The following is a 281,923-nucleotide window of genomic DNA, read 5'->3' as shown; positions in this document are numbered from 1 at the left end:
CTGCCAGTCAGGGCTGTGGGGCTGCCCAAGGGGAGGCAGGCGGCGCCTGGGCGGACAACCGTCGGCTACCATGTGGAAAAAGACCTTATAGGGTGAGATGCATCCACGTGGAAACAAGTTCCCATTCTGGGCTATGGGGCTGTTGTCTGGTACGTGGCCCTGGGGTGGATAAGGGAAGAGAAATCATGTTGCCTGGAGTGTAAGAGCCAGCTAGAGGAGGTGGTTTGGAGGATGAGCTCCTGATTGGTTAGTTTACATGCCAAATCCACACTCCCTGCTCTGCTCTCTCTAAGAATTAGTTAACCTCAGTCATAGGCGCCCCAGCTGCCAGAGCATAAGAACGTAAGAAATTATAATTAACTAGAGGCCCGAGCGTGAAGCTATGTGGGCACTCTTTCTGTGTCTCAAACTTACCCTTTCACCCCAGCTCCTGAAACCCCCGTGCACAGGTAGGGTCCCTAGGCCTGGCTGGTGATCAGGGCTGATCTGTAGGGCGACTGGTGGGGTGATCAGGGGGCCCCCCGCTGGCACTTGCCTTGACTGGCCTGGCACTGCCCACTTGCTGCCCCCCCCCCCTCCCACCGCCGCACCTGCCTTGGCTGGCCTGGGGGCAGCTCCTGTATTGAGCGTCTGCCCCCTGGTGGTCAGTGCATGTCATAGCAACCACTCATTCTGCTATTCGGTTGATTTGCATATCAGGCTTTTATTATATAGGATAGACTTAGCCCTCTCACACTGGATATGACCTCGGTGGGATGGTAAATCCAGGCCTCCTTCTCTCTACAAAACCAGAGGGAAGGGTGTGAAGCTGGAGCTGTGGGCACTCTTTCTGTGTCTCAATTAATCCTTAAGGAACTGAGAACTTACCCTTACACCCCAGCTCCTGAAACACAAATGCCCGCACCCCAGGGCTTGTGGAATACAATTCATAGAGCCATCTCCCGACAACTATAGTCGGGGCGGAACCTGGGCACTGACAGCCAGGTCATAGCGTCCTCTGGCAGTATGATTCCAAAACCCCCACAGGTAAGCCCTAGTGCCCTGCATGAGGTGCAGCAGAAAGGTCTGGGACCAAGGAGAAGCTCCCCCCGCCGACCTAAAGGTGTGGGAGACCCGCACGGCCATTGGCGGCATGTGCTGAGTTCTCACTAACGAAGAGAAGCCAGATATTTAAACAAATATGAAGTAGGAAATATAGGATAGAATGAGTCTCTGAAGGCCTATCATAATTCCCCCACATGCCTTCCTGACACAAGCACCAGAGGTCGTGCGGGACCTGGTGTAGAGGAAGACAGAGACCATCTCAAAGGGAGACGTTTACGTGAGCATTCAGCCTGCCGAAGATCCAGATGACTATGATGGTGGTTTTCTGATTGATTAATTAATGAATTAAAGACACTAGTTTAGAGCAGTTCTAGGTTCACAGCAAAGTTGAACAGAAGCCAGAGTTCCTGTCTACCTCCTCCCTCCCCAGGGCTTTCCCGTTATCAACCTCCCCCATCAGAGCGGTACATTTGTTACACTGACACATTATTCTCACCCGAAGATCATAGTTCAAATTAGGGTTCACTCTTGGTGTGAACTGCACTCCATGGGTTTTGACAAATGTATAACGTCATGTATCTGCCATGATAGTGTCGCATAGAATAGTTTCACTGCCCTAAAAATGTGGTCCTCCTATTCTTCTCTCCCCTCCCCACACCCCAGCCACCACTAATCCTTGTACTGTCTCCATAGTTTTGACTTTTCCAGAATGTCATATAGTTGGCTTCTTTCGTTAGTAATATGCATTACGTTTCCACCATGTCTCTTTGTGGCTCACTTCATTTTGGTGCAAAGGATATTCCATTGTCTGTGTGTACTAGTATACATTTATCCATTCACCGGCTGAAAAACAACTTGGTTACTTCCAACTACTGGAAATATGAATAAAGCTGCTGTGGACATCTTGTAGGCTTTTATATGGACATAAATTTTCAACTCATTTGGGAGCCAAGATTGAAACACACTGAGCTCATCCTCTCCTGTCTAAGCAAATGGCTTGGAGGTGGTGGCAAAACTGAGGATCCAGATAGGGTAGTTCCCTCCCTAGGATCACACAACCAGCCCAGGGAAAGGGACCCCACGGGAACATGACTTTTGAGAAGTGCAATCCCTATCAAAGAAAGTCCAAAGACTGAACCACCTATGTGAGATGAAGTAAAAGAAATGGACAAATGAGAACAAGAACTAAAACAGTCACAATAAGAATCCTCTAGGGATCATGGAGAGTATTATAAATTTTTGTTTGTTTGTTATTGTTTAAAGTATTACATTTGTCTCTTTTTTCCCCATTGACCCCCCCCCTGCCACTCCCATCCCCAAGGGCAAGCCCCCACGGCTCCAGTGTCTGTGCCCATTGGCTATGCTAATATGCATGCATACAAGTTCTTTGGTTGATCTCTAACCCGCTCCCACCCCGAGAATATTATAAATTTGAAAGAGGGAATGAGAATATATAAAGAAGTTATCATGCCGGAACCGGTTTGGCTCAGTGGATAGAGCGTCGGCCTGCGTACTGGAAGGTCCCAGGTTCGATTCCGGTCAAGGGCATGTACCTGGGTTGTGGGCACATCCCCGGTGGGGGATGTGCAGGAGGCAGCTGATCTATGTTTCTCTCTCATCGATGTTTCTGACTCTGTCTCTCTCCCTTCCTCTCTGTAAAAAATCAATAAAATATATTTTTTAAAAAAAGAAGTTATCAAGTGTGAAAAACATAATAGCTGATCTTTACCTCATACCATATAAAAAACAAAATTTAGATGTGTTAAAATATTAAGGCAAATCAAAAAATTTTAGAAAAAAATATAAGAGACTAGTTTTTAGTATCTTTGGGCCCGGCCAGCATGGCTCAGTGGTTGAACATCGACCTATGAACCAGGAGGTCACATTTGATTCCTGGTCAGGGCACATGCCCAGGTAATGGGCTCCATCCCTGACAGATGTTTCTATCTCTCTATCCCTCTCCCTTCCTCTCTCTAAAATCAATACAAATATATTTTTAAAATATTTTTTCCTCAACTCAGTTAGCTTTACAGCTAAGTTCTACCAAACCTGTTGTATTAAGCATGTCTTTTTATTCTGATTCTTTGATATCTGGGGCCTTGCTAACCTTGAAGAGACTGATCTCAGAGAGCAAGGCAATTCTTAGAGATAGTAAAGGACTTACCTACAAGCATGCCTTTCATACGCACACTTACCAGTGCAGAGCCCACACACCCCACTACCTCGCCTACCAGCTCTTACACACCTGGCCATTCTCTCCTTGCCCTAATCACCTCAGGGCCAGGAACCAAGCACTACAGACAGCCCTAAACTAAGAGCCCGTTGAAATTATTTCAACTAGCCAATGCCTTATTCAATAATTTCAGGATGGTGCAGTAAAATGTTAATTCAAATAAGTCACTTTAAATATTTGCTTCAATATTTTGCTTCAAAAAAAATAAACTAGCCAATCCTAAACCTGCTTACCTTGCCTGGCCTTATCTCCTCCTGGCCATATGCCTTGGAGTTACTCAAACTCAGGTCCCTGAGAGTACATGTATAAGTGTCGTTTGCCACAGCAGAGAAAGGAAGGTATCTTGGCATTCATCGTGAGGAGAACGGGTTAGTAAAACATGATAGACGCTTTCTGTGGAGTTACAAACAATAGGTTTGAGGTGTATGAAATAACATGGATAAATCTTAAAAGCAGTGAAAAAGGTAAGGAATGGAAAGATATAAAATGCAGACATATCTAAAACACAATATATCTTTCAAAGATACATATCTACCCAAGGACATAGGCCAAATACAATCTAGTAAGTGTCTTTGAGAGAACAGAGAAATACAAGCAGTAATGGAGATGAAGGGAAGAAAAATCTCTCTATATAAAAACCTAAGCGACCATTATGACTTGTCGACCGAATGACCAGTCGGCCAAATGACCAGTCGACTGGTCACTATGACGCGCACTGACCACCAGGGGGAAGATGCTCAATGCAAGAGCTGCCCCCTGGTGGTCAGTGTACTCCCACAGCCAACCTCCCGTGGCCAGCCAACCCCCCGTAGTCCCTCCCCCAAAACTAGGCAAGACGGCCCCGATCGCCAGCCAGACCGAGGGACCCCACCTGTGCACGAATTTGTGCTCTGGACCTCTAGTAAGCATATAAAAGTAAACTAGAGAAGGCCTTGTATGAGAGCATGATTGCATTGCATGGCCTGGGAATGTGGCTAACTGAACTCAGCATCTGAGGTCTACCCCAGTCAAAACAGACCACACACACACACACTCACACACTCACACACACTCACACACTCACGCACACTCACACACACGCACATACACTAAAGCTACGTTTGTACCAGGCCTGTTAGCCTCTTAAAATTAAGCCTGGAGCCTCAGAGGTGTTAAGCAGAAGGATATTCAGGGGATTCTAAGGTGCAGGTAATGCTCTTTTTCTTGACCTACATGATGGGTTATTCATTTTATAACTAATTAGAGAACTAACTAATTCATGCACTGGGAGTGAGGGGGTCCCTCAGCCTGGCCTGTGCCCTCTCACAGTCCAGGACCCCTCAGGGGATGTCTGCCTGCCGGCTTAGGCCTGATCCCTAAGCCAGCAGTCAGACATCCCTCTCACAGTCCAGGGCTCTCGCAGTCCAGGGCTCTCGCAGTCCAGGGCTCTTGCAGTCTGGGACCCCTTGCTCCTTACTGACTGCCTGCAGTGGAGGCGGGAGAGGCTCCTGCCACCACCACTGCACTCGCCAGCCAGGAACCTGGCTTCTGGCTGAGCAGCACTCCCCCTGTGGGAGCACACTGACCACCAGGGGGCAGCTCCTGCATTGATCTTCTGCCCCCTGGTGGTCAGTGCATGTTATAGCAACCAGTCATTTTGCTGTTCAGTTGATTTGCATATTAGGGTTTTATTATATAGGATTGTTAAAGGATATAAACAAGTGATATGGATTTCTCTTTATTGTTCTTTCTCAGTCACATGAACTCTTAGAGCTCCTCTAGTGAAGCAGAGACCGGGGGCTTTGGGCATTTGTCGCCCACCTTGTCACCTCCCTCTTCTCCCTCCTACTCTCTGAGGGATTCTGAGGAACAGCTTCAAACCCTCAATATGGTCCAACTCTAGTTTCACTGAGGAGAAACCTTTGGGATGGCCTCTGTCATTTTCCAAAGGCGGCTAAACATCAGATGACTGTCATGGGGCCTGCTGGGACCAAAGCCCAGGGATTAAGGCCCTGGCCAACCTTGACTCCAGAAGGCTGCCCTCTATGCCAGGCACTGAGCGGGGCTCAGGAGGCTGAGGTCTTGTTCCTGCCCTCTGATGGGGACAGGTAGTAACCCAGAAGCCAGCCCTTGAAGTCCATCCATGTGTGTGCTTCCTCCACCTGGAAATCCTCTGCTATCCCTTTTCTGAGCTTGTCAGGTCCTGTACTTGTCAGCCCTCAACCTCAGCCAGACTCCTCTGGGGAGAGAGTTAAAAATCGAGTGTGCCAACTTCCTGCCAGCCCCCACCTGACCCAGGTTTAGCTCTGGCCTGAAGCCATCTGTCAGGAGTCACCTGTACATCCATCTATTTGTTTAAAGCTCTTCCACAGGTGAGGGAAGGAAATGAATAAAGCGGCTTGTGAACATACCTTCTTCCTAGGGTATGTTCAACCAGCCCAGAAAGTAAGACGTTGGGTCTTTAAATCTCTACATCATGGATATGACTGGAGGTGATGCGACTTGCCCAAGGCCACCAGTAGAGTGAAGCTTGGACAACAGATGTCTCACTCCAGAGCATGTAGCCATAAACCCTCTCAGAAGCCACCAGGGCAGAGACCAGGGGCTTCCAAGCAAAGTGCATTTCTAACCCTGGAAGGAGATCTGTGGGAGAATGAATACTTTCTCATCCCCTCTGGAGAGGGTCTGGCCTGCCTGGGGTTGACAGGCACAGGGAAATGAAGCTCTGCTGGCCCAGATGGCCCAGAGCATCAGTGGCCAGTGCCTCGCCCCAGTGGTGCTACTCCAGGGAATGGGCCCCGGTGAATGCCAGCTGCGAGCAAGAAGAAACAGGAAGGGTGAAGAGAACACCATTGGAGGCTATTTTTGGCATAGGAGCTATTTTGAGGTGGTGAGAGTTTAGAGAAAACACTAGGACAGGCTGTCAGGAGTCGATTGAGCTCGGGCACATAATGGACTTAGCAGGGGGCACCGGTGTCTGGGCACTTCATGACAGTTTTGTAAGGTGTAAGTAAGCAGCCCTTGCTGGGAAGAACGGCTACATTGCCGCTAGACGGACAGGAGTCTGAACGCACAGTAACAGGGGATGAGCTCCCCCTTGTGGCACTTCATGGTAATGTCAGCCCTGAACTCAGGCCTAGGCATCTGGAGAAATTCCTTCCTGTACTGATAGAACAGTGGTCCCCAACCTTTTTTTGGCCATGCCCCCCCTACGCATCTCTAAAATCCTGATGTCCCCCCTGGGACATATAATTCTTATTATTCAAAAAGTTAACACCTATTCACGTGGAGGAAGCCTAAAAGGCCATTAATTTGGTGTACACAAGCTTCCAAAGAACATGGCATCCATGAAAGAGAAAAATAAAAGAACGAAAGGACAGTTGAAGTACTGAGAAAGAAATCATTAAGAAATTGTTTAAATAATAATAATAACATGAAGTGATATGAAAAAAACAGCAAATAAAGTTTCAAAACATATAATAGAGAACTGAAATGCATAAATATGTCACAATATATATTTATATGCTGTATACGAGGCCCCTAGAACCATAAGAAATGCAAAAAAATTCACTGTTCATAACTCGTTCTCGAATTGCCCCCCTTAAAAATCAAATTGCCCCCCTGTGGGGTGGATGCTGCACCCCCACTCCACCCCCACACACACACCCTTGGGAACCACTGGTCTAGAACTGATAAAGTGCTTATGTGTGTTGGGCCTTGCACTAGTCATTACATCCATTGTTTCGCCTTCACAACAGCTGGTGGGGAACTGTTTCTCTTCACCAGCACTTGTCCTCCATCCTCTACCCTCACGGCAGAAGCCTCACTTCCTCCCAGAGAAGCCTGCTGCCCCTGCCCCTGGGTTCTATCCCTCTGCTTGGTACACCCAGAAAGCCTGGCGGTCTCTCTGATGCTTCTCACACTTCACTACGATTAGTTTATCTAATTGTTTACCTTCACCCATGGACCATAACTTCCTCAGGCAGCTTACTCTCCATTGCATCCCTGGCAGAGAGAAGGGACTGAATTCATTTTTGTCGAATGAGTTAATGATGACTGAGAGAGTATTCCTGGCATGCTTAGCTCGGACACAGGGTCAACGTCACAGCCTGGAGTTATTCAGTGCCTCAAGCTGGCACTCACTTAGGGAGACTACCTCTAAAGACTGTTAACCTTGAAATCTCGAGCACTTCCCCTTGCAAAACCCCAGACAGCTACATGTTATATTCCTTCGTATTTGAACCATTCCTTCACTGATCAAATGTAGGGAGAAAAAAATCAAGGAAGGATTTTATGACACAACCATCGGGTGTTGGGCAGAGTCCCTGAGCGTTGGTCCTGGGTATGGTCGCTGAAGTGGAGGAAGAGGGTCCATCAGCGAACATCGCCCAGCAGGTGAGCCCATTTAGCTGGCTCTCCAAAACTGGGGCCACGATCAGTGGGGTCCGGGATCACACCTGCCATCTCTCACTGTGTTACCTTTTGTGAAGTTTTAATAAGTGACGTGGCCTCCCCTGGTTAGAGGTTTCTCCTCATTCATCATTTGTATATAATGGTGAAAATGGCATCACACATGTGCCACAGAAACACCCTGGAATACCCTGAGAGCATTGGAAAGACTTCTAACAGTCTATGTCTACAGACGAAGAAATGGAGACTCAAAGAGTAATACAGTGTGCTCACGATCACACAGCTGGGAATTGGCAAAGCTGGGATGGCAATCCAATGTGTGCCCTTAAAATTGTTTTGAATAAATAATATACTCACATCACACAATATTCAAACAGTTCAAAGCAGTGACAAGTCCGCCTTCCTTCCACCCTCTCTCTCAGGCACTGCATTGCTTTTTTCCCCCAGAGAACCAGAGCTGTACTTTTCTTGCGTGTTCTTCCCAAGCTTTTCCTTACATCTTGAAACCTACATATTCTTCTCACACATGCGCATGTGGAAGGAAGCCTGGCACGCGCCCTGTTCTGCGTCTTGTTCTTCCCACCTAACAAGGTACAAACTGTCCCCCCAAATGTATACACTCCTTTTCTCTTTTTAAAATACGTTTTTATTGATTTCAGAGAAGAAGGGAGAGGGAGAGATAGAAACATCAGTGATGAGAGAGAATCACTAATTAGCTGCCTCGTGCATGCTCTCTACTGGGGACTGAGCCCAAAACCCTGGCATGTGCCCTGACTGGGAACTGAGCCATGACCTCCTGGTTCATTGGAGACTCTAGAACAGGTGCGGTATGCAGAGCGCCCTCTCGTGGATGCAGTATGCAAAAAACAGTATTGCTGACCTCTCCCAGTCTTCTAGTGCAGAGGAGCGCAGTTCCAAGACTTCTCCTTTGCCTCAGGTGCTAAAGGCAGAGGGGAAAGAGTTCTTCCAAATTCTGCTGCCTCCTTCTAGACAGTGGAGTCTCAAATTTAGGGGTATCCTGGGCCCTAAGCTGCTTTAGAGTATGAAATCAAGAGAAAAGCGTCAGAGAAATGAGAATCTGGAAACAAAAAAAAAATGGCCCATCTGGTGTGGCTTTAATAGTTGAATATTGACCCATGAACCAAGAGGTCATAGTTCAATTGCAGCCAGGGCACATGCCTGGGTTGTGGGCTCAATCCCCAGTGTGGGGCATGCAGGGGGCAGTCGATCAATGATTCTCTCTCATCGTTGATTTGTCTCTCTCTCTCCTCCCTCTCTCTGAAATCAATAAAAAATGTATTTAAAAAACAAAAAAATAATGAAGGGAGAATCAGTGATGGAAAAATTGGTCCACCCACCACAGACAATAGTGCAGTGAAGGCCTGCGGGGGGTGGGGGTGCAGCTGCCGGGTGGAGGGAGTGAATGGGGGGTAGGGGGGGGGAATGGGACATCTGTAATGCTTTCAACAATAAAAAGAAAAAGAAAAATGAGTCCACTACAACGGGCTGAGGTCACCTGCAGACGGAAATTGCAAAGACTATGCTGTCTTCACTCTCCAGGTTCATAGACCTTTGTGAGTTCCCAGACAACCACCCCCCCCCCCCGCCCCTCCTCCCACACCCATCTCCACAACTAAGATAGTGATGCTCAAATCAGCAAGTGGGGTCTAAACCCAGCCAAGTCAGGCAGGGCTTGCCCTTAGGGAGAGCCAATCCTGAAGCCCCTCTGCCTTTGGGAAAGACTCTGAGTTGGACTTACGGCTTGAGGTGGCCTCGTGCATCTGACCAGCCCCAGGAGAGAAAGTGCCTCCAGAACCCAGTCTGGCCCCTGGTTCTTCTCCATATTCAACCTGCCTGCTAACCAGTGACAGTGGCCAAATACATCTATCCGTTCCGTGAGCCAGGCACCTGAGTTCTGGGTCTCCGTCTTCTGAAACCAAACTACTCCTGAGGCTGTCCTGGCTCTTCACTCGGGAGAGGCAGCCAAGGCTGTAGGAGGCTGTGGCTTGTACAGCCAGGGGCATATGGGAGAGAGTGGAAGTCCAGATGGGAAGAGAAAGCAGTTAGTCCTGGTACTGGGAGCTTTTGAAGTGACAAGTGTGGTAGGCAGTCTTTGCAATGGTTCCACTGATCCCTGGTTCCTGAGGCATCACCTCCCCGTGAGTGTGGGCTAACTACAGACTTGCTTCTAATAAATAAAATATAGAAGAAGTGAGGGGCTGTTGCCTTTGAGATTAGGCAACAAAAAGACTGTGGGCTCCATCTTGACTGTAGATTCCCTTTAGCTGGCTCTCATAGGCTCTTGCTTACATGCTCTGATGACACCAGCTGCCAGGTTGTGCTTCCCTGCAGAGAGGCTCAGATGGCAAGGAACTGAGGAAAGCTACCAGCCAACAGCCAGTGAGAAACTGGGGACCTCAGTCCAATAACCCACAAGGAACTGAATCCTGACAACAACTCTGTAAGTGAACTTGGAAGTAAATCCTTCCCCAGTCAAGCCTTCAGATGAGATTGCAGCCCTGGGTAACTCTCTGATTGCAAACTTTCAAGAGGAATGCACACCAGAAGACGGTCGGACAGATGCAGAATAGGCTACGTCAGTATCCATCACACCTTACAACTGATGGTGAAACTCCATCTTCTCTCACAGAAATCCCACTGACTCAACCCACCTAGCCCACCCCACCCCCACCTCCATCTTCCTTAGCTCCAGCCCGTCTCAGGGAGGAAGGACCCTCTCTCCCATCCACTCTAAAGATGTCTTATCTGTTTGGTCAAGAACAACCTTATTCGCCCTAACTGGTTTGGCTCAGTGGATAGAGCGTCAGCCTGCAGACTCAAGGGTCCTGGGTTCGATTCCGGTCAAGGGCATGTACCTTGGTTGCAGGCACATCCCCAGTGGGGAGTGTGCAGGAGGCAGCTGATTGATGTTTCTCTCTCATCGATGTTTCTATCTCTCTAACCCTCTCCCTTCCTCTCTGTAAAAAATCAATAAAATATATTTTTTTAAAAAAAAGAACAACCTTATTCTCTAGGTAGAACCATCATTCAGTAATTTTCACTCTGCCTACCCGTGAAAGGTCAAAGTCAAGCTGCTAATTTTGGGGTCATTATTATCTATGTCCTCAACTATTCTTATCAAAATGTATGCCTTATTCCTCAGGACCAATTTGGGAGGAACCCAAAAGGACCCCAAGGGGAAGAGGATCTTGGCTAATTTTCACTCAGAGCATCCCCTTTGATGCCAACAAGCGTTGGAGAATCTTATCTTTGGTCCTCCCCAAGTCTTGTCTCCTAGTATCCTGCTGACTGAACGAGGTGGGAGGGCAGTGTCCCTGTATCTCTATTGCCCTAGGATGTCCTTGATCTCTGTAGATGGGAGAAGGAGCTCAGTAACCTTTTATGAGGCACCACTGACTCAGCCCTGAGGCAGGCACTGGGACAGAGTTGGCCACAGCTCAGAGGGTGACCTCCAGAGCCCGCCCGCTAGTGGGAGAAGAAGACAAGTAAACGAGCATCCACAAAACTCTGTGATGCGCATGATGAGAGAAGGACACCCAGGATATTTTGGGAGCTAGGAAGAAAGCATAATTCTTTCCTGAAGGCAGGGAAGGCTTCACAAAAGATGAAAGTTTATTGGGCATCCATGAAAGAGGAGAAGCCATTCCAATAAAGGAAATGACATGTGCAGGGCCACAGAGGTCTGACAGAGTGCAGCACACTTGGGGAACCACACGCTGTTTGGTAGAGATGGCACTCCAGTGAGAGGAGACAGGACCACTGAAGGATTGTTATTTTTGTTTGTTTTTGTTCTGACATGAAAAGATGTCCAAAATAGGTTATCAAATGAATAAAACAAGCCACATGAGAGTGTGTATGGTGTGATCCCTTTGTATTTTGTACATTAATATGTGCTTGCTTGCATGTGAATGTCTAGAAACTTGTCGGAAGAGAACACATAAAACCGACAATTGATACTTTGAAGAGATGGACAGGACTGGAAAGGAGAGGAGAGAAGAGAAAGGCAGTGAGGAAGAGGACTGCTCTCCCTTTTTATCTCATGCCACTTTGCACTGTTTGCATCTGCATTATTTTACAATGTTGATATGTTAAAATAATTTAATGAAGGAAGTGATATAACCACATTTGCCTTATAGAAAGATCCCCTTCACAACACAGTTTGAATGTGGATGGATATTAGATGCTATTAAAAATTATTGTTCTTAGCCACATATGAAAAGAACCTTATTTTTTTGAGGTAAATATTCTGATATCTAACATAAAAGGGGTTCTAAGCCTTGCAAACACTGTACCCATGAATTTACCTGTTCCCTAGCTGTGTGAGTTTCTCCAGAATTGCTCTGTGGCCTGGTGAAGACAGCAGGTCTGAGGTGGTGATAGACTCCAGGCCTGGGGTTTGTCGGTGGCTCGGATTAAATGAAAGGTCAGGCTGAGTTGGAGAGGATTCTTGGCTGTGTGGAGAAGGAAAAACCAGGAGGTTCCAAACCACAGTAAACAGGTGTGTGTGTGTGTGCGTGTGCATGTGTGCATGCATGTGTGTGTGTGTGTGTGTGTGTCTACTCCACATCTGATTACCCTCCAGTTTGGGAGGAACCCACAAGGTGTATGTTCGGAGGGAGGCAGAATCTCATCTGCTACCAGAGAAGCAAAGAGGCAGAGCTTTCTTTCTCCACCTCACTGGCAGCTAGCCTGTGGCAACATGACCCAATTGAGCCAGTTAATGCTCCTCCCCAGGATGACTCAAAAATATAGGGACAGCTGAAAACTTATTCAAAGTGGGGCAATGGGGCTGGAAACACAGTGAGAGCAGCACTGAGTGCTAAGTAGCAGAGACAACGTGGGGACTCCCAACCGGAATATTTTTGTGGTTTGACCTTGGCTGTATTGGCTGGCTTCCTGGTTCCTGTATGCTGGTGTTTTTGCAGTTGTTGTTGCTGCTGTTTTTTTTTAAATGTGGATTGTATAAGTTACCTAAAATATTTCCCCAAAACTCTCTTTACTCTTTTATCTTTATGGAAGCCAAACACTTTTGTGTTTGCTGCCAAGAACCCTAACTGGTGCCAGGCAAATGATGGTAGGTGAGAGATTACCAGGGGAAAGATGGAAAAGGGGATTGGTTGTTTGGTTTAGTTAGGGCTATAGGTCTATAGACTTGAGGAGTGAGAATTTGGTAGCCTATGCCATGCAATGCAAATGAGCTAGTTAAGTCACCACCTGTGGTCACCCAGAATGAAGTGTCCATGGCAGACAAGCTAGGAGACCATATGGAATGGATTACCTGCTTCTAAAACCACAGGAAAGCTTAGAGTAATTGGATAGCAAGCTCCAGCCCTAAATTCTCAGCTCAAAGTAATAACTTAAACCCACGGACTTTCTGAAATATACCTTATTTTGCCCTAGCCGTTTTGGCTTAGTGGATAGAGTGTCAGCCTGCGGACTAAAGGATCCTGGGTTCAATACTGGTCAAGGGCACATGCCTGGGTTGCAAATGATTCTCTCTCATCATTGATATTCCTGACTCTCTCTCCCTCTCCCTTCCTCTCTGAAAGCAATAAGAATATATATAAAAAATAAATAAAATAAAATATACCTATTTCTTGTAGCAACAGGGCTGACATTAATGCAAACTAATCTTGGAACTTGATTTTAATGATTCTTAAACTATAATGTCAAACAAATCATAGTCTTATAAAATAGGGCATTGATGAGGAAAAATGGAACCCCAAGAATTAGAATAGGGCTATCTAAGAGATATTCAGAGGAAACCCCAACTATGACTGAGCCTCCCCTACCAGCTGAAGCTGCTTCTCCCCATTGTCTGGCAATACTCCTCTCTTGACTGATGATGCTTTGACTTCTTCAAGAGTTACCTTGCAGGAGGACCCCATTCACCCTCATGCTGCACCCCTCCTACCCACCATTTTCTCCAGACATGTCAAACCCCAGCATGCCAATTTTCAGGGGGTGGTTCTGTTTGAAGGAGCAGAGACAGTTGAAAGAAACCTAGGCTTCCAGGTGCTGAATCTAGAACGACGACTCCAGAATTTTTACTAAGTGCTTGTATGTCATTCAATTCTGCCTGGTCTAAAGTTACAATGTCAGTGTAACCTCAAAGAAATCTGAAAACTTAGGAAGATAGGAACATTGGAGAAGATTTATCACGTGCAACCTGACTCGTACTTGGGGTCTTGAGGGAGTAATGTGAGTAGGGACAATAGGAAACTTGAAGATGCACACACAGTGGTGTTCATGCCAAGAGTCTAGTGACGGGGGTGCCAGCAGCAGTGCCCTGACCCGCTTTCCCCGTGGGGTGGCCTCATGGTGCTTTCTGAAGCCAGTTTTCCTCAATTCTATCTTTCCTGTTGATCCTGTGAACTACCTTCACTCCCGATTCAAGGAAGGAGCGTGTTCTCTGCAGTCTAGGGTTGAGACGTAGTTCCTGAACCTTCTGGAGGGTAATCTGGATGCTATTAAAAATTATTGTTCTTCTTAGCCACATATGCTAAGAACCTTATTTTTTTTGAGGTAAATATTCTGATATCTAACATAAAAGGGGTTCTAAGCCTTGCAAACACTGTACCCATGAATTTACCTGTTCCCTACCTGGTGAAGACAGCAGGTCTGAGGTGGTGATAGACTCCAGGCCTGGGGTTTGTCGGTGGCTCGGATTAAATGAAAGGTCAGGCTGAGTTGGAGAGGATTCTTGGCTGTGTGGAGAAGGAAAAACCAGGAGGTTCCAAACCACAGTAAACAGGTGTGTGTGTGTGTGTGTGTGTGTGTGTGTGTGTGTGTGTATGTGTAGGTGAGAAGCTCTTCTTGTCCCGTGTTGGCTGGAGAGGGATGCTGTTTCCTACGGTCCCTTTCGCGGACGCCGGTCACTGAGAAGACCCATTTGTCAGAGCAACCGGGCGCCTACTGGCAACTGCCAGGCCTCTGGCCCAGAGATTTTAAGGACTCAGCGCCCCGCCCCTGCTCCCAGAGGTCCGAGGGCCAAAAAGGCGGAGACGTTGGGAGGTTCATGTCTCTGGAAGGAGCAGTCAGAGCTGGGTTAGCGCTCCTATTTCTCGGGATTCCGGGGCCCTCAGAGTGTGGAGAGGCGGCGGCAGCGCTCACTGTGAGGAACCTGGGCCCTGGCCATGACCCTTTGCAGATGCTGCGAGCTGGGTCGTGGGAGGGAGAACTCACCGCGGTGTGTGGGGGGGGGGGGGCGGGGGGGGGGAACCAGCTGATTCCATAGGTGCCCCCTTGGGGGCGTCCTCTCTCTGCTGGAGAAACGCCTGCCTGTCTCCTCCCGGAGCCTCGCAGGGCCCAGGGCGCAGGAAGAGCGAGAGGAGGCTTAGGGGGTGCTCTTTGCCCGAGAGGACGGGAAAGTGTGCTTCTCCTTCCAGGTTCTCACCTGGAACCCTGCACCCCCTTCTCCAGCCCACAGGGTGAATCCTGACCCAAAGCGCCCTGCCCTCCCCTGGGTTTGCAAGCGCGTACCTCGCTGCTGCCGGTGGGTCGGATCCCGGATCCCGGGGAGGCGCGGCGCCCGCGGCGGAGCAGAGCCGGCTGAGCTCTGCTGTCGGGGTCTCTGCCCGAAACCCCGGGAGCGAGCCCGGGGCCCAGGGCATTTCCAGGTGAGACAGGGCGGGCCCTGGCGCCCGGCGACCTCTGGAGGCGGGGAGTGCGGGGTCCTTGCACTTTCCGGCGGGCAGGTCCCGGGACAGGATGAAGCCCACACACTCCACAGCAGATCTCGCCGAGGCCCAAGCCAGCCGCCCGGGACGCGTACCCCTGGCGCTCAGGGATTTAAAATAAAATTTAAAAAGGGCAAGCTCTTCTCGGCCGGGGCAAGCGTGCCTCGCGGGCCGCCCTCCGCAGCCCGGCAGCGGGGCGCACTCGGGTCCCGGGGCGGGGCGCAGCGACTCGCTGCAGAAGAACCGCCCCGACGGCGGCCGGTCGTCTCCAGCCTCCGTTCCGCGGGACCGCGCAGCCAGGCCCGCGCCACCAGGGGAGTGGAGGCCTGGCCCGAGCCGGTGGCGGTTCAAGTTTGCCAGCGGCTGGATCCCCGCGGGTGGGTGCGGGCTGCGCTCTCCTCTGGGCCGCCCCGCCCCTCGGCAACCCAGGGACCAGATGTGGGGGACGTCTGCGCAAGAAGTTCCTTCTCTCCTGGAACCTATTTATATTTCGAATTCCGGATCCTGGCCGACGGGGCTTCCAAATGAGACCAACCGCTGCTGCCCCGCCAGACAGCCCCTGAGACTTGGGGGAGGAGGGGGGCACGGGAGAGGGTGAATACGGGGTGCTTCTGGGTCGTTCACTAACCACCCCAACAGAGCTGCCTGGACACAGGCTTCAGGGTGCCCCGCGCCCCAGCTGTCTCCAGCGGCGCTTCCCCTCCGGGCAGCCCTCTGCAGGGACCCCTTTGTACCCTGCTCGCCAGGGGTCACTGGGGTCCCGAGAACTGTGAACTGGCTGTGACGCCTCCGGACTAGAAAGGGAGCTGGGTTGCTGTGTGGAGGGGACGGTGGAACCTACCCCAGATGGCTCGGGGATGGCTAGGGGGCCTCCCTTAAACGGAGGGTTCTGCTAAGTTAGTCCAACCAAAGGCTGTCCAATGACCTGCTGCTTCAGCCTGCCCCCGCCCCCCAAACCAGGAACATCCCTCCCGACACTAGCCGCTTTCCCACTGGGTCTAGGCTGGCTGGTGTCGCACTGTCACTGTAGACCTTTAGGTCCCAAGACCCTGTGCAGAGAGGAAGGCTCTCACCTCTCTCCCTAGGACAGTAGATGAGGATGTAACTCTGACCTGGGGTTGCTGTGGAGTTAATAATTGTCCCCTCCCTCTCCTTCTGCCCAAATCCCTGCAGAATCTGCCCCAGGCAGTATCCACTCACCCCATGCTGGCCAAAAAACACCCAATTTCTGGCCTGACATGTTCCAGAAAGAGAAAGAAGCCTGTAGATATGAAATGGGTTCAAGGTGGGACCGTGTGTCTGAGCTCCAAGCTGGGCTCCTGACAAGGGAGCCAACCTGCAGCAGCTGGTTCTCCCTTGAGAGCAACTGAGCGGTGAGAGGATGCCAGTGAAGGCCCCTGGGAGTTTTCCTAGGAACTTGCAGGATTGGCCTCCCAGTCCGTGGGCAGTCAGGTGTGGCCATGTGGCCACCTGGGAACAAGTGAGTGAACGCAAGTGACCCTGAGTTTCCCTGGACTGGAGGGAAATGGGGGGTGAGGTCTGGGGACAGCAGCTGGAGTGTAACTGAGGGATGTCCAGGGAAAGAGGGGGTGAATGAGTGGACATGCAGTAGGACTGTCCCCTTGTATGGATGCAGACACGTGGTCAGCCTGAGAACCAGCCTGAGAGTCTGAGGGAGACAGAGCAACAGTGAGTTCCTGTGAGCACGTGAGATGGGGTTTGGGGAGGGCACGTGGCAGGGGGACTCACAGACCTGCAGCAGCCCCACCCCGTTGTGGGAGCCTCCAGCCCTCCAGGGCTGGGCGGGTCCTCAGGAGGTTTCCTCCCTCAGGTCTCCACCCGTCCCTGCTGGGTCTCTACCAGCTCTCACTCTGCCTGCCAGTCCCATGGACAATTGGGCGCCTGTGAATTCGGGGATTTGCTAATCTGCCCCTTGCTTCAAGGAGGGGCGGGAAGCACAGCACCTAAATACACAATAAGCCTCCCTTTGAAGTGCTTGGAGGGAAAACTCCCATTGAGGAGGGCAGCCACCGGACTTTCCCCACGAAATCCAGGGCCTAGGACTGAGGTGGGGAGAGCAGGGCCACTGCAGTTCGTAGAAGGAGCCCCACCGGCCCCACACAGTGTGTGGAGAAACCAGGTCAAGCCGCCCTGGGGCGCCCTGAGCCTTTCCTGGAGCACCTGAAAAGAGCCAAGTGCTTTTACCTGTGTTATCTCCTTAATCCCTTCAGAAATCTGAGGAAGGATTGGCCCTATAATTTGGGCAATAAAAGTGCAGGCTCCTGAAATCTAATTGACTTTCCGGAGGTTAGAAAGCACAGAAGCTGAGCTCAGAACTTAGGCTGATGTCCAAAGCCACCTCAGCAGCCACCTGGGAGTGAAAGAGAACTTTAGAAAGAGGGCCAGGTGCAGAAGGAGAGGAAAGGGCAGGTTGGAGGGGCCACACCGGTAACAGGGAAGGAGCAGGACATAAGGGGCCGGGAGGGGTGAAAGGCATGCTGGAGAGTGTGTTATCAGAACCATATCCAAAGGGGTATTGTTTGCGTCTGTATTTTTCATGTCTGTAAATAAAATGGAAAAATACTCTAGGGCAAATAAAATGAGAGTGCAAGCCATATTTGACAAGGCACTGGGTCTGAGAACCCAGGATTCGATCTCAGACAGAGGGTGGTAGTCTAAGACCTTGATCCTAGCATCAGCCCCATCAGACATTGTTTTAAATCTGGAATCTCAGGTGTCACTCCAGATAGACTGAATGAAAATCTGCATTTTAACAAGTGTTTCTTCCCCACATTAAAGTTTAAGGCCTTGTCAGGGGATATTTATACAGCAAATAAATGAGTGTGCCTTACATTTGTATATAAAGGAGCCTATCCAGGGAGGCAGGGAAGACAGGAGGGCTCTGCTCTCTTTTCTTTTCATATTCTGGCCGATTTTACTGCCTAAAAAGGTGGATATAAAACCCCTGCAGGCTGCACCCTCCTACCTACCCCAACACAGTCCCAATTCTCCAGCCCGAGCAGCCTCCCCGGCCACAGGCTTGGCTCAGGGCAGATGGAAAAGGAAAGGAAAGGTTTCCCTTCCTGGTTCTCCATCCCTTTGTCTAATAAAGTGTGGTCTACTGCTTCTATTTTTAACTTTCTGCTTGTTTGAGTCCTCCCATCCCCCTCACCCAGAAGAGGGAAAAGGAGGGGGGGGGAAGCGCACAGAACCCCCTTCCATCCCAGAAGGAGGCAAGCCCGGCTGGGAAGGCCCTGAGGGTGGGTGCTGGATAGGTGTGGGGGAAGAGGAGGTCTCAGGGGCCAGGGAGTGCTTCAGGACTAATCATGGGGGGAGAGGGAGAGCACGCATTCAGAGCCAGAAGGGGTCCCGTGGCTTGGGAGCATTTTTTCCAGAGTCCTAGGGGGCAAACTCCCAGTGGACTTCTGAGCTAAGAGCTCCCTCCACAAAATGAGACATCTCTCAAGGAGGCTGGGAGGGTCTCAACTCGAGGCCTCCCCAAATCCACCGCATTCCTGGACTCAGCCATCTCTCCCAAGGGCCCTGGTTCTAGGGCAGTGATGGCGAACGTATGACATGCGTGTCAGAGGTGACACGCAAACTCATTTTTTTGGTTGATTTTTCTTTGTTAAATGGCATTTAAATATATAAAATAAATACCAAAAATATAAATCTTTGTTTTACTATGGTTGCAAAGATCAGAAAATTTCTATATGTGACATGGCACCAGAGTTAAGTTAGGGTTTTTCAAAATGCTGACACACTGAGCTCAAAAGGTTCGCTATCACTGCTCTAGGGTTAGACCCTGAGTTGGAATGCTGGTCCCCTCCTTTTGTCAGCTGCCTGCTTTTAGGCAAGTTGCTTAACCACTCTGGACTTGAATTTTCCTTGTCTCTAAAGTGGGATGGAAATACCACCTACCTCACAAGGTGGTTGGTTGTTAGGTACATGCAATACCTTGCAGTGGTTCTCAACCTTCTGGCCCTTTAAATACAGTTCCTCATGTTGTGACCCAAACATAAAATTATTTTCGTTGCTACCTCATAACTGTGATGTTGCTACTGTTATGAATCATAATGTAAATATCTGATATGCAGGGTGGTCTTAGGCGACCCCTGTGAAAGGGTCATTCGACCCCCAAAGGGGTCGCGACCCACAGGTCGAGAACCGCTGCTTTAGAGCCTACTGCCGTGCCTGGAACAAAGAAAGAGCTCGATAATGCTGCTTATTAATATTCTTATCGTTATTATTTTCTACCAGGGCTGGTAGCAGCCACCCTGCTGTCCCAAGGGTCCCTCAGACCCCAAGCTCCCAGGGCCTTGGCTCCAGGCGCCTCTCCCCGCGCGGCCCCTAGAGGGCGCTCGGAACTCACTTGTCTCTGCGTTGAGGCCCAAGGTCCGGCTCCCGCTTTGGGGGGCTGAGTCGCCGCCTCTGACTCCAGCTTTTGGGTCTTGAGACTCCTCCTGCAGGAACCGAAGATTCGTGGGCTCTGGGACCACAGGGTGGAAAACGTGAGGGGCAGGAGCAGCTCCCACGAAAGCCTTAGGGCGACGCTTGGCACAGGGGGCCTCGCATCCCCAGGCTCTCCAGCACCTTCTCGCTCCCACCGGGAGACCGGATTTCCGTAGGCTCGCGGAGGCAGCGGCCGCGCCGGCCTTCTTAGGGTCCGTGGCCAGAATCCAGGGCGGTCCGTGGCCCCAAGCCCAGTCACAAGTTCGTGGGATGTGTGGCCGCCGGAGCTGCGGGGCTGGAAGTTAATGCGTCGGCGAGAAAATCCCCACCCCCAGACCCTCCTCCCTCGGGGATAAGGAAGGAGGACAGAGAAAGCGGAGGAGGGGTGCCCGCGGAGGGGTGGCCGCGGGGTAACCGCGCGTAGGAGCTGGGGGAGAGGGGGCTGAGGGGGTAGGAGTGCGAGCGTAATTGAAAATGCCCGCAGTGGGACTGTGTGCGTGTGTGTACCTAGCTCCGCACACCTGTAGCTCCCCTTGAGTCACGCGGCACACCCCATGCAGAAGGAGGCATGCGAGGTTGTACACAATGCAGGCTGTGAGTGAGGGGGTGTGAGTTGGCACCCACCCCTCACGACAACACCCCTCCCTCCACTCATCTCTCGTCCTCCCCATCCACGAACACACCACCTTCCCAGTCCGCTCCTTGGAAATCCACACTGGCTCCGGCCCACCCCTCCTTTGCTCAGTCTGTTCCTACCCGACTCCCGGGGTGAGGAATCGGGGCGTGGGTGCAGGTGAGTGGTGCAGAGGCTCCCTGGGCCCATGTGGGCAGCAGATTCGTGCCATTCTGGAAAAGCCCAGGCAGCTCTGGTTAGCTGCCCAGACAGATGCCTGGCTGTGGGGCTCCAAACTCTGAGCTGATTAGGGAGTGCCCGGATGACGAGTTGCAGCCTGGGGGCAGAACTCTGGGGGCGTGTGGGAGTGAGACGTGTGTGTCGGTGAGGAGAGCAGGAGGGAGGGTCCCTCCGGGCAGCCCTGGGGGCTCCGCTTCTCCCTTCCCCAGCATGGCTGCCCATTCCCAGCTGCTCCCGCTCTGCACAGCCAGGAGGGAGGGCCCTGCTTAGTGGGCTCATACACCTGGAACCTGTTTTGCCCACCTGCAAGTCACTCGCACCGCAAATGAGGCCCTTCTGAGTCCCGGGCATAGGGCCACACCATACCTGCCGCCGCGGTGGGGGCATCACAAGAGAGGCCAGGCCCACACAGTCCCCAAGCACAGAGCCGCGCACAAAGCCACTATTATAGGTAACAGGTTGAGCCAGATTCTCTGTTGGCCTGGGAGGCCCCGCCGGCTGCTAGGACCCCAGCCCTGCATGGGTTTCTGGGCCTCCACTGAACCTCCCCGCTGGGTGCCCAGCGCTCACTCGTGGGGGATTTGGTCAGTGCAATCGGCTCACTCCAGCCCAGGAAGGAGGCAGGCCTCTCCGCCCAGGCAGGTTGGTTCCTTTCCCTCCTTTGCCGGCACCTCTACGCACAATGATTCGGATAATTCCTTTTCTGGTTTTGGACAGAGACCGACCACTTCTGGCAGGCGCGTGGCAGCCGGAGTGGAGAACTCTCCGCTGCGGGTAGTTGGCCCTGCCTGTGACCCTCGAAGCCCCTCCCTCCTGCCTCGGCCCCAGGGACCCGGTGGCAGCCCGGCCTTTCCCCGGCTGCCGCGGCCGTCGGCGGCTGATGCGGGATTCGCCAAGATTCGGTCGCAACGAATTCCTGGCAAAGAGTGGAGAGTCTGGCGCGGCTCCTCAGCGCCGAGAGCCCCAGGGCCCCGGGGATCTGGTACCTCTGGGAGCCTTAGGGATGTACACGTGGAAGGGAGACCCGGGCCACCAGCGAGCGCAGGGAGCGGAGCGGGGCGCGAAGGTCTGCTGGCTGGATGGTCTGGGCAGCGGGAAGCCGCCTGCGCCCGCAGTAGGCGTGGGTAGGGAGCGGCAGCACTGGGGATCTGGCATGCGGGGGTGCCCCCTTTCCTGCAAACTGGACAGGAGCCGCCGAGGGCCACCGGGCTGAGCGGTCTTTCCCGGCCGGGGCAGGAGTGTGAATCCCAGCTATTTGTGAAAATGAGGAGGGAGGAGGTATTTGGGGGAGGAGGTGCCTTATGCCTACTTTTGCTTGCATTTGTCTTGCAAGATGGGGAGAGAGGTGGCGGTGAAGAGCCCGCAGGAGTGTTGTGTTTGGGCCAGGCAGCCGCTCCCCATTTTTGCCCCAGCTCCTCAGTTTGACTGTCGGAGGCCAGAAAATATCCAGGAGCCTCAGGGACATTTTCAGCAGTTTCTTGGAGGGGGCGGGGGATGGTTCCAGGGACTGGGAGATGGTAGGAAGGCCCCAGTCTCCTCCAGGTCCCGAGACTCTGCCGCTGGGAAGCACGGAAGGTATGTCATAAAGGCCAGAAACGGAGGAGAACTCAGAACGAAAAGTGCAAAAAGTGGGGGCTGGGAAGCTCCAGCACCGGTGAGAGGGGAGGAGACAGCTAGACCTGCCCAGGCAGAAGGAGGCAAATTCTACCCGATTCCAGGAGGCCATTTCCGGATTTCGCTCAGCCGGGGTACTGGGCGCTGCAGCCGCTGCAGGCCAGAGACCCACCGCAGATATCATGACCAACAACACAGTCTGTCAGGGTCTGGCCTTGGTCACCCCCTGGGCCTGTGGGGCGGGAGGAAGAGGCTGGCCTACGATTGATTTTTGGATGCAGAATTCTGTCTTACAGAGAGCCAGCTCCAAGGGGGCCGCAGCTGAGGGTGAAGACACATGGTCTATCCCCACAAAGCCAATTTCCCCTTGGGCCTCCTTAGGTGGGAGGTTGCTATTCTTTGTCCCCATTTCAAAGGACATGTCCAGGATGGCAGCCTGATCAGGGATGGAAGACAGTGGCTCTCTGATGGTTTCCATGGCTCCCTCAACCCCAGCTCTGTGTGCACAAACATCCCCTTCCTCCCTCCAGAGCCTGCAGGTCCTGGCCCCCAGATGTCCCTCAAGCTCAGGCACCAGCAGCTGCCCTGGCAGCACCAGCTCACTTCTAGTTTCTAGCCACCAAGTTCTCTCACTCTTCCACCCCAAAGAAAAAGCCTCCTATCTCCCCACTCCACTCCCCCAGAATGGTATGTTCCCCAGACCCTCCACCACCTGGCTTCATCCACAAAAGCAGGCCCACGTCAATTTTATACACCTGAGGTTGGCTAGTGCAGTGATGGCGAACCTATGACACGCGTGTCAGAGGTGACAGGCGAACTCATTTTTTTTTGGTTGATTTTTCTTTGTTAAATGGCATTTAAATATATAAAATAAATATCAAAAATATACATCTTTGTTTTACTATGGTTGCAAATATCAAAACATTTCTATATGTGACACGGCACCAGAGTTAAGTTAGGGTTTTTCCAAATGCTGATGTGCCGAGCTCAAAAGGTTCGCCATCACTGGTCTAGTGTGTGTGTGTGTGTGTGTGTGTGTGTGTGTGTGTGTGTGTGTGTGTGTGTGTGTTGGGGGGGCGCTAGATGTATGGAAAGTGTGCACTATGGCTGCTTTCCTGACTGGAGTGATTTGGGGCCTTTCTGAAGGTCCCTGAGAAGTCACTTATCAGATCCCACCTAGGGCAGGCTAGTGCTGCGAGAGCTGTGAGATCCTGGCCAGAGGATCCTGGCCCTCTTACTGACTCAGTGTGTCCTAGTTCCTGCAGCTTGCTGGGTAAGGGCCCAGAACTCCAGAACTCCTAGCAGATGTTGGTACCCCCACAATGAATCTGCACACCCTACCTTAGACCCCCCTCATCTTGTCCGCCACCAGAATACAATTACACCCACTCACCCCCAGTCACTGGCAGGGACAGTCACCCACAATGATCCCCACTCCACACTCATTCATTTCCCCAAATATTTATATACTGTTACAAATGATGTATACAGTAAAATATACATCTCACACACAATTACATTTACACAATTACAGATGATACACAATCATTCACACATTTAACACAGAAACAGATTCACAAGGAGAAACTAATATGTACTCTCACAAACATTAACACATGATTCATACACAATCACAAATACCGGTGGGTAATCATACAATTATCTCTCAAAGCACAGCTCCATTTAAACATAGTTACACACACACACACACACCACAAGTTCGAGTGTATAATGATAGTTTCAATTTGTAACTTAAGCAGAAAGAAGCACACACAATAACTGCGAACTCAAAAAAATAAAATAATTGCAAACACAATTACACACTATTACAAATCAGTGATATTCTGATTGCCCACACCATTCAGAATGCACACACGCATGCACACACACACACACACACACCTCACACTCCAAGACACGGTATCCCCTTGAGCACTAGCTGTCCCGGGAAAGCCTTTCTCTCCCTCCTTACCTCAGCTCTGCCTTCTGTCTGTCTGTCCCCCTTCTTCCTTCCTCTCTCCAGAGCCTGCAGGTCCTGGCCCCCAGATATCCCTCAAGCTCAGGCTCCAGAGCTGCCCAGCTAACACCAAACCCAAGTCGCTGCAGGGTGTTGGGCTCAGCAAGGAGCAGGCAGCCCTAACTCCGGATCCGGAGGGTTTTATTATTTTTTTCACATAAATTACACAAGCACTTTATAAAATGGTTGCACAGAAAACACCTTATAAGTGCATAACTTAACCCCCCCTATGAACAGGATCTGGAGAAACAGGCTGAGTGTGTGTGAAAGCCTGCCTGTGAGTACCTGGGTGGGGCTAGGACGTGTGATGGCGGTCTGGCAGGCCAGGTGGCACTGTTACCGCTGTTGTGTGTGGAATGGTGTCTCACAGTGTGGCCACAGCCTCGTGTTTATGCGAAGTGCCATGCTGTTCAGAGTAAGTCTAGGTCAACCCGGCCTAGGACAGATAGTGAGAATCAAAGGTAAGAAGGCTATGGCCCCGTGTGTGCAGGACATTCTGCCCTAGGTCCCCTGTGTGTGATCTGGGGTGACACCAAGAGGGACGGTGGGATCACCCCTGTGTGGGCCTGTGGGTGTCCTCATCTCTGTGTCTGCCTGTGTGTGTCTGTATGTGATGGTATGTGATGAGGAGTGGGATGCAGAGAGAAGGTTCCAAGGATAGCCCGTGCTGTCCTCTGGGGACCCCAGAAGCTCTTCTTCTCCCTCTTCGCCCCCCTCTCTCAGTCCCACGTTAAAAATCAGATTAAAATAAAATAGATGCAAACTGAGGCGACTCTCAACAGTTTTAGCGGGCGCAGGACCACGTGGGAGTCAGGGCGTGGGTCTCGGGTCCCTGTGCTCTGCACTCCTTTCTTCTTTTCCACGGAAGAGAGCGCAGTTTCGGCAAGCAGGCAGGCCCCCCGTGGAGGGGCATGCTCCCCTCCGTGGGCAGTCCGAGGAGGCCGAGGCCAGGAGGGTGGGAGAGTCCTGGCTCTCAGGCCTCAGCGTTGACCCCTTGGCTGGGCCGGGGTCTGAGGGGTGGGCTGGGCAGGCTCACTCGCAGGCCGAGGCCACAGACGTGACGCTGGTGATCTTGGTGGAGTCGTCAGACCAGGGCTGCAGGTTCTGCAGGGCGAAGAGCGACGAGTTGTGAACGCAGAGCGGGTCCGCGGGCAGCGGCTGCGCCAGGCTCTTCTGGAAGGCCTCTTGCTGCAGCTGCAGGAGGATGCGGTTCGCCTGCTGCCTCTCGGCCTCGCGCTCCTCCGCGGTCTGCCGCCTGCACGGGGACAAGCTGTTACCCACGCTCCCGAGCGATCCCAGGGAGACCTGAGCGCGCATGGGCACTGCTGCCTTGGCAGCACCCAGCTCCAGCGTGGGTCCCTCTACGCATCCCCTTATCTTGAAGATCCCGACTCCCACCAAGACTGGTAACCCCAAAAGTAGATGGAACCGAGCTGTAGCAGGGAAGCTGCGGGAAAGTCCGCTAGGCAAGCAGCTGGGGCTCCCTGTCCAGCGCAGCGCCCACACAACAGCCTGGAAGGGCTCAGCCAAGAATAAAATGGCATCTTGCCTGCCCCCCCCAACCCCCAGGAAGACCAGACACCCCCGTCCCAATCCTGAAGGGCCTCGCCTTCCCCACCAGTCCAGGAGGAGGCAAGGGCTGTGGATGCGAGCTGTCCTGCGCGACCTCTCTTCCCCCTTTTCTCTGCAAACGTGTCCCAGGCCTGGACCTCCTGCGCCGAGCCCTATGCCCTGTGCCTGCCCGGCCAGCCGGCTTCCTCCGCGGCGTCCAGGGAGGCGATGACTCACTCCATTTAATGCCTCCCCTCCACCCCGTCAACTGAGATCAAACGTCTGTCTCTAAGGTGGACAGACCTAATGGGAGTCCCCGGGGCCTCCAGAAGCAATTTGTAGGCGATCGATGAAGCCGCGCGAAGCCAGCGAGGGGCTCTCCGCGCGACGGACGCCGGCCGGCCTCCCGCGGCCTCTTCTTGCTTTTCACTCGGTGTCTCTGGCTCTCTCCTTCCCCTTCTTTCCTGCACTTTCAACTGTTCGACTGATTCTCTTCCTTCGGGCTTTTGTCTCTATCTCTTGTTTTCTTTCATCCCCGCCCCTGCCCCGTTGGCTTTCTCAAGATTAAGGGAATTTGTTTGAAACGAAAATGGAGGTTTTTCTCATCCATTGCTTTTCTTTTTCATACCTAAGGCTTCATTAGGCTGCCTGGTTTCCTTTTCTGCCTGGGTGGGGTCTCTAGCTTGCCCCCCCTTTGCGTTTTGGTTTCTCGGTTGCCTGTCACTCTTTATCCGTCCCCCACCTGGGGGAGGGTCTTCCCTGGCTCCCTCCCCTCCCCTAGCTACAGCCCTGAGTGGGCCCTGAGAACACCGGTGTACCCCTCCCCAGCCAGCCTCGCTCCCTCTTCAGCTAGCTTTCCAGAGGTCTGAAGCTGATGCCCCCTTCCCCTGCGGCAGGAATGTGGGGAGGGGTGGGGAGGGCAGCAGACTCGAGGGGCAGTGGCTTCCTTTGTGGCCACCACGGGCGGAATCCCGGGCAGATTCCTCGCCTTCATTCAGTAAAAGAGGAAACTCCAATTCCTTCCTCAGGCCCCAGGCCCGCCCGGCCCGGCGCCGCCGCCTTCGCCCAGACTCCTCCGCTCCCCCTGAGGCCTGAGCTAGCGAGAAACGCCTGGCAGGCGTGGAACCGAGTGTGCGGGCTAGATGTGCGGACGGGAGGGTGCAGAGATGCAGGAGGGGGCGGCGGAGAAAGCGCTGGTGTGTGTGCGGAGAATAAGGCTGCCACAAAGTCAGTGGGACACAAGGAAGAGGGGGAGGGAGGAAGAGAGAGAGAGAGAGGGACAGAGGTCGAGGTGCATGTATATAGGGGGAAAATTAGTGTAGTGGATGTGTGATGTGAGAAGGGTAATCTCTCTCTCTCTCTCTCTCTCTCTCTCTCTCTCTCTCACACACACACACACACACACACACACACACACACACACACACACCCATCTGCTCCTAATTGATCTCGGGTTCTGTGGGACCATCGAAAATCCCGCCACAGCCGGCGCGGATTGATTTTCCCCTTCCAGGGTGGGGAACCGCGGCGGGAGGAGGGAGTCCGCGGAGCCCGCGGAGCCCAGGCGGAGGTCTGGGGCCCCAGACGCTCTGCAGGAAGCCCGGCTGGGGCGCAGAAACCGGGCGCAGGCCATCCTGCCTCCAGTCTCCGGGATCGAGGGGGTATCTCTGTAAGTGCACGTTTTCTCAAACAAAAGGCCCCGCGGGACTCGCTGCCCCAGACAACCTGCGCTGCAGAGACCGCTCTAACCCGCTGCCTCCTCAAGCAGCGGCCGAGACCAGCCGCGCTTACAAAGGCATTGGGTTGCCGGCCAGAAAGCCAGGAAGCCTCCGATCAACAGAGCCAGGGCTCGCCAGCCTCATCTCGGTCAGTCGGCAGCGCCTGCCTCCCACTCCCCGAGAGCCTAGCAGGAGCTGCTGGCTCCTCCGAACACGTCGGGAGCCGGGAGCGGAGGGAGTGTGACGTCCCGAGAGGCCCGGAGCCTTGAGCAGCCGAGACCAGCCGCCCGCGCCGCGCCCGCCCCGCGCGCTCACCTCCACTTGGTCCGCCGGTTCTGGAACCAGGTTTTGACCTGAGCGTCAGTCATTTTGAGCGCCTTGGCCAGGGCGGCGCGCTCGGCGGAGGCCAGGTACTTCTGGCGGTGGAAGCGCTTCTCCAGCTCGCAGATCTGCAGGCGCGTGAAGGACGTGCGCGGCTTCTTCTTCTTGGGGGGCGTCCGGTTCTGATAGGGGTGACCTATACGGCGTGTTACAGTGAAGGGTGAGAGGGCCACTGGAGCGGGAGACAGACAGACGGCAGAGGCAAGCGGCAGAGCGTCAGGAGGCGTCCCAGGCCCGACACCCCGCGACTCAGCGAGCATAGCAGCTAGACCCCCAAATCAGAGCCGATCAGGGCCTCGATCCTCCCTTCAGCCCTCAGCTCCAAGCCGGGGCGGAAAGGGCCCCCTCCCGCCGCCAAGCTGCAGCCGCTGCTGCCACCACGGAGGCCGCCCCAGTCCTGGGCTTCCCGTGCCTAACCAGACACTATACACAGCCACCTCCCCAGTCTCCCTGAGGCCCCCCAGGGCCCCCCACAGCTTCCCACTGGCCCAGGCCTCCAGCCTCAGAGAAGCTGCCCAATAGTAAGAGGCTGGACCCTGCCTGGTCCTGACCTAAGCCTCCATCACCCAGCGGGAACACAGGCACATCACGTACAACAGTGGCAAGTTATGGATCTACACATCAGAACAAGCCAGCACACAGGCACAGGCACTCAGGCGGACACGCACAGGACATGGCAACACAAGGCAGTCATATACTCCCTCCGAACCTTCCTTAGGCCTGAGGGACGAGGAGATGCGCCGTGGCTCCCCTAGGTAGGCCTGTGAGGTGCCTTTCAGCAGACCCAGGATTAGTGGGCTCCAGGCTCGGGCTTCCCTCAGAGTCCTGCCCTCATTCCAGCGCTGAGAGAACTTGGGTTGGGGCAGTGGAGCCCCTTGAGTACAGGGCCCTTCCTAGAGCCCCAAAGTGGAGTGGCTGTTCTGCCTCTACGAATCTTCCCTCCCCCCAAAAAAACTTTTTGCCACAGACCTAGAGTCTGAGCCAAGGTTGGAATAGGAGCAGGGGGGCCTGGGGTGTCCCTAGGGTCTCCTGGTCTAGGGTTTAGCTCTAAGCTGCCTACCCTCCTTTCACAGTTGGGCGCTGGAGCCCAAACCCCGCTGGAGTCCCGGCCTGTGCCTCCCTCCTCCTGCTCCAAAGGCCTGTCCGGAACCCAGACTCAACTCGTGGCTGCTTCGCTGCTTCCCAGCGGGCGTGGGGGCCTGGCGGGGCGGGAAGATAATACTCTCAGATCCAGGGGATGCCAAGGGAAGCGGGAAGTGAAGCCAGGGAAAGGGCCCGCGCCGAGCCAGGGCTGAGCGCCGACAGCGGAAGCGGGAGCGCAGAGAGCCGACTAACGGAGGAAGGCGGGGAGCAGGCAGCGGAGAGGACGGCAGCCGGCGGGCGCCGCCGAAAGCGCAATCGTCCCGGGAGTAGTCCTTTGGCGGCCAATCGATCCTGGGCCTGGCCGGTGCGTTATTTACGCCGGAGGGCCAGGGGTAGGAGGTGGAGAAGGCCGAGCCCAGACAGAACGAAAATGAAGCGGGCGGCTCAGCCTCACGCTGCCACCGACCTGGGCGAAGCCCGCAGTTCGGGAAGAAAGGCCCGCCAGCTCTGCCGCTGTACTCGGGCTCGTGGCCTCTGCTGGCCCGCAGCGCAGCAGACACTGGGACCTGGAGTGTGTGTGTGTGTGTGTGTGTGTGTGTGTGTGTGTGTGTGTGGCTGGGGGGTTGGGGGGGGCGGAGGTGGGGAACCTGTTCTTTCCTTGCGTCTGGTTCTGGGGCTCACCGCCTCCCAAGAGAACGTCGGCCGGGACGGAAGAAACAGTTTGTTCACATCGCGCCCCTTCTCTGAGATTCCGGGCCCCAAGTGCGGGCGGAATGTGTCCCGAAGCTACATTCCCCTTCCTTCCCTCTGACCGGGCCCAGGGCTCCGCGAGGGGACTCTGGGAGCGCTTCTCAGAGCAGGGGTCCTGCGGGAGAGACGCAGCGGGCCCAGGCTGGGAGAACTCTGCCAGCATGGCGATTCCCCGAGCATAGAAAGGTGGCCGGCGGCTAAACGTGGGGGAAGCACCAAGAGGAGCTGAGCGACCGACCGGGCAGGCACAGGGGGCTGCAGGGAGCCACGAGGGGGAAGGGAGAGCGCAGAGCCCGGGCCGCGGCCAGGCCGGGCGCGCGCGGGCCCCGGACTCACCTGTGAACCTGTCCTTTGTGTATCTGCGGTTACTCTCCATCCAGGGGAAGGTGAGGCCGGTGAGGTTGTTGACACCCGGCACGGCGGGCACGGAGGGCACCGTGGGCAAGCCAGTAGCCAGAGGCTGGGGGTGGGCCACCGCTCCAGCTAGTGGTCTGTGCGCGGGCACCCGAATCACTCCCGCAGCGCTCAGCGCCCCTCCGCCGCCGCCGCCGCCGCCTCCCGGGGCCGGGCCGCCCGCCAAGGCCATGTTCACGTTGTAGGAGCCGGCCAGAGGGCCCATGCTGCAGGCACCGCCCCCGCCGCCCGCCGGGCCACCAGGACCGCTCGGGCCGCCTGCGCCGTAGGCCCCCGCGTTCCCGGCCGCCGCCCCGGCCACCGGTCCCCCGCCTCCGTAAGCGTAGGCGCCTCCGACCAAACAGCCAAGGCCGTATTCTCCGTCCTGGAGGCGTGAGTTTGGCCCCATGCAGCCGCCCTGGTCCGGGCTGTTGAGGATCTGGTCGATGCCGAAGCTGATGGGCTCCGCGTGGCCCGGGTGGAGATGGTGCGGACCCAGGTGCTCCATGCCGACCCCCGCCCCGGCCCCGCGGGGGGGGCCTGGGCGGCGGGGCTCGCTGTTTTTTCTCTCTGGGTGCAGCGCGCAGGGGCGCGAAAGCAGGAGCGCTTCCTGGCTGCGCCGAGACTTGGAGGCGAAGTACGCAGAAGGGCTAAAGTAGGGGGGAGGGGAAGGAGAGAGGGGGCGCCGTGTTCTACTCCTCTCCGGCTGCTCCTTCCCCTCTCCGGCTGCTTGCTCGCTGTTGACTCTGGGACATCAATCACCAGGCGAAAAAGCCCGGTGCGAGGGAGCCTAGCCGTTCCGACCCGGTCTCTCCATTGGCTGTGAGCAGAGAGAAGCGGGGTGAATGACAGCGCGGGGGAGGGGCGGAGACGGGGAGAGGGAGGCCGGGAGCCCAGACAGATGCCGGAGCCAGAGACAGAAGGACGGAGACTGAGGCGCAGAGAAGTAGTTCAGGAAGAGGGGAAACCGAGACTTAAAAGGAGAAAGAGAAAGAGCAGGAGGTGGCCATTCCCAGAGACTCACAGACAGACGGAGCCCAGGAGGTGGAGGTCAGAGCCCTCTTCCCCGCCAGGCAGGAGCCGCCCCCTAAATTTGAATTGGGCCAAAGGGGTCCAGGCCACAGGCCTCTGGGGAGGAGGCGTCCCTTGGCTACTGGAGAATCTTCCCAAGGGCTCAGCTGGGAAACACCTGTCCATCAACCAGAGTATTTACACCAAACGTCAAGCCCAGCTCGTTAGATAGTAGAAGACTGTCTACTCCCAGGTATGGAGCCCAGGTCAGGGAAAGTGAGTTCTGGCTGGGCCTTCTTTGAAACACGGGCCTATATGTTGAAAAAAAATCAACCACCACCCAACTGAGCCTGTTTAAGAAAACTGAGGAAGGGAAGACTTCCTGAAAGGCAAGCACAGCCAGGGGAGTTCGCTTGAGGCCTGTTGCCATGGTGCCTATGCTTCAAGATACCCCTTTCCTTTAAAATAAACAGATGTCTCAGGAAGCAGTTCCCACAGTATGCGAATGAATTCAATCTGATTGTTTCACCTAGCAACTAGGCCAGGAGTGGCAATGTCAAGCAAGAAACCTTCAGACTGTGGTAAGGGGGTGGGGTTATTTTCTTACTTTTGGAATCTAGGGTCTTAAGGCAGTGGGGGCCTGGGGATGGTGGGACTAAGATGAGGGAAGTGCATCCAGGACCAATTTAGGCCTTTTCAAAGTTTTGCCTGTGGCTGACTGGCTTAGAGCCCAGGAGAGGAGGAAACTCCCTTTTCTGCTTCCCCTTTCCCCTCTCCAGGAGGGAAATGTTTGATCCCTCCCAGAAGCCAAAATTGGGAAAGGCATAGGTTGGATAACTTGGGATCTATTTCTGGTCTAGTCTAGATTCAACAGGCCTTCAGAGAGGAGTGTCTCTATCGGGCAAGGTGCTAGAATGTGAAGGCACACATTCTACTTATCAAGTCTTATTGCAATGTAATGTTTGCTTTGGCCTATGACTTCCACTTGAAGAGATCTCCTTGGAGGCAAAAAATGGCTTACTTATCTCTGTTCCCCCCTCCCCCCCCCCCTGAAGTATAGCCCCAACCCACAAAATATTCATTTTGAGTGAATAATGAATGAATTAACCTCCTTATTCAACTAATTTTTTAAGCACCTACTATGTGTCAGGTATGGTTCTTGGCGCTGAGAAAAGAGCAGTGAACAAAACAACGTTTCTGCCCTCATGGAGCTTGCATTCCATAGAGGAGATGTAAAGAAGCAAATACAATAAGCCAGAGGATGATGAGTGTTATGGAGAACACTGTAAACTCTACACTAACTCTTTGAGATGAGTATTAACCCTATTTTACAGACGCAAAGAAACCAAATCTCAGAGAGGCTAAGTGAGGTGATAAGATGGAGGAGCTGGATTCTACTTGCTTTCATGGGTTACCCTGAAACCCTGGCTGCTGGTTGGAACAGCATCTCTAAAAGGAACACCTTGTCTAGGCTCCAGGCAAGTGGACAGGGGTCCACGAATATAAAGCCAGATGTGGTTGTTTTCAACACTAAACAGACACCTGAGGAGAGAGTCCCACTCCCTTAACAGCTCTCTCCTCTCCACCCACCCCAATTCAAGTAGGACACCTCAAACAGGAGGTTCCATAACTTTCTTTGGAAGTTGTTTGAACCTGAATGTGTCTCTTTCCTGCTTCTTATGTTGAAAGAACTGAAAAAGAAATAGATAAAAGTGTTTTACTGAGAAACTACTATGTGCCAGGCACCACACCACACTGATCTCATTTAAGACTCACACAACCCTGTGAAGTTAATAGAAACATTTCCATCTTAAAATTATTAAGAAAAAATGAACCTTCATAAGAGTATTTTTCATAATGAATAGTATTATTCATAAAGCAATTTTGACGAATTTTGATGAATAGATAAATAAAATGAGGTATCTCTGTACAAATGACTTTATATTCAGCCATAAAAAGGAATAAAAAGGACATCCTGGTTCATGGTACAACATGGAAGAACCTAGAAAACATTATGCTAAGGGAAGGAAGCCAGGCACAAAAGGCCACATATTATATAATTTTATTTATATGAATCATCCAGAATAGGCAAATCTATAGAGACAGAAAGTAAGTTAGTGGTTTCCAGGAGCTGGAGGGCGGGGAGGGAATTGACTATAAGTAGATAAAAAGTTTCTATTTGCAGTGATGAAAATATTCTGGAGTTAGATGGTTATGGTTGCACAACTTTGTGAATATACCCAAACCACTGAGTTGTACAATTTAAAGTGTTGAAATTATGTTACATGAATTATATCTCATTTTAAGAAAAACAAAAACTGAGACTCAGTAAGACGAATGAAGTTGCCCAGAGCCACACAGACAGAAGAGGATTGAGCTGGGGTCCTAAACTCTGAACGCCTTTCCTGCAGAGGCTGAAACTATGGGGAGAGACCCTTCAGCATCCGTTGAGGTTGCGTCCCCATTGCCTTGCTCTGTCTTTCTCCTTTTAGTCAAGAAGTCACATTGTGTCTAACAACAGTTCTGCCTGCTGCAATTAAAACCCTGTCTTTCTAGGTTATCCTCAAGACTTCTCTTTGCCACCTCTGGCCCATGCTAGAAACCCCTTGAGTGTTCCTAACACTCTCCCCCTCCTCATTCTCCCCCTCCTCACTCTCCCCTCCTCACTCTCCCCCTCCTCACTCTCCCCCTCCTCACTCTCCCCTCCTCACTCGCCCCCTCCTCACTCGCCCCCTCCTCACTCTCCCCCTCCTCACTCTCCCCTCCTCACTCTCCCCTCCTCACTCTCCCCCTCCTCACTCTCCCCTCCTCACTCTCCCCCTCCTCACTCTCCCCCTCCTCACTCTCCCCTCCTCACTCTCCCCCTCCTCACTCTCCCCCTCCTCACTCTCCCCTCCTCACTCTCCCCCTCCTCACTCTCCCCCTCCTCACTCTCCCCCTCCTCACTCTCCCCCTCCTCACTCTCCCCTCCTCACTCTCCCCCTCCTCACTCTCCCCCTCCTCACTCTCCCCCTCCTCACTCTCCCCCTCCTCACTCTCCCCTCCTCACTCTCCCCTCCTCACTCTCCCCCTCCTCACTCTCCCCCTCCTCACTCTCCCCTCCTCACTCTCCCCCTCCTCACTCTCCCCCTCCTCACTCTCCCCTCCTCACTCTCCCCTCCTCACTCTCCCCCTCCTCACTCTCCCCCTCCTCACTCTCCCCTCCTCACTCTCCCCCTCCTCACTCTCCCCCTCCTCACTCTCCCCCTCCTCACTCTCCCCTCCTCACTCTCCCCCTCCTCACTCTCCCCTCCTCACTCTCCCCCTCCTCACTCTCCCCCTCCTCACTCTCCCCCTCCTAATGCACCTCTCCAGCCCCCATGGCTTTCCACTCCTGCCTGATCCAACCCTTTGGGCATCTGCCTCACTCACCTCTTAAACGCCTCACTTCTGTCACCGGTTGTCCAGGGTAGCTGGGAGGAGACCTCATCCTTGCTGGCCTAGTCTGAGTTTGGCAGAAGTCACCGCTGCCTAGGGGTCCACTAAGACTGTCAGGATGCTCTTCTCACCAAATTCAACAGCCCAGGGACATCCTGCCTTTCCCTGCCTCACCGCTACCTGGCTGACTGATTTCTTTGGAATTTCCCACCCACCTCTCCTGCTTATCAGAGTCAACTTTTCTCCCAACCTAGCTCTGAGCTGCTGGCCTCCCCCCAGCTGGGGTTCTTTGAGTCCAGCTTGACCTCGGCCTTTGTCTTCCAATGGGATAGTGGCTGAGGGCAGGGTGACCCTCTCTGTCCCTTCTCTGCTAGGAAGATGAGACAAGAGTGCCAGGATTTGTTGGCTTCTGGCCCCTGCCACTCCCTGAAGCAGTTTCTTGAGCACAGTGCTGCAGGTTAGGAAGTTTTCTGAAATGCAGGAGGAGACTCGGAGCTTACCTTCTTCGGTGTGGCTTGCGGCTTGCGTTCCATGCCTTGCAGAGTAGCCCTGCTAGGAAAGAGGAGGGAGGAAAAGGAGGCAGGACTGACAAAGAACCGGTGGTGTCCTAGGTTCCTTCTCATCCCATCCTCCAAATGTCCTGTGATGCGGCTTTTGTTGTCTCCATTTTACAGATGAAAAGATCAAGGCACTGAAAACTGAACAGGGACAGAATTGGGCTCAAATGCTGTTTTTCTGATTCCATTCATTACAAGCTGCTTCCTTAGCACCAAACCTGGCGGATGTGGTCCTTGCCTTGCTGGAGTATTGTTGCACACATCTAGGTGAGTTCCAGCCCTGAGGCCACCTGGTAACAACGCCCCTTCCAGCACCAACCCTCTCAGCCCCCACCCCCCTCGCCTGCAGAATAAAGAAGTGCTTCCAATTAAAAGAGGAGCAGCTGAGGCTGAGACTGGAGAGTGGGGGTGGGGGGAGAAAAGGGAGGGCTCAGCCTCCGGGGAACCCCCTTTGGATCCCTCATTGCTTCCTTCCCCCTCTGGGAGAGACCCCTGAGCCAGGGGTTGTCCTATAGCTTAGGGGTGTGTATGGTAACTTAATTACTTTGTGTGTGTGGGACTGTGTGTCCATGAGGGGAAGCTGGATGTGCATGACAGTGAGGGTAATGTGTTTGTCTTTAAAGAATAACTTTAAAAATTTACCCAAATATGTACCAAGTGTCCATTATGTAATTGTGTTAGGCTGTTGGGACACAACTGCAAACAAGAGGCATGTCTATTGGTAAGATTGGGAGTGAGGGGAATCTGTTTTACAACTGGATTTGCTTGTGTGAGGGATGTGTGTGTGTCAGTGAGAATGTGAGTGGATGTGTGTTTTCTGTAACGGGATGAGTGTGTGTCTCTACAGCTATTCCTCTGTAATGGGCCCATACATGATGGTGTGAGGCTGTCCCTTGGCCTGTGTGTGAACGTGTGAATGTAATAATAATGTGTGTTGCTGATGGTATGTGTGTATCTGGGGGAGGGGCGTCCTATTTTCTAGTGCAGTTGTCAGGGAAATGGCCATATGTGGACGTGTGGGTGTGGGAAGAGAGTGACAGGGTATGCCCAATAGGCATTTAGCAGGAAAGGCGTAGAACAGGCTGAGAAATATGTAAGGGGATGTGTAAAATGAAGCAGTCCCTGGTGGGACCATTGAGGTCTGGATTCTCAGTACCAAACATGCCCCTTCTGCCTTGCTCACCTGCCTCCATAAAGAGGTAGGAAATTTCTCCTTCCACGAAAGAGGCAGGCACCGCTGTGACTTAGGGCCTTAGAGACCCAGTAAAGGGGACCCTACCCACCCAGAGCCCTGGGGTGGGAGTGCTTGCCTCTAGGAGCCTATGTTGGTGAAGAAGTGAGCAGGCTGGTTCCAGGCACACAACTAAATGATTCTTCAGCCCCAGGTGCCCCCGCTCAATTCATACAGTAACAGGAGCCAGGGACCTCTCCAACAGCAAGACAGGCACATAGGTCCCATCAGTGCAGGGACCCTGAGTGCGTAGAAGATGGAGAGACGGGGGACCGAGCCGATCTGATGTAGGATATACCTAAGTGTCGCCTGGTGTAGGGGCCAGCACCTTTCTCCTCCTCCCACCCCCAACCCAAAGCCTGCTAGGGCAACGGGGTCCTTATGGCTGTTCCTCCCTCACTAAGGCTTCCCCTCTTAGCTTCTGTTGGCCCACCACCCCTGGGCACCCAGCTAGGGCCACAGGCCTTTCTCTGACCAACTCCCTCCCATGGGAAGACCAGAGGTCCCCAGTTCCACCATCCAGCATGGGTGCCCCTGACCCAGCATGTCTCCCATGCTGGTCTCTGCTCAGGTTTCCAAAACCAGGAAAGGGTAGGACATGGGGTGAGTGGAGAGAAGGTTCAGGCAGGACAGACCTCCAAGCCCTGCCATTCCTGACAGCTCCTGGAGGGCTCCCTGGGCACCACCCAGGAGACACTAAGTGAGCCTCCCACCAGTGGGCCCAGGGAGCCGCTCTGCTTAGGACCCAGAACATGGCAGGGCCCAGCCTCCCAGCCTCAGCCTCTACCCTTGGCCCTACTCAGCTGCTGGGCAGGTCTATGTCCAACCCAAGGAATTTCAGGTGTCAGGGGGCACCCAGGTAGCAGGGCCCTGAGCAGGGCACAGGGGACGGAACATAGAGCGCTAGCCAGGCCTCAGAGAGCCACCGGAGAGCCACCGCAGTCTTCTAGGAAGCACCTTCAGCCAGGCTGACAATGGGACTCCCTTCCTACTCAGAGGGCTGAACCTACCAAGCTGTGCTGATTTTCCCACTCACCCATCCCCGCAGTAAAGACAGAATGGGCGAGATTTCTGGTCAGGAGCCTGCAGTGCTCATATCTACCCAGACTTCCCACCTCAATTCCTCGCCCTCAGGAAGCACAGACTTGGCCTTAGAGGAGGCAGCTGAAGGCCTTGGGGGCCCCCAAACCCGGACCCCCACTGGGCTCCAGTCCGGCTGTGTTGGAGCGGTTGTCCCTAAGAGCTCGGGCCACCTTGGCACGATAGGTCTGGTGATTTCAGGGGTGCGTCAGAAGCAGCTGGCCTCCGCTGAGCCGCGGTGCCAGGCTGTTCTGGGAACAGACAACCTGGCTCACCCTGACCCCTGACGGGACCGGACCAGACCCCGACGCCAGGGGAGAGGCCTGGCTGCCCCGCCAGCCTGGTGGATTGGGGAGTGCTGTCCCAGTAAATGAGTTGGGCTGGAGTTAGGGTTTGAAATACTCTCTCCAAGCTCCTCCTCCTTCAGAAAAGCCTGGGAGCTGCAGCTGCTGCTGGGCTGCTGGTAGGGGGGAGGGGGGTGGGGTGACGTGTTCCACACCCACCGCAGCCGGATGGCACAGGGACCCGCTTGTATACAAAAGGTCTCGCACAGACACACTGAACACCACGGCTTTCCAGGGACAGCGTCGGAGCAGCCGCTGCTCCTTCTCTCACCCTCCCGGGCCCACACTCATCCTCAGCACAAAACGCAGACACACCTGCGTGCAGCCCCACGGATGCTCACACAGCCGTCGCGCACCCGCACCCCGGGTGCCCACAGACACGCCCAGCCACACCCCTCTCCGCGCAGATGCAAAGCGAAACAAAACCCTCTCCCTTCACAACACAACCTGCAGGTCACACGTGCACAGGAACTCATACACGCGAACCGCAGGTGCACCCCTTGCCACACGCCCTTCCTGCTCCCTCCACCACACTGACTGGGCGCACCAGCAGCCACAGTTTCCTAACTTTTCCAGGGAGACCAGGGTCGCCTTCTCTCCTGAGGGGGTGGGGAGCAGAGCCGCAGGTGCCAGAAGTGGGGGGCGTGCCAAAGGGGAGGAACTGTATCCATATGCATGGGATCGTCGCACAAAGAGCAGCTGCCCAAGCTCAGCCCCGCGGGCGCGGAGTTGCGCAGAGGCTGCGGCCGCCCAGCTAATTGAATTAGGCCGGTCAGACCCTGCCACCCGCGCGCCACCCGCGGCCGCTTCGCCACCGGTCCCCGGGCGCCGCAGGCGCTTGTTGGGGGCCGAGGGAACGGATGGAGGGAAGGAGGCACTGCCGCCTGAGCCCCTGCCCGAGGCGGCCTCTCCCTCCAAAAACAATCGCATTGTCCCGAGGGCTGCGTGTGGCCCTGGGCGCCCGGTATCCCCAACTGGACTACGACGCTGTGATTAATGGGACAGCGGAGAGGGAGCTGGCATGCCCTCCTTCGCCCACCCTCTCCCTGGTTCTCAGCTGCCTCCGATTAGGGTGCCCCTTCCCCACCTGGGAAGTGAGGGCGGGAGGGAGGAATAGGGAGGCAACCAACCGGCCGCTGGAAGTTAGAGGGTTTGGATGCCCTAGTGAGGGAGGTGTGGCCCGGGCGGGCAGGCACAGCGAGGCCTATGTGAGCGCGGAGGGAATGCGTGTGTCAGGGCATGCGGCTAACTTCATGACTGTGCGAGAGCATTGAGAGCCGTTAGCCGCTGCACAGTGAGTGAGGCGGCGTGTGTGTGTGTGTGTGTGTGTGTGTGTGTGTGTGTGTGTGTAAGGGGGTGTCCTAGAATGAATCATGTGATCTCAGGAGGGTGGAAGAGGGCCACCACCCTGGGAACCGAAGGCTACAGTGGGCTTTGGGGGATCTGAGACCTTGCTCCAGCCAAAGCCCCTGGTCCCAGGCCCACCTGCTGCTGCCCACTGAGCTTCCTCAAGCCACTTAAGTTGCACAGTGAAGATGAAGTCTCCTAGAAATCCAACTAGGGGTGGGAGTGATCCAAAGCCGGAAGCCTTGTGCCCTCCACAGGGTTCAGTGCATCCGGCAGGGACCAAGACCTTCAGGAGGAGTAATGCCAGGGGGAGCAGTAGCTGTCACTTCTAAACCCCCTTGCCCCTCAGCCCCAGGCTCCTAAGGGGGGATGGGAGCGAGGGGTGGGTGGCAATGGTCTGGGGGCCCACTCCCTCAGGCCAGGGGCCAGGCCTCTGCAGCCTGCACTATATTTCCCGGGATTTTTACTGCATCACCAAGATGAGCAGTGACATTCCCCTCTCCCCTTTCATAAATATTGCATCTTCCCAATGCAATTACAGGAGACGGAGCGGCATGAGCATTTACTAAATAAGATTATGGGGTAATGCTAATGCAGTTTATGTCTTCGCTCTGACACCAGACAAACTCCCTATTAATAACCTCTCAATGAGGCAGGAGGCTCGGAAGGCAGAGCCTGGGGCTGCCCACACTGCACACTCAGTGAGAATGGCCACAGCATGGCCACCCTGGGCCCTGGGGCTCCAGTAGCCTCGGTTCTCTCCCTGGGCTGCCAGGGCCACCCTCCCCGCTGCGCCTCTCAGCGTGGAGCTCCCTTTTTCCAGAGGCAGCCTCACTACCTGCCCCAAGCTGGGGAGCTTCACTGACACCCTCACTTTGCTACTTCTTTGGGGGCAACAGTTTGGTCCCAGCTGGTGCTCTGCTCCTCTCTTCAGAATCCACACTGCTGGAGGGGCCCAAATCTCCTCCCCTTAAGGCTGTACAGGACACACTCTTCCCTGGCTTAGAAAGTGCTCACCTTGTCGATGGGAAAATCAAACCCCTTTATCCCGCCATTCAAGGCCCTCAACTTACTTTGTGCGTCAACTGTAGTCCCCTCCCCCAACCACTGGCCATTCTGTATCAACTGAGATAAAGGCTCTTCTCACACCTTCCCACCTGCGCCCAACTTTTAAGTGCTGATGCTCTGGCAAAAAGAGAAAGAAAGAAAGAAAGAAAGAAAGAAAGAAAGAAAGAAAGAAAGAAAGAAAGAAAGAAAGAAAGAAAGAAAGAAAGAAAGAAAGAAAGAAAGAAAGAAAGAAAGAAAGAAAGAAAGAAAGAAAGAAAGAAAGAAAAAGGAAAGGAAGGGAAAGAGAGAAAGATCTTACACTTCAAAACCCAGTTCAAATTTCTGCCTCCCCAACATTCTCCAGGCATAATTTATGAGTCCTTCAAGTGGCCAATAACACACTGTTTTAAAAATTGCATTTTTTTGGTGGTGTTGTAGATTTGGAGTCACAGAGACATGGATTGGAGTCCAAGCCACACTACTTCACAAGTGTAAATCAGAGCAGATCAGTTAACTTCTCTGGCCCTTGCTTTTTTTTTTTTTTAAATAAAACAGGCATTGTGAATTCTGCCTTCTATTGCATCAAATCATTGTCAGAATCGACATAAAGATGAAACAACGTAATAGTTTCCTAATTTGCCCTAACCCGTTTAGCTCAATGGATAGCGCATTGACCTTTGGACTCAGGGGTCCGGGGTTCGATTCCGGTCAAGGGCATGTACCTTGGTTGCGATGTGTGATTGATGTTTCTAACTCTCTATCCCTCTTCCTTCCTCTCTGTAAAAAATCAATGAAATATATATAAAAAGTTTCCTAATTCATTGGGTGTATCTCTGCTTTAAGTTTATATATATATATAATTGATTTCAGAGAGGAAGGAAGAGGGAGAGAGATATAAAAACACCAATGTTGAGAGAGAATCATTCATCAACTGCCTCCTGCATGCCCCTTACTGGGGATTGAGCCAGGGCATGTGCCCTAAGCAGGAATTGAACTGTGACTTCCTGGTTCATAGGTTGACACTCAACCACTGAACCACACCAGCTCGGCATACAGTCTTTTATTTTTATTATTATTATTATTATTATTATTATTCCATTAGCATTTATGTAAAATGTTTGTTATCCCTACTGGTCTGGGAGTCCTTGAAACTGAATGTTGTCCAGTCCCGCTCAGGTCCCAGATCCAGTTGATGAACTCTTCAGACATACTAGATGCCCTTGTCCGGGCTGCCCTCACTTGCCTCCTCTTGAGGGCCCATTGAGAGGACAGGGCTACGGCAGGAGAGACAAGTTCTAGAAAAATAGAATGTCAGCGCAACAGAAAAAGTTCAGACAGGATTTCAAGGTCAAGAGAGCCAGCCAGCCCCACCCCCCACCCCACTCCCACCTCAGGCCTCACTCTGTGCTGGGTGGTCATTAACACAGCCCTGGGTTCTTCTTGGCCTTCAAATAAAAAGACATCTCATGCCCAAGGACCACAGTAATGAGGAGCCAGGGAGGGGCTGGGCAGCCTGCAGGCTCAGCAAAAGCTTCGCCACCTCAGCGGCCTCTCCTCCTCCCTCCCTCCGCCATCCCTCTGAAGTCAGCGAAACCTCTGAGCAGCTTCTAAGCTAGAAGGAGGTCCCTTTGCCTTTGGAGCAGGCTGAGGGGTAGGGGGCACAGGCTGAGGGGTAGGGGGCACAGGCTGAGGGGTAGGGGGCACAGGCTGAGGGGTAGGGGGCACTGGCAAGTCCTCTTCATAGGCCCCACAGAGCTTCTCTCCTCTGCCCCCAGATCTCTACAAAGGCTAAACCGTCTTTACCCCAGAGAGGCCATCGGGTCTGTGGGGACAGATCGGAGCCTAGGGCTTAGAAGGTTGGGGGGGGGGGGGCAATGCTCTACCATATCCTCCAGTCCCTTGTTCCTCAAACTTGGGCTATGCCTGGTCAGGCCAGCACATACTACCAACTTCCAACCTGCCATTCCTGCCCTGGGCTACAAGTGACGCTGAATGCTGCAAACCTGTCTGGATCTGTCTGGGGCCTTTTGGACTTACCACAGCTTCCCTCCGCTTATTTACGAAGCATTAGACTTGACTCTCTTTTCCCTTTCTCTCCTGTCCAGTCTCCCTCCTGAGTGCTGTTGGCAACCCTCCTGACCAGCCCTTTTACCCAAATTGTACAGTGCATGCATGCAAACACACATACCAACTCCAGGTACATGCAGGCCCTTATACACACACACACACACACACACACACACACACACACACACACACGAAGAAAACACCCAACATGTATAAACTCCTGAGCACATCAGCCCATCCTTGAAGTCCCGGGCCCACGAGACATGCAGCTGTGTTCTCTCCCACTGAAAAGCATGCACACAGGGAAGTACACAAGCACAGTTTCTGAAGTTGATGCTGCCATCGAATCTTCCAGAGCCTGTCAGGGATCAGTGCCTTCTTTTATCCTCGGTAGGAGTGCATAACGTGTGCTCAGGGTGTTTGGGGCCTGTACAAATTGTATGACAGGACTGGGGAAAACCACTCCCTGGAAGGTCGCTGAGCTCTGAGTCATCCCAGAGAACCTGGAGTAGGAGCACACATCTGAGCTGGGGGTGTGGTCTGTTCACTGGCACCAGAGCCTGCCCATCGTCTGTACTCAGTAAATCAGCTGAAGATCCTCAAGCAGGAAGTGGGAATCAGTGGGCAGGCTCCAGAGGGGTGTGGACTTTGAAACAGGAAAGGAAGGAGCTACTCGGGCCTCTCTCAGGGAGTGGCCCTCACTTCCAAAAAGCATAAGGTGATGATGGCACTTTCCTTGGGGCTGGCTACTTGGGCCCCGGTGAAGCCAGGCCCAACCGTGGCCAGGAAGAGCAGAGAACTGCACCCACAGGGTCTCCTTCCACCTAAGTAAACTTCCAGAAAACCATCAGAGAAAGAGAAATGAACGACCGTATAGTGGAGTCTCAGGGGGCAGAGAGGAGCCAAGTATAATAGAAAGACCAAAGGCTCTAATGTTTGAACAGGATTCACATTCTCCCTCCGCCACCCCACCGGCTGTGTGATCTTGGGCTACACACTTACTCTGTTCTTCAGTTGCCTCTTCTATAAAATGAAGATACACTGCCTACTCTGTCTGATATTGGTCAAGATGAAGCAATGGAAAGATGTAAAAGCGCTTCGCCCATTGGCTGGCGCATGGCAGGATCCAACAGCTGGTGGCTGAATATGAGAAGGAGGTAACAAGAAGGCCTGAAACCCAGGACAGGAAGTTTTAGGGCCTTCCTTCCCTGGAGGGGATTGAGGCTGCTGGGGCCAAGGCAGGACCCAGAAAAAGAAGGGCAGCTATAAGCAGAAGTGACTGTTCCCAGTCAAGAGAGCAGTGTACAGTGGTTTAGTAAACTATTGCCAGGTTGCCTGAGTTCAAGTCCCACCAGCTATGTGACCTACAGCAATTTTCTCTGACTCAGTTTCTTCATCTGTCAAATGCTCACGGTAATAATAATAGGATCTATTTTTATGCACTAACTATGAGAAGTAAATGAGTTAATATTTGTAGTGTTTAGAATAGTACTTGACACATAATAATTGCTATACAAACATATGCTAAGTAAATAAAAATAAATGAGGCTCACATGCTGATGGGGAACATGGCTCTGAGGACTCAGAGGAAGAGGGCAGCCGCAGGCCAGGGGCAGCCTACCTCTGCAGCAGCAGCAGCGCTCATCAGAGCCCCTCACTCTCTCACTTCCTCTTTTTTCCTCCAGTGGCTGTGGTTTGTTTACCTTAGGAACAAGTTACCCCTTTAAGTCTTCAGGCTGCTCAAGGGTTTAAGGAAAAAGTAGATATTTTTTTTATCTGTTGCTGGTGGTGCTGTAAATTGGTCCCATTCTCCCTGGGTTATGTAACAAAAACCATGATACTGTTCATATCCTTTGATCAGATAATCCCACTTTGGGGACCATATCCCAAGGAAATAAAAAAGCAATTTGTACACAGCGGTTTATAGTAGCACTATTCATAATAGCTCAGCCTTGGAAGCAGCCCAAATACCCAATACTGGGGAAATGGGTCAGCCAGCTAGGGAACAGCAGCACAAGGAGTAGTACGTAGCCATTCAAATAGCTAGATGTGACGCAGATGAAGTAGTGAACGTACCAAGATGCCAAGCATTGTAAAAATGTCATTATTCTCTGGAAAATTTATAGACTTAATGCCCTAACAATCTAAATCACACTAGATGTTCTTTTTAGAACTCAGGGGGAAAAAAAGATTCTAAGTTTCACATGAAAAGTAAATAAGTGAACAATTATATCAAATAAATTTCTAAAGAAGAGCAAGTTTGATCAGATGTTAAAACATGTTGTTGCCTTATCCAGTTTGGCTCAATGGACAGAGCGTCAGCTTGCGGACTGAAGGGTCCTGGGTTCAATTTCGATCAAGGACACATGCCCGGGTTGCAGGCTTGATCCCCAGTAGGGGGCATGCAGAAGGCAACCAATCAATGATTTTCTCTCCTCATTGATGTTTCAATCTCCCTCTCCCTTCCTCTCTCTGAAATCAATAAAAAAATATTTTTTTAAAAAAACATTTTGTTACAGGGCAACAAAATGAAAGCAGTGTGGTGTGGGCACCAAAACAGACATTTAAATCAGTGGGACAGAAAGAGGCCAGAAATAGACCCAGTCACCTAAGAATTTCTTATAGATATTAGAAAACAGGGAGAAGGAAACAACTCAATAAATAGTGCTGAGAAAAGCTTTGTCACTTGAAAAATGTTATTTCATATTATATAAAATTGAATGTAAGATGGATTAAATAATTAAAATGATGAAGAGAATCTGTAGATGCAGGAAAATATAGGTACAATGCAATGTTAATTTTTTAAAATTCAAAGAAGATTGTACGTTCTTACTGACTACAACTCCAAAAAGGTACAGGTCTTAACCTTGATAAGGATCAAGGGATGAAACATTATGATTGATGTAAAGAGTTGGTGTTTCAAATTGATGGAATTTTTTGTTGTTGAGGAGGTAGGAGTTGAATGAAATGGGGAAAGAAGAGGGATGTAAATGCTTCCACCTTTCCATCAAGGCAGACAAGAAGTCAGTGCTGCTTGTGGGAGGGCTGGGACTGCATTGGCTCCAGGTCAGATAGGGGACTCAGCAATAGAGAGCCAGGACAGCTGCCCGGGAATACTCACTACCTTCTCATTTGACTCTTGAACCTGGCCCTGAACCTGGGCTTCCTTGCCCCCAAACCAGACTCAGACACCTACCAGCTCCCTAGAGGCCAGACTGCCTAAATTCCAATTTCAATCGTCCACTTAAAAACTGGGTGGCCTTGGACCAGTAACTTAACCTCTCCGAATCTGTCTTCTCATCTATAAAATGAAGATCATGCCCTAGCAGGTTTGGCTCAGTGGATAGAGCATCATCTGGTGGACCAAAGGGTCCTGGATTCAATTGCAGTCAAGGGCACATACCTGTACCTCGGTTGCAGGCTCCTTCCCGGCCTGGGCCCTGGTGGAGGCTCGTGCAGGAAGTAACCAATCCATGTTTTTCTCTCACATCAATATTTCTCTCTGTCTTTCCCTCTCTCTTCCACTCTCCCTAAAAATAAATGGAAAAATATCCTCGAGTGAGAATTAAAAATCCTATATAATAAAAGCCTAATATGTAAGTGACCAACCGTTTGACTGCTTGACCAGTTGCTATGATGCACACTGACCACCAGGGGGCAGATGCACTGACCAGTAGGTTAGCTTGCTGCTGGGGTCCAGCCAATCGGGACTGGGCTAGTTGGGCTGGACACGCCCTGGAGCCCTCCCATGGTCCCTCCCTGGCAATAATAATTAAAAAAATAAAATAAAATGGAGATCATAATAGCACCTATTCATAGAATTGTTGTGAGGATTAAATCAGTTAATTCACGTAAACCCACCGAACAGTGTGTGACCCAGAGTAATTTCCCAGTAAAAACTGGTAATGATTTGGGTTGGGGTTGAATGAAAACAGTGTTTGATTTCCATGATACCTAAGGCTTCTAGGTGTCCAGTTGGTTTTGAAGCTGAGCCCATCTGGCTTTCTCCATCATCTCAGCTGACAAGAAAAGAGAGACTTGGCCAAGAGAGGGTCTTTGGTGCAGACCAAGAACCCAACGCTGACAAGCAGGGCTCAGCTGTCTCAGATGCCTCCTCCCTCATGGGGATTCAGCTTTCCCCTCCCCCCAGGGAAGAAGACCAAGGCAAGTATTCATCAAGGATTTGGTAAAAACAGGCTTTGTGCCTGGGGGATAAAGAGAAGAGTGGCCAGGTTCTGGGCACTTGACAGCAGGCCTTGTCTCACTGGGCAGAGGACTGGCCCCGGGCACACTCTGTCCTGCTAGGAGGTTCTTACTCTCAGCTTCCTCCAGCAGTCACTCCCTCCAATTTACTTCCTCCAATCCGCTCCCTCCAATTAGACTGCAGCTCCAGCAGCGAGGCCCCAGGCTTACAGGAAAATGGGGATGTTTTTCTTGAATTGCGTTTCTCTAGCCTTCTTGCTAAGTCGGGCACAGATAGGGCAACAGGAGTGGGAGGCGTAGTGAGTGGTCTGTTTCCTGTCATCTTCCCTATATGTCCCTCACACATAAAGCTGGGAGTGTCCTTATCTTTTGGTGAAAGCATTTGTGCTGATTGCTATGTTTTATTGTTATTATCAGTCTCATTGTAATTAGCCAAGGTCAGACTTCCAAGAACCTACGTAATGGCCCCTTAGTGGCCCCCAGGAGGAGCAAAGGGAGTGACCACTGGGTGCATGCAGGATGGAGGGACCTGCAGGGCGTGGCTCTTTGGGAGCCAGGTTGCAAAGAGCTTTCTTCTCCTGGGGATGGGACCAGGTAAGAGCCACGAGGGGTACAGAACAAAGTGTCAGTCCTGGGGAGAGGGGGGCCCAGCAGGGCTGCGGAGAAAAGGGAAGGGGGGCCCTGGAAAGAGGTGAGAAGCCTTTCTGACTCCACAGTGAAGCCAACCCCACATTTGTGTGTTCAAAGAGTTTTAAACTCAAACAGTTGGGGAGATTGATTACCAAGAAACCTTTCATTCGCCCACCCATTTATTTATGTATTTATCTATGCAGCTAACTTTGTTGAGCTTTGCTCTGAGCCGGGGACTGTGCCTGCTGAATGCTGAGCTGGGCAGGCCTCCTGGGAAAGGGGTTCAGGAGGGGCCCACGGTGGAGGTAGGGGAGGACAGGCAAGCCCAGCAACACTCATTTCTATCAAAGCCCGAACCAACCACTTTTCAATCTTTCTGGAATTCCTGGTGACTTTGTACTTTGCCTGTGTTTGTTATTTTTGCTAACCCCTGTTTGCCTGTAGTTCCTGGTGATTAGAAAAACAAGCAAACCAAGCCTTAAACATGAGAAGGGGGCATATGCTTGTTTCAGAGACCAGGAGCAGAGGAGACCTGGAGAGGTGCCGAGAGAATGAGAGACCGAGAGACAGACACAAAGAGAGAAGTGCAGGGCGGGAGAGCCAGAAGTCAGAGTTCTTCTCCCTGTCCCCACACCTCCCCCAGGACCCTCACCCTCTCCACAATGTCCCCAACCTCCTTCATTATTCCCTGCTCTTTCTCCTCCTCCTCCTCCTCCTCCTCCTCCTCCTCCTCCTCCTCCTCCTCCTCCTCCTCCTCCTTTTACATGTCCCCTCGCATCATACAGGTTCTCGAATCCCTTTTCCCTTGGAGCCTGGCCTTGAGCCTGGGGTGCTGGAGAACTTGGGCTGGGCTGAACATCCCCCTCCCCAATGAGCATTCATTCAGCCCTGGCCTCCAAAGGTCAAAGGTGGCAGCTTTATTTACTCACAGACATGCTCTCCCTGCACCGCTCCTTTCATCATTTTTTATAATGGAAACAGCCCAATGGCCACAGGCGCCCTGGGAGACCACTCCACACCTCCCTTCTCCCGGCCTTCAGACACAGACACTTGTATCCCTCCAATAAAGGCTCCGGTTTCTCAACAAAGTACAGCTTTACTCTCAGGACAGTTCTCAGCTGTCGATTTGATCACATTCCTCTGTCTGCTTAGAGCCTGAGCCTGAGAGACCGAGGGCTGACCAGTGTGTGAGAGTGGGCACGTGTGTGTGTGTGTGTGTGTGTGTGTGTGTGTGTGTGTGTGTGTGAGAGAGAGAGAGAGAGAGAGAGAGAGAGAGAGAGAGAGAGAAAGAGAGAGAGAGAGAGAGAGAGAAATGGGAACCGTGTGAGGTTGAGGGTGCATAGGTGTGAGAGTCTGCTTTTGAGTTTGAAAACTGAGGTCATTTAACGTGTTTGTCTTGAGAATGTATGTGTGAGAGAACCTGCGTGTGTGTATAGCATGAGTTTTGGGATGTATTTATATATACATATATATGTGCATGATAGTCACATGTGTCAGTGCAATGAGAATGTGCATATGTGCACAAGAACCTGGGTGTGCGTTGTGATTGTGTGAGCAGGGTAGGTGTGCAGACTTGACAGACCACATACCCAGGACTGCCTGAGTGTGAGCGTTTATTTGTGTGCATCTCCAGGTGTGAATATTGTTTAAAAAACGTGTCTGCACAACAACAGGGATAGATCTCAGAACTATAATGTTAAGAGCCAGAGCCAGACCCAGAAGTTAGCATACTCTATGATCCTGATTATAAAAAGTAAAAAAATAGGCAAAATTAATCTATGGCATAAGAAGTCAGAATAGGGTATTGTGCCTGAAAAGGTGGGTACCAATAACAGTCTACTTTTTTTTAAATATATTTTATTGAGTTTTTACAGAGAGGAAAGGAGAGAGATAGAGAGTTAGAAACATCGATGAGAGAGAAACATCGATCAGCTGCCTCCTGCACACTCCCCACTGGGGATGTGCCCGCAACCAAGGTACATGCCCTTGACCGGAATCGAACCTGGGACCTTTCAGTCCGCAGGCCAACGCTCTATCCACTGAGCCAAACCGGTTTCGGCAACAGTCTACTTTTTGATCAGGATGCTGCTTACTTGATGTGTGTCTATTTTGCGGAAATTCGCAGAGCAATACATTCATATAATAATAAACCATAAAGTACATATATAATTTATGTACTGTCTGGATTTATGTTAGAATCCAATAAACATTTACCACCAAAAATTCAGCATGAAGACTGTCCCTATACCTTCTCCCATGTTCCTCGCATATGCCCACACTGCTCCCCTTCTTCAGTGGCCCTGGACTCTCTTCCCTTTCCCTCCTCATGCCCCTAAAGGTGAGTGTGTAAGCGGCATAGGAATCTGAGCAATCTGAGCGACTGCGTCTGGAGAAGTGCTTGCCTGAATCACAGCTCACCTCCAAGTTCCTCCCAGCCCCACAACCCTCCTCCCCACCCTGTCTCGCCTTTCGTGGCCTCCTCTGGGAACTCAGTGACCCCTTCTGAGGCAGTGCCCCTGGGCTAGAGCTCAGATGGGAGAGGACTTGGTCCCCAGCTAAAGTTCTGAAGTGGGTCAGACCTCAGTGCGCACACAGTGTGGCAATACTGGAAGGCCAGCCAGTCTACAGTGAGACAAAATGCAGGAGGGAGAGGGTGACTGGAGGGTATTGGTTGAGGATGGATTTTTAAGGGGCTAAAAGATGTCTTTTTGGAGACCCCCCCAAAGTGGACTGTGGCCTCAGTATTTAAGCTCCCAATATCCGGTTGCTTAATCCGTAAAGTGACAGAAAGCACTGTGGTTCCAGCACTGTCGCTGTGATTGTCTGCCTGTGTGTGTCTGTGTGGACTGGATTGTGTGCACATGCCCGCGGGAGACGCATGTGCACACTGTGGGATGGGATATGCATGTGAACCCCAGGCTGTGACTTCATGGCGACCTCTGCTTCATGGAGGAGGTAGAGCAAGTTTATCCCATTCCGAATTATTCCACCTGTGATTTCCACAAACACTTGCCTCCCACGTGTCCCAGTTTGGGGTTCAGAACCTCTAATTTCTTTAGGTCTCCAAGACATAGGGTCTACACTGGGAAGGTCAGCCTGGTTCAGCTCCCCTATCTTCTTCCTACGGGGGGGGGGGGGGGGGCCTCATTCACTCACTCCTCTCCTCAGGCTGTCAGTCCATCCCAGGGCCAGGTTGCTTCCCCCAAGTCAAGGCCCCTCCCACCCCTTCCCAAACCTGCTCAACCCGCCTGGCAACCCAGCATCTCCCAGAGGTGCCTCCAGTGCCCCTCTTCAGGGTAGCAGCCATCCCCCCCAACCAGGAGAGGCGGCCAGAGCTGGGAGAGGGTAGGTGGGAGGGCAGGCTGACCTCTTCAGAAGGGGTTGGGGACATTAGCCTTGCCGCTGCCAGAAGCTGCCTCCACTCAGTGAGCTTGTCTCTGACCTCAGCTTGCAGAGCCCCCTTCCCCAGGGCCTGGTCTCTCTTTCCTACCGGCCCACAGTGGAGAATGACCTCCTTCTGCCAGCCTCCGCCCGCAATGAGTCAGTCCCAGTTCAGCTGACATTTCATCTGAGTGACTCAGGGGGCAACTGGGGCATGCCACCCCCAAAGAGTGTTCTAGAAGCACGAAAGGGATGAGAGTTAGAGGTGAGTCACCACTCTTGTCCCCAGGTGTCCCTCTGAGGAGGGGGCCCTGACTCTGGACTCTTGAAAAAGAGTGACTCCAGTCTCTCAAGCACGCCAGGTCTTCACAGTAGGAGTCTATAAACAGACCAAAGGGGCAGCCAGGACGCCCCCTGACCCTGCCACCTCCCCTCCTAGATGGAAGATGGGCCGAGACAGCATTCCTTCTTCAACGGGGATGAGAAACACTAATGTGCATACACAGATACACAAATAAAAAAACATTTATTAAACACTTACTATGTGCCAGGGGCTGTTCCAAGAGTTTTAGATAACTTAGCTCATTTAATCTTCATAACAATCCTATGGAGAAGGTATATTTACCATGCCCACTTTAAAGACAGGAAGACTGGACACAAAAAGGTTAACTAACTTGGTCAAGATCATATCTCCAGCAAAGAGTGGGTTCAGGATTCAAACCCAGGCAATATGGCTACTGAGTTTGTGCTCTTAACCACCACCTATAATATATGCATAATTACCCTTAAAGATATATATATACGCACACCTACTCATGCTTAAGATAAACCACCTCACATAAGTAATTGTGCATAGAAATATATCATTACCCAGATGCTAATCATACCTAGCATTTATACAGCAGTTTATTTACAAATCACTTTCACGCCCAGGCACAGAGCCCACAGAAAGAGGGATTGCTACCCGTTAACAGACAGCAATTAAGGCTGCCGTTCACTGACTCAACTGAGGCTCAGCTACTTGGCTGGAAATGGCTTGTCTCTTCTTACCTTTCTGTAACTTTAGTAGTAAAATTAAAACAGTCACTCGGGGATTAAGTGGGGAGGTTCAGTTGCCAATGCAAGTCTTCCTAACCTGCAGTCTGTGTCCTCCACCCGCTCTGCCCCAGGGCCCATTGCCTCCTCCATCCCCTGCTGGCGCCATGATGGCCCAACTGAGGCCAGAGGCTCCCCCACCCCCATGAGCAGTCCAGGACTCTACTGCTCCGTGCTTTTAGGCCAGGGCGAGGGGCCATGCTGGAAAAGGACCCCCCTTCTGGCAACTCAATCTAGGGGAGAACTTGCTGGGCTGAGCCCTGCTGAGGAGGAGGCAGGGAGAGGCCTAGGAACTGGATGGAGACTATATCAGGGCCCACATCAGCCAGGGGATGGGTCCCAGTGTGCCCCTCTTGAGTCCATATCAGGTTTCACTGAGGCCTTGAGGTTATAGAGAGCTGCAGACAAACAGGCCTCAGTCTTCATGGTACCTCCGGGCCAGGGACACAGATCAGGGAGGTGGGTCTGTGGCTCCCAGGGAGAAGAGGGACCTTTACCTAAGAACTCCCACTCTTCCATCCCTGCCTCTGGGAGAGGGGCTGAGCAGGGGCAAGGAGAGTACAATTGCCAGTTCCTGGATGTGAGGGGGGCTGTGGAAGCCCTTTGGGTGAGCTTCCTGTGACCCCCCCTTAAGCTTTCAGAAGGACCCCGGACTGTCTTTAACTCCTCTTTCGTACAAAGCCTGTGGGGTTGGGACCTTAGGAGATGTGAATTGTCAAGGCTCAGCCATAATTCCAGCTGCTGAGGCTTTCCCAAGGTGCTCAGCACCGCAGTGCCAGGGCATTCTGACCCAGGCAGCTCAGCTATCCCTGTGGGACCCTGCATGCCTCAGGCCTGTGACCTACTTCCCTCCAACCCTCATCCAGTGATATGTTCATTGATTTCAGAGAGAGAGAGAGACAGAGGGAGGGATGGAGGGAAGGGGAAGAGAAGGAGGAGGGAGAAAGGGGGGCAGAGAGGGAGGGAGGGAGGGGGAGAGAGAGAGAGATGAGAAACATTGATCAGCTGCCTCCTGTGGGTGCCCCAACCTGGGATCAAACCTGCATCCTAGACATGTGCTCTGACCAGGAATCAAACCTGCAACCTTTTCGGTGTACAAGATGACTCTCCAACCCATTAAGCCACCCAGCTGGGCAAAGGTGCCCCCTTCTTATCTGATCAAGAAAGAGCTTGCATCAGGGACCCCTGAGGTCAGTGCTCAGTGGAGGGAGAGAAAGCCAAGATGAGGCTTGTGAGCATCAGAGGAGGGACTGAGGTTGGACCCATCTGTCCACAATTTCTAGGCCAAGTGGACTCTGTGGAACAAGCAGGCCTCCCTGAGAGCTCACCCTCTCCCTCCTTTGCACATGGCAGAGCCTGCCCAGATCCTCATCACCTCCAGGGTCCTGTCCCCTCACTTTAATGTGAACTTACTCCTTTAGAACCCCACAGCTCTGCTGAGTACGGGGCAGGCCTTTGTTGGAACCCCATTTCTATCTGTTGATAGCAACAGTCTGAGGACATGAAACCATTCCCAGCTTGGCTTCTAATTGACTGAAGGACCTTGGACAAGTCACTTCCCACTCTGAGCCTCGGTTTACCCATCTGTAAAACATGAAAGCTGGACTCAATTTAGAATCGTGGGTATCTGGGAATGAGCTGGGGTGAGTAGGCTTGGCAGTGGGTGTTCTGCTTGTTGATTTAACAGGCTGTCTCTCTAGGCACCTGGGGAACACTGTGGAAAGTAGGGACCCCTAAAAGGATATTATTGGTCAAGAAGAAAGGATGCATGTGTTTGTTATGAGTGCATATGTGATGTGTACATGTGTATCCAGGGGCCTGAATACACATGTAGGAGTGTGTATGTGTGTGTGTACAGAGGCTAATTGATCCCACCCTCCCAACTGGGCGGGGGGAGGGGCCAAGAAGGCAGTCACTCATTAGGAAGCAGCTAATGGGCCCAAATGGCCATGTCAGCAAAGGCTGAGCTCAGATGAGCTTCCTCCCGGAGGGAGGAGGGGAGAGATGTGAAATAGGAAGGGGAGGAGGAGGGAGAAAGCAAGACGCTTTCCTGGGAGAAACTATAGGATTTGCCATGTCTTGACTTTGTCCCCATTAATAACACCTCCCACCTGCGAGGAGAAAAATCTCTGTGACCAGAGACGTAGAGGGTGGAGAAGCTGATGCGGGAGGGAAGGAAGCACACGTGTGTTCTCACACCCACAGACACAGCTATGCCAGCCTGCACTCAGGCCCACACGGTCAGAGACACAAGAACACACACTGCCCATTGTGCTTTCAACATGCACAGAGGATGAGTGTGTGCTCACCCAGGGACATGTCCCTTGCACATGCCTCTCACACGCAGATGTGTGGGCACATGCAAATGAGAATGTATATGTGCATCCACCCAAAGATGCCAGCTCTGTTTTAGGTGCGGGGGAGATGAAAATGAAGAGGACACAGTGGGGGCCAGTGCTGGGAAAACAGACCACGCATGCGGTGTGACATGTGCTGTTCACCAAGTGCACACAGAGATGCACCTTTCAGGATCCTCTGGGAATCACCTGCTGTTCTCTTTGCCTGGAGCCATTTTTATACTGAGGGGTGGGAAAGGGTTGATCCAAGGCCAGTGTTCTATACTTATCTTCACTCAGCTGAGCCCTGTGAGGGGACCCCTGACGTCACACCCACCTCCTCCCCAACCGTCCTTCACCACACCAGATACCTGCCATTGCTTCCAAAGTCTCTCACTTCCAAACTGTGAAATCACTAATGGCATTTGTTGATATTAGCAAATCAGATTCATAGTCCTGATACTCGGTGATGGTGGGGGAGGTCTCCAAACTACTTTACAAAAGGATTATTTCTATTGTGCACAGAGGAAATAAAGACCTGACTCTAAAAATGTTAGAAGACAATATAAGTTAAAATTAAATAATTTTGGATTAGAGAAGGTTGTTAAAATAAGACACAAACTATAAAAGCCATCAAGGAAAATATTGATAAGTATACTACACCTAAATTTGAAACTGCTGATAATAGATTGAAAATGACAAAAAGACAAGCAACTAAAGCATAACATATATTAACATCCAGAAAAAAGAATTCTAACACATTGATAAGAAAAAGAATGTTAAAATCCCATTAGAAAAATGGGCAAAGTATGTGAATAGACAATTTATACAAATAGAACTACAAAATGTCCAGTAAACATAAAGAAATAAAGAAATGCAATCATAATTAGTAAAATGCAAATTAAAACAAACATAAGATTTATTTTTGCTTGATCCATGAAAGTAGCAAAAATTTAAAAAGATTGCTAATACTAATATTGGAGAGAATGTACAAAAAGTGCGTTGTTCAAAGTCATAGATACAGAGGACAAATTGGTGGTCGCCAGATTGGGGTGTGGGTTGGGGAGATGAGTGAAAAAGGTGAAAGGATTAAGAAGTACAAATTGGCCCTAACTGATTTGGCTCAGTGGATAGAGCATCGGACTGCAGACTGAAGGGTCCCAGGTTCGATTCCGGTCAAGGGCATGTACCTGGGTTACGGGCACATCCCCAGTAGGGAGTGTGCAGGAGGAAGCTGAATCGATGTTTCTAACTCTCTCTCTCTCTCTCTCTCTCTCTCTCTCTCTCTCTCTCTCCCTTCCTCTCCGTAAAAAATCAATAAAAAAATTTTTTTAAAAAAAGAAGTACAAATTGGCAGTTATAAAAATGTAAAGTACAGCATAGGGAATATAGTCAATATTATAACTGTATGGTGTCAGATGGGCACTAAACTTATTGGGGTGATAACCTCGTAAGTTATGTAAATGTTTAATCACTATGTTGTACACCTGAAGCTAATATATTATTGTATGTCAACTGTAATTGAAAAATTAAAAAAATTTAAAGAAAAGTGGATTGTCTCATCAACAATTGGAGGTACATAAATTGACCCAGTCTTCTTGGAGGTACCTTGGCAGTTTCTATAAAAATTAATAATGCCCATATTTGTCTTAGCAACTCTGTTTCTAGCGATCCATGATGCTAATGAAAATATTCAAGTCTGCCCACAGAACCAATACCAGGGTGTTCACTGAGCATTATTATAAAACAGTGAAAAGGTAGAAGCAACCTCACAGTCCACTGGTGGAGGGTGGCTAAACAATGGCACACCGTGCTATGGAGTACTTAATATGTAGCAGTTAAAAATAATGAGCTAGATCTATATATATATTCATCCAGGAGAATCTCCACACCAGGTGTTTTTCCACACCATATTTTTTATTAGAAAAGCAAATTGCAGAAAACTAACACATGTGCAAAGATAGAAATATACCCCCCAAACAGCATATTTGTTTATGTACGATATGTACATATATTTAAATGCAGAGGAAATTATCAAGAAGGATGCCCAGTAAACTGACCATAGCAGTGACCTCTGGGGAGAATTCTGGTATTGGAAAGAGTGTGGTTCATCTATATTTTTTACCGCAAAAACGTATTCATAGCTAACTTTTGAAATTTAAAATAAATGTTAATAAAGGATGTTGAAAGAATTAATAAAGGCATCAGCAATGAAAGCACACATGAGACACCAAGAGTCTCATCCATGGAATGAAGAGAGGGGCCCCTCTTTGGCAATAATTCTGCTTTGGCAAATGTCACAAGGATTTGCCTTCCATTCCACCCCTGGAAAGTTAACACTGGGGAGCTGTCCAGACTGACAGGTTGGAGTCCTTTTTACAGAGAGAAGAAAAGATGGCCATGGCCCAGGCCATAGCTGCCATAGAGAGATCACAAAGGGTTCATGGAAAGCAGAGAGTGGCAAGTTGACTGTATTCTTGCTCGAGTTGTAATTTGTGGTCTTAGAGACAAGTCCAGGCCCAGGAGGTCCTGCCTGTCCCTACAACCCCTGGGTTCGGTCTCAGCAACCATGACAAACACTGAGTGACGTTTGGTGCTAGTAGTCACTTCAGGCAGCCCGCTGCAGCTGATAGAGTCCTGCCTTGCATCTAAGACACACAGAGAGTAACTGCCTTTGCCACGCATGTCTGTGCCCTCACAGCCATGGACAATCATGTACACTTGGGAGCACTCATACCCCACATGGTTACAGTAGCATACTTACCTAGTCACACCTGCTCTTTCAAAGACCCACACGTTCACACACACACTGGTGCATGCCCTCAGCCTCGACCTCACTGGAAGTGTTTTGGGGAATGAGTCTGGGCCTCTGAGGAGTGGCTGGGAAGCAGGTTTCTGACCCCCACAGCCCACCTCCCATCCCTCCGCCGGCCACACTGTGGCTCCAGCCCAGGGGCAGAGGCCGCCTCTGTTTGGGCAGCAGCCAGGGTTGAATGAGTAAGAGAGGCCAGAACCGAGATCAGAATAGAAACCCACCGTCACCCAGACTCTCCTCATGCCGTCCTGAGCCTGGTGCAAAAACCTTGGGCCCAGAGGTCAGGCCTTTTGGGTTTGAATCCAATTCTACCACCTCCTAGTGGGGTGATTTGGACAATTTACTTCACGTCTCTAAAGCTGGGTTGCTGTATCTCAGCTTCCTCACCTATAAAGCTGGGCCTGGCAGGACTAATAGGAAGATCCAACTGCAGAAGCATCTGGCGCAAGCGTGGAAAGTGTTCAATAAATGGGGGCTGTTTTGGTTACCCTTGTTATGATCAATTATTAACAATGTTCCTGGGTGTGGCTCATTGCAGAGATTGGCCAGTGGACAGATGGGCTGAGCTGGCCTTTCCAGGGCACAGCAGAAGGGCAAGGCTAGGAGTAAAGCAGGCACTGGGGTGAGAAGCCAGAGAGGACAGCAGTGAGTGAGGGGGTTCCTCCCAGAGCGGGGCAGACCCAGCTGGAAGTGAACGCTGAGCACGGCTTCTGCTGGGTGCCCTGGTACTGAGGGCAATTGTTGCCCTGCCACAGAGGCAGATGGGAGCTGGAGGCCTACACTTGGATGCCTGACATCCACCCTTCTGAAACCCTGGATAGAACCAGGGCCCCCCCGTCAGCTCTGCACCCCTTTTTCTTCCTTAACCCTGTCACTGGGGCCCCATGTCCTACTTGCTCCCTGAGAAGCCACCCCAGGGAGGTTTGGAATTTTTCTGCCTCCTGGGCAGTCAGACTGGGAAGTCAATTTTCTACTAATTGACCTTGAGATGGGAAACTGAGGCGCAGGACCCCAATCCAAGTCACAGGGTGAGTCCAGCAGAGTCGGGGCTGTGATCCCTGACTTTTACTTCCAACACTAGACCACCAGGTCTCAGAGGCCGTAAAAAAGTCTCCAGGGCCTGGGTGGAGGAGTCGAGATCTGCATCTTCTGGAGGTGAGGCCAGACTTAGCCAGTAGCAGAGGGGAGACAAGGCTTTCCCAAGGCAGCCCCAGGCCTCTGTTAGATGAGACCACAGGGAAGAGGGAGCTGGGGCAGACACTGAGGCCAAGACTGCTCTCTCTGTGGCTTCGGCCTAGCTGAGGAGGCCAGTTACCCAGAGCCCCTGATCCCCAGGGCCCCATCACTAGGAGCAGTTCTCATCGCCCCCAGGCCCAAGCGGATCCCCCTTTATCAGCCCCCCTGGCACCAGCCTGTCTGAGCCTCCCCCACCTCTGACGCCCAGGACGTTTGTTTTGGTATCTGTGGTGACTGTGGTCAGAGCATAATTGGGGTTGAAACACCCATTCGGACCCTCTGAAGGATAAACAAGCTGGGCTGGGCAGCCCTGGGACTGACGTGAAGACAGACATGAAGACAGCGGGTCCAGGGAAGCCAGGCAAGCTGGGTGTGGAAGGGCTGGGGGGGAAGGAAGGGGAACCAGGTCGATGGAAAGGGAGGAGGCCAACAGGGTATGCCCGCTTCCAGCACAGCTGCCGCCAGGAAGTCAGCACTCTGATGCCAACTAGGAAGCCTTCCCATCCAGCCACCCTGCGGCTGCCCTCAGCAAGCTTACGTCTCACAGGGCATTCCCTGGCTCTGGGGAAGCCTCCTGTGCTCACTTTAAGAAGCTCATTAACAGTTCCATTCCCTGAACCCAATCTCCACCGCCTGCAATGCAGTGGGTCTCCAGGCCCAAGTGTCACACTTAGAGAAATACTGGTCTTCATTGAGCCTGAGAGAAGGAGATAGGGCCCTGCTTGGGACTGGGGGCTCCCAGCAGGTCACAAAAGTCCTGGAGCCAGGAGGGACACGCCAGGATTGCAGCTGATTAATACCTGCAGAAGGCTGGGGGGAGGGGTTTACAGTAAGGACACCTAGGCAAGAACTGCCAAGGAGACGGATGTTCCCGTTGTTTTCCTAGGATTCCAGCTGAGGCAGCTGGGACTAAAGGAGGCTTGGCTGTCCTTCAGAGCCCGGTTCTGCCAACTCCACCCTTGGGACTCAGGACATTTAAAGGGCCAGAATCCTGCATCTATGGTGGAAGCTTAGATGCAGGTGGTAACACAATGCCATGCAGTGCTCTGCCCAGCCATAGTAGATGGCATAAGACCATACCCTCAAGATGTATGTGGGGGCTGAGAGGCTCGGAGAAGGGTCCAGCTGGAGATCACTGGCAAGCCCAGTGTTGAAGCCATAGGTCTCGTGAATCTTAGGACCCATTTGTGTCTCTGAGCAGCTCTAGGTGGAGGAGGGAAGGGATGGGTGTGCTGCGGAGACAGAGGTCTTTGAGTAAAATGGGTCCAAGCAACTCACAGGCCTGTAGGTCTGAATGATCAGATTCCAGGATCAGTGAGCGCTCCAGATGCTGACAGCTGGGCTTTGCTGGACCCCCACTGACCACGTTACACCAGTAGCTCTTGTCTTGGCTGCTTCTGAGGGTCTCCCAGCCAAGAGACAGGGGTTGGGAAGCGATGGGCTTGTGCCTGGCAAGGAGAGCCTTGGCCAGGCCAGAAAAGTTGGGACTGACTGCATCCTCCAGAGTCCCTCTGCCCACATACACTTCCGGGGCCCCAGCTCTTCTCCCGAGACCATCCCTTTTGAGGTTGGCACTATGTGTGATGGGTCCTGTCTTTTGGTTCCAGTAAGGCTAAGGGCTCTTTCCCTCAGCAAGACTCCCCCATCTTCACCTAGTCCCCATCACTTTCCCCCCTTTCCAAAGACACTTACCCAAGTGCGGTCTCCCGTCTCTTGGAGCTGCTGTGCTGGGTTTTAGGTCTGCCATCTGGTGGACGTTATCATAACTACTGCCACCACCTTCTCCCCAGGCCCTGGCCATCTCAGAGGCGTGGCCAGAGAGAGCAGCGCAGACCCCAGAGTAGGACAGAGCCCAGGGCAAGGCAGGTCTCCAAGCCCCATGGACACGCCCACATCCTGCTTCCTGGGATGAGGAACTCCCTAAAGCTGGGCTTGATTGGCTGGGGAAGCTCTCAGGTGTTGGTCAGGAACCTCCAGTTAAAGGCTCCTTCTGCTCTACTCCCCTCCCCACCCCCCACTCCCCCACCCCCACCTTAGGAAGCCCAGGGACCACCCAATAGCCCCCATTCTGCTCTGTTTCTCCTGTCCACAATAGGGAGATCTCCACGGCCAAAGTCCTGTTTTCTTGAGCTGAAGAGTTCCTGCATGTGCTCCAGGGAGACACAGATACTCAGGAATGGGGTCCCTCTCCCTACCATCCCTCAATCTCCCTGCCTGGGGCTCCATACCTGGGCCAGACCAGTGAACACCCACAGGCCAGCAGGGACCCAGAGGTCCGAGGATCCACCTCAGAGGTGGAAGAACGGACGCCTCATTACAAGATTCCTCCACGCGCAGGCAATGGTGAATAATTTATGTACGAGGCGGAGAAGACAATAAGTCAGCAGCAATGATTAACATGAGCTGTTTTACGTGTAAGAAAGATCTATGGCAGGAGGCTGCCAGGTTGCTGGTGATTAATGCTGCTGTTTGCACTGGCTTCTGCGCCTTTATATTCAATTACGGGCCTGGAGTATGTGTGGGGTCCTGGGGATGGCATGGGGAGACAGGGAGCCCAGGAAGGGAACAGTTGATGCCTATGAGGTTGAGGTGAAACAGGTGGCAGCCTATCCCTGTGGGCACCTTTACTGATGAGAAGGTTAAGTTAGTGGGATGGAGCAGTGGCTATTTCTGTAATGGGAGTCACTTTGTGTCTGGAGTCATGTCTAAATACTAGCCAAGGGGGTGTGCTGGGAAGGGGGCACAGATGAAAGGAGGTGTCCTTGAGTCAAATGTTGGGTTTCTAACCCCCTGCCCCATGTGCCCCCAGCCCCATGTTGCCACCATGAGCGAAGTAACACCAACCAACCAGCCAGCTAGGGTGTGGGTGGTGGTTAATGCTGTAAAGTTACTTGTCAGCAACAGAGCCAGGGAGCTAGGTCCTGCCTCCACATCCTGGTCAGGGATGATAGCAGCGGGGCAGGCTGGGAAGGAATGCTCTGGGTGCCCGCCTCCCCGCTGACCTAGGAAGCCCTGGAAGGCGCCCTCCCTGGATTCCCACACTTGGGCCTCTCGTCCTCAGCCAGCTCCAGCTGGCCCCCATCAGTGCCGGGGTTTCCAAAGACCAGTGGCGGCTTTGGGGTTAAGCGATTTCCCCTTGCCCAGCCCCTCCCAATCCTGGCTCCTATTAGCTCCTTCCTCCTCCTCCTCCTCCTTCTCTTCTTCCTCCTCCTCCTCCTCCTCTTCAGTGACCTCTGTACAATGTGGCCCTGCATCCCCTCAGGACCCAAGGGTTATTAGGTGGCTCAGGGCGGGTATGGGTTCTTCTGGGAGCTGGGCTGGCAGCACCCCCCCCCACCCCCCACCCCCCACCCCCCGCCTGCTGGGAGCCTGCTCTAAGTCCTTCTACCCACACAGGCCACGGCTTCAGAATTCCAGTCCCAGGGTGGGAGGAGGTGCTGAGAGAAAAGGAGAAGGAGCATCACCCCCTTGGAGGGGTGGGTGGGATGGGGCACCAGAGGAGGCTGGCAGGGACAGGCCAGGGTTTCTGGCTGCAGAGTCTCTGGTCCATCTCCCCCAAGCCCCCACCGCGGGCACACCCACAGCTTTGTGGGAAGGAGCTCTGCGTGTGCCTGTATGTGAGCCTGGGTGGGTATGCGATTCTGCGTCTGCCGCTATGAGTCTCTCTCTGGTGAGTACCTGGGTCTGGGCTGTGTGTGGCTGTACGTGTCTGTGTGTCTGAGCACCTGCTGTGTCTCTGTATGAGCCTGTGTGGTGAGTATGTGAACACACACGTGAAGCCGCCTCACTCAGAGCCTGTCTAACCATCACTCCGCGACAACAGTCTCCCTCAGCCCCTAATCCCCTGATGGCCTGGCTCATCCCCTGGACTCCTTAGGACTCCATTAATGAGCCCTGGCCGCCCCAAGACAAGCCCCAAATTAACCCCACTGCTGACCCTGACATGGGCACCTGTAATTAGGCCCGAAGTGGCTGAGGCAGAAAAGGCCCTGGGGCTCAGTGGGGTGAGGGCCAGGCTGGGCTGGGACAGGGCGCCTAATGCCCAGGAATGCTCTCAAATCTGTGCCTGGCTCCAGGGCCCCCCGCCTGGCTCACCTCTAATACCTCTCAAAGCCTTCCAGACGGGGCTCCAGGGAGATTACCCTGTGGAGGGGCCCTGGAGGCGGGCAGGGCTGCTCACAGGCCCACCCTGCTGGCTCTGGGCTGGGGAGGCTCAGTGGAAGGGGAAAGCTGCCCCTGCGGCCTCAGAGCCCAGCAGCCAACCACAAGGTTCTTAGCCGTCCAGAACCTATGCCCAGGACAGCAGCTGCCCAGGGGAGAGCCAGGTCTGGGCTGGTGCACCCCCCTCCAAGCCAGCCCCTCTCCCCTCAGCTTGTTTTGTTTGCTTTGTGCAGCGTGTCCGGTAGCTCCATCCGCATTAACCCCTGACCCTGACTGTAACTCTTCCTCCCTGCTGACAACTGTGTTTACCCAGTGGCTTTCTCAGGCACAGAGCAGAGGGCTTGTCCCTCGCCCCTCCTGCCTGGGCACTCCCAGGGAAAGCTGCAAAGTGCTTGGGACTCCCAGATCCCAGGAGCTTCCAGAAGAACCTGTGAGTGTGCTGGCGCAACCCATGTGGCTGCGGCTAAGGGCCTGGGTGGCAGCAGCTGTCCCTCTTTGGGAATGGGGTTAGATTAGTACCATCATCTCGAGGTGTAATCTGGCAAGAGCTAGCAAAACTTTTCAATGAAAATATATCATTTGACCCAGTGAATCCACTTCTAGGAATTAGTCTATGTATGCCCTGCAACTGTGCTCACGTGAATACATCCAGGGTATTTACAGTAGCACTGTAAGAGCTAAAGAATAGAAACATTCCAGGTGTCCACCTAGAGTACTAGCTAAATAATAAGACCATGGCCATACATTGGAACCCTGTGCACCCATTCAAAAGAACAGTCTGCATGTTCCCTTCGAGAATGATCTTCAAGGTATAAGGATAGCAAAGTGCAGATAAAACGAAGGTACAGGACAGTATAGAATATGCCACCATTTGGGTAGGAAGAAGGGAAATATGCAAACAGCATTCACATATCTTTGAAAATATCTTTTTTAAATCTTCAAGAAGTAAAATGATGGCCTATGAAGAGGAACTGAGGGCAGGAGTGGAAGGGAGACAAAGTCTTACTGTCATACTCTTTATGACTTCTCTCTTTTTTTGGTTAATCCTCACCAAAGGATATTTTTCCATTGATTTTTAGAAGGAGTGGAAGGAAGGAAGAGAGACAGAGAGAGAGAAACATCGATGTGAGAGAAACACATCGACGGGTTGCCTCCCACACAGGCCCTGACCAGGACTGGGGATCAAGCCTGCAACTAAAGTACATGTCCTTGACTGGAATCAAACCAGGGACCCTTCAGTCTGCAGGCCGACACTCTATCCACTGAGCCAAACTGGCTAGGGCTTTATGGCTTTTTTTGAACTTTGTACATACTTTACTTTTCAAAATAAACAAAATTATTATACATACAAACGTAAGTAAAATGCACATATCCTAGATTTCCAGAAATCTAGCCTATAGAAATACACAAGTAAACAAAGATTATACAAGGATAGTGGCCCAGTGCACGGATTCATGCACATTGAAAGGAAGTTAATTAGAAGGAATATTTTAATATCGCTATTTGCCCTTTCTCTATAATAGAAGTGTCAACCAAATTCACGATCGACAATGACATATCGAAACACATGCGTGCAATTGGCAACAGCGAGAGCTTTATATGTATCATGCATGCGTGAGTCAACATTTATTTTTAAATTGCCAGTGCACATCATATGTACCGGCAGGTCAGTGGGCTGGATGGTCGGACAGACGTATGGTCGGTCACTTTTATATATATAAACTAGAGGCCTGATGCACGAAATTCGTGGAAGAGTAGGCCTTCCTTCCTTGGCTACCGGCACCAGCTTCCCTCTGGCACCCGGGACCCTGGCTTCCCTCCCTCCAGCCACCAGCAGGCACACGGGACCTGGGCTTCCCTTACAGCCTCGGCTTCTTCAGGAAGGACAGAAGGACACCCAGAAGGATGTCTGGTCTAATTAGCATATTATGCTTTTATTATTATAGAGTAGAGCCCTGATGCACAAAATTCATGCAAGGGGCTCAGCCCCCACCGCCACCATGGCCACCTCCTCTGCCTTGGCCCCCACCTGCCGTGGCAGCCACCTTGGCCCTCGCAGCCCCAGCTTCGTCCGGAAGAACATCCGGAAGGATGTCTGATCTAATTAGCATATTACACTTTTATTATTATAGATGGTCTATTGTTTAATTGTCATACATTGGAAATAAATGTTCACCAGTAGATAATTGTTTAAGTAAACGACGGTGTATTCAGGCTAAAGAATACCGAGTGGCCATACAAATATAGATCTACATGTACTGGCATAGAAACACTACAAAGGCAAATGTAAGAGAAAAAGCCAGCTGCAAAACAGTACAAAAATATCACTCCATTTGTAAAAAAAAAAAAAAAAAGAAGGAAGAAAGAAAACACTATGTTTCTTTGTGTACATATACAAGTATATTTCATAAATGTAACCCCCAGACTGGAAAAAAACACAAAACATTAAATTTATGACAGAGGGGAAAATGGGATGTGTGTCTATATGTGTCTATATATAGAAGACTTCCAGCATTTTTTGTAAAATTACAAAATAAAATAAATTAAAGGTTGAAAAACAACAATGGCACCATAGTCACCCATCTACTTTCCTCCCAGCACATTAGCTTCTGGAACCGGCATGACCACACTGTTATTATCCTCATCTTACAGAAGGGGAAACTGAGGCTGAGAGAGGCTATGCAACTTTCCCAGGGTCACACAGCAAACCCATCCAGAGACAGGACCCAAAAACTCATAACTTGTTCATGCCATCTCTCCTTGGAAGTGCCATATCTTCTGGAGGTGTTCTGAGCCCCTTCAAGGGTGTGGACATCTGGACTGGGGTTAATAAATTCCGCCCTGGACTCCTACATACAGCACATACTGAACCTCCTTCCATTTCTGTCCACCTCACCCCCTCCAGCCCCCAGAGGACCTGCTGGTGAGCCCAGCCAGGGGTGGGCTCTAGAAACTGGTGCAGCTCCCAGGCTTGGCATAGCTGCCAGCTTCCCTATCACCTGCTCCTGTTCTGGCTCCTTCTACCAGTGAGTGCTCAGTACCCATTCCCTGCCAACACCCACTCCCCCACACACCACAGAGCACCCCCTTAATTACACTTAATGGCAAAGACCATAAGAGCTTTATTAACTTTATTATGGACCCAATTAGCAGCTAATGCCCCATGACTACTGTCCCCTCCCAATAATCCCATTAAGCACAATTAAGCAGCCTTTCCCCCTCCCCTGCTGGATAGGGGCCGAGGGGACAAGGAAATCCATCTTCCTGGGCCTTATTCTGCCCCCTCAGGCCCATTGGACACCAGCTCAGGCCTGGAGGTTCCAGGGGACCAGGGCGGAGTGTGCAAAGACAGAGATTAATCACCCAGTGTTTTGATGCCAGCTATTGAGCCTACACACACATTACATACAAGTGCACAGACACATGCCCTCAGATATATACACAGCTTGGTCTGTGTCCAAATACTCCTTTCTTGAAACAGATGTGGAAACACACAGCCCTGGAGTACAACATGGTCCCGCATGCAGTCGCCCTCCCAGCCTGTTCAAGAGCTCCTCAGAGCCGGGGTGTCTGAGTCCAGGGCCTCTGCCCTGGCTTCTCACAGAGTGAGGGATGGGGAGTTGGGGGGCAAGGAGACTGAAGGCAAGGAGGGAGTGTCTCCCCTGAGTCCTGTACCTTCACCACACGCCAGGCTCCTCCCCTGCTTTGGCTGATATTTCAAATGTTTATTCAGCACCCACAATGTACAGTGCCACGTACAGGCACAGTGCAAGGCCCTCTGCCATCTCACACAAGCATCATCACGCCCCAAGAGATCAGGCATTATTTTCCCAGATGAAGGAACTGAGGCACAGAAAGATGGCCAGTTTCTGAAACAGGTGTTCTACATGGTTTGCCTTTGGAAAATCTCTCCAAAGCACCTTTCCCTCTCCTAAGGCAGAATAAGCAGGAATCATGGAGGTAGTTTTCTGTTGCCTACAGGTGGAAAACAATGGCATAGAGAAGATTTGAGGGACCGCTGTGGCGATCACAATAAGACAGTCCCTGGGGTCTGATTCCATGTCGACCTTGATGGGGTAAAAGGACTAGAGACCAGAGAACACCCCCATCCCGACAGCCACAGGAAGGCCCTGAGTTATTAGATACCAGTCCCCAGATCCAGGATCTGGCGTGAATGAGAAGACTGGTGGGAGGGGACGAAGAGTGTGTGAGAGCAACCACAACAGCAAAATCCTCAGCTACCTCAGTGATTGCACCTTAAGATTCTGGTCCTTGAGGGTTTGCTAGGGGTCTCTGTCCATCCTCATTCCAAGCCAAGAACTGCTTCAAGATGGGGTGGGGGAGACACATGAATTCTTCAGGGACTTAGATCCCTCTGCTGGGCCCTGGCTCTGGATAAGGAGTAAGGAGTAAACTTGAGACTGACAGGGTAGAATCAATGACTGCCCTGACCAAGAGGGCAGGGGCTCAGGAAGAGAGACCCTTGAACCTTTGCCTGGAAACAGGCTCCCTGTTCCTGCTCCCCCTCCCCTGGGCTGACCCAGCCTGGAAGCAGCCACTTGAAATGGGTCCCAGGGAGCCTGGGAGAGGGGCTGGCCTGGCTCCAGACTCCAACTCCTGACACCCCAGCCAGGCCCACTTCCCCAACCCACCCTGGGCCCAGCCCCAGCTGGGATCAGGAGGTGAGAGGGAGAGCTGTCTCTCTAGACTCATCCAGCCAGGATCCCTTCTTCCCCCGACACACACCCAGCAGGGCAGCCCTCCAATTGTTCCACAGGCGGGGCGGGGGGATGTGTGTAAGTCAGCACCCTCTTCTTTCCCAAGAGGCCATGGGACTTGAGGAGGGGGCAATCCTACTCCCTGGGGTTACTCCAGGGCAGGGCACTGGGGAACCTCCGGTGGGGGGGCGAGGGGGGGCGGGCAGCTGTTCTTCCTTTTGCCCTGGATGAGAGTGCCCTGACACCAAGCCCCCCACCCCACCCTCTGAACAAACAGTACCACCCTCCCCACCCTCCTCACACCCAGCAGGATCTGGTGCCCAGGTACCCTCAGCTAGAGATTTCCAGAATGAGCCAATCAGGAACACAGGGAAAACTTGGTGGGAATGGCGTCAGGGTGGAGGGCAAGTAAAACTGGGGGACTGTGGGGGAAAGTTGCCTGTGCTGAGGCTCTGGGTAAGAGGCTGGTGTTGGCTTTACTGTTTCCTGGCTGTGTGAGCTTAAGCAAGTCCCCCAACCTCTCTGAACTTCAATTTTTCACCTGTAAAATGGGGCTAAAAAAAGAACCTACTACCTAGGGCTTTTTGTGGACATTAAAGTTGAAACATATATAAAATGCTTAGCAAGTTTCTGAAGATACTTAGAACACAATAAATGAGCGATGCTGCGTTGTCTGCAGGGATGGGGTTGTCCCTAGACTGGTAATAATAACTAATAATAGATAACATTCTTAGGGCGTTATAGGGACCAAGGCCCCCTCAACTAACCTATGCCTGGTTCTTACTGAGAAAGAAGGAGTGGGTTCAAGTCTCCTCACCTCGGCCCTCCAAGGCCTCCACTACCTACAGCTCACCCTGGCTTGACGAGTCACAGGGCTGATTCAGTCCTGGCTCACTACCACAGCCCCCATCACATCTTCTTACATCCCCCCACCCCACCCCCCACCCCCCAACACACACTGTTCCTTCTTCCCCCTTCCTTTCCCTGGAGCAAGGAGGAAAAAAGCGATATCAGAGTTTGAAGGATGTGAAAATTAGCTAGAGCCAGAGAGGTGTCAACTTCAAGGTACTGCCCCATCTCCATTCCTTCCCTGCCCAAGGGGTGATGTTTCCACAAGTCTCTGCAAGGAGACCCCCACCCCACCCCCAGGTGTGGACTGACACTGTCAGGCGAGGAGGAGAGTGAGCAGGAGAGGAGATGGTTTGCCAGGAAGAGCACCTGCCCCAGCCCAGGGCCCTCACCAATCCACCCAGCAGCCAGATTCAAGGCCAGGGCAGGGAGAGGCCAGAAGAGGGGTCAGCTGAACCTTCCCAGCTTCCCCAGCCAGAGCTGAAGGTGTCAGGGGCTAAGCCAACTGGTTGGGGAACAACTCTTTTCCCAGGAGGCAAGAGGACATTGCTCTTTACCTCAAAAGACCTTCTCAGTCCTCTGGGCTGCCTGGAGTCTTGTTGGACTCCCTGCCTCAATGTCCCCGCCTCTCAAAGAGGCCAATCAAACACTGTGTTGCTCTGCTTTCTGGGAGTGGTCAGACTGAGCGCTGGGTGGGAACCAGGGGGGAAGGCCCTGGCAGAGGAGCCAGTCCCCTCGTCCTGTCTCTGTCGTCGTTAACAGACACAATTATTATTATTTGGAGAGATGGGCCAGAGGTGGTCAGGGACATGGTTGGGGTGAATGAAATGAAAAACTCCTCGGTATGTGCCGTCTCGCCAGGTTAATACTCCTGCCTGTCGGACTGACAGCTGCAAGATTGATTACCCAGGCCTCCCGCTCTTTATAACTCGATCAGTCGAATTAATCTCTGGCTGTCGGCCCATCTGATGCCTGAATCACAAATTTAATTTGGAAGTGTACAGCTCCTCCCCCATCCTGTCTCCTCCTTTCTCCAGCCTACCTTCCTCCCAGTCCATCCCGTCTCCTCCTTCCTTGTCCTCCCCTTTCTCCCCACTTCTCTGGCTTCCTGGTTTCCTGTGCCTCCGGCTCCCGCTTCCCACTCCACCTCTCAAGCCCCTCAAGGGGGCAGCGTGTGGAGGAGGAGGGAGAGGGGAGTCAGCAGCCCCTCTGCCCAGGCCAGGAGAGGGTCATGTTTACCCCCGCTGGGCAGGGTGCCCACTCCGCCAGGCTCCACCCCAAATGAAGAAGGAGGCTTAGTGACACTAAGTAAGACATATTAATGTACTAAAGACTTAATGAAGTTGGGGGGGGGGGGCGAGGGGTGGAAAGTGCTTGCTTTATTAGTTTATGGCCGATTAATGGGGACGCCATTACTGTGATGGAGATGGATTGCTGCTGTCAGCAGCCTGGGCTGAGGGCCGGCGGCTGCTCCTTTCCCAGGGAGGTGGGTGCCGGAACAGAGTCGGAGAGAACTTTATTAGAAGCGCCTATAGGATCCCGCCTGGGGAGCCCAGAGGCCAGGCTGGAGGGTTGGGGGCTGGGGCTCAAGTCTGTGCTTTGGGAGGGAATTCCAAGGGGTCAGGGCCTGGGTACACATATCAGTTGAGAACTCACCCAAAGGCACTGGGGCAGGGAGGTGGCCTGGCGCACAGCGGGGGCTCCGTAAGGTCCCTGGGGAAAGGGGAAGGAGGAAGTCAATAGGACCGAATGACCAGGATCCACTGGACCTGCCTGAGACCCGTCCCAGGAAAGGGAGTGAAAAGCAAGGGAAGTGAGCCCTACTCCTTCCACGCTTCCTCAGAGGGGGACGGTGCACAGAGATCCCAGGTCCACTAGCAGAGGACGGGAGCATCCATCACACGCAATAGTCTGCCCTAACGAGCCACACACTTCACCCCATACTCTCCTGATGGAATGGAGGGAAAGCCACGTGCCTCAACTACCTACCAAGCAGCCAGTGGAAAGCAATGAAATGGAGAACTGGGTGGCTGACTTAGGGGTGGGCAATGGGGAGCGGGGGAAGATACTACCCAACCTCTAGGCTTTCTTAGGCCTAGGGAACAGGGCCAGTTATCAGACACGCTGACCCAGGCACACCCTAAGTGGCGACCCCTCACCTCAGCTCCTCAGCTCCACGACCCCAGACCTATCTTGCTTCCAATGAAGAGGGAGAACTAAGGTCTGGATCTAACACAGCTCTGCTCCAGGGGGCCACTTTCTATTTGGAAAGTTCCAGATACGCAGGGCCTTCTATGAGCTCACATCTCTTAGGAATATGACATTTAATATGGCCGTTTGGGTGCAGGAACATTAAACTTTCAGAATTTTTAAATTATTTATCAAGTGGTGTCCAAAATAAGTATTTCCAGCCTCTCTCCAACCCGTCCCCAGCCCCTCTGTCCTGAGCCCCCCCCCCACCTCTGTCCCCCACAACCCCAACCAGTCCCTGGGAAGAATCAGGGGTGAAAAGAGATTTCAGGATGGGCTCAGAATCAGACTGTTGATCAAAGTACATGTTACTAAAAATACATTTTTGTATTTTGACACAAGTTAGGCCAAATAATTGGCAAAATGACTGAGTCAAAATGCCCTATTCAGTCCCTGTGTCCTTCCCACCGCGTGTGTGATTCCATGTTGGCGCCTGTGCCCAGCTCCACAGGCCACACCCCATGTCCGAGCGCCGGCCCTGGGGGAGGGCGCCGGGTGTCCGTGTGCTCCTCCGGGGCCTGCGTCTGCGTGTGTTGGGCGTCGGTCTGCATCACAGTGCGGACACTCCTTCCTGGGGCACCGAGGTTGCCGCTGCGTGCCTGCTCAGGCCGAGGGCCAACCATTAGTTCAGGGGTCACCACCCAGGCTCACTCCCCCAGGTCGGAGCTACCTGCTCAGCCTAACTGGGAAATAAATACCCTGTTTCTTAGAGTAATTTAATTATTGGCTCCTGCGGACTGGTGGGTAATTAAATTCTGTAGCTCCCAAAGTAATTAATTGCTATGCAAATAGTAATGCCCTCTGCTTTAGAGAGGAGGATCTCGGCCTGGGTTTGCCCTGCAATTAGAAGCTAATAATTACCCTGTCAGTTCCCAGCTTCTGCCAGGTAATTACCTGCTGAAGCCCCACGGGTCACCGAGGGCCGTTCCCATCACCTGCTGCTGTGGCTCTGGGTCTGGTGACCCCAACAGCCAGGGCAGGGCACCCCTGGAGCTGGTTGATCTTGAGATCCTCCCCGTCCTGCACCACATCCACAAGCCCCAGTAGCCCCATAGAGACACCCTTACTTCCAACCACGAACTAAGGATGGGCCCTCCCTGCCTCCCTTTGCTAAGGGAAACAGAGCCCCGGTGTGTAAATTCCTGTTAAGCAAGCTTAACTAACCTACACTGAGAGATTCCTAGCTGGTGGGAACTTTCCTAACGACTACCTAACAGCTAATCTTCATAAAAATCATTTTCACCATGTGATTTTTTTTGATGTGTCAACTAATGGAAGCAATGAGAACGAAAGAGAGGGCAGCGGCCACTTTGAAGCAAACCCACACCTTCTCCCAGTTGTTCCAGCAAACGCTAGGTCCTGCTGTAAAGGGATTGTGAGGATGTAATTCAAGTCCCTAATCTGTTGAGTTTAAACGAGGGAGATTATCCTCGTGGGCCTGACCTAACCAGGGGAGCCCTTAACAGGGACTGAGCTCTTCCTGATGACGGAGCCTGCAAACACAGCTGGGTCTACAGCTGCTCTTCCTTCCTTAGATCTTCGCTTCCCGGCTGCCTGTGGACTACAGCTTTGCCAGTGGCCAGGGTCCAGCTTGGTCCTGATCCTTCCCTCTGGGTGGCCTGACCTACAGAGTTTGGACTTGCTTAGCCAACCTCCACAACTGCATAAGCCAGTTCCTTAGAATAAACCTCTATCCTGGGTTCTCTGCCCGACTTATACACCCCTTTTTAGAGACAAGGAAACTGGAATCAGGTAGAAAACAGTGGCTGACCACTGTAAGTGAGACAGCGAGGTTTGAATCGGGCCCCCGATGATGTTACCACCTCCCATTCAGCAGCAGGATGTGGCTCCGGGTGCCAAGCCCCAGGTAGGTCAGACCGGTCTCTAAGTGGGAAGGTTAATATGGATTCCCACACCTTAGGACTCCCAAATATTACTGTGGGTCAGCTGCTTTTTCATATCTTATCTGGATCTTGTCCCCTCCATCAGCTCCCAGTCCTCTGTCCCAGGATCTGGATGCTCTCTCTGATTCCTTCCTGAGGCTGTGGGGCTGAGAATGGCAGCCCCTATGTGCTTCTGGGCACTGGTCTTTCCCCCACCACCACTGCCAGGATGGACGAGAGAAAGATGGCATCAGGAAAACCAGAGGTAACAGACAAGTTTCCCAAACTTCACATGGGGATTTGGGCAGAAACTGCAGGGAAATGTTCAAGATTCTCAATACCAGGAGATAAAGGTCACTTGATATCAGTGAGGTCTTATCCACTTGGGAGAAGCCAACCTGGAGATGTCCCTTATCTCCTCTCCTTGGCTTCCCCCAGCCCAGTACCCCCACTGTAGAAGGAAGCAATGGTGTCCCTTTGTCTGGAGTCTGAACCCTGCCCTCTGTTCCCAACTTCTGCTTCTCATTTGCTGCATGAAGTGATAGGAGGCATGCTCCTAGGCGCCTGCGCCCTCATGAGGAGGCAATATCCTACCTCTTGCTAGAGATTCTAGGACAAAGCTGTCTGATTACTTACAAGTTAGCGCTCTTCAGAGAGCAGTCTAGAGGGTAGGAGCCATGTCTTCCCCATTAGACTGAGGGTTCCTAAAAGCAGGGGCCATGTATCTCCTCTCTAAACACGGACCCCCTCAGTGCCTGGCCCCAAGGCCTGTAAACATGATTCAGAAAGGAAGGAAGGAAGGAAGGAAGGAAGGAAGGAAGGAAGGAAGGAAGGAAGGAAGGAGAAAGAAAGAAAGAAAGAAAGAAAGAAAGAAAGAAAGAAAGAAAGAAAGAAAGAAAGAAAGAAAGAAAGAAAGAAAGAAAGAAAGAAAGGAAACGGTACCTATGAATAGCTTAGTAGGACCAGTGGTCTCAGAGCATGGCCAGGTGCTGCCAGGCACCCGCCACATAATCTGGCCTCCTGTCTCGGCTGGTACAGTTACTACGCCACTGACAGCTCTTTAGAATCCATTCAGAGTTTTGGCCCTGCTATAATCTCTGGGTGATGAATATTTCCCCTAATGAACTGATGGGAATTGGATTAGGCTGGAATGCCGTGTGCTTAGATTCTAGCTGATTAAACCCCCATCTGTGCAAGGCCTGCGTGTGAATGACTCGTTACATGTAACATTTTGAAGGAGAGGGGAAAGGAGTTGGTATTCAAGTTGTGCAAAGGATCAGGAGGAAAAGTGGAAGCAAAACGTCTGTCCATACTTTTATCAGGGTCTATTTGCTTTAAATCTGACCAGGCCAGCACTCTCCACCGTAGGGCACCCCCACTTCCCCCGACTCAGGGCTCAGGTGCTTGCACCTTTACTCAGCAGCCCTGCCCAGGTTCTCAGAGCCCACACCCACGTGTCCCCTCAAGGAGCATTGATTGGACAGGAATTTGCTTTGGGGAAAGGCAGGAGGGAGATGAGCTAATAGTGGGAGAAGTCAGGCCTGTGGATCCAGTTCTCATTATACGAGGCTCCAGTTCTTTGTTTTATTCTAAAATCATCCCATCTCCTTCGAAGGAAATTACAAGGAGTTTGGAGCCCTATCCAGGGCAGACTCTGGGTTGTTCCAGGGTCCTTTGTTGGTCAGGACCAAGGATAGCACCTTCCCCAGTGCAAGGATCTCCAAATTCCAGGCCCCTCCATCCATTTATTTTTCTTTCCTGCCAAACATGTTTCTTCATTCTTTAACACCCGTTTTCTTTTCTTTCTTATCCCCTTTCTCTTATTCCTCCCTCTCTTCTTATCTTCCTCCTCTTTTAACTCGTTTTATTTTGTCTTGTTTTTTTAATTGATTTTTTTAGAGAGAGGAAGGGAGAGAGAGAGAAACATCAATGTGAGGGAAACATCAATCGGTTGCCTCCCGTATATGACCTGACCAGAGATCAAACCTGCAACCTAATACATGCCCTGATGGGGAATCAGACCTGAAACAGTTGGGTGTATGAGACAACGCTCCAACCAACTGAGCCACCTGGCCAGGGCCCTTCTCCTTCTTAATCCTAGGAACTGGGTCTTCACTACCAAGTACTGCACCGCAGGAATCCCTCAAGAAGAGGCATTGCTGCACCTCAAGAAGCCTAGCTCACCTAACTTCTGCTAAAGACCTTATCGTCGCGACTGACTCACCCACACCACCCAAGAACACACGCATGCTGAAATCTGGTGTCTAGCAAGCAGGAAGATCAGAGTAATTGCATTTGAAAGACTAGCCAAGTGTCCTCCTCTCCAGTGGGGCCAGGGGTCCGCCCGCCTGATTTAAGTACTCCCAGCATGACTATAGCTCTAACTCCACAGCCCTCCCCTCATCTCTCTTCTCTTCCTACCCTCTCCCCCCTCCTCCCTACCCCTTTGCTCCTCGCCTCTCTGTCTCTATGAAAAGTGGCAGCAGCTGCTGGAGAAGGCATACCCTTCAATGAACATCAGCAATTGTAGTGACTGAGTGTCCCAGCCTTCTTTCCCAGTTAATCTAACTTGGGAAGAGTTGAGGTGTGCTCTGGCTCTGCTGCCCATGAAAGGCAGAGAATAAATAACAAGCCAGAGGCATAAACAGATGTGCAGATATATGCAGCTGGTGCTTTCCTGCCAAATTACCGTGGACAGAACACTGGCAAGGGGCCAGGATGCCTCCCCTCTTTTTGGAGTTTGGCCACCAGGACCCATCCAAGCTCACCATTCATTTGGCAGCATCTGAGTGAGGGGAGGGGATGCCGGGGAAGGGAGTGGAGAGGCTGCAGGTGCCCTTAGGTTTGGTGAAGAGCTCCAGAGATTTACTCTAAAGATTCAGGTGTGTATTGGGGGGACAGATAATATGGTGGGGAGGAATAGGGAATTCTGACCAGGCCCCCCCCCCGAAGGTTCCCTAGAATAGTCCCCTGAGGGTATGACTTGAAATGGCTTGAGGGTCAACTCTAACAACACCCTCCGTTGCCACCGTCACTCAAAGGCTGGGTGTTCCTGTGATCTTTGGTCATCTGTGACACTGTTCAGAGATGGAATAGAGTGCGGTGGGCAGGCAGTAGCTGGATGAGAGCCAATCAGAAACCACCAAACATGAAAAGATGTCACTGAAGACTCCAGCCCTGGAACAAGAGATGGGGGGAAACTGATCGGGGTTTGTGTGGCACCAGGGGACTAGGCAGGGGAGCAGGGAGAGAAAGCATGCGCAGGAGGAGCGTTCCCCAAGGGTGCCTCTTTCTATGGACACAGATCTGAATTCAAAGAGACACCAAATCATCTTCCAGGCTTTGTTCAGATAATACAGTCTTTGTCTTCATACGTTATTAATTTGTGTCTCTCACCCCAGGCTAATCCATGCAGAGTTGCGGGGCCTGGAACAGTTTTTCCAGCACTTGATTCCTGCCTCTTCTCCAGATAAGGTGATACAGATCCCTGACCCTTGGGGATGGGAGACATGTGCTCTGGGAACTATGGCATTATGGCAGATCTTGAGTGGACTCATTCTTGCAGCCAATGGGGAACAAGAGGGTTATATGATAAAAGTAGGGACCTCAAAAGATAAGACTGGCAGTAGAGTGGAAGGAATGAAGAAAGGAGAGATGCAGAGCAGAAAAACTAGTTAGGAACCTGTTGTCATTCAAGCCTGATGATGGGCTTCAGAGTCATGCGATGTAAAAGGAACAGAGGGAAGAATGAAGGGAGAGTTGGTGGGACTTGGTGATGGGCTGAACAGGAATCAGAGGTGAAGAGGGATAGCATGGCCGTTTAACTTCCTATCCAATCCAGAGCAGTTTTGAGCATGAAAGGAATCCTGTCAGTTATTTTACCAGGACAATAGGCACATGCTGAGTAATCCTGAGCAAATCTGGACACACAGACACCTTGGTAAAGGTGACCCAAGGTGCGGTGCTTGGGTGACAGCATGTATAGGGTGATGCTGACCAAACCAAAGAGGCTGGGAGGCGGAGTGGCCGGATGAAAGACGAGGGGATAAGCTTCGCTTTGGACTTGCTGACTTTAAGGTGTTTGGAGATATTCACTTGGGAAAAAAACAGCAGGCCACCCTCTTCCAAACACCCAGGGGTACTTGCCTGGAATGTGGGTTTCAAGCTTGAAAGAGAAATCAGAGTCAGCTGTACAGTGCATATCTGTTGACCCAGTAACGCCACTTTGGGAAATCTGAAATTCAGAAATACTTATTCTTGTGCAAAATGTGATATGTGTAAGGAAGCTCACTGTGGCATTGTTTGCACAAGCCAAAAATTTTAAAACAATATAAAGGCCCACGAATAAGGAATTGGTTAAATCTATTAGGGAGAGCCATGTGAAATATCTGTATGTATTGAGGTATATCCTTATGTACTGACCTGGAAAATATCTCTGATATTTTTTTAAGTGAAAAGAGCAAATAGTAAAATAGTAGTATGACATGATAAAGCTATACAATAATCGCTTTAAAACCTAATTTGTATGTATGTCTGTGTGTGTGGTATGTCTGGTGAACACATAAAAGACCTAGAAGAATATACACCATATTATTAACAGCAGCAACATAGAGAAGAGAGTAGGATTCATGAAGAGGAAAGAAGGGCTTTTACTTCTGACTCTACACATTTCTGGATTGTTTGAAACTGAACTTTTTACAAGCATATATTCATATACTATATTTTTATTTATTTTTTTAATATATTTTGTTGATTTTTTACAGAGAGGAAGGGAGAGGGATAGAGAGAAACATCAGATGAGAGAGAAACATCGATCAGCTGCCTCCTGCACACCCCCTACTGGGGATGTGCCTGCAACCAAGGTACATGCCCTTGACCGGAATCGAACCTGGGACCCTTCAGTCCGCAGGCCAATGCTCTATCCACTGAGCCAAATGGGTTAGGGCCATGTACTATATTTTTAAGTAAAGAACAATAAGAAGGATTTTTTAAAGACAGACTAAGAAGTTGCCTTGGGAAGGTGGTGGGTGAAGCTCTAGGAGGGAGTGAGAGCTGGGGTTGGGGCTGGCACTTGAGACCTATTTCCACAGAAAGGGGGGCAGGGAAAAAGGAGGCAAGCCCCAAGAAGAAACCCTAGAGTGTGCCCAGTGAGAGTGGAACTCACTTTCAACCTCCAGGGCTAAGAGAGAAAGTCTCCCCTTTACTAATGAGGCTGCCCAAACCGTTCTCTCTGAACTCCAAGCCCTCCTTCAGCAGAACTGAGCCTATACACAGCTCAGCCTTGTTCCAGGGCCCGTGATATGTCCCAGGAGACCCGCCGCTGTTCCAGGCGCTTTGTTGCTAAAGAAAGCCCACGTCTACAGCGTGGCTCGGTGGTTGAGTGTCGACCTACGAATCAGGAGGTCACGGTCCGATTCCTGGTCAGGGCACCTAGGGTTGCGAGCCAATCAACTATTCTCTCTCATCGTGGATGTTTCTATCTCCCTCTCCCTCTCCCTTCCTCTCTGAAATCAATAAAAATATGTTTTTTTAAAAAAGAAAGCCCACTTCTGTCTTAAGTGCCACACTGCCTGGAAGACCAGCTGGGTCCTAGGCAGCACATTGCTCGGGGTGACTCAGCACAACCCCAGTTGCCCCTGCCCAGGCAGGGCCAACTTCTATGGCTTCTCTCTCTCCCCTGATGCTGAGCCCTGATACACCCAGCACTTCTCCAGGTGAAGAAAACCATCGCCAGAAATTAATTTCCTCTTCTGGAGCAGGGCTGTGTGTTGGGGTTTGGGGGGTGGAATCAAGAGGACAGACAGCAGCCGTGACTCACAGGGGCTCCTCCCCTGGGGAGATGGGACCTGACAGATGAGGGTGTGGGAGCCTTGTGGTGATTTCCTGACAAGGCTGTCAGTGCGCTTCACTCCTCACTCTCAGCACGAGTCCCCCGCAGCTGAGCTGAGGCCTCTCTCTCTCTCTCTCTCTCTCTCTCTCTCTCTCTCTCTCTCTCTCTCTCTCTCCCTCCCACCTCTCTAGGGCTGTCTTCCCCTCCCCAATGCCCCACTCCCCATTTGGCAAGCCCTTTCTGGTGCTGACTCTCTGCCTTGATGCTCCACTCTCCGACTCTGCTAGGTATTTTTCTTTTTGGAGAAATACATAGAGTCAGCTTTTCTGTTGGGGTGCCCTGGCCCCGGGCTCCTTCCCAACCACAGCAAATTTTACAGATGATTGGGAGCCCAGGGATGCACAGTACATGGGGCAAGGAGGCTGTGTGTGTGTGTGTGTGAGAGAGAGAGAGAGAGAGAGAGAGAGAGAGAGAGAGAGAGAATCTTGTGGGCTGTGTATATGTTTCTAGGGGGAGTGGGGGCAGAGAATGTGTAAGGGGAGTTGGGGGGCACAGCTGGTTATGGTTCCTCTGGTCTTAAAAGATTATAGGACAAGGGGGGGGTGGAGGTGGCCAATAGGGCAAAAATATGTAATATTTTCAACAATAAAGATGCATTTTTTAAAAGATTACAGGACATCAGTATCAGCAGTGTCTATGGCAGCTGTGGGCAAACTACGGCCCATGGGCCGGATCCGGCCTGTTTGAAATGAATAAAACTAAAAAAAAAAAAAAAAAAAAAAAAAAAAGACCGTACCCTTTTATGTAATGATGTTTACTTTGAATTTATATTAGTTCACACAAACACTCCATCCATACTTTTGTTCCGGCCCTCCGGTCCAGTTTAAGAACCCATTGTGGCCCTCGAGTCAAAACGTTTGCCCACCCCTGGTCTATGGTTTGTCTCCTCAGTCCCTCACCCCACCTTTCATAAATGAGGAAGCTGAGGTCCAGAGAGGTGGAATGGCTTACCTTCTACCACACAGCCAGCTGGTGGCAGAGGCAGGGTGAGAACCAGGGACCCTGACTGTGGACAGAGCTTGTCCCCAACTCTGTCAGAGACCTCAGAGAAAGTCCTGTTTCTGAGGCTGTAGGTGACTGTTTTGACTAACAGCCTCTCAAAGAGATGGAAAAAACTGGAGTCCCTGGCCTTCAGGACGCCCTGGGGACAGGCAGGGCCCAGCTCTGCGCCCCCAGCAGCCCCAGCAGTGACGGCAACACCTCTCCTTACCCCCTTGGCTGCCTCCCTCCTCCTTCCTGGGCACACCCCAGCATGTGCCCGTCGGCAGGAACCGCCTACATCCAAGTTCACCTCCCGGGCTGCAGATCATTCTTGCCTGGCCCTGAGTCCCACCTGCCTCATCCAAAGATCTAACTCAAGACAAATTTATCTAAGCTCTGATTCCAGCCCATCCCCAAGGAATTCCTTTACTTTTTATTTTATTTTTTTAAATATATTTTATTGATTTTTTACAGAGAGGAAGGGAGAGGCATAGAGAGTTAGAAACATCAGTGAGAGAGAAACATCGATCAGCTGCCTCCTGCACACCTCCTACTGGGGATGTGCCCGCAACCAAAGTACATGCCATTGACTGGAATCGAACCTGGGACCTTTCAGTCCACAGGCCGACGCTCTATCCACTGAACCAAACAGGTGAGGACTTTATTTTATTTTTTTTTAATGTTTTTATTGATTTCAGAGAGAAAGGGAGAGGGAGAGGGAGATAGAAACATCAATGATGAGAGAGAATCACTGATTGGCTGCCTCCTGCACACCTCCCCCCCCCCCCCCCCACTGAAGATCAAGCCCACAACCCAGGCATATGCCCCTGACCGGAATCGAACCCGGGACCTTTCAGTCCATAGGCCAACGCTCTATCCACTGAGCCCAACTGGCTAGGGCCCTTTACTTTTTAGACATGTCCTCCATCTCCCACCCCAATTCCGGAGTCCTTTTGATCCCACAATCCCTTGGCACTGGAGACACTTGCCTTCTCCAGGAATAACATAAGGCACCACTCCCCCTTTATTGATCAGAAGAAAATCAATCCTTAACACAAGCTCTAGTCATTTGCCATAAATGTGAAACACCAGCATGGTGTCCCCACATCTATGCCAGCCAACACACTCTTCTAGTCCAATGTGTCCCTGTGCAAAGCTCACCACACGGCTATTGCCCCAAATCCACCCATCCCCCCCCCCACTCCCCAGCCTTCAACGGGGGCCTGGACTCTGGGATGTGAGGGAAAAGATGAGCTTGTGACGGCACTAGGCTTTCTCTAACACCTCTCCCCTCTCCCTGCCCTTCCCCAGGAAGAGAGTGGAAAGAAGGTGCAGAAAAGAGGCTGGCAGGGCAATAAAAACGTCAGGGCCTTTCCTCTCTGCGCCCTCTCCCTGGATCCTCTCAGGCTTTCTCCGTTGCCCCTCTCCCCCTCTCCACTCCTCCTTCTCCCTCCCTCTGTCTTCTCTCCTGCAGACCCTGCTGCAATTGCAGCCAAGGCAGTGGCATTTGGGGGATGAAGCGGGAGAGGTTAATTATTGCTCCCCCGCCCCTCACCCCCCCACACACAAGATGTATCTGACTGTCAGAAGGGGTGACAGATGAAGACAAAGTACAGGTATGGCTCCTGTAAACCCGGCCCTCAACGTACCAGCCAGGGGTGGGAGTAGCAAGGGGCGGGCTACCCAAGTTTTAACCCCTCCAAAGCCAGTCCACGCAGCAGGGGAGGGGCGGGAGCTGGGGAAGCCCGAGTTATGAGCCCTGCACTGGCAGGGCCAGGCTGAGCCCTGGAGACCTGTTGGCCTCCGCCCGTCCAGCTCCAGCAATCTGGGTTGGGGGGGAAAAGGGAGGCGGGAGCCACTCTGTCCCAGAGGCTGCAGAATCAAGGTCACAAGCAATCATTCCAAGAACATTATAGGTACAAAGAAAGGGGCTCCTGGAATAGCCTAGGGGGGAGGTAAGTTTGGGGGCCAGAAACCCCCGTGAGAAGGAGAGCTCCACCACTCTCCTGCCTTCTCCATGGCTATGTTTCCACCTCACCCCAGTCTGTCCGCAGGCATCCTTGTCAGGGTGCGCTGTGTGTTTGAGAATGAGAATTGTGTGTCTGACCCTGTGTGTATTTGTGATGATGTAACTCAATGGGCTCGAGGAGCTGAATATGGTGTGAGTGGTGTGAGTGTATGTGTGTGTGTGTGTGTGTGTGCGCGCGCACGCTTGGAGGGGTGTCTATGGGTACCTATGAGAGAGCCTGTACTGTGAGCACAATGTGCCATGTGTGTGCAGGCGACAGCGTTTGCCTGTAGGTACGGCGGTGGTGAAGGGTTGTGTCTTCAGGGGAATGTGGGTGCAGGTAGGGAAGTGCCTACATGTGGGAGGGTGTGGACCCAGCATGTCTTTCTGTGGGTACACAGTGTACGCCTGTGTGAGGGGGCTGTGGACATTGATGCTGGTGTAGTGTGAGTGTGTGTGCACGTGCACACGCGAGTGTGCCAGCCGAAGCCGCCGGCCTCTTCCTCTCACTGGCCTCCCTCCCTCCTTTTCCTGACTCTCCTCTCTCCATAAGCAAACAAGGTGAAATAATTACTTTTCCATTTAAATGCCCCATGTTCAAGCCAGAATGAAAACAAAGTGATTTAATAAAATTGTCTTTAAAAGGGAAAATAAACGTCTGCTCTGCTCCTCTCCCAGGCGTTCAGGGAGGCCCCAAGCCCTTCAAAGTTAATTAAAACGGGAACTAAAACCGAAGAATCGCTTACCAACCTTTTTCCCATTTCTGCCTTAAAGGTAAGGCAGTCCCCAGAAGCTCTGCCTCCAGCCTGGACCTTGAGGTCCCATCCTCAGGCTCAACCTCTCCCTGGGACCAACCTTTATCCCTGACAGCACCCTGGCCTGCGTGCAGCCACGTCTGGGGGATGGAGCGCTGCCCCTTCCCTCCTCCCAGAGTCATTAAAGGCCCGGTCTGGCCATTTGAAGTCCTTGATGGACACCGGTCCCCATCAGAAGCTTCCGGCCCTTACCTCCTCCCAGGACATAGCCCGCCCTCAGCCCCTGTTGCCCCTCCTCCCAGGTCCCTTGAGCCACCAGCTACTCTGAGCTTTATCTGTCTTCACTGACCCCCTGGCCCGGTCCTCAGCTCCAGCTCAGCACAGTTCCGGCTGCTTCCGCCTGGTCTGTCTCTGTTCCCCATCAGAGGCCCCATCGGAGCTCCAGCCCTTCAGCAGCCCAGATAAAGGAGATGGATGGAGGTGAGTTTAGGGGGCGCCCCTCCCAGCAAGCCCAGAGATAGAGCCCTGGATTCTGACAGGGACTCCCTGCGGAGGGCTGAAATGCGGGTGAAGACTGCTATGCTCTCTGGAAACCCAGCCCCTTCCCATCCCCACCTTGCCTTGGACCTTACCCTCCTCCTAAGCCCAATTCCTAAGGCCTCCTCCAGGCAGGCACCAAGACTATGATTTCCCATCCTTCAGCACACACACTTCAGCAGGAAACTCTGCATTAGGTACCCCACTTCCTTCTCCATGCAGCTCTTTCACACAGAAATAGTAATAGCAAACCGACCATTTGTTGAACGCATATTGTGTTCCAGAGACATTATTTATAAGATCTCTAATCTCATCACAACCCCTAAAGAGTAAGTTTTATCACCATTTGCAGAGGAGGACACAGAAGAAGAGAAGCTAAGAAACTTTCCCAAGGTATGCACTTAAAAAGCAGAATGGAGCCCTGGCCAGTGTGGCTCAGTTGGTTGCGCAGCATCCTATGCGTGGAAAGGTCGCCAGTTCAATTCCTGGACAAGGCACATGCCCGGGTTTTGAGCTCAGTCCCCAATAGAGGGCATGCAGGAGGCAGCTGATCAACGCATCGCTTTCATATGTTTCTCTCCCTCTCCCTTCCTCTCTTTCAAAATGAATTAAAAATCTGCCGAAACCGGTTTGGCTCAGTGGATAGAGCGTCGGCCTGCAGACTGAAAGGTCCCGGGTTCGATTCCGGTCAAGGGCATGTACCTGGGTTGCGGGCACATCCCCAGTGGGAGATGTGCAGGAGGCAGCTGATTGATGTTTCTCTCTCATCGATGTTTCTGACTCTCTATCTCTCTCCCTTTCTCTCTGTAAAAAACCAATAAAATATATTTTTAAAAAAATGAATTAAAAATCTTAAAAAAAAAAAAAAAGCAGAACTGAGATTCAAACCCATACTGCAAAACCTCATGTCCCTTGCCTTGACCTGAACTCAGTTCTGCTCCCAAAGACCCATCCCTTCAGAGACCACTGTCCCCAGAGACCCCCAGAATGACTGCTTCTGATACCCATTCACCCAGGGGAGCGGGGAGGCGAGGGGAGCAGGAATGGCAGAGTTAGAGCCTGCGTCCTTATGAGGGCCAGCTGAGTCCAGGAAACCTGTAGTGCTTTCCCAGCCCAGCTCTAGTGATCTTCGGTGGGTGGCAAGTGGAAGACAGAAATAATTGCCCCTATAGTCCTCAACTGTCATCCTGGGAGACCCCGTCACTTCTCATAGACACCCTGTCTTTTCTCCCAAGGGACTCCAGACCTCACTTCCGTACCCACAAGTCCATCCTGCCTTCCAAGGTGCTGCTCACCCAGAGGACAGGGTAAGACTTGATTGTGGGGTAACATTTGTCACCAATACTGACTTTTATAACTGTGTGTCCTGTTCAGAGAGCCTTTAGTTGTCCAGATGGCAGAGAAAATGTCAAAAATAAATCTAGGCCAGGAATCAACCTGTGTCTTCAGTCTCTCAGGCCAGGGATCTAAGATCTCAACCCTGGTGGGGGGAGGGGGGGTAAGAAGGGGAAAAGAAGGAGGGAGGAGAGGCAATAAAGGGACAAAAACCATGGTTTTAGGATGACGTGGTTCAGCATGGAAGGTTGAGGGAAGGGAACAGACCAAGAATGAGGATGGCACCTGGAGACTTCTGGCCTTGACTGTGTCTGAAAGACATCTAGCAAAAGATAGGAAGGAAAGGCAAAAGAAATGATTCGAAAGCACCTTTCCCAATTCAGTCCCAGGAATGTGTGTGTGTGGTGGGGAGGGGGGAGTGTGTTCTGGGACCTTTTCTAGGTCCAGGCCCCACCCTTGTCTGAAACCCCTGAACTGAGCCTAAACTAAAAGCTGGAATAGCAGCACGGATGGCAATCACCCAGGTGACTGGGACCAGGCTTCATGGGACAGTGGTGTTGGCAGTCTTGCCTCACCTTTTCCCTCTTCCCCCATGAGTCAGCTAAGCTAGGACAAGCCCTGGAGCCTGAGCTCTTCTCCTCTATCCCCAGTATAACTGGGACCCAGCTTGAGTACAGAGAGGATTAGAGAAGTTTGGGGGCCCTGGTATGGAGAAAGAAGGGGTGGGAGGAAGGGAGGGATAACTCCACCTGAGCTGGCCTCCAGATTCCACCCCAAAACGGGTATCTCTCTGCCACAGAGCCTTTCTCTGTCCCTCCAACTGCATCCCTGGTCCTGATCTCATTATTCCTCTCAAGCTCCATCTCTATCCACCAGCCTATCTCTCCCCCAAGAGCTCTCAAACCACCCTCATTATCTGCAACTGAATCCCAGAGCTCCCTTCACTACCTCCCAGACCTGACCCCTCCCAGTCTCTAAGGCCCTCATCACTGCTCTCTGAGAACCTATTCCTACCCCCAGCCTCCCAGACCCCTTTCCCACCCATCGCCAGCCCATCCCATCGTCTTCCTCCTGGGGAGCTTTGCATTGAGCGGAGAGGCGAGACTTGATTCTCACTCACATTTCCTGACTCTAAGTGGACTTACATAGCTGTTCCCCATTTTAGGAAGAATCTAGTCATTCAGGGGGCTGAGAAAATAACTAAAATATAGCCTAGAAGGTAATCAGCCTATGTCCCCAGCCTATTTCCCTCTGTCCTTGTCTGCTCACTTACAATAGTCCTAAGTGACAGGACTTGAGCTTTTGAGAAAAACAACAGGGAATCTCCAAGCCCATCGGAGTGTGTAAGCCTGTCTACTCCTAACACTTACACCCAGAAACAGAGTTAGACATACATGCACACAGACTCCTGTAAACATTTATGTACATAACTTATATACATGCACATCTTAGAATAGAATGTAAGCTCCGTGAGAGCAGGGACAATGTGTTTTTCTGTGATGTATCTCCAGCCCTATACAACAGTGCTGGCACATAAGAAATATTTGCTGAAAGAATGGCACATAATGGAACATGTACTTGCAAATGTATACACACATACAATACATCCATACACATATATAATGCTTATGTACACACAGACATATGTGCACCTATATGGTTATCCACATACATATGCATGCCTTTAGATAATTCACACATAACATATACTAGTATACGTACATTCATGTACATACATTCATGTATATATCACCTCATATATAGTGCATATAGACACACATACACATCACTACTATGAACATGACATACTGGTATATTACATATATATATCACACAGATACCACATATATACTACACATACATGTACACCTTCACATAAATAAATGAATACAAATCGAAACACCTTTTTACCCCAAATTTTCCAGCCGATTTAACTGTCTTAAGACATCTAGCCCAGATCTGGCTGCCATAACCCCAAGTATCCACCAGATAGCACTCTTTCGCCACTTCCTGTATTTCCAAGTGTTGCCAGAGGTGTCGCCAGAGATATCGACTCTTCAACTGAGGCACAAAACTTTTGGAGCCTGTGTACCCCACAAGCTCCCCACTCCCTCCCCTGCCCACCAGCGTGCTGGGCGTGTCCTTGGTCCCCAAAGTCTGCAATCTCGGCCCTATCCGATATCCAGTTCATACTCTTGGGCCTCCAGGCTTCTGTAGAAGGGGCGGACTTCCCGCTTGGGGCTCCGAATTCTTCTCCACCTGAGCTCAAATCCACCCCTTCACCAGCGAGCCAGAGACTGGGCTGCACCAGGACTCGGCAGGTTCAGACCAGGCTCAGTGGCCCTTCCTCCCCGGCCGCCGAGCCTATTAATGAGCAGCCAGGCTCAGTGACCCATCCCCACAACGCCCGAGGAGGGAGGCAGGGTCACTTGCACACACGTGACCCCTCTACACCTGTACACATAGCTCTCTGCGGCTCTCTACACCCTGAACGCCCAGCCTGGGTCAGCCGAAAGCTGGGAGGAGAATGGCCAGGCCCTGGGACTTGGACCCTGGGCTGGGAAGGAGCTGGTCCCGATAAACACTTCCTGCCCGGTCTTGACTCCCGATCTCTGGTTCGGAGCCTGAAGGCAGCGCATTCGCTCATCTTATGCAAAACTACTTAAAACCCCGGAGGTGGGAGGAGAAGGGTGGGGCACAGGCTCTCCCGCCTCCGCCCGGACCTCTCGGAGCCAGCTTTCCTGAGCCTCACTCGTCGGTGTGAGCAACCCAGCACGACACAGGCGGGGAGGCTCGGAAACCCGTGGGGAGGCGCCGGGAGTTCTGGCAGCAGCTCAGCTCCCCCTCCTGCTCTCCGCTCGTCCCCCGGGAGCGGCGGGAAATTATTTATTAAAACGCCGCCCGCGCTCTCATTTATTTGCGGTGAATAATCCTCGGCATCGCAGCGCGTTTATTAAACCTTTCCCGTCCCCGCATTACTTTAATAATAAATCGCGTGTCACTTTCCAGCGACGTTATTAAAGCCCGGGCCGCTGAGCAGAGGCGGGGGGAGGAGAGGGGGGGGGATGAAGAGGGCGCGGCAGGGGTTCCTCCTATTCCATATTCCAGGCTGTGGGGCCTCAGCCAGCTCGGTCGCGGAGGGAGAAACTGGGGCTGTAAGGGGGCTGCCCCCAAACTTGCTGCAAGAGCAATCGAGGGGGACACGCACCCTCTCGTGGGGGTTCGTGTGACCCTCTAGGGTCGCGGGGGGGGGGGGCGGGGGAAGCCTCTGCTCTGCAGGTGGGCGCGACGAGCCCTCCAGGGGGCGCCTTCGAGTCCGGCCTGGTCGGAGTCCCCACCACGAAGCACAAGCCAGGGGGGAATTCCCAGGCAGCGGCCCCTCTTTCGGCGCCCAGCAGACCCCCTTCTCCCCACCACACGGCTCACACCCCTGCTCCTGCTTCCGCGGTCGCCTCGGATTCGCCCCAAGTATGTTGCTGAGCGCAGCTCTGGAGCCGCGGGGCTCCCCGCCAGGCCAGGCCACGAGAGCTGTCCCGCGGTTTAACTTAGGGAGGAGCCTTGCTGTTCTGAGGGGCGGCCAAGCCCTGGGGTTGGGGTTCCGGGCCACGCCCCTCTCGAGCGGCCGGGCTCCTGCGTGGGGCCCCAGAGGACAAGCTCAGACACCGAACTAACTGTGATCTCTCCCGCGGTGGCGCCAAACTCCGGGCGTAGCCCAGGCGCGCAGGAGGCCGTCGCCATCCTATGTGGCTCCGGAACTTAAGCTTTCATCTTCTTCACTTAGTCCATAAACACCGCCTCGCCAGCGTCCCTCGCCCAGGTAAGGGGAGTGTAGAGAGAGACTTGGGGAGTGAGAAAGTCTGCTTTCAAGGGGGACCCTGGGCCAGAAAGGTCAGATTTGGGGCCGATGAGGAAGTCAGCTTACCAAGACTTTGTGTTCAGTGAGGAAAGGGTGGGTTCCTAGGGGAACCCCAGGGAGTGGCCCCTGCATTTAGCCAAACTTCTCCTCCACCCAGTTCTTGCTTTCATATTGGGTACTACTCACATAGACCTGCTTCCCATTCTGCCTGGGGAGAACAGAGTGAGACAGACAGAGGGGCAGGCAGTCTCTCTCTAGTCCAGCCCCAACGGAGTTCAGCCTGGGGAATGCCCTCCTCCACCCAGATGGCTCCAGCCTCCGCCTCCTAGAGGCCAGGGTAGGCCCCAGCTCCAGCATCCTCCCTGTACATCTGGCAGACATGTGCTTAGAGAGCAGGACCCACAGCTTCGGGAAGCCAGGGTCTTACTACCAGGAAATTCAGTCTTCGTGTGCACATCTGCATAAACCATCTGTGTGCCTCAGCTTGTTCATAAGTCTTTATTGTATGCTTACTGTGCCTAGTCCTGTGCTAGGCATTGTCCAATATAAATGGTGTAAGATACGGAGTTTTCAGAATGACAGGAGAAATCAGACATGACCCAGTGCCCCTCTTTCTGCGCTAAACTAAGCCATGCTCCACTGTGCTCTCCTGGACAGCAGGTGGTGAGCAGAAAGGACCGCAGTGAGTGAGTGCAATGGGACTTAGGAGAGGGGGAAATTTCTAGGTCAGTTCTGAGAAAGAGCAACCTGAGGAAGGCAGAGATGAGGGACTAGGAAAATAACAGGAGGGGCTGTGCGGAAGGGCAGTTAGGAAGACTGGCTGAGAGGGCTGAAGGAAGGGCTGCTGGAGAGCAAGGGAGGAACCTGTTGTCTACACCTTTTTGTGACTGCTCCTCTCCCCCCACCCCACGCCACCCTCCACCCGCCTAGACGGCAGCTGTTGCCTTCTCCCTAGTTGGCCCATGTATCTCCTGCATGGGCTTCTTTGCATCCCATCACCCCTATTCCCTAGTCTCTGCCTCTCTCCTTACCCTTCTCCAGTTTTGGTCTACTCTCCACCACTATCATGTCTCCCCCAGTAAAGGCATTAAAGCAACAATGTGAAGGGGCCCTGCTCCCCCTTTCCAGATCTTTCCAAGAGCAGGGATGAACACGATCCCCACGCACCCACCCCCAAGGGCCAGGGCTTCGGACCTAGTAGTAATCCTCGCCCTCTTCACTCTCAGCCTCTTCCTCGGGAACCAGGTGCTGGGATGGTAGCTGGGGGAGGCCTGTGGAGTTCAGCTGGTCTGCAAACACATGTGGACAAAGGAGAGAGAACAGGAAAGAGGGGCTGTCAGTGTCCACAGATCCCAGTCTGTGAGAAAGCCATGCTTACATGTGTACTCACATGCACATACACACATGGATACACACTCGAGGGCCCGAATCCACCACCATCCTCTCCTGCCTCCAGAATCCAGGGCTCCTCCCCCTTACCAGGTGTGAGTACAGTCAGGCTAGCTGGGGCCTCCACCTGGCCCAGGGCATTGCGGGCCAGGCAGCGGTAGGTGCCCTCATCACTGGGACGAACAGCCTGAATCTGCAGCCAGCTTGTCACCTCAAACCTCTGGGGTCCACCCCTAAACTGTAACCAGAGGAGGAGTCAGCAGGGTCCTTCTAGGCTGCCCCTGGGGAAGCTCTGCTCCCTAGCCCTACCTGCACAGAGATGTGGGGGTCATCTCCTGGCAGCTGAATGTCCAAGCCGTCCTTCCTCCACTCGATGGAGGCCATGGGGTAGGCAAACACCTCACAGCCAAAGATCACGTCCTTCCCCGTCACATTCCAAATGTCGTAGGGGTGCAACACGATCTGGGGCTCTGGGGATGGAGGTGGGAGGCCTGAGAACAGGGTGGCGCACCCAGCCCAGCAAGGATCCCATACATACAAACCATGGTGAACATGTTCGTGGGGGACACAATGTGTGCAGAGGTAAATACACCTCCATGAACACAACATGACACACACACTAATGTGGATGCAGGTCCACAAAGAGTGCAAACACAGAGATGGAGATGTACCTGCAAACAAGATGCCCAAACAAGCACGCACACACACACACACACACACACACCTCAGCTTGGCAGCCACACTCTGTCCCTGATTGCTCCCCTGTCCTCATTCCACCCTCTAGGCCCCCATCCCAGTGTTTGTAACCAACACTTCCCTCTTCCACCCCACCCCCCTCTTTCTATCCAGGTCTGGTTGCCAAAGGCCCCAAAAGCTACCCTTCCCCCGCCTCACCCTGGGGGGGTGGCAGAGGCGTCCTGACGGCTAAGCAGAGAACCTGAAACCATCCAGGCGGCAGGCAGAAAGCCTGGAGCTGGAGAAAGTGTTGGGACCCCCACAGGGTGTTTGTTTCCCTGGCAGCCTCAGCCAGTCAGACCCATCAAAGGGGCTCCGGAAGTGCAAGTTACTAAAGCCGCCAAATAAAACTTGAGACTTGAACGGCCCTGAGCTCCCTAGGGTGGGGGGAGGGTTAGAAGTGCCCCCTCCTCCACTAATCCCTCAGCACAGAGGGGGCTGGGATGGGGAGGCGGGGAGCTTGCTATGCTAGCGCAAATGAAACCTGATTTCATCACAGGAACCTGTCTCCCTGCCCGGCTCCAGCGGTCTAGGGGGAAGTCTGGGAGTCGCTTCACTTTCTCAGCTTTGAGGCCAACAATTGGCTATGTGTCTGCTCCCTCAGGCTTGGTCCCTGCAGGTGGGTCTGGAACCTTCAGGCGTGTCGTCCTCAGCGGACCCGCAGGCCAAGAACAAATGCCGTCGGGGTCAGGGAGAACCGCCCCCAGGGAGTAGGAGACCCTACCCGATTCGCAGGGCCCGGGATGCACCACAGTGAGGTTGGCGTCGGGCCGAGCGAGGGCCGCCTCCTGCAGACGGCAGATCTGCGAGTAGGTGCGGCCATCGGAGCCGCAGAGCGGGTGCTGGGAGCGGCAGACGCACAGCGGCTCCGGCACCTCCCCGCGGCTCAGGTCACCGCCTGTGTCCAGCCGGCACTCGAGCTGCTCGCCGCAGCGCCCGTAGAAGTGGGCGCTGGGGTCCAGGTCGCAGAGCTGGCCCTCGAGGTTGGCGCATTCCCAGCAGCAGCCGCAGGCGTCGAGCACCCGGCCGGCCAGACAGCCCCGCGGCGCGGCACACTCCTCGGACCGGCAGGGAGCGCAGCCCTCGCCCTCCGCCAGCAGCCGCAGCCAGCCGCGGCGCAAGTAATCCGGGCCTGGCGACGGCCTCGCACCAGTCGGGAGCGGCGTCCGCGCCACCAGCAGTAGCAGGGGCAGCGCCAAGGCAGCGGCGAGCGGCTGTGGCATGGTTAGCTGGAAGCCCTGCGAGCACTTGGGGCATCAGCGGGCTCGTGCACCCTGCCAGGGAGGGAAGCCAGGTCAGGAGGTCAGACGCAACCTCACTGTTCCTCGCACCAAAGTTTGACTCTAGCACTGCCCCCTCCACTGCTACCCTGGAGTCAAGTAGACCCTCAACGCCGGGGCACAAGGGTCATCCAGTTACAGTGGGTGGTAAATGATTGGGCTGTTCTTGGGGGGCGGGGGATTAGGGAGAGGTGAGAGGATGGGCGATAAAGCTCAGGCGTGCACGTGCACGCATGTACACACCCCCCCACACACAACCCACACACACCAGCACTACCAATACACACCATCCAACTCTGAAGCTTCCTGCCCTAGAACTGGATGGGAATGGATGGCCCCAACATGAAATGAGTTATTAATAAGGGGAGGGGAGGGGGTGGGGCGTTTCCTGGGGCCCAGAGCGCTCACCTACTGTCCGGGACTAAGTCCTTCGGCGCAGCCAGTGCTTCCAAAGGAGCAGACAGTGGAAATAAAGCGGTGGAGACTCTGCTCCGGCTTAAGGATCGCTGAGAGCCCACGGACTTGGACTCGGAGAGCAGCTCCTCCGCCTCTCTCCCCGCCCCTAGACGTCGCACCCCACCTCCCCACCCGCAAGCTACCCCCTACTTCTGAAGCGGCCAAGTTTATGCGGCTGCACGGGATCCTCCTGGGCCACTTCCCTCGGCCTGGACCAAAGTCACAGTGAAAACAGAGGAGCCGTAACCAGACACCAAAGCTGGGCGACGGCCAGAGACCGGGGGTGGGGTGGGGTGGGGTGGGGGGCGGTATAGGGGTGGCTGCGAAGCTCGCAGAGTTGGCTGGCCGGCCAGGCCCTGTCCCATCTGACTTTACAGTCCTTGGGGCAGAGGTTCTGGTGCCTGTCGGGGCTCCTGTATAGAGCGGGGCCTCGCAACGTCGTCTCCCCGCAGCCCAACACCGGCCTCCCGGGGTGATTGAAGGCTTGTCCGTCCAGCTTCCTCACCCAGGCGCCGACCAGAGACGGGGCGCTTACATCAGCCTCCCCACATCTGGCCTCCTCCTCCCTCCCTACATCCGGCAGGTGTTTTGATCGCGGATGAGCATGGTGATTAGAGGTTCCAGCCGACTAGCGGCCGCAGGAAGAGGTGGGCGGGGCGCCTCCCCGGTCGGGATTACAGGTTACGGAGACGAAGCTAGCAGGGCCGGAGCATACGGTCTCTAGCCGCCACCGGCGCCGCCACCGTGGCACTTGGGGCGAGGGACAGGGAGGAGAGCATTTCTGGAGGCCCGCCCAACTGACCGGGGGTCTGCCAGGCCCCGCCCCGCCCCGCCGGCCCCGGGCGGTTCACCGAAGCCAGGCTCAAGTTCTGTTTCCCGGGACCAACGCGAGGTCTGCAGGGGGAGGGAACTGCATTTAGTCAGGCTCCGCCCAGAAGGGCCTGGCCGGGGCGGAGCGACTGGAGCGGCGGCCTCCAGACCCACCCCGAAGTCCGAGCGGGTCTGCGGCCTCGAGACCGCCCGGGGGATCGGCCCCGCATGCGCACTAGCGGCTCCGAGAGTCAAGTTCCGAGGGAGGCGGGGGTCTCCCTCCCGGCCCGCGCTGGTCCCAGCCCTTCCCCTTCGGGGCTCCCCAGCAGCGCACGGGACAGTCCGGCCGGAAGGGGCTGATCAGGTGCGCGGAGACAGGTGCCCTGTTACCTGGTCTCCAACTCAGAAGAGGGACGGGAAGCGAACTTCACGTGTTGTCTCGAAACTGTCGCGAGAATTAGAACAGGAAGTCTAGGAATTCAAAACAGGAAAAGCCCGCGGGTTTTAAACCGGAAAAAGAATGGGCGGAGCCAGCTTTGGTTGGTACTTGTGGGTAATTCCTTATTTTGGGCCTTCGGGCAGCTCAAGTGTGGACCTGGGGCAGAAGTGAACGGTAGAACTGCGGGAACCCCTCTGAGGGGGCGGGGGGTAGAGATTGAAATTGCGGTTGGCGGCTAATGGAGCCATTCACCCAAGGAGACGCCTCTGGCTCTGACTTACACAAAATACCTTGAGACGGAGATCGTTGCCCGGGATACCGAGCGGAAGCAGTCCGGTCGCTTAAGGAATTGTGACCCGCTTCTAAGGCTTGGCGCCAGTATTTAAACAACAAACTTTACAGACCTTGAACCTCTTCTCTTACCGCACCTTATTGTAGGCGGTTGTTTACGTTCAGTCTTTGCTATGCTCCAAGCGTCTGGTATTAGGAATCGTGTCTAACTCACCACTGTATCTTGAGAACCTAGCGCGCCTGACAGCCCAGAAAGTTCTAGGTAAATATTTGTGGATTAAATGTGAACGACTTCCGGCGTGTGAAAGTCAAGGTTAACCTGGATTTTCTGTGTCGCGGATGAAGACTGGATAGACAGGGACCGAGCGCCCTCTGGTGGGCTTGCGGTTAGTGACGAGAACATCGTGCATACAGTAGACACCAAAGATGTTGAGTAAATAGGAAATGTGTTTTTCTTAAGTAGAGATTTTGTTCCAGGAAAACACCACATGTTGTGGAAATACTTTTAGAAGGGAATTATTTGCCCAAGACACAATTCGAAAAAGTTTAGATACGTTCTCAGATCCTCATTATCTGACACTATCCATTAAGGCTCCAAAACACATTCAGGAACATCTATTTGCATCATAAAGTTACTAAACATCTTGCATATTTATAGTTTGAGAATGTTGAATCAGTTTGACCAGGTCGTGAAAAATTGTTGGCCGCAGAGAAAGGATTCTCTAATCTAGACGATGTAAGTACTACAAGGAGGGAAGCCAGATGGCAGTATTCTTTGAGTGTCTACACGAGAGACTAGATTCAAATTTAAACTAGAGGGTGAAGTTAGAATTTGTTGAAGAACAGATGGTCCTGCCTCTGTCCCCCACCCTTTCCTGTAGATGTTTATACTGAAAAAGGAGTGCGGTATAGACTGTAGTTTGCTTTCCACTGTGAATCATAACCTGGAGTTCACAGGTTTTCATACCTGCACTTTCTTTCAGCAACAACCCATGAGATAACTGAAATATGACAGATTGAAATGGGTCCTGTACAAATGAACAATCCTATATAATAAAGAAGTAATAAGCAAATTGACCCTCACAAGATGACTGCCTACAACCAGGCTGGCAGGGGGGTTAGTGAGGGATGACCAAACGACTGAACAAGCAGTCTGCGTGGGGTGGCCAGGCCGGCAGGGAGGGTTAGTGAGGGACGACCAAATGACTGAACAGCAGGCTGCATGGAGTGACCAGGGCGGCAGGGGGGCCATGAGGGGCAACCAGGCTGTCAGGGAGAGCAGTTGGGGGTGACCAGGCCAGTAGGGGGACAGTTGGGGGCAACCAGGACAGTGGGGGGGGGCAGTTAGGGACGACCAGGCTGGCAAGGGGGGCAGTTAGGGGTAACCAGGCCAGCAGGGGCAGGCAGTTGGGGGCGACCAGGTTGGTGGGGGGGGGGGCAGTTAGGGGAGACCAGGCCGGCAGGGGGGGGCAGTTAGGGGCGATCAGGCTGGCACACAGAGACAGTGAGGGGCGATCAGGCCAGTGGGGGGGGGGGGTCAGTTAGGGGTGACCAGGCAGGCAGGCAGGCAAGTGATTAGGAGCCAGCAGTCCAAGATTATGAGAGGGATATCCGACTGCCCAGGATCAGGCCTAAACCAGCAGTTGGACATCCCCTGAGGGGTCTTGGATTGGAGGGGGTGCAGGCTGGGCTTAGGGAACACCCCCCTGCACGAATTTCATGCACCGGGCCTCTAGTATAAGATGAAACATAAAGAATCAGTGTGTAAGTTGATAAGAAATTACTTGGAAGGATCCACACATTCTAACCTGTCACTTCATGAGCCCTGTTTTGATACAGCTGGTGAAAATAGTGGGATTGCAACTTTGAGGAAGAAGCAGAAGTGAAACAAATAGTCTACATTGACCCATTAGAAATGGATACAGAGGAATTGGGCTTCCTCTGAACATAAGAATCAGTTAAGTAAAAAAACAAAAAGGCTCAACTAGATAATTAAGACAGAATACCTTGTAGCTACCTACTATGACAAATAGTTGAACTCAGTCAAAGTGAAAAATATGTATAGGAAAAGAAGGTTAAGTGAAAGAAGTATATGGATACTGATCACAACCATGTAAATATTTATCATATATATCATCAATAAACACCCTAAGAGAATTTGGAATGAGGCATATGGTTGAGTATAATATTCACTATTATTTTGCAAAATTATTTTTCATAATAAAGTAGATGATGTTTTATAGGTAAATTAGGATGTTGAGATAAATGTAGAAAGTTGGAACAGCCAGGTAAGAAGCTAAGCATTATAATTCAGCTATATGTTACTAAATGAAAGCTGGAATACCCAGGAGACTAACTCTCTGGAATACCTAGGCATTAAGGCAAGTTGAACAAGCTTTAAAACATGCAGAAAGAAATCAGGTGAAAATTTCTTCAGTTTACTTTTCTTATATTCCAGGAGGCAGCTTCCCCCTTCACCCCCAGTTTCCCATTCACCTTTGAGATAGAGACTTGTAGCTCCATCTGACCTAATTACTTGGCCACATTTTGTATTGATAAACTTAAAAAGGATGTTTACATCATTTAGACTCTTTCTACATTTATTTTTGTTTTGATCTATAACAGACAAGCAGAAAAGTACACAAAATTGCTTTATAGCTCAATTAATCATTACAAATGAACACTCATCTGATCATCACCCAGGTCAAGAAACAGAACATGGCTAACACCTCCAAAAGTTCCCATCATGCCTCCTCCCAATTATTAATCCTTTCTCTTTATTAATTATTCACTTATAATTCTATAATTTTACCTCCTTTTAACTTTTATATGAATTGGGATACACCTAGGAGTAGAATTACTGCTTCATGTAATATGTGTACCTTCAACATGAGTAATTAGTATATCATAGATACAGAGAACATATAAACAAACGTAGGGGTACAGCCAAAATGCAGAGACAAAAAAACAGGTCCCAAATGACATAACAGAAGAAATCTCCAGAAAAGAACTAAATGAAATGGAGTCAAACAAACTGCCAGATACAGAGTTCAAAACAATGGTTATAAGGATGCTCAAGAACTTAGTAAGAACTTCAACAGCATGAAAAAAGACATAGAAACCAGTCAGAAATGAAGGATACATATAACTGAAATGATGAATAATTTACAGGGAATCAAGGGTAGAATAGAGGATGCTGAGAGTCAAAGCAGTGATTTGGAATATAAGGAAGATAAAACACCCAATCAACACAGCAAAACGAAAAAAAAATCCAAAAAATAAAGATAGTGTAAGGGGCCTTTGGGACAACTTCAAGTATACCAACATTTGCATCATGGGGGTACCAACAGGAGAAGAGAGCAAGAAATTGAAAACCTATTTGAAAAAATAATGACAGAAAACTTTGCTAACCTGGTGAAGGACATAAACATACAAGTCCAGGAAGCACAGAGAGTCCCAAACAAGATGAACCAAAAGAGGCCCACACAAAGACACATCATAATTAAAATGCAAAAAGTTAAAGGAAGAATCTTAAAAGCAGCAAGAGAAAAGCAGTTCATTATCCACAAGGAAGCCCCTATAAAACTGTTAGCTGATTTCTCAACAGAAACTTTGCAAGACAGATGGAAGTGGCAAGAAATATTCAAAGTGATGAAAAGTAAGGACCTACAACCAAGATTACTCTACCCAGCAAAGCTATTGTTTAGAATTGAAAGATGTATAAGGAGTTCCCCAGACAAGAAATAAAGTTCATCACCATCAAAGAAGAAATAATGAATAAAATGGCAATTAATACATATCTGTCAACAATTGAATCTAAAATACAAAATAAACAAGCAGAACAGAAATAGACTCATAGATACAGAGAACATTTTGATGGTTGCTAGATGGAAGGGGGTTTAAGGGGATGGGTGCAAAAGGTGTGAAGGGATTAAGAACTACAAATTGGTTGTTACAGAATAGTCATGTGGATGTAAAGAACAGCATAGGGTCCTAGCTGGTTTGGCTCAGTGGGTAGAGCGTTGGCCTGCAGACTGGGTTCAATTCCAGTCAAGGGCACATGCAGAGGTTGCGGGCTTGATCCCCAGTGGGGGACATGCAGGAGGCAGCCAATCGATGATTCTCATCATTGATGTTCTATCTCTCCCTGTCCCTCCTCTCTGAAATCAATAAATACATATATATAAAATATTTTTTTAAACTCGGAAATATTCTCTTTTAAGAAAAGAACAGCATGCCGAAACCGGTTTGGTTCAGTGGATAGAGCGTTGGCCTGCGGACTGAAGGGTCCCAGGTACGATTCCGGTCAAGGGCATGTACCTGGGTTGCAGGCACATCCCCAGTGGGAGATGTGCAGGAGGCAGCTGATCGATGTTTCTCTCTCATCGATGTTTCTAACTCTCTATCTCTCTCCCTTCCTCTCTGTGGAAAATTAATAAAATATATTTAAAAAAAAAAAAGAACAGCATAGGAAGTATATTCTAATAACTATGTATGGTGTCAGATAGGTATGAGATTTCTCAGGATGATCACTTAGTAAGTTATATAATGTCTAATCACTAGGGTGTACACCTAAAACTAATATAATATTGTATGTCAGCTGTAATTGTTTTTTAAAAATGATTTTTTTAAATGAAAGGAAGGAGAATTATATACTATGTAGTACAAAGGGGGAATAAAAAAAAGAAAATAGATCTTTAAATTAGGAGTTGAGATCTCCAGGGTCCTGGGACTTGATTGGCTGTTACAGTGCCCTCTACAACATTTTAAAAGAATTTGGATTTGCCCTAGCCAGTTTGGCTCAGTAGATAGAGCATGGGCCTTCGGACTGAAGGGTCCCAGGTTTGATTCCAGTCAAAGGCACGTCCCTTAGTTGCAGGCTCCTTCCCAGCCTGGGCCTTGCTCAGGGCTCCTGCAGGAGGCAACCAATTGATGTGCTTTTCACAAACCAATATTTCCGTCTTTCCCTCTCTCTTCCACTATCTCTAAAAATCAGTGGGAAAATATCCTCGGGTGAGGATTTAAAAAAATTTTTTGGATCTATCAACAGAGAGAAGGCTGCCATGACCCAGGACCTGTGCTTCGGTAGCTGCCAAATACTAACACTGAGCACTGTGGGCAGAGCAAGCAGCATCTGCAGTGGGTGGCAGCTGGAAAAGCCCATGGTCTAGGAAGGGCCTCTTAGGAGAAGTTCTTATTTGAATTTAGAATCCAGGCTTCTAGTTAGTTTTGCCAACAGCCGTGACATACCAGCACCTCAATTTTCTGAGAAACAAAGGGTGAACTCTGCCTTCAGACATCTTGTATTTGGCAGTGTTTTAAATTTTTTGCTTAATTGCCAACATTTAAATTGTGTGAAATTTTGTAGAAAAATCCAGAATTTGGGGCCAGAGTTATCAAGCCAGGATGTTCAGAGAGGCCTTGGAGAGAACCCCCAGCTGCTCCTGATGCTGAGATAGGGAGGTGAGAGGTAGGAAAAGTTAGAGCTAATATCTAAGCTGCCAAATTTTCTTAAGAAAAGTCAGGAATCTGATCTGCCTAGCAACAATTGAAGATGTACTGGTTGCTGTTTTAGGTGGGGCTGGCACTATCCAGCTTACCACAGTCCTGACCTGGCCTGGTTCCCTCATTTAGGATTCCTGCCTGCTCCTGTAGCCTTTGAGTTTATGATCCTTGAATTAGATGATTCCTTCAGCTCTAACATGCAATAACAACAATAATAGCCACTACTTATCAAATGGCTCTAGTGTGCCAAGACTGTGGCATGCAATTTATATACATTATCCTATTTTAGACTTACAAAGGTAAAATTATGAACTTCATTTTTTTAATATATTTATATTGATTTCAGAGAGGAAGGGAGGAGAGAGAGATAGAAACATCAATGATGAGAATCACTGATCAGCTGTCTCCTGCACGCCCCCTACTGGGGATGGAGCCCGAAACCCAGGCATGTGCCCTTGACCGGAATCAATCCCGGGACCCTTCAGTCCGAAGGCCAACACTAAGCCAAATAGGGCGAACCTTATTTTCTTAAATGAGAAAACTGAGGTTCAGGCCTGTAGGTAAGTTTGCCCCCTGTCACACTGGTAAGAAACAGGCAAGATTTAAACCTGGGGCTGCCTTAGGTCCAAAGCCTGATTCTAATCAATACACTATTCTAACACTATCACTGTTTGTCAGCCTAACTTCAGTGCAACTGAATCCAGAACTGCAGCTGGTGTTTTATAAATTTAAATGCCCCAGATTCAGGAGCCAAGCAGGACAGTGGTTTCAATTCCGGTCAAGGGCACGTACCTCAGTTGCAGGCGGGATCCCTGGCCCTGGTCAGGGTGCGGACGGGTAGGGGAGGCAACCAATCGATATGTCTCTCTCACATCAATGTTTCTGTCTCTCCCCCTCCCACTCTCTAAAAATCAATGGAAAATTATATCCTCGGGTGAGAATTAACAATTTTTTAAAAAGAGAGAGAAGAGGAGAGATGCACTGGGGCCATGGGGGCTGGCAGGTTAGTCCCCTGTGAGGTGAGGACGTTCTGTTCCGGAGGCCTTGTGGGGAACCTCCAGCTGCTCCTGTGCTGAGGCAGGCAGGGGGGAGGTGAGAGCAGCTGGGGCCAATATCAGCTGCTGGTGTTGGCAGGAACTCCCCTGGCCACGGGGGCTTGGGGGACTGGGGAGCTGGAACTCAGGAGGCTGTCTGAGCTGGGGGGCAGTGTGAGCCTCTGAGCCAGGAGGCCCAGGTGCCCCACCCCAGCCTTCCTTATCCTTGAGCCTCTCCCCTCCTTGCCTGAGGGTCTGCGGTGGCCAGCCGAGTTCCTTTGCCTCGGCAGCTCAGCTACGGCACAGGGAACAGTATGATCCCAGCTCTTCTTAGGTTCATAACCACAGCAGTTTACCTAAGACTTCGGGGCCGCGTGAGAAGGGAAAGAAGAAAGAGCTTGTGCAGAGTCCCTTCACCTCGGCTAGGGGGCCCGGACAGGTCCCACTTGCCTGGCTGGCTCGGCTGGATGGAAAGGGAGCTGAGGCGCCATCAGGGGGCGAGGGCACCGCGCGGTTCTGAGGTTCAGTCGGATGGAGGACCCGGAGCCTTGGCTGGGATCGGGCATCCAAGGCCCGGAGCGTCCCCTGCGGGGCCCGACAACACCTGGGGCACCTGGCGGCGGCCGGGCGAGGAGACGCGGAGGGAGCTCCAGCCGCCGGCCCAGGAGTGTGGCGAGCCCCCAGCCCACCTGTGTGAGGGCACTCCGCCCAGGGAGGAGGGGCCGGAGTCCGAGGCAGGTCGGATTCCCAGCCAGCTCTCTCCTCACAGGAGGCGGCCCATTATCCGGCGTCGTTAAAGAGCAATTAGATGGAAATTAAGCCGAGAACAAGTATTGATTATCTCATTAAGGCCGGGGGAGCCCTCTCAGTCGGTGAGAGTTTACCAACGCTCACCCCATTATCTGCAAGGTGAAAGCCTGCGGTCAACAAAACCCAGTGAAGTATCGATCTTACCCTCATCCCCAAACCAAGTCCCCCGCCCCCTAGAGTAAGTGGGTTCTAAAGAGGTAACACCAGGGGTGTGAGGAGGTGGAGGGAAGAGCTCGGGCCGCTGTCTCCGTCTCAGCAGTTCCTCTCTAGTTCCCCACATTTTCTGCTCCCAGATCATTATTTTTTTCCTGATGCTACTGGAAGTGGGCGGGGGGGGGGGGGGTTGTGGAGAGAGATCAGAGCCAGTTCACATCCCTCCGGGGCTGGAGAGCTGGGGCTCCCCTGGTTTTACATCCAAGGAAGAGAAACTAGAGTTGAGACTTAATGGAAAGAGTTTACCCCTATTGATATCAAGTATAGGGCACCCCTGGGCCCCAAGTTCCTGAGGGGGGGGAGGTTTAGTTCTGGGTGACCACCATTGATAGATCCTCCCTTCCCCCAACCGGTGGACGGAGTATGACGTAACCTGCAGCCCGGAAATACCTGAGTGACTAACCATGTACCTTATATGGACTATAGATTGGACCACCAATCCACACCTGACAAGTACCCTAAGCCCTTGTCCTATAAGGACAATGCAGTAAGCCACCAATCAGAGTGCCCCGAGTACACTAAACGCCCCACCCCTTCCCATTCTGCCCCTCAAAAGGCTGCCCACCCCTGCACGTGCTGCTGTGCCCCCTTGCAGGCAGCCCGCAGGTCCTTCTCCCCTAATAAAGCCTGTAGTCCTGGTTTTCGGCCTCTGTCTGATCTTTCAACCATCACCAAAGGAAAAGATACCTGGGACCACCACACACATTTCCCAAGGTTTAGAAACCTCAGAGTTCATCATCTGTTTCCTCGGGGTCTCAGATGATGTGACCTTTGGAGAAAAACCACAGTGTGCTGGAGAGAAAGGTTATTTTCATCCTGGCTTTGCTTCTAGCTGGCTGTGTGACCTCAGGCAAGTCATTTTGCCTCTCCAGGCCACGAAGTCCTCAAAAGAATGGTGCTGGAAGAGCTATGCGGCTCCTGAGCCCTCACACACTATCATCTGCTGGACGAAGGGCTAAACTTCCTGATGGCAGTCTGAACGTCGCTGTGTGCCCAGCCCTGGCCTGTCTTCCTGGCGCTTCTGGCCTCTAGGGGGCGAAGACATCAAACTGACAATCAGAGAAATAATGTTACCATTACATTATGAATGCAGGTGCTCTGGGGGGGTGGGAGAAGCTAGCACAGGAAGCAGTTGTTGCAATAAAAAACAAAACAGGGAACAAGCCTGTTGCCTACTCATCCATTCAGCTCACAATTGCTGTAGGTGCTGCAGAGTCGTGGTGAGCAAAACGGTGGTCCCTGCCCCTGGAGCCCACAGTCCAGTGCGGGAGACCAATGATACAACCACACAGATAAAGGTAAAAGCACGTGTATGGTACATATACTGAAAAGATGCAGAAGCGAGGAGCGAGAATAAGAGAAGTGACTTGGAGGAAAGGGGTTAAGGATGCTTCTCCATGGCTTCCATAGTCATTCCCTCAATTAAGATCAGAAGTTTTCAATGGAGCCCGTGAGAGCGCTGGGAGCGCACCTTGGAGAGGGCGTACCTTTCTCCCCCACTCGCCTCGCCTCAGCAGGAAATAGGGCTCTGGTCTCTGACTCTCCGGACCCCACTGTGGGGCTCACCTGAGAGATTCGGGTGCGCGGGAGGCCGGAAAAGGAGGCGGAGGGAGGCGTGGCGGCTGCAAATGGTGCGTCCGACCCGCACCAGCTTGGCCTGTGAGGAGTGAGAGACGCTGCAGCGGTATCTGGGCTCCTCTCCCTGCCCCGGAGCCAGGCAACGATTAATCTTGGTTGACGGTTGCTCACGTCCTAATTGGGAGGTGGGGAGAGAGGCCCGGTCCGCCCTAAAGGTAGAAGCGGCTAATGGGCCTCTTCATCACCGCCAGGAGTCAGTCCCTGGCGGGGCGCGGGGGGTGCTGCAGCAGGTGAGCCGCGGAGCAGGCGGCGGCCCTTAATGAAGCTGCGGGGCTGGGGCTGCGGGGCTGGGGCTGCGGGGCTGGGGCTGCGGGGCTGGGGTGGGCGGGAGGCGAGCTGGGGGGGAGATGGTTCCAGGGGCCAGAGGATGGTTCGCCCACCCCCGCGCTGACGGCCCAGTTCGGGGGCTCACCTGGGCGCCCTGTACCTGAGGTCTCCTGGGGTGTGGGGGTGGAGAGGGTGCTGGGTTAGACCTGCAGGGCATGCATTTTTTCAGAGGTCACCAGAGATAGGGGGAGAGGCGGAGTGTCTGAGAGCCCGACTTTATGTCGAGGGCATAAGGTGGGCGCTCCGATGTTTGCTGACCTACAAGGCCTGTGCCCGACGTGTGCAGGGTCGAGGTGTGGGGAGCAAACGTGAATTCGTGGGCTTCCGAGACCCCAGTGAAGCCAGAGCCTGGTCATTTCAGAGCCGCGCCTCTTCCGCGCCTGGGACTCATTTTCCTCCCGGGGCGGGCTTGTCCCCCAGCTCTGCAGCATCATCCCCTCCAGCTAACGGTTGGCGGGCCTTTCGCTAACCCCCTGGCTTTCAAAGCCTCCCCCCCACTCCCCATCCTGGCCCTAACTGCCGGGGACATGGGGGAGGGGTGCTGGGCCACCCGGGCGGGCGGCGCCGCTCCTCCGCCCTCCCCTGGGATCCGCTGCATCCCGGAGCCCCCACTTCCCTGCGGGCTTCGCTGTCTTTCTCTCCCGCCCCCTCCCCCTTGCAGCCGCCTCAGAAATATATTGTATTCTCACCTAATCCTGTTCAATTACAGCATAATAAAACACATAATAAAAACCTAATTCATTTTTCTCCCGCGCCCCCATCTCCCGGCATCTTCTGGCTCGGGATTAAAAATTTGTCTTCATGTTTGTGGCACCACAGTCCCGACGCCTCCGCATCTTTAATGTATGAGCCGGGGAGCTGGGGACCTGCCGCTTCTGCCGTCTGAGCGTCGCGAAGGCGCCCGCCAGTCACCTGAGGATGCGGGTGGGGAAGGAGGGAGAAGCGTGGACCTGCGTGGGGCTGCAGCGGTGGCCACCCCCTCCCTCCCACCGGATGGGATTCCAAAGGCCCCTGGATTTCCAGTGGCCGGGAGAAGGCACTTAGGTCCAGTGCAAAAGCCCCGTGTGGCCTCCAGGGGGCGCAGCGTGGGGCAGTTCTCTGGGGATGGAGTTTACTAAGGAAAGTGGACTACCTACTGCAGCCCAGGCTGAGAGGGAGAGCAGAGCCAGCAGGGAGGGGGCCCGCTGTCCTCGGCCTCCATTCTCTCTTTTGCTTCTGATCTTCTGAACAAGACCAGCCAATGCAGCTCTGGTTTCCAAGTCACCACCACCATTTCCAGTCCCTGGGGACTCTACCACCCTCTGGTCACGTGAAAAACCTGGATCACTGAAACAAAGTTAGAACTTCCCAGAGGGAAATGTTAAGAATTTCGCCCCGCCTCTGTGGTTCAGTGGTTGTGCATGGACCCAGGAACCAGGAGGTCACGGTTTGATTCAGGTCAGGGCACACCCCCAAGTTGTGGGCTCAGTCCCCAGTAGGAGGCACACAAGAGGCAGCTGAGCAATGATTCTCTCTCATCATTGAGGTTTCTATCTCTCTCTCCCTCTCCCTTCTTCTTTCTGATATCCATAAAAACTTTTTTTAAACGAATTTAATAAAAGAGAATTTCCTACAAAGGCACAGAACCTGGTGAATTTACAGAGGGCTGGTCTGAGACCCAAATACAACCCAGTGGTATTCCCTCATTCCTTCATTTCTTTCTTCATTCATTTAGGGCAGGGAATCCCAAACTCTCTACATTCACGGAACCCTCAATTTTTCAGTAATTTTGTCACAGTACCCCAGGACACACTCAAAAAAATCTAACAGGCCGAACCGGTTTGGCTCAGTGGATAGAGCGTTGGCCTGCGGACTGAAGGGTCCCGGGTTTGATTCCGGTCAGGGGCGTGTACCTTGGTTGCAGGCACATCCCCAGTGGGGGGCATGCAGGAGGCAGCTGATCGATGTTTCTCTCTCATCGATGTTTCTAACACTCTATTCCTCTCCCTTCTTCTCTCTGTAAAAAATCAATAAAATATATTTTTAAAAATCTAACAGTCCCCTTTAAGTACTTAATAAGTATTTATGTCTTAACTCTGTTGTAGCTGTTTGAAAAACGAATACACATAAAACTGGAAGAAAAAAAGAATATTTTTATGTCATTCTTAACCTCAATTATTTACTAACTAGAGGCCCGGTGCATGAATTTATGCACAGGTGTGTTCCCTTGGCCTGGCCCACCATTGAGGCCTATCAGGGGGCCAGCTGGCTGGGGGGAGGGGCCATGGGAGGTTGGCTGTGGGAGTGCACTGACCACCAGGAGGCAGCTCCTGTGTTGAGTGTCTGTCCCCCTGGTGGTCAGTATGCATCATAGCAACTGGTCAACTGGTTGTGGTCGTTCTGGTTGATCATAATGGCCACTTAGGCTTTTATATATATAGATGAGATGTGTGCGCCTGTTGGGCTCTGCATAACTTCTCAAAACTGGGAATCAGCCTGGATACTGCCATCTTCATTTCCTGCCCCACATGACTTCTATGTCGCTCTTGCTTTTTTATCACAGAAACTATAAAAAATAACAGGTTTGCAAAGACATTGAAAGTAATGCATCACAAACTAATTTTGAAACTGTGAGCTCAAGCTAGTAGCTTATGCAGTATCCAACAGATGTCAAGTATTGCTGGGTTGGAATCCCCTCCAAAACTTAAAATGTCCTCTCAGTTCACTCTGGGGTGCCTGGGTACATAGTTTGGAAATTGCAGATTTGGGGAGTCTGCCTGTTTTCCTGTAGCAACAATCCTCCTTAGTGGTCTTGGAAAGTTTGGGACAGTTGAATAGAGGTCATCTGGCCTAAGGAAAATGACTTGGATCTTACCCACAACTCAGGGATCAGATATAAGCAAGGGAGTCTGAGAGCTGGGGTCAGGTGTTAGAGGCCAGCGAGCAGAAAGAAGGCCCTGAAAGAACATCACTAGCAGTGATTAGCAAGTCCAGCAGGATGAACCAGACTCAGCAGAAGTATCATAAAAAGCAGGGCTTCCAGGTATATTATAGGGTGATGCTTAATCTTACATCAGCACCACTTCCCACTTCACTGTGCCTTGGTGCTCTAGAAAGGAGGTCATGCAAATGAAACTATATCACTAGAGGCCCAGGCAACTCTGCTGTGGGACCACTTGATAGGAACTGGACGAGAATAAGGCGAAGGTGTCTCCTTTCTAGCATGCCTTAAATGGTTATAGCTCCGGGCCAGCCCCAAGAAGCTGCAGAGGGGGAGGGTAGGTCAGCACCATGGGGAACTAACTGCCAAAGGGAAAAGGTATTGGCATGTGCAGGGAGGCAGACAGACATCAGAGTTAGAGACCGTAGCTCTGATTACATGTGACACTCACCCTCATCCCCCTGCATTTGGGACTCCTAGAGACACAGAGAGGAAGGACTGAGCTGCGGGAACATATCTCGGGCCAAGCTTCACTTTGTCTAAGGCACTTTTCAGGCCACACTACCCTAAGATTCTTTTTTTTTTTAAATGTCACCGGAGGACACACTTAGAGAGAGGAAGGGAAAGGGAGAGAGAGAAGGAGGGAGGAAAGGAGGGAGGGAGGGAGGGAGGGAGGGAGGGAGGGAGGAGAGAGAGAGAGAGAGAGAAAGAGAGAGAGAGAGAGAGAGACATTGATTGCTTGCCTTCTGTAGTGCCCTGACTGGGGATGGAACCCACAGCCCAGGTATGTGTCCTGACTGGGAATTAAACCAACAACCTTTCAGTGCACAGGAGGACACTCCACCTACTGAGTTACTCTGGCGGGGCCTATCCCCAAGGTTCTGAAATGCCTTCCTAGGAGGATACGCTCCCCCCCCCCCCCCCCCCCCCCGGTCCTCCAGGCTGATTATCACTAAAGCTGTCAGCCATTGTTTTTGTTGTCAATATGTCACAGTTTTATTTGTTTGCTGAGGAGTAAAACAGATTGAGAACCATTGTGTTAGTGACCTTAAGTAGGACCAACAAATGAGGGGGGTTTAGGGCACTTTTGGATTCCACGTCCATTTATTCAGCAAATATGTATAGAGTACCTACTGTGGATCAGCCACTATTATAGGTGCTGTGGGCATAAAAGTGAAGATAAGAGTTCTTGTTTAATGGGTATAGAGTTTCAGATGTGCAAGATGAAACAGTTATGGAGATCTGTTTCTCAACAATGTGAATACACTTAATATCACTGAGCTACTGTGCACTTAACCATTGGTTGAGATGGTGAATTTTATGTTAGGTGGTGTGTGTTTTTTATCACAATGAGGAAAAAAGTGAAGATACGGTGCCTGCCCTCAGGGGTTTTCATTTAAACTGGAGAGAATTATCTGTATAGGACCAATAATAATACATGCAATGAACACCGATCAGGGTGATTCCCAGCTCACAATGATTGCCCTACTTTGGGAATAGCCCCAACCACAGAGGTGTATCTGAAGTAATAATGTCCCATGTCCTTGTGACTTGACCCTGGCCTCTGGCCACCTCCGAGGGGCAGGCAACTAATCCAAGCTTTCCCAATTTTTGAACCTTGAATGGAGAGATCAGGGACTGGAGTTGGTGAAAGCTGTACCTTAGTGGCAGTGCCCATAAACTCCAGTTACTGAGGCCCCCAGAACTGCCCAGTGTTCTGCCCTTTCAAAGGCCACGTTGGTTAACTCCATCTTTGGTTCTTAGAGCTATGGACACATCCTTCCAATACAGCCCCCTATTTACTGAAGCTAGCCACAATTATTGTCTGCTGTTTTCCTCAAAATAACTTCAATTAAAACCAAACCAGTAGTACTCCTTCTGGGAAATAAAAGTTGTCAATTTCCACAAAGCAAGTTTAACAGAGTGTGGAGAGAAAGAATAAAACTATTTTCATTATTTGCCACCACCCTCATAAAGAAATAAATAAGATTGAGAACTTGCTGGTGTTAGAGGAGGGGAGGTCTTCAGTCACCTGGCTGGGGAGCTCAGTTGGTTAACGCATCATCCTGATATGCTAAGGTTGCATGTTCCATACCTGGTCAGGGCACATAATCAATCAATGATGACATAAATCAATGTTTCTCTCTCTCTCTTTTTTTTTTTATACATTTCATTGATTTTTTACAGAAAGGAAGGGAGAGAGATAGAGAGCTAGAAACATCAATGAGAGGGAAACATTGATCAGCTGCCTCCTGCACACCCCCCACTGGGGATGTGCCCACAACCAAGGTACATGCCCTTGACCGGAACCGAACCTGGGACCTTCAGTCCGCAGGCCGACGCTCTATCCACTGAGCCAAACCGGCCATGGCTGTTTCTTTTCTACACACTCTCTCTCAAATCAGTAAAAAAGAGAGAACCAAGATGGCGGCGATATAGGCAGACGTGTCCCAGGTCGTGTCCCGGAGCAAATGGAACGAGCAGCTGAAGCTAGTAACACTCACACCGAATTGGCGAAATTGCTCAGCTGGTGAGAGGGTTTACAGCCGGGAAGAGCAGAACTCCCCTGGTAAGGTAAAAAAAAACCAGGGATTTGGGCAGGAAAGTTTGCCAGACCTCTGAGCCCAGAGAGTCGGAGGGAGACCGCGTGGCAGACAGCCGCGTCCCTTGGGACAGGCACAGCCCCTGACGGGGGGGAAAGGAGAACCGCGGGATTCCTGGCGCCGCCAGGGAAATTGAGAGCTGGGTTCTGTGATCACGGAGGACTGAGCCTAAAGGGGGCAACCTGAAGAGCTGACCTGACCATGCAGTCCCGGTAAGAGAAGAAGCTTACAGAAACCAAGCCTTCCCCGTTTCCGCGGCCGGCATTTGTTTGTTTGTTTTCACTGAATCCTGTTCATGGGACATTTCGGATACAGACACTCACCTGTGCTGAAGAGAGGGAGAGTGTGCTGGGGAGTGGAATCTGGGGAGAGACTGGTGAAAGAGGGGGAGCCGGGAGAGGTGGTAGTGAATTGAGTGCTGAGACACCCCAGAGCCCGGGACTGGGGCAGCCACCCGCTCCTGAGAGGGAGTCTCCTCCCCCCAGCCCCCAGGCAAGGAGCACAGCCACACCCAGATTCCACCCTGTACGAGATCAAGGATTAAGATAACCTGATCAGTCCCTGGGAGTTAACAGGGTCTGGCCTATAGGGGGATTTTCAATCCCAGCAACAACATAGCGCCGGTAACTAACTATTACGCAGTCAGCTCTGGGCAGTGAACTTCCACTGGACAGAGAGGCCCTATAGCCTCAGAGGCCAACCCCAGAACACTGCCACCCAGAGGCTGACCCACAAACTGACTCTTTGCTAAACACAAAATAAGGCAGTCTGGGAAATAAATGCGGCATGCTTTAAAATAAGGACTGTGGTTTACAACACAGAGGAACAGTATATCGCAGGGAAACTCAACACTCTCCTGAATACCTGGAAGGTCTAAGGCGAGCCACACTGAAGAATAGAAGAAACGAAGGACCTTCACTACTGCAATTTTTTTTCTTTTTTCACTTTTTAACTAAGAAACCAATTTTTTTTTCATTCTTTTTTTTTCTGTTCTTTTTTTTTTCTTTTTTTTTTCTTTTTTTCTTTTCTTTCTTTTCTTCTTTTTCCATCACCTGATTTTACCCTTTTAATTACTACCTTCTTATTTTTAACCAGTATTATTACTGCTACCATTTTACCATTTTTTAAAGTGCCATTTTATTTTTTCTTTATTTTATTTTGGGATTAGTGTTCACCATTCTATTTTCATCATTATATTATTGGTTGTTTCTAGTTTGCATTCATATCCAGGGAGCTGTTGCTGGAATTTGTTGGGATTAATGGCTGTTCTATAGGAGTATTCTCCTCATATAAAAAGTCTCTTCCCTCTTCCACTTCATTCTCTCTTTTCGCTCTTTTTTTTTTTTTTCTTTTCTTTTCTCGCTTTTATTTTCCCCCCTCCTTTTTCCCAATTTCATTTTTGCACTCCCTTTTTTTGGTCCCTACTTTTCTTTTCCTTTTTCTCTTTTATCTTTTCCTCTTCCTTCTTCCTTATCCCCTAATTCTCTTAATTCAGGTGGTCACCTTTAATTGGGGTTATTAATATCGTGAATATATTTGTGTATAGTGCCTGGTACGTGGTGCCTTGTTGTGTTGTATTTTGTGCCTTTAAATCAACGCAGCAGATCCAAGCAACAGCAACCTCCTGAGCACCTCATCCTCTGCTGAGGAACAGCAGCTGTACGTGAAACCTCGCCCCACCAGCCGGAAGAGCCACCACAGCTGTGAACAGCACCCACCAGAGGAGCTGCTGCCAACTGAAGAGCAGCTGCTACCACAACCGCCCGAAGAGCAACCACAGACCAAGGAGTCACTGCCACCAAGGGAGCAACCACTGAACAACTCAACGTCTAGATATGTCAGTGAGATCAAACATGGGTAGACAAAGAAACCCCCAAAGGAAAGAGAAGGGGGACTCTCCAGAAAAGCAGCTAAGTAATACAGAGGCATGCAACATGACAGATAAAGAATTCAGAATAAGGATCCTAGAGTGCATAAACCGGATGGAGGAAAAAATCGACAACCTCTGCAAGAAGCAAGAAGAAACAGATGAAAAAATCGATAACATATGGAAGAAGCTAGAAGAAACAGATGAAAAAATCGATAACATATGGAAGAAGCTAGAAGAAACAGATGAAAAAATCAACAACCTAAGTAAGACCCAAGAAGAAATGAAGAGTGATATAGCTGCAATGAAAAACTCCATTGAAAGTATCAACAGTAGACTAGGAGAAGCGGAGGACCGAATAAGTGAATTAGAAGACAAGGAAGCAAAACACACCCAAAATGTACTGCAATTGGAGAAAAAAATTAAAAGACAGGAGGAGAGCCTAAGGGAGCTTTGGGACAACATGAAACGAAACAACATACGAATAATAGGAGTACCAGAACAACAGAAAGATGAACAAGGATTAGAAAACCTACTCGAAGAAATAATATCAGAAAACTTTCCTGAGGTGGGGAAGAAAAAAGTCACACAAGCCCAGAGAGTCCCAAACAAGGTGAACCCGAAAAGACCCACACCAAGACACATCATAATCACCATGGCAAATGTTCAGGACAAAGAGAGAATCTTACAGGCTGCAAGAGAGAGACGGAAAGTTACATACAAGGGATCTCCCATTAGATTGTCAAATGACTTCTCAACAGAAACACATCAGGCCAGAAAAGAATGGACTGAAATTTACAAAGTGATGCAAAGCAAAGGACTGAATCCAAGAATACTCTATCCAGCAAGGCTATCATTCAAACTTGAAGGGGAAATAAGAAGCTTCACAGACAAAAAAAGACTAAGGGAGTTTGTCACCACCAAGCCAGCAATGCAAGGAATGCTAAAGGGACTGGTATAAAAAGAAGAAATAAAAAGCTCAGAAAGAAAACAGCCACACACACACACAAAAAGAAATGGCTACAAACAAGTACCTTTCAATAATAACTTTAAACGTAAACGGACTAAATGCTCCAACCAAAAGACATCGAGTGGCTGAATGGATAAAAAAACATGACCCATACATCTGCTGTCTACAAGAAACCCACCTCATTAGAAGGGACTCACACAGACTGAAAGTGAAAGGATGGAAAAATATCTTTCAGGCAAATGGAAAGGAAAAGAAAGCTGGGGTAGCAATACTTATATCGGACAAAATAGACCTCAAAGTGAAGGCCTTAACAAGAGATAAGGAAGGCCACTTCATAATACTAAAGGGATCAATACAACAAGAAGATATAACCCTGGTAAACATATATGCACCCAATGTAGGAGCACCCAAATTCATAAAAAAACTCCTGGAAAATATCAAAGGAGAGATCGACAACAATACAATCATAGTAGGGGACTTTAATACACCATTGACAGCACTGGATAAGTCCTATAGACAAACAATCAGCAAAGATACAGCAATCCTAAATGACTCACTAGATCAGATGGACTTAATAGACATCTTCAGAACACTTCACCCCAAAGCCAGAGAATATACGTTCTTCTCAGGTGCTCATGGGACATATTCAAAAATAGACCACATATTGGGTCACAAGCAAAGTATCCCCAAATTCAAGAAGATTGAAATCATAAAAAGCGTCTTCGCAGACCATGATGGCATAATATTAGAAATAAACTACAATAAAAACAACCCAAAATACTCAAACACCTGGAAGCTGAATAGCATACTATTAAATATTGATTGGGTTACCAATGAGATCAAAGAAGAAATTAAAAACATCCTGGAAACTAATGACAATGAAAACACAACAATCCAAAACCTATGGGACACATTGAAAGCAGTCCTGAGAGGGAAGTTTATAGCTCTACAGGCCTATCTCAAAAAACAAGAAAAAATGGTAGTAAATCATCTAACTCTACAACTCAAAGAATTAGAAAGAGAGCAACAAGAAAACCCCAGAGTGAGCAGAAGGAAGGAGATAATAAAGATTAGAGCAGAAATAAATGACATAGAGACCAAAAAAACAATACAGAAAATCAATGAAACCAAGAGCTGGTTCTTTGAAAGGATAAACAAGATTGATAAACCTCTAGCCAGACTCACCAAGAAGCAGAGAGAGAGGACCCAAATAAATAAAATCAGAAACGATAGAGGCGAAATAACAACAGACCCCACAGAAATACAAATGATTGTTAAAAAATACTATGGACAGCTTTACTCCAACAAACTAGACAACCTGGAGGAAATGGACAAATTCCTAGAAAAATACAGCATTCCAAAACTCAATCAGGAAGAATCTAAAAATCTCAACAGGCCAATAACTATGGAAGAAATTGAAGCAGTCATCAAAAAGCTTCCATCAAACAAAAGCCCAGGACCAGACGGCTTCACAGGGGAGTTTTACCAAACATTCAAGGAAGAACTAAAACCTATCCTCCTCAGACTACTACAAAAAATTCAAGAGGAAGGAACACTTCCAAGCTCATTCTATGAAGCCAGCATCACCCTAATACCAAAACCAGGTAAAGACAACACAATGAAAGAGAATTACAGGCCAATATCCCTCATGAACATAGATGCCAAAATCCTCAACAAAATCTTAGCAAATCGGATCCAGCAGTACATCAGAAAGATCATACACCACGACCAAGTAGGATTTATCCCAGGGATGCAAGGATGGTACAATATCCGCAAATCAATAAACGTGATACATCACATAAACAAATTGAAAGAAAAAAACCACATGGTCATATCAATTGATGCAGAAAAAGCATTTGACAAAATTCAACACCCATTTTTGATAAAAACTCTCAGCAAGGTGGGAGTAGAAGGATCATACCTCAACATAATAAAAGCCATATATGACAGGCCCACAGCCAACATCATACTCAACGGACAAAAACTAACACCATTTCCCCTAAGAACAGGAACAAGACAGGGATGCCCCCTCTCACCACTCCTGTTCAACATAGTACTGGAAGTGTTAGCCATTGCAATTCGGCAAGAAGAAGAAATAAAAGGCATCCAAATTGGAAAAGAGGAAGTAAAACTGTCCTTATTTGCAGACGACATGATATTATACATACAAAACCCTAGAGATTCCATCAAAAAGCTACTAGACTTAATACATGAATTTGGCAATGTAGCAGGATACAAAATTAACCCCAAGAAATCTGAGGCATTTCTATACACCAATAGTGAACTTTCAGAAAGAGAGATTATAAAAACAATCCCGTTTACCATTGCACCGAAAAAACTAAGCTACCTAGGAATAAACTTAACTAAAGAGGTAAAAGACCTCTACTCAGAAAACTACAGGACGTTGAAAAAAGACATAGAGGAAGACATAAACAGATGGAAGAACATACCGTGTTCATGGATTGGTAGAATCAACATCATCAAAATGTCCATACTACCCAAAACAATCTATAAATTCAACGCACTTCCCATTAAAGTACCAACAGCATACTTCAGAGATCTAGAACGAACTTTCCAAAAATTCATCTGGAATAAAAAAAGACCCCGAATAGCTGCAGCAATCCTGAAAAAGAACAAAGTAGGTGGGATCTCAATACCAGATATCAAGTTGTATTACAAAGCCACTGTTCTCAAAACTGCCTGGTACTGGCACAAGAATAGGCATATAGATCAATGGAATAGAATAGAGAGCCCAGAAATCGGCCCGAACCAATATGCTCAATTAATATTTGACAAAGGAGGCAAGAACATACAATGGAGCCAAGATAGTCTCTTCAATAAATGGTGTTGGGAAAATTGGACAGATATATGCAAGAAAATGAAACTATACCACCAACTTACACCATACACAAAAATAAACTCAAAATGGATAAAGGACTTAAATGTACGACAGGATACCATAAAAATTCTAGAAGAATCCAAAGGCAAGAAAATCTCAGACATATGCCGAAGCAATTTCTTCACTGATACAGCTCCTAGGGCACTTGAAACTAAAGAAAAAATGAACAAATGGGACTACATCAAAATAAAAAGCTTCTGCACAGCAAAAGAAACCATCAACAAAACAACGAGAAAACCCACTGTGTGGGAAAACATATTTGCCAATGACATATCTGATAAGGGCCTAATCTCCAAAATTTATAGGGAACTCATACAACTTAACAAAAGAAAGATAAACAATCCAATCAAAAAATGGGCAAAGGACCTAAATAGACACCTTTCAAAAGAGGACATCCAGAAAGCCAAGAGACATATGAAAACATGCTCAAAGTCACTAATCATCCGAGAGATGCAAATCAAAACAGCAATGAGGTACCATCTCACACCTGTCAGACTGGCTATCATCAACAAATCAACAAACGACAAGTGCTGGAGAGGATGTGGAGAAAAAGGAACACTTGTGCACTGCTGGTGGGAATGCAGACTGGTGCAGCCACTATGGAAGACAGTATGGAGTTTCCTTAAAAAACTGAAAATGGAACTCCCATTTGACCCTGTGATCCCACTTCTAGGAATATATCCCAAGAAACCAGAAACACCAATCAGAAAGGATATATGCACCCCTATGTTCATAGCAGCACAATTCACCATAGCTAAGATCTGGAAACAGCCTAAGTGCCCATCAGTAGATGAATGGATTAGAAAACTGTGGTACATCTACACGATGGAATACTATGCTGCTGTAAAAAGGAAGGAACTCTTACCATTTGCAACGTCATGGATGGAACTGGAGAGCATTATGCTAAGTGAAATAAGCCAGTCAATAAAGGAAAAATACCACATGATCTCACTCATTCGTGGACAATAGAGACCATTATAAACTTTTGAACAATAATAGATACAGAGGCAGAGCTGCCTCAGACAGATTGTCGAGCTGCAGCGGGAAGGCCGGGGAGGGTTGGGGGGCAGGAGGTAGGGGGGTAAGAGATCAACTAAAGGACTTGTATGCATGCATATAAGCATAACCAATGGACATAAGACACTGGGTGATAGGGGAGGCTAGGGGACTGTCTAGGGCGGGGGGATAAAATGGATACATATGTAATACCCTTTGTAATACTTTAAGCAATAAAAAAAAAAAAAAATAAAATAAAATCAATAAACGATTTCCCCTTAAAAAAAAAAAAAAAAAAAAATCAGTAAAAAAAATTCCAACTTTAAAAGAAATAAAAATAAAATCTTTTTCCAGTAATCATTAAAAAAATAATAACATATGTGGTATTGGTTACTTAATAGATTAACATAGCAAACTCTTGCTCCATAATCAAACATTTCACTCTGAAGCTTGTTGTTTGGGTGATTTTCCTACCGGATGTATGAAGTAGGGGGGAGGAAGGGGTTGTGTGTGTAGCCCAAGTTACGCAGGGTTCCTCCCACAACTCTCCTTGTCGTTAATTCAGTTGCAAAACCTCCCCTGTCGGAGAAGACTGAAAAAAAGGAAGCTGAAAGAGGCTGTGGCCAGAGCTGAGGGTGCCATTATCCCTCTGGCAGCCCGTGCTGGGGCTGCCTGCGAGTAAAAAGACATTATGCACATAGGAAGAGAGAAGGGAGCTCCCTTTGGGGAAATGATCCAACTAGATAAAGATCCCGCCACGATTTCTAGCAAAAGGTTGCCCCCACGTGAGGACCCGAGGTCACTGCAACGTGTGGGGAGATTGACATAGAGGGGAGAGGGAGGGAGAGGCGCCCTGAAGGACTAGTGGGTACAGGCTGTGTACCTGCAGAAGGGAAGGGTATCCGTTCACCCAGCAGGTCATTTCTACCCAGCGCCGGGCACGGAGGCCCTCTCTTAACAGAGTTCAGTGAACGTTTCCTGAGCACGGGACGCCAGGGCGAAGAGAAGGAGGCGGGATGGACGACGCAAAAGACGGGGCCAATAGTCCCGGAGGCCGCGGAACAAGTCGGGGCTTGGGACCCAGAAGAGGCCTCGCGAGGTTCCTTGAAAACCTCGAAGATTACGGGAGGGAAATCAAGGGGCGGGCGCGCTTCTGGCAAGAAGAAAGGGGACTTTCGGATTGTCGGTGCAGGACCGAGGTCACCTGGGAAGTTGACCTGAGACGTAGGTTCCAGGCTCAGGTAGAGAAGATGAATTGTACTTGAGGCCTGCGACGCTGAAGCCGTTGCCCGGGAAACGGGAAAAAGGTGGAGTCAAGTCTAACTTTGACTGACGGGCGCCACAGCAGGGGCGGGACTCTGCTCCTGATTGGCTATGTACTAGAGGTGTGGCTTTTACCGATGACTGACAGGCTCCAGGGGCGGGGCTGGCTTGAGATTGACAAGCTTGACTGGGAGGAAATGGGGGCTTGGCTTTAACCCGTTGGGCACCGAACCCCGCGGGACTAGGCTAGTCTGACCCACATGAGCCCATAGGGCCCGAGCTGAAGCTGGCCCTAACCAGTAGGGACTAATCTTGGGGATTAAACTCCCCCTAAAATGCCGGTCTCATTAGTCCCAGTGACGGGGAAGATAGCAGGATACATGCCCATCCCCGCCCCCCCCCGCCCCCCCCCCCCCCCCCACACACACACTTCCTATGGCCAGGCTAAACCAGGGCTCCAGAACCAAGCCAGTTTTCCCCGTAGACTTTGGGTTGGGAGAGAGAGAGGTTGGTGGACTTTTGTTGTTGTTGTTAATCCTCACCTGAGGATTTTTTTCCATTGATTTTTAGACAGTGGAAGGGAAGGGGGAGAGACACACAGAGAGAGAGAAACATCAATGTAAGAGAGAGACATGGATTGGTTGCCTCTTGCACTTGCCCAGACCTGGGGCAGGGTTCAAGCCCGCAACCAAAGTATGAGCTCTTGACTGGAATCGAACCTGGGACCCTTCATTTGGCTCAATGGTTGGAGCAGGCCAAACCAGCTAGGGCTGGACTTTCTTTCTTTTTTTTTTTTTTTTTTTGGACTTTCTTAATAATGGGCAGGGTGGGGGCTCTGAAGCAGATGAGGCCAGGCCAGGGAAAGAAGGCAGGGGAGGGAGGCCAAGGACACAGATGTGGGCTCCCATGGAAGGTTCCTGGAGTCTGAGCACAAGAGGAAGAGGGGAGGCCCAAGAACGGGGAGATTGCTTTCCAGTGAGAAAAGTGCCTCCTCTGCCCAAATGCTGACTCCCATGGAAAGTCTGGGTAAGCGGAGCGGTTTGGAAAATGTACCTGGCTTGGATTTGCCCCTAGGGAGCATGTGAAGTTAGCCTAAAGCTAGTTTTTGGCTTTGAGAAGCTGGTGTGGAATTAGGAACCATGGCAGGAAAGCATTCCTTCCTAACTGGTCCACTGGTGCCCTGGTCAGTCTTCTCTCTGAGATGGTTTGGTGTTAACTGCACCAAATAATTCTATCATAAATGTTCTTAATGGTTTTGTTTTACAGATTCCTGCACCTCACTCCCCAAGTGGGTTTATATTACGTAGACTTTCCAATAAAAGTGCAAGGCCTCTTTTTTAGGTGATTACCAAAAGCCAACATTGAAACTGCAGAGATTTCAAGAACTGACCCAGGGCTCCAGTAGGCTTGGTGGGAGGTGCTGACAAAACAGGATGGAATTGAAACTGGTTTTCTATTTAATCAGGAATAGGAATCTTGCCCTGGCCAGTGTTCTCCAGTGGTTAGAGCGCCAGCCCGCACACTGAAGTGTCTCGAGTTCGATCCCAGTCAAGGGCACGTACCTGGTTTGCGGGTTCACTCCCTGCCCCAGTCAGGGCACCGGTGGGAGGCAACCAGTCAATATGTCTCTCATATCGATGTTTCTCTCTCCTTCCCTTCTACTCTCTCTGAAAAGCAATGGAAAAGAATATCCTCAGATGAGGATTAACAACAACAAAATTAAAGAATGGAAATCTTTGCTTATGCTACTTCAGGTATAAAACCCTCAAACTTGGAAACCCCTCAGTGGCTTTTCAGTAAAAAGGTCCATGTACACTTGTGGGCGTATCAGTTTTGCTGGCCTGGAATGTCAAAGGGACTAAGAAAATGACTTCAGGTTTGGCTAGCAGCTGGCAGGTGACGAAGAAGCATAGCACAGTGGGTGCAGTCACACAGCTCGGCTTGCATTCTGCCTCCACCACCTCCTAGTTGTGTAGCTGTAGGCAACTTTCTTAACTTTGCTAAGAATGGACACAATATGTCTGGTCTCACAGGAGTGGTAGTGAAGATGGAAAGTGAAAATGGACTTTTACTTCATTAAGCCTGTCACCACACAGTAGGACTCAATGAACAGTAAGTAGCTGGTGTCACTCCCACTGCCCATGACAAGTAAACTTCCCAAGAGGAGTCAGTGAGCCCAGGCCAAGATAACAAGTTCACTTCAGGCTGCTATGGGACCATTCGGCCCTAAAGATGTCTCCCCACCACCTAGTTTGAGAGCTTTGGGCTGAAAAAAGGGAGATGAGAGGTATTTCGTACAGAGAATAGGGAATGGATTTTAATATAGACTCATTCAGTTTATTCTTTTGACTCTACCAAAGCCAAGGCTTAGGGTAAAAGAGGCAACTATAAACTGTTTAATAGTAGCTCTCACCAGCTGCACATTGGCATGAACTTTTAGCCTCAGATATCCCAGGAAAAAAAGGGAGGGGGGTTACAGAAGCAGGGAGGGAGGGAGGGCCCCAGGGTAGGTGGAAGGGGTGTTAAGTGGCTAATGGTCCCTGTCAGATTTATTTCCCTGTTGTATCAATGGGGCAAGGAGAGGTCTGGAGGGTGTGTCAGTGCTCTATTTCTCTCTGATGATGCTGGGCAGTCCTTAGCTCTCTAGTCTTCCTCTAAACTGGGGCCTCCCTGGAGACCAGATGCTACCGCTCCATACCAAATGCCTGAAGGGAACCAAGGTGTATCAGCACCCCTAGCAATGAAGAAAACGAAGCCAGGACTCCATCTGCTGAGGGAATAGGAGGGCATCTACTGCCAATACTAGTATTCCCTCTCCTTTAGTACGCAGGTGCTGATGGAAGACTGATTTTCTAACCTCAGCGCGCCCTCTGCTGGGACCTGAGGGTCCCTACAGAAGGGGAGGGAAGCGGCCAAGACCTGGACTCTGTGGGGAGAGAAGGAAAGGCTCTTCCTAGGTCCTCAGGGCCTACAATCAAGTGAAGATCAAGAAGCAGAGCCTGGCCAGCGCGCTCACGGGTTGGGCATCGACCTATGAACCAGGAGGTCACAGTTCTACTCCCGGGTTGCGGGCTCGATCCCCAGTGTGGGGCGTGCAGGAGGCAGCCAATCAATGATTCTCTCTCATTGACATTTCCATCTCTCTCTCTCCCTCCCCCTTCCTCTCTGAAATTAATAAAAATATATATTTTTAAAAAGAGGTAACAAATTTTCAATTTATTGCATAACAATGACATCATAGCTTTTGTTATTGGTGGCAGCTGGTTGGGGGAGCAGGAAAATGCTCTTAGGGGATCCTGCTGGGGCCTCCCACTTCAGCCAGAGGTCATGGGAGTGGGAGTCAAGGTCCAACTCTGTACTCTTAGTTTACTAGCACCTAGCACATACTCCACCCCCAAGCCTACCTCACCCTTGAACCAGCCATTGATACTTGATGCTTGGGCCCCTCCTCCTCTTGGGGGTTAGGGGTGGGAGCAGGGCCAAGCCTCGAGAAAGAAAAGGAGCTTAAGGTGGGGAGTCCTACTGAATGTCTAACAAGGGTCAAAGGAACACAAAATTCCCTGTCTTAAGATCGTACACTTGTGGCCTCAGCTGCCCTTGAGAGTGTACTAGTTACACCCATTCAGATACCTGTGGGGTTTAAGCACTTCCCACAGCTGTGTCTCCCTGTAGGAAGGTGCGATGGGAGGTCTGGAATGCTTCTTTGCCTTGGTGACTTTTTGGTTGAGGGTTTGGGAGAGGGTTGCTGTTGCAGGTATAGATTTGAGGTGATGATGTAGAGTGGACCAAGAACTCCCAGCATTATGCCCGAAGATGCCCACATTGCAGCGGAGGGGGGATGGGAAGCTGGCAAGAACAGTGCAGGAGACTGGCATTCCTTTGTTCTGGTAGAGCAGCAGAGAGGAAGTGCTCTATTCCAGGATGTGGGGAGAGTATAAGCCCCCTGCCTCCCTGAGCCTGACAGGCCTTCCTCTGCCAGCCCCGTTGCTGAGTCAGCTTTGGGAGCCAGGAAGCAGAAATCTGGAGGATTCAACCCAGTTTGGTTTGCTAGTGTCCCTCAGTCTGTCCTGAGATCCTGGGGCTTCTCTTCTGTCCAGAAGGAGTGAGGTGCTGTGAGAAATGGCTTGGCCAGTAGAACTGTCCAAGTCCCATAGCCTGGCTGGCTGGCAGGTGGCAGGAGGCCAAGAGGAGGAGCCAGATCAGGACATCCCGGGACAGCATGTCTGCTCCTAGCTTCTAGGACAGTGTGTACACACACACATATCACATATGCATATGCAAAGACACACTAGTGCAGCAGAAAGGGATTATGTGACCCTGCTCTTTGGAATCAGAGAGGAGAGAAAAAGACTTACTAGGTACCTTTCCCAGCCTAGTGGATTGCTGGTCTCAATGGCTGCTCCCCACCAAGCCCCTTGCTCAATATCAGGCAGAAGAGAAAGTGGCAGGATGGCAGGGCTCCAGAAATGCAGCAGCCCAAGGAGACGAGGGAGGGCCAGGGCTGACTCTCCTTCACAGCCCCTTGTTGTAGTAGACGACTTCGATGCTGGGGTTTTGCTGACGGATCTGAGCGCTCAGCTCTGGCTCCAGCCTGCTCACATGTATGGAGCTGCAACAGAACAGCACAGCCAGGCTGAGTTCCCCTCAACCCCTCCCCCGTCAGGCTAAGGGATCACCATCCCTCCTCTTTCCAAGCTGAAGAATCTCCATCAGCGGGCAGAAGGCCCAGATCACTGCCATCTCCCCTCCCCCCCCAACAGGCTGAGTGCCTGCCAGGCCTCTTCCTGGAACACGGTGAAGGACCCTAAGGTCAGCTGGTTCCAGAGATATGGAGACCATACAGAGCCCCCAGCCAAGCCCAGGGTGCGGGGAGAGCACTTACCTCCTCTGGGGGAACAGGGCGCAGCACAGGGGGGTGGCAAATACCAGGCTGGGGAGAAGAGTGTTGGAAAGGCTTGTGAAGCTTTGACCTCAGGGTGTTCCCTCCCTGCACCCCACCCCGTTTCGGGACCCTGCCCCTAGGGGTGGTGACTGATTAAAGCCAACACTGACATTAGGTTCTGGCTGAGGAAAGAACCCAGAGTTCCACAGCCAGAGAGCGAGAATCAGAAATTCGATGGGCATGAAACTCCTGGATGGTACCAACATGTATATTCTCATGGTTTCCTCTCAGAGAGGAAGACTGGAACCCCTTCAACTGAACTCCTGACCTTCAAGGACAGGGATCAACCCCTCACACACACAGGATGCCCTATGGGTGTCCAACACCCCTACCTTCTTACTGTATGAATGAATGATGTATATATAAACATCTTAAAAGCAATAAATACCCACCCACATCCACCATGGAAAGGGCACTCCCACACCCCTAGCTAACTCCCTGAGCACTTACCAGAAGCCCACCAGCCCCACCTGCAGGGGCGCCCCCAGCCAGGGGCGGCGCTGTGGGAGACAGAGACAATGGAATGACATGAGTCCCCTGCCCTCGATGCCCCCACCCATTTCACTCACCATGGCTCTGCCCCTTCAGCCCTGCCTTTCAGCCACTGAGACATGGTCTTTTTCTTTCTCCCAAACGTAACAGGGTTGGGACCTTTAGATCACCACCTTCCACTCCAGCCAGGCCTGTTTGCTGACACCCCTCCTAGTGTCCCCTCACCCACTCTGGCCTCAGAATTAGATCCCATGGTACTCCCGGCCCCTCTTTCTCTTCCCTCACTTCCTCCAGGAGCTGCCATCTTTAGGTAGCCTCCTCTGACCCTCCACTCATTTCCTCCCATCTCAGTGGCACGAATTTGTCCCTTTTCAAACATCTCCTCCTCTGCACACTCTTCTCCATTTGCTCCAGCCACATGGACCCCATCCTGTTACTCAAATGTGCATAGTTGGTGTTCAGTAAATATTTGTGAATGAATGAGCCACTGGATGAGCTGGAACGTGTATTCCCGTGCCTTGCTTCCCTGTCCTTTTTGTGCGTGTGCATGTCCCACTGTTGTCATTATGTGACAGCGTGAGTGTGATAGCAAGTGTGACTATGATAGCCCATCCTTGGTGTGTCAGAGGCTCTGAGTGACACCAGTTTCCTTCCGGATAGAAACCATTTCCCTCCTTCCCTTATCTTCTCCTCCTGTTCACTCAATGTTCCTTCACTCCAGCCATCCAATCTGTTCTTGCTGAATGAATGAGGGTGGAGGAGGCAGCACAAGGGTGGGGCAAACAGGTGGCAAGTCTTAGACTCAGGTCAGGCTGGAGAGGGGGTTAGGGACTGGTCACTTCTGCTCCCCCTCACTACTTCCAGGACAGGAGAGGTGAGAGTGACCTACCTTCAGGAAGTCTTTCTTCTCCAAAGTGTTCATGATCACAGGGGGAATGGCTGAGGGGAGAGCGGGGCAGGGAGGGAAAGAGTAAGTAAAGCGGCAGAAGGGACCCTAAGAAAGGGGGCTCCCCCTTCACAGTTCTTCCCACTACCACCAGGAATCCTCAAAACCCGGGAGGAACTACACCCCCTTTCTCCCAGGGCCTCCCGTGCCCCACCCAGCCACCTCTGCCTCACCCATGGCAGGAATCGCCATGCCGATTCTCGATATCACCACCTGGAATATTCCCTGTTTGGCCGCAGTCGCTGACTGGCCAAGTTTCTGGCCTGCCTCATCAGTCACGGGGATGCCCACCTGCAGCTCCCTGAGAAGGGAAGGGGTGAGGGTCAGATCACAGGCCCCAAGTCCCTCCCACAATGTCCTCATGGGCAGCTATTCCCAGGGCCCCCTCAGACATCCTAGATTGAAAGGCTGGTTCTCTCCTCCCAGATCCTAGGGTCAGACTGAGACTAGGCCCAGCAGCTCATGCTCAGGGAGAGGACAGTCCCCACTCAGGCTGGTGTGCACCACTAGATGGTGTGCCCACACCCACGCTGGGCGTGCACAGGCCAGGCGTTGGCGCCACTCACCTCTGCCTCATCAGAGGGATGTTAATGCAATTTGCAGCTGCCACAGCTGCAAAGGGCACAAATCTGCCAATCAGGGGGGGCAGGTGCTGGGGGAGGAAAGATGCCAGTTAGTGGCCCCAAGGGCCATGGGGCGGTGAGGAACTCTGGGAAGAGATACATGAAGGCTGTCAGGTGGTGTAGAAGGGTGATGGGGAAGGAGGTGGATAAAGGATGATTGGGGCCCAGTGGAATGGGGGGTCATTTACCTTGGTGAGGGATTTGAGTCCCAGGGCCGTGGCCACAGCCCCGGTGGTGGCACTCACATAAGCTGTTCCCAGCTGCCTGTGGGTGGAAAAGCCAGGACATAAGAGGGGAGGCGAACAGTCCAGCATGTGGTTTTTCCTTCAGGGACATGCCAAATCCTCAACCCATGAGGCGTGGGAAGGTGGCCTCGTTGCAGAGAAATGCCTCCCGTGCTCCAGTGTCGCCCCAACCCCTCCCCTTGAAGAAGAGTGGGCCCCCCCAAAGCATACACAGGAGAACCTCATGTCCTCAGGCCAGGAAAGTGGGACGGAGGGCAGGCGGAGAGAAGGCCACGGAGATGCTGGCTGCACAGGCCCTTGGTGAACAGGATCAAACAGGGGACAGCAACGGTGGGGGGGGGGGGGAGAGTCCCCAGGTACGGACGAGTTCTCACCCCACAGTGATGGGAGCGTCGCCACTGCGGTTGGAGTAGTTAACGATGGCATTGAAGGACTGATTCACCCACTGCCAGAACACCACGGTGGGGGTCTTCCTGAGGGAACAAAGACACTTACTTCTCGCCCCTCTATGGGGTCCCTCCTCCTTGGACCCTGATCATGAAGCCCCAAAGGTTATTCCTAAACCTTCAGGAGGGAGCCAGTTGATGAGCCTAAATCCTGCTCTGGTGACCCCTCCCACTTATACAAACACACCTACTGTCTCTGGGGTGGGAGGGCCCGGGGGCTGAGTTCTGAGGAGTGGAAGGGATTCTAACACACGCTGTCACCCACCTCCTATTTTCTGCCCACACAGGCCCAGAGAGGAAGCACCTAGTCATGAAGCTACGCTCTAGCTGGGACAGAGTGCTCAGCGGGGGAACCCACAGCACAGGACCTACCTATAGAAGGTGAGCATGCAGCCGGTGATGGTCATGTTCATGGGCACCTGGGCTGACATGCGGCCAATCAGGATCACCTTCTCCCCCGTGTCAGGATGGAAGGCAGAGTCGTACACATACTTGGCCCTCCACAGCTGGTCTTCGGTCAGCCCTGGAATCACCACGCCGGCCCTGCACAGGTTATCAGGGGACATACAGGCCACTCTAGGGGGCAGACATGCCCTCCCCAGCCCTGGCTCAGGCGGAGACTTTGGTCCCCAGTCTCGGAATAAAGGAGCTCCTGGTGTGCAGAAGAGAATCTAATCTTCCTGCAGTGGGAGCCCCTATTCCTTTTCCCTCCTGGCCATACAAAGAGGGCTGCCCTGTGTTTCTGCCCAAATACTGGTGGTTTCCCATGGGTCAAAAATGGCTAGGGGGATTGCAAGGGCTTTTCCTCCTGGAGACAAAGGGGATCCCTCCTACCTCCTTGGGACTCAACTTTGAGCCCCTCTGTTCTTGCAGAGGGTGGCCCAGCAGTGGGATGGGTCCCTGTAGAGGTTTATGAGGCATAAATATCAAGGCCACTTCCTCAACCCAAACACCCTAAAATCTTTTGGGTTAAAGCTCTGTGCCACAGTTGTCCGTGATTCCAGCAGATAGGGACAGGGAGTGAGGGCTGGGGACAGGTGCAAAGGGTTCTGTATTAGCGGCAGGGAATGAGACCTGGGGTGTAGGATCAGATGGGGAAGGGCGTCACCTGTAGTTCTGCACGATGTTCCGGGAAGCTTCCAGCTGCGCCCCAGACAGCAGCAGATTTCGGGGGTCGGTAACAGTGAAGAAGTGCCGGGCTCTGCCCAGGAAAGTGCTTTGATCCCAGCGAGGTTCCTGGATGTTGATATCTAAGGGCAACTCACCCATTTTCTGCAGGGCAGGGAGCAGGGTCAGAGGACTCCAAGGAGGGGGTCCCAGGGCTCCACCTGGGGGAGCCTTTGGTGGCCCTGCCCTGGTCTCTGGGCCTATCGCCTATCCCTTCTGGAGCTCAAGGTGACTCCAGATCTGTAAGCAACAGTGGGGGGAGGAGCTGTTTTCTAGGCAATGTCCTGGCCCAGGGACCTACCACCACTGGAGGAGGCTGAGGGTGGAGGGAGGTGGGTGGGGACAGAACCAGGAAAACAGATTTTGTGCTCTGGCCTAGTGCAGATTTCCATGAGTGAGAATTTACATGTGTGTGGTTGATGCATGAGCAACAACTAATCCCATGCAGCTACTCTGGTGCTCTGTTTGCGCAAAAGTGCATATTATAAGTTCATGTCAGCTTCAGGCCCCAGCTGCCCTGAGACCTGGATACAAACTCCCAAGGCTACTTGGGAAGGTAGCACAAGCCAGCCCACACCCCAGACCCAGATTGGACGAGAGTGGGAGCTCATTGGCCATCCTAGGGCTTATCTATCCTAGATCTCAAACAGGAACTCTGATGCCAGCTGGGTGTGTGTGTGTGTGTGTGTGTGTGTGTGTGTGTGTGTAACCCACACTGAATGGCCCAAGGCTCTCCTTGTTCCCCAGCTGGGCAGGGCTGGCACAGAAAGCCACCCCCTCTCTCCCAGAGCCACCTGCCTCCAGAAAGAGGTGAGATTCTGTAAGTGCCCCCTCCACCCAGCACTGAGAGGAAAGCCTGAACCAGCCATCTGGCTGCATTTGGGCAAAATCTTGCGGAATGACTAATCCTCATTAACCACACTTCCTCCCGCACAGGCAGACACACCCTCCCCCCTCACACACTCACACTCACATACCCACACACAAAGACACCATCATACTTGCCCTACGCTGACACACAAACAGGGTGGACACACCCTGCATGCACTGGCCCACAAAGACCGTTAATTGCACGACCTCCCCTTCCCTGACACCACCCCCCCCCCCGCCACACACACACACACACACACACACACGCACACACACGCACACACACGCACACACACGCACACACACGCACACACACGCGCGCACGCACAGCCCATATCCATCAGCTGCAGACACTTGAATGTGTGGCCACACAGAGCCCCACCCTGACATTTTCCTCCCAATTAACCTCTCCTCGTGCCCCAGGGGCTTTCCTGCAGACCCATAACCTGAATCCGGAAAGCACAGGCCTTCATCTCCTGCTCCCAGCCTCCAACCCCCCTACTCGCCGGACCCCAAAACCCTGCCCGAACACTCACAGTTTCCTGGGCTCCTGGCCTCTGCAGCTCTCCGCGCTTCACCCCCGCCTTCCCACCCATCACGTGTAACGTCACGCGTGACGCTAACCATCAGGAGGGGCGGGGGCTACCCCCGGCGCGTCCGCCCTGCGTGCCCAGGGATTGGCAGAACCTGAGAGCAGTGGGTGTCATTTTTGGGGCGACGCCCCCGGACTGGGCCACCGGGATCCGGCCCCACGCTACCTCCCAGAGCCAATCCGGACTCCGGGATCAGTTCTGGCCCCGTCCGCCGCCAGAAAGAGGAGGGGAGGAGCCGTGGGCGCTTGCAATCCCCTGGCTGGCCTCGGGGGGCTCCTGGCCTCGGCCGCAAGGGGTCTAGGCGTCCAGGGCGAACCCTTGCCGTGCGCAGCGGGCGGCGAGGAGGGGCCGTCCTCTGATGGTGCGCCCGGAGGGGCTCGGGTTACCTCCCGGTCTGTTTACTGGTTGGCAGCCTTGGCAGTGGCTTCAGCCTCCTCGGTCTCCTGGGCTGCTCCTTCCTCGCAGCACCTCGGCATCCGCACCCCTCAGAGTCCTGTTCCGTTCGTGCCCGTGCCCCTTCCTCGCACCCAGTCCATCCCCATCCCCATCCCCGTTCTCCGCTGTGACACCCAGCCTCACTAGGTCCCCGGTTTCCTTATGCCCCCAATCCCTATCCCTTGGCCTTCGCCACAGACCTTAGCCCTGGGTGGGAAGGGACAGAGTCTCAAGGTTCTGTCTGCATCAAGCAAGCGGGTCAGAAAGGTTCTTCCTCCCCCTAGAGTCCTGGAACCAGCTGCCGCTCCCTGCGACCTTGCCATAGCTGGGTGGCCAGGGAGACACTTCTGGCATAGGAGGAGGTTGCGTGTGAAGAAAGCAGCTCACACACACACACACACACACACACACACACACACCTCACCCAGTCACAGTACAGAGCCCCACCCCCAGGCTCCAGTCCACTCCTGCCCACCGCGGCTCACTCCCCGCTCTGCCCAGGTGACGTTCCCTCCCTGAGGCCGCGGGGCTGACCGCAGAGGGCTGGCAATTCCTTGAGCCCTGGTAGCGGGCACGGCCTGGAGAGGTCAAGGTCCTGGGCTCCCCTGTGCTGAACCGTTAGTGGAGCCGACCCATGCCCTGAGTTCGCGGTCGAGGTGGGCATCCGAACTCCAACGGGAGTGCCTGGAGCCCAGCAGCCCAGCTCAGGAGAAAAACGGCTGTCCTGGGTGCCTGAGAGGTGGCGGGAGGAGTGACTGGCGGCCTCCTCAGCCAATGGGAGCGCGGGACTGCTCAGGCCCGCCCCGCTCCTGCAGCCTCGGCGAGACGTGGGCGGGGTCCCCTGCTACTGCAGTCGCTCGCGCCCGCGGGCGGGCGAGGCCGGCGGCCGCGCACACACTAGCAGGTGAGGGGCTCCGGGGGCTGAGACCGAGAGGTGGGGGCGCCAGGAGGACCGATCTGGGGGTGGTGCGCTGAGATCTGCTCTGGGGCACTTGGCCCCGGGTTTGCGGGGGATGTTGTGGGGCTCTCGCCAGCAGGTCCTCTACAAAGCCTGGGAGAGGGCCATGCAACTTCTTAAGACGGGAGAGGAGGGGGACAGAGGGGACAGCACTCTGGGCCTGGGGGTCTCTGGGCCGGGAGATCCCTGCGGTCTTTGGCTGCAGCTGTCCCAGGTCCTGAAGCCCAGCCCTGAGGCCTGAGCACCAAATACTGGCTGACCCCCTACTCCCATACACAGAGAGGTGTGCAACAAACTGCCCTGGCCCCAATTTCTCTCACACGCTTGAAGCCCCACGGCCTGCCACAACCCCATCTCCTCCACTCTCAACCCCCTATGAGGATAGAGACTGAGTAAGTAGATGACTCAGCTGAGAGCAGGAATGAGGGGTGAAGGAGAGGTTCCCACCCGCCTGGTGTGAATAGCTCCAAAAAGTCCATGGTGGTGCCTGGACTGGGCAGTTCTCTGGCCTAAGGCATGGGAGGGCAGGATGCTCAAACCAGGGGGAGGGGTGGAAATTCTGGGGGGCAGCACTCACACCCCTCCTCCAATCCCTCCCTCTCCCTGCGCAGGCCTAGTGCACACTCCAGAGAGGCAGCGGAGGTGAGGGCTCCAGTCCACTGGGAACCCAGTCCTGCCCAGCAGGCTCATGGAGCCTGGAGCACGCAGAGCCCTCCTCCCGAGGGCCAGCAGGTTCCTTCTGGACCTGTAGTCTAGCCGCCATGGCGCACGGTTTCTCGGTGGGTTTCGACCCACTGGGCCTTGGAGACCTAAGCTCTGGCTCTCTGAGCTCCCTCTCCTCCCGAGGCCACCTGGGCAGCGACACAGGCTCCGCAACGCGATACCTGCTGAGGAAGCAACAGCGGCTGCTGAATGGGCCCTCCCGCGGAATCCGAGCCTCATCTCCCATGGGCCGTGTCATCCTCATCAACTCCCCCATCGAAGGTGGGGGTGGGGCCCAGCAGAGGCCGGAGCAGAGGGTGGGGGGAGAGGACATATGGCGCTAAGTAGAAGGAGGCAGAGCCAATACGGGTGGGGGAACTCAAGAGATGGGAGCCCCAATGATGGGGGGGGGGGGGCTTCTGGGAACCCATACCCTCTTCCTCACCTACTTTCTTTGCTCCTTTAGGCCAGTCCTTTAGGACTCCAGGATTGCAGAGAGGGCAGAGGTGGGAAATAGGGCATAGCCTCCGGGAAACTGTGGGAATATGTGTGTGTGTGTGTGTGTGTGTGTGTGTGTGTGTGTGTGTTATGCTAGCCCCAAATGAGCTGGGCAGAGTCTGAAAAGTCCAGTCTAGGACTCAGCCAGCGCGCTGGCCGAGGGACCGAGAGGAGCTGGAGATGCCTAGTCCTGTCTATAGGAAGCCCAGGCCCTCACTTCCCTGCTGTCATTCACGGCCCGCTTTGCTCATCTGCTGCTTTTGTTTTTGTTTCTATTTTTTCATAGATGCTACCTTTGTCCAAACCCATTTGCGTGTGCCTTGGGGGCGTGTGCAGGACGGAGGACATCCTCCATCCGCCAGCCTCTTGCGTGTCCAGTTCTGTGTTGAGCTGGGAGGAACCAGGGCCCAGCTGGGCACACGGAATGAAAGGCTCCACATGCAAAAGGAAGGAAATGAAGACAGAGTAGCGAATGTTTAGGAGAGTGGGGAGAAAAGGAAGGTGGGGGTAAGGGAGGGAGCCCCAGGGCTGGGCCCTGAAGGAGGGGAGACCTAAGCTTATGTAGATGCTTCGTGCCACATCACTGCACACCAGTTCTGTACCAGCCCTGGTCAGGTTCTGCAGGGAGCCTAGAGAGAAAGAAGGCTCAGTCTTCGCTTTCAGAAACTTCCAGTGTAGCGGGCTTAGAGACGGCAACGGGAACAGCTGGTGAGGGGGTGGGGGTATCACAGACAAAGGGTGGACGTAGAAAGCACGAAGCATGATGGGGTGGGCACTGAAGAGACAGCCTGGCTGCCGTGACAGGTGTGAGACAACAAAGAGCAGATGAGCAAAGCAGGACCTTGAATGACAGCAGGGCAGTGGGGCTCTCTCGGCCTGGGCTTTCTGCAGAGAGGACCGGACAACTATCTCTGGCTCCCCTCCTGTCCCTCAGCCAGCAGAGCGCCCTGGCTGAATCCCAGACTGAACTTTTCAGACCCTGATCCTCCCCCTGGCCCATCTGGGCATCCCTGTTCCTCTACCCGGGCCTCTGGGGCAGGGGTGGAGCATGTAACTCAGGAATCAGGCTTTCCTCCACCAGTGGTCCAGCACACCCGTCATCCACACACTCAGCCTCACCCCAGAGTGAGCAGCAGGGCACTGCTGAGGGCCACCACTGTCATTCTGGTCATGGAGCAGAAGTCCCCAGAGGAGCTACAAGACATGGGGGTGGGGGACACTGCCCTGGAAGTCCCAGGATCCCCACGTCTCTGTACTGCACCATCCCTGCCCACAGGCTGCCCTTGGGGATTTCTCCCTGAGCTGCTCTGGTTTCTCTTAGATGAAACAGGTGTGTGTGTGTGTGTGTGTGTGTGTGTGTGTGTGTGTGTGTGTGTGTGGTCAGTTTCAAGGTGAGAGTGGCAAGGAGAGAGAGAGAGAGAGAGAGAGAGAGAGAGAGAGAGAGAGAGAGAGAGAGAGGTGTTTAGAGTTCCGGAGTAAGCCCCAAGAAGAAATCTCACCTTCTCACCGCTCCAGTCTTCTCACTTTTCTCCAACAAAAGAAGGCCTTCTCAAGGGCGCACCTCTGAGCCTTTGCTCACTCCATCCCTCATCAATGTCTTCCCTTAATTCCACCCATCTGAGTCCTCCAAGAATCCCTCCCTGGCAGTCCAGCCCCTGGGGACCCTCCTCCTCTGACTTCCCCAGCGCTGATGGAGAGGCCCACTCTGGGCTCTGGGCACATGCTGCGCATGGAGCTGTGGGGTTTCTCCCTTCAGAGGGTCAGGTAGCTCTTGGAGCCCCGACTTCCAGAATCACAGAGTGTAAGAGACAGAAGGCGCCTCAGGGATCCTCCCACAGCATCCTAGACGGGGATTTACCCAGTGTTCGCCTGCATGCCTCCAAAAATGAGGAACTCGCTCTCCCTCCTGGAAAACTCATTCCATGCTGACAGCTGGAAGTATTAGAAAGTTTTCCCTTGCTCAATGGGCCTCCATATAATTCCATTATGTGGGTTTTGTTCTGTCCTCTGGGTTGCACAGTCAAAAACATCTAATACCTTGCACAGGATAGTTCTTCAACTATTTAAAGATGGAGCTGACATGCTCATTTCCACTGCAAGCTAAAGGGCCCAGACTCCCTCAGCTGTGCTCCATAGAATGGATTCTTAAACCTCTTTTCTATCTCTCTGACCCTCAGAATACTAATATTTTCAGGCATTTGGCCTATCCCAGGCCTGTGGGCATGGAAAGCTTACTAAGCATCAGACACACACACACACACACACACACACACACACACACACACACACCTACATTATGAGAACAGTGTCTTCCCACATGGAGTCCTGTCCTGTCTACTCCCATCCCCTCCCTAGCCCACAGCCACAAAGTCACCCAGAGGAAACTCAGAAATTGGCTGCCCCCCTCACGTAGGTCCCTGGATGCCTGTGACCAGCAACCCAGCTTTTGCAGGCCCCAAGTTGGGGAACCCAGGGGTCCACTGTGCTCAGAATGGGCATGGGAGTCATGCCTGTGTCCCCATCCCCACAGCCAACAGTGATGAGAGCGACATCATCCATGCAGTCCGGGTGGAGAAGAGTCCAGCAGGGAGGCTGGGTTTCAGCGTGCGCGGCGGCTCTGAGCATGGCCTGGGCATCTTCGTCAGCAAGGTGGAGGAGGGGAGCAGTGCAGGTGAGCAGGGTCACCGGGGGTGAGGTCCTGGGGATGTATGTGACCCCACCTTATTGTCAGGGGTGGGAGGAAGAATCCTGGGCTTTGGAGGGCCTGATCTAATGGGGAGATGGAGCCCCTCTCAGGGCAGAGTGGGCTACTGGACAGGTCCCTAGTCTAACAGGGGACACACAGACCCCACCTAGGGGTCCCGCATCTCAGGGAAGAAGTTTCACCGCAGGGAGCCTGGTCTGGTGGGGGCTCAGCCTTCTCCCAAATGGCCCATACCAGCCGCCCCTCTCCCCGGTGCAGAGCGGGCTGGCCTGTGTGTGGGGGACAAGATCACGGAGGTGAACGGGCTGAGCCTGGAGAGCACCACCATGGGCAGCGCCGTGAAGGTCCTGACGGGCAGCAGCCGCCTGCACATGATGGTGAGGCGCATGGGCCGTGTGCCCGGCATCAAATTCTCCAAGGAAAAGACCACGTGGTGAGAAGGCCTGCCCTGCCTGCCTCTGCACCCCTACCCAAAGCCAGGGCAGGAGAGGCTGAGGGCAAGGGCTCTGCACAGGCCTGGCTGGTGTGGCTCCTGCTTCTCCCACCCCGTGGGGCTGGGTCACGGAAACCCTAAGGCCTGACCCTGAAATGAGAAAAGGCCCTGTCTCTCCCACTCCTCCACTTCTCCCCGTAGCTCTGCTATCCCAGACCCCAGTGGCCCTGCCCCCTGGCTGCTGCTGCTGCTGAGTTTAAGATAATAACAGCGCCTCTTCCTCGTGGGCCTATGAGGATTAAAGAAAATTAGGATGATTTCTCAGATTTGATTAATCCTTGTCCCACTGAAGATCTTAGACCTGGGAAGTCCCCCAAAGGCAGCCCCACTTTTCCCCTGCAGTTATGGGGGCTGCTGGGAGGTGGGGGGGGGCAGATGGTGGCAGATGGGGGCCCAGGCTGAGGGCTCCTTGCTGCTGCCCCAGGGTGGACGTGGTGAACCGGCGGCTGGTGGTGGAGAAGTGCAGCTCCACGCGGTCAGAGAGCAGCTCAGAGGACGGGGTGCGGCGCATCGTCCACCTCTACACGACCTCCGATGACTTCTGCCTGGGCTTCAACATCCGAGGGGGCAAGGAGTTTGGCCTGGGCATCTACGTGTCCAAGTGAGGAGTGGGCAGGGAATGAAATGGGTAGGGTAGGGAATGGGGCTTGGGGTTTGACCTGGGCTGGGACCTGGGGATGGGTTAGCAAGGGAGGCCTGGCCAACTACAAGTTCAAATGAGGGCTTAGGTCAGGGGTGGGATCAGCCAGGTCACCAGGAGGAGGGTCAAGGAGTTTGACTGGGGCATCCCTGTATCCAAGTGAAGAGGGTCTGGACTGGGGTGAGGGAGGGCAGGCCTGGGGGCTTACCGGACTGCTGCCTGTCTGACCCTAGAGTGGATCATGGAGGGCTGGCCGAGGAGAACGGTATCAAGGTGGGAGACCAGGTCCTGGCGGCCAACGGTGTCAGGTTCGATGACATCAGCCACAGCCAGGCCGTGGAGGTGCTGAAGGGCCAAACGCACATCATGTTGACCATCAAGGTGGGCAGAGCTGTGGGAGTCAGGGAGGGGCCAGACAGTAGGGAAGACTTCCTAGAGCACTCTAGTTCTTAGTTATGCCCATTGCTCTGCAACTGGACTTTTTCACAGCCGCATGAGAGGTAGGGCAGGCATTGTCCTTATTTTGCAGAAGAAAGAAGGCTCAGAAAGGCAAAGTAACTGAGGAGCCCCAGGCAATTCCCGGGGTGGTCAGGAGCAGGGCCTGTTCCTGCTCCCCAGGTGTCCAGGGCAGTGCCCCTTGTATGAGTGGGGGAGGCCTAGGAGTAAAAGGAAAGAAAATGTCCCGCTCAGAAAGGTGGGCGGTGCTGTGGCTTTGGGTAGGACTAGGTGGTGGACTTCCTCAGGGTTCAGGGCAGGAAGGGCTGGGCTGTACAGAGATTGGGTTTCAGGGGACGTGGCTGGATCCATTATTCATGTGGGTCTCACACTTGCCCGAGGATCAGGTCCTTCTCACTCCGGCTCCTGGAGGATGTGATGCCTCACTCTGCCTAGCGCCTCGTCCTGGCCCCTGCTCCACCCTTCTCCCTTCTCTAAGCTTTTCACCCATTTCACTATCCTGCGCCTCCTCCACCATTCCCCGCCCCCCCCCCCACATTCCACTTCTCCTTTCCTTCCTCTCAAACGCTCCTCCTTACTCCCACTCAGCCCCTCATCCATCCATTCATTCAACATTTTTCAGTACCTACTGTAGGATGGCCAGTATGCAAGGTCCTGAAGCTACAACAACGAACAAGACAAGGTCTTTGCTATTGGCAGAGACAGACAAATAAACTAGATACAGGCAGATTGTGACAAATGCTAGAGGAAATTAACAGAGAGAGGGGCGCAGGTGATTTAGGAAGACACTTTTAGTCGGGGGATGTCAGAGCGGGCCTCTCTGAGGAGCTGGCCACCTGATGAGCTGAAGGAAGAGAATCCAATCAGAAGGAACCGCACGTGCAAAGGCCCTGGAGTGTGGAGAAACTTGGCATGCGCAGAAATAAAGTGGCTTGTGTGGCTAGAGCATGATGGAGAGTAAGAGGGTTGAAAAGTTTACTCCTGTGCCATCACTCCTCATTGTTTCTCTCCCTTCTGACCCCCTCCCGATGGCCTCCTCTGCCCACCATGCCCGCCCCAGGAGACTGGCCGGTACCCTGCCTACAAGGAGATGGTTTCTGAGTACTGTTGGCTGGACCGACGTAAGTGGCTAGGCCTGGAAGGTTGAAGGGAAAGGGCAGGACCCGAGGGTGGGGCCAGAATATCTGAGGACTAAATGGGCAGGGGGACCAGGATCTTACTGGGATTTCCACACTGCCCAGCGCTGTTTGGGGGCCCTCGTCCGAGAAGGTGCAGGTCCTGTTTCAGGCTCTCCTAGGATCTGGAGCCCCAAGGGGGTGGGTGGAGGAGAAGTGACTCCCTCAAGGTCCTCCTACTGGCAGGATGCTGAGCAGCCCGGAGCCCAGACCCTGAGCTTCCAACCTTGGCTGCTACCGGGTCCTCCCCAAACCCCCCAAGCCCAGGGGGAGTCTGCAAGCCTGGCAGGGCCCTGAAGCAACCTGCCGATCCCCCGAAATGCCCCTGCCTTCCCTATGCCCGCAGTGAGCAACGGGGTGCTGCAGCAGCTGTCCCAGGCCTCCGAGAGCAGCTCCAGCGTCTCCTCATACGCCTCCAGCGCCCCCTACAGCTCGGCTGAGGGCTCCAGCTCCCTGCCCTCTGACCGCATGGATGTCTGCCTGGGGCCGGAGGAGCCGAGCAGCCGAGGCCCAGGCTGGGGGCGAGCAGACACCGCCATGCAGACGGACCCCGATGTGGGGGGCCGCCTGGAGACCTGGTGCAGCGTGCGGCCCACAGTCATCCTCAGGGACACAGCCATCCGCTCGGACGGACCCTCAGCCGCCCGCCGCGTTGACTCTGCTCTCTCTGAGTCCCCCAAGACTGCTCTGCTGCTGGCCCTCAGCCGACCCCGGCCCCCCATTACACGCTCCCAGAGCCACCTGACCTTGTGGGGTACGTGGGGGATGGGTGGCTGCTGCTCTCTTTAAAGCCCCCGTTCCAAGACCTCCCTTAGACCCCATCCTGGGCCCCAAACCCCTCTTTGCCCCAAGCCTGGACCCAGCCTCAGCCCCAGAATACACTCAGACCCAGACCCAGCTCCAGTCCCTCTGAGCCCCAATAGAGCCCTAACAAGCCCTCCAGCCTGGAGTGCCCAGACCTGCACACACACACACACACACACACACACACACACTCCAGTCCTCATGGCTTCCTCACATAGCTGTAGCTGTGGGTAAAGGAGGGGTGAAAAATTTCGCCCCTGGCCCTCCCCCCATCTCCACCTCCCCACATGGCTGCAGACCCTGTCTGTCCCCCTACTCTCCCTTCTCTCTGCCCCTCCCCACACCCCGGCCCCTGGTCCTTCCCTTCTGCCCGCCCCTCCAGCCTCCCGGGTGCTCCCTCGTGTCTGCAGAAGAGAAGAAGCAGCGGAAGAAGGAGAAGTCGGGGTCCTCTGGGGAGAAGGGGGCCCTGCAACGCTCCAAGACACTGATGAACCTCTTCTTCAAGGGAGGGCGGCAGGGGCGGCTGGGGGACGGGCGCAGAGAGGCCTGGACACTGGAGAGAGGGAGCCCGGCCAAGCCCCGTCCTCGCCTGGACGTGGAGAAAGGTAAGTGCTGGGCTGGTCAGACAGGGAGGAAAGGTCCACACTGGCATCCAGCCCCACACTGCCTCTCACTTGCCGTGAGTCTCCACTGCACCCTGTGGGCCCCGGCTTCCTCAGGAGTAAAATTGAAGTAATAATACCTCTATCTTCAGGAAGAGTGAGGAATACGTGAGTTAGTGTATGTTCATCACTTAGGACATTATCTGCCACACAGGTGCCCAGAAAATGTAGTGGTCGTTCTTACACGACCTCGTCTGCCCATTTTACAGAAGGGAAAACTGATAGAGTCACGGCACAGGAGCAAGCGGAGGAGCCGGTTCTGAGGGGAGGGAAGGGCACTCTTTTCCTAGAATATTTGGCATCACCTCCCCTGGCCAGAGCTCCACAGGCCCTACCCGCTTCTAGAACCATGCCTGAGCACGGCCATTTCTAGATCAGGGCCCCCGTGGCAGGGCCGAGGCAGGCTTCACTCACGTCAGGGGCCTCCAAAGGGTCCTCACGGAGGGCCTCTCATCTCCCACGTGAGGCTCAGAGACTGGACCAAGAGTGGCTGGCTTGACTGTTGAGGTTGCCTGTGACAGAAACTCTACTCACAGTAGCTTTAAAAAGCACCTCTTGGCTCAACTACTGATTTAAGCTGGACCTAAAGATGGAACAGTCTCCTGGGACATCTGCCCTCTCGTCTTTGGTTCCCTCCCCCTGGATTGGCTTATTGTCCTGAGGGCTTTGGCCACTCGAGCTAAGATGGCCACTTAGCAACACAAAGGAAAGAGAGCTTCTCAAAGAGTCTCCACGGAAGCCTCAGGCTCTCACTGGTCCTGCTGGGACCACACGCCCTCACATCACTGTGATGTGGGAGAGAGACGCTTTCTCAACTCCCCTGGGGAACATGCACTGAGGATGGGGTCCCTGGGTGAAATCGAAGTGTGGTCCAGAGGGGAGAGTGGATGTTGGCCAGGCAAAAACCACTAGAGGATGAGGAGCTGGGCCCTGCCCCTCCCCCGCCCCCTGAGGGGGTCTCAAGGTGACAGTCCCATGGGAGAGACAATCCCTTCAAATAAGGGCAGGCCAGCCCCCCTTCCTCAACTCATCTCTCTCTCCACAGCCCCCAGGGCCCTGCTCTCTCTTGGTTCTCCTCCCACCTCTCAGGCCACTCTTCTCTCTCCTTCCAAGGCTGTCCCTTTTCTCTTTGGGCCCTGAAGGTAAGTGCGCCCCCAAACTCTGTCCCTAGGGTTCTTGCCTCCATCCATTTGCTTCCAAATGAATCTATAAGCAGAGCTCAGACTGTACCCTCTCTTGATCCAAAACCTTCACGGACTCACCACCGCCTGTAAACAAAGGTCTTGGCCTGAGCATGGCCTTCAAGACCCTCATGGCCTCCCCATCCCACCGCCTTCAGCCTGAACCCTCCATACCAACCAGTGATCCATCCAGTCCTGAACCCCCCAACCCCCATTTTCAGACTGGGGATAGGGCCTGCTGCTGAGCCCTTTTCTTCTTAGCAGGGGGAGTGGGACCTGTGCAGAAGTTTGTCACCTGGAGGCTGAGACGCGGTAAGTCATGCATCTCTTTACCAAAGAGATTTACAGCAGAGCTGCTGATGGGGTGGGGTGCATGTTGGGGGCAGCTAAGGGTCTTTGGGCTAAGCTCCGTTGAGATCAAGCATGAGGGACCAGGTGGATAGGGAGGTACATAATGGGGGCAGCTAAAAGAACTGGACTAGGAAAGATAGGGTTGCAGACAGATACTGCAGTACACTTGTAGGAACCTGGAGTTTGAGTTGGGATTCCCACATACTGATTTGGGGGATATGAGGAAGCCTGTGAGAACTCCAATGGGAACCAGGCTAGTAGACAGTGTATGTTCAGGGAATCCAAGGGCCGCTGGGCCAGGACTCCATTAAGGAACAGGCTGGTAGAGGGGTCTGTGTTGGGGGGCAGAGGGGCCTGGGGTAGAGCTCCATTGGCGGGCAGATCACCATGGGAGACTATGTTGGGGAGCATGGCTGGGACTCCATCAGGGGCACCTGGGCCTCTCAGCCAGAATGTCCTGGGGTTTGACCCCCATTTAGGGAAGCCCCTACCTCCTCTCCTGATGGCTCCAGGCTTCTTCATCATATCCCTTTGCTCTTGCCCTGCAGACCGGGAGCGGGGCCGGGCCCTGCTCTCTGCCAGGTCCGGGAGCCCCTCCAGCCAGCTGCCCAATGTGGATGAGCAGGTGCAGGCCTGGGAGAGCCGTCGGCCCCTTATTCAGGACCTGGCCCGGCGGCTGCTGACGGACGATGAGGTGCTGGCCGTCACCCGCCACTGCTCCCGGGTGAGCCTCCAGCCGGCCCCCAGCCCCAGCACATGGCCACTCAGTCACCCAGGCCCTCATTCATTCAGGCTACTGCCTGCTGACCAGTATCTGGGCTCAGCACTGTGAGGCCAGTGGTCATTAGAAGCGGAAGTCACCCCTGCCTGTCACATGCACACACCGGCACACATATGAGCTCACAACCAGAAAGGGGAGCTGGACACTAAACACCCATAGTGACAACTCATGTGAAGTGCTGTGAAGGAAAATGACATGATAAAGGAAGCCAAGAGCACCAATTAGATGTGGCCTTGGAGGGCCTCTCTGAAGAGGTGACATTCAAGCTGGGGAGAGAAGGAGTCAGGCAGGTGATGAATCGGGGTACAGGAGTCCCTGCAGTCACCTGCCTCCGTTCTCCTCTAAACCCCAGCCCATTCCCATGCCTCCTTCTGCTCCTGGGTCAGCCACCAGGCCCGGCACAGGTAAGTAATCCCGTGTCCCTTCCCCCACCTCACAGCCCAAACCTCTCAACACCTGCACTGCTGTTCTCTGTTCCCTTCCACCTCAAACAGACCAGAGGGTCCAGAGTGGTACAGAGGTTAGAGGCGAGGGATCTTTGTAGCCTGAATGTTGGTGAGACTACAGAAGGGGCATGTCACCCCTCTGGGAGGATTGGAAGGCCCTCCCCAGGATCTAGGCTTCCTGCTGCCTCAAGAACCTTCAGGTTTCTGCGGTGGGTTCCCTGTGATGAATCTGGGAACTTGAGCCTGTGCCCAAGGGCTGTCTGAGGAGTTCCAGGAAATTGTTTGTGGATCCCTCCCACACCATCACCTGGGCCAGGGTGGGGCTGTGTTGTATGTCTGGGTGATGTGTGCATTTGTCTGCCTGTGGAGTACCTGGCTGTGTGTTGACTTAGCTGTACGATTGTATCCGTGTGAGTGTGCATGTGTCTAGCTAAGGCATGTGTCACCTGGAGACTGAGGCGTGGTAATTCATGCATCCCCTTACCAAGGCCTGGTTTACAGCAGGGCCCCCTGTGGTCGGGTGCATGTTGGGGGCAGCTAATGGCCTTGGCTAAACTCAAATGCCATGCTCATATCTCAGGGCAAAGTGGGGCTGCCTGTTGAACCAGCATCTGTAAGCATGCAGTTCTGGGCTGTGGCCACTAGGTGGGCCTCTGGTCCTTTATTCCAGCGGTTCTCAACCTTCCTAATGCCGCGACCCTTGAATACAGTTCCTCATGTTGTGGTGACCCCCAGCCATAAAATTATTTTCGTTGCTACTTCATAACTGTAATTTTGCTACTGTTATGAATCGTAATGTAAATATCTGATATGCAGGATGTATTTTCATTGTTACAAATTGAACATAATTAAAGCATAGTGATTAATCACAAAAACAATATGTAATTATATATGTGTTTTCCGATGGTCTTAGGCGGCCCCTGGGAAAGGGTCGTTCGACCCCCAAAGGGGTCGCGACCCACAGGTTGAGAACCGCTGCTTTATTGGCTCCTTTTTCCTAATCCCTGGCTTCTCTCTCCCCACCCCAACTAGGATGCCTCTCACTGTGTCCCCACAGCACCTGCGGAGCTCCAAATACTACCCAAACCTGACCCAAGCCCTGCCCACACCAAGAGATGGGACCCTCTGGGGTGGCCTGAGAGATGAGTAAAGCTCCCCTAGTGATTCTAATGTGTGTCCCTGAACCCCTTCTCTCTCCCCCTCTTAGCCACCTCCTCACAGCCTCCAGGCCAGGCATTGTAAACCACCTCTCTGATCACTTACACTCCCCAGGCCCCTGGTAACCTCTTGGACAGAATGGAGTGCAAGTTCCTTGTTCTCACCTGATTTAACTCCCCAACCCACTAAGCCCAGCTTTCCCATAGCCACCGCATCACCCCTGGTTCCCACACGGCGTGGTACAGGTAATGAACTGCACAGCTCCAGAGGCACTACTCACACTGTGGTCACAACCTGCGCGGCCTACAGGGAGGCCCTTTATGTAACTCGCGATCAGGTTAAACTTCTACCCACCCATTGGTCTACATCGCCTTTGGAGCACTTTTCTCCCAACACTCATGCTGATCCCTGAATTTATTCTTAAGAGTCGGTGTAAATGCCACCGCTTCCATGAAGCCCACTCTGACCTTCTCACCCTCCTCCGAGACTCCCTCTGTGAGTGGTTTGTAGTTCACTGGGGCATGTGGTTCATTCTGCCCCTCAATCCGACTACACTGAGTTCCTGAAGATCTGGAGCAGGATTTTTATTATTGTGCCCCGACTGCCACCCTCCGGTACACAGCCTGGCACGTAGTGGGTGCTGAATGCAGGTGTGTGAACTTGAAGCTTGTGCACATTTGTGACTATCTGGGGGTATATTATCCATATGTGTATGCGTGAGTCCCTATAACTGTGTGTGGTTTAGAGCCACACACATTGTTTATCTTTTATTTATTTCCGGATATATATGAATGTCTCGCTCTGACCACCAGGGCATGCTGTTTCTCTGTGTCTATGCCCATACAGGATGCTCTGTGTTTGTGTCCCTGAATCAGTACGTGTCTCCCTTTCACCACCAGGGAGCGGTATGTGTTCGTTAGGGTGGCTGCCAGTGTTCAGTTTGCCAGTTTGTCTGCGTTGGTGGGTGTGGTCGGTGACATCCGGGCAGTGCCAGGCCGAAGGGCCTCCTCCATCCTGAGTACTGACTGGAGAGGCTTTCGGTAGGGCCACCCCATCCCCAAGGTCCTTATTCCAGCCCTGGACAAAGGCTAATTTGTAGCTCTGTGTGCAGACAAATGATGGGCCAGCCAAGCCCACAGCCTAGTGTTTGGCTCCAATTCCTTCCTTCTGCTTGGAAGGAGGGGGTGGGGAGGAGAGTCTACTCACTGCACATCCTTTCCCCCGCACAGTGTAGGCCGGAGCCAGACGTCTCGGGTTTCAGTCCCTCTTCGTACTTCCTCATCTGTGTGGCGCTGGCAAAGCCCTTTTCTCTGAGCCTCAGTTTCTTCACCTGCAAACCAGGAATCAATAATGTCATCTCTCAGGGTGGGTGGTGGCTAAATGAGAGACATGTGTAAACGGCTTGGAAGAGTGCCTGCCCCATAGCTGTCATCGCTGTTACAAGTCTGTTATTGTTGTTGCAGGCTTTCACCTAGTCACCAAGATAAGACATCCTGTGGACAGCCCGGGGGTGGGGAGAGCCCTTCCTAACATGGGGGGCCCCCCCGACATGCCCAGCCAGCGCCCCTGGCCCGGCTGGGGCAGTCCCTGCTGCTCTCTGACCTGGGTGCCTGTCTCCGCAGTACGTGCACGAGGGCGGCGTGGAGGACCTGGTGAGGCCCCTGCTGGCCATCCTGGACAAGCCCGCAAAGCTGCTGCTGCTGCGGGACATCAGGTGGGGAGGGTTGTAGGAAGGAATTCGGGCAGGCGGGGGGCCCCGATACCTCCCCCCACCATCCCGGGGCCGAAGCCCCCACCCCCGGCACCTTCAGAACTGGACCCTTGCCCACCCCCGTCTCTCCCTCTCCCAGGAGCGTGGTGGCCCCCACGGACCTGGGCCGCTTCGACAGTATGGTGATGCCTGTGGAGCTGGAGGCGTTTGAGGCCCTCAAGAGCCGGGCAGGTCAGCAGCTGGGGGGCAGGACTTGTGGGTCCTGAACCCCAGGTGGGGAGGGGGGTGGCATATCCCAACGGAAAGGGGGAAGAGCCCTGTCAGCTGTGTCCATCGGGGAGCCTGTCAGCCCATCCCTGCCGCTGACCTCTTCTCTCCAACCAGTACGGCCTCCTGCCCTGCGACCAGCCCGGCAAGACACACCACCCAAGCGTCACCTCATCACCCCTGTGCCTGGTCAGTCAGAGTCCCAGGGCCGGGGAGGGGGCACACCCAGGGGGACTGGGGAAGAAGGACAGGCCTTCTTTCGTCCCCGCCCCCAGGGACTGTGGGTGTTGTGGTTTCAGAGGTGTGTGGGGCGCCTGAAGGAAAGCCCTCATCCACCAGAACCGTTTCTGCCACATCCGCTCACCACTATGATTTACCTAATAATTGGTTTTAAACCCACTCACTTTTTATTTTTTTTAATATTTTTTTATTGATTTTTTTACAGAGAGGAAGGGAGAGGGATAGAGAGTTAGAAACACCGATGAGAGAAAAACATCGATCAGCTGCTTCCTGCACACTCCCCATTGGGGATGTGCCCGCAACTAAGGTACATGCCCTTGTCCGGAATCGAACCCGGGACCCTTGAGTCCGCAGGCCAACGCTCTATCCACTGAGCCAAACCGGTCAGGGCACCCACTCACTTTTTAGATCATTCTGTGCAATAACCTCCCAGAAATTACTAGTTTGGTGTGTGTCATACTTTTTCTTAGACACATTAAAAAGCCCTGTAACTATTACAATAGAAAGCATAAAAGTGCTCTTACAATGTAACACGGGCAGTGCCGCTCTAGGGCCTGAGCAAACCCAGGCCTGGTCTCCTAGGCCTTAGAAAGGCACGGACTGGGGTCTGGCAAGGTGGTCTGGGCTGATGAGGGGGCAGCCTGACCTTGGCCGTCTTCCCCAGACAGCCGTGGAGGCTTCTACCTGCTGCCTGCGAATGGCTTCTCTGAGGAGGAAGATGATGGGGAGCTGAGGGAGCGGCTGGGGGACCTCCGGGTCTCCCTGGGTACCTCTGCCTCCTGCCACCCTCATAAAGGGATCCCCCCTCTCCAAGACGTGCCAGTAGATGCCTTCGCCCCACGCCGAGGCACCTGCACACCCCCTCCCCAGCCACCCCCCGTTGCCCCCCGGCCCCCGAGACCTAACTGGCTGCTGACAGAGCCCCTGACCCAAGAAGGCCCTCGCCAGAGCCAGAGCCAGAGCCAGAGCCAGGGCCCGGCCCAGAGCCGCAGCCGCAGCCGCAGCCGCAGCCACAGCCGGGGCCGAGGCAAGTCCCCTGGACGCAGGCGGTCCCCATCCCCAGCGCCTATCCTCACCCCCAGCATGGCCAACGGGCGCTACCACAAGCCTCGGAAGGCCAGGCCCCCTCTGCCACGACCTCTAGATGGGCAGGTAGCCAAGGCGAGAGGCAGTCAAGGGTCCAGCGAGAATGGACCTGGCAGGACAGCTGAGCAGGCAGCCGCGAAGGCCCCCAGCGGGGAGCTGAGGACAGTCACGCTGTCCAAGATGAAACAGTCGTTGGGTGAGTCCGGGTGGGACTGGGCCTGGCAGGGGCTCTTGGGTTTGGGTAAGGTTGGTGGGTTTGGTTTGGGGATGTGACTAGGGGCCTGGGCCTAGGAAAAGAATCTGGGTATTGGGGCGTAGTTGGGGGAATCTATAGATTTGGGAGCTTTGAGAGCTAGAGGATTTGGGAGTTGAGGATTGAATAGTAACAGAATTGGAGTTTGGGAAAAGTTGGGGGCCCCGGATTTGGGGATGGGGTCCTGGGCCTATCCTGGGAGCTCTGGGTTGTAGGGGGATGGCACACTCTTATCCTGTGTTTGTCACTCTCTCTAGGCATCAGCATCTCGGGGGGTATCGAGTCCAAGGTGCAGCCCATGGTGAAGATAGAAAAGATCTTCCCTGGGGGGGCCGCCTTCCTCAGTGGGGCCCTGCAGGTGGGTGAAGCCAACCCGGCCCACGCCCTCAGCCCGGAGCTGATTCTGGCCTCTGGCCGGGGCAGGCTGGGTCATGCGCATCTGCCAGCCAGGCATGTTCAGACCAGGTCGTGGGAGGAGAGGGGTCAGGATGAGCTGGCCAAGGAAAAAATCTGTCCCCTCATGCCAGCCTGGGCCTGAGGGCGGCCCATCCTGTTCCACCCCATGCCCCAAGGGACAAAGGGCCATTGTCTGCGCCCCACCCAGCCCCCAACAGCTCCAGGCACAAAAGTGCCATTGTCCATCCCCCCCATGCAGGAGAGTGTCCTAGCTGGCGGAGGTGGAGGTTGGATGCTGGAGTAGGGGGTGACCTGATGAGCAGGGCTGTGGTCCCCCACTCCCCTCCTAGGCTGGCTTTGAGCTGGTGGCAGTGGATGGAGAGAGTCTGGAGCAGGTGACCCACCAGCGCGCAGTGGATACCATCCGCCGGGCGTATCGAAACAAGGCTCGGGAGCCCATGGAGCTCGTGGTCAGGGTCCCCTGGCCCGACCCGCCACCCTTGCCCTCTGACTCATCAGCACCCAGCGATCAGCTCCTTCCTCCGGACCATTCCCCTGCCCGCTGACCCCTGGATGGTACGCCCGTTGGCTGCCAGAACGTCACAGGGCCCTTCCCAACAATATCCAGACCTCTGCCACTGACGCCACACCCCTAGCCCAGTTCCCCCTACAACCTTCCAGACTCCACATTCTAACCCGGCTCTCCCCACCGATCTCATGACTCTTCCCACTGACCTCAGATCCTCCCACTGACCCCGGAATCCTCCTGCTCTCCCAGACCTCGCCTACTGACCTTCTGACTCGGGAACCTCCCAGTCCTGCTTGCCTTGCCTACTCCCAGGGCTCCACGCTGGTGGCTCAGACGTCCCTGCCTTCTTCCCTCCCCCAAGGCTCTGCCCTTTCCAGACAAACTCGGTGTCAAGGACAAGGTGCTACTGGGCAGCCTGTGTCACCGACTCGCTGCTCCTAACCTCCCGAGACAGGAAGGTCGAGAAGCACAAGGTCTGGAACTTGGGGTCAGAGGGCACTTCCTCACGATGCCCCTTTGATTCTCCCAAGCCCTGGGGGACATGGACCCTCCGAGACAGCCCTCCAGCAGGCACTGCATCCACCTCCCAGCCCCAAGCAGTGTTCTATGCAGGAACAGGATGACATCTTTTCTCATGTCTCAAACTCAGAGAGACCATTTCCTGTTGTGGTCCACGAGCTGTAGACTTTCTACTGGATTTGTCCTTTCCCCATCTCCCTTTCTCCCCCAAAGACCTCCATGAGGGGTAGGGGAATAGCCAGCAAATAAAAGAGGGGCTGGGGGAAGGTCAAACAAGTTCCCATAATCTTTATCCAACACACTCACCTTTTTTTTAAAAATCAAAAAAATTTTTAATTTTTTTCTTTGGGTTTGTACAAGAAATTTACAGTGTGAAAAATATACAAGTGAAAACGAGGCCATACACCAGGGTGTAGGGAGGGGCAACTTGGTCACAAACACAAATAAACAAGACATTTCTGAGTTCTTCCTTTGGTCTGACTATAGCCCCCTCACCACAGTTGAGAGGCTGCAGAGCTGGAAGCTGGGGACCAGACCCCAGTCCCAGCCCTGTCCCCCAACACGGGCGGGGTAGGGCAGGCACATCTGGAGCAGCTGGCGCTGTCTGGCTCTCTCTGGCTTTGGAGTGTGGAGACGAGGGAGCTCCTTCCTCTCCCCAGCCCCCTGGCTGGTTGAGCTGGTGAGCGTTTGGGGTGAATGGGGTTGGCAGAGTGGCACTGGCAACAGGTGGGGAGTGAAACAGGCGGAGTGAGCAGGAGCCTCTGGGTGATAGTGAACACAGGGACCGCCAAGGGGTCCGATCCAAGTCATAGGGCAGCCCTGGGGTCGTGGCAGAGGCCCAGAGGCCTGGATCCCAGGGGACGAGTGGCTCTGGGGCCCTCAGTGGACCTGAGGCAGCTGTTCCCTTTCAGCAGAGCTCCCTGCAGAGCTGGGCCCCCAAGGGCCCTAGATCTCAGTGGCAGTGATCTCCTCCAGGCAGATGCAGGGGGCTGGCTCCGCCAGGCCCAGGTCCGCGAGCTCCCGGGCCTCCAGCTCCAGGCTGAGCTGCTGCAGCTCCTGCTCCAGCTGCCGGTTCCGCCGGTACATCTGGATGTAGTTGTGCTGCAGCTGCTTCTGATAGCGGATCACCTGCTCCTTCTCTGCCTGCCAGGCCAGCCGTTCCCCCTCGAAGCTGTCCCTCTGCTCCTCGCCTCGCCGCCGCTCCTGCTGTAGTTCGGCCCGCAGCCGCTCCACCTGGGCCCGCAGGCTGCCCCCAACCCCGGCTGCCACACGCTGTGCCTTGGCCTCATCACTCTCTGCCAGGAGGAATGGGTCAGCAGTGGCAGGTGGCACAGGGGGTTCCCGGAGCCCAGCCGCCTCGGTGTCCAACTGCCCAGCTTTCTCCCGAAGCCGCTCAGCCTCCTGGCGGTGCCGCTGCAGCTCCTGGGAACAGGCCTCCAGCTCCAGCTCTCGTGCTCGGGCTGCCTCCTGGAGACCCCGCACCCAGCCCTCACTGACCCGCAGAGCTGCCCGTGCCTCCCGCAGGGCCACCCGCAGGGCCACCAGCTCACTGCCCTTCTGCACCAGCTCTGCCTGAGACTCCTTCAGTTGTTGCTTCAGCAGGGAGATCTCGCCCGACTTCTGGCACACCTGGTGGTGGGAGGCAGGCAGGAAGGATGGTGAGAAGGGTCCTCCCAGGGGGTCAGGCCCTGACAGCATGCTGGACATTCTGAAGAGGAGGTTTGATCCTTATACCCATTTTACAGATGAAGACACTGAGGCAAGCCTAGCGACAGGTTCAAGGTCATACAGTTGGTCAGCGGCTAAAGTGGATACAGACCCAGATTTTTTTCCTTCCAAGTATTTACAGGACCCGCCTCATAGGGCTGTTAATGAAGATTAGATGGTTAACTGTCTACGTAACATGCTTTGAATAGTGCCTGGTGCATAGCAAGCACTACATTCTTATTATTGGCTGGAAGGCACTAGACCAGGCTAATGAGGAGGCCAAACATGGAGACACAAGGAGGCCCCCTCCCAGAAAGGGAGGTCAGAAGGGGATCCTCATCTCACAGAGGTGAGGAAGGGGAGGCCCTCTAGGGGTGGCAGGCTGCTGGGGTGTTCCTGGGCCCCTCTTTCTACGGGTTGTTCTTGCAGGACCCTGCTCCTTTCCCTCCTGGTCTGACCCACCTCCCACTTGGTCTCCTCGAGCCGGGGCCCAAGCTCCCGCTGCTCTCGCTCGAAGGTAGCGCAGCGCCGCTCTAGCTGTTCCCGTTCCTGCAGCAGCTGTGCAAAGTCATCCTGCAGCTGCCGCTTCTCCTGCTGCAGCTGGAACACCTGCAGCTGCAGCAGCTGCTGAGCTCGCTGGGCCCGCTGCGCCTGGGCCGCCCCGTCCTCTCGCAGGGCCTCGCGCTCCCGCTGCCAGTGCCGCTGCCGATCCTCATACACCTGTGGGCGAGAAGGCACGCCTGGGTCCTGGCAGCTCCCCCAAACTTCGAGCCCTAGCTGCCCCCAATCACTGACTGCTCTGGTGGCCTACTGGGGCTTTAGGCGGCTAGATTACACTGAACAATGGTAATAATATGACCACAGTGACGAGTACTTTTATGGTAATAGAAACAGCAATAATAGCAAGCACTTAAGTAGCACTTCCTAAGTGCCGGGCATTATTCTAAACACTTACACCCTTTGCCTTACTCATAACTCAGAGAATAAAAATATCCTCATTCATAGATGAGGAAACTGAGGCTTAGTACTCATAGATAAATGGCAGTGCTGGGTTTGAATCCTCACCACTCTACAGTTCGGCCAGACAACTGGGTGGGAATGGGGTCACAACTGCCCACCACTTGCCCCCACCCTGAAACCAACGGAAATGCTCCCTGGATTCCCAGCACTCTGGACGTCCTGCCACGCCACCCCCATCATCACCACGGACACCTGGCACATGGTCACCTCACTCTCCTCCAGACTGTCCCGCAGCTGCTGCAGCTCTGCTTCACGGTCACGGAGCTTCCCTTCCAGGGCACAGTGCAGCAGGGCCTCGTCCGAAGGGGGCGGAGGGGGTGGGGGCGGTGGTGGGGAGCGCTCCCCACAGGAGCTGCTGTCAGGGGACGCCCGGGGACCGCTGCCCAAGAGGCCTCCAGCCACGCGGCCCCCCAGGGAGCCTGTGCTCTTGCTGGAGGAAGATCGGCCGCTGTCCGAGTGGGAGGGCCCAGTAGGGGCTCCTCGGGCTGGCCCTGGCAGTACGCCCCGCCCAGGGCCATGGGAGGGCAGGTGCCCGCCTGGGGAGTTGGTGGCCGGCTCGGCACCCCCAGTGCTGTAAGTGGGTAGGCTGGACAGTGAGTTTCGGCCGGAGTCGGACAGCGTCCCTGATGGGCAGCCGCTGGCCCAGCCACTCAGTGCCAAAGGTTTGTCAGCAGCTGAGGAGGAGGAGGAAGAGGAGGAGGAGGCAGCGCCCCCAAACAGCTGTGTTAGGCTGCCCTGGCTCCCCGACAGTCCGGTGGCCCGAGGACCCAGGAAGCTGGGGAGAGACGGCGCCCCTCGAGGTTTGGGCAGGACTGGCTTGAAGGCTGTTGGGCGGATCAGGATTTTCTCCATGTTCTGAAATGAGGTGCCATGAGACACTGGGGATGAGCTACTCAATCTTTCAAAGCCCTTGTCACACTTCCTGTCTTCCCATCTGGGGTCTCCCATCCCCATATATTAATAACTGCTACCACTGAGAGCCTCCCGCGTGTCAGCTTTATGTCAAGTAATTTAAAAGGTTCATCTCTAGTCATTACAGAAGCCACACGAGTAAAATATGATCACTATCCCCATATTACAGGTGAGAAAATGGAGGCTGAGCAGAGTTAAAGGTTTGCTCAAAGTCAAACACACTGCTGTTGAATAACAACAGCAATTTCAAATAGCTAACATTTATTGAGTCCATAGTACATGCCAGGCACTAGGCTAAGCACTTTACATATATTATTTCATTTTCACAACAAACTCATTACGGCTGACCTATCACCTCCATGTCACATATATGGAAACAGGCTCAGGACAGTTAAGTGACTTCCTTGAGGTAATACAGCCAGAATGAGGCAGAGCTGGGATTAGCACTCAGGTCTGGAGAATCTGGAGCCCACACTCTTACACAGACCTCCAAATTCCTCTAGCTTCTCCAGGGGGCTCCTGATTCCACCCAGGCCCTAAAGGAAGGCTGGTCCTCACCTTCTCCAGCTTCCCGGAGACAGGAATGAGCTTTGGTGGGGGGCCACGGAGGTGGGCATTGCGTGCCCGCTGCTCCCGGGCATCCTCGATGTCACTGCTGGGGGTGGCTGGTGACTCTGTCCGGAAGTCCTCGTTAATGTAGGTGAAGGTGGTGCCAGGAACGGTCTTCCTGGGGGGCACAGCTGGGCACAGCGGCTCCTGTGCATCATAGCCACCCCGCAGCAGCCCATCCTGCTGGCGGAAGAAGGTGGGCCCAGGGGGGGCGTGGTGGCGGGAAGGAGCTGGCCCCCCAGGGCAGGGCCGGCCTGAGATGAGGCTGCTCACACTGCCCATGGCTGGGGCTTGTGGGGTCGTGGTGGCCTCAGGAGCGGGCTCCAGTGGCACCGGCAGAGTCTGCACAATGGCCATGGCGGCAGAACCTCTGGCCTGGCCGTGGGCCTCCAGGGGAACCTGCAAGCAGGGCAGTGGTGTCAGAGTCCCTCCACCTTGAGCCCCCTCCCTATGAAAGGTTCCAAGTGCCTCTCCTGACCCCCGATCTCAGGTCGAACAGCCCCCTGATATCAATAATGTTAGCTACTGCCCCCGAAGTTCCCCCTCCGAGCACTGGCATGAACCTTGGTTCTCCCTGCACCCCAGACCACGGCCCAGGGCAGAGGACTGAGTCTACTGAGCAGGGATGCTGGGGGAGGGGAGGCCTAGTGGCTCTGCAGGGCCCAGCCCCAAACTGCACCCCCCACAGAGGCCAGGACTCAAGTTAGGAAGGCGGTTGGGCGGATCAAGTCCCCTGGGACAGGTGGCCTCATTAGAGGGCAGTTTGGGCAGAAGTAACCTCAGGGACCAAGTCAGCAACTCAGATGGTAATTAGGGAACAAAGAGCCAAGGCCAGGCAGTGCCCAGCCTCCCCCAGCTGGGCCTCAGTTTCTCCCAGACACAGAGGCGGCAAGGGTGAAGCTGGCCAAACAAGAAACTCAGAGCTCTTAGGGAGCCCACAGGTGCCCTCTGGGGTCTCCTGACTCCAGGCAGGTTCATGCCTGTTGCCATGACAACTTCTAGCCTCACCATACCCAATCAGCTGGGCCTACAGGAATCTACACAGGCCTGCTGCCAGCTTCTAGGAAACCTTCCAGCTTTAGGTGGTCCCCAGTGCGATCCCAAAGGGATGAGGGTAGAAGCCTGACCATCACCTCTGGCAGCTGCTTCAAGATCTCACTTCCCCGGAGCCCAGGGAAGACGGCTCCACCTCCCAGGCCCTCCTCCTTCCTGGAAGGGGACAGCGAGTCTCCACCCGGAACTCCCTCCATCCTGAGGCGAGGACGAAGACCAGGACTCAGGCATCTGCTGAAGTCATCATGCAGAGCAGGGGCCAAGAGGTGGCCAGAGAACTGCGTAGGAGCAGGAGCGTGTGCTTTTATTGGTGTGTGTGTGTGTGGGGGGGGGGGGGGGGTGCACAGCACGAAAACGAGCACTGTGTCTATGAAAAGGTGTGTGAGAGCGTCATGAATGAGTGTATGTGCATAGATATGGGCAGGTAGACACAGTCATATATACACGAGTATATGTGTGAATTCATATGGGTGTATTTTACAAGAGTAAGTATGTGTATAACAGGGGGGCCACTCTTAGAAAGTACGTGAAAGTTACAAATGCACACGTACTAAGTGAATTGGCGGCATATGCGTGTGACTACCTGAGAGAATATGTTTGGACAAATGTCCACTCATATAAACCTGAGTTTATATGTAAACTCACATTATTTTACACAAGTGTGTGCACAGGAAAGTGAATGTGTGTAAGTGTGTACAAAGGAGTGTGTGTGTGAACAGGAGCATGTGTGAGAGAGGGTGGGGGCCTGGGTGGCACACAGGCAGGGCCAACTGGGTGAGTGGGAGTTGATTTTTGTCCCTCACTGGAATGTGGGAGAGGAGAGAGATTATCTGACTCCTCTGCCGGATCTGCTCCCCATCTTTCTTGTGTTCCATTAAGTCCACCCCCACCTCCCTACTCACGTCAAAGACCCTGAGACCCTGGAAGACGTCCAGACTGAGGCAGGAGGAGCTGGGAGCTGGGGTGGGGGTGAGCACTGTCTACCACACAAGTGCCAGCCCTGAGCAAAGTGAATGGACTACCCCCTCCTCTGCCCTGTCCCAGGCGGCTCCAGAGCAGGAGACAACAGCGGGGAAGGGGCTTCTTAGGGGGCTGGCACCTCTGCCTGCATTTCCCCACTTCAGTGAGCACCGAGAAAGTGGAAAGAGGGGAGGAGACTCAGAGACAGGGACCCAAAAGACCAGAGACAAAGACTCAGAGGCCCCAGGGTGTCAGGTAGACAAGGAGTCAGACAGACTCAGTGAGGCCAGGGCCCCTGAACCCCACGGAGCCAGGGGCCCCTAAATCCAGAAGAGACATAAAGTTAGGCCCTGCGAACCAGACACCCACGGAGCCAGGGCTGGAGCCGGAGCCAGAGCCAGAGCCAGGCGTCTGGAAAGCCAGGCCCAGCCAGCCAGGCTCCCGCTCTTGGAGCCGCGGAGAGAAGGAGGGGCAAGGAGAGGCTCCATTTTGAGAAACGCGTCTCCGGCTGTGGAATGGGAACCCCCACTCTCCCCAGCACTCCTGGGGTGACCCCTCTGGCACAGCAGCCCACCTGAGTGGGCCGGGGGGAGCCGAGGGCAGCGTTCGGCCACGGCCCTAGGGAGGTCTAGCCAGGGTCTGAAGGCCCACGGATCCGCTCTGGGGTGGAGAGTTGGGGAAAGTCTCCCCGCACCGAATCCCCAGGAGCAGTCAAGTGGGAACGCGCCTGGGATCACGAGTTCCCATTCTGCAACAGGAAGCCGGGAGCCCCCATTCCACCCTCCAGAGCCCCCCCACCCCGCCTCCGCTTCCATAAAGTGGGGGCCGCTGTGGAATGCCCCCTTCCCACTGGCCCTCCGCCACGCAGAAGTTGGGGGCGCCCCCAGATCGCCTCCCCGCCCCGGCCCCCCTCACCTCCACCGCTCTGCTCCATGCTCAGCCCCGGGCCGCCCCCCGTGCTCCTCCGGCGAGCCGCCCGGCTTCAGCCCGCGCGCGGCCACTCGCAGCCGCCGGGCCCAACCCGCCCCGCCTCCGCGGCGCCCCCTGCGGGGCAACCCCCGCCCGACCGGAGTGGGCGGTGCGGCGCGGGGGAGGGGTCCCAGGGGCGTCCCCGCCCCCGGGGCGCGGCCACGCGCTAGCACCGCGCGTCACGCGTGTCCGGGCGCACGCGGGGGCTGCGAAGCCGAGCTCCCTCTCCCCCGGGCCGGGTGGCGGTGCATCTGAGGGCTCGATCGGCTTAAGACCCCGCGGCGGCGGCGGCTCACCCTCTACCTCAACCCCGACCGCGGGGCCAGCGGCAGCTGGTCATTGTTCAAGCACAAAGGGCCCGGAGCCGCGGCGGCCGCCCTGCCCCCTCAGCTCCTCCAGTCGAAGCGTCCCCCTCGCAACCCCTCCCCCCCAGACACACTCTCCGACCTCAGAGGCCAGAGGGGGAGGCTGAGGGTCCGCTGCCGCCCACTCTCTACAGCGGCCGGGGCCCCGCGCCCCAGCGCGAGCCGGGGACCGAGGCTCGGTGGGTGCCTGCCCCACCCCCAGCGGCCAGGAGGCGGCACACTTGGCTTTGCGGAGGCGGCGCCACCTGGTGGCAGGTTCGGAAAACACAGCCAGTAATCCCGCCCCTGGACCTCGGCGTGGCCCCTAGCCCACTCCACCGCACTGGACCCTCTCCAGCCTTCCCTCAGAGTCATCTGCTGGGTCCTAGCAGCTAGGAGAAAGGTCATTGCTCGCAGAGGTAGCCCCTGGCCCTTCAACAATCACTGGGGTAATCACGGGTCCAAACCCACACCGGCCTCACAACATTCCACGATCTTGTCGGGGTCACCGATAGTCTCAACCTCTGGCAAAGAACAAACACAACCTTCCCCACCTTCAGTTTCACACAGCCACAAATCAGAGCCCATTCATCTCCTGGTGCCATGTTCCGACTTTCCATAATCTTTCAGGCCGACTCACACAGACTCGGTCGGAGTCACACGGCTACTTGTGCACAGGCTTGCACAACTCGCAGTCCTTGCACCCAGTCACAATCTTAAACGCACTTCCTCTCCTAAGCATCTTTCACACACTGACGGTCTTATTCACAGTCGCAACTTCTTACACGCACACGTTTCTCATTCTTCCGCACATACTTTCCTGTAGGGGTCTCTGTGACCTAGGCAGGTCAGCTGATGCCAGCATCCCTGGGCAAGGACAGCCTCCTGCCCCCAAACCCCCACCCACCACCACCACCACCAGGGCCAGGCCTGCCAGAGCTCCTCTGCCCCAGGAAGGAGCATCTTGCCCCCACCCTCCCCTTCCAGGCCACAGACCTGGCCGACGCTCAGCTCTATTTTTAGCTCTATGGAAAGGGTTGTTTTTCTTTCTTTTTCCCTGGAAAGGGAAACATAGCCCAGCCACCCTCGGGCTCACCCCAGATCCTCAGCCTCACAAGAACAGACGGGGGCCCCTCTCTCCAGTGGAGACCCCCTCCTCTGGTCTTGCCCAGATCCCAGCCTCCTGGGGCACCCGGAGCCGCCTCCCCTTTCTGGCAGCAGGCCCAGAAGTTCCAGCCGCAGCTGGGCTCAGCGTGTGCGTAGGGGTGGGGGTGGGGCAAGGAGGGAGGCTGGTGGCCTCTGCCCCCTCCCTCGTGTTCGCGGAGGACTCGTCCTCCCCCTACCTGAGGGGCATAGGCCCACTCCAGTACTGAGGGGAGGATTATGCTCCCGCATTCTTTGGGGGTGGGGGACTCCCACTCTTGCGTGCGTGGGTTTTCTGCTCCTACCTTGGGGGGAGGAGCTCCCAGTTCTGCAAGGAGGGGTCTTAGTAGGAAGGGAACCGACGGGTGTTCAGCCAGCTGCTACCCAGGCTGGAGGTATGGGACGGGGAAAGGGGGGCTGGTTGCTGTCCTTTGCCGTCAAGAATAGTGCCCCCCCCCCCATACCTTCAGGGATGAGTGCACCATGAATGTGTTCGCGAGAAGGAGGGCAGGAGCCCAGGTAACCCCACCCCAGTCCGTCTCCCGTTCTCCTGCGCTACCCCGACTCCAGGGGGCGTTGTGCTCCCGTTTCTGGAGGAGGGTTTATCACCTCTCTAGGCGGAGAATGGAATAAAGTCCCCGCAAGGGACCCGGAAAACTCGCCCTGGACTGGGGAGGGCCGTCCTCGCCCTGTTGCGGGGGTGGGGGGAAGCACAGCCCACTTGTCCGTAACGTGATCACGTGCTCGGTGCCTGTTTACGTCTTAGCCTTCACCTGCAGGCCCCGGGGCAGTAGGAGCTGTGTGAGGTGTCCCACCTGGCCCACCCCGTTCCGTGACCGGTCGGCCCTTTTCGCCCACCCCCGTCAATTGTCAATTACGCGACAGCAGAGGTCCCTGTCCGCTGAGGTCCGCGCGGGCCCGCGACGCTGCTCCAAGGACTGCAAGAGCAACCCACGGGGCGCGTCCTTTCCTGAGTGCACGTGTGTTCGTGTGTCCCAAGTGCATGCATGGGTCTGAGTGCACGCGTGCGTGGGTTTCCGTGTCGGTTTCCTGTTCAGACACTTCGCCTGCGCCCTGGCGTGGGGAACCCCCCTCCTCATCCCAACCCCCAGCTTCGCCAGACGGGAAAGTTTCCTTTGGTGCCGGGATGTGTGGGAGGCGCGAGTTCCTACGCCCCTGCGGCCCCACCACTCACCCGATGCCACCTGCGTCGCCGCTCCAGCTCCTGCCCGGCTCCTGCTCCGGCTCCAGCGCGGGCACCTTCTCGCCGCAGATCCGCCGGCTCTCAAGCCCGCTCCGGGCTCCGGGCGCCCTCCAGGTCCGGCCTGGTGGAGCGGGGCGGGGCCGCTGAGGCCGCGCCCCCGACCCAAGGAAGGGAGTGGTCTGCCCCGCACCCCCTCAACAGCCGACCCAGAACCCAGCCCCGCAGTAGCTCGGAGGTGGCCCGAGGCTGCCCTCTGGCTTCACAACTTACTGGATTGATTTGGCTTTAGACCTGGGGACGGGGCGAGTAGCACGTGATTGAGAGCTAAGCTACCTACTTGGCCGTCCTAACCAAGCTGGCTATAGGGCTTTCCTGCCGCCAATCCCTGCTCTGTCAGACCTGGTCCGCTCTCGGCCCACTCCCCAGACACGGGAAAATCCCTGGGAAGCAGACAAAGAAGGCTCGGGTTACACCAAGGCAGACCCGCCTCTCCTCCCCCTCACAGCTTGGGTTGGGGTTGCCTAAGCAGAACCAGCACCTAGCTCGCCCTTGGAGTAGGTGTCTGCCCAGGTGAGCAAGCTGCCAGTTCTGGTTCCTTACAGAGCATAGCCTGGCTTCCCTTAAACTCATAAAGTTCCACCCACGGGCACAAACAGGAAATTGGCCTGTATTTCAGGGAGGCACCTAGAGCTCCCTCCCTCTGTGGCACCTAAGGCAGCCTGAGGTGTCTACGGCTATCTGGGCCATATTTATAGCCTTAGTACTTGGACAGCAAGAATCCAGGGCGTTCAGTCCTTCCTCAAACCCATCCACAGTAAAGAAGCTGCTAGAGGACCAAAACAGCCCCCTCACAGCCAAGTCTGACACTGAAGCTGAAGAAGGGGTGCAGGTCCCCTGGGCCCTGCTTGTCCAGGCCCTTCCTGAGCTCTCAGGGAGACGCTTAACATCCATGTGGACATAGGCAGGGCACTTTGCCTCAGTCCACTTTGGCTGGGTACAGGGACAGTGGCTCCCAGGGATCCCTCCCACTGCGTTCGAGGCTCCAAACACGCCTGAACACATGGTGGGCTCACCTTGATGTGAGGAGCTTGACAGTTGTGAAATGCAATGGGTTTGTATAAGGTGTGGGGTTCCGGGAGCATTAGCTCCCCCTCCCCCGCCCCCATCATTCTGGTTTGTGCTATGTGGGGGTGTCTGCTAGGAGGGTGGGACAAGACAAACAGACAAGCCCTCTATCCCCAATTCACAGAGATCTCACAAAGGTCCCTTAATGGAAACCCCTAATTTCCTGAGAACACGTCAGGCATTCTAGGGAGACCAGAATGTGGAACCCACGTCCTTATAGGTAGGACTGACCTGGTGGCGTACATCTGGAAGGCATGGCTGACACTCAGTGTTAGAGACCTTGGATGAGGCCTAGACCAGCCAGCGGCTGGGAATGATTACCGCAGGATTAGGAGGCCTGGCTCCAGCCAGTCTGGGAGAGACCCCCAAGAAGGGAGGCCCTGGAGGAGCTCTCTCCTCCCTTCCCCCCGGTTCTTCCCCCACAGAAAACAGCTTTGCTCTGTGTTTCAGGAGACAATTGTAGCCATAGTTCTCACACATAAAAGACCAGAGATCCCAGACCCTTCTACAGGGTTCCAGAAGCCCTTCTTGGGTTGACAGGGAGACCTTGGTAAGGCAGCACTGCTTCAGAGAGGGAACCAATCTCCCAATCTTACAAAAGGATTCTTTCTCCCCAGGCCCCTCAGAACATCTTGCATTCTCACCACACTTGCTGGCAAATCTAAAGGGAAACTGTAACTTTAGGATATCAGAGGAAATGAGATGCAGGTGTCATCATTTAGGACTATTTCTGACAGGGTCTCTCATATTTTCCCATCTCCTTGTTAAAAATGAGGAGTCCTATACCTCTCCTCGAACTTCTAGAATTAGACATGTCCGTGTGTGTGGACTGGGGTGAGAGAGGGCCAAGTTTCTGCTTTTTCAAACAAGAGCCCTATGTATTCCAACACACACACTAACATAAGAGAAACACTAAGAAGATACAGGAGGCCCTAACCAGTTTGGCTCAGTGGACAGCGCATCGGCCTGCTGACTTAAGGTCCCAGGTTCGATTCCGGCCGAGGGCATGTACCTTGGTTGTGGGCACATCCCCAGGAGGCAGCTGATCGATGTTTCTAACTCTCTATCCCTCTCCCTTCCTCTCTGTAAAAAAATCAATAAAATATATTAAAAAAAGGAAGGTACAGGAGGGTGAAAATGGACGGGGGGCCAGGTAAGAATACGTTGATCCTGAGTCCACATTGAGAGCTCAGTGAGTGGCTCATATCACAGAGAGACAGCAGGTCAGGCAGAGCCTAGGCATGTGGTCTGGTGAGAGGGGTCATATGAAGATCCTCAGGGAAAACAGGGATAAAGAGGCACCATCCTGTCTTCCCGAGGCCAAGAAGAGGTGTGAAGGAGTGCGTGTGTGAAGGCCCTTTAATGCTTTTGCTTCCTTGGGAGCACACAGCTCAGACAGGAGGGGACCCATCCACTCCCAATTCAAAGTGAGAAAATCCACTTTGGGGAGACACCTAGTGGACAAATAAGCAGCAGCACAGAAACAAAGGCAATGAGAAAAAACATTTTTTTTTTTTTCAATAAAACTGGGAAAGGCTCTACAAAAAGTTATGCCTGCATCCACTCAAGTGGTCAGAGGCGGCATTCCATACAATCAGTGTCCAGGTGGCAGGCACTCTGTGCTCACAGCTTCCTTCCATGGCTCTCTGGCCAAGCTTCCACCTTCATCACAGGGCCCTGATGTTACAGAGCCAAGGACCTAGGACCCAATGATAGTGCCACCGCACAGCAGGCTCCAGAGTGGGGAGCGGAGGAGCTTGGTACCCACCATGTCACCCTGTGGCTCTGAAAGCCTAGGCTGGAATTTTGGCAAGAAGTCTCCTCTTCTCCAGGTTCAGGGGGCCTGACTTCACTGCTTCGAACTCAACTTGCTCATTCCCACCTCAGGGCCTATTTCCTTTTCCTTCTACCTGGATCCCTCTTTCTCCAGATGTCCACATGGCTCAATACTAGTTCCTCAGGCCCCAGCTCAAAGGTTTTCTGTTCAGAGACACCTTTTCAGACCTTAATCTAAACTAGCCTGTAAGCACTATCGCATTACTATTTTTTTTTTCAGTTCGAAGTTTTCACGACCTGAAATTATGTTTTGTGTTTATTTGTCCATTAACTTATCTTGTACTCTCACCAGACTGCATTTTCAATGGAAGCAGGGACTTCATCTGTCTTGTCAGTGCTGTATTCCCAGATCTAGAACAAAGCCTGGCACACGGTAGTTTCTCAAATATCTGCTAAACTGAATTCTCACTAGGGGACCCTGCCCTAGGCTAGGTCACACTGAGAAGGGCCCATCGCTTAGGACCACAGGACAGAGGCAGTCCTAGCAGAGGGCCAAGGAAGAGCCTATGCCCCAACCTGTCCTGTCAGGCTCGTTCCAGTGTCCTACTCTGTATCTCCTTCACCTTGAAAGTTGGGAGGGGTCTGGCTGGTTGGGGGCCTCACCCGAGAAAGTCTCAGAGTTCCGGGGCACAGCCCCCTTTTTACCAGAAGTGGACTTTTTGGCCACTAGGCCATTGTCATCCTTGATCTTCTTGAGCCGGGCCTTGCTCTTTGGTGGTATGGAGAAGGTGAGAGAACTCTTGTTGAACTCAAGTGGGAAGACACCTACATCTCCATCAAAACGGTTCTTGGACACCTGCAGGTATCGTTTTCCTGGCCCAGTTACCAGCTTCCTGTCCTGCAGGATCAGAACATTGTCCGCTTCCTGGCTTGCCTGAGGGACAGGGAGCAGAGGATGAAGGAGCAGTGAGAAGACATATGAGAGAAGCAGAAAGGAAGGTCGAGCGTATAGGGAGAAGTGGCAAGAATGGGGAAAGGAAAAAGTACTTTCCCTTTTCATCAAAGCTTTCTGAACTATTGACCATGATGCTGGGGCCACTTGAGTTTTTCAGTTCCTTAGCAATCTTGCTACCATCCCCAGATTTTGTGCTGCTGTTCCCTCTGCTTGTAACACTTCTCCTATACAGCCCATCAGCCCACTCAACCCCAGTTTCTTCTCATTGAGGTCTCAGAGTAAATGTCTCACTTTATCAGAGAGACCATTCTTAATCCCCATAAATAAAGAAGGCACCACCATCTTTCTACTTCAGTGTTATTCTCTTCCCCAGCTCCATGTTTGTTTCATCGTAGCACATGGTCTGTGCTCCTCACCCTGTGTTCCCTGTGCCCAGCCCAGGCCTGGCATGTAATAGGGGTTCAGTGTACCTCGGAAGCTCCGGGATTGGGCTGGTCCTGCTGCCCAGAAGGCCCTCCCATTTAGTTATTAAACACCCACTATTGGCCAAAAGTCAACCCAACCTTTACTGACACCTCCTCTAGGAAGTCTCCCCAGATACCCCAGGATGACTCAGATGTCTTTTCTCTTTGTTCCCCAAATACCTGTGCTACCTATCATAGCTTTTATCACACTGAGTTGTAATCACTGTCTCACTGTTTTCCCCACTAGATGATGTGAGCTCCTGGAGGGGAAGGAGAGGAAAGGACCTACAATTATTCGCCTTTATATTCCTCATGTCATGGCCCCAGCTGCCTCTTCCAGATGAAACCAAGATGATTTAAGGCTAACTAAGGACTATGCCTGGTCACACCTGCCCCTCTACTTTCCAAAGCTTGGGCTCCTCTAAAGGTCACTTACTTTGGCTGAACCAAAAATGGATGCTGTCTGCAGTTCCTTATCATCATCCTCCTTCCGGGGATGAATGACCAGTGTCACATGGCAGTTACTGTCTGTCGCAAACTTCCGAAAAGCCCCAACAATGTAGTCTTGAGCTGCAATCCTACACCCACCCCAACAAAGCAAAGAGGTTATCAGATATCGACAGGACAAGAATATACACATACTCTTGATTCATTCACGTCTCCACAAAGCACCACAACCCCACTCTATACTCTTTACCCAAGGACTCACACTTAGGTCCCTGTCCATACTTCCTGCTGCTACACCCCACGCCTCATAAAGACATGGAGTGGGGTATGTCTGGACACGTGTCAGAAAACAAGAGAGTACAGTGTGAGTGCCTAGGGGCCAGCTGCCTGAGAAGACATGTGTGTTCAAGGGGGTTCCAGATAGACAAAAGGATGTCACCTGTCCGTGGACAGCTGCTCGTGACCCATCATGAACTGCAGATTGTCGATGACTACATGACAAATGTCATAGACATAGACCGCATGCTGCATTGTGTCTATTACAGTCCTGGGAAGAAGAAGAGGCAATGAATTCAAGAGTCAATTACAAGTAGTCTCCCATCCAACCCAGGCAGAAAGCCAGCATTCTGAAAACCCCAGGGTCTGTTCTCCTGCCCTCCCATTCTTTAAAAACCCCAGGCCTGCAAATCTTACCTGATGTTCTGTTGCCCATGGAAAGTCATAAAATAGAGGGGTAGGTCCTCGAAGCGGTCGGCCCACTCATCGTATTTGTCCAGTTGCTCTTCCAGCCGCCCCAAAGCAAACTGTGTTAGCATGATCCGAGCTAATCTCACGTTGCTGATCTCAAAGCTACCCCATAGCGTGTTCACCCCCTGGGTACATAAATCTAGGGCATACTCACTGATGAATGTCGTCTTTCCACTGCCTGTTGGCCCTGCAGGGGGGTTGAACACAGACCTGGGTGAGGGAGGGAAGTCCTACCCTTGAAACCAAGACATGGAGCAGGGCCTCAAAGTTGGGAGGAAAAGCCCCCTCAACATTTACAGTAGTCCACACCCACATGTCACCTGGTCCTCTGCTACCACCCAAGCAGTGATTTCCCAAAGGGTAACCTGTAAAGACTGTCAGCTCGCCCTTCCGATGTCCCTTCAAGAGACGATTGAGGTCTGGGAAGCGGCTCCAGCGAACGCCAGCTACCTGCTCCACATTTGACAGTTCTCCTAGCACCTCCTCCCGAAGTTGCCGGAAAGACACAATAGACTTGTGCCAAGCGGGCAGGGCAGAGCGCAGAATTCGAGGAAGATTTAAGCCTCGGTTTAGGGCCTCCAGGGGGCGGGGATGCTGATCCCCAGGCCGCACCAAGGAGCATCGCTTGGGGTTCAGTTTGCGGGCAAACAACTTGGCAGCTTCCCAGGACCGAAGGTCATCCCCAAGCCAGAGCACGATACGTCGGAACTGTTCGAGGTAAGGAAGCAAGGCAGGGGGCAAGCAGGTTGTTCCTCGGGGAAGGGCAAGAGTGGGCAGCCCTGTGGATTGGTTTAAGGCCAGGCAGTCCAGCTCACGACTCGTCAGTACCACCTCAACATCTCGACGACCGATCAGCGGTAATCCAAACAGATTGTGGTAGGCTCCAGGCCGAGGAATGGTGGTCTCCACGTAGTGCACTCCATCCCCTTGGCCTTCAGCCCCTAGGAGCTTTAGGCCTCGTAACCCCAAACCTCCAGGGGAGAACCAAGGGAAGACAAGGCTCCGAGCAGGCCGCAGATACCGCACACTGAAAAGCTTGAGTGTGTCGTCTGACACCTTGGTAAGGCCAAACATCACACGAGCCAGCTGCGCCTCCTCCTGCTCAGGCAGCTCCCAGAGAGGTACCGCTCGGTCCCAGATCCTCCGGACCTCCTCGCTGTCCTCAGCTCCTGGGGCTTCACTCAGCAGGATTCCCTCTCTATCTCCATCCCCACGCCCTTCCACGCTGGCCTGGAAGTCTTCCCAGCTGCCCTCTGCTAGGCTGGTCATGCAGAGAAAGCGGCCTGTGGTCTTGTTAATGTAGAGGCTGAAGGAAGTGGCAGCACCAGTCTGGTCCTTGAGCTGCGAGGCTCCCAGAAAGGGGCTGGGTGCCCGCAGGCAGCTGTGGCCATCCTGGAAGGGGATCCCGTGTGCCCGCAAATATTGGCGGATTTCCGTTGCAGTTACAGGCAACACTGGCACCTCCAGGGCTGGGAGAGCCTCCTTCCTGTACCGTCTTCGAGGAGGGCCTGGGACCAAGCTTCGAGGCAGGCCCCTCCAGCCCATCCACTTCCCGCGCAGGGACAGCAGGATACGGAGGGGGTACACACATCGGAGAAGGACCCACATTCCTAGTCAAATGGCGGAAGCCCCTGCTTCCGATGCCTTAGGTGCCTGGTGCAGGTACCTTCCGTAATCAGACCCTACGGATGCTCCACACGGCACCCTAGGTGGCTTCTCCCTTTCTTCAAACTTCTCCCTCATACACACCTGTCTGAATCCTCTTCGGCCCTTCTACATTGCTACTTGTACCCCAGGCCGTCTGCACGATCCTTTCACGCCTCGGTCCCTGTCTGGCCCCTTCACAGCTTCTCCCATCGCAGCCCTTCACCGATGACGGCTTCTCCAGATTCTCTCCACCGCTACTGCCCTCTGCGGCGTCCTCATCCCTGCAGCCCTCGGCGTCCTCTCCGCCGCCCCTCTGCTCTAGCTCCCCAAGCAGGGGCTCTCTCCGCGGCTCCTGCCCCCAAAGGGCACGACACGACTAGGGCGCCACCGTGCGGCCCCCGCCCCTCTCCGCGCCCCTTCTCCACCCGCGCGCGTGTCTTCCCTCCGGGTCACCCGCGGGGTCTCCGCCGCTCCGAGCCGGGCCCCGTGTCACCACTCGCGGCTCATGACTTTCGCTCGCAATGTGGGTCACTCACTCGCACGCGCCACACGCCAGGACCTCGGAATCAAAACTCCCCGGGGCGCGTGCCCCCGGAAGCGGAAGCCCAGGTTAGCCCCGCCCCCTTCCCTCGAGCCGGGGCTCGGCGGCCTGGGCGCTGCAGCCATGACGGCGCGCGGGACTCCGAGCCGCTTCCTGACCAGCGTGCTCCACAACGGGCTGGGCCGCTACGTGCAGCAGCTGCAGCGCCTGAGCTTCCGCCTCAGCCGCGACGCGCCCTCGTCCCGCGGCGCCAGGTGAGCCTGCGAGGGGCGCGGGGCGGCGACTCCCGGCAGAGGTCGCCCGGGTCAGGGGTCACCGTGCTCACCCTTTTGGGGTTTCCCAGGGAGTTCGTGGAACAGGAGGTGGCCGACTTCGCCCGACAGAACCCGGGGGTCGTCATATACGTGAACGCGCGGCCGTGCCATGTGCCCAGAGTCGTGGCCGAATACCGTGAGTGGGCCGGGAGGGGGCGGGGGCGGGGGCGGCCTGCGGGCGGGCGGGCCCGTTTCCATTCCCGCGTCTGAGGTCTGACCGGCCCGCCGCCTCTCACCCACCTCCCTCCTGCCAGTGAACGGGGCGGTGCGCGAGGAGAGCCTCAACAGCAAGTCGGTCGAGGAGATCACGGCCCTGGTGAGGAAGCTCGCGACCCAGTCGGGCTTGGACATCATCCGCATCCGCAAGCCCTTCCACACGGACAGCCCGAGCGTCCAGGGCCAGTGGCACCCCTTCACCAACAAGCCGACGGTGCCGGGCGGGCTGCGCCCCCGAGAGGCCCAGGGTCCTGCCCCCGCCCAGGGGCAAGCGCAGTGAAGAGTTGCCCCGACTCCAGCCCCAGCCCCAGTGAAGGCGGTTCCTCCTCTTGGTTCCGGGGGTTACAAGCCCAGACGGACAGATGGTGCCCGCGAAAGAGAAAGTTGGTGCCAAAACTTTTGCTCGGGACAGAGAAGAGCTGCCTGCTGCTTTTGGTGCCCACTGCGAGGGGCAGTGACCTTGTGTCTCAATTAGCCAGTTGGCATGACTGAAACCTGAGAGTCTTCTGGGCCCTTCCTGGGTCCTCCTCCTCTTTGAAATCCAAATTGATGACAGTGGTCTCGGCACAGCAGGGACTCCCCGGCCGGCTTCTGAAGCGTCTCGTCTCTGAGGTCCTGTTTCTGCAGCCACTGAGCTAGAGAGCGCCAGCACCTTCTCTGCTGTGAACCTGGCGCTGGGCGAGGCTATATGAATGCGTGTACACGGCAAAACTGAGATGAATAAATGTGCCCACAGTCACACCTGAGGTCTGTCTTCAGAATATTTTAAGCACAACCCCATTTTTCATGATCATAAAACCAGAAGTGGGGCATGTACTAAACCTTTCAGGATGCTTAATATCAAAGGCTGTGACTCTTGGAGAGAGTGATTCTCGGGGTTACTGGTAAATGGGGAGCATCTTCTAGGGCAGCAGTTCTCAACCTGTGGGTCGTGACCCCTTTGGGGGTCGCCTAGGACCATCGGAAAACACATATATAATTACATGTTTTGTAATTAATCACTATGCTTTCATTATGTTCAATTTGTAACAATGAAATTTGGGGTCACCACAACATGAGGAACTGTATTAAAGGGTCGCGACATTAGGAAGGTTGAGAACCACTGTTCTAGGGGTTTAGCTAAAAAAAAGAAAAGAAAAAAGGTGGGGAAGATGGTGAGGAAAAGAGGTAGGAGGTAAAAACCTAGAAACCTTTATATGAATCCTGAACCACTCTACTTTTGTTGTGCCCTTCATGCCATGATCAGTTACTAGTGAGAGCCTTAACAAAGGGCAGCCAGGATGGAAGCTGAGGATCCCAATTTCCTCTGCAAATAGTTTTGTGGGGAGCAGACCTAACCCTGCAGCACTTTTCCAAAGACTCAGAAGCCTGTCCCCTGGTGAGCAGGGGAAGGCCAGTTTAGACCAAGCAGACTACTCACAGTCATGGGGAAAAGGGTATTTATTAACCAACGGGGTGGAGGAACGGAGTCCAGGCTCCCCACTGTCACATGTCCGTTCCACCCACCTGGAGGGGGAGGAGGATTGGAGGCATTCCTAAAGAGTATAACCATCTCACAATAAATACATTCATTGTGGGGGAGAGGTGGGGGAGGAAGGGTGAAGGGCAGTAAAAATCCGTGGGATCCCACGTTCTCAGCTACAAAAATAACAGTCATCCTCACCCAAGGGAATGGGGGAGCTCAGTCAGGATTTGATTGTCCCATTTGGGCCTGGAGACTTCAGAGGCCACTGGACCCTAAAAGTGCCCCGGTGAGGTAGGACAGGGGTGGAGCCAAGCATCCAAACTCCCAGCCTCTGCCCTTTGCATAGTTCCAAGAACGGGCTTCATGTGCCAGGTGAGTTATCAGATCTTCCTCCTGCTCTAATCTAGGGGTAGCAAATGCTTGGTCCCCAAAAGGGAGGCTGGCTCATTGAGTGCAGTGTGGGTTGCCCGTCCTAGGGAAGTGTCTGCAAGGACAGCTGCACCAGAGAGGGCTCTCTGAAATGTCCATGGACCAAACCTGATAGACAGGTCTGAGGCAGCAAGAGGAGGCTCATAAGGTGCATGTGAGTGGAAATGTAAGCACATGTATGTGCGGGACATGCCTAGAACTCTGCCTCTGTCACTCTTGAGAGTGACCAAGGGCATTGGGGGGCGGGGGGGGGGAGGTTGATGCGTAAGGGCTACAAATTAAGGGAGAAGAGGAGAATGATACAGTCTTACCTCCCACCGCCGGCCTGTTCCCAAGTTCTTGATAGAGGTCATCATAGGGGGCTGGGACTAGGGAAGAGGACTAGATAGCTAGATAGGATGGGATATGGCAATTGGGAGGGAACCCAAAGCCCAGAAAAGGGGATGAAATAAGAATGCACCGGAAGGAGGGGGTGGGGGCCTGCAGCCCAGCTGGTAGACATTCTTCCATGTGTGCATGTGAATGTACGTAGGGCTCAAGTGGCTCTTTTGGCTACAGAGGTCTTGTCTGGTGTCAGGACCATCCAGCACATGGGGCCATGCAGAGGATGGTGACATTGAGGCCATCTGGACCTGCAAGCCCTGCCTGAGAGAAAGAGGGAGGATTTGAGCAGATTAATGGGCAGGAGGATGGGGTCCTCTCCTCCCACGTGCTCAGGTTAAAGGAATAGGAACTGGGGCTGGGGCTGAAGAACCTGAGGGAGCACCTACCTCTGAGGAGAACCAGTTGGCCTGGGCTGCTCACAGATGGGTCTGTGGAGACTGAGGGGACTTTGGCTGGGCCTGACTCTGGCCAGCCCTATAGGGACATCAGAAGTTAGAAGGGCCTGGAGTTGGGGGGGGGGGGGGGGGCGGTGAAAGTAGGGCTGTGTTGGGAGGCAGCAGCCCAGCCTGGGCAGACAGGCTGGTTGGAAGAGCATTTGTCCTGGGACGCTGGGCTCAGACAGAGCTCTCATCCAGGTGCTCTACGAGCTGTGTGTGCTTCCTCTTCTCCAGAATGCGGCTGAGCTCCTCAGCGAAGGAGCAGGGCCCTGTGGGCACTCCATTGTTGCTCTGCCTCAGGAGCATGTAGCTGTTGCCATTCATCCTGCGCAGCCGGCTGGGCAATGCCACCAGCCCGTTGGTCAGCTCAGCTGGTGGTGGTGGTGGTGGTGGTGGAGGTGGGGCTGGAGCTCCTTCCCCCGGAATGATTTGGAGACAGCCACTCTCTAGGCCTCCAGCCCCCTCACCATCGTCACCCTCATCTTCCTCTCCTGGACACTGGCCTGAGACAGTCTGCAGCTGCACAGCAGAGCCCCCTGCCCTGCCAGCCCGACCCAGTGAGTATTTCCGTCGGTGCCCTGGTCTGCCGCCCCGAAGACAGGCCACATAGAGGAGGGAGGAAGCCAGGATGAGGCAAAGGCCACCAAGTGCAGCGATGGCTAGCACATAGAGCAGCCTTACATCAGATGCCAACTGTGCCCCAGGCATGGCAGGGGCTTGTGGAGCCGGGGCAGGAGTGGCAGGCCGGACCACGAGGCTGTAGGAGGTCAGCAGGGTGCGGAGGCCGTTTTCCTCAGCGTAGCACTCGTAGTTGCCACTGTGCTCAGGCTGTGTGTCTGTCACCAGCAACCCATCCACGCCTACGCGGTAGCCGCCCCGCCCGTCACTCAGGCCCATGCTCCCGTTGAGCAGCCACAGGGCCCGGGCCAGATTGGATGGCTGGTCACAGGGCAGGAGGACATCATCACCCCGGAGCACAGTGCGTGTCTTCATCGGTGGTGGCGGCGGCCCTGGAGAAAGTGGGGGACAGGAGGATCAGTCAGCGCCTGCCGATCCTAGGGAAGGCACTGGAGATGGCAAGCCAGATGGCTCACTGCTATGTCCCCAGCATCAAGCATAGAATCTGGAATCAAGGTGGCAGCTGGCCAAGCTCTGCATTTTTGCTCACACAGAAGGCTCACATTGGCCCTTCCCTGTGGTTTCAATTCCTGCCATCTGCTGGCGATGCCTAATCTCTACCTCCAGCACAGAGTTCTCTCCTGCGTGTCAGACTTGAATATCTCCCACATGCTGGGCATCAACATGAGTCTCTTGTACATGTCACAGGAACTAAGGCCAAAGCTTCTGTCTCAAACTACACCAAATCTTTTCCTCAAATTACTATCACTGTGCATAGCATTACCAGCATTCAGGTGCTTAAGTCAGAAACCTGGGGGTCTCCCTTACCTCTCACCTGCCCCCACCCCCTCACCTTTGTATGTAACTCTCACCCAAGATCCTGCTTCTGGAATCTACCTCAAACCTGTTCACTTCTCTTCTTCCCCAGCTGTTGGCCCACTCTGGTCCCCATCCAACCCATTCATGCAGCAGTGGGGTGACCTTTTAAAAACACTCAGCTGATCATGCCACTCCCCTGTCTTAGCATGGTCCCTGCCCACTTCTCCAGCCTCTTCTCTTGCCGGGAGCCAGTCCATCCTTGCTGTTTCAAGGGACCTGGCATATATGGCATACGGTTCTTAATATGTTTGCTCACCTTCTTGGCGCTGTGTTTTAGCCAAGGTCACCTCTCCGAGAAGGGTTGAATCCCCAGGTAGGGATTTTCCCCTGAAGTTAGGGAGGGAATAAAGCCCCTCAACTGGGTGCCAGGCGGGTAATTAATCCCTTTAACTACGAACAATCATGCTTAAACTACATAATCTTTTCTCCCTGGAATGGAGATAAGAAACGCCCTAACCTTTGTAATAGAGATTGATAGGATTGAATCAACTGGTATAAATACAGTTGTAACAAGACAGAAAGACTCAGAACTTAGAACAGAATCAAGAAGACAGAACCTACACGGAGCCTAGAGACAGAAGAACTTCGCTGGAGAGAGCATGCCGGAGGATCCTGGAGAGGGACTGGCCTCGGAGCCTAGAGACAGAGCCTAGCGGGAGAACATGGCAAGGGATCCTCGACTGAACCTGACTACAGAGATTGGCAGGAGAACCTGACTGGAACCTGGACACTGAACCTGACTGGAGAGCCTGGACAGAACCTGGCTAGAGAACCTAGAGAGGGAACATGGCTACAGAACCTCGCTGGAGATCCGAAGCAGAACCTCTCTGGAGATCCAGACCAGAACTTGGCTGGAGATCCGGGCTAGAGATCCTGGCTAGGCTGCTGATCAACTGAACGCTGTCTCCGTATCATTCCTTCTTTGCCGACTCCGTCTACGCCTTTGGGAACCCCTGGACCTGCTGGGGTTGGACCCCGGCATATGGCGCCCGAACAGGGACCCCTAGGTAAGCGCCCCGCACTCGGGACGGATAGGACTCCACCATAGGAAAAGGGTGGATAGTCTTCGCCGACTCCGTCCACACCTTTGGGAACACCTGGAAAAGGATTCCCCTAGGTAAGCCCCCCCCCATTGAGAACCCCCACACTCGGGACGGATAGGACTCCACCAGGGTGCTACAGACCCCCCTATAGAGGATAAGTAGGGTAAGAAGGTGGATAGTACAGAACTTAGATTGAGAAGATGGGCCATACTGAGTCCAAAGAAAAAAGACTCTGTATTGATCTTTTAACATATGTGCTTGCTAGCAGAGGAATTAAGGTTACTCCCAGTCAGACAGAACGTTTTATACAAGAAGTATGTCCATGCTTTTCTGAGGAAGGAAAGGTAAATGTAATGGCATGGGAGAAGGTAGGCCCAAGGAGCCTTATCCTTAACCCCACTGCAGCCTTTCTACCCTGGGAAAGTGCAGGATTGGCAAGCTCTCCCTGGGATGATAGATCAGGACTCAGGTAATAGCGGAAAGCGCCAATCCTACTCTTAAAATGGATATAAGAGAGCATTTGAGGTTTTTCTTTTTAATGCCTGCTTTTAAAAAATAAAAAAGGGGGAATTTGCCGGGAGCCGGTCCATCCTTGCTGTTTCAAGGGACCTGGCATATATGGCATACGGTTCTTAATATGTTTGCTCACCTTCTTGGCGCTGTGTTTTAGCCAAGGTCACCTCTCCGAGAAGGGTTGAATCCCCAGGTAGGGATTTTCCCCTGAAGTTAGGGAGGGAATAAAGCCCCTCAACTGGGTGCCAGGCGGGTAATTAATCCCTTTAACTACGAACAATCATGCTTAAACTACATAATCTTTTCTCCCTGGAATGGAGATAAGAAACGCCCTAACCTTTGTAATAGAGATTGATAGGATTGAATCAACTGGTATAAATACAGTTGTAACAAGACAGAAAGACTCAGAACTTAGAACAGAATCAAGAAGACAGAACCTACACGGAGCCTAGAGACAGAAGAACTTCGCTGGAGAGAGCATGCCGGAGGATCCTGGAGAGGGACTGGCCTCGGAGCCTAGAGACAGAGCCTAGCGGGAGAACATGGCAAGGGATCCTCGACTGAACCTGACTACAGAGATTGGCAGGAGAACCTGACTAGAGAACCTAGCGAGGGAACATGGCTACAGAACCTCGCTGGAGATCCGAAGCAGAACCTCTCTGGAGATCCAGACCAGAACTTGGCTGGAGATCCGGGCTAGAGATCCTGGCTAGGCTGCTGATCAACTGAACGCTGTCTCCGTATCATTCCTTCTTTGCCGACTCCGTCTACGCCTTTGGGAACCCCTGGACCTGCTGGGGTTGGACCCCGGCATTCTCTTGTTGCTCAAACACACTAAGCTCACTCTGCCTGCTGTTCCCTCTGCTTGGGTGACATCCCTCTCCCGATGGCCCCCACCTGCCTGGTTAACTTGAGGGGGAGAGCATAGCGGTGATCAAAAGCACAAACTCCAGCCTGACTGCTGGGCACAGGTTCAAATTCTGACCCTGCCGCTTAATACCTGATTGACTTTGGTCAGTTTACTTATTCTCCCTGTGCCTCAGAGAGGTTGTCCCTTGTGGGGATGATGATAATGGCACCTCTCTCAGGGGAATGCTGAGAGAATGAATGGGGTTGTGTGTGTGAATGCCCAGCACATAGTAAGTACTCAGTACATATTAGCTATAATTACTAATTTTTGCTCTTCACATATCACCTCAGTCATCTGATCTTCCTTGGGGAAGTACCCATTATCCTTCAAACCCTTGTCATTGCTGTAATTATTTCTTTTGTAACAAAAACCAGTGGAAATAATTATAATTAATTGTGTGATTGTGTGATTTCCAGCCCCTCCTCCCTCCACTTGGCTGTAAGCTCCGGAAGTAAGCACGTTTCCTCATAATTTTGGGGGGCAACAAATGTTTGTTGAGCACTTACTCTGTGCCAGGATCTGAAAGCACACAGACACAGCCATTCAGATACATACATTTACATACATACAAATTATGTAAATGGTAAGGAGGACAGCCAGACCCACACACATACATGAATATCACTTACCTGTGTCCCTGTTGCCCTCACAGCCTCGGTTTCCTCTCTCTATGTCCTGTATCAGTGCTGTCCTGGAGACAGAAGACCAGGACTCATGAACAAGGGGAACTGGGCTTCAGGTCCCCCAGTGGCGGGGTCATTAGGGCTGTTACCAACAACTGGTTCCCACTCCCCCTACAGCTGGCAGGCCTTCCTGTTCCCCTCAGGCTCTGAGTCCCTGGGCACATGGGACCCTCAAATCCCCTACCACTTCCCACCTGCTACCCTGAGACCTGTTTGCTACGATGTTGGTCTCCATGCAGGCACGAGTGCTGGGGTCCCAGCCACAGTAAGGGTCCCGGGCCAGGATGCAGTCGTAGCAGGAGCGATAGCGGGAACAGCTGGACAGTGGTAGCTGGATGACTCCACTAGCGGCCCCCACATAGAGGCTATGCTGGGAGCCAGAGAGGACAGCTAGTCAGCAACAACCCCACTCCGACTTATAGACACATACACAGCCAGTGCCCAGCCTCCCAATCCCCCTATTCTGGCATTTTGAGGGTCACGAGTCAGGGGTTACCTGCATTGGAGAGATGACCAGATTCTCCACAGATTGGGGCTCCTTGAACACTTGTGTCTCTTCAATAATGTGCATGCCAGAGCCCAGGACCACAGCCTTGTGGATCCAGCCATCAGCTGGTATGAAAAGGGCAGAAGGTCAGATCCCAGCAATGGAATCTGCTCTTGTCCCCCTGCAGTATGGGACCAGCTCGGGAGTCATGAGGTCAGGGACAGGATTCAGCCAGTAGCAGTGGGCCCTCAGGACAATGGGAACTCCGGGCATGTCATGGCAGGAATTGAGTTAAGCATTAGTGATCAGGGTCAAATGTCATTGTGGTTGGTGACAGGAGTCAGAAGTCACCAAAACCAAGTGTTCACTGGGGGCCAGTAGTGAGTGTTCATTGAAGAATCAACATCAATGGTTACCAGGGTTTTGTGACCAAGGGTCATCAAGGGACTAGAGGTCAACAGGGATCAAAGGACAGGTCAGCAGTCACCAGAGGGCTTAGGCCAGGGGTCAGAAGCACCTGTGCTCAGAAAGAGCAGGTCATAGGTGGGTCCAGCAGGCGTGGTGACAGGTGTCCCTGTGAGGTGTGTGTAACGCACGCTGCGCTTGAGCAGCAAGGGCCGTCCACGTGTGGGCACCACGGGCCGAGCCATCAGTGGGTGCAACTTCACAAAGTCCAGGACCAGCGATGGCAAGTCCTGGGATGAGTTGTAGCCTTGGCTGCGCAGTGAATCTGTGATGCACTGGGGTAGGGGACAGGGGTGGTGAACCTCAGGACTCCCCACAAGGATCCTACTCTCCCACGGGTTTTGTCCGCCTGCCTGTGCTCCCCACAGGGCCAGACCCTCCAGTCCCTCCCAGGGGTTCTGTCTACTGAGCACCCTACCCCAGGCCTGCTCCCTCACCGAGCCAGGCCGGGGCTCCGGCACCCCACCCTCATAACGGCCCCAGCGCCGGACACCATCCTGGTATTCCATGTAGGGGCCTGCAAAGACAGCTTGCACCTCTGTCAGGTCATAGCGGCAGATGGCTGAGGCCTCCAGGGTCTTCCTAGGGATAACACATAGGGGAGAGGGCTGAGTCACACTGAAAGGAGCCTGCCTGTCTGCCACCTGCCCAGCCTGTAGCCCACTTACCCTGGTTAACCCCAGCTCCAGGCCCATAGGGCCTCCTGAGGGTCAGTAGGCCACTGTGGCCTCCAGCCCCAGGCTAGCTAGACATGCTTAAAATGCTCTCTCTGCAGCCAGACCCCCCCCCCCCCACCCCACAATGCATCCTGTCTTATCCTCAGTGACCTCTGCTCCAGCCCCTGTGCTGTCCCCAGTTTCTTGCCTCCCCATTGTCCCTGCACTGACCACTGTGTGGTCAGCGTGAAGGCCGCATAGAAGTGTGTGTGGGCTGAGGTGTCGGCGTCCAGGCTGCAGACACCACGCAGTGTCTCGTACTGTGGAATGTGGCAGATGAGACGCGCCTTTAAGAAGGAGGTCCACTTCTTCTGCAGGATCTTCCTTCCTCCCAGATCTCCCTGGGAGGGCAGGGCAGGGGGTCAGGGGCCAGGGTCAGTGCTTCAGCCTCTACACCCTTGCCCCGACCTCAGTCCTACTCACTTTGCACACACGGGCCACACGGGCCACACGATGGCTGCTGCGGCTCTGAGCAAAGCTGCCAGAACCCTCCTCAGCCGCACGCTCCGTGAAGAAGTAGTAAACCTTGTCATCGTCACCCACCGCACTGGCCTTGCTCTCCCGCACCAGGATGGAGAACACAAACTCAGCATCTGCGGGTCAGGCAGTTCAAGTGGCTTCAGAGACAGGCTGGGTGTCTCCCCCTCCCCCTGGCCCTACCTCTCACTCAACAATACCCAGGAATAGGCCGGCTCACCTGGGGATTTGGGGAAAGGGTGGTCAACAGCCCAAGGGAATAAAGATGAAGAAATAGTCCCTGCCCCCCATCATCCTGAGCCTCATTCTCCTAACCATTGAGCCAGTGCATGGGTGCCTCCTCAGTCCTCAGGGAGTGCGGGTGGCGGCTCCGGCGGATGTCAGGAATGCTCCGGAATTCATACCGTGTGGCTGTGTAGAGGCCTCCATCTGGGGTAGGGACATACCAGGTATGAGACATGTCACATACGACAAGGCACATAACGCACATGGTGGCAAGTCCTGGCAATGACATCCATGTCCATCACACAGCGTGCTTGTGGGTGAGGGAGGAGTGGGGAGGAGAGGTGCTCACCGATGATGAGGCCTGTGAAGCCACGGGCGGGGTCATAAGGACACTTCTCCTTCCCCTCCTCGAAGCTGGTTGGCAAGGTGAAGGCCTCAGCATCCTGGGGGAATGAGAGTTCAAAAGTCAGTGGTTCCAAGGAAAGGCAGGGGCCCAAGGTCAGACCAGTCTGGGGTCACGGACCAATGATCATGACTGGGGCAGGCATACTCACAATGGCTGCACAGAGGGGCTGGAAGGCATGAGTCCCACAGGTGTAGAGGTGGGTGGCATTGAGACGCTGTAGAAATCGCACATGGTTGAAGCACTCGGTCTGCGGGACAGGTGGGGGGGGGGGGGCCGTGAGTCCTGAGCCTCCTCCGAGGCCTCTTCCATTGGCCCGGCTCTCATCCTCACTCCCAGGACTCGCAGTTCTTTCCAAGATCCCAGTACCCAGAACAGACTAGTCCCTGGAACTCGCTCTCCTTTGGCCTCCCAGGGGCATGACTCCTCTTCTCCCCTCTATCTCTTTTTTTAATTATTTTTAAATATATATATATTGAGTTCAGAGAGGAAGGGAGAGGGAGAGATAGAGATAGAAACATCATAAATGAGAGGGAATCATTGATGGGCTGCCTCCTGCATGCGCCCTACTGGGAATCAAGCCCGCAACCTGGCAAGCGCCCTTGACCAGAATCAAACCTGGGACCCTTCAGTCCGCAGGCTGACACTCTATCCGCCAAGCCAACCAGCTAGGGCCCCTCTATCTTATATTACATGATATACTCTGCCAGCTTCTCCTGCACCATCAGTTCAGGTACTCTCAGGCTCTCCCCACCCTAACATGCTTCTCTCACATCTCAGCAATGTCTCCCAATCCTGGAGCTCCCATACCCTTTTGGAGTGACCCTATCATATCTATCCTCAGGCTCTGGCCCTCTCTCCACCTGATATTTCCAGACACATCAAACTCACCTTGTCAGAAAGCAAGCTCATCCCCTCCTCCCTAACCTGCATCTTCCCTCCTAAACCTGTTCCTCCAGTCTTTCCCTCCTTTCTTCCTCCCTGCATCCTACTCAGTCCAGAGACCAGGAGTTATTGTTGCTGCTTCCCATTCCTTCACCCCCACATTCAGACCTGCTCCCTGATGAAATGTGCCTTTGTCCTAAATGTCTCTTGACTTGGTCCACTTCCCCTCCACTGCCCCTGCCTGAGTCCAAATTACCACCATTAACTCTTCCCTGAATTACTGCAGCAACTACCTGACAGCACTCCCAACCATCCATCAGTCTTTATAAGAAAATGACTTATTTATCCAATGAGTAGGGAATACATGCACACAGTGTACAATTCAAAAGGTACAAAGGAATATGTTGTAAACAGAGTCTCCTTTTTATCCCTGTTGCTTCAAAAGAGACTGCTGTTACCATTGTCTAGAGTTCCCTTCCAGAGATATTCTACCAATCAACATATTCTTGCAACCCACTTTTTCCAAAGCATTTAAAAAAATCTAAACCAGATCATGTCACTGCTATATTTAAAAAGCCTTCAGTGGCTCACCAGAGTCCTGAACATAGAGTCCGACAGGCTCCTGTTTCTGGCCCTTACGCTGGCCTTTCCCTACTCCAGCCACACTGGCCTTCTCTGCCCATCAAATGCCTTAAGCTACTACCCTCTCGACTTCTTTGCCTTGTTAATGGCTCCTCCTCCTGCCTGTTACCCAGGGTTTGAGTCCGTGCAGGCGTCTTTGTCTCATCCGGCTCCCTCACTGGGTGCAGTATTTTGGCATCCCTCCCTCCTCTGACCCACATCATGCCCCCAACCTCCCTACTGCCTTTCCAGCCTTCAGACTCCATTTTAATCCATCTGGTGCCTGGGGCTGGATAACTATTCCTATAGTACGTAATGTTTCCTCAAGATGTTTGCATTAATAAAGGTGGGGCGGAGCAATTCTGTAGTCAAATAAGTTGGAAACCACAGGTTAAAACCTACCTTTACGGGAACTTCTTAGAGCCTTAAAGGTGTTGCTATGCATTATGGGATTGAGCATGCAGCATTTCCCAAACTCATCTGACTGTTAAATCCCTCTTTTGAAAATTAATGTTCCCCAGCATATGTTTTGGGAAATGTTCTGTAGACCCAAAGTGTGCTCCAGGGACTAGCAGTGTCAGCTTCACATGGGAGCGTGTTAGAATTGCAGAATCTTGAGCCTTTTGGGTGAGGGTGCCCATTGTCCCAGAATAAAATCCAGACCCCCAGCTGGGCGTTTGCAGCCCTTTGTGGCCTGGGCTCCACCTGCCTCCCAGCCCCATTTTCCATCCACGCTGCACCAGGAGGCAGCCTTTGATGAAAGCTCCAAGAGGCACCTCTTTAAACACAGCTGTCTCAGCATCACTCCTGACTCACTGAATCAGAATCCCTGGGTCAATGGGCCTTGGGAGTGCATATTTTTAAAAGCTCCCCAGATAGATCTGTTACATAGTCAGACAAGGGACCCCTGCAGACGCCCTGTGTCTTTAGTAAGAAAGAACTGACACTTCACCAACACCCCTCCATGGAATACTGGGTACTTGAGCTATTCCTTGACCAAAACCTCATTTTTCTCATCTCTAAAATGGAGAACAATACTATTTCACAGGGTTATTTTAGAATTAGGTGAGATAATAGCTGTCAGCACTTACTAGAGATTAATTATTGTTATCATGATTGTTATTTGGGAGCCCAGAGGAAATTAAGATGCCATCACAGACCAAGCTAATAGGTCACCAGATGTTTGAATTAGAAGTGCTGTGCCGGGGCTTGCCACTCCAGTAGCACTTACAGTGTTTATGGAGGTTGCTGCAACTGACTGGCTGGTAGTTACCTCTCCATCTGTGTTCTCAACCCTGATATCCCCAGTTGAGGAGGAGGAGGAGGAAAGGAGCTGGGGACAGGGCAGACCACATACCTGATTGTTTTTCCCTTTTTGATGACATTTGCTCTGCATCTCTGGGGAGGCCTCCCAGTGGATCTGGAGAGGGGGGAAAGGGGAGAAAGGCTGATGCACTGACCCCAATACCCTTGCCTTTCTCTATTACCTGTGAGACCAGGGACAGGACCCCAGGGAATGGGGAAATTGGGGTGGGGGTTTCAGGAGGAGCACTGGGTGTAAAAGAGACCTGGCCAGGAAGGGCAGAACTGTCTGACCAGGGAGCTATGGAAGGCTGCAGAATTTTCAGGAAATTGAGACCCTGGGGAGCTAGATGAAGCTGGAGACCCTCTGGGTGGTCCAGGTTTCAGGGGCTGACCTCTTTGTGAGCCCCATCTCCTATGTCGTGGGCATTGAGAGAGAACAGGGCGCCCCGGGCTCCCACCAGCAGCCTTGCTGAGGCCTCTTCCAGCAGCAGTGTTGAGTAGTTCTGGGCGGGGCCCTTGAAGTGCCGGGTCCCAGAGAGCTCTGGGGAGAGCAGGAGCTGTGAGCCCAGTTCTTGGCCTGCCCCCAGCCCCAGCCCCAGCCTCAGCCCCAGCCCCTGCTGCCTTTTGAGGTGGGGAGTTGGTCTAACCTTCATAGGGGATAGTCATCCGTGGGGTGGCATCTAGTTCTCTGGATGGTCTTCGTGGCGAGGGTCCGGGGACTGCAGTTGCTGTGAGGACACTCAGGAGAAGGGGCCAGAGCCTCCCCCACATCTTCCTGGGGAAGCCCAGACCAACAAGACCCCCAAGGGGAGCCAGGGCCAGAGTCAATGGGATGATGGGAAGAACAGTCACAGGGGTCAAGGTCCAAGGAGGGCACTTGAAAGGTCAGGGGTCATGGGGCCAGGGAGGGTCCTGGAATTGGGGGGACATGGAATCATAGGGTTGTATGGCCATGAAATCCAAGGTCAGAGGTCAGAGGACCACATGCTGCCTGTCTGCATCAAATACAAACTCCATGGTGAGAGGGAGTCGTTGGGTCAGAGGGGTTGTAGGTCACTGATGAGGTTTCCCTGCCTGGACAGCAGGGCTAGTCCTGGTTCTCTGAGATCTGGTTTCTGAAGGAAAAATAAAAAAACAACACAGGAAAAAAAGCCCTTTGATCTGTGTGTGGGTGGAGGGTAGATGACATTACCCCCAGACTACAGGGAGTACTGAAGGGAGGTGGCCAAGCATCCATAGAACTCCCACGCCAGAGTTGACTCAGTCATTTTGACACAGGAAGTCGGGTGGAACTTGCCCTCCTTACAAGACCCTTGACTCCCCCCAAACCAAACCCAAGGTAATAGTCCTTCTCTGACCAAGTCAGAAGCTTAGCTAGACCTCCATCTTGGTGGAGCTTGGGTTCTCAGGGAGAATGCCTTCTCCTCCCAACAATGAGACCCAGCTGGGCAGCAGCTGCCCTTGCTGCCTGCGGGGGTGCCTTATGCAGGAAGGCCTGGGCAGAGCCGGTTAATGGGTCTTTGTTTATTTTGTCCTGTTTTCTCTTTGTTTTTTCTTTTCCCGGGCCTGAGAGCTCCCTCTGGAATTTCTCTTTAATTAGACACTTCTCCGCAGCATTCCTCTTTGAGGGGGTGCACATCTCTGCCCTGCCCATTCTAGTCTGTACTGCACCCTCTGCCTAGGCATCTACACATGTCCCTACCTGCAAACAGGCACTCACAGGCATTGGGGGTATCTGCCCCTGCTGGCTGCATGAGTGTAATGTCTAAGCAGGAGGCTCCATTGTGAAAGGCCAGTTAACAGACATGAGCAACATGGAAAAGGCAAACAATGGGATCCCTGAGCTCTTGGCCACCTCCCCTGGCATATCTTGCAGACTATTCCCACACCTGGACCCTCCTTCAAGCCAACCAGCTGGGGATGGGATTGGGTAGGTGGCCTCCGCTGAGCCATGTAACAGGCCTGATCTCTGAGGTGGCTTCTGAAGACTTCCTGAGCTGGGCTAGGTGTGGAGGAAGCCTGACCCACCCAATCTCATCAGATGCTCCCAAACAGGGCCAGAGGGTCACTGGCCTCTCCTTTCCCTTCCAGGTCAAATATTAACTATGTGGCCTTGAAGAGAGGGGAGGAACCAGGAGCTGGCCAGAGGAAGAACAGGAGTTTGGAGTGTTTATTTAAGAGGTAAAGGTCAGCACTGTGGTGGGCAGAGCCCAGAGGGGGGAATGGCATATGAGTAGAGAGAAGAGGGTCCCTGGACCACAGAAAGAGCATCAACTACTGGTTTAGGGGCTGGGGCAGCAGGAGGCCCCAGGCAAACTGCCCATGCTCCACTCCTCACTGTGGAGGCACACCTATTTACCTTTGGGGCCTCTTATTTGCTTAGTGAGAAAGGAGGGGGGAGCCCTATGGCTAGGAGGAATCAGTCCTTGGGATTGGGCAGGAGGAACACAGCCCAGATCAGAGGAGCCACTCAGAGTGTGATGCATGGCATACTGACACAGGTTTACACAAGAGTCACATGTGTCCAGAGGAGGGTGAGGTGCATGCAAACAGGTACATACACATATACATATGCAGAGGAGGGCTGTGAACACATGTACTCAGGAGAATCATGCACACACACATTCACAGGAAGGTTTGTGCATACATATGTTCACATAAAAGGCCTACCACATGCATTCATATGCATTCACATGTAAGGTTATAATTACAGGCCCATTCACTCAGCAGGTCACACAGCCTTAGAGGTTGACAAGGATGCTATAAACCCACATATGTGCATATGAAGAATTGTACGCCATTCACAGTGGGTTCTGCACATATACACATATGTGGAGGGACATGCACACAAACTCATTGATATAGTGATTCAGGCACTGTCATGTTCACAGAAAGTTCAAGTACATGTATGTTCACAGTCCTCAAACACACAATTACATCTATGCAAATGTACATACAGATGTACAAGCATATGTACATACAGGGGTTCGATTCTCACTGCAGGCTTGGAGGCTGCAAGTGGCCACGGAGGGTGAGATTAAGAGCAGAACCCCACCTCGCTCTCCAATGTCCTAATTCTAAGGCCAGACTGTGTGTGTGTGTGTGATGGGGGGAGGCTTCTGACCTCAGAGGCTCAGATGGGATGGGTTCATGAGTCAAGGCTGCTCTGCAAGGGAGGAAGGAGGCCCCTGGTTTTAGTAAAGGAAAGATGGAATGAAACAGGTAACTTGGCACTCCTCTACTCCCAAGTATACTGCAGTTCTAGATATGGGAGTTGGGCCTAAACTGTTGGGAGAGAGGGCGGGGTTAAGGGGCAACAAGGCTTCAAGGTCTCCAGTCCACACCCCACACTCCACCCCTGGTTCCAGAGTTTGGGTTGCTCCCCAGGGCCAGCCCCTGGACTCTGATCACCTTCCCACTAAGGCAGATCTTAGGGCAGAGGGAACTGAGGAGGGGAGACCCCCCCCCCCCCCCCCCCCCGCCACGCAAGATCAATGTAGGATCAGCAGGCTCTCAATCTTCAATCCAGAGGTCCACCTGCTTAGTGGGGGAGGTACCTCCCTCTGCCCAATGGGATGGTGGTCTCTCCTGGCCTGAGAGCCCCTCCCCCGCTGCCTCCTTCCTCCACCATCTCCTCCCGGGTTCTCTCCTTTCCTCGGGTCTAACCTCAGTCTCTACTGCTGCAGCTCGAGGACAAGCTCTCCTTCTATCCCGCCCAACATCAGGAGACGTGACCCAGATCCCAAACACTGTTCGCCAAGCGGCCCCCGCCCTGCACCGATCCCCGACTCCACGTTCCAGGTCTGCACCCCGCGCGGCTGGAGGCCTGGCCCGCGCCCCTCTACAGCCTTTATGAGGGACTGGGGGACTTGGCGGTGGGAAAGGCCTCGCCCAGCTTGGAGGGTGGAATGGATGTGGGCAAGGCCTGGCCCGGTCCGCGCCCACCTCAGCCCGAGCACCTCCACCGCCCGCACTCCCTGCCTCTCTCACCTTTGCGCTCGGATCCCGGGCCATGGAGACAGCGACGCACAGCTCCGCGGCCCCAAAGCACCAGCTGCAGGATGAAGGGGCCGCGGTCAGACGCGGGGCGGGGTGGAGGCGGAGCCGGGGGTGGGGCGGGGACCTGGAAGGCGGGGCCGACCGGGTAGGGTGCAGAGTAGGTGCTGCTGTCTTCTTTCACTCCCCCCACCCTACACAGTTTCAAGCCAAGGCTCACAAACAGCTCTTCGACAACTGGCGCCCCCGCCCCCAAGGCCGCAGCCCAATACTGCCCCCTGGTGGTAGCCTCACCACCCCCAGTGCCGTCAGCGGCTGAGAGTCCCTCTCTCCCTTCTAGGATTTCCTCCTGCTAGAGACGTACCGACCTGTCCTCTGGGGGCTTAAAACTCTCCCAGAGCCTGAGAACCCGAGGCCTGTCCTCACTTCTTGCCGCTCCTGCGCTCCCTGCCTTGGGTGCGGAGGGCCACAGCGCGTGGAGACCAAGCATGGGTCAGAGCAGGGTCTTGATTCTTAGCTCCAGGTCCCCGTCGCCTGGCCTGTCAGTCGAACGTCTGGGTGGGTGGAGGTCGGGTCTGGAGGGATGAAGTAACAGCTGGACCAGAAGTGCACACAGAAAATGCTGGTTTGGGGGATAATAAGCCACAAGCATTATTTGTACCTGTCCTCTCGACCAAATCTTAACTGGGGTGCAGCTCCTCAGGGACTGGGTCACACCGGCCTCCCTTTCAGCTCACCTTGGGCATCTTTCTCACTCCAGATCTTTCAGCGAAGCCCTCCTAGGCAATGACATGTCCTGTCCTTCCTAAGCTCAGTCACCTTAATCAGCAGCCCCCCGCAGACTCAACTCCCCACCTCCTTTAATTCAACTAGAATGGCCCTCCCACACCATCTTGGGCCCTTCAGTTTGCCCTCAACTGAGGCCATGCCTTCTTCCCACCGCCTATTAAAGACCTCTCTAGGGTTTGACTCAAACCTGAGCTCTAGCCATGACCTGGCCTGATCCTCTCTCTCTCATCCATGACAGTATTGATATGGGCCCAAGAGCAGGACCAACATGAGGAGGGCCCTAGGGACATAGGTCACTGACTCTTGCATGTGCCTAGGAGTCTGTGCTCTGGAGGGACAGAGGGTGGGGGAACAGGTGAATGAGCACTGGGTTGAGAACAGGTGCAGATTCAAGAGGCTCTGTCATTATTTAACTTAAGGCTGACACAGGGAGACACATCATCCTTCTTTTTCTGAATTCCTCAGAGCTCAATTTGGCACTTCCTCATGTGCAATCTCATAGTTTGGGCTGCTGTGTGTGACTAGACAGCAGGCTCACATCACACTTCCACCTCCCCCAGCACTCTGCCAACAGGATGTGTGTATATGTGGAGGGGGAGGTAGCTGGAGAGAAATGCTTAAAGTGTACATACACATTTACAAAGAGAGCCCAGCTTTTTTTTTTTTTTTAATTGTGCATTCATTCCATTCTGAGGGATTAATAGCTTATTTTAGATGGGAAAACAGGGTCTAAGAAGTTAAGTAACTTGCCTTGAAATTATTCTTGTGCTTACAGAGGGAGCTATCAGGATTGGGAAAACCAGAGAAGGGAACAGGGTAGCCTGAATGGGGTATCACCAGAGCAAAGGCAGAAATGCGTAGGTTTGTATTGGGGGAGTAGGCAGAAGAGAAAGAGCATGAGAGAGGAAGATGAGTTTGATTTGACGAGATGGGAGGGCTCCTAGTAGGTAATAGAAGGGAAAAGTCAGCAAGTAGTTTGGAAAAGACCACAGAAGAAATTCCTGAAAGAGCTGAGTAAGGAAGTCCAAGTTGGGAAGACTGGGAAAGACATGGCTAAGAAAAATACATCTGCAGTCCTTGTGGGAAAGTGGGTTGGGGTGACAATGGAGGAGGGGCAGGAAAACTGTGAGCCCCATAGGAGAGAAATTAAACTGCAGGGGTGCCCAGTGGGCTAAGGGCACTCCCCTCGTGGTCTCACAGAGCTCGGTGCCGACTTGACCTCAGGAAGTGGCAAGTAGGCCAAAGTGATTTGGTGGTAGGTTCAACATCCCACTCACCTAGGCTATGTGAGGCAAGCCTTTCTCCTCGAAGGTGCTCCGATGGCAGACTCAGCACCTCACCATTTTCATCTGAACAGAACTATAAATCACAATGCTGAGTTCCAGCATGGCACTTGCTACACTGTAGTTGGGCAGATACTTCAGTACCTCTGATAATATTCACACCACAATGTATTTCTCTCTGCTGTCCTCCCACTTCAATCTCTGAATCTAATGAAATGATCAGATGTGATGGCGATTAATGAAACTTTCTATAGTAAGCCCCTGTGATTGATAATACTCCTTTTTGCAAATTAAGCTGATGAAATATGAATAAAAAGAAGAGGGGCAGAGGAAGAGACTCGAAAGCAAACCAAGAAATTAATCCTAACCTAGCTATGAATTTGTGTCACAGGCAGGGACACAGGAGGTAGGTCGTTCTTTGAGCAGGCTGTTACTCATCCTTCGAGTCACCACCTTGTCTGTTTCACAGTGTGGCTGTGAGAGGATCCCATTTGAAAACCTGGTATACTTTCCAAACAGAACGCAAAGGTAGGTTTTGTATTTGCATTTGCTAGGCTATTCTCCCAGCTCTGCTGAAGGAAAAGTGGCTGCGGGTAGTGCGGTTGTCCTCAGCCACCCACACCAGCATTTGGCTCCAGGCTTGGCAGAGCAGTTACTCACTGTAGCAGGGACCCTCGGTGTAGGGGGTAGGTATGAACTCCTGAAACTTGAGCAGAGGTTCCCTGAGGCAAAAAACCCAACTCTGGCCTAGTCAAGCTGTTCTGCTTGCTGTTCACTGTGGCAGCATTTCTGTTCCTGTTTTGCCATCTCCACCTCTGGCTTGCCCAGTACTCTCCCTTTAGCCACATTACAGCTGAGGTGCTGCTTCAGCAGGGACTGTCGCCAGTGCAACAATGCTGTCGTCTTACTGATCCACAGTGCCTCAGAAGCCTGTTTTGCCTGTTAAGTTTTCCTCCCAGCCAGTCGTCTTGGAGTCAGACCCAAAGCTGGGCGTTCTGGTTTGACCTCTCTTAACTCCAGCCTGGGGAATGGTTAGCAAGGAAAAGGGAGTGTCAGGACATGTCCACAAAATGCTGGGAAATCATCACCCACCACCCCTTTCTCGGCTTTAGCATGCTGAGTTTTAAAAAGTCACCACCTTAATTTTTTACCAGCAGAGGCAGACCTGGACAGAGAAGCCTCTGGGGCTCACTGGATCAGAAAAAATAGAGCATGCATAGTTTCAAGAGGTATTTGCTCAGATGTCAATGAAGCCCAAGTGCCTTAAGACCAGTTCTGTCATCTGAGAAGAACCTCACCTTAGAGCTAACTAACAACAGTTAGCATTTATTGAGTTCTTGCTATATGCCAAGACTTTGCTAAATATTTTTCATGCATTCGCTCATTTAACCCTCACAAACTCATTATTCGTTTTAGCAGATGAAGAAACTAAGACACAGAGAAGTTAAGTAACTTGCCAAGGATCAAACAATTGTCCTGGTGAATCTGGGATTTGAGGTCATGACTAAGTGCAAGGGCAAGGACCTTGTACAAGGCTGTGCTGCCTGTCTCCCAGTTCTTAGGCAATGTCTCTGCTTTTGCCTATGCTGTCACTCCTCCACTGTCAGAGAAAAATGCTTACAGGGTGTCTCCTTTTAACTAGCCTGTCAGAAGGGAGAAATATCAACATGATACCAAGACCCAAGGCCCCTGGCAATCATGTTTAGCCCTTCTATGACCTCATAACTCCTGTGAGGTGGTGCCAACCAATGTCCCCACAGCTGGTATATCCAGGGCTGTATCTGCCTGGCAGGTTGGAAGTGATCCGGCCCTGCCTCCACATTGTATAGCTTCTCCTGGACTCTAGAACAGGGGTGTCAGGCCAAGAGTATTATTTTCCAGTTCTCTTTGCCCAATAACAAAGTATTTTCACCTGGATACCAGAAGGTAAGATTCATGAGAGCTCTGTTTGTTGTTCACCACTGAATCCTAAGAGTGCCTAGCAGGTAGTAGGTAGGGACTCAACAGTTGTTGAACATAGTGAATGAGGTAATGTAAGAATGAGATTACTGAATTCCTAACTGCAAAGTATATAGCAAATTATTAATTGGTTATATAAAAGTGAACTATATACAACTATGGTTTTAAGTGTTTATTCCAGAAACAGGAGACATCAAACTAAAGACTGCCTGGAGAATCCAAATCAAGAGGAAGAAAGAAGCCCTAGCCAGTTTGGTTCAGTGGATAGAGTGTTGGCCTGAGGACTGAAGGGTCCTGGGTTCGATTCCAGGCAAGGGCACATGCCCGGGTTATGGGCTCAATCCCCAGGGGGGCCGTACAGGAGGCAGCCAATCAGTGATTCTCTCTCATTATTGATGTTTCTATCTCTCTCCCTCTCCCTTCCTCTCTGAAATCAATAATATATATATATATATATATATATATATATATATATATATATATATATATATATATATATATTTTAAAAAGAGGAAGAAATCAGTTTAAAAAGCAGGGAATGGGGCAGGTGAAGAAACAGGACATTCCAGATACTTAAGCATCCCCACTCCCAAACAAATATTACTGAACACATGTTCAAACTGAGAAAAAGCCATTTTAATAACGCACACATACATTCATAGGACTTTAAACAAGATGTAGTATAAATCTTTAAAAAAAAAAAAAAAGGAAAGAAAAAAAAGGAAAGAAAAAGAAAACCTGTATCTCCTTGTAAACTGCCTAGGAGCTGGTGGATTAACTGGCTGACAGGACTGCCCAGGGAAAAGAAACACACAGATTAGAGGTGCACCACTGTTAAGAAGTAATAAATAACCACAGATCATGCTCTACATGCCCACCCATCTGCACCCTAATCTTGCCTCCGTGGAGGCGAATCAGGACAGTCCTTCCCTAATTTTCAAACTCAGTCACTTGTTAATGGATCAACTCTTAAGTTTTTATTTTAAAATGTAAAAATTATTCTTGGTTTAAAGACTTGACACATTATTACTGGCCAGTCCCCACCAACTATACTTGCTTGACAGAAATAAAAATGCAAATGTTCCAACTGAGCCTGGATGACAACACACCATTTTCTCTCTTTTACATCTGGGGAGATATTTGTGAAGTCAAAAGCAAGCTATTACTTGTATCTCAAAACAAAAACAAAATGCCAACCTTCCAAAAGGTGACAAAGGCACCATTGCCGTCAGGAGATAGACAGAAAATGTACAAATGCTGTTACTTTACTGCTACATAGATGCATTTTGTGCATGGAGAGCATCTTCACTTAACATGATATAACGAATAGAATTGTATTTTCAGATAACAAGAAAAGCAGTTTAGAAAAGGCAAACAGTTACACACAAAAGCATAAACACTTACAAATACCTTAAATTTTAGCTTGCAATAAGGGTAGGAAGTTTGACATACATATCCAGAAAATTAGACAAGGTGATTTTTTGGCACAGTAATAATACTGCCAAACACACCACCACTCAGTGCAAGCTTTGTTTGCCAAGTCCCAAAACTGGCCTGACATTCTCTGTGCAATGAACATTTTCTCCCCCACTACCATCCCATTCACTGGGTGGGCAACAACAGCAGGAGGGAGACAAAGCAAGGGGACTCAAGAGAGAGAAGGGGAGTACTTGATTTGGGAGAAAAACCATGGGCTACTTGTGCTAAAAGAGAATCACACAATTTTTATGAGAACCTGAATGCAAATACTGACTGAAATATGACCTGGAGACTGAAGATGTCTACCAGAGTCATAAGTACAAGAGTCCAAACCGATGTTTGGCCATTTATTTTAAAGGGACACATGAAGCATATTTCTCTAATGGAGAAAGATAATTAAAAATAGAGACTTTTCTTATTGGAACTGCTAAATAAAAATGTATCAAAGTGGTTTTAAATTTGATGGGCAGTTACCTGTTGAAACTGCAATATAAAAGGGTCACTTAAAAAAAAACACACCTGAATAACCCACTTGTCCCCCCCATCAATGTACACATTAGAAAATATTTACACACTGTAATTACAAGCAATATAAGCAGTATTTTATACTTTTGAGATTTTGTACACTTTACACAATGCAAAATGAGAAAAATATGAACACTTATAAAATTACACACAAATAATGTATCTACAAGGTATTAAATTACAGAGTGAAAGCCCCCACTGTTGGGCAGATAGATGCCAGAGTTTCAAGCTTCTGTCAAATATAACTCTTTGTATCTATCTCATTAACCATAAGTGGCATTTTCTAACAATACCCTTAAGAGGTAGTATCAAGTTAATATTCTTACCAGTAAACTCAATACAGAATAAAACTTTTGTTGGTCTGACAGGGTTCTTAGGAACTGAATTTACTTAGTCTTCCCTAGAAAATCTCTAACTGCTCAATGCTTGACATGGGCTCAAAAGTATTTTAAATGATAAATTAAAGATAAAATGTTTTTTACTCCTAAGCCTCAATTCAGAGGTAGAAAGCTAATTTTCCAAAATTTATTTTCTCCTCTATCAAACTACAAACATCAAGTCCAATTCCCTTTCCCATCATCTTCCCCCCACAATTGGAGACCTCAGAGTGCTCAGGATAGCTAGCAATGTCATCCAAGTTAATACTGAAAGAAAAAAAGAAGTTTGCATTTTCTTTTATGAAAGAAACCCTCCTAAAAGGGACACTCAGTCAACAAAAGAATTTTTCAGAGCTAATAAGAGTCTATTACTACCAAGGGCTTCAAAGGGCCCTTGGGCTAAGACCAGCATATGTATTTCCACTAACCCTCCACCATTTAAACCAAAGGGTGGCTTTCCAGTGTTTAAGAATTTAGAGCAGCTGTGGTTTTTAAGTGCAACAACTTTAAAATACAAGCACAAACACACGTGTATGTGCAAACACATGTGGCAATGTTCTAAAGAATAAACACCATTCAGGTTTCTGCCAAGGTTATATACTCATGAAAATAAGGTTTTGGAAACTTGTCCAGATATTTAAGCTTTTACAATACAGACACTTCAGTAATATGGCTACTAAGGGGCCAGAATTCTAAGATTTAGCCAAGATTCTATGATTTAACCGGTATTTTAAAAAATGCACTGGAAATTAAAACAAACTGCATATGAATGTTTTGGCATGAAAACAGAGCCACTATTTTATAGCTTAACCTTTGCCCCTTAAGGGGATCTGACAATATACCTTCTATTTCTCAACCACTTAAATGTATTTTAAAAAACCTAACAGATTTATAATCTTGAATAGTGAAGGAAAATGCATGGATTGGAACCTCCTATGGTTTGTAGGAGTTACAAGCGATTTATCCTTTTTGTTACTAAACTCATTTGAAGGTTTTCCATTAAGTTTTAAAATAACCAAAAGGGAAAATTAAACCCAACTAGAACTTGGTCTTGGTTTCCAACTTCTCACATTGGTCCAAATCTTTTCTTACATATTTCATGTGATTATCCAAGTGCCACAAATACAATAAAAAACAAAACAAACAAACAAAAAAAACAACACCACTGGCTTATTGTTTAACAGAGGAGTTAGTTAATAGGGGCAGATAAGACATGCAACTATAAGCTGCTTCTACTCTTCCCGCCTGTTATAGGATTCTACTCTTGTAAAAGGCCAATTGCCTTAATTAAGCAGATTGTGTTTCATATCTGCTTCAGAAATGGCAATTTCTTTTATTACCAGCCTCAAACTAGATATTCCAGTGGCACACTTGCTGCCCATTTTCTTAGCATTCCGCTGGATTTTGTAGTAACCCTTTATACTCCTCTAGGAAAGGCTCTTATTGAATTTCTCTTGGTTCATATATTTGCTGTTGCAACTCCTGTTAAGAATCTGGAACCCAGAAGTCATGAAGTTGCCCCTAGAAAATAGAAGAGGGGAAAAAAACAGAATAAAGAAAAACCAAATTATGAATTAATCTTTATAACACATATTATCATCATCAAGTTTTAATAACAAAAGAAATAAAATCTTTATATTATATAATTCTCTAAAAATGTATGATAATCAGATTTAAGTTTCATATTTTGTGGTCTAACAATTAAAAAGTATAAAGTAAGTACAAGATGATTTCTCTTCACCAACACACACATTTAGAGGGTGATATTTAAAATTAAGTAAAATGTTGAGCAGATTAATACAGCTTAAGATTTCTCAAAGACTTCTCTAATAGGGCATGCATATCTTATGAAGGACACCAACAACAAGGGAGTCTAAATGTCATAAAATAGTGAGAGTGCTTCCTAATTAATATTCAGTGTTCCTGTTACTTTGATAAAAAATATAAGCAACGCCTAGGCCCTGGACCAGCAGCATTGGCAATACCTGAGAACCTGGTAGAAATGCAGAATATCTGAGGTCTAACTTCAGACAATGAATAAAAATCTGCATTTCAACAAATTCCTTGTTGATGCTTATGCACATTAAAATTTGAGAAGTTCATTTGTAAACGAGCATGATGGAAAACTTAATAGCAGGTATTTAAACAATACCTCTCTTAAATAAAGTCTCCTTAGATATGACACCAAAAACATGACAAAAGGAAAAAAAAAACAGATAAAAGGAAAAAAGAGATAAAACTGGACTTTGTCACAATTAAAAACTTTTGTTCTACAAACTATAACATCAAGACAATAAAAAGACAACACACAGAATGGGAGAAAATTTTTGCAAATTATACCTACTAAGGGATTTGTATTTAAGAGTATAAAGAACATTCTTACAATTCAATAATAAAGATAAAAACTCAATTAAAAAATGGGCAAAGAAATTGAACAGACATTTCTCCGAAGAAGCTATATGAATGGCTAATAAACACATGAAAAATGCTTATTAGTCATTAGAGAAACACAAATTAAAACCACAGTGAGATTCTACTTCCCACCCCCCATTAAGCTTTAGTAAAAAACAGGTAACAAGTGTTGACAGAATGGGGAGAAATTAGAAACCTCAAATAGACTGGTGGGAATGTAAAATGGTGCAGCCACTTTGGAAAAGTCTGGCAGTTCCTCAAAACACTTAACAGAATTACCATATGACCCAGCAATTCTACTCCTGGGTTTATGCCCAAGATGTTTTCACTTGAGAAGATATGTTCACACAAAAACCTGTACACAAATATGCATGAAAGCATTATTCTTGATAGCCAGAAAATAGAAACAACTCGAACGTCCACCTAATAAGTGGGTAAATAAAATGTGATATATCCATGCAGTGGAATATTATTTGGCAATAGAAGAACATACATGCTACAACATGAATTCACTTAACATTATGTTATGTGAAAGAAGCCAGTCATAAAATACCATAGTGTATTATTTCATCTATATGAAATATAAAGAACAGGCAAATCTATACAGACAGAAAGTCTGTAGTTGTCTAGGGCTTGGTGCAATGGGAATAGTGGTTGGGGAATGGGAGTGACTGCTAGTGGATATGGGATTTATTTTTTTTTAGTAACAAAAATGTTCTAAAGTTTGTTTGTGGTGATGGCTGTACAACTCTACATATACTAAAAACCACTATAAACTTTAAATGTCTGAAATGTATGATGTGTGAATTTTATCTCAATTAAGCTGTTAAGAAAAATGCTTCTTGTGAAATATAACCTCCATTTGATGCACTTACACTTCTTAAAATAAATTAATGAATATAAAGCAAACAAAAAACCCCCCAAACTATTATATTGGAGTTTTCAGTTTATCTTAAGATACACAGAAGTGCTGTCATATTTTTTCAAACAATATGAAGAAATACCAGTTAACAAAACTATTAAGAATAAATAAAACTGTTTAATAAAATGACACCTGAGTAGGCCGACAGTTCTGGATAATTTCCTGCCATTTTCCATGTATCCTGGCAACCAAGTCTTTTACCTTAAAAATATCAAATAGGGGAAAAGGATCAGATTAAAACATCCTCACCTAAAATCAATTTAAGGCTTGATACAAAAGATCTGATAACTGACAGGCCTACACACAATTCAATTTGATTTTTGCCAAGAAATAAAAAAATAAACTACTCATCTCCTGAAGGTGCTTTAAAATCAGTGATTAATAAGACTCATCCCCATAATCTAAAATAGTGAACACTTAAGACTCCATTTTCCAATTAGATACAAAAGATCATCCACAAAAACATATTCCCTATCTTCAAGACACACATTTTCAACTTGCTGGCTTTTGAACACTCAGAGAAGCTAAAGGGGAGCTTTTGTTATTGGGGCCCTAGGCTTAGGCTGTTACCAGCTTCTATATGAAAGTCTGAAGGCCACAAAGAATGGTTGTCATTTATTCCTTTCAACATGATGAAGCTTCTTTAAATACGTGGTACAGTCCTACATTTGGAGGTTTAACAAGTTTTTATGTAAAACTTAAATTTTCCTACCACTCTAGAGATTCTCAATTAGGTCTTGAACATAACAGCCTGAGAAAAATGTTTTAAACAAGTCAGGAATTTTATAGCTACTTTAAGTTTATAAAGTAAATTACAAGACCTTTTTTTTTTTTTTTTAAATATATTTTATTGATTTTTTTACAGAGAAGAAGGGAGAGGGACAGAGAGTTAGAAACATCGATGAGAGAGAAACATCGATCAGCTGCCTCCTGCACGCCCCCCAGTGGGTACGTGCCCGCAACCAAGGCACATGCCCTTGACCGGAATCGAACCCGGGACCATTGAGTCCGCAGGCTGACGCTCTATCCACTGAGCCAAACTGGTTCGGCAACAAGTCAGGAATTTTATAGCTACTTTAAGTTTATAAAGTAAATTACAAGATCTTTTTTTTTTAAATATACTTTTGATTTCAGAGAGGAAGGGAGAGGGAGAGAGAGAGACATCAATGAGGGGCGAGAATCACTGATTAGCTGCCTCCTGCACGCCTCCCACTCGAGCCAGCGACCCGGGTATGTGCCCTTGACCGGAATTGAACCCGGGACCCTTCAGTCTGCAGGCCATCGCTCTTATCCACTGAACCAAACCAGCCAGGGCGCAAGGTCTCCCCCGCCTACCCCCCCTCCATTTCGAGTTCAGTAGATTCAGTTTCTCTAAAACAATTACCACCTAGAGGCTTGTTGAGAGAGGCTCTCAACTATTTCAACTCAACTATTTCAACAGGGCCATCCCCTAAACAATTTCCATAGACCTCTACGTTATTCTCCACTTTAAGTAAGAGGAGCCCTGGCACCAATCTATGTCCTGCCCTTGGCTTTAAAAAAGAAAAACCTTGGGTGGTCTCTTTTTACCATGTCTGTCAGCAGTAGCCACTACCACTGAGTTCTACGGGCCAGTAACTCTAGTTAGTATTCAAAAGAATGTGTGCTTCTGAAACTACAGTTTCCACTCTAGGCCAAAGAGCTATCCCCTACATGTATTTGAAAACCTGCAACCTGATACAGCTTTCTTAGTTGCTTATTATTGTATTTAACTTAAATCTACTAAAATAAATACAGATACTAAATCCAAATGGGCTAACGTTTACAGCCAATTAATGTAAGATATAGTTACAAAGCAGATAGTCAACATTCAATGACTATTCAAACACAGGGACAAAAGGAATCAGTTTTGCATTATAAAAGCTAAACGATGATTTGGAATAAAAATATTCTAAAAGAAAAAGTTTTTTTAAAAAGTGTTAAGTTAGTGTTTCAGGAAAAACTGCCAAATAATTTTATTAATACTAAAGTTGTTTTCCTAACTCTATACTCATATACTTAGCTTTTTTAATCTTTGAATATACTAAACCTTTAAGGAAAAAGCAAGCTTACTGCTGAATCATTTCCATCCTAGAGCTCAGACTGGCTGATGTGTAGGACTGAGAGATTTGAAGAGTCCTTCTTCCTTTAACACATTCTCAGATGGAATATTCAAAGAATAATACCTACCTTATTTCTTCTCTATGAACAAAACAAACTTTTATAACCACCATTTTAAAACTTTTATATTTACTTAAACAATGCTTTAATCCTTCAAGTCTACTTAAATATAAAGGTCTTAACTTGTACGTAAGTTTCATTAATAGTAGAAGAATTTTCCTCATCTGTCAGGAATTTTAGAATAGAAAGCATAGTAAAATTTCTCTTCCTCAAATATTAATGTAACCAATGTTTAACAAACAAAAAACATGTGAAAAAATGAAATGCACACTTACCTTAGTTCTATAAAACAGTCTTGCATCTTCCCTAATATCACACTTAACATGCTTTTCCAAAGCCCCACAGAGGTGCACAAAGTGTTTCTGCATAAAACAAATGCAAGGAATGAAAACAACTCTGAAGCATTACAAATTACTAAAACTCAAAAGCGTTTAAAAATTTACCATTCTCCAGTTAGCAATCTCTGATTTAACCACCCAACACAATAGCAGTCGTATCAGTGAAGTAATAACTGCCACAATGGTTTATTGCTAGTTAATGTAAAAAGATATACACAATAATAGCCTGGCCAGTGTGGCTCAGTAGTTCAGCATTGACCTATGAACCTGGAGGTCATGGTTCAATTCCTGGTCAGGGCACATGCCTGGGTTGCAGGCTCCATCCCCAGTGTGGAGTGTGCAAATGGCAGCTGATCAATGATTCTCTTTCATCATTGATGTTTCTCTCCCTCTCCCTTCTTCTCTGAAATCAATAAAAATATATTAAAAAAAAGATATACACAAAAATAAAAGTTGTTTTTTTGCTATGAATTGAAGCACATTAATGGAAATTAATCCCAGAGCCCAGATTGTGATGTAATGTGTTAAAAGTCCTTCCTTTAACACATTTTTTTCATAAAATATTCAAGTAACAGCTAACATATCTTTCTCTATAAACTATTTTAATAGTAGTTTCTTGAAAAATTGTCTTACCACAATTAGATATCACCTCACACCTGTCAGAATGGCTTTCATGACTAAAGCAATAAACAAGTGTTGGTGAGGATGTGGAAAAGGGAGCCCTTGTGCACTGTTGGTGGGAATAAAGATTGGTGCAGCCACTGTGGAAAGCAGTATGGAATTACCTCAAAAATTAAAAGTGAATCTGCCTATTACCCAGTGATTCAACTTCTGGGAATTTATCTGAAAAAACCAGAAACACTAATTCAAAAAAATATATGCACCCCTAAGATCATTACAACATTCTTTTTTAAAAAAAATATATTTTTATTGATTTTAGAGAGGGAGAGGGAGAGAGAGATAGAAACATCAATGATTAGAGGGAATCATTGACTGGCGGTCTCCTGCATGCCCCCTACTGGGGACCGAGCCCATAATCTGGGCATGTGCCCTTGACCGGAATCGAACCCAGGACCCTTCAGTCCGCAGGCAGACGCTCTATCCACTGAGCCGAACCAGCTAGGGCTCATTGCAGCATTCTTTACAATAGCCAAGATTTGGAAGCAGCCCAAGTGTCCAGCAGTAGATGAGTGGATAAAACAGCTATGGTACATTTATACAACGTACCATACTACTGGACCATAAAAAGGAAGAAAATTTTTACCCTTCGGGACAACATGGATGGACCTAGAGAACATTATGTTAAGTGAAATAAGCCGGTCAGAGAAAGACAAATACTGTATGATTTCTCTCATATGTGGAAATTAATAAACAAACTAAACTACCAAGCAAAATAAAGACAGACTCATAGAGAGCAGGCAGGGGTGCTCTGGTGGGCAAGGGTATTGCGGCGGTTGGGGGGGAGAGAGGGAGAAGGATTGAGCAAAAAAGAAAAATTAAGTATCTTTCAAGTTTTAGAAGTATATAGTCCAAAACAGTCACTCTCATACATATACTTAAGTTGGATATACTAAGGTAAGAATGTAAATAGATACTTTAAAAAAGATTTTTTTTTTGCCTGGCTGGCATGGCTCAGTGGTTGAGAGTCGACCTGTGAACCAGGAGGTTGAGGTTCAATTCCTGGTCGGGGCACATGCAGGGGTTGCAGGCTTGATCCCCAGTGGGGGCATGCAGGAGGCAGCCAATTGATGACTCTCTCTCATCACTGATATTTCTATCTCCCTCTCTTTCTCCTTTCCTCTCTGAAATCAATAAAAATGTATTTAAAAATTTTTTTAAATTGACCTTTAAAGAGAAAGGGAGAGGGAAACATTGATGTGAGAGCAAGACATCAATTGACAGCCTCCTGCACGCCCCCCACTGGGGATGGAGCCCCAAACCCCTGCATGTGCGCTGACTAGGAACTGAACTGGCAACCTTTTGGTGCATGGGATAAAGCCCAACCAACTGGGCCATACCAGCCAGGGCTAAATGGTTACTTTTTTAGGAGGGAAATGTGATAATAGCTATTTTAAATAATTAAAATTTGAAAAATTTATAACCTTTGATCTAGCAATTCTACGAATTTACTCTACAAAAATGCTTGCATAGGTTGGTAGAGATATATGAATAAGCATATCCATGTTAGTACTGTGTGTAATCACAAAAATATAATATTCAATAAAGGTTTTGAAATTATATAGTTTTTAGACAGAAGTGCTTATATCTTAAAGCAGCGCTTTTTCAACCAGTGAACCATAAGAATTTTTTTTTAAAGGGGAGAATGATTATTTTTATTTTTTTATTGATTTTTTTACAGAGAGGAAGGGAGAGGGATAGAGAGTTAGAAACATTGATGAGAGAGAAACATCGATCAGCTGCCTCCTGCACACTCCCTACTGGGGATGTGCCTGCAACCAAGGTACATGCCCTTGACTGGAATCGAACCTGGGACCCTTGAGTCCACAGGCTGACGCTCTATCCACTGAGCCAAACCAGTTAGGGCTACCATAAGAATTTTTAAAACATGCAATACCTGACTATTTAGTTAGGGGCACTGACCGCTTTTCCCTTAGAGTATCAAATAAAAAAAAGTGACGATATCCAACACAATAATAGCCATGAATGAATCAAAATTGTACCTATTTGTTTGGTTAGGCTGGCAAAAATATATATATTTGGTGTGATGCAGAATTTTATTATTAGTTTATATGTGCCATGAGATGAAAAAGGTTGAAAATAACTGTTATACAGCAAATCCAAGGTTAACTTTTATTAAATTTTCTCCTACAAAAGAATTTTCATAAATTGGTACATGGAAAACAGTATGGAGGTTCCCCCCCAAATTAGAATAGAACTATCATATGACTGAGCAATCACTCTTTTCGATATCTACCCAAAAAATCTGAAAACACTTATTTGTAAAGATATATGAACTCCTATGTTCACATGGTGGCCAAGACATGGGAACAACCTAAGTGTCCTTCGATGGATGATTGGATAAAGAAGATGTGGTACACATATACAATGGAATATTACTCAGCCATAAGAAAAGATGAAATACTGCCATTTGGGACAACATGGATGGATCTTGAGAGAATCATGCCAAGCAAAATAAGTTACACAGAAAAATATAAGAACCACATAATTTCACTCATGGAGATTTAAAACAGAAAGCAACAAATGGACAAACAAAACAAACAAAAAACTCATAGGCACAGACAACAGTATGGTGGTTACCAGAGGAGAATGGAGGTGGAGTGAGGTAGAAGAAGGTTAAAGGGGTTCAAATATGTGGTGACAGAAGATCTGACTTTGGGTGGTGAACACACAATGCAATATATAGATGATGTATTATAGAACTGTACACTTAAAACTTATATAATCTTTTTCAAAAATGTTTTTATTGATTTGTAGAGGGAGAGGGAGAGATAGGAACATCAATGAGAGAGAAACATCTACTGGCTGCCTCTTTCACGCTCCCTACTGGGGATCGAGCCCAAAACCTGGGCATGTGCCCTGACTGGGGATCGAAACTGTGACCTCTTGGTTCATTGGTTGATGCTCAACCTCTGAGCCACACCAGCTGGGAAAAACTTATCTCATTAACCAATGTCACCCCAATTAGTTTAATATAATTAAAAAGGAATGTTCATTTATTCATTCCATCAACAGTGACATTTATTAAAAACAAAAAACAAAACCTATTTAAAACTACTTACCCGTTGTCCAGAAGAAAAAGAATGGGAACAACTAACTTCACCAACTAAATGAAGAAGAATGTAGGTCAGGTAATATGCCTATTAGAGAAATGAATAAAATGAACACCCATGAAATTAGCTAACATAGATATCACTCCAGTTTACACATTGGGAAAGCTGCCCAGGAAAGATTAAGGATTTGCTAAAGTAAACTGAGTCAGTAAGTACGAAAAAGCCATGCATTTAACCCAGGCTTTCTGATTTCTAACGCAAGTGCATTCATTTTACTTCACAACTGCCCAAGTAAAGGGCTACAAAAAAATATTCCCAGTATTAAATTACCAATAACCATCCTTTTTTAACCTCAACCTCAACTCTCAAGTTTACTGAAGAATTTTGTGATAGTATCATTCACTTATAGTACTCTCTAAATGCCTATGCTGTATCAGTCTATGGTTAGGAAGGTGGCATCAGTCATGCTATATGTACTCTTTTTGAGATGATCTATCTTCAGATACCTGCTTTTCAAGTTCCAAATGAAGACTGTCATCAATGATGCCATTTGGTTGTTCAGCTCTTTTTTTCAAGACCATTTTCTTCAATAAATCAGAAGGCTTCATTTGTACAAGATATCGATGTAGGACTGATATCTATCAAAAGAAAGACATTGAGTAATATTGAGCAATACAGTTGTTCTTTCTCAGGCTTTTTATTTTATTTATTTATTTTTTAGTGTGTCCTCTCTTCATTTTGGCTTCTCTAATTTTGGCCCTTTAACTGATAACAATTTCTCTTCTATTTTAAAGTCCTCAATTGCTTAAAAGGGATTTTAAATTAAAGATTAGTGCTTGTAATTGATGATAAAAGCGTGAGGAGACCAAATGGCATTACAATAGAGATCAAAGAGTGTATTTTCTGTGAAATTATTTGAAAGTCAGCATAATTGAATCTGTGAGTAGAAGTCACTGAATTTTTAAAAGAATTCCCTTTTGAAGGCAGTAAATATCACTGAAAGGACTGAGAGATATTTGATAATGACCCTGGTGACTCAGAAGTGGTCCCCAAGTATCTGGAATCAAATCTACCGCAACTCCACCAATGCAGCTGTTTCTTTTAATCTCTCTGTCCCACAGCACCTTGTGCACACTTCTATCACTGCTCTTACTACACTGTACCACAATGGTTGTTGTTTTTTTGTTTGTTTCAATGACTTAGGTTATGTTTTCAAGGGCAGAGTCTCTAATTCATCCCCCTTCTCCCCCCAGGTTATCTTGTACCAAACTGCAATTCAAATAAGAACACTACATCTAAATCCGGTTCTATGTTGAGTTTTCAAATATAACTATGAGTAGTCCCATTAGTACTATTAATGTTTGAAAAAAGCCTTCAGGACTTCTCAGAGTGGAACTTCCCTAGGACATGTTTATACACACTCGTGTATCTATGTGAATATTTACTACTGAATAAGTACTAAAGGGCAACAACACTTAAGCTCTACAATTTAAAGACTAATATTAAAACAGGTATAAGATGCAATTAATGTACAACTAGTGGCTCAGTGCTTTCGTGCACTGAGGGGGAGGGGAGGGTGTTCCCCAGCCTGGTCTGTGCCCTCTCACAGTGTGGGAGCCTCATGATCGATTGCCCAAAAGAGGTAGGCTGGAGCTGGGGGTCCTGCCCCCGCGGCCCCGTACAGTGCAAGCAGCGTCAAGCACCGCCCACCCTGGTGATGGATCGTGAGGGCATGATGACCACCTAGGCTTTTATTAGTATAGATAGTTTTGCAATTTCTAATTTTGTGATAACACTGCTAACCTTGATGCATTAATTTAATAAATGAATCATATATAGCACATTATGATTTTCTCAGCAGATTTTATATACTATTTCATCTAAATTAGTGGTTGCCAACCGGTGGTCCGTGAGTTCCGAAAGGTTAGCAACTGCTGATTTAAGGAAACCTTTGGAGCAGTGGTCGCCAACCAGTGGTCTGCAGACCACTGGTGGTCCATGAGGTCCAAAAGGTTGGCGATCGCTGATCTAAATGTCCACAACAGTCCTATGGAGATGGTAGAGGGTGTGATACCATCTCCATTTCACAGATGAAGAAACAAAATCTCATTAATTAAGTATCATCCTAAAGATTACATGAATAGTATTATGTCTGAGAGTTGAGATCTAATCCCAGGATTTTTGACTCAGGATCCATCAATTTTCCCTACACTTTACTACTTCTTCCATTTATTAAAGGAATACAAAAATGTTACCTATACCTGCAGATTATTGGTGTTAGGGATATCTTCACGTTTCTCATCCAAAAGCTTTGAAATAATCACTAGGCTGAGGCACTGTCTCAGTTGCCTGGAATTACAATTTTAGAATGTATTTTAATCAATACTGTTTGAGAAGCAGATGAATGAGCCAAAAGTTCTTCTAGTCCTGCTAATTGAAAATATAGCTAATCAAGAGAAGGGTATATAAGAACATATAAGCTTTAATAGAATAGTAAAAGTTTCATGTAAAATATTTGTACATAAAGTTAGAGTTGCCTTATCAGAATCAGGCTGTGAATACATTTTCCCAGAGCTGAATATGAAATAAAAGACTCAGATCTAACACTTAAGGTATGATAAAAGGAAATAAAGGTCCCAAAAGCATTATGTTATTAATGTAAACATTATACATTTTAAAATATATTTTTATTGATTTCAGAGAGGAAGGGAGAGGGAGAGAGAGACACACATACACATCAATGATGAGAATCATTGATCGGCTGCCTCCTACACACCCTCAACTGGGAGGCAAGCCAGCAACCAAGGCAATTGCCCTGACTGGGAACGGAACCGTGATCTCTTGGTTCATAGATCGATGCTCAACTGCTGAGCCACATCGGCTAGATAACACTATACATTTTTAAATGTTTAATTCTCACTTTTCAATACCTTCCACGGGATGTCCAGTTAGGGACCAGCTGTACCAACCACAGAAGGTTGTGGGGATGACTGGAGAGTTCATTTATGGCCACACAGAGTTCAGGCACCTGAAAACAAAGAATGAGTAAGATTTTTCAAACAGGACAGTGGAATCAAATATTCAACAGATCATCTACAATGATCTTGCCATAATGGAAGCATTATAATGAAAAGAGCACTCATTTTTAGAAACAACATGGAGTCTAGTACCTGCTAAAATGTATATAGTACACAGATTCAATTTTATCTTAAACTCTAGAACAGACTGAACAGATACCTATCTATATGTACTTAAATTTCCTTCTTGGAAGAATAAAGTGATTTGAATACAAATATCAGTTCCCAAAGGTGTATAATGAGAGTTGTACAAGACTGTACATATTCCTGGACCTGGGATTTCTTGCATTTTAAGGATCTTTCGCTATTCCAGTGTTTAAAGTCTAACGAATTGCTTCAAAATAATCCCTGAGTAGGGTAAAGAAATATGGGGGGGAGGATAACAGATGAGACAAGATAATGTCTTGATAATAACGAAGCTGGGTGATAGGTAGTTAGGGGTTCGTTACACTTTCTTCTATTTTTACACTTCTTTGAAGTTTTCCACCAAAAAGCTTGAAAAACATAATTTTTAAAAGTCTAACAAAAATTATGCATGTTTAGCCTCAATATGGCTGCAGAAGTTCAACTTATATTTTTGTATGTATAACTTACTCCATCATTTCTTTTTGGTCTCTGCTCAAAGGTCACTCTAGAAAGGCATTCCTTGACTGCCTTGCTACTCTCTATACTCATGTTTTGCTTTATTTGTAGCCCTATTATAACTTGACATAATATTATAATCTACATTTATTTTTTATTAAAAAAAATATATATATATTTTGATTTCAGAGAGGAAGGGAGAGGGATAGATAGAAACATCAATGATGAGAGAGAATCATTGATCGGCTGCTTCCTGCATGTGCCCTTGATTGGAATCCAGCCCACAACCCTTTAGTCCGCAGGCCGACGCTCTATCCACTGAGCCAAACCAGCCAGGGCAACTTTATTATATAACCCTCTGACTAGGGTAAAACTACCATGAGGTCAAGGGCTTTGTCTTTTTTCACAGATGTATCTCTAGCATCTACATTAATGCTTGGCCCACAGTAATTCCCCAATAAAGACATTGGGGTGGCGGGAGGGGGAGATATGTGGAAAAAATAGTTTTAGAGATGATTCAGTTGTAATGAATTTAAATAATACAGTCCCGGCAAAGACAGTCCCTTCCTCAGTTTATTTTTCATCTGCCCAAGATCTTAACTGAGCTTAGAAACTATTCTGCATGCACTGTGAAAGTCAAGTTGTGCTGTTACACCAGAAAACCAAGACTAAACTTTTAAATAATATTACCTTTGTGTTCCAATCTCTGATGTTTTTCATCAGGTTTATCAGGAGACTTTGAAAGTCCACTAGAGGAATCTGCTTCAGCTGTTTTTCCAAACTCATTTTAAATAACATTAAAATCAGCAACATTATTTCGTGATCCTGGTAACCTTCTGGATGTATTGATGTACATAAGCCTAGAAACTTTGACACAAATGTAGAGACAAAGCTACTTGAGATAAATTTTACTTAAATAGTTTAAAATAAGAACTTTTATCTTTTTTAAAAAAAATATATATTTTATTGATTTTTTTACAGAGAGGAAGGGAGAGGGATAGAGAGTTAGAAACATCGATGAGAGAGAAACATCGATTAGCTGCCTCCTGCACACCTCCCACTGGGGATGTGCCCGCAACCAAGGTACATGCCCTTGACCAGAATCGAACCCGAGACCCCTGAGTCCGCAGGCCGATGCTCTATCCACTGAGCCAAACTGGCTAGGGCTAAAATAAGAACTTTTAAATAAAAAATGCAAAAGAGAATTATGTAGAAAACAAAACATCAGTTGCCTAGGGAAAAAAAATACTCATGCTAGTAGTTGAATTAGGTGATAGGATTAAGTATTTTCTTCCTTATTTTCTCATTTTCAAGATTTTCCTTTTTCTTTCTTTTTTTAAAAAATATATTCTTATTGATTTCAGAGAGGAAGGGAGAGGAAGCAAGAGATAACAATGACAGAGAATCATTGACCGGCTGCCTTCTGCACGCTCCCTACTGGAGATCAAGCCCGCAATCTGGGCATGTGCTCTTGACCAGGATCGAACCTGGGACCCTTCAGTCTGCTGAGCCAAACCAGCCAGGGCTCAAGATTTTCTTAATGGCGTAATATCATTGATTTGATCCAGGGGTGGGCAAACTTTTTGACTCGAGGGCCACAGTGGGTTCTTAAACTGGACAGGAGGGCCGGAACAAAAGCATGGATGGAGTGTTTGTGTGAACTAATATAAATTCAAAGTAAACATCATTACATAAAAGGGTACGGTCTTTTTTTTTTTTAGTTTTATTCATTTCAAACGGGCCGGATCCGGCCCGCGGGCCGTAGTTTGCCCACGGCTGATTTGATCCAACCACTAAAAATGTTTTAACACTTTCTTAGTCACTGAGTTACATTGTAATATTTTTTCTTCATACATCTGAATTCTAAAAAATTATTGGTTTTAAAGATATTAGTTTCAAGAAGCTTCTTAGTAAAGTATTCCTAGAACTATGTTAATATATACTCTGATCTAAAGATCCCTTTCACTCCTAATATTAAAAATCAAAATAAAAACAGCAAAAATAATCTTTAAAACAAAGATTATTGCTAAGGAATTTCAGAGACTGGAAATCACCTGGTAAAACACTACTGATTTTGTTTTAAAACTATTAACCACCAAAGTAAATGGTTTCAGCTTTGCGTTAAGACACACATAAGTGTTTTACTTACCTTAACCACATTTAAAATGTTGGTTTCAGGAAGAGTTGAAAAAATCGGCTTACAAGATGAATCTTCACTTCCTTTCCCCCACAGTGTCATTTGTGTTTCAGAACTATCGAAAGTGAATAAAGCCAAACGAAATTAGGTACAATATAATTATAAGAAATATAACATCAAAAATGTATATTTTATTGAGGCATAATTTACATACAATAAAAGGAATATGCTCATTTAAAATTTTTTTAAAAAAATATATTTTATTGATTTTTTTACAGAGAGGAAGGGAGAGGGATAGAGAGTTAGAAACATCGATGAGAGAGAAACATCGATCTGCTGCCTCCTGCACACTCCCTACTGGGGATGTGCCCGCAACCAAGGTACATGCCCTTGACCGGAATTGAACCCGGAACCCTTCAGTCCACAGGCCGACGCTCTATGCACTGAGCCAAACCGGTCAGGGCCATTTTAAATTTTGATAAATATATATACTAGTGTAACCACCATCCGAATCAAGAAATAGGACATTTCCATTACCCCTAAAAGTCCCTTCATGCCAGATGCAAGTCAATATACTTTCTCTCACTCCAGGTAAATACTAATTTGATCTCTGTCTCGATGCATTAGTTTTTCCTTGAACAACTACTTATTATAAGGCACTATCCTCATTGCTTTTGGTGTCAGAGAGTTATGTAGATGATGGCTCTGACTACAAAGAACTCTTAGTATTTAAAAGCCTCCTATGACTTAAAGAAACTGCTACAGCATATAAAGAAACAACTGTAAGCCCCCAATTTTGGTTGAGGTAAGTGAAGAGGAGACACATGAACTTGGCATTCAAAAGATCTGACTGGGTGGCTCAGTTGGCTGGAGCATCATTCTGTACATCAAAAGGTTGTAGCTTTGATTCCTGGTCAGGGCACATGCCTAGGCTGAGGGTTCCATCCCTGGCAGGGCATGTACGGGAGGCAACTGATTGATGTTTTTCTCTTTCACTCTCTAAAATCAATAAAAAGCATACCCTTAGGTGATTTAAAAAAAATTTTTTTTCTTGTTTAATCTGATTAAAAAGTCAAGAGGTATATAGATAAAGTGTGCTGTGAAGAATTATACTCCCAGTCTAGACTTTCAGCCACCCATTTCCCCTCCCCACAATCACTACTAATTTTAGTCCTTTTTTCCACAAGTGTTTTATGCATATACAAATAAATATGAGTATTTCACCTCCTCACACCTTTAATATAAATGTTAGCATACTATATACTACTTTGTGCACATCTCTTTTTTCACTTTATATTTATCATAGAGATACTTCCATATGTGAAGAACTTTTTATCTTTCAAAAATATATTTTAGCCGGAACCGGTTTGGCTCAGTGGATAGAGCGTCGGCCTGCGGACTGAAGGGTCCCGGGTTCGATTCCGGTCAAGGGCATGTACCTGGGTTGCGGGCACATCCCCGGTGGGAGATGTGCAGGAGGCAGCTGATCGATGTTTCTCTCTCATCGATGTTTCTAGCTCTCTATCTCTCTCCCTTCCTCTCTGTAAAAAATCAATAAAATATATTAAAAAAATATATATATATATTTTATTTATTTTTTACAGAGAGGAAGGGAGAGGGATAGAGAGTTAGAAACATTGATGAGAGAGGAACATCGATCAGCTGCCTCCTGCACACTCCCCACTAGGAATGTGGTTGCAACCAAGGTACATGCCCTTGACCGGAATCGAACCCGGGACCCCTGAGTCCGCAGGCCGACGCTCTATCCGCTGAGCCAAACCGGCCAGGGCACTTTTTATTTTTTAAATATCTGCTTGGTAGTCCTGTGTCCCTTCCTAGCTATACACCTTGGGCAAGTTACTTAATATGTTTCTATGCCTTACTTACCAGCAAAATGGGAATGAAAATACTAGTAGTTGTAGTGATTATTAAATGAAATGCTACATATTAAGACCTTAGAACCATGCTTTGCACATACTAAGCAATACGTTTTAGTAGTTGTGATGATTATTATTAATGTACCATAATCTGTCCCCAATAAATGGACTGTCTTTTGCTCTTTTAAATAGTGTTTCAATAAATAAGACAGGTAATATTTTGACAGAGAAACACTAAGGATGGAACTGAGGGGTCAGCATGAGGAAGAGCCAATGCAACAATGGCTAATTTAGAGAAAGAACAAGCAGATATTTTGGTTAGAACAAAGGGAGAGCAAAACAGAAAACAGGTAAAATATTATTACTGTGTTTTTGAATTTTAAAAAAAGTTTCTATTTTCCCTTGTTAAACATGATGATGGCTTTAGCTGAAGACAGAGGTTCATGTATTTAATTCAAGATCCTTTTCAACTTTGAGAGATTTTTTAAAAAATCAAGAATGGATATTAAAGTTATTAAAAGAATGACTATTAACTATTCTTATATAAAAATTGTTTAAAAGAATGTTTTTGGCATTAATTATGAAAAGAAAACTTACACTAGATTATCTTCATTAAAGTCTGGCTGAAGATTCTCCAGAGGAAACAAAAATCTAAAATCAATTCCCATATTGAAAAACACAGCTGCTATATCAGACAATGATGGGATCCAAGGCCAAACTGGTGAATCACTGAAGGTATCTAGTAGAAGAAAATATTTTATCTCAAATCCTGAGTTCACAAACTCACAGTTGCAAGGTGACAGTCTGCATGTGAAATATGGATTATTATAGTGATTCTATATAATGACAACTGGTAATGATATGTTAACAATATAGTTGTTTAGAATGATCATATAAAAACTACAAATTTTCAAATAAATATGAAAGAAATGATATTTATGAACAAAGTATCTGAGAGTGATGGATAAAAGCAACACATTTGAAAAGATGGAAATAACAATGGTAAAATACCACTGCTATTAGCACAGGGTGATTTTACCATCACCAATGCCTATGTGTCACAATCCTCAAAACAAGTAAGACAGCTAGATCACAATGCTTGTTTCATTATAAGAGATCTCAAAGGTTTTGAAAAAGCAATTGTCACACTTTTGCAATAGACACTATCAACTGCCTCAGTGCAGAATCAGTATAATACTGTTGCTCACCAAGAGCCAATTAAAGTTAATTGACTAAATAATAAACTTGCAACTATTTCTACTTACCTAGCACAGTAAGCCATGACTTGGTAAATATTAGGTAAGGGCTGCCACTTGCAACATCTTATACAACTAGAAAAATGCAGACACTCATTTTTGATTGGAGTTTCATTTCATTTTTAGATTACAAAAATAATTTTTATTCTATATTCCCAAATATCCTACTAGTAATTTTCAGCAATACGAAAAAGACCAGGTACATATCAACCAATAATTCATACTTCTAATTACCATTATATACTCACCATTTCTAATTGTTATTTCCATCAATGTACTTAAAATCTGCACGGACACAATACAGTCTGTATGAACTGACATCATCTAAGTAGATGAATGATAAGAGTATTAAGGAGAAGAAAGAAAACATAAGCATTTACTATTTGCCAGCCACATATACAACAGGTGTTTTATGTGCATTTCATTTAATACTTATAAAAACCTTATAAAATGGTCATACATCACACATAGGAGCAAACAGGTTCGGAGAGATTAAAATACTCCACCCAACATAATACATGAGCAGCTGGAATTTAAATCCAGGTCTCATTCTAAAGTCAGGGCCTTTTCAATTCTCACATGTTATTTTTAAAAACTTCATTTATAGTAAGACAAATACAACATTTGAAACTATAAAATAATTTTCAAGTTCATATCATGCCACAAAACCCAAAAACCATAAAGGAAAAGGCTGACAGCTTGATCACTTCCCAGGCAAAATAATCAAACCAAGAACTAGTAAAAATACTTGAAAAGATACAAATATGCAAATTAACATACCAACGTACTTTTAAAAAGATGTTCAGTATCACCAATAATCAATGAAATACAAAGAAAAATAACAAGATGTCATTAGTTGACTTCAAGATCGGTGAAGACTGAAGATATTGATAATATTCAGTGTTCAGAAATGTACTAGGAAACAGGTAGTATGGCCAGTGTAAGTGTACTTTGGGAAAATTTAAAAAATAATTTAGTAATTTATGCAAAGTTATTGTCTTTGTACTTTTTTTCTTCAATCCTCACCAGAGGTTATGTTTATATTGATATCTTAGAGGGAAAGAGAGAAACACTGATGTGAGAAACATCAATTGGTTGCCTCCTATATGCACCTCGACCAGGGATTGAACCCATAACCTAGGTATGTGCTCTGACAAGGTATAGAACCTATACGGGACCATACTCCAACTGAGCCACCCAGCCACGGCTGTCCTTGCACTTTGACCTAGTTGGCCTTTTTACACAGGAATTTATATGCAGACTCATGTAATTAATAAAATTTTACAAGATAATTCTTTGGGAATAAAAGCACAAGTTTAAAACTCCTCCTTCCTCTCTGTCTCTAAAACTAATAAAAACATATTTAAAAAACAAAACAAAAACTCACGTGAATTTCCTCTGAAAACAGTAAAAAAATAAATAAATAGTAAACTGTCTTTCTGGTCTACTACATTTATGAGACTGACGCGCTGCCTACTGCGCTAAGGAGGCAGCTTGGTCTACTACATTTAGATCACAAAGATGTAAAACATTTTCACAATTAAATTTACAAAATATTAATTAGGACTATAGCATTAAAATGAATTCTGAGCCCGGACAGTATGGCTCAGTGGTTGGGTGTCGACCTATGAACCTGGAGGTTACAGTTTGATTCCCCGATTCCCAGTCAGGGCACATGCCTGGATTGTGGGATCGATCCCCCTGGGGGCTTGTGGGAGGCAGCTGATTGACAATTCTAATAATTGATGTTTCTATCTCTCTCTCCCTCTTAAATAACAATAATAATTTTTAAAAAGACATTTAAAATGAATTCTGACATTTATTTTTAAAAACTTGTAAATTGGTCTCTACATCATGAAAAATTAATTTGGAATTGGAAAGGAGAAGTGAGACCAGAAAAAGTGCTTAAAAAATAATTATTAGTTTGGTTTTCAAAGAATAAATACGAAGAATATAAAAAACTGCTTACACACAAAAAACAAACAAAAAAACTGCTTACACAAAGATATGCTTGTATGCTATCATTAGGGTTTTAAAAAGGTCATAATGATGGGCACACATCAAGAAGATGAAAATTAACATAAGCTAAATGCAAATTCTTACTTGTAAGTTTAAGAAAATATGTATTACATAATTAGAGAATAGAGGCCTGTCATGAGAGCAAATAAAATTCTGAATTGTAATAAATAGAAATATGTGGGTAGAGTAGATAGGTAAAAAGCTTGCTAGAAACTGCTGGTAAGAAAGGCCTTATCTGAAGCATAGGTCCATTTATATAGGGAGGGGAAAATACTTTATGAGTGACACTGACAAGCTAAAGTTCTATCAGAAAGATGATCAGTAAAGAGACTGGAAATTTAGTGACTGCAGAATGTTTAGTGTGGAGAAAGAGGACAGTCCTGATAGTTATTTAAAAATAACTCAAGGGCCCTGGCTGGGTAGCTCAGCTGGTTGGAGTGTCGTCCCTATACACCAAGGTTGCCAGTCAGGGCACATGCAAGAATCAAGCAATGATTGCATAAATAAGTGGAACAACTCATCGATGTTTCTCTTTTTCTCTCACTCTCTCAAAATCAATAAATAAAAATAACCGAAGTACTGTAAAGACAGATGAAGCAAATTCTGGGAAGCTGTAGAAAAGATACTTAGTACCACTAGATAAAAACCCTAGGAAGACATTTTTTCATTTAATTAGGACTGTTAAAAAATTACTGGGGTCTAAGTAGTCAGTTACTGGAAGCAAATGCTTCTGCCCCATAGTCTGCCCCACCTGTTATTCTCTTTGTCTAGAATGCTCTTCTCTCACATAGTGACAAGGCTCAGCTCACCACCTTCCTCAAGTCTTTACTCAGACCTCACCTTATCAGTAAGGCCTTACTGATACCATATATATAACATACATAGAAAAATCAAACTTTCTTTAGCCTATTTTTTCTTCATAGCACTTACCATTTGATATACCTACAAATGTGCACACACTCATTTATTGTCTGTCTCCTCTATACTAGAATGTGGATTTCATGAGATCAGAAACACCTTTTTCATTGTTATTCTCTCTTCACTACCTGGCAGAGCCGGCACTCAAAATTGCCAGCTTTATGTAAAAATGAATAAAAGCCTATACTGGAATATCTAGTTCTTGCCAAATATAAGATTCTTTCAAATACTATCTTAAAGCCCAGGCTAGAAATTCCATGTTTGTCCCACTTCTCACTTCACATATCATAGTTCTCTGATACGACTAAATATTTATAAAGTTACCATATAGATAATACAAAAATTAAGATAATTGAGATAGATTTAAGAGATATGAGCCGAAACCGGTTTGGCTCAGTGGATAGAGCTTCAGCCTACGGACTGAAAGGTCCCAGGTTCGATTCCGGTCAAGGGCATGTACCTGAGTTGCAGGCACATCCCCAGTAGAAGATGTGCAGGAGGAAGCTGATCGATGTTTCTCTCTCATCAATGTTTCTAACTCTCTATCTCTCTCCCTTCCTCTCTGTAAAAAATCAATAAAAAAAAATATATATATAAAAGAGTTAGATATGAATGAGGAGAAACATTCCATTTGATTTACATTAAAAAGAAATGAATGGGGAAAGATTAGTCAAGTCAAATCCTAAAAATATATGCAGTCACCTCCATAAAAATGGGGGCAAAAGGGTACCCCCAGGATGTAAGCATTAGAAGATCTTTCTGAAACTAACTATAACAGTGATTTACCAATGTATGTCCCAGGTACAACATTATTGACTATCCTACACACTAGCTGCATTAGTATTTTCTTTATAATCTTTTTACATTTATTCTTTTGCCTCATTCTAATCCACTGAAATCATGGGTTTGATAAGCTGTATTAGTTTTTTCTCTAGTAATGTTCAAATAAGATTGTATTTTTAAAGCTTACTTTTGACTGGGAAATACAGTTGGAAGCAATACCCCTCACACATTTCTCTTACCCGAAACAGCCACTTTAACACAGGTACAGGACACTGGACATAGTGATAAGCAGAGGTAAGGAAGCCTTGCGTCGTCAAAAAAATCTGATCGGTTTTTCCTGATCTGAAAAAATAAAGCAAACTCAATATGACTGTTGACAAGAAACTTCTATCACCATACCTGACATAATCAGGAAAATGAGCAAGGACAACATCCTTAAGTCATTCTTGGGTGGGTTCCACTCCAATGGATGAATTACTTATAAAAGATATTCAATTGATGACCTAAAACTGATCCAATCTGTTGGCTTGGTTCTAGATTTATCTAATGGACAAATCTACATTAGCTGGCAGTGTTTATCAATAGGAAGAGCCTATCAAGTCTCAGGACATCGTCTGCTTTTGCCAGCTTGGGTTAGTACTTCCATAAAACTCAGCACCAGAATTAATGTGATCTCTCTGGATCTGAGATATCACGTACTGAGAGAAATTAGCTCTGTGGTAATTCGAGAGAAAAGCATTGTGATAGAGAATGCTAATTGTTTATCCCAACATCTATCCTTGCCTTTCCTCTTTTCCAAACCCTGATTTTTAGCTGGGCACACTGGCTCCCTGAAATAAAAATTATTCCCAGCCTTCCCTGTAGGTAGGTATGGCCACGTTGACTAAGTTCTACCCAACTAACCATAAATAAAAATGTTGTGTGGGATTTCTGGAAATGTGAATGCAAAGGCTGGAGCTCCAAGAACACCTAAAGCAACCAATTACGAAGGATGGTGAAGAAGAAAGATTATATGGTGAAACACCAGCTCTGGACTTCCTATCTATGAATTCTTTCACATAAAAAGAAATTTCTTATTTAAGCTCCTGTTAATGTTTTAAAAAATAATTCTTTATTGTTGAAAACATTACTTATGTCCTCTTTTTCTCCCCGTTGACTCCCTCCAGTCCTAACCCTGCCTCCAGCCCCAGGTCCTCACTGACCCCCTTGTCGGTGTCCATGAAGCCCCTGCTATTTTATTTTATAATATATTTTTATTGATTTCAGAGAGGAAAGGAGAGGGAGAGCGGGATAGAAACATTAATGATGAGAGAGAATTATTGATCGGCTGCCTCCTGAATGTCCCCCACTGGGGATCAAGCCCACAATCCAGGCATGTGCCCCTGACAGGAATTGAACTCGGGACCTTTTAATCTGCAGGCTGACACTCTATCCACTGAGCAAAACTAGCTAGGGCAAAGCCCCTGTTATTTTAATAGTCACTGTTATTATATACTGACTACAGGCCTGATGCACAAAATTTGTGCAAGGGTAGGCCTTTGCAGCCCCAGCAGCCTTGGCTGCCTCTCGGCCCTCACAGCCCCGTCCCCGCCCACTGGTCATTCTGGAAGGTTATTCCAGAAGGTAATTCTGCCGTCTGGTCTAATTAGCACATTAGCCCATTATTACCAGGTATACCGGTTAATAATGCAGATTTTTTAAAAATTTAAAAAATATTTTATTAATTTTTTACAGTGAGGAAGGGAGAGGGAGAGGGACAGAGAGTTAGAAACATCGATGAGAGAGAAACATCGATTCAGCTGTCTCCTGCACCCTACCCACTGGAGATGTGCCCGCAACCAAGGTACATGCCCCTGACCAGAATCGAACCCGGACCCTTCAGTCCGCAGACTGATGCTCTATCCACTGAGCCAAACCGGTCGGGCTAATGCAGATTTTTTTCAATAGATGGAGTTACACATATGTTGATATATATGCGATTTGATATGTATGCTATTTTGTTGTATTGACAGCAAGCTTCAAAACTTTGTATGTCAAATTTGCTGAAGGCGTTAACATCATAGATATTTTTACGCTTAAAAATGTCGAATTTCGTGCCCAAAAAAGAGCATTTGTGTGAAGTTTTAATTCATTACTTTATCTTAAAGAAAGAGTGCTCCTGAAAGTTATCATATACTTCAGGAAGCTTATGGTGAACATGCTCCATCTCAAGATACTTGTGAACGCTGGTTTAAACGCTTTAAAAGTGATGATTTCGATGTGAAAGACAAAGAACGTCCGTCCAGGTCAACCAAAAAAGTTTGAAGACCAACAATTACAAGCATTATTGGATGAAGATGCGTGTCAAACTCAAAAACAACTTGCAGAAAGATTAAACGTTGCTCAGCAAACAATTTCCGATCGTTTACAAGCAATGGGAAAGATTTTAAAGGAAGGAAAATGGGTGCCACATCAACTAAACGAAAGACAAATGGAAAACCGAAAAGTCATGAGTAAAATGTTGCTTCAATGGCGAGAAAGAAAGTCTTTTTTGCATCGAATTATGACTGGTGATGAAAAGTGGATTTATTCTGAGAATCCCAGACACACAAAATCATGGGTTGATCCAGGTCCACCATCAACATCGATCGCAAGGCCAAATCGCTTCGGAAAGACAATGCTCTGCTTTTGGTGGGATCAGGAAGGTGTGGTGTATTATGAGCTTCTAAAACCAGGTGAAACCGTTAATACTGATTGCTACCGACAATAAATAATCAATTTGAAGCATACTGATGGCTACCGACAATAAATAATCAATTTGAAGCACGCTTTGATCGTAAAATGACCAGATGGGACAGAAGACAAGGCAAAGTAATTTTGCTTCATGATAACGCACCATCACACACTTCAAAACCAGTTAAAGACACATTAAAAGATCTTGCCTGGGAAGTTTTAACCCACCAGCCATATTCACCAGACCTTGCTCCTTCAGATTACCACTTGTTCCGATCGATGGCACACGCACTTTCTGAGCAGCACTTCAAAACATAGGAAGAAGTGGAAAATTGGGTCTCTGAATGGTCTGCCTCAACACAAGAAAAGTTCTACTGGGACAGTATCCACAAATTACCTGAAAGATGGGGGAAGTGTGTAGCTAGCGATGGACATTACTTTGAATAAAGCACTTTTGATGTTTCTCTTGAAATTATCATGTTTTCTTTGATTACAAAATCTGCATTATTAACCGGTACATCTGGTAAGATCTCATCCTAATAAAGGCATGTGATATGCCAGACGACTATATTACACTGCTTCCTATAATTAAATAATAAAACACAAAGGGCAATAGTAATAAAGAGGAGAAGTAAGAAAACTGGATAGGTCATAATAGAAATTAACCTTTTAGAAGATTATATCAGTCAGAATCTTAGAGTAATTTTTATATGTGAAAAAGTAAAATGTATGTTTTTCTACTTACTTAAGAATAAGCTTTTCTACAGCACTTTGTCCAATAAAACCAGAGTCTCTTAAATCCAAGGTATACTGATTGAAAATTTTTCCGGAATTGAGTAAATTAAATATTTCTTCACCTGGATGATGATCAGGAATAGCATCAATTGTAATTGAAAATTTCTTTAGAAATTCCCTGAAATTAAAAAAAGTTATTGAATAACAAACAGTTATATTGCATTTAAATTTATAGTTAAAAGTTGAGTGTAAAGCAAACTTTTCTTAGGATCAATGTAATCTTAGATTAGAAGACTGGCATGAAAACGTGTTTTGCTCCTCATACTTTTTGCTAGTTATTAGTCCAAAGCCACTAAATGTGTGTGAAAAGAAACAACAAACAGGAGAAAAGACAAATGATATAACTTGGCCTTAACATTTGCCTTTCAAATCCATCACAGATTAGCCACCAAGTGTATAACCATCAATTGTCCATTTATTTTATAAAGATAAAACTTAAAAATGTATAAAGTTAACAGGATATATATTATGAAAAACCAGTATACCTGTGCTCTTCTAAGAGGCCATCCTCATCATCTGTACTGTCTTGATCTCCAATTCTGATTGGGGATTTAATGCCTCGGCCCTGCCTAATATCTTCCTGTAGTTGCTTCTGTAGTTCATCTAGCCTGAGAATTGAAAGAATGTTATAATAAATGGTTTGCCCTAAAAATAAAAACAAACTTTAGTAAAACTCTTATTAAGTACTAGAGGTCCGGTGCATGGATTCGTGCACAGGTGGGGTCCCTTGGCCTGGCCTGTGGGGATCGGGTGAAACTGGCTCTCCGACATCCCCTGAAGGTTCCTGGATTGCGAGAGGGTGGTTCTCCGTGACGCAACCCGGAATCGGGCTCCCTTCTCTCTGGTTCTGGGTGCGTCACCCAAGAACCGCAGCTGCTAAGTCACCGCAGCTCAGCAGCTCCTGCGTTGAGCATCTGCACCCTGGTGGTCAGTGCGCATCATAGCTACCAGTTGGAGCGTCTGTCCCCTAGTGGTCATTGCGTGTCACAGCTACTGGCCAGTTGGTCAGTCGCTTAGGCTTTTATATAGATAGATATAGATACTGTTATAAGACAAACTTTGTTTACACTATGGATTAAATCATGTCTCCCAAATAATTCATGATAATACAATATAGTATATATTATTTTCATTAAATACACAAAAAAATCTATTTTAGGTCTTAGACTTTTATCCAGTTACAGTATAGTACTAGAATAGTACTCCATCACATAAAAGACTTGAATGTTACTTTATAGCTAGGACTTCAAGAATGATGTCCAAATCATTTAGAGAAAGGGGAAGGAAAAAATGGCAAAGAATAATTCAATGTTTAATCTCTAATGCTTATTTGACTTCCAGTAGACCAACAACCTAATATCGTTAACTAGGTTTTCTAGCAGCAGTAGTCATTATTGCATCATCATCATTACCATCATCAACATCATCATATCACCTAACTCTTACCAAGTACTTGCTATGTGACAGGCACTATACTAACTTTATGTATTGACTTTTTTTAACCCTCACAACAACCCCATGTGGTAATTCATGATTACCCATTTTATACATGAGGAAACAGCCTTACAAAAGCTAACTTACTCAAGCTGACAATGTGAGGAGCTGGAATTCAAAGTCAGAGTCTAGCATTTAAGTCCTTCCTTGCTTATATTACGCACCAAGATTATTTTAACGAGGTCCTTATTCCCAGCTCCAGCCCCATAGTAGATGAATGTAATATAACAATAAATGACCAGTAAATGTACTACTCTATTACTGCAGGAAACAGTCAATCATCAGATCAAACTAGCATCTCTGCCTTTGGTATGAGCAATGTTCAATTTATATAAGCAACATCAGATTTGACATCACAAGTAACATGAATTCATGAAACATTTAAATAAGTTTATAATTAAAACAATTCCTCTAATTATATTCAGAAAGGGAAACACTTCTGACGTAGTATCTGCTATTCCTATATCTAGATACTTACAGTTATCAGGTTTGAGACACATATATAACATCTTAAAGCCAGCTGAGCTTTTAGTGAAGTTCTCTGAGCTCATTTCAAGGATATACTTTGAACTAATAAGGAATATATTTACCTCCTCTCATTAGCAAAAGTAGTTTGCAATTAGTCACATAAATTTCATTGGGGTTATTATGACTCTCAAACTTTTTTATTTCTTTGTGTGTGCATGTAGAAGGTGTCAGTCAAAACTAAACTTCTTCCTCACAAGAGTAGCGTGGTGTATAAATAACAGGTCTGGTGTCAAAACCTGGACTAGGCAGGCATAAACAGCTATTATAAAAAGAAAACCACAAACAGAAAATACCAAGGCTTGGTAAGGATACACAGAAACTGGAACCCTTGTGCATTGCTGGTGGAAATATAAAATGGTATAGCCACTATGTAAAACAGTATGGCAATTCCTCAAAAAATTATGCATAGAATTACCATATGATCCAGCAATTGCACTTCTAGGTATATACCCCAAACTGAAAGTGGGTACTTGAAGAGACATTTGTATATCCATGTTCATAGCAGTAATATTTACAAGTCAAAAAACAAGAAGCAACCCCAGTGCCCACTGATGAACAAAATATGGTATCTATATACAATAGATTCAGCCTTACAAAGGAAGGACATTTTGACACATGCTACATGGATAAACCCTGAAGATATGCTAATGGAAATAAGCCAGTCATGAAAGGACGAATGCTTATAATCGTATTTATATGAGGTATACAGAACAGTCAATTTCATAGATACAGAAAGTAGAACAATAGTTACACCAGGGAATCGGAGTTATTGGTTAATGGATATGGGATTTCAATTAGGGATATGAAAAAAAAAAAGTTCTAGGGCTAGATGGTGGTGATGGTTAAACAACAATATAAATGTACTTGATGAACTGTACATTTTAAAGTGATTAAAACAGTAAATTTTATGTTGTGTGTGTGTGTGTGTGTATATATATATATATATATATATATATATATATATATATATATATAATCATAATAAAAAACCCACAAAAATTCTAATGCTTTAAAAAAAAGTTTTTATTTATTTCAGCGAGAGGAAGGAGGGAGAGATAGAAACACCGATTGGCTGTCTCCTGCACACCCCCTCCTGGGGATCAAATGCAAAACCTGGGCAGGTGCCCTGACCGGGAATAGACCTGGCAATCTCCTGGTGCATGGGCTGACACTCGACCGATTGATCTACACCAGCTGGGCTCTACTAATGCTTTTGATCAAGAATTTCAGCTATCAGTTAGGTACTAGTTGTGGTAAGCAGAAAGAAATTTATGTTAATGGAGTATACCATAAAAAGCTGGAGCCTCTGATCCACACTATAAACAAGAATACCTTATTTCTGAAACAGTCAGCATGTTAAATTTAGCAAGGTAGTCATGATGCTAACTAACCTTTGTGTGTCTTCCATTTCCTTCACTAGACGCTCTAGAGTATTTGTATAAGTTCCACTATGAACATGTTCCTAAAACAAGAAGAAATTTTAGGAATACTTTATAACATATCTTAGTAGAAGAATTGGGATGTTTTAAGTTATTCAGAGTACTAAAGAATATTCTCTCTTTCAATAACCTGGGCCAGGAGAATACCTTTCTTAAAAGAGAATTTTCATCATCATGCTTTAAATCTAGTATTTTGTACTATAGGCAATTTGATTTTGCCATCTACTAGGAAAGGCACTACTTATAAAAAACTCTGCTAGCCTTAGGAACTGACTGCAAACACCCAAAGGCTCCATGGCTACCCTATCTTTATTTTTAAATCCTATTTTAGTGGAATCAAACTGTTAATTTTTAGGTGTTACCATGAACATTAACACCTTCCCCACCAAATTTTACAGACATATTAGAATTTAATTCAGCTTATTCCCAAGATAGAATGAAGCACTTTATAAATAAAATTGCACACCACAATTAACAACATTCTACACTCTACCTTCATTTACAGCAGTGGTCTCCAAAGCAGGGGGTGTGCAAGGTGATCCATTGGGGTGCAGGAAGAAAATAATAGAACTTCTATTTACATGGAACTTCTATAGAAACTCCAGTAGAACTTAGTCTATAGTAACTTCTACATAAAGTCTATAGGAAAATACCTTTTTCTTCTTCCTTTAAATTTTTTTGCATATTCGTTAGAAAATACATAGTATAGTGATACATGTATTAACCTATAAGTATACATATACATTGGGGTGCATGCTCAAAAATTGTTTTACTAATAGAAGTGTGTGTGATCAAATAAGTTTGGAGACCACTGATTTACAGTAATAAAACTAAAGATATGGGAAACCCATTAACCAAACAAAAACTATCAGTTTCAGACCAATTATGACTCATAACAAATATTGGCTTTTAAAATAAGTTCTAACATTCTATCCCTCTTTCATAATCAATCCATCTTTCCCTCTTCAAGTAAAGATAAATGTTATAGAACTACTTACTGTATAGTCTGATGACTGAGATCCAAGCCCCTTGGAAAGAGCAGGAGGCTTTCCTGTAGATGTAGGAGTCTGATTGAAGTTCAAAGCCATTATTTCTTCCAGGGATTTTAATGTTTCCTCTTCCTCATCACTGTCTAGGTTGTAACCTAAACTTTCTTCATCACTATCAAAACCACCCCTTAGTTTTCTTTTCAGTGCATTGCTACCTGCATTAGAATTTCCTGAACTCTCTTTATCTGAAGGGGCTTTATCTGAAGGTGCTGGGATACATGGCACAACTTCCAAAGCAGCCGGGGGAGACTTTGTAGGAGTGCCATATTCTGAATGCAAAGATCCCCCTGAAATTTTCCCTGAAGATACATTAGAATCAGCCTTATTAGTCTTTGCTTTGTGTTCCTTGTGTTTGGAGGGCTCTGTAGAATGCCCAGAACATTCTTTAGATGAAGAACGTTCTTTATCTTTTTTAGAATTTAATGGTACCCGAGAGGAACCAGCACTCGGATCATGGGAAAGTAAAGGTAAAAGTTTTGTCTCCTTTGATGCCACGGAGCTAGCAGTTTTATTTTTCTGAAGGTTGCTAGCTTTTTTAACTGTAGACTTTTCCTGAGGTAAAGATAAGTGGGGTTTCTGCATCTTAGTCTCTTTGGTACTTGCCACACGGACTTGGTCACTATTCCTGGAAGAATGGTGGCCAGAATTTGAAGGTGCCAAGCCTGCAGTGGAGCGGTCAGCTTCTTCATTCGGTTCCTTGGCTATATCTTCCAAGCGCAATACATCACCAGGTGTCTTCAGTGCAATGTGTTTTATAAATTTCTCTTTCTTATGTGGTCCATCAGGACGCTTCTCAAGGAAGGACTCTTTTGCTTTTGGCATTATAGATTCTCTTGTGCTTTTCAGATCTGAGTCCACAGAGTTCCTTTTTCTTTTGTCAGGGAATTTATTCTGCTTAGAGCCTGCTAAAATTTAATTTTTGCCAGATTAGTGAAAACATATTTTTCTATCTTAGTAGAGTTTATTCAATGTTTAGAACAACCTGCCAAATGTTTACATTCTAAAAGTTTAGGCTGAGATTATTTACCACATATGAAATGAAGAAAAAGAGTTAATACTATCATTTACTTTTTAACTGATAAACACTGGTGAGTTCAAGAAAAATAAAGCTAATGACAAATGCTTATTTTCATTCCAAAACTATTAAAAGTTTACTACCTAAATAGGATTAAAGGTGTGACTCTCCAAAACATAAAAAACTGTGTATTTGTATCAAGGAAAGGGTTACAAAGGCACTTTCCCTCAAAGTCCATATACCCTTTTATTAGACCAAGGACTACCTGGTTCCAGAAATGTAACACTTCTATATCTAAATTTATATGACCTTAAAAACACACATATGGTAACTAGTTGAAGGCAGACATATTTTAAGTTCTCAATTTAAAAAATTAATTTGTCTTTCTCCCTAGTACTTGTTTATCCTTTCCCATGTGTCGCTCTAGTCTTTGGCTATGTTATGGGTTGAACCATGGCTCCCAAAATGATATGTGGAAGTCCTAACTCCCAGAACCTCCGAATGTGACCTTTTACAGGGGGTAATCAAATTACAATGTCTTTAGGGTGGGTCCTAATCCAATATGACTGGTGTCCATATAAAAAGGGAAATTTGGACATGAAGACATACATGCAGAGGAAAGATGACATAAAGATAGACAGGGAGAAGATGCTGTGATTGGAGTGATGCCTCTATAAGTCAAGGAATGCCAAAGATTGTAGGCAAACACCAGAAGCTAGAAGAGGCAAGAAAGGATCCTCCCTTAGAGTTGTTAGAGAGACCATGGCCTACTGATATCCTTAACTTTAGATTTCTAGCTTCTAGAACCCTAACATAATAAATTTCTGTTTTAAGCCACCTATGCTTTGGTATTTATGGCAGCCCTAGACAACTAATATAAGCTGTGTTAGCAGTTCCATCCAGAAGCAATTTAATAACCACATATATTAGAGTTAACCAGTTTTTAAAAATTTCTTATTGCTTAAAAATGTGGTTTCATTAATTAACTCTTAAAATTCATCATTCATAGCCTAGCCACTATGGCTCAGTGAAGAGAGTGTTGGCCCAGAGACTGAAGTGTCCCTGGTTCAATTCTTGTCAAGGGCACATACCTAGGTTGCAGGCTCAATCCTCGGCCTGGTTGGGGAGCATGTGGGAGACAACCAATCAATGTTTCTCTCTGTCTCTCCTCCCCTCTCTAAAAATAAATGGACAAATATTCTCCAGTGAAGATTAACAACAAAAAATTATCATTCATTAAAAATTCACTACTTATATAATCAGTATTCTCAAAAATCAAATTTCCCTAAATCAAGTTTCTTTCTGCACATGGACAGATCCTCCATGTCCCCAAATCCTCAACAAATTAAAAAGAAAAAAATAAATAAAAATCTCGAGTTAAGCAATTATTTGTATATCTTGATCAATATGTAATCTGGAAAATTCATCTTATAAAAAAATCAATTAAATACATGCTTCATTTTTCTACAGATATCTCCTATTACCTGAAGAAATCATTCATGTCCGCTCAGTTTTCTGGGGTTAAATGTCCTATAAAAAAGGATAGGGGTCCCTTATAGTGCAGGATAAGAAATCAAATAACTAAGAAAAAGGGAACACTTAGGACAGATGTATATTGATTATCTTAAGTTTGAAGGTTATAAGAAAGATAGCTACAGATCTGTCAGTTTGAGTTTTGTTACATTTTCCTAGAGAAGTTAAATATTTATTATAGTTAGTAATGAGAAGAAATTCCTGCTTTGTTCAGGAACTGAAAACTTATCCAGAAGAGAAAAAGTATTTGTGGACAAAGTTTAGGAAAAATTAGCTTACTTAGAGCTTTAACATCTAGAATTAGAGGAGGGTGAATTGGTACTATGGGTAGGCTCCCTTTTTGCAAGCTCGCTAGGGCAATGGATTAACTGCAAAATGTTCATGATTCTTTTGTTTGAAATAAAAATAACTATTTTTATTATTTCAGAGAGGAAGGGAGAGGGAGAGAGAGATGGAAACATCCATGATGAGAGGTAATCACTGATTGGTTGACTCCTACACGCCTTGAGGATTGAGCCCACAACCAGGGCATATGCCCTGAGAATCGAACCGTGACCTCCTGGTTCATAGGTCGACACTCTACCACTGAGCCACGCCAGTCGGGTTCATGATTCTTTATGCACCCCTTGTGTAATCTTCAGGTTGAATGTTTTACAATATTTCAAATATGTATCTATAATAATAAAAGCGTAATATGCGAATTAGACTGGACAGCCAAACGACCTTCCAGACATCCTTCCAGATGTCCTTCCGGACGAAGCCAGGGCTGTGAGGGCCAAGGCAAGCTGCTGCAGCTGCAAAGGCTGAGCCCCCTGCACGAATTTCATGCATTGGGCCTCTAGTTAGTATATAAAATACTCAGATAAGACAGTGATTGAGTCTGTAAAGAAAAAAATCCAAATGCTCAATAAGGAATTAGATATTAATAAACTATGGAATAAACTATCGATGGATTAAGCTGGACCTTAGAACTTTCAGCCAAAGGATGGGGCTCTAGAAGACCAAAGAGCCAAATGCCTACGCTGCCAACATTTTTGAAACCCTCAACTTGTGTGTGATTATGCATAGCATCATCACAACTGTGTAATAGTAGTAATATGAACAAGACATAAATTTAAATTATTAATCTCTATTCAGATAAAGATAAGCACTCTTCATGCTATTTAGAGTCTTAATATCCTTGATATCCGGTTGACAGTCAACTGAAGTATAAATGTATATTTATTAAGAGTACAATACCACAATTGTGAGGATTATGAAAAACATTCAAACATATTAGAAATAAAAATATAAGTGAAGGCAACATCTTAAGTCTGCCTCTGAAAACAGGCAGTGTTAAAAAAACTTCAGTATGTGGTATTATATAAATAAAACTACAGTCACCACTGAGGAAATCTATAAATCTGTGAAGATAATTCTTATCTTAGTCATTATCAGAGGGGGGAAAAAAGCTGAATAGCTTGGTGGCATAAACATCACTAGCAGCCTCTTACACTGGAAGAGCTAGCCTAAAAATATTTTGTTCTTCCATTTACCTCAGTGCAAAGAGATCATTTATTTATTATTAGAAACACTGAGTGCAGGAGCAATCCCATACCTGAGAAATTATTGTTCCTGTACTATTAATGTCAAAATTGACTAAAATTAAATCACCAAAATCAACATTATAAAATTTAAACAAATTTTAAAAATTCTATGAAACTTCAATCTTATTCCTGATGCTAGAAGCTCTTTAATAATGGTAAAGTATGATTTTAGCCTTGGCTGAAGATTAATTTTAACACTTGAGATCACCTGGTCAAAATGCAATGCACCTCTAGAATATATAAAAAAGTTTTACACAAAACTGAAGAATGATAAGTCAGAACTGTCTCTATACCTCCATTTTTTAAGTTTCTAAAAGTAACCATCTTATACAGATATGAGGCTCAAACAAATTAAAAGGATATAGAACAGAGTATGGCACATAGTAAGTGCTCAATAAATGTTTGCTAGTCTCATGAGTGCGGAACTTTGTAAAGTCTATTTTTCAAAGTTTACAGTCATATCAAATTATTAACAGTTGTTATTTCTGGGGGCCTTTCATTTTTTGTGCTATAAATTTCTGCAGTTTAAATTTTATACTGGTCTATTTTCTAGTTTAAAAAAGAGAAAGATATTTTAAGAATGACTGAATTAATAGCAGCTGTTTGCTATTATGTATTTTCTCAACCAATAGATATTAAAAGTACAAACTAGTATCATGTAGGCGCCCTTGAAATTTGATAATGAAAAGGGATCTTTGTATTTGAAATACAGGAAACACTATTGTGGTTCATGATAACAGTTTCAACCTTATACAAAGCATCTTTAATACACCAAGACTTCAGATAGTCCACAATTCCAGAAATATAAGATTATGCTTCTTAATTGTAGCCAAGGATTCAGAAGAACAATGAATACCAATGTGAGAAACACACTGTTAGGAACTATTGAAGAATGTGAAGAGTCAAGACAAATCACTGGTTACTTATACTAAATTCTAGGACTATTCCTTTTTTTAAAAAATATTTTTTATTGATTTTTTGCAGAGAGGAAGAGAGAGGGATAGAGAGCTAGAAACACCAATGAGAGAGAAACATCGCTCAGCTGCTCCCTGCACACTCCCCACTGGGGATGTGCCCGCAACCAAGGCACACGCCCTTGACCGGAATCGAACCTGGGACCCCTGAGTCCGCAGGCCAACGCTCTACCACTGAGCCAAACCGGTTAGGGCAAGGACTATTCCTTTTGAATATAATATTACTAAACCCTAAACTAATGCGACACTCAATTCACCTCTAGGAGGAAACTGCATACTTAAACAAATTTGCTTTAAGAAACAGTGCCATTAAAATGCAAATTTGTTTTAAAATTCATAAATTTAATTTTGATTCTACCTGAAGCAGAGTCCCATGAATCAGAAGATGATCTTTTTCTTGAGAGATGTCCATTTTCCTGTTAGCAAAATGAGATAAAATTCATTAAGAGTTGGGGGAAGAATGTGAATTTTTCTTCATACATTTGAACAAAGATTTCTAGACCGAATAAAGCAAAAACGTGTATTTGAAGTTTAAATTCAAGCTTCTATAATAAAATATTTCAAATTCTTGGGTTTTATCACAAAAATAAAGGGCATTTGTATGATAAAAATATAAAAAATGCCATAAAATAAAGTCAGTTTTTATAACACAAATTTAGAAATTTACATTCATAGCTCAGGATTAAAATTTTATTAGAGCAGTGTACTATTATTCTGATAAACAGTAGGCTTAATATTTGCCAATCAAATGGATACAATTCACTTTTCAATACTTCTGTTTAAGAACTGATACAACACCAAACAATGAAATCTTATAAAAATGGACCAAATGTTACTAATCGCTATTGATAATTAGCAAATCTCACTGGTAAAGGCACCAAACTCCTTGCAAACCCTAGAGTTTATAAATATATTTTCTTGCAGCAATCTCCATTCACTCCCAGAACTTCATAGTTTGGTTTATTTTTGGTCTATCTGGTGTACAAATTTCATAGCAACTTTTCATCATAGCACTTACTGTTACCTAATCTTCCTGTATTTGCTCTGTATGTAGAGAAGCTCTCTGAAAAAATGTTATTTAACAACTTGACTTTCCAGGGACGAGGCTCATCTTTTGTGCTGACCTAAGTTTGGTCTAGTCTCAAAAGATAAATCTGATGAGGTTAAGATGTGAAAGGGGATGGATGGAAGTGGAAGAGGTCATAGAGGGGATAAATGGTGATGGAAAAAAACTAAATTAAGTGAAAATTAAAAAAAAAAAAGTATTTGGATAATTTTCTAAGCTTTCTAAGACTCCTACTCAATTATTTAAGATTTATATATAGTCTAAACCAGTGTCTCAAACTTTAAAGTGCATCAAAATCATCTAGAAGGCTTGTTAATGGCAGATTGCTGAATTCTACCTCCACAGTTTCTGGTTCAGTGGGTCTGAAGTGGGGCCTGAGATTTGTATTTCTAACAACTTAAAAAATTAAGGGCAGGAAACATTATTTTACTGAGTTTGATCAACTGTTGGACAAACCCTAATGAAATCAGCTTCTACTACACAATCTGTGTTATCAGTATTTCTTTAATAAGAGATACCAATATGATGTTAACAATTTTAAAATATTTTTAGATTTAGTATCTAAATATGATAAAGCAGTAGCTAAGCTAATTCAGTAATTATTTCACATACCAGGTTTGAGAGATTACTCTTTCCAGGTCTGACATCATTCTGTTTACTTTGTTCCTGCCTTGGTTGGTAATTTCTTTCTATACTTGAGGATTTTAAGGAAAGACTGTTTGCTTCTGAGAAAGAATTTTCTGAGTTGATTCTCTGTTCCATTTGCTCCCTTCTTAACTTCTTTAGTTCTCTTTCTTTGCAGTAAGAAGCTAGTGACAACTGGAACTTAGCTCCGAGTGGGCTTTCTCCTGGGTGATGCCTGGATAGGCTGCTTCTGCTGCTAAGACTTCTGGAGGTGTTCTTGAAGATGTCAGTTTCTGTCACTGTGGCCTGCTTTTTGGAATCTGCATTGTTCTTGGCTCGATCTCTATCATTCTTCTCCCTGCTATTTTCATGAGTGTACAGTGACTTCCTTCTCTCTGGAGATCGATGTTTTTTCTTTAGTGTCTTCATCTCTTTAGACAAGTGACATGAAGGAGGAATATAGACAGTCTTTGTAAGTGTCTTTGGACATTTGGTGGTTAGTGACACACAAGGCCGACATGACTCATGATCTTTAGGGTGCTCTTTAACACCTTTCATTAAAGCCTCTAAAATAGAGCTCTTTTCTGATGACAGCTTTTTGGGTTTAGATATTTTTGGCGAGGATAGTTTCCTTTCAAACTGCTCTGTCCCAGTGATGGATAAACCACTTTCTCCATATTTGATGTTTGATTTTTGTGGAGAATCCAACATATGTCTGTCTAAATAGCCAATTAAAACACACAAATCGCATGTTATTAAAAATATACAAACTATTTTGTATAAATATTTAAAGTATGAATAATACTAATCACACAAAAAATTCAAATTGCTTATTCAGATAACAATACACATTTTATGGGGGGTAGGATTAAGACACAATTTAATTGTTAACAGCCTTACTTTCATAAGCCTTCCTTTTGCTACATCATGTAAGCTCCTTATGGCTCTATGAAATAAGTTACTGTATTAGAGAGTCAAAACAGTATGCATTATGAAAATTGACTAGAAGTTTTAAAACATAGAAGCAAAAAGTTTATTCATGATGTTTAGAATTGTTTATCTTTGTAAAAAACTGCATTTTCATTTTCAATTTTTAAAACTGTTTAATCAAATTAATGAGTTTAGAGCAGATTTAAGAACTGAATCCATTTTCCTCTCCAAAAAAATCCCACAAAAATGCATTAGTAGTATACATACCTGGTTTTGAAGTTGGTTTGAAGAAATCTATAATTGACTGCTTCCTGAAAATAAAAGCATAACTAATATGGAATCACATAAGCAAATACTGAAACCTCAATAATTCAGAATAAGTAAAGAACACTAGATTTATAGAATATAGGCTGGATTTCACTATCTAGTTTAATCAAAATCTGACAATGGCAATAATGCTTTGCTAAGCTGATTATAAACAATTGGAAATATAATTCACCACTTCCTGTAGGGATAAATTTATAAGTACAACTGAGGTTTATATAATCTATAATACTAAAATGAGAAGATTGGAGTGCAGATCCAGAGAACTGGTAGAGTGCTTCCTACGGCACAAAAAGCTCACTACTACATAGAGTAAAAGATCCTGAGGGGATCTGATCCTATTCTTTGATTAACTTCAGTAATTTGATACAAAATAATGCTTAATCAGTGTTTGCTAAATGAATAATGGAGATTGTAAAAACTGACTAAAACCTGAAGAGACTCATCACAAGAGTAGATGGTAGAATGGGTTGATTTGGCTGGTCTGAGGATGCAGCTGACGTGTGCTGACAAAAGACAAAGGATCAAGTATTAACCTTATACTACTCTCTTGTACACTACAGTAAGATGCTAATCTAAGTAACAGCAGAAATTGGAATGAGTTCACAACTACATAGTGTCTCAAAAACCTTAATTTACCTAAGTTCTTTTTTAAAAAAAATGTATTTTTATTGATTTCGGAGAGGAAGGGAGAGATAGAAACATCAATGATGAGATAGAATCATTGACTGGCTGCCTCCTACACGGCCCCTATTGGGGATTGAGCCTGCAACCCTGGGCATGTGCCCTTGGCTGGAATTGAACCCAGGACCCTTCAGTCCGCAGCCAATACTCCATCCACTGAGCCAAACCAGCCAGGGCTATCTAAGAGTTCTTAAGTTATTTACAAAAATAACACATTACCTGGGGGTAAATAAAACAAAGAGAAAAGTTAACAAGAATAACAAAACCCAAATTGTTTTCATTTTTAAAAAAAAAATTTCTGCACCCTACAGTGGACACAGAGTGGAACAGGACCATTTTATCAGAATTCGTATTCTGATTTGTTCATGGTCTTTAGAGTTATTTGTCAGCTGCATAAAGAGGGATGTTATATCTAGAACAAAAAAATCAATCTTCTGGCAAATATGGCTAAAATGTAATTATTTTATTGAAAGAGAATAAGCAACAGTCTATGAGTTTCCCTAAACATTTATCCACTAAGAGGTTGGAATGCTCAGAGAAAACGAACAATCCAAGTCCCTTGACGGTTAAGCTTCTTCTTCATCTTATACACTTTACTGATCACATTAAAAGAGCAATGTCCACCTTTAATGGTTTATTGAGAGCCTACAATGTTTGTTTGAGATGCTGGTAGAAAAGTTAAGAAGTTATGAAATGAATGAGTAATGGAGGGAAGAATCTATGCATTTGTTTTCATACAATAAATTAGACATGTCACTACATGAGAGTCAAGAAACAAATGCTAGAGGTTCTGTAAAGGGAAGAAGGATGATACCTTCAGTTATTGGTTGAGAAAAGAGAGATGGGACAGAATTAAGAAGCAGTTAATTCAAAACAAGACAACACTAAATGTTTTTACATTAATTACTGAAAGTAACACTATATCTCTTTCCTAAAATATTAGATCCCTGGCTCTTTTTTGATTATTATACTAGAGAGAAAAATGGTTTTGTTAAACATGCAAGGTATTTGCAAAATAACTATGAACATAACTTTCAAGGAATGTTTCCTTAAGTTCACATGCACAGAAATGTCTATTATTTATAACTAGTTAAAAATTTTATAACAGCTCACAAACCCTTATCTGAAACTTTTGGGGCCAAATGTATTTTAGAATTCTGGATTTTAGAAAGGCAGGTAACTTCGATGCAGTATGTAAAGCCCCCAGTGGGGTCTGATATTGCACCCTGGAGCAGCAACCACATTAATATTTTTCCAGCAAAACTCATGAATACTTACACTTCATGGGATAAAGGCCATACAGCCTTCCATTAGTTCTAATCAGGTTTGGCTTCCGAGTAAGATGTGGTGCCAAACTCACTGAAAAGTTTTGGTTTTCCTAGCTTCCTGACCTTCAGAATTAAGATAAGGGGTTGTGGACCTGTTCTACAATAGCAGAAGATACATTTACTGTAAAACTTACGTTACAAGCTCTGAAAATAAAAAAGACAGTACCAAGTGTGTAGAGAATTTAAACATGTTTTATTGTCAGAGGATGTCATTTGAAGAAATTCCCCATCTTTTTACATAGCTCCCACAAAATCTTTACATAAAAAAACTGGCCTCTTGGGTTGGAGAAAACATCACATTCCAAATGTGCATGTTCTTTTAAGTATGAATTATCGTTTATACTGAACTCAAAAGTGATCTGTGGGTTTCCCTCATCACACCTTACGTAATTTCTCACCTACAATACAGAAACAACGGCTTATACTATTAAACCACTAGGATCAGTACAACTGGCAAAGTACAGAAAACCACCTCGATGTGCATTAACCGGTCAGGGCCCCGGGTCCAGCTAGCATACAGGACGAAAATCACGTTCTGAGGCGGGATCCCCGTAGCCATCCCGGCTGCGGTCACTAGACCGAGGACAGCGTCCCAACTACAGAAAAGGAAACTCGAACACCCAGAAGCCGCCGCGCGGAGGCGGGGCGGAGGCTTGCCAGGCCCCAAAACGCTGAGGCCTGAGCTCGCGGGGGATGGCGGGAACTGGAAGAGCGGCCGTCCGCAGTCCTCCCTCATACCCTTGCCCCCGCGACCCGGCCCCTTCTCAAGCCCTCTGCACTGTACCTGTCCCCAGGACTCTCTGTTCTCTTTCCCGCTGCAGCAGGAGCGGTACTACCGGGTCTCAGATGGCAGCGCGGGGGCGACGACCCCGGGGCTGGGGATGAGGGGAAACCTGGCCTAGCGAGCATGCAGCGCCTTGTCATGTCGGCGCCGCTGGCGACGGCGGCATGAGCTGTCGCTGGAGAACTTGGGTGCGTGGTTGCCGTCTTGCTGCTGGGACTCAGGGAGGCTGTCGGAACAGAGGTGGGCGGCACCCCCTTCCCTCTTCATGGCGGTTCTCTCTCTTCGGAAGTGACTCTTGTGTGAGCGGGAAGGAACCAGAGGACTATCAGGGGGCGGGTCTTACTTGAAGAATCGGGCTCTGATTGGCTGATACGGCGGTCATTCCCGTAGTGGCGCAATAGAAAGCCGCAGCCTCTCCGGAGAAGGCGGGGTTTCGGGAAGGGGAGGGGAGAAGGAAAACTGCCCCGCGGTCACGTGCGCGGGGCGGGGGCGGGGCGGGGGCGGGGCGTGCTGCCCAGTCCTGCTCGCGTCAGCCTGGGCGGGCGCGCGGGGGCGGGAAGACGCGGGCTGCCGTAGGCGCTGCGGCAGCAGGCGACACCGGCTGGTCGAGAGAGAGCGAGGGGCGAGGTTTGCAAAAGCAAAGCCGAGCAGCAGCTGCCCCCCTGTGTCACACAATCGCGTCTAAGAAATCCCCAGCTGTTCATTACATCGTCTGCAACATCTTAGGCCGGAGTGCCCTCATGCTGTCACCACTTCCTCGGTGTTCTGCACAGCCAGACCTGAGGACTTGCCCATTCTGTGAGCGTTCTTGTTAAGTGCTGTGGTGGATTATTATTATATTTTTTTTTAAAGAAGGAAAAAACCCCCATTCAAATAAAGACTGATTTTATTCCACAAAAACATTTTGCTTTTCAGCTGCTGAAAGAAGTTGTCCATGAAGGCTCTGCAGCCAGACTCCTTGGAGATTTGGAAAGGAACGTAAGGTCAGGTTTCAGTTACCCCTGTTAAGCGTGGACAGCATAGATTTGTGAAAGCGCCCAGCCATCTCCAGTCCTTTGTAAATGGCCTGTGGTCTGGAGTCTGCGAGCCAGGGCTGGTCAGAGTAGCTGAGCCTCAGTTTCCACATCCATGGAGTGGGTATTCTGCTTCTCTTGGTAATTGTGCACTATAAAATGGATAAGCAATGCAAACTGCACAGGTGAGAGTCTCTCGTGTAATAAGCACCGGATAAATTAGAGTTCGTTCTTTAGACGGACTCTTAGACTTTAATTTACAAAATCTCCCAGAGACAGGCCACATACCGTTATCACTATTAACCAAAACAGCAATCTCAAGGTTGTCTAAGCTTGAATTGGCAGGACTGTTCAATCAGTTGGATGGAATGAAATCTTAAACGACACAAAAGGATTTAGACAGGTCTTTAAAGTTTATTGCACTGAGATTTAACTGCTTCAGTAGCTAAGGATGCCTGACTGACCTGAAATTCACCTCCTTTCCTTCCCAATTAGCCCTCAAGAGGAAGAATTAATGAGGAATAAAGTGGCAAACGAGGTGACAAAGTGGAGGGTGGAAGACCAGCAGTGAATGTACAGGTCTCGCATTCATCCAAAAAGCACATATCCACAGCTGTCTGTGTACTGGGTCGTGGTGATGCAAGAAAGGAAATACTGCCCAGCCAGGTGTGGCTCAGTGACTGAGGGTCGTCGCAGGAACCAAGAGATCACCAGTTCGATTCCCAGTCAGGGCATCTGCTCCAGTTGCGGGCTCGATCTCCAGTCGGGGGTGTGGAGGCGGCAGCCGACTGATGACTCTCTCTCATCATTGATGTTTCTATCTATCTCTCCCTCTGCCTTCCTCTCTGAAATCAATAAAAATATTTTTTTAAAAAAAGAAAGGAAATACTAAAATGAGGGTCATTTCTAATAACTGAGAAGTTACTATATCTTGCATTGTTCCTTATATAAAAAAAGAACATAATAGATGCTCAAAATGTGTTGAATGAATAATGGCATACGTTGTTTATTAAGGGTTTCTACATGTATTATTTCCCGCCTCTTGTGTTAGTGCTTTCTGTTGGATGTTTCTACTCTAGTAAATCCCTGCTTCTATAGCAGCACATCTATAAAACATTTAATCTGATTCATTTCATTGCATGGTCAGTCCATAAAAAATAGAGTAATGCATAAAAACACGTTCTGCATGATCAATTAGTTGCTTTTCTTGGATTATAATATTTGAATCATCCAGCTTGCAAGGTATCACTTTAAAGTCTATACTCATGCTACCAAACAATAGTTTTCACATTTTCTTAATCTGAGCAACAGATTATGGAGTTAAGTGAGGCAAGAAATCCCTTGATCAATAAGTGGAATGGAATCATAATGAAAACACAATTTAAAAAATCTCTTCTTAACAGGGAAGCAGTTATCTAAATCCGCAATAGGCATCAAGGATCTTCTTTGTTTAAACTGTGTTTGAAAATGATACAAATTTGGGTTGCAGAGTGAAATATGCTCAACATACTAACCAGAACTGCTAGGAATCTCTAAGGCTCTTATTTTCCCCCAAATAGTGTTGGACAATCTATTTTGTGCTTATACACCTCCCATTTTGAATATATACATATATACTGTGTGTGTGTGTGTGTGTGTGTGTGTGTGTGTGTGTGTGTGTGTGTGTTGATGTAAGGGCTTTTCACACATTCATTTGTAGAGGGCCAGTAATAGATGGCCAGGAGGCTGTACACTAGGGGAAAGAACTTAAAGAACTCAGGTATTGGCCCTTAAGGGGAGAGAAAACTTCATGTGGAGCTAAGGGGAGAGGATGACAAAGTAGATAAGACTGAATTAGAGACTTAAGACACAACTTCAGGCAGGGTTGGAAACATAATTTGAAGATATTAAGCCAGACAAGATTTGGGGGCATGGGGATAAGGACGCAAAGACCACAGGAATGGAGTGGCTTCAATGCATGAAGCTTCTATGGGGTACAGTTTAGCTCAGTTTAGCACCCCGAGTTATTAAAGGCAATAGAAGGAGCTCTGACTTTGGCCTTGATGGGTTGGGATGGGGCAGCAGCAGGAACAATGTTTCATGAACAACAGATCAAGTTTGCTGGGAACGGCAAGCCCAGCGTGGGAGTATGAGGAGTAGCCATATAGCTGGTGCCAGAGATCCCAAGCAGTCACAAAGAAAGAAAACAGCTTGGGCAGATTGTCTCACACAATAAGTACCTTATTCAGCAGGGAGTGAGAGAACAGAAGGTTAGTCAAGATTACAAAGAACGTCACTAAAAAGGAGGGAACTCTAAAAGTAACTTCTAATGACATATTTTCATTTTCGCTCCGAGATAGCTGTACTCTGGAATAAACTCTAAGGCTCTTGGAGGGCGGGCTAGGGCAGCTGAGAGACAAAGGTGGGTTTGCCACAGAGCTGCCTGCGGGTGGTCAAGAGAGTGTGCGGAGGAGAGGGTAGAGGTCACCTGGGAAGGGGGATAAGGAATAGGCTCAGAGAAACAGGAAATAATTAACTTGAGAGCTTGACAGAGAAAGGAAGACCATGTGATGATCCGAAGAGGGGAAGGCAGTTCCAGCATCTCGGGATCTACACAAATCATTTTTCAAATAGATGCTGGACTCAAAACTGCCCAACAGGTGCTTGGAAAAAGCCTTGGCTTGGTCTTAAGGGGCTGCTGGGGAAAAGTCAAATGTAATATAATGTCATGTCATGTAACTGAACTTCCTGGGAGTAATTAGTAAAACTCTGAAAAACCAGATCCAATGTTTAGGAAAGTGGGTTTCTTCTTATTTCATTATGAAGTGGTGCAAGATAGTGCTTCCCACACTTAAGAACATGAGCAACATGTCTGAGATTTTTGACATGCCTGTTTCCTACACTATAATTTTATGTAATATTTTTCTTTAAATCACTTTTTAAACTTAAATACATTTGTTTGAAAAGAAAACTTAAAATCATTTCCATAAGTGGAAAATCAGTATCATTTGGGAAGTGATAACTTTCCAAATGGAAGCCAACTATAAAAGCTAGTAACTAAATAACATATAAATAATATCCCCATGTTTTTTTCTAGGTTCATCTTGCTTACTAATGATGGTAGGCGTATGTATTACTCATACATCTGAAATAAGAAACTCCTTGGGAAGTATTAGTTGTAGGGACTCTAACCTGTAATCAGGTGTTTTTCAGACTTGGTTAGCAACCCATTAGAGCAGTGGTTCTCAACCTTCCTAATGCCACGACCATTTAATACAGTTCCTCATGTTGTGGTGACCCCCAACCATAAAATTATTTCGTTGCTACTTCATGACTGTAATTTTGCTACTGTTATGAATCGTAATATAAATATCTGATATGCAGATGTCTTTTCATTGTTTCAAATTGAACATAATTAAAGCATAGTGATTAATCACAAAAACAATATGTAATTATATATGTGTTTTCCGATGGTCTTAGGTGACCCCTGTGAAAGGGTCGTCCGACCCCCAAAGGGGTTGCGACCCACAGGCTGAGAACCGCTGCATTAGAGGGTTTTGAAATTGATATAATGAGTCACAGATCACACTGAAAAAAACAAAACAAAACAGAGAATGAGTAGAAAATAATCGGTGCACTGCACATCATATTTGGTTATGTGTTGCTTTGCAAAAACGCTTACTTCTTCTGTTGTATATATATTTTATATGGCAGTGAAATAAAAAAGTATTTCTGTGGTTCCAACTGTGGGCAGCGGTGGAAACGTTTGAACGTTGTTGCTATCATCTGTATTCATATTTCATGCTTCTGTGTATTGGTGGCACTGAACAGCAGAAGCTGCTTGGAGGAAACAAGATGGGCTTCCTTTGGTGACTCTGCTGAAGGGAGGGGCAGGGGTAGTGGTGGCAAGAAACATAACCAGGCCTCCCCTTGTGCCCTTTTAAGGCCATGCCCTCCAGGAGTGGGAGGGGTCTTGTAGAAGGAGACAGATGTCTCTCCAAGAAGCTTGCTTTTACCTTTCCTGTGCTGTAAATAGCTTCAAGATGGGGAGAAGTGGCTACGGTGGCCCTATCAGGTCCTGCCTTGTCCTCGGTAATCTAGGGACTTCAGATGAGAAATGGGAGAGAAGGGGGAATAGTGCAAAAGATGCAGAAGGATCTCTATCCCTTGTTCAATCTGCCCCTCACATGAAACCCCACCATCCTGGAATGGAAGACAAGCTATAGAGCACTGGTTCTCAACCTTGGCTGCACATTAGAATCACCTGGGAATCTTTTTAAAATCCTGACTTCTGGGCCTCATCCTCCGGAAATTCTGTTTCTTTGTTATGGGGTGGGGCCACAACATTAGTAACAAACAGAGTTTCCGGAGGATGAGGCCCAGAAATCAGGATTTTAAAAAGATTCCCAGGTGATTCTAATGTGCAGCCAAGGTTGAGAACCACTGCTATAGAGGATAATAAATTTGATCTCATACCTTCACAATGCTCTTCTCAGAATTCAACACACCTGTCATGACCCATAGCGCCTTTCTTTATCAGGCCCTGACCTGCCTCTTCAGAGTCATTCCTATCAGCACCATCCTTAAACTGTAATCTCCACAACACTAAAATATTGAACTCTTTATGCCATGCATGATAATATGGCCTCCTGAAGATGTTCTTTTAGTTCCCAAAGAGTTTGTTTTTTTTAATATATTTTTATTTTTTCAGAGAGGAAGGAAGAGGGAGAGAGAGATAGAAACATCCATGATGAGAGAGAATCATGGATCGGCTGCCTCCTGCAAGTCCCCCACTGGGGATCGAGCCACCACCCAGGCATGTGCCCTTGACCGGAATCGAACCTAGGACCTTTCAGTTCGAAGGTGAAGCTCTATCCACTGAGCCAAACCGGTTAGGGCTCCAAAGAGTTTTTTAAAGGTGATGCTCAACATTTAAAAACCAAGAGATTTCCCAGGAAATTCTAAATTTCTGGCTTCAAGAAGTACAAAGAGGGAGGTCTCACACGTATGCCTAGAGGGGCTAGCTAGGTCATACAAGGACATGAATCAGGTCCATTTCCCCAACTTTTATAGAGTTGGGATCAGAAAAGTAATTTTTGACTACAGTGAAGACAATGATAGCAAACACTTATTGGTCCTTACTGGGTCAGGCACTATTCTAAGCACTTTATGATTACTGACCTTTTAAATCTTTACCACATCCCCACAATTTAGGAAATGGTGGTGTTTGACCAGTGTTTGCACAAGCATGATGATAAATGGCACCTGGAACTCAGCCTTAGTGAGTAACGAGGTGGAACTATGGGAGAACCGGAGGGTGTATGTATTCCTCACTAAGTGGGGACAGCCTCTCCAGGTCACAGCTTCCAAGTGGGAATGTAGGCGCCATGCTTTCTCCTTTCTCTCAGCATCAGACCCTGGGAGTGGTGGGGTGAGACATGACATGGACCTGTAGTAAAGGCCTGCAGCGGCCTATTCCAGCTGCCCTAGATGTCTTGATATATACCCTAACATTTGTCTCTCTAGTTCGATGAGATCATGCTCTCTTAAAGCCAATATCGCACGGCTTGAGTGGCTCAGTGGTTGAGCGTTGACCTATGATTCAGGAGGTCATGGTTTGATTCCAGGTCAGGGCATCTGCCCGAATTGTGGGCTCAATCCCCAGTAGGGGGCGTGCAGGAGGCAGCCGATTAGTGATTCTCTCTCATCATGGATGTTTCTATCTCTCTCCCTCTCCCTTCCTCTCGGAAATCATAAAAACAAAACAAAACAAATAAGCAAATATCTCTTGGAGCTGAAAGGGCAGGAGATAGTGAGTACTTTTGGTGCCCAGAGGCGTGTTAAAGGGTGTTGGCAGGATTCTCACTCAGGGATTCTTACTTGAAGAAATTGCCATACTTTACCTATAATCAATACCTAGGAGCATAAAGAAATTGCCACACGTTACCTATGACTATACCTAGGAGCATTTGTTTTATGTTTTCATTTTCAATAAAATGGCTGATATCTATAAAAAATAAAACCCATATGTTTTGATCCAACAATTCCCCTTCTAATGTATCTTTAAAATATACTTCTATATTCAAAGGTGGCTCTATAAAAAGTATTTATTACAGCACTGCCAATAGCAATAGACTGAAAGAGAACTTACTAGTCTAGCAATAGGAATAGTTAAACAAATTATGGTACATAGTAGAATACTATGCTGTGTTAGGAAGTCTGAGTTACATATACAGGATGTGTTATGGTTAAATGTGTAGGCCCTAGGGCTCAAGTGCCTGGATTCAAATCCCAGCTCTGCCACTTAGCAGAGCTGTGACCTTGGGCAAGTTTAACCCCTCTGTGCTACTGTCCTCATCTATAAAATGGAATGATGCTACTACCAGCCTCATACATTTTTGTGAGTTCTAGAAAAGCTAATACAAGTAAAGCACTTAGAATAGTGCTTGGAATATAATAAGAATGATAAGGTTTAGCTATTGTTACTTGTTGTTGTGACTCAGGGGAGTGTTATCTAGGCATGTGTGCGGGAGAGCTAGTCTCAGTTCAAGGCCCCTGCAGGCTCCTTGGTCACACAATATGGATGCAGCAACATTATGGAGTAGTTATGCTGAATTCTCAACACTTGTAAATATTATAAACTGGTATGAAATAATCTCTAAGATATAGTAAGTGAAAAATTAAGTTGCAGGACAGTGTATGCTACAGCATATACATACACTATGTTATGTCTTGTATAAATAGAAGGGGTTATTTGTGTGTACAGGCCAAAACTATCTCTGGAAGGATGCAAGTGACTTCCCAGCTATAGTGTAGTACTTTCTGTATGGATGAGCCATAATTTACTTAACAGGTCCTCCACTGCAGGACTTGTTAGTTCCCTTTCAGCCTTATACTATTGATAATACCGTAACGAATACCTTTATACATTCACCGTTGTGAATATAGAAGTAGATCTCTCAGATAAATTGGGAGGGAAATTGTTGGGTCAGAGGACATGCACATTTTGTATTTTTTATAGCCATTGGCATTGGTCCTTTTAAGTGTCCAACTTGGTCATAAGTAAAGAAGCTTATAACAGTGATTGCCATGAGAGAGGTTTTCCCCTATTTGTGAAATTTATATTTTGCATATATTATTTTTCCAAAGAAACATCTATCTATCTATCTAATCTATCAAAAAATAAAATGACCAATGATTTTAGATGAAAAGTTATGCTAAGTGTTATATTAATTGCTTACAATGAAGACCTTGCCAGATATCCACCATTATTTCTGTTAGCGGCTACTCATTTACTCATTTCTTCACCTCCCTTCTATAGGACCTCAACACTGACACTCCTGTCTCTCTTTTTTTTTTTAACCAGGGACATATATAGGAGGACCTAAACTGTTTGGCATCAGGGCAACTCCTGCTTCTACTTTGTGGGCAGTGTGGATGCCACTAAGTTATATTATCTGACAGAGATTTGGTAGCACATTTGTTGCTGAATTCTCAAACTCTACGTGTCTTAAAAAGAACTTACTATCTTTCCTCCCTAACCTCCAAACTGATGCTCTCTTCTCCTGTATTCCTTTTAAAAATATACACTGAGTGGCCAGATTATTATGACCACCTGACGTTTGTAGGCAAATTAGCTATAATTTTGCGCTGAAGTTGCTAGAGGGCCAGACCATTATAAATAAGGAAGCAGGTTGTTTACTACGACAGTAGAAGTGATTTTTTCCTGAAGATATGGGTAAACAACGCGATTTAACAGCCTTTGAACGTGGGAGATATATATTTTTATTGATCCCAGAGAGAGGAAGGAAGAGGGCGAGAGAGATAGAAACATCAATGATGAGAAAGAATCACTGATCAGTTGCCTCCTGCACGCCCCGCACTGGGGGTTGAGCCCGATATGCCCTGACCGGGAATTGAACCGTGACTTCCTGGTTTATAGATCAACACTCAACCACTGAGCCAAGATGGCTATGTTTCTCCTGTATTTCTTATCTCAGTGAATCTCTCCTCAAGCCAGAAATCTGGGAGTCCTACTAACCCCTCCCCTCTGTTACCCTTAGCCTCCACCTGTTATCAGTCACTAAGTTGTAGTGATTTTTCGCCTTAAATATCATTTGTATCCTCTCTTCTCTCTAAAGAATGCACATATACACATACATATTTGATTCTTTTAAAAAATGTAAAAGATATAGACAAAGACAAGGAATACAATTGTAAACATATATTCACCACTCTGAACTCACCAGTGTTAACATTTTGACCAGTTCTCCTCTTTCTTGGTCTTTTTGTTTTTATAATAAAGCATTACAGAAATAGCTGAATGCTTTTTAACTGACACCTCTAGTTTAATTCCCCTCCCCCTACTATTGTGGTTCTCCATGTCTCAGATTTATTTTTTAACATACATATATATTTAGTTATAAAAATATGTAGGATTATTTTGTATAAGTTTTTGAAGACATGCACATATGTACATTTTACTTATGTATGCAGTTCATATGCCACATTTTATCTGTCCATTACAAACAATGCTGTCATAAACATCTCTGTGCATGTTTATTTGTGCCCATGTGCAAGAATTTCTATGGGTTATATAATCAGAAGGGAAATTGCTGGGTCATAGGGTATTTGCATTATCAAGTTTATTGTACACTGCCAAATTGTTTTCCATAAATGGCTGAATTAATCTACAGTCCCACTAGCAATATATGAGAGCACTGTTTTTCTCGTGTTCACTCCATTATTTGATATTGTCATCTTTTTTTATTTTTGCTAATCTGAAGTGTGAAAATGGTTTCTCATTTATTTTTATTTTGTATTCCTTTCATTATTAGGTTGAATATCTCTTTAAACATTTTTTGGAGGAGCATTTGTTTTTTTTCTTTTGTTAATTGCCTATTTGTATATTTCACCCAATTTCTAAGCTGTTTGTATTTTTCTTATAGGTTTGTAGAATTTAAAAAAATATATATTTTGCATACTCAAATTTCCCTTCCATCCCTCCTGCTGCACCCCAGTCCAGGCCCTAATCATCCATTGTAAAGTCTCTTGCAACAGCTTCCAAACTAGTTTCTCTTTCTTCACTTTGCCCTTGTTCCATTCATCTTTCACACTGCAGCATGAGCTGTCTACCTAGCAAGCAAACCTGAACATGATATTCCCAAATTCATCACTATCAGGGAAGCAAAATGACAAAAACATCATAATCGACAACAACAAAATCCCTAAACAAATTTTAAAGTCCTAAGTCTACAACTAAATCCTTGGTGTACTATATCAGGTCCTCCATGGTCTGATCCCTTTTTACTTGAGTGAGGCTATCACTGTGTTCCTCCTGTGCATCTTACATCCAGCCATTCGGAACAGAGAATGGCCTGGCCATTCTTTGAACACATAAGCCTCACTCACGCTTCTGGTTTTTTTGTGCACCCACTTGTACTGCTATCTTGTCCTCCTACTAAAAATTTCCCTTGCCGGGACCGGTTTGGCTCAATGGATAGAGTGTCGGCCTGAGGACTGAAAGGTCCCAGGTTCGATTCTGGTCAAGGGCATGTACCTTGGTTACAGGCGCATCCCCAGTGGGGGGTGTGCAGGAGGCAGCTGATCGATGTTTCTAACTCTCTATCTCTCTCCTTTCCTCTCTGTAAAAAATCAATAAAATATATTTAAAAAAATAAAAATAAAAATTTCCCTAACATCCCTGAAGAGATCTGGTTGCTCCTTGCTCAACCCATGTGTACACTATGATGCCACTATAGTATTTATGACCTTGAACTGAAATGATTTCTTGTATATATGTCTTCTCTGTGGATTAAAAGCTTCAATTGGCAAGGGCTCTGTCTGTCTCAAGAGGCAGTCTAGTGGAGTGGTTAGGAGTGTGGGCTCTGAAGCCAGGCTGTCTGGTTTAAATGAGCTCTGTTACTGTTTAAGAAGTTGCTTAGCTTCTCGATGCTTCAGATTCCTCATTTGAAAAATAGGAGATAATAATAGTACCTATCTCATTGGCTTGTATTAAATCAGTTAACATATATAGTAAAGTGCACAGAATAGTGTTCATTATAAAATAGGTGCTCAATAAAGATTAATTTTGATTATTCTTGTTTATTAATCATTATTCACAACTATTATTTATTCATGGTAGGCACTTGGTATATATGCATAAATGAATGCTTCTCCATATATATATATATATATTACTCAGCAATAAAAAAGAATGAAACTTTGCCATTTGCGACAACGTGGATGAACCTAGAGGGTATTATGCTAAAAGGAAAAGTCAGAGAAAGAAATACCATATGATTTTACTTATATGTGGAATCTATAAAAAACAAAACAAATGAAGAAACAAAAAAGAAACAGATCCATAGATATAGAGAACAAACTGATGGTTGCCAAAGGGGAGGGGAAATAAATAACAAAAACTAAAAATAAATAGATAAAATAAAGCCAAACTCCTTAAAAAACACAGGAGTGAGTTAAGAGAAGATAGATGTGGTTAAGATTGTAGGCTTTGGTGTCAAGAAGTTTAAAAAATATATATCAGAAGATACTATGAAAGAAAAGTAAGTGAAAGCATGATTATTGAAATCAGTGTACACCAGCTTTTTATTTGTATGTTTCATCTCAGAATCTCAGAACTTGTGGAAGCAGAAGCAAACAAAGCTTAATGATCTTATAAACAGAGGCACTCAATCCTGCCATACTCAACATTGCTTACAACAAAAATTTAACACCACTTTAATTCCCCTGGAATTAAATTCATAGATAATGTAAACTACACAAATAATTTCAAGAAAATTACAATAATAATATAAAGGTGAAAAAGGAAAACTGGATTACTCTGAAGTACTATACTAATATCAATAAAAATACTGATATAATAGGTTTCTCACAATGTAAAACACTCCGACACTAATGTGAGAACCACAGGACAAAAACTGTCCCCACAGAATGTCAGTGCGCCCCCTAGGGGACAGTACTGTGTCCACTGAGAACAAAAACAAAAAGAATTAGTAATGAGAATAAAAGAATAATTATTCAACTAATGCTTATTGTGGTTAGCGTATTCCTTTTTAATTTGTAAATCTAGATAGGTCAGTTCAAGTTTGCAGGGTTTGTTTTATGTTTTCAATAAAGCAAAAGTCCTGTTATATTAACATGTAAAGTAAAAAGAATTTGTACTGAGAATGTTGAAACATCTGTCCACTGTCCTTAGAGTGTTACATTCTCCACAGGGGCTAGCTAGCCTCTACAGCTCAGTTTACCTCCTGCCTAGTCCTGACTTCCTCTGATTTCCAGACATAAGGCCCATCCTTCAAAAAGAGATTCTAGGGCAAGAGTATGTCCTTGGAGCAGTGCTAGCCTATATGACACTTGAACATCCCCAAAACTAAACATTTCAGGGGTAATCCCCACTGTACACTTAGTCCTGGCCTGGGTCTTGCCAGTTGTGCCCGCTCCTTATCGCATGCACTTAGCTACCATACCAAAAATAGCCAGAGGCATTAGAAAGATGCATTGCAGTAAATAAACCTGAGAATATTCTTTGCATTTGAAAAACCTCAGTTAGCCACTCTGTGCTACCCCCAGTCCTCTCAAGCCACTCACCAAATCAGCCTTTTCCCTCTTCTCTTCACCCTTGAAGTAGCCTTCAGTTTGAGGTCTCAACATGTGATAAACCCAAACCATCTGCCCTAGGACTCCCCCAGAAAGGGCAATTTCCCATGTTGGCACCTCAGATGGTCTTTGCCATAATGTTCTTTCTGAACTCTCCCAAGCACAAAGTTCTCATTTTATGTTCTTATGACCAGAGAAGAAACAAACCTTTCTTGGGTAGTTGGCAGCAAGAAAGTGTGCTTTGTTTTTGTTCTGCAGAGCAGAGCCTAGAAATGCCATGCCTGATTTTCCAGAGGCCCTTAGAGTCCTGCTGGCTTAGATCACAAATGAAAAATTCAGATGTGGACAGGTGTGAAAGTCAAGGGATCAGCCTGGGGGATTCTGGGTGTCTCCAATTCAGCAGAACAAATGGCAAAACAACAGGTGGCCACAGATGTACCGACCCATGAGGCACTCATACCCAAAGCTCACTTTGGCATTGAATTCTCTCATGAAATCTGCCCCTTCTATGTGCGGCCATATCACCCAATCTCTCCAGGGCTTGGGAAATTATGCATTTTGCTGGCCTTATGTTATAGGTACCAGAAGGTTATGTGTGACTCATCCAAGATTAGCTGGCTTTAGGACTCAAAGTTCTGATATTTTCGGGCTGTTTGTTAGTCATAGAACATTGCAGCCTACCTACAGATGTTGCATAATAATTAAAAACTATGGTTGAGGCAGATGCTCAGGGGCAGCCACAATTGACAGGACAGAGACTTGTTGAATTGAGAAGCCAGTCTAGGGTTCTCAGAGCCATGTAGTGCTCTTTTGAAATAAGAAGACATTTTCAGGCAGGGAAAGGAGTAGTACTATGGAAAAAAGAATCAATAAGACTTTCCTTAATTTGGGAATCAGAAATGGAGCTGGTGAATTTTGGAAATTCAGCATTCCACAGAAACCAAAGCCAGGGACTATGAATGCATGAACCTTGTAAGTTTTGTACCACCCCACATACTACCTGCTGCTCCCTAGCCAGTGTGGATAGTGGTGTCACAGCCTTCAAGGAGAGGAAGTGGGTTAAGTACTTGGGTCTGCAGCAAAGAAGGATGAGGAGAGTTTTGGGTGAAATACACAGTAGGAAGGAGCAGTTGGTCCTGAGAAAGAGGGAATCAAGCAGCAGCAATCTCTTGTGTGAACAAGGTGGCTTATAACAGCATTATCTGTAATAGAAAATTGGAAACAACCTAAGTGGCCATCCATAAGGAATTGCTAAATAAATTATGAAACAGCTTTGCTATGGAATACCATACAGCCATTAAAAAGAATGGAGAGGATCTAAATGTGTTGATATGAAAAGACACCTTAGCTATGCATAGTGAAAAAAGCCAAGCACATAACAGTATGTGGATAGTAAAATCCCATTTCTATATAATGTTTCCTTTTAAGGTTAGGCATATAATATGTATTTACATATTCTTGTATATACATAGACAATGTCTGGAAGGAAATACATAAAACTGTTAACAGTGTCCCACTTCCTCCATCTGGGGATTGGGAGTTAGGGGAAATATGAGGGAATTATTGTTTTCAACTTTATAATCCTTACTCTGTTTGAAAGTCTTAAAAATCATTTATAATTTTAAAAATTCTTTGTTTATAAAGCTTTGGAGAGTTTTAGTCAGGCAAATTTCAGGATTTACAATATTTGGAAGCCTGTCCCTCTGCTAATTTCAAATAGGAATATGGGCTTCAGTTTTCTGATTCTGATTTCTTCATTTACCCAGGATGGTGGACAAAATCACTGTATTACTATATGTTTCTTTTTTAAAAAAATATTTTATTGATTTGAGAGAGGAAGGGAGGGAGGGCGAGAGAGAAAGAGAGAGAGAGAGAAAGAGAAATATCAGTGATGAGAATCATTGATTGGATGCCTCCTGCATGCCCCCTACCAGGGATCGAGCCTGCAACCCAGGCATGTGCCCTTGGCCAGAATTGACCTGGGACCCTTCAGTCTGCAGGCCGACACTCTATTCATTGAGCCAAACCAGCCAGGACTATATGTTTCTTTATGCACATGAAAAATATTAACAATGGCCATGTTTGAGCCACACTAGGATTCAAAAAGGTGACAAAGAGGTGATAGCATATCAATAATATTCTCTGTGCACAATGTAATAAAATTAGAAATCAGTAAAAAAAAGTACTGTATTTAAGCAGTAATTAAATCACCAATTTAATACATAGTCCAATTCTAAATTCTCTAATAGTGATAACATAAAGGGAATTTTTTAAAATATATATATATATATATTTTAAATATATTTTATTGATTTTTTTACAGAGAGGAAGGGAGAGAGATAGAGAGTTAGAAACATCGATGAGAGAGAAACATCGATCAGCTGCCTCCAGCACATCTCCTACTGGGGATGTGCCCGCAACCCAGGTACATGCCCTTGACCGGAATCGAACCTGGGACCTTTCAGTCCGCAGGCTGACGCTCTATCCACTGAGCCAAACCGGTTTTGGTGGAAATTTTATATTAATGAATTTTCTCTGATTTTTATCCCCACCCTTAATTATGATGAGGATATTCACTGCTCCTAAGTTGAACTAGCTGTGAATAAATGAACAAGCCAGTTTACTTATTTATATCTCATCTCTTTCCATAAAAGTTTGAAAGTAGTTCAGTTGCTTGTGAACTCAATTCTGAATTCAGGAGGAACCTTCCTTGTCAGTGGTTGTAAAGTTAATCTATTAAAGCCATGAAATTCCTAGATCCTAACCCTGCAAACAGGCACAAGCATTTGAAGGATACTGTTTTTTTTTGGAGAGGAATCCACACCTGCTAGTCACAATAATGTTTAGACACTGGCATGTACAGATGCCCAAGATATCTCATGCACAAGAAAAAAGTTGCAAGACACTGTGTATTGTATATAGTGTTAGGTGACTTAATTTGCAAACCAGGCATGTATGTGGGTGCCAAGAAAAAAAAAGTTTTGAAAGAATGTATATATTTTTGAAGTTCTGAAATAATAATTAAAGGAAAAATCAAAACTTTGACTCCCACGTGCTTGTTTTACTGTTTAGTATTTTTATTTTGACTGAGACATGGGCGGGGTAGAGGGACACCATAACCATTCTCAGACTTAGGGTTGCTTAAGTTCTAATTCTGGCCATGATTTTATGGTACTAATTTTATGAAACTTCACTACATACAGGATATCCCAAAAATGTATACACACTTTAGCAGCTGATAGCTCAATTTTGAAAATAAAATGTATTTTAATAAACACTGCCTTTATAATTATTCAAAGTGTGTATATACATTTTTGGGGGTACCCTATATAGTAAATGTTTATGGAGAAAGCAATATGGACACATACACTTCAACTTAAAAGTGGTTATCTCTGAAGGATAGAATTTAAATTCCTTCCTTATATATTCCTGTAACTTTTGACATTTTTAGAATGGGTGTGAGTAACTTTTGTATCAGAAAACAATGAAAATTAAAAACAAATTAAAACAAATTTATTGTAGGCAGTGGGCAGTTGGGAATATCCCTCATTATTTGTGTGGCTATGGGGTCTTAACACCTGTTTTCATCTGCAGAGATATTGCTGCCAAACTCAGGGACAAAATCTTCCCCACCAGCCCAGCCTGAAGGCAGTTTCTGATGATTTCTTTGTATCGCCTGCTTCCACCTCTGACCTCTGACCACACTCTACCTTGTGCAGCTGGGCTTGATGGACATTCATCTGACTATTAAGATTTCCAGTTTTGTTTTTGTCTTTTCCAGCTTGGCTTGAGCCCCTGGAATTCACATTACTGCAGAACTTCTAATAAAACCCAGCCTCTTTTTTTCTATATATATAAACAGGCCTTCTGGCCCTTTTCTTGCATGATTCAGAACTCTATGTAAATGCTCTGGATGGATGCAAAATATGAGCACGATCAATTAAAGATATTGGGCACAGGAAGTTCTTAGAGCTGTGTTTGAATGGGAATTGGCAATGATGCCAGGTGAAGGATGCTCCCCAGTTTCCTGACAGGCTAGGGGTGTAGGCTAAACCACTGGAGCAAGACAAAAGGTAGCTAGTTGGCAGTGAGGAGATTGCAGAGTTTGGGAGGTGAGGTATTGGGTAGTGATGAGGGGCTTTGACAAACAGATTTTTCTGGGTGGAGAATTCATCAGGGTCTGGAGCTTCCTGAAGACAAAGGCTCTTGAGGCCAACTGGGATTAACTGGGCTTTAACTAATTCTTGTCTTGGAGACACACAGATTACCTGTCTGGCCTATTTGTTGGTGTGTTACCCAGAGAACAAAACCCAGTGAAAGAAAGGCCTGGGAGAGCAGAACTCCTCTGAGGTGGAAGGACCTGGCCCCGAGGTAAAGCTGATGGCAGTTGAGAGTAGGTTTTCCTTGATGAATAGTTGGCCCCCAAAGAGAGAGAGGCTCTGAGAGAGACAACAAAAAGGGAGGTGGCAGCCAGTTAGCACTTCCAGTTACCATAGTAGAAAGGAACCAAGAGCCAGGACTGGAAACCCAACCTTGCGGCCCCTGTATGCTTCTTAACTGTGTGTGGCTTCCCCGTTTGTGTTGTTTCTGTTTTTCCATGTTTGTTTCCATGGTGATTAGCAGTAAAGCAGCAAAAGCTTTAAAAGAAAATGTGTTTAAACATCTTTAAGGGTAGCAAGGAAGGAGGAGAAAAGAGGTGGTTAAGGCACACTCCAAGGGCACAGAAACAGGCTGGTCCCCAGGGCCTATTTTGAAAAGGTGAAGATCCAGACCTGACAGCTAACTTGGGCGGAGGAGGGTATTGGGGGCTTAGTTAAAAAGTATAAAAATAAAAAAGCTCTCCACTGTGGTGGGATTTTCTCAATCCTACCTCATGTACTTATTCCTCTATTGTGGCACTTATTTCACCCGTAATAGGAGATAATAAATTTCCCTGTGACTCTTTGCTTTTATAGTTCCAGCTAGATGTTAGAATGAACCATGTCTCACATGCTCCTATATTCCCAAGAGCCTGATACAGAACTGGGCATGTATCAGAGGCCCAATATAGTTTTATTTCTTTTAATTAAAAAGAATTTTACTTTTATACACACATAGGTAAGCATAAATGTGCCCTTTTTGTTTACTCTTTTTTCCTTTGCTCTCTCCCCTCCTCTCTTCTCATCCTATATAATAAAAGGATAATAAGCAAATTGACCCTAACAGCAGAATGACCAGTCGCTATGATGCGCACTGACCACCAGGGAGCAGATGCTCAATGCAGGAGCTGCCCCCTGGTGGTCAGTGTGCTCCGACAGGGGGAGCTCCACTCAGCCACAAGCCGGGCTGATGGCTGTGAGCACAGCAGTGGTGGCAAGAGCCTCTGCTGTCTCCTTGGCAGTGCTAAGGATGTCTGACTGCGGCTTAGGCCCGCTCGCCTTGGGGAGCGGGCCTAAGCTGGCAGGTGGACATCTCCCAAGGGGTCCTGGACTGTGAGAGGGTGCAGGCTAGGCTGAGGGACCCGCCCGAGTGCATGAATTTTCTTGCACAGGGCCTCCAGTAGTTATATAATCATATATGTGTGTGTGTATATATATATATATATATATATATATATATATATATATATATATATATATATATATATATGCCTAAGAGATCTAATGACCAAACGACCAGTCGACCAGTTGCTATGATGCGCACTGACCACCAGGGGGCAGATGCTCAACACAGGAGCTGCACCCTGGTGGTCAGTGCGCTCCCATAGCCAACCTCCCGCAGTCCTTCCTCCTGGCTGGCCAGCCTCCCCACCCCTCCCCCCCATCAGCCCCAATCGCTGGCCAGGCCGAGGGACCCCACCTGTGCACAAATTTGTGCACCGGGCCTCTAGTATATAAATAGAATACACACATGTATAGTTTTTTGTCAGTTTTATGCTTTACAAAAATATAATTATGTCATCTTAACCACTTTTCTACCTCTTGCTTTTCTTCCTCCACAATACCTCATGGACATCTACCAAGTAAACTCTATAGGACACTCAGATTCTTTCTAACGGCTGTGTAATAGTCCGAGGTTATACTGTAACTTATACAAGATGTGGTTGTGCCAGAACCCCTGGCTTTCTAGTGCTGATTGTTTACACCTCTTGCCAGCCTGGCACCCAGTGACACCTGGCTGGTAGCGTGAAAATGGGCATGCTGGGGTGGCGGATGCAGGGTCACTGGGGAAAGAAAGGAGACATCTGTAATACTTTCAACAATAAAGATAAATTTAAAAAAAGAAATTGGGCATGGTGAGACTACATACACCATAGGAATCTGCAAAAGCTACAAACTGGTGCTTTTTCCTTTTAACTAGCATACCACTGATCCCTAGTAATGGGTTTCAGTTTGTTTCTAGTTTGTTTGTTTTTCCTAGGGTGGGATAGATGTGGGGGGAGAATGGCCAGTATGAATAAACAATGTTTACACACATTCTCTCTCTCTCTCTCTCTCTCTCTCTCTCTCTCTCTCTCTCATACATGTATAGATATCCATATCTGTCTCCCCATGTGCTGGTGTTTTCATTCCTGTGGAATATAAGAATGGGATTGACCCGGTCAAAGAAATACATATTTTCAATTTCAAAAGATGTTGCCAGATTATAAAGGGTTGTAGAAATTTACATTTCTATCAGCAATATAAAAAATGGCTTTCCATGCATCCCTGCCAGCAATGGAAATTACCTTCATTTAAATTTTTACTAGTTTGAAAGGTATAAAATAATACCTTATTGTATTTAATTTGCATCTCCTTTGAGCTTCTTTTCCTATGCATGTTGACCATTTAGCTCTTTTGTGAGATGACTTCTAATAGCTTTTGCCCATTTTTCTATTGTGTTGTCTCCCTCTTATCCATTTATAAAACCTGTTTGTTTATTATTGTTTTTAATTATCTGTCTGTCCTGCACATTTATGAATATTTCCCAGAAATCTAGTGTTTGCTGACTTTGTTAATTTTATTGATTGCCGTACAAAAGTTTTTTTATTGTCACAAAGTAAAATATGTCTCTCTCTGTCTATATATATTTTAATAGCTTCTGGATTCCAGTCTTGGTTTACAAAGCCCCTGCTCTCCCCTATATTGAACATGTATCCTCCTAAATTTTAAAGATTGTTATTATCTTACGTTTTACATTTGTATTTAATCTAGATAGAGTTCATATTTGTATGTGGTATAAAATAGGAGTCTAGTTTTATATTCTTTCAGATGGAAGTTGTCTTGGCACCATATATTAAATAATCCATCCTTTTTCATGAAATTGAAATACCAACTATGTCATATAGTGAGTTCTCATATATATATATATATTTGGTCTAGTTCTCTTTTGAGCTTCTTTTCCTATGCATGTTGCCCATTTAGCTCTTTTCTGGGTTCTCTCTTCTGGGTTCTCTATTTTATTCCACTGATACATTTATCCATTCCCATGCCAGTATCAAATTGATTTAATTACAATGGTTTATAGTGCATTCTGATATCTGATAAGGCAAGTCTCATCCCTTATTTTTCTTGTCCACATTTTTGTTTGTCATTCAAAAGCATTTATTCTTCTATATAACTTCATTTTATTTTTCTTCCAAGTCAAAACTTTCTTGTTATCTAATTAGAATTGTATCAAGTGTACATTAATGTTGGAAAAATTGACATTTTTAGAAATATTCTTTCCAAAGATATTTACAGAGTACCTACTTTGGGACAAGCTCTGGAAATATAACAGTGAAGAAGACAAACATGGTTTCTTCCCTCTTTGAATACAGGTTATTTTTAAAATAAATAAATGGCCCAGCAATTCCACTCTTGGGTACATATTCATCAGAAGAGTGCGCTAACATCCACCAAAAGACATGTACAAGAATACTCATAGCAACTTAAATGCATGATAGACAAAAACTGGAAGTAACACAAATGTCCCTACAGTAGAATGGATAAATAAATTGTGGTATATTTACATAATGGTATACCTCTCAACAATGAAAAAGAATGAACTGTTGATACCCACAACAACATAGATGAGGCTCACAGATATTATGTTGAGCATAAGAAGTTTGACACAAAAGAGCACATTTATATGAAGTTCCAAGATAGGTAAAACTCATCTAGCGATAGGGTATAATGGTGGCTACTTTTCGGGGGGTGGATGCATATTGACTGTGAGGGGACACATGGGAAACTTCTCGCGTGATGGCATATTCTACATTTGATCTTGCCAATGATTACATGAATACGTATATGTATATGTATTTGTATAGGTATATGTATATATAGATATTCATCAAGCCATACATTATGAACCACCCACTTTACTGTTTGTGATTCTTCAATTAAAACAAAAAAAAAGAATAAGAGGGAAATTCATCCTCACAGAACTGCCCTCCTTCCCTTCAGGGTGCCTAGGATGAGCAGCCATCTGCCCACCTCGGTCTTCTGCCTCCTCCATCGCTGGAAAACTGAATTTGCTGTTGCTTTCTAGGTTGGGCTATTGCAATCTTGAAGTGCCTGCAGCTGCCGTTCATGTCCTGATTTTCCAGCTCCCTGCTTTCTTTTTAAAAAATATATTTTTAAAAATCTCTTGATGGAATACAGTGCAGTATTGTGGAAAAGCAGCAGACATGGGCCAGCCAGCTCAAACTCCCTCTCCCCCACTGGTCAATAAGAAACCCTGGGTTTCTGTGCCTTACCCCCAAAAGAGTTATAAAGTTCAGTAAGTGCCTGGAAAGCAAGCAAGACTCTGCGATGCAATCTGGATCGCCCATTACCAATTCGCTTTGCTCACCCACCGTAGTGGCTGGGCCTTATGCTTCCTAGGGGAAAATGAGCAGTTTGAATGCCTGCCCCCTCCTTCTCCCCTCTCCCATCTCACCCACTCTCCTCCCTTTGTTCTCCATAAATGGTTCCTTCATGTGGGGGTGCCTGTATTTGTGGCTCTTTGGGGAGAGAGCTCTGAGTTAAACTTGGGGTTTCACGTGTCACCCCAAGACTGTAAGCACGGGATGCAGCCTGCAGCAGTCACAAAGGCAGATTACCATGCAGCGCTGCTGAGTTGCAGTTATTTCATACCATTGCGTATTTCCGCCCTCTAGGGCAGTGACACTGCTTTCCAGTTCAATGTGAGGACATGTCCCACGGTGTTGACTGCCTGATGTTCCTGGAGGACATTCCTAACCCACCACTCACCAAGTTATTAGAAATCTAACTCCGAAATCACTAATCCCCAAATAGCCTCTATTCTCTCAACTGCTGGCTTCCTTGCTTTGATTTTATGCACAGTAGTTCTAAACTCAAGGCCAAAAATTCTACCCCATGCCGAGCCACTTTCAAAGGAGAACCAATATGCTAAGACTAGAGGGGGATTTGAATAGCGGCTAATTGTCAGTTTGTCTAGTGAAAAGAGCTTCCTTTCTCCCCTGAGCGGGCTGGGTATTTGTTAAAGTTTGCTGGGGTTTTGGGGCACCTCGCTGTTAGGGGCAGCTCAGACTCAGCAGTTTTAATTATTAATCAGGTCAAAGGCTGATGACAATTTTTCTTCTCTTCAGGGGAGGGTCTTGAAAGTTCACAGGAGGGGATGTCCAAGCCCTTGTCCTGGGTTGGGTGGGGGGGGAGGGAAGCGATTCAAGCCAGACCAGTCCGAGTTCTTAATGCTTTCTTGTCCTAGACCTAGACAGACTGGGTTGGGAAGTTGCTTGATCTGCCTCTGGACTGGTTTTAAATGAATATAGGTCTTGATCCTTTCGGGGGAGGGGGTTGTGGCTTTCCAAGTCAAGCAAATTCCAGACTTGACAGCACATGTGAGAGTGCATCCAGCGGGACCCTTGCAGATCAGAGTGCAGACGAGGTGGTGTACTCTTCCAATGTGTCCACTTTGGGACCTCAGCCACTTGTGGCTGGTGGTGGGGTGGGGGGTAGGGAGCTCCCCTTTGGGAAAGACACAAGGCTTTTTCCAGTTTGGGTGGGTCATGTTTCCAAATAAGCTGACTCTATTCCGGCCCCACCTCTCACGTGTCTCTCCGGGTCTCTGCGGGTCTGCTTTCTCTTTTTGGCCTGAGACCTCAGCTTGACAAGATCCAGAAAGGCCTCCTTTCCGAATGCATTTCCCGCAGCCATGCTGCAGATTCCAGCAGGCCCCGCCTCCCACGCCGGTTGCTAGGCAGAGTCCCCTGTTGCTAGGCCACCACTGCTTCTTCCCTCTCTCAAAACGAGGCACGAATTCCCCGCGACCCACTCAACCATCCACCTACCACCCACTGACAAAACAAAGTGGGTCCCTCATGCCTATCATATGGGAACCCCTGTGCCAGCATAGAACATTCCAGACAGGAGAAGAGGCAGTCATGCTGGGGTGTCAGAGATGGAGGTGACCAGTTGTGGGAAGGAGGGGTGGGAGTGAGCAAGCCTGGGAGGGTTCTCAGGGGACAGCCATGAACTTGGAGACTTTTCTCCTGCAGGCTCAGAAAACGTACTGTGTGTGCAACCAGAAACAGATCCTTGTCCTGGTTGCAAACGCATATTAACCAGGTGATGCCTAACGCCAGGATGTGCGTTAATTTGCAATGGGAAGTCTGTCACATGGATTGAGGGTAGTCCTGCAGCCATCACCATTGCTCTGAGAAGGCAGACTTTGCTGGAATTGATGGTAACACTGGAGGATCTTGGAAAGTTGATACAAAGCACCAGTTTGTATTGGAAAGGTAGTATATCCATGTGTGTATATCTATATATCTATTTAAACATGCTTACTATCTGCTAGGCAAATTGCTAGATGTTTTACAGATGTAACTTGATTAATTCCTCATATCAGCCATGAGATGGAGCTACAGACACTCATTCCCATTTTACAGAAAGAAAGCAGTTCGGTTAAATAACTGAGTTCTTCCACCTCCAACTAACAAAGGCCATGGTTGGACTAGTACATCCCAGCTACCTGGCAATAGGAAGATGACAACCTTGGGGGGGATGAGTTGGATGATGGATACTGAGGTGCTAATGAGTCAGGCAGATGGAACTTCCCTATATGCAATGGGACGTGAGGAAGGGCCACTCTGCTGAGCCTAGAACTGAAGATGGAAATTAGAGGCATCATCCTGCATATGCCTCCCCTCTTCTGGAAGAGCTCCAAGGGGACAGCTTCTAAACTCCTATTGATAGTGGCTAAGAAATTGTGCTTCCTCCACGGCAGTGATGGAAGGCAGGAAGGTCACCTGGGCAGGGTAGGCACCTGAATGGGGTAGAACAGGGCACTCAGAGAATTGCCAGGGTTAGGAGCTCAGAGGAGAAGGGATCCTGGGATGGAGGCTTCGCCACTGTCTTCCAGTCAGCTGTCAAGCTGAGGCTGAACACCTAACCAGACCAAGAGACCAAGATTTTTAACTTAAAGGAAAGGGAGAAGCAGTCACGGGGAGACAGTGGCATTCACTGAGCCCCCCTGGCAGGGGTAGGCTGTGTAAGAAGAAGGTGACAGAGGAGGAGTGCCTTCCTTATCCCAGGAAAGGACAGAGTATTCATGCCACGTAGTCCAGATCTGGGGGGTCACATCAAGACAGGGGCCTGGATGGCAGATTCTAAAAGCAACGGAGGGCTTGATCAGGGATGGCGATGGTATTAATCTCTACCTCTAGCTAAAGTGTGAGCATCTTGGCTCTGTATCCAAGCCTTAAAGAATTGAGGGAGTGAGGAGCAAGGAGAAGTGGTTGTCTAACAAGCTGTAGCTTTTCTTCCTTCCCTCCCTTCTTCTCTCTCTTCCTCCTTCCCCCTCTCCCTTCCTTCTCATTCAATTATTCTTGCAACACACTGTCCTGGGACTAGACCCGAGTCACTCTGGGAGAGGGGATGTATGCTCTGTAAGCTGTCTGTTACTCTGCTTTTGTAATTTCCTTTTCTGGCTTTCCCCCAGTTTCCTAGTGAAGTGCTTTTTGAACAATCTTAGCCTTGTCTGGACGCCTGAGATTTGCCCACACTTGGGCCAAGAGAATCGAGGGGTTCCAGGGCCCCTGGAAATTTAGCATGGTGGGCCAGCAGCTGTCTCAGCTGGATTTGCAGGAAACAGCTGGTGGAGCCAGGGCAGAGAGAGGTGAAACCTTGAGAGAGGAAGAGATTGAGAAAGGGTGAGAGATGGGAGCAGCTGCAGTCGCTAAGCTCTTTCTGCCTGAGCTCCTCAAACTCAGGGCCTGCTCTGGCTGCAACACTCCCCACCCTGGCTTTGCTCGGAAAGAAACAAGTTAAAGTGATGTTCTGGAGACCATAAACAGGGCCATGGCAGCTTAAGACAGTAATCGGACCTGGGGCTCTTACCTTAGAGCAGTGGTTCTCAACCGTGGCTGCACGTTAGAATCACCTGGGAATCTTTTTAAAATCCTGATTTCTGGGCCTCATCCTCCGGAAATTCTGTTTCTTTGTTATGGGGTGGGGCCACAACATTAGTAACAAAGAAACAGAATTTCCGGAGGATGAGGCCCAGAAATCGGGATTTTAAAAGGATTCCCAGGTGATTCTAATGTGCAGCCAAAGTTGAGAACCACTGCCTTAGAGCATCAAGTGTGTTCACCTACAAAGCTTAACAGCACCTGGGGTGTGATTCAGCTAGAGGGGGATTATACCCCCAGACACCAGACCAGCGGTTCTCAACCTGTGGGTTGCGACCCCTTTGAGGGTCGAACGACCCTTTCACAGGAGTCGCCCAAGAAAACACATATGTAATTACATATTGTTTTTGTGATTAATCACTATGCTTTAATTATGTTCAATTTGTAACAATGAAAATATATCCTGCATATCAGATATTTACATGACGATTCATAACAGTAGCAAAATTACAGTTATGAAGTAGCAACGAAAATAATTTTATGGTTGGGGGTCACCACAACACGAGGAACTGTATTAAAGGGTCACGGCATTAGGAAGGTTGAGAACCACTGCTCTAGACCATGACTGTTTGGGGATGAGATCCATTCAGGGTACATGGCATTCAACTGAAATAGCAGAGAATGGGAGGAATTTGGGTCTCTTCTGTTAGTTCAGAAAACTGAGAATCTCTCAGAGATTTGTGCAAAGTTCTAGCCTCTGCCTGACAGGAGGCCCTCCCCACCCATCTTTCTTACTCAAATGAGCCATGATTGTTTTTACTTAAAGACTCAGAATTATGTCACAACCAGGGAAAGGCAATCATTTCCTCAACTTATTGCTAGCTGGCCTTCTGGAAGAAGTTGGGAAGATGTCAGAGTCACATGGACAGCTTTTTGGGGGTGACTTCTCTTAACACACTAATATTTTTCACATTCAGGCTTGGCTCCTGGGCAGCTGCGGTTAAATTGAAATCTTGATTCTCTTGGTAACTTGATGGCTTAGTTTAGGCTTCAGGTTGCTGTTCCATGAACTGCCTTGAAATTTAATCACCCAAATTTATTTCCTAGAGTGTTTTTTACCATCTCCTCCTCTAGGCCCATTAGTCACCATCCCGTGACCTGACAGAGTGATTATTAAAGACCCCGTGGTTCCCTTTCACTAGATTTAGGGGTGTTGGTAACTCTGGAGGCAAAGTTCTAACTTGAGTCACAGTTGGATGGATTTCCCCTCTGGGCTGTGAATCTTCCCTGAGGGCACCATCTCAAGCCTGGGAGAATAACACTGTGGACCCTGAGCCTGGGAGAATAACACTGTGGACATTCTGTTCTTTCTTCAAAACTAAAGAGATGGTTACTTGTTCTTCTAGGGCAGGTGTTCTGGGGCTGGGGGTTATATTATCCTTTGCCCTAGGCACATCACTGACATCTCCCAGCTTCCGTTTCTCTTTTGGTGAAATGGGGATAATGCACAGACAAAAAGGAGTGCTGGGCTTGCAACCAATGTTAGCTCCCTTCCTGTCCAGCTGGGGCAAGACCCCGGCCTTCCTTCTGGGATCTTGGAAGAGAAATGTTTCAGTCCGAGTTGGAAGCATTCTCACACAATTTTATTTCAAGAGTAGTTCTATATACGAAATGCTTAGCTGTCTCCTTTTCCAACCTAGGCCACCCCTAGAGCAGGGATTGCAAAGTTACACAATGACGGGCGCCAGGCAAACAAATATATAGTGAGCTGGCTGAGCACTGTCCGGGGACAAGCCTGTGAAGACACTGGCTGTTGTCTGGAAACAGTTGTTTCCAGGTGAGAATGAGGCCCGGAATGATCTTCCCATTTGAAAGGAGAAGCCAGATATCAGCATATTTTGGTGAAAAGTCTCAAATTTTAAATGCTTTTAACGAATTAAAAACATTTAAATGTTGGGCGAACGAAACACAGTATGGCTCCCGACTGGTTAGGGTCAGAACGTTTGCTCTTGGCAGGTTTTGGAGAGGATGTTCTTGTTTTTGTGGCTGCTCCTCTCCCCCCGGAACTGGGCGCCCCTACCCTCTGCTTGGTTGACCTCTGGAGACATCCACCTGGACCTGCTCCTCTCCTGCAGACGTGTTGGACCAGTTAAAGGTTATTCTGTAGAAACCTCAACCAACAAGTCAAAAGATGAGTTTCCTGCTCTTAATAGATAATTTTTATTGGTTTTGCAATAAACGTATGAAATAGAAACAATAGCAATAAACTAGCTCAACAAGAAATCGAAAGACACAGGCCCCCAAAGCCCTTCCTGCCTCTTCTTAATGAGTCTCTAATTTATAGACCAACCAGCAGGCCCACTTTTCTTTTTCTAAGCTTTGCAAACTTTTCCATCTCAGAGGCTCCTGTGCGCCGGGAGGCTTGTGTGCTCGTTTCTGCATAGTTGCTGTAGTGGAAGCCAGACAGGAGGCACTGCCTTGGGGCTTGGGGGTCTGGACTCAGCCCTGTTTCCTCTGTCTTGAAGGTCTGCCTCCCTTTAATTTCACATTTATCGAGGGAGGGCAGAAAGGAAGAGTGACCAGGATGAAATAAATGGCCAAAGAGTGCCGATCACCTTTTGGAGAGCAAAGTGACCCGGGGGTGGGCATGCAAAGCCTCCAGAGGCTGGGGAAGGCGCGTTTCGCCTTTTAAATCTCTGCCATTTATCCTTCGGAACCCGCAGAAGATTTTCAGTCCATGGTGCTAAGCCTTTTCCCAGGACCCCAATCTGCATGTCCTGTGTCGGCTAAGCAGCACCAAGGGGGGTGACCTTGGTGGCTTTATGACACTGATGAGACCTCCTTGCCGTCGTTCTCCGTGGCAACTTGAGCAAACTGGAGGGCCTGGGGCCCTGCCAGCGGGCCCAGAGGGCATTCACTTGTGGGGGTTCCTGGCAGCCTCAGATGAGTGATAGCTGGAGTCAGAAGGGCTCAGCGCTCCATCTGAACATTTCCCCTGAGGCCTGCAGCCCAAAGAACAGGTTATCTGTGTTCCCGATCACGCCTCAGAGAAAGCGCAGGCCTCCTCAGGGCTCATGCCTCAACAGTGAGAGTGAGAAAACAAGACCCAGTGGGTTTTCCATGCCCACCCCTCAGGGGTTGGTTGATCTCAGGGTCTGCATGGTGGCAAAGGCCTTTCACTTGGGATGGTTACACTCTCATCCCTACAGCCAGCTTGGCACTCCCCCACTGCCTCCCCTCTGCCCTCCCCCCCTCCATGCCAGGCCCCGTGAGGAAAGGGCTTGGGTGCATTGCTCCTAGGAATTCGCAGTGAGGGCAGGGGCAGCCTGCTTCCCACGTGCCTCATCTCTGCCGCTCTCCTGCTCACCCCATTCCCCCTCCTCAGGGGGCTGGGGAAAGACCGCTGACTTTGCAACCCACAGCCCCTGAAAGTCCCCATCTATGGCTGCTGTTATGCTTCGAGGACACAGGACTGTGAACTTGAAATTGTCTCGCCTTTGTCACCTCCTGGCAGGTCTTTAGAGCTCGGGGAAACAGCCGAGCGGTACAAATCGCAGCGGCGTGGTGAAGCCCCCCTCACTCCTGATGGGCTGCCTGACTCATATCCGTTTCCCTGGCAAAAAATAAGTTTTTGTTATTGCTGGCTTGGCAGAAGCACGGAAGAGTGCGCGAGGATCTACTGCCTCATGCATCACTGGCCAAATTGCCTGAGAAATCCCAGCTCTAGAACTTTTCATCGTTGGCTGTGATGTACGGAGCAGAACGGCAGCTCCATTTCCCTCGCGTGGGGCTCAGCGACGCTGGCACTTAGCAGACCTGCTCTGCTTGCAACTCGCAGCAACTGTGGCCTCCTCTGTCCCTTCCCCTCCTCTTGGCCCCTCATCCCTCCACTCTTTATCTTTCCCATCCCCTGGTCTGCTCATCAACCCCCTCCCTGCCTCTACCCAGCAGAGCCATAGCTGGAGAATCAGGAGGAGGCCCACAATGTCATTTCTCCATCACTCTGCAGACGATTCCACACTAATGTTCTTTTAATGCTGTGATGCTGCACTAATTAATAAGCATCCTGCACAGAGGCCTCGCCTCGCCTCCCCTCTCCTCCCCTCCCCTTAACACCCCTCCCACACGGAAGGCCTCACATCCTAGCATCTGGCAGCAGAGAAAGGATTTCACTCTTCTACCTGGGCTCCCTGATATTGCTATGAGAGATAACTGTATACGAACCAATAATCTAGCCTGACAATCCAATTTACTGACCAATAGCGCACAATCCACCATGTCATCGGCTGTAGGGAGGCCCATAAATTAGTTCCTAGTAATTTATTCTGATCAATAGAATGGGCAAAGTCACTTGTCTCTTTAATCAAAGGCCCTCTCAGAGATGTCAGGACAGGCGGCTGTGTGGGAGGGAGCAAGGCTCTGGGAGCAACTGGGCAGTGGGTGCTCGGCGTTCCACTCAGAGCCCTGGCTTCCAAAATCCAGCAGAAGCTGCCTCCATTCAGAGCTGGCCGGGAGGACCAGACTACCTGTGGTCCAGACTACCTATGCTTCCTTTGGTCACCCCAACCGTAAAACATTGGCCTTCAAATAAGCTAAGGGAGAGGTGGCCAGAATGGTGATTAACAAGAGATAGACTTTGACCCCAAGGATGTCTTATCTTTTCTAGATGTTCAGAGTCTCCCTTTCTTCCCAGGTTACAGGGGCCCTGCCAGTCTTTGTGCTGTGGCTTCTGAAAAGAGAAGGTAAAACTTGGTGGACAAGAGCCAGTTTGCCTGGCTTTGCATGGTGACTGCCACTTCCTAGGCTTTGGGCAAGCTGCTCACCTCTGTGACTTAAGTTTCCTCTTCTGTAAAGTGGGACTAATAATAATAATACCTGCCTTAGAGGCTTCAAGAAATTAATATATGGTAGGTATTAAATTAACGTAAAATTAAATCAATAAATTCGTACATAAAGCTCTTAGAACAGCGCCTGACACGTAGTAAGTGCTATAGTGAGTGTTTGTTAAACAAACACGAAGAGGTCAAGGAAAACTAAGCGTTGATGTGATTTCCTCTGAAGATGTGCCAAGTCCTTGAGAGGCTTTTCTTCCTGAAAACTTTTGCTCTTCCCTGCCCCCACCTTCCCCTCTTTTCCTCTTTGTCTAAAATAAACAAAGGAAGAGCCAACCGAAGTTCTCTCTTTGAAATGACAGAGAAGCTCCAAAGGCCTCCTCCGGGCCCTTGGGAAGAGCCGGTGCATCGCCTTGAGGCAAGACATGGAGTTTGCTTTGGAGAAAAGAGCCTGTCATTAGAGAGATGGGAGGGAAGGGAAGCCCTGTTACCCGTGCTGGCTATGGGGACTGACACATGCACGAGGCAGAGCGCTTTGACATGAGTAGGACATTCAAAGGGAGATGCCGAGCGAGGGTACAAGGGTCTGTCACTTTGGATTCCAGCCCCAGCTCTGCTACTCTCCAGCTGTGGGACTTTGGCCAAGTCTTTGACCCTTATTTTGTGTTCGAGACATGAAGGGGTTAGTCAGAGTGGTCTCAGAAGTCCCCCCTGACTCTGACTGGAATTCTGTATGGTCAGTGAAGAATTGGCTTCTCTGACTCCTCTAAACTCTGCACCCCCACAATAATCATCTGAAAGGCTCTGAAACCAAGCACCAGAAACAAGGAAATCCATGATATCTCTGAAATATTATAGTCGCTAAATGGAACTGATGTTATTGGTGAAACAGGGATAAGGATGAGAGCTAACTTACTGGGAGGGGGGTTCCTGGGCCCCTGACTTCAATTGTGACTAGGTTCCTAGATGTGCAAGAGACTGGGGCTTCTGTCCTATCATCAAGGTCAAAGCCAGGACTTCTGATTCTCTGGGGACTCTTCTGCTCCATCCACCAGCCCTTAGCGCTACCTCAGATTAGGGAGCCTCATGCTACAGGCATGGCCTCACTGAGGCACAGAGAGGAAACTGCGACAAAGTCCCAGGTGAAATTCCAGGCTCTAGTGACTATCCCTGAATCCTCATCCAGGCCGCCTGTCTCCCATCACAGAGCCCTGATATGTACCTCATTTAGATTTGCTGTGCCCATCGGGGGTGAGCTGGGGGGCTGGGGTACAGCGGTCATTGGGGTGATGGGGCCAGGTTGGAGGCCCGAGGCCAGCGCAGGGTGGCTGCATGGCAGGTGGACACAGTTTCTGGTGAACAGGAATCTGGCACCCTCTGCTGACCCCGCGGCGGGAGACAGCTGGTCAACCAGGCTGGGGCTGCAGCCACGGGGAGGGGGATGGGTGGGGTCCAGGACCAAGCGGCAGCTTACCAGTCAAAAGAGCAGCTCCCCTCTCTGAATGAATCATTTTTATTGGTTTTGCAATAAGCTTATGAGACAGGAACAATCGCAATAAACAAACGGAACAAGAAATCGAAAAGATAGGCCCTGAAAGCTGTTACTGAGCCCTTCTCACCTTCTCTTAATGAGTCTTTAATTTATAACAAACTTATCAGCCTAGCACCTCTAGGGTTCCCTTGCTCCAGGCTGGCTAACCCATGGCCTCTGCCTTGTGTGTGTAGAGTCTGTCATTTCCAGGTCCATGAGGCCTGGCTCCAGAAGAGGCAAGAGGCTCAGGCAGGAGGAACTGGCCCAGGGACAGGCCTGGGACTTTAGTCATGGCTAGCTCTGGGAGGACCTGGGAGGTGTGGTCCTCCCCCCCACCCTCCCCCAACCTCTTCAGAATGGATGCTGGTGGCTCTGGAGGGCCCACCTCCAAAGCCCTCTTCCCAACGCTAGGCTGCTGATGCAGATACAGAAATCAGGTTCCTTTTAGACTTTCAGATCGGGGCTTAGCATGGGAGGCTGAGATAGCTGGAGACTTCCAACTCCACCAAATTGCGTTTCTCAGATAGGATTGGGGTCCCTGATAGGGGTTGGGATTCTCTCTCCTCAAGATTAGAGTCTCCCTCAGGGGAGAGTCATGTCATACCGGTCCCTCCCAAAGCTCAGTCTCCCTGTGAAGGAGCCAAACACTCCCCAACAGACTACTTCAGTGGAGTCAGGGCTGAGTCTCTTCCCTCAGTGAGGGACCCCTAGAGAAAGGTGGTATCTCCTTCAGACCGCAGGCCCCAGGGTCAGGGTCATGATGTTTCCTTGAACCTCAGATTGGGACTGCAGGAAGGCAGGGCTATATCTCTACCACAGACTGTAACTCCCTTAAGCAATTATTTTTTCTCCAGTCCCTTTTGTCACTAAGTGGCCCTGAAGCCATTCCCAAAGCACACGTCTGTTTTTCTACCTGTCCTTGCTCGAGGTACAGGCCATCCCCCTGTTTCTTCTCTGGCTGCTGAGCATGGGATAGTACACCCTCAGACCCACTTTCCTCTCCAGGATGGTCAGTGCCTCCATGCAATGCCTGAAATTCTAGAGATGGCCACAAGATGTCAGTGCGAGGCCGTGGAAATGACTCCTATCCGGTGCTGAGCTATAAAGGAAGGCATCAGATAGCTGGCCAAAGGGTGAGTGTGGGGGTGAGTGTGGGGGTGGGCTTGGCAGTCAGCCCTGTGCTTCTTTCTCTGTCCCCTCTGCAAGTCCCAACCCCATCCCTCCACTCCACTTTCTCCCTCACCCTCACAGCAATGCTCCATCTCTCTGCTCTGGCCCTCATTCTTTGCTCCCAGAAAAGCGGGTTCTGCAGCTCCCTGACACCCCGCTCTGGGAAGGATGAGGAGCTGCTCTTCCTGCCACACACACCCTGGCTGGGAAGAGTCCTGTGTGCATATGTGGTCCTACATGTCAGTATGGGTGTAGCTTTGACCACCAAGTGCTCAAAAGCTGGGGCATGCTTGTTTGGGGTTGCCTCTGTGTGTTTGTGTGTGTGTACAAGGATTTGTATCTGCCACAGGATAAATTCAGATCTTGAAGAGGACCTTAGAAACACTTCCAGTCCAACCTCTTGTTTATAGATGAAGAAATAGAGGACCAGAGAGAGAGAAAGTGGCTTGTCTGGAACCCATTCTCCTGCTGTCCAGCCCAGCATGTGTGTGGGCTCCTGTCTGGGTGTGTCTCCAGGCTGTGTGTCTGGTGTACATCTGTCTTAGTGATTTGCTTCCAATAGGTCCTGGGAAGCACCCTAACAAGGTTTGGAACCGAATTAGAAGGTACGCGATAGGAGGGCTGGGACGGAAAGGCAGGAAGGAAAGGCAGGGGCTTGTGGGTGTGTGCACCGTTATTCCTCACTGTGGCAATGTGTGGAAGCCAGTGGGTGGGTGTGTTTGCATCTCAATCTGTCAACATGAGTGTCTGTGTCAGAGGCCCTGATTCTGGTGTGTAGGTTTGAGCTCCTGTGCCCGTGTGTGCATGTGCCTGCTAGGACCTGTGTGAGTGGCTGCTCAGAGTCAAGGCCTCTGGGGAAGTGTTGCTGCTGCGAGCTGGGTAGTGTGTGAGTGATGGTGTGTGCCAGCCAATGGCATGCGTGTCAGTGACTCTGGAGTGTGCATCAGTCAGTGGCTGCGTGAGCGACTTTGGGTGTCAGGGAGGACGTGCGTGTGTGTGTGAGAGCAAGGCTGCTCCTTCTTCCCGACCTCCGTGCCCCCACCAGACTGTCTCCCGTGGCCCCTAGCGTTTCCGTGTCCCCACCCCAGTAGCAGTGAAATCCTTTATTGGTTGAGGCAGCAGCCCCCGTGTCGGGATTTCAAGGTTCCTGTCGGTTCCATCCATCTTCCGGGGCCTCCTGGTATTAGCATTGATCTACAGGGGAAATGGAGAGCGCGGCTGGGTTATTACGCACCCGCCCGCCTTCCCTGCGCCGTGATTGAGTGCACACAGAGAATTTTTGAAACATGGCCACCCTAACTTATTCTGTCTTCCTGCCAATAGCGTGGCGTGGGTCCAAATTACGGGTCGATACCAGCTGATCTTTTTATGTTAAACTGTGATGAAGTCGCTTCTATGTGGAGAGGGGATTAGGCCCTGGGCCTGCTTTTAACCCAGAACTTTTGGGGTGTGGGGATAATGGAAGTGGGGCTTAATGGAGGTGGGGAGCAGAGGGCAGGCAGTACATGCAGGGTGTGCTTGCAGGACAGTCAGAACTGGCTGCACTGGCCTCCCTGTTCCTGCCTAGTTTCTCCCTTGTGACCCTCCCCGCACTGGGGACATCAGACTTTCCATGGTCAGCCAATCTGGCCCTGGTGGGGCCCCTCCCTGCTCCCCCCCAAGGATAGAATTCCATTTCCCTCCAGCCCCTTCCACCCCTTTTCCCCACCCCACCCCCCCACACACCTGCACCATCAAACGGGTTTGTCTTTAACCTCCAAACAGGGAACTTTAATTAAAGAGACAGTGACCCCTTTTATGAGTTTGGTCGAGTTGGGTTTCAGGGCCCTTGTCACTAGCGGCTCACATGACACTGACAAAAGCTTGCAGGCCCCAAGAGGAGTCGGTCTCCCTCGTAGACATTGCAGCAAGGGCACAGGGTGGGGATGAGGGGGCACGGAGAAGGGGAGGAGCCTTTGGCCAAGAAGCCCAGTGACAGTGTTGGTGAGGTGGTCAACTGGGTTGAAGATTGGGGGAGGGGGCAGGTCTGGGGTCTAGGGTGGGAACACTGACTCTCTGCAGTACCTTTGAGGCGTGACCCCCCTTTAACCGCCTCCCCCCAAACCATCTGGACCCAGCAGTGCAGTGTCTGTTCCCTACGTGAAATGGTGAGACTTCCAACAGGGGCTCATGCACATGTCCAGGGCTCCCATCCTGTTCGCCTGTTGGTTTGCATTAAACACTGGAAGTAAACTCCAAGAGGAATAGATCGGATAGAACTTACTCTAAGAACAGCTGATTTTTTTTTTACTCACATATTTAAAGGAAAAGTGATTTTGTGATAAAACATAATTGCTAATAACTGTAATAACACCACTCAACATATGGCATGAAACGCAAATTCTGTCCTGAAGCTGAAGGTGCAATCACTGCATGGCACACACTGCTTGGGAGGGAGCTGTCCCTCCACAGGCAGCAGCTAAATGCTGGCCTCCTGGTGTCTCCTGCTCTCCCCTCCCCATTTCCATCTCCCTTAGAGACTCCAGATACAGACAACATTGGGTTAGCGTTAGGAGTTTGAAGGGCCCTTATCTTACATCCAATCACCTCTTAACTGTTGATTTTTAACTAAGGGCCTCTCTAGGTCCTGAAAGAGATGTTTGCTTGCCCTTTGATCTAATTCTTTGATATCCTTTGTGAATTCTTTAAGCTGGAGAGGCCTGTCCAATCTGCCACACTTATTCATTCAACAAACATCAGGGGCTATTAAAAGGAACCTGTGCATAATTGATTATTTCCAAAAGGGTGGGTTTTCCCTAAGTGGGGTACCCTCCCACTAACCAGAGGCTGATAAATTGTCAATTATCTGCATGGGGAATTAGCCACCTAAAAGGTAATCCAGGGTTGCCTTTTGACCGGAAATTAGGATTAAGCTCCAACTAGCAAATTTGTGGAGGTGGGACTCAGGACCAAAATTGAACGAAAAGGATCCTCAGCATCCCCTTCTCTTCTGCTGTCACCCATGGGCCCCTGACTTCTGGTGACATATGTGCTGGCCACGTGGGACAAGTAGGGGGGATGTGGGAAGTCCAATGACCCACAGACAAGGGGGAGAGCACAGACCGACATGATAAATGTCGTCACATCCGAGGTCTACTTGCTCCCATGAGGAGGCTTCCTCTGTGCATGCACATGCCAACCCATGTGAGCAGCCTGTGTGTGCAGGAGTGCCTGCACCCAACAAGAGAGGTCACAGCCCCTCCCCTCCTCCCTGGGGGAGGGCTCTGGAGGCCGGAGGGGTCGGGGAGTAATTGGTTTTGGCGTTTCCTACCTCCGCTGCCCTGGAAGCTTTCTCTGTTTCATCTTCAGCCTGATCAATCCCCAGTCATGTGCCTTTCCACATGGGTGCCCCCAACCCCCCAACTCACCACATTCTTGGAAACTTCGTTAGTGCCATTAATCTGCTGACCCAGGCAAATCACCACTTTTTCCTGTGACTCAGCCTCTCAACCCGTCCCTTTAAACCACCCCCAGGACCTGCTAAGTACTCCCCCAGCCCTGACACGAGCACCCCAAAAGCAAAAGGGTCAGATTCTCCTGCAAACTAGTAATGGAAGGTGTGGGGTCAGGCTCTTGCTGCGAGAGCCTAACAAGGAACGGTACTGAGGGCACCCGTGTGCCAGGCACTGTACTAGACATGTTCACACAGTTAAGTCATTGAATCCTCACAGCCCAAGAGGCAGGCGTGACTTCCCTCATTTTAAAGATGGGAACGTGGGGTTTGAGAGAGTAATTATTAGCTAATGAGTATCAGAGCCAAGATCGGGGCCCGGATTTGTCTGACTCTAAACCCATGTTCTGTTGGCTGGAGAGAAGGGGGAAACCCATCCTTGAGCCAGCTTCCAGATGATCCCCCCAGAAACAGCCTACGGGAAGGAGACCCTGACCCGAGGTTTGTCTCTTGGTCTTCCTTTGTCAGAGTTAGATCTTGAGGTAGCGTGTGTGTGTGCATGTGTGTGTGTGTGCGTGTGCGTGTGTGTTCTCAGTCCAGAAAGGGCCCCTGGTGCCCAGGACTTCCTTGGGGGCCCCAGGCTGCACCCGGTGCCAGGATGTGCCCCTCTCGGCCGGCTCCAGGCTTACAGAAGGCCCTGCTCCTTCTGTGGCTGATGCGCTGGCCCATTGTCCCGTCGGGAACAAAGACTGCGGATTTAAGCTGAGTGACCAGGCGGCTCTGCCAAGCAGAAAAGACTGCCCCCCTCGAAGCTGGGCCCAGCCGGGGGCAGGAGGGGGACCCGAGAGAAAGGGGACAGGGAACCTTTGAAAGTAACTAATTAAAGGGCCTTTGCCTGCCCCCTCCTCCTGGGCGCCTAATCTCTCTGGGGCAGCAGCCAGACAATGTGCCCCTCCACCCCACCCCCCTCACCCGAGTTTTAAAACAAGAGACAACTTGAAGTTAATGAGCGCCACCTGACGGGGTCCCCTAATGAGAGGGGGCCGCTGGGCGGCTCACACATTCTCTGGTTCCATGAATAGCTCCCCCCACCCCCGGGGTTTTATTCATCTCTGGCCAGGGGCAGGGGGCAAAAAGGAAGGGGCCCTGCTCAGCTTGGAGCATGTGGACTGTGGTGCAGTGTGGGAGGGGACCCCCCTCCCCCACCGCTGTGCCCAGCTCTGAGGCTGAGCCCCACGGGGCTTGGCTTCGGTCTGAGACCTGGGAGGCCCAGGCCTGGGAGATGACTCAGGCCAAACTGCTCTGCCGGCCCTTGATCGCTACTTGCTTTCCCCAACAGGGCACCGAGGCAGAGGAGGGCTGCTGTGGGGCTGCTGTACATGGTGGCAGGGGCCGGGGTCAGGAGTTGTTTGGAAGTAGGATCGAAAGTCTCTTGCATTCCTGGGCAGCCTTCGCCATCACTGCCTCCTCCTTGTAACTCCCAGTCTGGCCTGACCTCTGATTCCTCTGTTCTACCCCTGTTCCTCTTTGGCTGCCACCCTGAATCTCTTCTCTGATGCCCCCTCTCCTGCTTCCCCAGATCTGCCCCCATCTCTGACCTTTCCTTGTCACCAACAGTGGCTCTTCTCTCAGACTTGGCATCTTTGTTCCCAGACTGGGTGGGCAGCTTGTCAGCCTCAGGAGACAGGCCCAGCTCCCTCGAGTGTGCATGTGGGCCGTGCCTCTGTGAGTGTGTAACAGCACATGGATGTGGACTCGCCTAGGGAGTCGGCAAGTGTGGAAACACTTTTGAAAGACTGTGAGGAATGGCAAATGACCCCATTCTGTCCCCCGCCACCATCCTGCCCCAAATCACTCTCCCCAAACCCACTGCCCATCCTGGAAGCCTACCCCGACCTGCCCTGGAGCCGCGGTGGGACTTTCTGAGCTCAGATGAGGAGTCTGGAGAACAGAGACCTACGGTCGCCTGGTCTTTGCTCTCAGACCTGGAGATGAGCAGCACAGGCTGCTCAGAGCAGTGCCATAGAGTTCCCTGCTACCCCAAACCAGATGGGAGCTGATGAGGAACATTCAAAGGACCCAGGACAGTCAGTGGAGGGAAGGGAGGGACTAGACAGGATGGGGTCTCCAGCCAGCAGAGAGCCACAGACAGAGGTGACTAATTTCCCAACTACTCATGGTGAAAATATCACATTTCATGCTTTGTTGCCGATTCTCAGAAAAATCCTATTAAAACCGGGTGGATTATTTATACAGTTTAAACAAATGATGATCAAAGATTTTACATGTTTTGAAAAGAACCCAGAGTTATGCAGCATGTCTGGGGGCTTATCCAGAATGTGATGGATAAGTGAAATGTATATGATATCTTGGTGGGGTTAGATGGGGGTATACTTAGGGGTAGACTTGGTGGTCCAGCCTGGGGGTGGGTAGTTATAGCTGTTCTGTCCAGCAGGGGGCGCCCTCCATCCAATATTGATACCCCTCCCTTCACCTAATGGGAGCCTAACTGATAAGTGATGATTTCATGTACCATTTTGTAAGTCCATGGACCTATCTCAACGTCTGCTGAAAGTGTAGTTGTGAGAGGCATTTGCATTGTGGGACTGTGACTGTGTGGGACTGGGCTTTGCCCCTGGATGTGCATATAACACAGCAGTGACTGGGCAAGCCAGTCCAGCATCTGCGTGTGGTCAGTGTGGGCATGTGTGAGTGGGATAGAGTATGTGGTGTCTCTCCATTGGTTTCCTCTGTTATTTACCTTTCTCCCAGTCCCATGCTGAAGGTCTTGCTAGCAACAAGCCGGGCTCTTCCCTCTTCACACACATTGGCATGTGTGCACCCATACACACCTGTGCAGAGGGCCACTTTTTGAGGGGCAGTTCTCAATGGCTTAGCTTGGGGTTGTGGGCAGTGGTAAGTGGCTGAAAGAGGCACAGGCCCCCTTTCTGGCAGAACCGGGGACCCCAACCTGGGACGCATTACCTCAGGTCATGGCTCTACCACCCCAACTCTAAAGGGCCCACAAGAACCCCTGAATCCACCCAATCCCAGCTCTCTCTGGCCCTGAGGAAGGGCTCACTAAGTGCTTGAGATCCCTGGTTGGAGGTCAGCCTAGAGCCCTGTGGTGAGAACTGGGAGCCCAGTTCAGCCCCAGGAGTTGGGGGAGGGGGTCAGTGGGAAGGATGGGCAGTGCCTGAGGCAGGGACAGAGCAGGGACAGAGCGGCCCTGCATCTCGTGCCCATGATGCCTGTCCCTGCCCACCAGGCCGTCCTGCCTCAGCAGTTTTATTACCCAGGGGGAGATAACACCCTGAGGGGAGGCAGCCTGTTCTGAAGGGGAATGTACCCCCCCTCACCCCCAATTCAGCCTCAGGGGCCAGGCCAGGGCCTAGCTGCACTTCTGGCCTGATGCATCCTGAGGGCGCTAATCTAAGGTTCTCCTGGAGAGGTCATGGGCAACCCTGGGGGTCCCTGCATAGGAAGGGGCAGAGGAGAAAGGGGGGGCTTCCCTTGACTGAAGGAGGGAGGACATTTAGGTGGGACAGGATTGGAAACAGCAGGAGATGGGGGGTATCTGCCCCCATGGAGATCCCCCAACTGGGGTAGGGAAGCGTGGGGAATGACTGAAGGCGTCTAGTCTGGATGAGTCAGCACTGCTGATGGGTCTGGGGGACATGAAATTTCTTCTCCACTTCGTTTGCTTATGGATTTGTTCCTCCTTCCTTGAAGCTGGTTCCAGCAGTGACGTGTGTGCCCAGGGCCTGGGCTGCTAGCTAAGGAGCAAGACCCGGCCTTGGGGTATTTAATCATCTCATCTGGAGAACCCTGACCTATTTGTTTTCCTCCTCAACTCTTTTTTTTTTTTTTTAAAGAAGGGAACAGGCCACATTGGGGAGCCTGCAACAGCAGTGAGTCGAACAATTGCTTGTGACTGGAGCATCCATCACGGGCCGAGGTCCTGCAGCAGCCCGGCCCGGAGGAGCCTCCACCGTCGCCGCTGCCTTCACCCCAGCCCGCGCTTTATTAGAATTTATACGTTGCCCAGATTGAGGGGGAAAATAATTAACACCCCTACAAATATATCATAAACAAAATATTTATTAGAAATAAATAACTCATTTATTTTACATATTTCATTTCAACAATAACATTACCCAATTTATCATTTAACATTTTTGCAAGACAACTTAACGACTACTTATTAGCATTTCCATTTTTCACCCGCGCACCATAAAGCACGGGAGCTCCCCAGATGGCCTGGCACAGGCCGAGGCAGAAGCTCAGAAGACCCCTGGGAGGGCTGTGGGCCCCCGGATCTCCCTCTCTCTTATACACTTGAACATACGCAGGGCAAACATCCCATAGAAGTTCATGGAGTTGCTTTCAAACACAGACCCCTTTTTTTCACATAAATCTGCTGAGCTGCTCCCCTAGAGCAGAGATGCCCCAGAAAACACACACACACACACACACACACACACACACACACATTGATACCTGGCCTGATTCCAAAAATGCTGCTATGGACTCCAACATCCACGCACACACAGACTCCCCCTGGTCCACACCCAATAGCACACGGACACAGTTACTGGCCTTGTGCTTATGCCAAACTCAGATCTCAGATCTGTATGCAATGGGAAGGATCACCACCTCTTCCCTGTTCCTCTATGAGGCGTGGGTGGGGCCTGGGACAGAAGCCCACGTGTGGGACTGAGGCCCTCTGGCCTCCCCCTGTGTCCCTCTTCTATTTCCCTCTGCTCAGCAAGGATTTCCTGGGATCAAATACCCATTTTCATTTCAAACTTCTGCCTTGGGGGTGGGGAGGGTTCATCCTGAAGGGACCTGCTTGGGTCTCTTCATGCCGCAACCCCAAATGTGTCCTCTGGGCAGGAAGTGTGTGAGGACCAGGGTTCTAGGCTGTGAGATAAGGTCTGGGGCTCTGGGTGACAAAGGAAGAGTTTGGATCTGAGTGTGGATCTGAGTGAAGTTACTCTCCATGCTGATGTCCAGGGCAGTTGAGAGTCTCCTTCCCACCCAGGATCAAGGCCCAGCCTAGCTCCCTCTGCCCCCTTTCTTCCACTGGCCAACACTCGGCTCTGCCCACAGGAGGAGAGAAGGGATCAGAGAGCCAATACCCTAGATCAGCGGTCGCCAACCGGTGGTCCGCAGACCACTGGTGGTCTGTGAGGTCTGAAAGGTTGGCGACCGCTGCCCTAGATGACAGTCTGAGCTGGAGATATTTCCTCCTCTTCCCCCTCCCTAGCAGTGACCAGGTACCTGGTGCAGGTAGGTGGGGGATGTCTCTAACTTCTGTGGAATCAAAATGTAGCTCTTACTCCATCTCAACCCCTGAACAGGACACATTCCTAGAGCGTCTGCGTGGGTCTATGTGCGGAGAGGAACAGATGGGTGCACACCCCTTAAGGACACGCCTGGGTGCACATACATGCACACACGTGTGTGCCACTCTGCACGCAATTCTGTGCAGGCTGACTCACGGCCCCACCCCCTGGCAACATCACAACATGTGGGAGATTAGGGTCTGTTTGGGTGCTGAGGGCCAAGGCCGAGACATTCCCCCTTGAGTGCGTAGCCTCTCTGCCCTCTCACTGGGAGGTGGAGGTGGGAGGCTGGTGGCTGGGGGGCCTGGAGCCCAGGAGACAGGTGAGGGGGCCCTTCAGAGTCAGCTAGCCAGGCGCGGGGGGCAGGGCCCTGGGGGAGCACACACAATGGCTGGAGGTTGGAGGGTCTGAAACTAGAGACTTTAATAAAAGCCACTGACAGCAAATAAAGCTGCCAGGGGAGTCCCATTACTCACAACAAGGACCCTTTGTGAGCTAAGCAGGGCTGAACTGACCCTTCTCCACCAGCCTGGCCCCATACCCACCCACCCGGGCCCCTTCTCCCTGCTTCAGGCTCCATAGCCCCCCTCGCCAGCCCACCAGGAGCTAGCTCACAGTCTCTCCAATGCTGGGGGAACTCAGCTTGATGTCCCACAGACTGAAAGCCTTTCTCTATGTCTATCTGAAATTTTTCTAGTTTGTGATGCCACTAGCCTTTGGTTGTTTTGTCCTCTTAACAGGGCCGAGTAACTCCACTGTAGAAGCACCTCCTGTTAAATGATCAGGGAAACTGAGCCACAGTGTGGGCGCCATTCACCTGGTCCAGTGGTGGGGCAGGGTGGATATCCATGGCTGTCCTAATCCTGATACAGAGCCTGGTCTGGCCCTTATACGCTGAGACTGCCCGGTCCCTCTCTGGCGCCCAGTGCTCACCCCAGCAGTGTGGTTTATCAGAAAGGCGGCTGCATGGCGGTGGAGGGCGGTGGGGGGCAGGAGGGGGGAGGAGTCAGGAAGGCCCGAGTTCTGGAGCTGACACTTGGCAGCTATTTGACCTTGGGCAAGTCATTTCTCCTCTGTGGGCCTCAGCTTCCTCATCTGTAAAGTGAGGCCGATTTAAAAGGGTTTCTGTGAGGATTAGTGACCCAATAGGTATAACACTTAAAAATTCAAAGCACCCCACTAATGCAGGTCCTTATAACCACTCACCCCAGCCTCCGTCTGAAACCAAATTGGCACTTTCACATCGACCTTCACACAGATTCTGAGTCCTGCTCTGAGTCCCATCCTGGTCACGATGTTGTTAAGGACGTAGGAAGCTCCATGAATAGCTGTAAAATGGCAAACTGAAGAAAGGGATGGAACATGTTCTAATGCCTGCCCTCAGCGAAGAAGCCCGTAATGGCGGGAGGTTTTGGAAATCCCTGTGGGCAAGACAAAGTAGGAGTCAGAGCACTGCCTGGGGTTTGGGGAGATTTTGAGGAAATGGGGAAAAGTGGGGTCAGGGCAGTTGGGGGCTCTAAAGCAAAGTTGGTGTGTGCAGAGGGAGTTTCTGAGGTTGGGTGCGGAGGCAAGGGGTGAGAAGGGGGCAGCCCATGGGATTTGGGGTCGCTGCTTTAAGGGTGAGGTGGGACTTGAGATGGGGGTTGGGAGCAGGGGGTCCGGCCATGGGAGTCCCTCCCAGTCCAGCAGGAGGGGATTCTGGTGCAGGGCGGGGAGGGAGATTAGGAGGCGCTCTCAATTGCCTTAATGGGCTCTAAGAGGCGGGATCCTATTACAGCTCGGGGTGCCCCGGGGTGCCTTGCTGGGAAGACAAGCTAATCTGCCATGCAAATTAAATCCTGCCTCAAGACGCAAGGCCTGCTTAATGTGATCCATTACACAGTTTACTTGTTTATATCTAATATTGGAACAGGCAGCCCGGGCGGGCGGCAGCGGCAGGCGGAGCGGCCCAAAAGCAGGAGAGTAAATTACCAGCAAAATGAGCTTTTCCATCCTCAGCCGCCGCCGCCCGCGCCTGCCGGGCCTTCGCGACCCGGGCGCCCCTCCGCCCGCCCGCCTGCAGCGTCCCCTCACTCTTCTGGCTGTCCCGCTCTCCCCGACGCGTCTGCAAGTCTTTCTTCTCTTTGTCTTTTTTCCCCCTTAATCCTCACCCGAGGATATGTTTATTGATTTTAGAGAGGGGGCAAGTGAGGAGAGAGAAATGGAGAAAATCGAAGTGCGGGAGAAACATTAGGGGTGGGGGGTTGCCCCGTTACACCCCGACTGGGGATCAAACTGCAAGCTAGGTGTGTGCCCCGACGGGAATCCAACCCACAACCTTTCCGGGTGCCGGGTGCCGGTTGGTCCAAGCTCCACCCCATGAGGCTCCAACCATCTGAGCCATACTGGCCAGGGCCGTCTTTTTGTCTTTCTCTTTCTATGTCCTTTGACCGAGGTCTCTGTCCTCATCTTCTATCTTAGTTTCTGTCTGTTTCAGACTCAGTCTCCTCTTCAGTCTTTCTGGCTGTTTCTCCTCCCCCGGGCCCCCCCGCCCCCCCCCTCCGCCATTGGCTTTCTATCGCTCCCCTCGCCCTTTTCTGCATCCCTCAGTCTCCTGCAGGGACAGAGACCTGGAGGAGACAGGTGGCTGCGGTGCTGTGTGCGGCAGTGGAGGTGAGCCTAAGCTTGGAGGACCCCATGCCGCACAATCTGAGAGAGGCTGGGCATTGGGACCCCTGGCTCGGGGCTCAGTGAGCTTTGGAGAGCGGCTTTGCTAGCAACGCTGTCCCTGATTGGAGAGTATGTGTGAGGGTGACCTTGAGGTGTTTACATGGGGAGCGTCACTGTAGTCCTGTGTGTGAGTGGCCATGTGTGCCTGTGTGAGCAGGTGTGGATGTGACCTGTCTCTATGAGTGTGCGAGTGTGTGTTTGGGATAGTGTTTTAATAAATCCCGGGAAAGGTTCCCCACCTCTGCCCTGTGCACCCTTCGCGGGGCTATCTCCTTGTGCCTCTGGATGAGCCTTGCAGGGGGCATGCATGAGGCTTCCCTCGCCTCCATCACACTTGGTCACTCTCTTTCCAGCTCCCTGAATGGCCCTAAAGTTTCAATGCCCCAGGATCAACTAATGGTCCCTGAGGTCTCATGTTTTCCCCTGCTCTGTCCCTGTCTAGCTCCTTACCCCCACTCTGGCTACACCCCTTTTGTGGACCCACAACCCCTCTCGTTGGATATCCCTGAGCTCCTAACCTGTACCTTCTGGAAAGTCGGAGCCAGAGTTGCAGATACTGAGAGATGAGAGACAAAAACTAATAAGAGGGGAGAGAGGCACCATGGCAGAGGTGAGATTCAGACAGAGGTGGCGGACAAGAGAGGGACAGGCAGGAAGACACAGGCATAGACAGACAAGGTCAGGGCCAGGCAGCAGTGGGTAGGACAGGGGAGGAGGTTGAGCTGGGAGCTCATATTTAAGCTCAGAGGCCACAGGCCTAGTATCAAGAGGCTGTTCCAGACTCTGAAGCTGTGTAGGTCTGGACGGGTATGAGGAGGGCGGGTCCCCAGCCTCTGGGCTTGATGGGGCACCTGCCTGGGGCCTATGCTGAGGAGGAGACATGAATAACTCCACCCTAAGCCTCTGGGCCCCTGGCTGTACCTGTGGTCCCAAAAGGAGCCAGCCTTCCCTACAACGGCAGCCTCAGGCCCCCAGGGCAGACAGGGGGTTGAGGGAGAGAAAGCTCCCACAGCCACTGATGTGCACAGCTGCCGCTCTCATGCCTGCCCCTGAACACACACTCGCTCACATGTGCCACGTGCCAGGTTGGAGGCTTGCCAAAGAGGCTCCCCTGGCCCTGGTCCATGGCTCCTGTATTGGGCCCTAGCCACACTCCTCATGCACAGAACTCCTGACTCCCTAACTTCCTGCTTTCCAAGGGCCTTGCCCCCTCCCAAGCCACTGAGCGATCCTGACCCCCATCTCTCACCCCCTCAGCTCTCTGGGATCCTTGGCCCCCAATTCCTTCTGATGCCCAAGAACCCTGGAACCTTCCGTTCTCCAACTTCGAGGCACATGTCTTCTTGTCCCTGACCTTTGGCTCTGATTGGGGGTGGGGAGATCCTGACGGTTGGAGAGGGGGGCAAGAGGGAAGGTGTGAATCTGTATGTCTGTGTGGAACGGGGGCTGTTTAGATAAACAGATGGCAACAAATGGCATAAAATTATATACCCATAATGTCAGTTCATAACATTTTGTTCGACATACTTGATTTAATCGCTTAGCTGACGATTTGGCTTTTGGGCCCATATGGTGGGGAATGAAGCTGCGTGGCACCCGCTCCAATCTGGCTCTTTTATCACCGAGTCTGGGGGGGTGGGGATGGGGGGCTTTAAAGGGGGGAGGAGAAGGGATGCAGATGGAAAGAGAATGAGCTGACAGGAGGGGGGCAGGGAGGAGCTGACTGTAGGGACTGCAGGGGACTGGACCCTGGTAGGGTGCAGGAGGATGTCTGGAGACAGTGTGGGCAGGACCTGAGTCAGTGGAATGGTCAGGACTGTCCCCAAGAGACTTGGACCCTGTGGCTGACCTAACTGGACTCTCTAGGGCCACAGATCTGCCTCCATGAGCCCAGTAGCCTGAGATTGTCTTCTTCTCTCTTCAAAACCAAGACCCAGAGAGCCCGCTTTTAATCTCTGGGGTTTTCCCTGTGGCTTTTGCAAAACTGAGTAATCAGTGTGTGAGCCTGTAGGCGCGTGCGTGTGCCTGCCTGTCTCTGTGTATGTGAGGGAGTGTCTGGGTGACTGTGCCATCTCTTCTGTGGTGAACTATGTGTGGATTGCCTGACTGTCACTCTGAGGAACTGGGAGAGTGTGAATGAGTGTTGGTGGCCGTTTGTGACTGTGTGTGGGGTGCATTACGTTTTATGTCTGGATGGGACTTGTCACTTGTAGAAGTGTGACTGAAAAGAAGTTTGTGGAGCGATGAGGGTGCGTGCGATGGCATGCGAGTGGGGGAGATGGCTGTGTGTGGGATTGATCTGTGGGGCTGTGGTGTTGAGTTGTACCGGATGTGACTGAGTGTGAATGGTTCAGACAGGCTGTGCCTCATGGTAGCTCAAACCGTGCTGCTGAGTGTGTCCGTCCAGCCACTTCACAGTGGTTTGTTCTGGGTGTGAATGCTGGGCTGTGGAATGGTGTGTGTGTGTGTGTGTGTGTGTGTGTGTGTGTGTGTGTGTAGGCCTTGGGCAGTTCCACGGAGCTACCGACATGCACACCAACTCCCTGCTCAGCGGTGACCACCCCTTCAGGGGACCTGACCTGCCCTCTCTGCAAATAAGCCAAGCCCTGCACAAAGTGCCCCTCTCCAGTCTCCTGGCGGCTGCTCTGAGTCACTTGGAGTTCGCTGGGTGCTCAGGGAGGAGAGCCAGAGACAGTTCTCCCCTTCCAAGAGCCAGTCTGGCCACGCACACCCAGTCCACCCCTCCTCCCAGTCTCGGAGCTGCGCCAGTCCCCCAAGCACCGAGAATCTGGGCCCATATTGGAGCCCATTACTCATGTTGCAGCCTCATCTGCCCCCTGCTGGGTGCCGCCCACAGGCTCAAGAATGGAGCTGGGAGCTGGCCCAGAATGGGGACAGTATTGGGGGGGGGGCACGCTCCATTCCGGAGACACTGTTCCCCAACCCCAGCCTTGGAAGAGGTTCCTGGGCTGTGCTTGGGGTCTTGCTGCTTATCTGCCCTTCCAGTGTCTCTGCCACTGTCTCTCTCTATCCCTCCCCACCCTGTGCCTTCACAAGGGCCACCTTACCTCTGCCACTCTCCCCGCCTCTGCCTTTCTTCAACATTCCTGCTCCTCTCTACCCACTGCTTTTCTCTCCTTGTGCCCCTGGCCATACCTCTGAGAGTCTCTGAAGGTGGAGATTAGATCTGGGCTGGGGCTGGGGCTTAGGCCCATTTGGGAAAGTTCCATTCCCACCCTTCCCCTTCATGGCAAGGAGACAGGGTTCTGGATGGTGGTAGGATGGGTGCTTGGGTCTGTAAGAAGGCCCTAAGGCAGGGGAGGGCATGCTGGCTGCTCTTCACATCTCCCTGATCAAGTGCTCCTAACAACCTTGCTCCCCACAGATGGCTGTGGCTGGATCAAACCTTCAGCTCCTCCTCAAGCCATTTGGTTGGTCATTCATTCACTCAACACTCATGGGGCACATTTTATCTGTCAAGCATTGTGCTAACCCAATGGTTCTCAACCTTCCTGATGCCGCGACCCTTTAATACAGTTCCTCATGTTGTGGTGACCCCCAACCATAAAATTATTTTTGTTGCTACTTCATAACTGTAATTTTGCTACTGTTATGAATCGTCATGTAAATATCTGATATGCAGGATGTATTTAGGCGACCCCTGTGAAAGGGTCGTTCAACCTCCAAAGGGGTCGCGACCCACAGGTTGAGAACCGCTGTAAGCTAACCAATATGAGCAAGATACTTATAGACCCCTACCCTCAAGGGAGACAGGTGTGTAAACAGATAAGGATGCGGGTGTTCCATGGGGTGGGAGAGAGGGCCCAGTGAGGCCCAAAGGAAGCTGAATTCTCTGGGTAGAGGCGCAGAAGCTTTATAGAGAAGAGGGTTCTCAGCTGCATTCCAAACATTTTCTTTTTTACTTACACAGTAATACTTGCTCAATGCAAAATGCTGAGATGGCATCAGGAAAGCTCAAAGGAAAACCAAAACAAAATAGTCCCTAAAGAAAATTGCAGGGAATCTTGAGAGATGGGAGGAGTTTTACCAAGTGAGTGGTGTGGTGGTGGTGGTGGTGGGGAAGCTAGGGTGGTGGAAGGAGTTGGAGAAGGGCATTCCAGGCAGGGGTGGAGACATGAGTCAAGGCCTCTGCCCTGAATTGAGGATGTTTGGTAGCGGTAAGAAGTCTGCTGTGGCTGAAGCCTGGAGGTCCTTAGGTTTGGCCCTTGTTCTATAGGCAATGAGGAACCACCTGGAGGGCAGTAACCAGATGAATGGTGTGATCCTATTTTCTACTTGAGTAATTATTCTGGAGGATGGACTGGAGGTGGTTGAGAACCTAAGCAGGGAGATCAGTTAGGGAATCAGTGCAGTAGTCTGAGAGAAACAATGAGAATTGATGACTGAGGTGTTACAATGGGAAAGGAAAGCGGAGAAACCATAAGGAAGGCAGAATGAATAGGTTGGAGACTGAATTGGTGTCAGGATAGGGGTGGCAGAGAGGGAAGAGCCAAGAATGAAGCCCAGGACTTTGACTTGGTCACTAGTGGGGCTGGTGGTATCATTCACCAGATGAGACACTCAGAAGAGGAGCAGGATTGAGGAGGGTGTGGGGAAAGGGCTGAGTTTGGGTTTGGACATGTTGAATGTGAGATAAAAATATCCAAGCAGAAATGTTCAGTTGACAGTGGAATGTAAGTGGAATATAAGTGTGGGGCTGTAAATTTGGAAGTAATTGTTCATTTCTATGTATTAATCAACAAATATTTATTGAGTGTGTGTGATAGATTGGGCTAAGACAGTGGTTCTCAACCTTCTGGCCCTTTAAATACAGTTCCTCATGTTGTGACCCAACCATAAAATTATTTTCGTTGCTACTTCATAACTGTAATGCTGCTACTGTTATGAATCGTAATGTAAATATCTGGTATGCAGGATGGTATTAGGTGACCCCTGTGAAAGGGTCGTTTGACCGCCAAAGGGGTCGCGACTCACAGGTTGAGAACCGCTGGGCTAAGCTGTAGCGGTGAGTGAGATAGCCTGTGCCCTTCCCTGTGGGCTCACAGCCATCAATGGAGAGGTGGATCTGAAGCCCTGAGAGTGGATTAACTTCCCAGACGGAGAAGCGAGGAAGGTGCTAGAGTGTCGGCCACACAACTGGGGCTTCTTGTCTTTCGAAAACCATTGAAGGCCATCCAGTACATTTGCTCCATTACCTTCTTAGATATGCTTTGACTGGATGTCTCTTGTAGTCCTCATTTCCCAGGTCTGCTCCCTGCCAGTCTGACCGCAGACACTCACATGTGGGAGGCAGTCAGGTTCAACTGTGTCTGCCCATACGAGGTAGTGGAAGACAAGTCCAACAGATTTTGGTTCTATCTGACATGTAACTTCTTCAGCTTCTGACACTATTTGGAAGAAATGGAGACTCCTTGCTATGGTCTTCAAAGCCCTTCATGATCTGGCCCCTGTCCAGTTACCCAACCTCATCTCCAGATGCCCAGTGTCTGTCTTTCCAAACTCCTAATCCCTGATCAGTCCATGTTCTCCCCCACCCCCAAGCCTTGCACATTCTCTTTCTTCTGTCACCATCGCCCTCTCCCATCTAGTCGGCCTAGCTCAAGTGTCTCCCTCTGTCATGGGCTTCTCTTTGGGAAGGTCTTAGCTCATATGATGACTGTCTTTTTGCTTGTCTGCCTGTACCTCTGGATAAGGAGATACTTTAGGGTAGAGCATGTTTGTTTTTGGCATTTTTTGGGTTTTTTTGTTCACCTCTATAGCCTCATTGCTGAGCATAGTTCTAGGCACATATTTGGTACTCAAAATTATAGGCTGTGCATTGGAGGTAGGCTGGTGTTGAGATAGGACTGGAGCTGGAGGTGGGACTGGGTGTTGGAGTAGGGCTGGTAGGGAGGTAGTGTATGGTTGGGTGTAGGGGTAGAACTGGTTTTGGGGTAGGACTGAATATTGGAAGTGAGGCTGTTGTTGGCGTAGATCTGATTTGTAGGTAAGTCTAGGTGTTGAGGTAGAGCTGGGTGCAAAAGGTGAAATGGGTGAGTTCTGGAGAAGTGGTTGTTCAAGTAGGTTGGGTATTTGTAGGGCTGGTATTAGAGGTGGGGTTGGGTGTTGGAGGTTGGGATGGTGTTAGCATGGTGCTGAGTGCTTGGGGAAGGGTGGATGTTAGAAATGCAATGTTGAGAGGTAAGCAGGTAACTGGGTATTACAGTGGTTCTCAACCTTCTGGCCCTTTAAATACAGTTCCTCATGTTGTGACCCAACCATAAAATTATTTTCATTGCTACTTCATAACTGTAATGTTGCTACTGTTATGAATCATAATGTAAATATCTGATATGCAGGATGGTCTTAGGCGACCCCTGTGAAAGGGTCATTCGACCGCCAAAGGGGTCGCGACCCACAGGTTGAGAACAGCTGGTATAGGAGAAAGGGGTCTAGGTGTTGAGGGTGGACAGGTGAATGGGGAAGGGATAAAGAAGGGAGTGGTATTTGGGAGCATAGGAAGGAGCCCCCTGGGACATCGCCAGAGTTCTGACTTTTAATGCTGCTGATCCAGCTCTTCTTCAGTCACCAGCTTCTCCCCAGAAGGAGAGAAGGAGAGGAGACCCGGGGAGAAGAGCCTAAAAGGGTGAAGAAGGATTTTCATTATGAAGTTAATTAGCTTCAGAGCCGCTGCACCTTTCAGGACGAGGAATTAGAGGGATTTAATTGCTTTATCAGCCTTCCCTTTGATTTTCAGCAATCAGGCCGATTCCATTTAATTTAACTGCCACAGACGAGGAGAAAATTGATGCGCTCACCTGCCTCCGAGCAGAAAGAGAGAGAGTGGGGAAGAGGGAGAGGGAAGCCAGAGAGATTGGCAAACACAGAGTCTGCAGATTAATGAAAACCAACAGCATTTTCTCACAATTGGAGATGAAGTGTGCCCTCGAGGTGTTTGGAGCTGTGTGTGTGTCTGTGTGAATCTGCGCGCACGACTGTGTGGGAGTGTTTGGGACTATGCATGTCTGTGTAGGTGTGACTGTGAGTGACTTGGTTGATGGAGAGGTGAGTATGTGGGAATGTTGGTATTTGGCTGTAGGTAAGTGATAGCAGAGGTGTGTGATTGACTTTTGAAGACTCCTGTACATGGAAACAACAGCGTGAATGGGGATGACTGTGTCTGCCTGTGTAACCATGCATACATTGGCTGTGTGTGCCATTATGTAGGTAAGAATTTGGCTATATGAGGAACTGAGCATCTATTAGTTCATTAGTTCAGCAAATACCGAATGAACTCCTGCTAAGATCCAGACATGGTGCTTTGGGGCAAAAGTGACTAAGATGGGGTCCCTGCCCTCAAGGATTCATAGTTTAACGGAGAAAACAGATTGGCAAATAAATGTAATAGAATGATGTTGCATTGATTGCTCTGGGAGCACTGTTCTGGAGGGCCTCCCAGAAGAGGTAGCTTTAAAGATAAGAAGTTTCCAAGTAGAAAAGGGATTGATGGAGTTGTGACATAGAAAGGGCACTACAGCCAGCGGGAACAGTATATGGAGCATAAGGGAAGCTGGGCTGCCCAGAAGGGCAGACCCAGAGAAGGAAGGACTTTAGGTCATGCTAAGAAATGTGACTTTTCCTTCTGGGTACTGAGTAGAAAGTAACCCTGCCAGATTTGTGTGTTAGGAAGGCCTCTCTGACTTCTATGTAGAGGATGGATTGGCGAAGGCAAGACCACAGGCAAGGAAACCAGTTAAAATCATTGCAAAATCCAGGGAAGAGATTATGAAGGTCTGAGGGAAGAGGAAAGAGAGAACAGAGTAGGTAGAATGGGCAGACTTTGGGGAGGAGAATAAGGAGGAAAGTATTGCAGGTTTATGAACATCTAGGTAGTAAGCAATTCCATAAAGGGAGGTATTGGAGAAAAAGCAAGTTGGGGAATAAGGGCCTTGAACATGTAGTTTAAGTTGTGATAGGACCTCCAGGTTGAGGTATCCAGCAGACAGGTTGAGATCAAGAAAAGAAGAGGTCAAGGGGAAAAGCCTGGAGATCACTCATGTATATGAGACAGGAGGGAGAAAAAGAATCCAAGAAAGATGATGAAGAATCAGAGGAAAACCGAAAGTTAGGAAGGAGAAGAGAACATTGATAAGAAGTTGAGTTCAACGTTGGACATGTTAAATTTCAGGTTTACTATGGGACATTTATACAATGGTGTCCAAGGGCCAGGATTTAGACCTCAGAGCTCTCAGCATGAGAGTGAAGGCTTGCTGGTGATGTGAAAGTTTGTGGTGGAATCTGGTATGGTTGGTGTATAGGATGAATGGGTGGATGTAGAAGACAATGAGGAAGTCGGGGCATATAGGGCTTTAAATACTAACCTACTAGTTAGTACTTTCATTTGAAGGCAGGGGTTATTGACTATCTTTAATGAGGAAGATGACTTGATCAGATCTTCATTTTAGAGAAATCACTTCATGTCTTAGTTTGATTTCCTCCAAATCAGAGCTTGGAGGAGTGGTGAGGGAGTGAGAAAAGTGAAACAGAAAAGAGCTACTGCCAATGTGGGCGACCAGTGCTCAATCCTGGGGCACACTCTCAGGAATAATGCAGAATGTACTTCAGAATTGTCCCTCTATAGGATAAGCTGCTGGGCACATACCTACTGACTGAGATCCCCCATTGGTTGAAGTTTACCCTCAGGGCCATTGCATCCTCTTTCTTGGGCTAGCTGCCCTGAAATCAGAAGTGCGTTATGGACAATAAAGGCATCTGCTACATTCTGGCAGCCACTTGGGAGATGGATTAGAGAGGGAGAGAGGTTGGAGGTAGAGTTAGAAGATGATTGCAACATCCAGACAATCCAAGGTGAAGGATGCAGGAACTGACAGAAGGAAGGGTCATTCTGAAGGCACAGAATTAATAGGACTTGAAGATCAATAGGGCATGTGGGATTTATAGTAGGCAGAATAATGTCTCTTCAATCCATGTCCTAATCTCAAGAGCCTGTGGCTATGTTATGTTACATGACAAGAGGGAATGAAGGTTGCAGATGAAGTTAAGGTGACTAAACAGGTCCAGGAGATTATCCTGGATTATCTGGGCGGGCCCAATGTACCCACAAGGGCCTTTATAGTGAAAGGGGTGGCAGGAGGATCTCTAGGCCCTTGGTTTCTCAGGAGGCAGGCTTCACGGCCACTCTCTACTGTTGTTCATGCTGTACATTGCACAGCTCTAAGGGCATCATTCACATAGACAACAAAATGAATACGGTGCTCTCCTAGAGTTGTCAGGGTCCAAGCTTGCCAACAGACCATGATGGCCTGTTTAGAGAGACAAGAAAAGACTCTCCCTTGGCCCCAACTACATATCCAGAGCCTCAGCCCTGGGTTAAATCCAGGATAAAAAAAGAGGTCTCAGGAGCAAGGCCCAGACCCAGAGTGGTGGCTGCACTAGGAAGGGACGGGGCTGTCAGGCGTCCAGGCCTGGACCCTGCTGTCAACCCCCATTCCTTGGGAGGAAAACTCTTCCCACTCCCCCTGACACCCCAACCCTGTTGACTGCCTTTTGATTAGAATGTGGACTCTAACTTGGAATTAACCTGATTAATGTAATGAAGGCAGGGCCGGCTCAGCACCGCCCGGTGATGAGGGGAGATGGATTGGGAGCGAAGGCGCTTGGATGGAGGCGCGGCCGTAATTGCTGTGTTTACTGCTACCAGCCTCGCTGACCCTGCTGTTTAGCCCATTAATGATGATGCACAAGCCTCACTTTCTAGAGATAATGACAGAGAATCTTGGGGGAGGGCACAGGAGGAGAGAAAGGGAACTGGGGTTCTGGGGTCCAAGGGACATGGGACTGAGGATGGGACCCTGGTGAGGGTGAAAGGATTAGGGGCCAAGGGCACAGACGCATATGGAAAGACAGAAGGTGCAAAGGTACAAGGTATTTCTCTAGGCCAGTGGTTGGCAAACTCATTAGTCAACAGAGCCAAATATCAACAGTACAACGATTGAACTTTCTTTTGAGAGCCAAATTTTTTAAACTTAAACTATATAGGTAGGTACATTGTTATTAACTTAATTAGGGTACTTCTAAGGCTTAGGAAGAGCCACACTCAAGGGGACCAAGAGCCGCATGTGGCTCACGAGCCGCAGTTTGCCGACCACGGCCTAGGCTAACGCCCCCTTAGGATAATTGCCTGAGTAGGGGCTGTTGCAGCTGTCAGGGCTCTTTGATTGGGTGGGAGGCCAGCACCACGGCCTCCCCAATTCAGGAGGTCTTCCTGGTGGAGGGGCCTTGGAAAGAACAAAGAAAACTCAGGGAGTTGGGTAAGGGAAAACCAGGGGAATTGGACAAGCACTAGCCTGGGGTAGGGGTGGTTGCAGCAAATCCTTTGGGGACATGGTGTGGCGTGGGTATCCACATATGTACTCATGTACTCAGCACAAAGAATCAGGCATAAATCAATGGGAAAACATCACTTTGATTAATTCCTCTTTGAAGCCTCAAAGAAGATAAAATGGATGCTCTTAATCTTACCTGCTGCCCCTCCATGTATTTTATCCTCATCCATGTACATCATTCATTCACAATAGTCAAGAGTTGCCCTAGGTCTGCTGCAAGCATGCTGACCCTACTGGGCAGAAACCTCTTCCCTGGGCCTAAGTGGGCTACTCTGTGAATGAGGGGGACGGAGCAGGTGGTCAGCCCTGTGTGAGGGATGGTGCAACAATGCAGGTGTTCTTATTGAGCCCTGCTGTCTGCTCCAGAGACTGGGTGGGTGGAGGACCCTCTCAGAACAGCCATGAGGACAGCTGGAGTGTCTTCACAGCCTCAGCTGGACTTCATCAGGGTTTCCCACACCAATGTCCTGGCTTCTTAGTAGTTGGTTGGTTTTATGGACCTACATTAAACTCAT

General features: G+C 49.3%; 9 protein-coding genes and 2 long non-coding RNA genes across 30 annotated transcripts in view; 4 read left to right on the top strand and 7 right to left on the bottom strand.

Annotated features, from left to right (window-relative positions):
- The window catches only part of LOC132214560 (uncharacterized), a 13,190-nt gene extending 1,381 nt beyond the window's left edge, over nt 1-11,809 (top strand). The window contains exons 2-3 of the long non-coding RNA XR_009448309.1: nt 9,952-10,127; nt 10,830-11,809. This is a non-coding gene — a long non-coding RNA (uncharacterized LOC132214560). The remainder of the gene's footprint in view (nt 1-9,951; nt 10,128-10,829) is intronic.
- Nucleotides 11,810-24,433: 12,624 nt separating this feature from the next.
- Nucleotides 24,434-31,094, bottom strand: TLX1 (T cell leukemia homeobox 1). Of its 2 annotated transcripts, none has more exons than XM_059661923.1 (3): nt 30,122-31,094; nt 27,887-28,124; nt 24,434-25,557 (listed from the first exon to the last, which is right to left on the bottom strand). In XM_059661923.1, the coding sequence occupies exons 1-3, from the start codon at nt 30,684-30,686 to the stop codon at nt 25,335-25,337; spliced, it is 1,026 nt and encodes a 341-aa protein (XP_059517906.1). In that variant the 5' UTR covers nt 30,687-31,094; the 3' UTR covers nt 24,434-25,334. The 2 variants fall into 2 exon arrangements, with proteins under 2 accessions (XP_059517906.1, XP_059517907.1); XM_059661924.1 differs by having other exon boundaries at nt 27,887-28,088; nt 30,122-31,085.
- A 56,582-nt stretch (nt 31,095-87,676) lies between these two features.
- KAZALD1 (Kazal type serine peptidase inhibitor domain 1) lies at nt 87,677-92,350 on the bottom strand. Of its 2 annotated transcripts, none has more exons than XM_059661140.1 (5): nt 92,259-92,350; nt 90,047-90,596; nt 88,897-89,057; nt 88,678-88,825; nt 87,677-88,487 (listed from the first exon to the last, which is right to left on the bottom strand). In XM_059661140.1, the coding sequence occupies exons 2-5, from the start codon at nt 90,543-90,545 to the stop codon at nt 88,393-88,395; spliced, it is 903 nt and encodes a 300-aa protein (XP_059517123.1). In that variant the 5' UTR covers nt 90,546-90,596; nt 92,259-92,350; the 3' UTR covers nt 87,677-88,392. The 2 variants fall into 2 exon arrangements, with proteins under 2 accessions (XP_059517123.1, XP_059517122.1); XM_059661139.1 differs by lacking the exon at nt 92,259-92,350 and adding an exon at nt 91,011-92,252.
- A 25,604-nt stretch (nt 92,351-117,954) lies between these two features.
- SFXN3 (sideroflexin 3) lies at nt 117,955-127,076 on the bottom strand. Of its 3 annotated transcripts, none has more exons than XM_059661137.1 (11): nt 126,937-127,076; nt 124,446-124,609; nt 123,710-123,880; nt 123,266-123,364; nt 122,835-122,910; nt 122,590-122,675; nt 122,197-122,324; nt 121,967-122,016; nt 121,036-121,085; nt 120,526-120,573; nt 117,955-120,252 (listed from the first exon to the last, which is right to left on the bottom strand). In XM_059661137.1, exons 2-11 carry the CDS (start codon nt 124,604-124,606, stop codon nt 120,156-120,158), a joined length of 966 nt encoding a protein of 321 aa, XP_059517120.1. In that variant the 5' UTR covers nt 124,607-124,609; nt 126,937-127,076; the 3' UTR covers nt 117,955-120,155. The 3 variants fall into 3 exon arrangements, with proteins under 3 accessions (XP_059517120.1, XP_059517121.1, XP_059517119.1); XM_059661138.1 differs by lacking the exon at nt 126,937-127,076 and adding an exon at nt 126,878-126,896; XM_059661136.1 differs by lacking the exon at nt 126,937-127,076 and adding an exon at nt 125,911-126,488.
- Nucleotides 127,077-127,172: 96 nt separating this feature from the next.
- On the top strand, nt 127,173-144,403 carry PDZD7 (PDZ domain containing 7). 4 transcript variants are annotated; one of them, XM_059661125.1, is made up of 17 exons: nt 127,173-127,306; nt 127,972-128,344; nt 131,091-131,231; nt 131,523-131,697; nt 132,182-132,358; nt 132,631-132,778; nt 133,914-133,974; nt 134,375-134,782; nt 135,243-135,437; nt 136,937-136,987; nt 137,575-137,750; nt 141,034-141,125; nt 141,262-141,353; nt 141,507-141,578; nt 142,294-142,911; nt 143,226-143,326; nt 143,715-144,403. In XM_059661125.1, exons 2-17 carry the CDS (start codon nt 128,122-128,124, stop codon nt 143,928-143,930), a joined length of 2,946 nt encoding a protein of 981 aa, XP_059517108.1. In that variant the 5' UTR covers nt 127,173-127,306; nt 127,972-128,121; the 3' UTR covers nt 143,931-144,403. The 4 variants fall into 4 exon arrangements, 2 of the variants coding, with proteins under 2 accessions (XP_059517108.1, XP_059517109.1); XR_009448241.1 differs by lacking the exons at nt 141,262-141,353; nt 141,507-141,578; nt 142,294-142,911; nt 143,226-143,326; nt 143,715-144,403 and having other exon boundaries at nt 135,215-135,437; nt 141,034-141,123; XR_009448242.1 differs by lacking the exons at nt 141,034-141,125; nt 141,262-141,353; nt 141,507-141,578; ... (1 more) ...; nt 143,226-143,326; nt 143,715-144,403 and adding an exon at nt 136,540-136,636 and having other exon boundaries at nt 137,575-137,643.
- A 316-nt stretch (nt 144,404-144,719) lies between these two features.
- Nucleotides 144,720-154,905, bottom strand: LZTS2 (leucine zipper tumor suppressor 2). 8 transcript variants are annotated; one of them, XM_059661132.1, is made up of 5 exons: nt 154,325-154,905; nt 148,610-149,059; nt 147,332-147,994; nt 146,582-146,839; nt 144,720-146,041 (listed from the first exon to the last, which is right to left on the bottom strand). In XM_059661132.1, exons 2-5 carry the CDS (start codon nt 149,015-149,017, stop codon nt 145,358-145,360), a joined length of 2,013 nt encoding a protein of 670 aa, XP_059517115.1. In that variant the 5' UTR covers nt 149,018-149,059; nt 154,325-154,905; the 3' UTR covers nt 144,720-145,357. The 8 variants fall into 8 exon arrangements, with proteins under 8 accessions (XP_059517115.1, XP_059517116.1, XP_059517110.1 ...); XM_059661133.1 differs by lacking the exon at nt 154,325-154,905 and adding an exon at nt 153,435-153,458; XM_059661127.1 differs by lacking the exon at nt 154,325-154,905 and adding an exon at nt 152,803-152,825.
- A 2,042-nt stretch (nt 154,906-156,947) lies between these two features.
- Nucleotides 156,948-162,055, bottom strand: TWNK (twinkle mtDNA helicase). 2 transcript variants are annotated; one of them, XM_059661123.1, is made up of 6 exons: nt 160,213-162,055; nt 160,002-160,034; nt 159,794-159,881; nt 159,540-159,647; nt 159,090-159,231; nt 156,948-158,168 (listed from the first exon to the last, which is right to left on the bottom strand). In XM_059661123.1, the coding sequence occupies exons 1-6, from the start codon at nt 161,453-161,455 to the stop codon at nt 157,854-157,856; spliced, it is 1,929 nt and encodes a 642-aa protein (XP_059517106.1). In that variant the 5' UTR covers nt 161,456-162,055; the 3' UTR covers nt 156,948-157,853. The 2 variants fall into 2 exon arrangements, with proteins under 2 accessions (XP_059517106.1, XP_059517105.1); XM_059661122.1 differs by having other exon boundaries at nt 159,794-160,034; nt 160,213-162,052.
- A 50-nt stretch (nt 162,056-162,105) lies between these two features.
- Nucleotides 162,106-163,306, top strand: MRPL43 (mitochondrial ribosomal protein L43). Its single transcript, XM_059661124.1, has 3 exons — nt 162,106-162,289; nt 162,379-162,485; nt 162,604-163,306. The coding sequence occupies exons 1-3, from the start codon at nt 162,159-162,161 to the stop codon at nt 162,843-162,845; spliced, it is 480 nt and encodes a 159-aa protein (XP_059517107.1). The 5' UTR covers nt 162,106-162,158; the 3' UTR covers nt 162,846-163,306.
- A 681-nt stretch (nt 163,307-163,987) lies between these two features.
- SEMA4G (semaphorin 4G) lies at nt 163,988-179,626 on the bottom strand. 3 transcript variants are annotated; one of them, XR_009448240.1, is made up of 16 exons: nt 179,501-179,626; nt 176,158-176,625; nt 175,903-176,051; nt 175,563-175,625; nt 172,851-172,949; nt 172,646-172,739; nt 172,387-172,500; nt 172,018-172,187; nt 171,766-171,935; nt 171,316-171,460; nt 170,931-171,153; nt 170,423-170,538; nt 170,136-170,296; nt 169,873-169,934; nt 165,230-166,290; nt 163,988-165,104 (listed from the first exon to the last, which is right to left on the bottom strand). XR_009448240.1 is itself a non-coding variant. In XM_059661119.1 (15 exons), exons 2-15 carry the CDS (start codon nt 176,279-176,281, stop codon nt 165,458-165,460), a joined length of 2,523 nt encoding a protein of 840 aa, XP_059517102.1. In that variant the 5' UTR covers nt 176,282-176,625; nt 179,501-179,626; the 3' UTR covers nt 163,988-165,457. The 3 variants fall into 3 exon arrangements, 2 of the variants coding, with proteins under 2 accessions (XP_059517102.1, XP_059517104.1); XM_059661119.1 differs by having other exon boundaries at nt 163,988-166,290; XM_059661121.1 differs by lacking the exons at nt 175,903-176,051; nt 179,501-179,626 and having other exon boundaries at nt 163,988-166,290; nt 176,158-176,293.
- Nucleotides 179,627-184,151: 4,525 nt separating this feature from the next.
- Nucleotides 184,152-227,357, bottom strand: SLF2 (SMC5-SMC6 complex localization factor 2). Of its 3 annotated transcripts, none has more exons than XM_059661116.1 (20): nt 227,056-227,357; nt 224,203-224,246; nt 222,994-223,724; nt 221,674-221,731; nt 216,157-217,112; nt 215,111-215,181; nt 212,183-212,305; nt 211,648-211,815; nt 208,430-208,532; nt 204,719-204,794; nt 203,812-203,953; nt 201,350-201,452; nt 199,891-200,067; nt 198,472-198,569; nt 197,803-197,890; nt 196,048-196,179; nt 195,551-195,628; nt 191,727-191,813; nt 189,385-189,453; nt 184,152-187,439 (listed from the first exon to the last, which is right to left on the bottom strand). In XM_059661116.1, exons 1-20 carry the CDS (start codon nt 227,193-227,195, stop codon nt 187,404-187,406), a joined length of 3,480 nt encoding a protein of 1,159 aa, XP_059517099.1. In that variant the 5' UTR covers nt 227,196-227,357; the 3' UTR covers nt 184,152-187,403. The 3 variants fall into 3 exon arrangements, with proteins under 3 accessions (XP_059517099.1, XP_059517100.1, XP_059517101.1); XM_059661117.1 differs by having other exon boundaries at nt 216,157-217,109; XM_059661118.1 differs by having other exon boundaries at nt 222,994-223,436.
- On the top strand, nt 227,158-228,945 carry LOC132214243 (uncharacterized). Its single transcript, XR_009448239.1, has 3 exons — nt 227,158-227,295; nt 227,971-228,038; nt 228,564-228,945. It is a non-coding gene; the product is annotated as an uncharacterized LOC132214243 (long non-coding RNA).
- Nucleotides 228,946-281,923: the final 52,978 nt, after the last annotated feature.

Source organism: Myotis daubentonii, chromosome 13 (genome assembly GCF_963259705.1).
Source record: "Myotis daubentonii chromosome 13, mMyoDau2.1, whole genome shotgun sequence".
In the NCBI taxonomy this organism is placed as follows: Eukaryota; Metazoa; Chordata; class Mammalia; order Chiroptera; family Vespertilionidae; genus Myotis; species Myotis daubentonii.
This window is presented reverse-complemented; position numbering and strand designations above follow the sequence as displayed.

What these genes read in the sequence shown, in the direction of transcription:
- SFXN3 (XM_059661136.1), bottom strand. Translation starts at nt 125,970, where the DNA reads ATGGGTGGGAAGGCGGGGGTGAAGCGCGGAGAGCTGCAGAGGCCAGGA. An exon ending in ATCCCTCTGATGAGGCAGAG is followed by an intron (nt 122,325 to 122,589) that starts GTGAGTGGCGCC and finishes TTCCCTTCTCAG; the next exon opens with GGAGCTGCAGGTGGGCATCC. An exon ending in CATGGCGATTCCTGCCATGG is followed by an intron (nt 122,017 to 122,196) that starts GTGAGGCAGAGG and finishes CTCTCCCCTCAG; the next exon opens with CCATTCCCCCTGTGATCATG.
- KAZALD1 (XM_059661140.1), bottom strand. Translation starts at nt 90,545, where the DNA reads ATGCCACAGCCGCTCGCCGCTGCCTTGGCGCTGCCCCTGCTACTGCTG. An exon ending in TCCCGGGCCCTGCGAATCGG is followed by an intron (nt 89,058 to 90,046) that starts GTAGGGTCTCCT and finishes CTCCATCCCCAG; the next exon opens with AGCCCCAGATCGTGTTGCAC. An exon ending in CCTGACTGTACTCACACCTG is followed by an intron (nt 88,488 to 88,677) that starts GTAAGGGGGAGG and finishes ATGTGTTTGCAG; the next exon opens with ACCAGCTGAACTCCACAGGC.
- SLF2 (XM_059661116.1), bottom strand. Translation starts at nt 227,195, where the DNA reads ATGACAAGGCGCTGCATGCTCGCTAGGCCAGGTTTCCCCTCATCCCCA. An exon ending in AGAGTAATCTCTCAAACCTG is followed by an intron (nt 221,732 to 222,993) that starts GTATGTGAAATA and finishes TTTTGCTAACAG; the next exon opens with GAAAATGGACATCTCTCAAG. An exon ending in CTAACACCAATAATCTGCAG is followed by an intron (nt 196,180 to 197,802) that starts GTATAGGTAACA and finishes TTCTTTTGATAG; the next exon opens with ATATCAGTCCTACATCGATA.
- SEMA4G (XM_059661119.1), bottom strand. Translation starts at nt 176,281, where the DNA reads ATGTGGGGGAGGCTCTGGCCCCTTCTCCTGAGTGTCCTCACAGCAACT. An exon ending in AGCCCCTCTGTGCAGCCATT is followed by an intron (nt 172,740 to 172,850) that starts GTGAGTATGCCT and finishes TCATTCCCCCAG; the next exon opens with GATGCTGAGGCCTTCACCTT. An exon ending in ACCAACATCGTAGCAAACAG is followed by an intron (nt 169,935 to 170,135) that starts GTCTCAGGGTAG and finishes TTCTGTCTCCAG; the next exon opens with GACAGCACTGATACAGGACA.
- TLX1 (XM_059661923.1), bottom strand. Translation starts at nt 30,686, where the DNA reads ATGGAGCACCTGGGTCCGCACCATCTCCACCCGGGCCACGCGGAGCCC. An exon ending in CACAAAGGACAGGTTCACAG is followed by an intron (nt 28,125 to 30,121) that starts GTGAGTCCGGGG and finishes CTCCCGCTCCAG; the next exon opens with TGGCCCTCTCACCCTTCACT. An exon ending in AACCGGCGGACCAAGTGGAG is followed by an intron (nt 25,558 to 27,886) that starts GTGAGCGCGCGG and finishes GTCCCCGTGCAG; the next exon opens with GCGGCAGACCGCGGAGGAGC.
- MRPL43 (XM_059661124.1), top strand. Translation starts at nt 162,159, where the DNA reads ATGACGGCGCGCGGGACTCCGAGCCGCTTCCTGACCAGCGTGCTCCAC. An exon ending in CCCTCGTCCCGCGGCGCCAG is followed by an intron (nt 162,290 to 162,378) that starts GTGAGCCTGCGA and finishes GGGGTTTCCCAG; the next exon opens with GGAGTTCGTGGAACAGGAGG. An exon ending in CAGAGTCGTGGCCGAATACC is followed by an intron (nt 162,486 to 162,603) that starts GTGAGTGGGCCG and finishes CCCTCCTGCCAG; the next exon opens with TGAACGGGGCGGTGCGCGAG.
- LZTS2 (XM_059661130.1), bottom strand. Translation starts at nt 152,606, where the DNA reads ATGGAAAGTCGGAACATGGCACCAGGAGATGAATGGGCTCTGATTTGT. An exon ending in TCTCCGGGAAGCTGGAGAAG is followed by an intron (nt 147,995 to 148,609) that starts GTGAGGACCAGC and finishes ACCTCATTTCAG; the next exon opens with AACATGGAGAAAATCCTGAT. An exon ending in GTGAGGTGACCATGTGCCAG is followed by an intron (nt 146,840 to 147,331) that starts GTGTCCGTGGTG and finishes TCTCGCCCACAG; the next exon opens with GTGTATGAGGATCGGCAGCG.
- TWNK (XM_059661122.1), bottom strand. Translation starts at nt 161,455, where the DNA reads ATGTGGGTCCTTCTCCGATGTGTGTACCCCCTCCGTATCCTGCTGTCC. An exon ending in CGAGCTGACAGTCTTTACAG is followed by an intron (nt 160,035 to 160,212) that starts GTTACCCTTTGG and finishes ACCCCCCTGCAG; the next exon opens with GGCCAACAGGCAGTGGAAAG. An exon ending in CATGGGCAACAGAACATCAG is followed by an intron (nt 159,648 to 159,793) that starts GTAAGATTTGCA and finishes TCTTCTTCCCAG; the next exon opens with GACTGTAATAGACACAATGC.
- PDZD7 (XM_059661125.1), top strand. Translation starts at nt 128,122, where the DNA reads ATGGCGCACGGTTTCTCGGTGGGTTTCGACCCACTGGGCCTTGGAGAC. An exon ending in GGAGGAGGGGAGCAGTGCAG is followed by an intron (nt 131,232 to 131,522) that starts GTGAGCAGGGTC and finishes TCCCCGGTGCAG; the next exon opens with AGCGGGCTGGCCTGTGTGTG. An exon ending in CTGGGCATCTACGTGTCCAA is followed by an intron (nt 132,359 to 132,630) that starts GTGAGGAGTGGG and finishes GTCTGACCCTAG; the next exon opens with AGTGGATCATGGAGGGCTGG.